The sequence below is a fragment of the Talpa europaea genome, assembly GCF_964194135.1.
Source record: "Talpa europaea genome assembly, chromosome: 14".
In the NCBI taxonomy this organism is placed as follows: domain Eukaryota; kingdom Metazoa; phylum Chordata; class Mammalia; order Eulipotyphla; family Talpidae; genus Talpa; species Talpa europaea.
In genome coordinates this window covers 91375422-91650085 of record NC_140082.1, presented here as the reverse complement: position 1 = coordinate 91650085, position 274664 = coordinate 91375422, and the positions used below count along the sequence as shown (strand labels likewise).

Genomic DNA, 274664 nt, shown 5'->3' with positions numbered 1-274664 from the left:
ACGTCAAAGACCAAGACTATGGTCTTGGTCTACTGGCAGATTAGATGACGTTAAGATATTAGCCTTTTGACCTATACAAAGAAAACTATATAACACTGTTAAGAGAAATAGAAGAAGGGGCCTCCCCGGTGGCGGAGCGGTTGAGCACTGGGTTGCGAAGCTGCACGCAGCCTCTGCAGCACCGGTTCGATACCCAGCTGCTCCCCGGACACCAGAGGAGGGTCCCACATGGCACGCAGAACTCTCCTGCCGCCCGCTGCTCCCCTCAGCAGTGCACTTCGGTCCTTCCGCCTGCTCTGCTCCCCGCTCTGGGTCTGGTGAATTCTCTCACCTCCCGTGCTTCTGACTGTACCCAGTGCTTGTATAAATAAATAAAAGAAATCTTAAAAAAAAAAAAAGAACTAGAAGAAGACACAAAGGAAAAGACATCCCCTGCTCATGGATTGGAAGAATAAACATTATTAAAATGGCCATCCTACCAAAAGCAATATATAGATTCAATGCTATTCCAATAAAAATTTTAATGTCATTCTTCAAAGAAATAGAACAATTATTGACAAAATTCATATGGAATCACCAAAAACCCTGACTAGCCAAAGCTCTCCTGAAAAAAAGGGAAGGGAATGGAGGCATCACACACTCCCAGACTTCAAACTATACCACAAAGCCATAATCATCAAAACTGCATGGCATTGGAACAAGAACCAATGGAATCAAATAGAAAATCCAGAAATAAACCCACAGATTTATGGTCAACTAATCTTTGACAAAGGAGCAAAGAATATGCATTGGAGCAAAGAAAGTTTGTTCAATAAATGGTGCTGGGAAAACTGGGTCGCTACATGCAAAAGAATGAAGCTTGACTACTACCTCACACCATGCACAAAAACCAACTCAAAATGGATTAAAGAACTAGATATAAGACCTGAAACCATAAAATATATAGAAGGAAATATAGGCGAAACACTACGTGACATGCACATCAAAGACATCTTTACAGACACATCACCCAAAGCAGTGACAGTGAAGGCAAAGATCAACAGCTGGGACTACATCAAATTAAAGAGCTTCTGCATAGCAAAAGAGACAATAACAAAAACAAAGAGAAACCCCACCAACTGGGCGAACATATTTGCACACAACACTAATGATGAAGGACTGATCACAAAAATCCACAAAGAGCTGAAGAGTCTCAACAAAAACAAAGTAAGTAATCCAGTCAAAAAATGGGCAGAAGAGCAAAAAGAAACTTCTCTGAAGAGGAAAAGCAAATGGCCAACAGGCATATGAAAAAATGTTCAACATCACCTGTAATCAGGGAAATGCAAATCAAAACTACCATGAGATACCATCTTACACCAGTGAGAATGGCACATATTAAAAAAACTAGCAACAACAACTGTTGGTGAGGATGTGGAGAAAAAGGAACTCTCCTGCACTGCTGGTGGGAGTGCAAACTGGTCCAACCACTATGGAGAGCTGTGTGGAGATTTCTGGACCTACTAAACATAGAGCTTCCATAGGATCCAGCAATTCCACTCCTAGGTATTTACCCAAAGGACACAGAAACATCAATTCCAAAGGGCACCTGCACCCCTATGTTTATAGCAGCACTGTTTACAATAACTAAGCTTTGGAGACAACCCAAATGCCCAAAAATAGATGACTGGATCAAGAAGAAGTGGTACATGCACACCATGGAATATTACTCAGCATTCAAAAAAGACAAACACATGCAATTTGCAGCAACATGGATGGAGCTGGAAGGGATCATGCTTAGTGAAATAAGCCAGAAAGAAAAATATCAGATGGTCTCACTCATAGCAGGAATCTAGAAAACTTAAATAAGGGACCAGGAAAAAGAATAACTATAAGAAAGAAAATACCAAAATCAACAAACAACTATGAACTAGAGACACTCTATGGGGGGTGGGGGGCGGGGAAAGGAGGGCTTGGGGTCAAAATAAGGGGGTTGTTTTTGTACGGGGAATATAAAAAAATAAAATTTAAATAAAATGTGAAAAGAAATAAAAATAAAAATAGAAAAACAAAAAAAAATGCCAATAAAGTAGCAGAGTTGAAAAAAAAAAGATATTAGCCTTTGTCCACCTACAAATAAAGCACAATATTATTAAAAGGAAAAAGACAAATTAGGAAAATGTTTGTATGATTTACGACAAGAGGACAGGATCCTTAATAATACATAAGGAGCCCTTAAGAATCAGCCAGACCCCCACCCCTTTTCTTGAAGAACAAAGGACACAGCAGAGCATGCAGAGAAGTCTCTGAAGAATGACTTAGAAATGTATGTCCACGATTTAAAATCCACGCATCCCAGCAAGTGTGCAGGGTGATTTTTCCTGAGGAATAATAGCTGCATGGAGAATTTAAAAAACAAGGATATCCAAGCATTATAACATTTTTTAAAATGGAAACACTCACCACTGCTCTTCAATATAATACTGATGGTCCTAGCCAGGGCAATAAGACAAGAGAAAGGCATACGAGGAATCCAGATTTGGAAAGAAGTAAAACTATTGCAATTTGCATATGATATGATAATATACATAGAGAACCCCAAAAACTCCACAGAAAAACTACTCAAAATAATCAACCAGTTCTGTAAATTAGCAGGATACAAAATCAACACACAAAAATCAGTAGCCTTCCTATACACAAACAATGTGAAGAAGAAGAAATTAAGAAAATTATCCCACTTATAATTGAAACAAAAAAATCAAATACTTGGGAATAAACCTAACAAAAGAGGTGAAGGACCCATACAAAGAAAATTATAAAACATTGTTAAAAGAAACAGAAGAAGACACAAAGAAATGGAAAGACTACTCATGGATTGAAGAATTAACATTATTAAAATGTCCATCTTACCAAAAGCAATATAAAGATTCAACGTTATTCCAGTAAAAATTTCAATGACATTTTTCAAAGAAATAGAACAAATATGGATGAAATTGATATGGAACCACAAAAAAACATGAATAGCTAAAGCCGTACTAATGAAAACAAAGGAGGTATCACACTTCCAAACTTCAAGCTATATCACAAAGCCATAATAAGTAAAACAGTTTGGTGTTGGAACAAAAACAGATACACAGACCAATGGAACCGAATAGAGAGCCCAGAAATAAAACCAAACTTATATGGACAACTGATCTTTGACAAAGGAGCAAAGAATATACAATGGAACACGGACAGTTTGTTCAATAATTGGTGCTCTGAAAACTGGGCCACCACATGCAAAAAAAATGAAACTAGACCACTACCGGTCACCGTGCACAAAAATCAACTGAAAATGGATAAAAGAACTGAACATAAGACCTGAAACCATAAAATATATAGAAGAAAATATAGATAAAACTCTGTAAGACATACATCGCAATAACATCTTTAAAGACTCATCACATGGGCCTCCCTGGTGGTGCAAGGGGTTAAGCACCGCACTATGAAGCAATCCGCAGCCTCTGCAGCACGAGTTTGATCGCCAGGCAGCCAGGGAGCAACCCACATGGCGCAGCAGACCTCTCCTGTCTCCCTGCTGCTCCCCTCAGCAGTGTATTTCGGTTAGTCTGCCTGTTCTGTTCCCCACTCTGTCTTTGGTGGGTCCTCTTACCCCCCACATCTCTGGCCTGTACCCCAGCTCTTGTATGCATAAATAAATCTTTAAAAAAAAAAAAAGACTCATCACCCAAAGCAAAGTCAAGGAAAAGATAAACACCTGGGATTACATCAAACTGAAAAGCATCTGGACAGCAAAAGAGACATTAACCAAAACAGAGAGACACCCCGCTCATTGGGAAAAAAAATCTGATCACAAAGATATACAAAGGGACTGATTACAAAGATATACAAAGAACTCACATGGCTCAACAAAAACAAAATAAACAATCCAGTCAAGAAATAGAAAGAAGGGCCTCCCCGGTGGCGCAGCGGTTGAGTGCAGGGTTGCGAAGTTGGCCGCAGCCTCTGCGGCGCCGGTTCGAACCCCGGCTGCTCCCCGGCCACCGGAGGAGGGTCCCACATGGCGCGCAGACCTCTCCTGCCGCCCGCTGCTCCCCTCAGCAGTGCACTTCGGTCCTTCTGCCTGCTCTGCTCCCCGCTCTGGCTCTGGTGAGTTCTCTCACCCTCCCGCGCTTCTGACTCTACCCAGTGCTTCTGTAAATAAATAAATAAATCTTAAAAAAAAAAAAAAAGAATATCATTTAAAAAAAAAAAAAAGAAATAGAAAGAAGGACTTAAAAGACATTTCTCCAAAGAGGAAATGCAAATGGCCAAGAGGCATAGGAAAAAATGTTCAACATCCCTTATCATCAGGGAAATGCAAATCAAAACCACAATGAGATACCATCTTATACCAGCAAGAATGGCACATATTAAAAAAACTAGCAACAACAAATGTTGGCGAGGATGTGGTGAAAAAGGAACCCTCCTGCACTGTTGGTGGGAGTGCAAACTGGTCCAACCATTGTGGAAAACTCTGGAGGCTCCTCAGTCTACTAAACATGGAGCTACCATACAACCCGGCAATTCCACTCCTAGGGATCTACCCAAAGGACACAAAAACATTGATTCAAAATACACCTGTACCCCTATGTTTATCGCAGCACTATTTACAATAGGCAAAACCTGGAAACAACCCAAATGCCCAAAAATAGATGACTGGATCAAGATGTGGTCCATATACACCATGGAATATTACTCAGCCATCAAAAAAGATAAACTCATGCCATTCGCAGCAACGCCGATGGAGCTAGAAGGAATGATGCTCAATGAAATAAGCCAGAAGGAAAAAGAAAAATATGGGATGGTTGCACTTGTAGCAGGAATACGGGGGAACCCAATAAGACAGCAGTGTAAAAAAAAATAATAACAGCTCAAAACACAGCAAAGCAAAAATGGACAATTATAAACCAGAGACACCTGGCAGGGGGGAGGAGGGGAGGGTTCAGAGGGAGGAGGGAGGAGCACAGGGGACTGAGGGGAGGGTGCAGGGGCGCCTCGGGGAAGGACACTCAGTGGGGACTGCACCTGAGGGGGTGGAGGGGAAGCAAATATTGTTTAGAAATGAACAATGATGTAAAAAATAAAAAACAATTAATATTAAGTTAAAAAAAGAAAAAAAATTGGAAACATTCTAGACGGACACTCAGTGGGCAAACGCTGGTACACTCCAGCCTCGGGGCGCCGCGAGCCTCCTCGGGAGCTTTACCTGGATGGCGAATTCTCCCCACCCGCCCGTGGAAGCGCAGGCCGCGGCCCCAGGTCTCCCGGGGCCTACACCGGAGCCAGCCGTTGGCTTCAGACGTTTGCGCTGGGCACATGACACAGGGCCAGAGGTGGCCCTCGGGCATCAGACGCTGCGCTGTCACAACACAGGGCGCTCACGGCCGCCGGTGCTGGGACTGGGCACCTCCACCCACTTTTTGCCCCTTTTCATATCTGGGGTAAGGAAGCGTCTTTTAAAAGGAAAGCTTTCGTCATATCTAACCTCCGGTCTCTGGGGTCAGCTGGCTGGTGAGCTGCTTGCCAGGCTGGGGCCCACACGCCTCTGTGTCCCCGAAACGCTGTCAGAGCCAGGGCCCTACCTGCGCCCGCGCCAGGCAGGGGTGACGGGGGGCCAGACCACGGTCCTCGCCCCAGAGATGCTCACGACTTAGTCAGAGGGGGACACCCGCTGGGGCCTGCTGACGTTAAACCTGTTTGGGATTTAACAGCAACGAGGCAGCCGCAGGGCGCTGTGCCCGCCCCGCCCGGGTGTGCCCTCCTCGGCCGCGTGCTCACTGGAGCGCAGCCCGGGAGGAATGTGTGTCAGCGCGCGCCGGCTTATAATTAGAACAAATGTGAGGACTTACAAGAAAAAGACCGATCGGCAAAAAGCACTTAGTGGAAAGAGCGGGAAGGCAGTCGGGGAGGGGACGAGGCGGAGATCTGTTTTGGAAAAGAACTCACTGCCGAGGGAAGAGGAGCCATTTAAAACACAGGCCGGCAGTCACTGTGTCCCTGGGTTTGATGGCTTCATGTTTCGGGGCGCAGAGGGCACCACCGCTGCCGGTCACCTTCTGCCTGAAGGATGAATGAGGCGCCTATAAATAGGAGCTGAGCTCAAGGAGCTAAAGGCAGAGGCCTCCCGAGTCCAGCAGGGAAGCAGCTCCCCTCCCCCGGGCTGCCTGCGGCTGGGCCCGAGTCTGAGCTCCAGGACAGGGCTGGAAAGCCCAGGGCCCAGGCAGCCCCTCCTCCGCCTCCACCCCCAGCCTCGGCTACCCCCGGGACGACCTGGAGTCTCGTGTCCAAGACACTGAGCCCCGAGGGCCATTTTCTCCCCAAGCGTCATCTGTTTGCACCTGAGCAGTAACTTTCCAGAAAGATGTAGTTGCCCTGAGCCCCAAGCCTGCATCCCCTCTTTAGGGCAGGTGGGGACGCCCTGGTCTGAGCAGGCTGGGGGCACCTCCCTCACCCACCACGCTGCACGGACCCTCTGGCCCGATTACCACCCTCTGCCCGCCCCCCCACCAGAGCAGAGCCGTCCAGCCGTCCCCCACACTGGCCGCTCGGGCTCCAGCAGGGCGCTCCCACCCCCGCCTGCCTTGACTGTCCCCTTTGTCTCGGGCTCTCGTCCCAGCGCCCACGTGGGACACAGTCCTGGAGGGTCCTGTGCCTGGTGCCCGGGGGCGGCCCATGTTCTTGGGCCTGAGGCGCTTCTTTGACGTTCTCTGAAGAACTGGCCAGAGGGCGAAGGCGGGTGCTCGAGCTCTGTCCCTCCGTAGCAGCGCTGCCCAGAGCGCTGCCCCTTGTCTGCCTGCCCCGGCTGAGAACTCAAGGGCTGCTCGGGAAGAGTCTGTGAGCGCCAAGGGCCTGGCCTGGCCACCCTCACATGCAACCCTGGCGCCTCCCAAAGGGTTTGTGTCTGTCTCTGGGCCAGGCTTTTGTTTTTACCTTCTATTATGGAAGATTTCAGATCTGGACATGTGGGAGGATCCCCCCACTCGGCGCCGGCGAGGCCCGTGGAGACCCGCCTTCTCCCTCTCAGGTCCCTCGGCGCCGGCCCTCACTGCGGAGCTGGGTTTCCTTCCGGGCCCGAGTCCGAGCGCAGGGCCTGCTGTCGAGTCTGGTTTCCCAGTGACATGTGCCGTGAAAACGCTGACTCTGGCTTGATGATGGTTATGACTTCATCAACTCTCTTCATTCTTCAAACATGGGCTCCAGTGCGCGCCTCTTCAGATCTCCGTGTAAACTTGTGATGTGCTCCATCAACTCCAAGATGCCTCTGCGCTCGGCCAGACTGTATTTTCTTTTTTTTTTTTTTTAAAGATTTATTTATTTATTTATTTATTTATTTATATAAGCACTGGGTACAGTCAGAAGCGCAGGAGGGTGAGAGAATTCACCAGAGCCAGAGCGGGGAGCAGAGCAGGCAGAAGGACCGAAGGACACTGCTGAGGGGAGCAGCGGGCGGCAGGAGAGGTCTGCGCGCCATGTGGGACCCTCCTCCGGTGGCCGGGAGCAGCTGGGGATCGAACCGGCACTGCAGAGGCTGCAGGCAGCTTCGCAACCCAGCGCTCAACCGCTGCGCCACCGGGGAGGCCCCAGACTGTATTTTCTGTCTCTAAGGAACGGAAGAAGCTGCCGGTGAAACTCACACATGTTCCTTTATCAGCTAAGTTTTTTTTTAAAAGATTTATTTATTTATTTATACAAGCACTGGGCACAGTCAGAAGCGCGGGAGGGTGAGAGAATTCACCAAAGCCAGAGCAGGGAGCAGAGCAGGCAGAAGGACCGAAGGACACTGCTGAGGGGAGCAGCGGGCGGCAGGAGAGGTCTGCGCGCCATGTGGGACCCTCCTCCGGTGGCCGGGGAGCAGCCGGGGATGAACTGGCGCCGCAGAGGCCGCGGGCAGCTTTGCCCCCCAGCGCTCAACCGCTGCGCTACCGGGGAGAACCTCAGCTAAAATTTTTATTGTATACTTATTGAAATGGGTCTTTCTGACTTAAATTAGAAACGTATTTTTATCATCTATTACTTTTGTAGAATTTCACTTGTAACTTCTATTTGACTGTAGTTTTCGTTTTTTCCTCGATTGAATCACATTTGTTAATTATAACATGTGTTGTGACTTCAGAGATGTTAAAACTGGAAGGAACATGTTTAGAATTTGGTGAAATACACTGTCTAAGCCCCCCTGCAGGCCAGTGACTCCCCCAATTTTTTGGGTTTTGCTGTGGTCTTTGTAGGTTCTTTTCTAATCTAAATGTCTCTGACTGACTGCCGAACCAACCTTGATCTCCACACCTTATGAGGGGAACTTTAATTAGTCTGCTATGAATTTTTATAATTACTAAAATTCTTGGCCTACTGGTCTTGGATATATGTTCTCTTTTATCTCTTATATAAATTAATGATGGGCCTCACATGATATAAAAACGCCATCCTAAATTTAAATGTGAAAGACTCAAAAAAAAAAAAAAGTTAAGACCCAATCTTACAGCAGAAAACATGAAAGAACATACTGGAGCAGGCAAAACTTTCTTAAAAAGGGAATACAAAACAATTAGCAAAGAAAAATAAATGAAATAAATGTTAGACTACATTAAATTGAGAATCTGTTCATCAAAGACACCAATTAAGAGAAAGAGGGCTGCACCGCTGCGCTGGGAATGCGTGACTCACTCCCTCCATGGGTAACGTTTCCTTGCACCTTCCCTCTCGGGCACGGGGAGCTCCTATTCCCCGAAACAGGAAAGAGCAAGTATCTGGCCTCCTAAACAAGGCGGCTGGTTTAAAATTAGGGTGGTCAGGGAGAAGGCCTGGTGTCCAGCGAGTCCCTCTCAGCCCCAGGAATGCAGAGCTGAGAGCCAGCAGCGCTGCCCTGGGCCTGCTGGTGGGGCGAGGTGGCCCCACGGCTGTAGCCGCCAGTCTGGGTCAGGTGAATAGTGTGGTAGTGCCCAGCCCATGGCCAGCGAGCCAAGGGGCAAGCGAGCCAGTTAGAGCGCCGGCCTTAGGCGCTGACCATGAGAAACAAACGGGGCAGCTGCAGGGGTCAGCTGTGGACAACTGAGGCCCCCAGGTCAGTGGGGACTCAGCAATCACCTGCTCCTTTAGACACAGCTAGAGGAAGGGGGTGGGGGGCGGGCCAGCGTGGGGCCCAGCAACTGCAGGGCTGGCCATGCTCTGCTGTGGACACTTGAACTGGGATAGGCTGAAACACTGCAGTAAAAGCAAGCAGGAAACAGATGTGAACATGGTAAATATTTCCTAATAAATTAGAAAGTTATTTCCTAATAATGGAAATGAAATATGGGAAAAGTACTGCCTCGCCGCCTGGGCAGAGGGACCTGCGCGGCTGTGAGTTGAGCGGTGCACCATGTCTCGCACTTCTTCCCTGCACCCACCTCCCAACGGCTGTGCCCGGCCCAACACTGCCCGTCTGCAGCCACGTGCCGCAGGCGGCCGCCGCCCTTGCCGCACGCTGGAGCCGAAGGCAGGAGGAACAGATTTTGGAGGGTGAAGGAAGAACCATTTTCCCTCATTTTTCTGTTATCGGTCTTCTAGAATGCAGTTTTGATTTACACAGGTGTCCTCCAAATTAGGTTCCTCCTTTTTCAAAAGACCCGCATCAGCCCCTGTGAGCTCCAGTGGCAGGAAATCTGAAGAGACCTTTGCACTTTAGGCAAAAAGTGGAAAAAGGACACTGCACCTGGCCCGGGTCGGGGCTCCAGAGATGGCGAGTGGCCTCAAGGGATCCCCGGGTCCTGCGCTCCACATGAGCAGGTGCTTCTCCCAGTGCCCCGCTTCCACACGATGTCAGGGCTACTTTAGGGCTCATGTGTGACTTGGTAAGTTATTTTTATGGCCTGGCAACAATAAGAAAACTTCCTTCTAAGTTGATGGTAATTGCTTCCTTACATTACTTCATGCAAACACCCTACTTTCTGACAGTGGTGGAGACCTGGATATAATTTGCAAATATTTGCTCCCATTTTGTAGGTGGCCTGCAAACTTTCTTGGTAAGGTCTTTTGATGCACACGTTTTTAATTTTGATAAAGTCAATTTATCTAGTTTTCCTTTCGCTTCTCGTGGTATAATTTCGAAGAATCTTTGGCCAAGTCCAGTCACAAGGATTGACCCCCGTTTTCTTCTAAGGATGTTATGGTTTTAGCGCTCACATTTAGGTCTGTGATCATGGTGAGTGAATCTTTGTACTTGGTGTGAGGTAGGGGTCCAACTTCATTCTTTTGCATGTGGGGGTCATTGTCTCTGCACTGACTGTTGAAGAACCCAGCTACCCCCATTGCATGGTCTTGGCACCATAGATGTTTAGCCTCATGCCAGTATCAAGCTGTTTTGAAATTGTGAAGTGTTGAGTCCTCCAACTTTATCAAGATTGTTTTGGCTATGTGGGACTCCTTATAATTACTTATAAATTTAAGTATCAACTTGTCAATTTCTGAAAAAAGGGTCATTGGACTTTTTGTAGGAGTGCATTGAATCTGGAGTTGCAACTGGCAGTGTTGTCTTCTTTACAGTAATGAGGCTTGTAGTCCATGAACCAGAATGTCCTATTTATTTCAATCTTTATTTTCCATTAGCAAAGTTTGGTAGTTTTCAGAACTTGTACTTCATATTTTATTCTATGGGACCCTATTATAAATGGAAATTAAAAAAAAATTCTGGATTGTTCCTTGCTAACATGCAGAAATACAACTAATTTCTGTGTATTGATCTTAAATCCTGCAATCTTGTTGAATCCACTCATTTGTTCTAATAGTTTTCTGAGTGTTCCGTGAGATACTCTGTAGACAGGATTATGCTACCTGTTAATAAAAGATAATTTTACTTCCTCCTTTCCAATCTGGATGTCTTTATTTCTGAGTTGCCTGCTTGCTCTGGCTCAGACGTCCCACACGGTACACCGCATTCCACAGTAGGACACTTGACAGGGAAAGTTTCCAGTCTTTGTTACTGAGTAGGATTTAGTTGTGGGTTTTCATAATGCCCCTTGTGAGACTGAGGAAGTTTGTCTATTCCTAGTTTGTTTCATACTTTTATTATGTAAAAGGGTCTTGAGACTGAGAAGTCTGAGAACTGCCTTAGAAATCAGTATGCCTGGTTTGGAAACACGGTGTGGACGCTGTTAGTTATGACTTTTTCCTTTTTAGTCTATTTTAACGGTCCAGTTGTGCTCTTGTTATTTGCTGTCTCACATACCTTTTTTTTTTTAAAGGTTTATTTATTTAGACAAGAATTGGGGTATAGGCCAGGGGCGCAGGAGGGTGAGAGAATTCACCAGACAGAGCGGGGAGCAGAACAGGCAGAAGGACCGAAGACACTGCTGAGGGGAGCAGCGGGTGAGGCAGGAGAGGTCTGCTGTGCCATTTGGGTTTCTCTCTGGCCAGCCAGGGATCGAACTCATGCTGCACAGGCTGCGGACAGCTTCACAGCGTAGCGCTGAACCTGCTGCACCACCGGGGAGGCCCTCACATACCTTTTTGATGCAGTCAAGTGTAAGATTAAATCACTAAAATTAGCCCAGTTTACGCTGCATTTTCAAGGTGACTGTCGTGTTCATAAAACACGATCAGGACCCCAAGGGCACTGCAAAACCTGCCCCGCATGTTCTTCACCTTTGCGCTAAGCTCTTCACCTTTGCGCTAAGCCGCGGAGGCAGAGCCCAGAGGCTGTGATCCTGTACCGTGCTACAGACATGTCCCCCACGAGAAAGTGCGCTGTGGCCAGAGTGGAATTTAAAGCGGGAGGTTGAGGTGCAGGGCGCACCCCCGGCCTGCTGCTTCTCTGGTCACAGCCCATGCGGGTACGCGAGCACCTTCCATCTAACTGCCACCCCGCTCCCTCCCAGGCACGCGCACAGTCAGCTGTTGGAAGCAGGCCTCATTCTCCCACCACCCAGGCACTTCCCTTCAAGGGAAGACATTTCCCTCCTTGGCCCATGCGCTCCCCTGGCCCGCTGTCTGGATGCAGCACCGGTGACTTCACCACCCCCGTGCCCACTGTCCCTTCTCAGCTCGGGGGAGCCTCCAGGCGTCCCTCTCTCCTCCTGCCAGGTATCTCCCTCCATCCCAGGCCCGAGTCCCCTCCACCAAGACCATGTGGCCTCGGCCTGCTGCGGAGCACCCTTGAGGCCGGCTTCTGGTCCGGCGGGTCCCTTTTCTGTCGTCTGACTTGACCTCGGTGCGCACGCTGGGACCTCTCCCGAGACTTGCTTCGCGCAGGTTTTGTGACAGAGTCTTGTCACTTTTCATTCCTCTCTGACTTTTCCTTCCTGGTCTCCTGCATCACGAGCATCTCTTCCGACCCCACCCTCAGGCAACCCTGTTCCCTCTCTCTGTCCCCTGCCGAGATCTCATGCGGCTCCTCCGCAGCTCGTGCTTCTTTCACGGCTCTGGGCTCCGGCTTCCTGCACTCCGCGCCGTCCTGTCTGGAGCTTGAAAGAAATCGCTGGAACACACACGTGAATGACTTTGTCGTCTCGGCTGCACGGATGGGACGGCCCTGAGGTCTGAGGTCTTCTTACTCCACTGCCCTCTCAGGCTGGCAGGATGGGGGCGGGGTGGGGGGGGCCTGTGAACCGTGGAGAGCGCACTTCCCGGCCCCGACGTGTGAACGCTGGAGAACCATTCTGTTCCTTGTTCTTTGGTAGGAAACCCCAAAGACTTCGGGACTTCCTGTTTTTGTGCAGCTATGATGACTGGCCAGGATGTGTCCAGCTAGAGATTTAATCCCAGTCCTGCCAAGTATCTCCTGGTGCCTACGGTGCCAGGCTGCTCGAGGACTGGGCTTCTGGGAGTCCTGTACAGTCAGGCAGAGACTCAGCAGGGGAGCGCATGCTCACTGCGGCGCGGTGGGGAAGACAAAGGCACAAAGGTGTGAGTGGGCCGGGCACGCCGCGGGCAGCAGCTGTAGGGCCAGCGAGGGATGGCGGAAAAGAGCCTGATTTAACCCATTTCCTTACACCCGAACCATGCACACCTGCAGGCAGTGGCTTCTCTCCATGGGGCCCAGGGGGCTGCTGGCAGGTGCCAATCGGCGGCCTAGGACGCGCTGAGAGCAGCTGCTCGGGACGAGAGTCTATATTTGTCGTGGGAATGTGTCCATGAGGCACTGCGCTCCCTGGGAGGGGCCGGGAGTTCTCAGAGCCACCGTGCTGTGGTCTAGGACACTGGATGTTGCAACTGATTGTTTCCCTCCTTGCTTTGGTTGCTAGGAAACCCGGGGCCGGCGCAGGCCTCGTCTGCACATGCACTGGACATGGAGCCGCCTGCACTCGCCAGCTCTGTCCCTCCTTCACCTTAGCTCCAGTGGCTGCCCTGCCCCGCCCCCCTCCCAGCCTGCCCCTCCCTCCTCTCCTCCCTTCCCAGGGTTGTCTTCAGTGAACACTTCCAGGGCCGCTGCTCTGAGCGAGGTGCTGGACACCCACCATCATCACCCCAGAACGCCCTGCTAATCGCTGGGCTACAGCCAGGGCACTCAGGGGCTGGAGAAGTCCGGAGTGGGTGGCAGGCAGAGCTGCCAGGCGCGAACTGCTGTCTCCACCTTCTTCTCCCGACAGGGCCCTGGCCCACACCTCAGGCCCGCACCAGGCGAGGGCCTGGGCTGCGCCCGGGCCTCTGTTCTGCCCTTCAGGCCAATCTGCCTGCCGCCCATTCACTGCGAGGGCTCGGCCTGCCCGGGAACACAACCTGGCTTTCACCAGACAGAGAAGGCAGGGCTGGGGGGCGGGGGGTGCTGGGGCTGTGGGGGTGCCTCAGGAGTGACGTGGGCATCCCCCCCCCACCCGCCCTCCAGATGAGCACCCGCCCTGCCCACATACCCTTCTCAGTTCCTGCTTCCTACATGAGCGCGCTCCCCGAGCTTCCCCTTTCCCTCCCTCCGCCGCCGCAGAAGTGGACCAGACGTGGCCCCCCCCCCCCCCCCCCCCCCGCTGATCTCCCACAGATGAGGGCTGCCTCCAACCGACAGAGAGCAGCGCCAGGCTTCTCACCGGGAAGGGCAGCGCATGGGCCGCCTGCGTCTATCCTTGCTGCCACGACTGGGGTCAGAGCTGCAGCTACAGGATCAGCCTTCAAGGTTCATGCTCCTAAGAAGACAAAAATAAAATAAAAGCAGCGAGCGCAGGCAGCTTTGTGGCCTGAGCGCCCTGAGTTCGTCCCGCTGCTCTCGGAGCAAAGAGGACCGTGGGGCCGGGTGATGCCCGAGTCAGGGTGCCTGGTCGGTGCTCTCGCCTCGGCCCTCAGCTCCCGGCCCTTCCTGCACGTCGCCCAGCTTCAGAGAGCATGTCCGGCGCGAGGAGATGAGCGCCTTAGCTGCGCAGTGTGGCCAGGGGCTAATCTCGGGGGAGGGCCCTGCTCTCCCCTCACTGCCCTGTCCAACGTGAGCAGAAGCAGCTGCCCCCCCAAAGCCACACCCTGGATATGCACCAGGCTCCAAGTAGTCCCTGTCCCCGGCCCCCTGCGGACCCCGCCATGCCAGGAGCCCCCCTGCTGGCGGCCCTGCTCCCACCCCTCCCCGTGGCCTCCTTCTTCCTGGGACACTCACCTCATTTCTTTGATTCTAGGCCACAACTCTAGGCCGATGCTCCCAAATCTGAATTTGCCGCCTGTGCCTCTCCTGGAGCCACTGACTTGGCATGTCTGTGGGGGCCCCTGGGTTCTGGAATCTGAGAGGAAGGGCTCTCTGCAGCCACTTCCCACCCTCTCTTCTCACAGCCCCGCCTGGCTCTCCTCATGGCCCCCCAACACCCCAGAGTCCCCCCCACCCCCTACTCTGGCTCAGGTCCTCACTCTCTAGGGGACATTGGTAAGCTGCCTTCTGCCGCCTCTCCCTGCTCTCTAATGGGGGTCACCCACGGAGCGCTTGCTCCCTCACCCAAGGGAGCTGCGCCTGGCCCACCTCTTTCCTGGCTCCTGCCAGGTCCCCTCATGCAGACACCCCAGTATCTCCGACCAGAGCGGAGACAGGCTGGACGTCCAGGGAGGGCCTCGCCCCAAGTGCCTCGGGGGCCTCCACCCCGGCCCAGGGACAGAAACCCACCCAGGCCTCCGGGGCCCTAGGTGTCAACTCTCAGCGGGCACCGCGGGAGGGGCGCCCAGGGCGGGCGGGGGCTCTCGCTGCTCCCTGACTCGGGGCAGCTGCCCACCGGACAGACAGGCTCAGCGAGGTCAGGCGGCCGGCCAAGGTCAACAGCTGGCCAAGGTCAACAGCTGGCGAGCGCGCAGCCCGCGGGGCGCAGGGCGGAGGGGAGCGGGGCTGGCGCCCGAGAGGTCCCGAGGCCGCGCCCGAACCCCCCCCCCCCGCCCCGCCCCCGCCGGGGTCCCGCGGGCTCCGCCCCGCCCGCCTCCCCATCCCGGCCGTGCCGCGGAGGCTGGTGCGGGACCCTGGGCGGCGCGGGAGGGCGCGGAGGGCACGGCCGGGGGGCGCGGGCGCGGGGCAGGCACGGCCAGGGGGCGCGGGGCGGCGGGAAGGGCACGGCCGGCGGGGGGGGGGGGGGGCGCGGGGCGGCGGGAAGGGCACGGCCGGCGGGGGGGGGGTGGCGCGGGGCGGCGGGAAGGGCACGGCCGGCGGGGGGGGGGGCGCGGGGCGGCGGGAAGGGCACGGCCGGCGGGAGGCGGGGGGGGGGAGGGGGGGGGGGGGGAGGCGGGGGGGGAGGCGGGGGGGGAGGCGGGGGGGGGGGGGCGGGGGGGGGCGGCGCGGGCCGGTGCGGGGCGCGGGGCGCGGGGCGCAGGGCCACGCCGGGGGGCGCGGCGCCGGAAGCCGGGGCGGGGCGCCCGCGGGATGCAGTGAAGGGCGAGCGCGGCGATGAGCGCCTCGGCGGCCACCGGGGTCTTCGCGCTGTCCCTGTCGGCCATCCCGGCCACCTACGTCTTCAACCACCTGGCGGCCCAGCACGAGTGAGTGGGGGCCTGGGGGGCGCGGCCCCCGCCCCCCGGCCGAGCCGGGACCGCCGCGGGGCGCTGCGGGCCGGCGGGGGGAGGAGGAGCAGCGGCGGCCGCCCGGCAGCCTCCAGCCCGGAGCCCCAGGGAGGGGCGGCCTGGCCGGCGTCCGCGCCTCGCCCTGGGGTGGCCCGGGCCGGGCTGTCCGGGCGCCTGGGTCCTGGGGGGAACGGGGCGTCTCCCGGGAAGGGGCCCCGGCCGGCCTGGGGCGTGTTGGGGCGCTGGCTGGGGCACGCCCCTCCCCTGGAGGCGGCGGCGGGGCGCAGACCCCCAGCCCGGCGGGCGCCTCGGGCGGCTGCGGCTCCCGCGCGCTCAGCTTCTTCAGAAGTGGCTGAAGGACGAGCTGACGCCGCCCGCTGCCCGGGCCGGCCTCGGCGTGCCGGCCTGTCAAATGGCCGCGACTTCTGCGCAGCCTGGGCCGAGGAGGCTGGCTTGAAGGGGCACCGCGGAGGAAGCGAGGAAGGAGGGGGCGGCCCCACCAGGAAAGGGGGGGGGGCTGGCCAAGGCCCTCCCTGGGCTTGGTGGACGCTGGACCCTCGCCCCGGTTCAGCTGCAGCCCACGGGGCGGCGGGCTGGGCACAGCGGTCGGCTCAGGAAATTGCATCCGCCCGCCCTGCAGCCCCAGGCTCCGGGCTGCCTGGAAATGCCCGCCCGCAGGGCAGGCGGCGACTTCCTCCGGGCGGCGGCTGCTCAGGGCCCACCCCAGGGCACAGGGCTCTGGACGCCGAGTGCCCCGGGCACGGCTCTGCCCTCCGTCTAGACTTGGGGATGTTGCTCCTGGGAGCAACAGCTCTGGGCTGGGACTATAACGCCTGGGGATCCCACGCCCCTAAAATGGCATTGTGGGCACTTCAAGCAAATGTCTTCTGAGCGGCTACCCTGGCGCCTGGCACTGTGCCAAGTGCTGGGGAACAGAGCTGGGAACAGGCCCAGCGGGGTTGGGAGGCATGGGCCGAGATGGCCGGCACACACCTAGGTGTGTGGGGTGACTGGGGAGGGGCTGCTGGTCAGGGCGGGCTTCTTGGAGGTGACACGCGCTGCAAGAGATCCAGGTTCTGGGGAGATGTGGGGACAGTCTTCCAGGTGGAGGAATGGGGAGCAGTGCTGGGAGAGGGAAGTGGCTGGTTGTGGGGATATTTTGGGGGGCAGCAGGGGTGGCATGGAGGGGATTCGAGGGGACAGGTCTGGGCATCAGCCACTGGGAGGACAGTGACAGCACAGAATGCCCCCCAAGGGTGTGTCACTGCCGCCACCGTGGGCTCTTTGCCAAGCCCTGCCCTGCTCTGGGCAGCTGGACCTCGCCATCCTGTCCTCCCGCAGCAGTGACCCCTTCCCTCCCCCCACACCCTCCTCCTCACAGGCCCTGGGTGCAGCTCACATCTGCTTCCCCCTCCGTCCCCCTGGTGCTGGCCCTCTCTGACCTGGGCTCCCCCGCCCAGCCCGCCATTGCCACGCCAGCCACAGTGCCCACTGAGGCCTTGTCCACTCCCCCTGGCCGGGGCCTTCCTGTTGGCGGCTGCCGCGGAGGCCGGGGCAGGGGGACCTACATCCTGGACCCCACTACCGCTTCCTCTCCCGGCCCAGCGGACATGGTCTCTCGGCTGAGCCCCTGGGATGGCGCTCGCTCCAGGAGGGCTCTTTGCTGGCGTCAGAACTCACCTGCCCAGGCCACAGCTGCCTCCTGGCCTGTCTGGCCCAGTAGGCCGCGAGCAGAGCGGGCCGGGCGGACATTGTTAGGCTGCGCTCGGTCGCACTGGCTGAAGCCTCCTCTCCACCAGGATTTTCACAAACACCTGAAAAACAGAGAGTTAGGCTGAACCAGGGGAGCGCTGGGCCCTTCCTCACAGCACCGCTCTCCGCAGGGGTCAGTTCAGGGAGGGGCCCCAGGACCGTCTCTCCCCCTCCTAAGACCGAGTGAGGTCAGCCTGGGCTTGGCCGTGGCCTGCCACCCGCCTGCGCCCCGGGGGGCCCGCTGATCCCTGTCCAAGCAGGCCCTGCGCGGGCGGGCGGGCTCAGGGAGACCCAGACGGTCGGCTGCCCCAGTTTCTCTTGCTTCTCGTCGCCTCCCCTGGAGGCCTCAGACCGGGCCACACTGTGTGGGGTGCCCGAGAGCGCAGCTGTGCGCCCGTGACCCTGGCAGGAGGGGGGCAGGCAGGCTCGTTCCCCTGGCCCCCACCTGTCAGCTCACCCTGCACCCCAACCTCGCCCCCCTGCAGGGGACACTCCCGCCCAGGGTTCCTGACCTGCATCAGCTTCCCCTTCCTTCGTCTCATCTGTCATCCCTCCGGGAGGAGCCTGGAGCACCCCGAGGCCACCACCAGAACCCCTCTCCCTCTCCCGGGTGTGGACTGTCATGCCCCTCCTTCCAGAGCTGGGTCTGTCCATCCATCCGTCACCTTCCACCCCCCCCTGCCATCTGCCATCCCCCGAGTCTACCCACCACTCACCATCCACGCACCAACCACTTCTTTCCTCTCACCCCCCCATCCGTCACGGAGGCTTGTACACCCTCACGGGGGCCCTCGCAGACCCCCACATCACACTCGCTGGTGTATCTTCAAGACGACGTCTATCCCCGCATACCTGCCCGTAGCGTTCTGGCTCTGGGCCTGGGGTGGCGTCTGGAGATCTCCGGGTGCTGAGATGCCAGACCCCAGCCCCCAGCCCCCCAGGCCGACAAGGTGGCCCTGACCCTGAGGCGTGGCAGGAGGGCACTGTGGGACTGGAGACGCCCACGAGGGCCCCGGGGGGCGGCAGGGCACCCCTGCTCACCCAGTGCCCAGCCTGGTGCACGAGCTGTGCCGTCTGTTCCTTTCTCAGTGTGTTTCTAATGAAGTCGTAAGAAAGTGAGGGAGGACCTGGCTTCCCTGGGCCGTGCTGTTGGCTGTGGCAAGTGGGTGCTCAGCCCTGGTGTCCAGCAGGCTGACTCGCCGCGCTGGCCAGTGCCGCCTGGCTGCAGAGCGACATTGCCCAGGCTCCTGGGAGCTGTGCCCTCTCCGGGCGGGGTCGGGGCCAGCCCCACCTCACCTGGGCTGGGGTTGCGGCTTCATCTGGTCTCGGGTCTGGCCTGGCTGGCCCCCCCCTCGCCAGTGGGCCTTGTCCTCTGGCCCCTGGACTCCACACAGGACCATGGCTCTTCGCCTTGTCCCGAGGGCCGAGGCCCTGGGGGGGCGGCAGGCTCAGGGCTGAGAGGGGAGGCAGCGGGGGCGGGGGGCGGGCAAAGGACACTCCAGACAAGTGGTGTGTGCCAGCGAGGCGGGTGGCAGGACACGGGGTGGGCACTGAGGGCCAGAGTGCCTAGAGCCACTGCACGAGCCGCCCAGGCATGGGCCGCTTTCAAGCCAGGCCTGGCCTGCTTCCCCAGTAAGTGACCGCCTCCCTGTTTCGTCCCAGCAGTTCCTGGACAGTCGTGGGGGTCGCGGCCCTCATCCTGCTCCTGGTGGCCCTGCTGGCCCGCGTCCTGGTACAGAGGAAGCCGCCGCGGGACCCACTTTTCTACGGTGCGTCTCTCAGGGGCTGTCTGCCTCTTAATGCCCCCGGTGAGAGTGGGGCGGGGGGGGGGGGTGTTTGGGCCTCACCCCTCCCAGCGGGCAGGATGCGCAGCTGCTCCCAGCCAGGTCCGGCCTCTGACCCAACTCTAGTACCAGCTCCTTCCTGGCTGCGGGCTTTCCTGCTCGGCCTCCCCAGGCCCCGCACGGCGCTCAAGTGAAAGCACCTGGCCCTGTCTGACCATATTATAAGGAGCACGATGGCTGCGGCCAAGGAGGGTCGGCACAGACATCCCGGGAGACAGCACCCGTGCAGCAGGGAGAGCCGGCCAGCAAGAGACGAACCCCACCCACCAGGCTCCACCTGACCCCCACACAGACGTGCTCCACGCGGCAGAGACGCTCCGTGATGGGGGACGGGCGCAGCCGGCAGGGAGCCACGCCAACCAGCGCCCACACTGTCCTGCGTCCTCGCGCCCCACAGAGCCGGTGCCGCTGCGGAGCCCCTTTCTTGCCGGGAACTTTGGGTGTTTGCTCGCTTTCTGCTGTAGACCGGCCTTGGGGCCCCGGTCAAGAGGCGTGTGACACTGTGTTAGGTTAAGGGCACGACGTGACGCCCGAGACGTGTGTGCACAGAGGCCGTCCCTGGAGACGGGCCCGGCTGCCGTCCCAGCGACTCCTGCGCGTCCGCGCGCGCAGCACGAGCCCTCTGGCGGCTGGGGGGTGTCTCACATCTACCTCTCCTGCGGCCTCCCACCCCACGCCTGGCAGGCCCAGTCTGCTTGGCTCCCCACCCGCTGCTCCCAGTCTACCCGGGGCCGGCCACCAGTCTGGCCTGTCTCTGGCCTGTCTCCTCAGCCCAGGGCCCCCGTGGTTCCGGTGGCGAGACTTCCCCTTTCTCATGGCTGGGTAACACCCACCGCGCATACCCCACGCCTCCTTAGCCGTTCACCCCTGGTGGACAGCCGCGGGGTCTCCGTGGTCTCCGTGTCTCGGCCACATACACTTGGTTTATCGCGCGCAGCAGTGCAGCTGGTTGGGGCTGCTCCCCGGCAGGCCGGGGGCTCGGGGCTGCCCGTGCCCTTTGTGCTTGGACCATGCTCCCCGCGAGTGCCCTTCTCACAGCGGACAGAGGCACCACGGGGCTGTCTTCAGGCCCGGCCTCGGAGCCACCGTCCCTGCCCCCCAAAGCCGGGCCCAGGACAGAGGCCCCTGGAACAGGCTGCTCTCCAAGCGTTGCTGCGCCGCGCCCCGCTGCCGGCAGTCTGGGACAGGCTCACAGCCCAGCGATAGCCCCGGGCGTTCGGACCCCTCTTCTTTGCTATGAGGTCGTCCCGCCACACATCCACGTCACATCTCTGGCTTCACTGTCTCGAGGCCACTGTCACCTGCCCAGCAGCACGGTCCTGGCAGCCTCGGGGGGGGGGGGGCGGCCTGGCAGAGTGCCCCGGGCACCTGGGTTGCCCCCGAGGGTGTGGTGGCCAGAGTGGAGTCTGGCCCGTCTGTGGCCCTGGGGGAAACATGGAGAGAGACGGTCCGGGTGCTTGGTGACTGCAGGCTCCGTTGCCGCCCCCGACGGACTGCCTGAGCCGCTGCTCTCTTCGCCCTAGTGTACGCGGTGTTCGGATTTACCAGCGTGGTGAGCCTCATCATAGGGCTGGAGCAGGACGGGGTCATTGATGGCTTCATGACGCACTATCTGCGTGAGGTAGGTCTGCCTCAGCACGGCCTGGGCACGCGTCCCTCTGTGTGGACGGAGGCCCTGCACGGGCGGGAGAATAGGGCCCAGACAGCGTCACATCTGTGTGTCCACGGGACACACTGAACACACAGCCGCCCCCTGCAGCTGAAAGCCCAAATGCGTGACGAACGGGACCCGGGGCAGGGGCTCTCTGTGCCCGAGCTGCCTGCAGAGTGCCCATGCTCTCTTTCTATGGGGTGACGGCCAGCCCAGAGGGGCTGCACAGTTGCCCTGGCCACAGGGGGTCAGAAGCAGAGCTGAGGGGGCCTTCACCTGCGTCTCCAGTAAGGGGGAGCTTTGTGGGCGAGCAGGGGAGTCAGGGTTGGGCTCTGTGTGTCCGGGGCAACAAGGCCGCTCTGAGGATGGCGGGTGTGGCAGGGAGGACCCCTGGTGAGGGCCAGACCCCGCAGGAGGCTCTCTGGCGCCGTGAGGGCCTGGGATGCCAAGAAGCAGAGGGGCCGAGCCTCAGAGGATTTGAGTGGGGAGACTGGGGGACCTCCACTGGGGTGCTGGGGAAGAAGGCTGGAGTCACCCACCAGTGGGAGGAGAAGAGTCGGGTATGAGGACGCGTGGAAGGAGACCTGGGCTCCGGCCCTGCTCCCTCCTCCAGGGCTCATGGTCGTGTGGAGGCAGAGATGCCATCCCTGTGTGCTGGCCCTGGAATCCAGAGGCCTCCGCCGTGGCCACATGGCTGTGGTGTTTCTTAAATGGTGGTGTGGCCACGGACACCTAACATTCCCGGCTAGGGAGGCACAGCTGTGGCCAGGAGCCCTGAGGGGTACTGGAGGGTGGGGCCAGAGAGGCGGAAGGAAAACTGGGGTGCACAGGGCCCAGCACCCCCAGGAGGGGAGGATGCTGCAGGGAGGGTGCCAGGCCCGATGGAGCTGGGAGGGGCCTGTGTGGAGCTGGGGGCCCACAGGGCCGGGCCGGGCTGCTGCAGGGGAGGAGATGGGGCTGGACCCAGGTGGCCAGCAGGTTCCAGAGGACTTTGGGCCCCCTGTCCAGAGCTGGCCTCGGGCCGCTGCAGCTGCCAGCAGGACTGTGGTTCCGGGGGGGCCAGAGGAGGCGGCTACCGGGGAGGGCCAGGTGGGCACTGAGGCCTGGCCTGGCCCCGGCTGCCCGGGGGTGCCTCTGAGACCAGGTTGCTGGGAGAGAGTAGGAGGCCGAGGAGTGAAAGCCCAAGACCCTGTGATGCCCCCAGGAGGGGCCGGGACTGGAGCGCGGCAGGTCAGCCCGGTCAGCCTGAGGAGGGCAGGGAGCCGCCTGGGGAGGGGGCCGCCTGGCCGGGGCCGGCTCTGTGCCACTGGGGGATGCAGCTCGTGGAGGACCTCCGGCCTGACGGGAGGGCCTGCGGGACAGGCGCGGGGTGCTGAGCCGCAGGTGCCGCCCCCCCGCCCCCCCCTCGGAAGCCGAGGCCTCAGGCGCGACCAGCGCGACCCGGGGGAGCCCCGCCCCGCGGCCACCGCCTCGCCTCTGAGCCGGCCTGCCGCGCCGGCCCTCGGCTGCCCCTTCCCGGCGCCCGCGCAGCCTCCACAGGCTGGGGGGGGGGGGCGGCACCCCAGGGTGCGGACGGCGTCTCCGCTCGGCGGGCGGCCGGCGCGGCCCACGCGCGCAGATCCCCGCGTGGAGGCTGCGGCGCCCGTCGTGCGCGGGCCGGAGCCCGCCCGCCCGCCCGCCGACGCTGTGTCCGCCCCCGCAGGGCGAGCCGCACCTCAACACGGCGCACGCGCACCTCATCTGCTACTGGGACGGCTCGGCGCACTACCTGCTCTACCTGGTCATGGTGGCGGCCATCGCGTGGGAGTGAGTCCGCGCGGCGGTCGCGCCCCGCGTGCCCCTGCGTCCGCGTGCGTGCGTGCGCGTGCGTGCCCCTGCGTGCCCCTGCGTGCGCGCCCCTGCGGCCTCTTGCGTGCGTGCGTGTGAGTGCGAGTGCGTGCCCCTGCGTCCGCGTGCTTTCCCCTGCGAGCGTGCGCGTGCGTGCGCGTGCGTCCCTGCGAGCGCTCCCCTGCGTGCGCGCGTCTCCCCACGCCCCTCCCCTGACACCCCTCCCCCGGCCCGGCCTGGCCCCGGCCTCCCGCCACCCCCGCCTCTCGGGCGTCGCCGCCTCCTGCGGGGGCACGTGTGGGGGCACGTGTGGGGCCACGTGTGGGGGCACGTGTGGGGGCATGTGTGGGGGCACGTGTGCGTCCCGCCCGGGACCCCCGAGTGAGCCTGAGTCCGAGCAACGCCCCCGGACCTCCAGGCTGCGCCCCCCAAGGCCCCAGGCCCGGCCCCTCCGCGCTGCGGGCTGAGGGCCCCCAGCACCCCGGCGGGCGCAGAGGGGGGGGCCTCCGCCGGCGCGTCCCTGGGGCTCCCGGGCGTCCCGCGGGGACTCGCGGCGGGGCTGCGGGGGCGCCCGGGACTCCCCTCAGGCTTCCGCGGCCCCGCGGGGCGCAGGGGCAGCCGCTCCGGGAGCCGCCGTCCGCCGCGGGGCCTGCGGGGAGGTCGGAGTCGGGGCTCCCGCCGCCCCGAGCCCGGGCGCGTGTGTCCCGCCCCCCGGGACGCGTGTCCGCCTCGGCCCCGGGCCCGGCCTGCCTCGCGGAGCCCCGCGCTGACGGCGCGCCCCGCAGGGAGAGCTACAGGAGCGTCGGGCTGTTCTGGGCGGGCTCGGTGACCATGAGCGTCGTGGTGCTCGTGCCGGGCAGCATCGTGGGTGAGGCCCCGCCTGGCGCGCCCGGGCGGCCCTGGGGCCGGGAGCCGCGCCCTCAGCCCCTCCTGAGACGCGCCCCTGAGACTCGGGGTGCGCCGGGCCCGCCGCCCGCGGCCAGCAGCTCCCGCGCCTCGGGAGGACGGGGCGTCTGCGGCCGGGCGAGCGCGCGAAGCCGGCCCGGCTCCTCGGGCGCGGGGGCGCCTGGCGCGCGGGGCGCCCCGGACACGCGGCCCCCGGCGCCCGCGGACGGGCCGCTCGTGCCCCAGCCGCGCCCGGGGCGCCGCCCGGGGTGGACGCGGGCGCGGGCGGGCGGGCGCGGCCCGGGGTGGACGCGGGCGCGGGCGGGCGGGCGGGCGGCCGCTCTTCCTGCCTCCGTGAGGAGAGTCCGGCCCCGGGGCCCGGGGCGCCAGGGGCACCGCCAGCCCGTCGGCTCGACCGCCTCTCCCCGCAGGCAAGTACGGGACGCGGCTGTGCCCGGCCTCGCTCCTGAGCCTCCCCTACGCCTGCCTGCCCGTCTGGGCCGGGTTCCGGATCTACGCGCAGCCGCCCGACAGCCGCGCCCGCCCCGCCAAGGTGAGTCTCCTCACTCCCCGCCCGCCGTCCGCACCGGCGGGGCTCGCGGGGGCCACTGACCCGGCCGGGCCTCCCGCATGACCCGGGGCGCCGCGAGCTGTTGGCCCGGGACAGTGGCCGAGGGCATCCGGCCCCGGCTTGTCCACCTGTGTCCACCCCCAGACGGGGCCTTCGGCACCCGGGCCGGCGGCCGTACTGGCTCAGGTCCTTGGGGTGGGCGCTGCCTGCGCGCTCACTGCCGTGGGAGGGGCTGGGCGTGCAGGGCAGCACACTGGGGCGCGCTCCCCTTCTCCTGCCCCGGCGTGGTGCTGCCCGGCCGTCCGGGCGCTGCTGGCGCCCTCTCTCCAGGTGGTGCAGGAAGTCCAGGCCAAGGGCCTGCTGAGGAGACCCCTGGATCTGATGCTGGTGGTGGGTCTGCTCCTGGCGACCGCGTTTAGCCTGTTCCGAGGCCTGGTAAGCACCGGCGACGACAGGCCGCGTGGCTCAGGGCGCTGGAGCGTCCACCCCAAGGACCTGGGCGGCACTCCCCTGCCCGACCCGCCCTTGCCCGGCCGGCCCTCCCCGTGGTCCAGTCCGGAAACACTGCCCCCCACCCCCCTGCCTGCCCGGCCCAGAGGCGCGTCCCTTCCCTGCTGCAGGGCGCTCGGAGGATAAGCCCGTGGGCTCCTCCCTTCAGCTGCTGACCTGAGGGAAAGTCTCTTGTGAAGGCGCGGCTGGACCCCGGGAAAGCCGGCCCGGTGCACCCGTGCTCGCCTGCTGTGTGGGGCCGGGGAGGCTGCCGGCCGGGGCTCCAGTCCACCCCACCTCACGATCCCTGGGGGGCAGCCAGAAGGCAGCATAGCGCCCGGCCCTGCTCCCCAGTGCCGCTGCCTCCTTTCCGGGCCTGCCTCCCGCCCCGGCCCCACGCGGCGTGGGGGCTGCAGGGGCGGCGTCCTCACCGCCGCTTCGCTCTGGCTTCAGGTTGCTCTGGACTGCCCCGCCGAGCTCTGCCGCGTCTACGCACAGTCCCAGGAGCCCTACCTGAGGGACCCTGCCGCCTACCCCAGGATCCAGGTCAGGGGCGACCCTGCGGGTCCGGGACTCTCCCTTGCGAGTGGGGAGGCGCGGCCCTGGGGGGCAGGTGCAAACGCCCTCGCGGCTGCGCTGCCCACGCAGATGCTGGCCCACCTGTTCTACTCCGTCCCCTTCTTCGTGTTCGCGCTGTACGGCCTGGCCGTCCCCGGGTGCTCGTGGCTGCCGGACCTGGCGCTGGTCCACGCGGGAGGGCTGGCCCAGGTACTGTGCGCACTGGCGGCTGGGAGGGCCCCTCCTCCTTGTGCAGTGTGCCCCGATCGCTCCTCCTGATTTCAGACTAACTGGAACTCACCCCCCCCCCCCAGCCCCGCTTCCAGTGGGGGAGCCGTAGCTAAGACTCTTCTGGGTCTCCTGCACCAGAAAATCTCCTGCTCCAGGCCCGCTGTTAAGTGCAGCAGAGCTGTCGAAACTGCTTTCCTCCCCCTCGTGCCTCTTCCTGGGGGTCGGGGATGTCTGGCCTCCGGTTGTGCATGTTCTCCCTGCATGCCCTTCCTCTGCCTCTGGACCCTCACGTGCTGACTGAGCCTCTCGCGCAGGTCCGAGCGGGAGGTGGGTCATGCAGGGGTGTGCAGCCTGAGGGAGCCCCCGGAGAGGCTATGCCGGCCAGGTTTCAGGATGGATGCCCAGGGATGCTGGGCCTGAGAGGGTCCTGCCCTACACTGTTAACTCGGATGCTTACTAGCCCAGGAGGCAGCCCCGCGGCTGGCACCGTGCCCCCCGCCTCAGTGACAGCTTGTGATAGGGGCACAAGAAACCCACAGATGATGAAGCCTAGCCCCCAGGCAACGCCTGGCTCGCAGGGGCGGGGCTGACAGGTGGGGCTGGGTCCCGTGTGCCCTGACCGTGCCCGTGCCGCCCGAAGCAGGCTGCGTCTAGACTGCGCTGTCTTAATTTTGCCCCACGCCCTTCTCAGGACCCCAGCGAGCCCCGCGTGGGACTGCAGGCTGTGAATCAGGGAAAAGTCGAGGTTTTGTTCGGGTTTCCCCGGCAAGTCTTGTCTCAAGCGTGGGCCCCAGATGGGTTTTTCTGCCAGGTTCAAGGTGGGCTCTGCCGCTCAGGACTGCCCAGGCCATGATGGCTGAGGCCGGGGACTGCCCAGTTCTGAGCCCCTGGAGCGCTGGGAACCCCAAAGCTCCATGAAGCTCCGTGCTCACCTGCTTGCCCCCGTTTTCAACGCAACAGGCTCAGTTTTCGCACATCGGCGCTTCTCTGCACGCCAGGACGGCCTACGTCTACAGGGTCCCCGAAGAGGCCAAGGTCCTTTTTCTAGTGGTTAACGTGGCGTACGGGGCCCTGCCTCAGCTCCTAGCCTTTCGGTGCCTCCACAGCCCAGAGTTCTTCATAAAAACGAAAGCAGATGAAAAGGCTGAATAAAATGCTATTTCTGCTCTTCCACTGTGGATCTCTGCCCGCGCTGCCCCGCCCGCCGGCCCCTGCACCTTGCACATGATGCACAGGGGCCCTGCACCCCACTCCCCCTTCCTGGGCCCCGCAGGCGCCCCCCCCCCCCCCGGCCCTTCCGTGCCGTGCGGGGAATTCTCTTTCTGAGGGAAAACTGAAGGCGAGAAACTCCGACTTCAGAGTCTCAACAACGTTGTTTACAGACGGGGGCTTGAAACCCCCTGGGACCAGGCCTGGTCCCGTTTGTCCACGTCACACGGCGGGAGGGCGCCGTCCGGGGCCCACACTGGGCAGCACGAGGCGAAGCTCTCCAGGCCGGCGGGAAAGGGCTGCGGCGGCCTCGGGCTGGTGCCTCCCTGCCAGCCTCCCGCGCGGGCCCTCAGAGCTTTACAAAACGTCACTTGAAAACTGTTTTCCCAGGGAAAGGAGGATTTAATGCTGTTCTAAAATTTGCTTTCACTAAATTTTTTGGTGAGTAAATAGCTTGAGGGATGGATGACTTACCAGTGTCCTTAATGAATTCTCTTTTATTGCTAACTGGAAAACTATTGTATTTCTGTGTATATTTTTCATAAAATTTTTTGGGCTTTCTCGAAGACAAATCTTATTAAATTTGCCACATCTTACTTTCAGAAAAAGTTGTACTCTTTATGCTTTTATTTAAAAAAACCTGTTACGTGTTTTAATTAAATGTCATCTACATCCTCTGCTTTAGTGTGCGATGAATTACATTTTATTAATTTTAAATAAATTAACATACACCAAATTTAAAAGTGCCTGTTTAGGAATAAGACCTGGACGGGCGTCCCGACTGTCCTTTAATGATAGAGAAAAACCGGTATGTGCTGAATGAGAGCGAGAAACTGAAGATAAAACCACCAATCAGTGCCCTGGAATAAATAAGTGCATTGGTGCTTCCATTCCCTGGGGCTGCCATTCCTGCCCCCACCACTCCCACCATCACCCCCACCGACACCTCCACCCCCGCCACCCCTGCCGACCCCTCCACCACCCCCACGTCCACCACCCCCACCTCCACCAACGGCCCAGGCTTCAGAGCGTCTCACATTTTCTCATTTCATTTATTAGCTCTTCGCTAAAAGAATATAGGGGTCAGTGTCGAGTATGTGAATTCGGGGTCTGTGAGCTGGCAAATATTCCCTCAGATGCGCAAGAAATCACGGGCCATTCTCCCTCCCCCAGATGTTTTCAAAAAGCTCCAAGACCAAAGAGTGCTTGAAAAAAGAGAGAAAAAGAAAACCCTCGCCTGCGCTTGATTCTACTGTCAACTTGGAGTGAACAAGTTTTGCTTTAATATATGAATTACATTGATACCTCACGTTACATGTATGAAGCCAAGTCACACTAACTGAGGCATTGACAGCCTCGAATCTTACTCCCGGTACACATTCCAATAAATTTATTCTGTAAAAACAATACATTTTTTTTGCTTTTGATTTTTTTTTTACAGTAAACTTTTCAACTACAAACCTTGAGTACGCGAAAGATGTTCCAAGGACGAGCATAACAGGATCGATAAAACCCAAACCGACTAGTAAATGTGTCCTCACGATATGAGCTGGCATAAAAATAAATAAAATTCTCTATTATCACAATAGCAACAATAATGTGCACATAGTAATGGGTGTGGATGAAGGTCAACTATTCTAATTCTAGTCCCAAAAGAAAACGGAGTTGGTTTTGGAAATCTGCATGTAAAAGTCAGTGCTTTGTCTGTTCCCAGGGCCGCTGCCAGCTCCAGCCTCAGGAGGTAAAGGTCACCTGGGGTGAGAGCTCGGAGGGGGCTGGCCCTGGGCACACCAAGGGTGGCCTTTGCGCTGGAGGAACACAGAAGGGGTCACTGACCTCACATAGAGAAACCGAGTCTGTGCGCGCGGCGACGCGAGCCTGGAGGAGTGTGCGCTAGCTTATGTGGGATAGGTATCTTACAACGAGGTGGACGTCACACATGGCCTCAGAACTGAAGGACAGCTTCCCTGGCGGGTCACACGCCAGCACTGTGTGTCTAGAACTGGCTCCGGTTCTGTCGGGGGAGGAGATCCCTTAAACGCTGGAGGTCGTTAAAAAATGCTGATTTCTATCTGAGTGTTTGGTGGTGGCGGCTAAAGGCAGGAGCGTCAGGGACAGAACGCCTTGGTTGAGAGGATCCTAGACACGGTTAAGTTTGTGCAAAAATCTGGATAATCCTTAGTGGTTCAGGGCAACTTCATGCAACCGAATAACATGAAATCAAATCAGTAACCTTAAAAAAAGACTAAAATGTCTTTTTTTTTTTTTTTGCCCAAACACAACAGAGAGGAATGTGAACATGTGCATACAAACTGGGGCTCTGCCGGTGACGACGGGACTGTGTGTTGTTCCTGTCAGATCCGAGGACGTCACGGCCGACACAGGAGCTTCCGTGGGTCTCTCCGCAGGCGGCGCTCGCGGCAGCGTTAGGTCTGCAGGAGGACACGGCGGTGGGCCCAGGGCCGCGGGGAGGACCACCCCGAACCCCGTGCCCCAGCACCCCCCAGCTGTGCCTCCGTCCCCCAGCTGCGCCCCAGACCCCGCGCCCTAGCCCCCCATCCCACGCCCCAGCTGCTTCCTGGTGACCCCTCCCCCATCTCCCCTGAACCTGCAACGCTCCCTCCCGCCCCCCTCCCGAGCACCCACAGGGCCCCCAGGAGAGAGCAGCAGCCACGAGGCGTCTCCTCAGCCCTCCCAGCGCCTCGGCCCTGCTCCAGGGGTGCCTGAGTCTCCCCCCGCCCGCCGCTCACCCCCTCGCCGCCCTTCTGCACGTCCGCAGCGGCGCTCCTCGTGTCGTTGCCGGCGTCGCCCCCCTCAGAGCCGCTCTTGTCCTCCTCCTTGCAGTCCTTGTCGTCTTCGTCCCCCGGAGACTTCCGGGACTGCTTAGAGGATTTCTGAGTGTTCAGACGGCAGAAGTCAGCGGTCAGTCAGCACCCGGAGGCCCGGGCCGTCACCGCCGCCGGCCCAGCCAGGCCTCTGGGCACCGGCCAGGAAGCCAGCACGGCCGCCCCGCTCAGCTCCTCCCAGCGGTGGCACAGTCCTGTGCCCGGGTCACCACTGGGGACACAGCATGTGATGCCACCGCCTGGGAGGGCCGCGAGGTCACCCCAGCGCTGGCCCCCTGGACAGCGGCAGAAACCGAGGCCCCGGGGAGCAAGGCCCCCCCCAGGAGCGAGGCCCTGGGGAGTGAGGGGAGCCGGACATGAGGGCGTGGGGTGTGTGGGGGCTCTGGCCACAGCACGGGGCTGGTGGGGCGCAGTGGTCCTGCCGAGGCTGGGCACGTGAGAACCTGGACACTGACTTGGGCTTTTAAATCAAGGGCAGTTACTTTAGGGCCCGAGACCAGTCGCGGGGACAACAGGCTCTTGCTCCTCTCCTTATCATCTTAGAGCTGAAGCCACAGGAGCCTCGGGAGGCAGGTCTGGCCACGCCGCTGTGCAAACCAGCGTGGAGACAGCAGGGCGGCTGCTCGCAGCCATGAGAAAGGCCCGTGCGGCCCTGGGGGGCATTTCTTGGGGAGTTTTAAGGATGGGTGAGCAGGAGGCACGCGGGAGCTAAGAAGTCACCTGCGGCCTCCCAGGAATGAGCTGGCACGTCGGGACCCCCTCCTGGCTGCGGAGGGGGTCTGCGTGGCCCCCCCTTCGCTGGGACACCCATGCCCCGAGGCCGGCTCACTGGGGCGCGGGGGGCGGGGGCTCAGGCCGGCGTGACAGCACAGCAAGGGGTCTGTGTCTCCCGGTGAATAGGCGTCAGGGTGGAAGCGCGGCCACCGCTTCTAGCCTGGCCTCCGGCAGCCGTCACCGTGCCCCCTTCTCCCCGGGACGCCCTCCGAGCACCGTGGGCACCCGAGTCTGTAAGCAGCGCCGCCCTGCAGACACAGGCGGGTTTGCTGAACGCTCGCAGGCGTGTCCGGCAGGGGCCTGGAGCCCAGCCCCCCGGGCTAGCCCCGGCCCGAGCTCTGAAAAGCTGGCGTCTTGCGTTCAGCCCCCAAGGGTGACGGTCCCGCGGTCCCGCAGCTCCCGCACTGTGCTTCTGAATCAGCGGTGTGAGAAGCCGAGACTGCGGCCCGTGAGCCCGTGTGCGCCGCTCGGAGCCTTCCGTGCGCTGCCCTCGCCCCTGGGGCCAAACCTAGACTCCTGCGGGCTCTGGCCTCTGCATCGGTGGCATCTGCTGCCCCCTCAGAACCAGGGTCAGCACCCGCGCTGGCCTGCTTTCTGTCGGGACACGCCGCCCCCAGCCCTGCCGCTGGCTCCTCCCGCACGGACTCGCCTCTTCCGGAGGGCCTGGCCACCGTCTGCGGAGGTGCCCGTCATGGCCCAGTGCGCCCCAACCACGCCACCCTGCTCGGTGCCCCCAGCCTGCTGGGCCGCGAACTCGCAGGGAGGGGCTGCCCCTGCTGGCTGGGCAGAGCCGGGGCTTCCTTTGAGCGGGAGACAAGAGGCCCAGTCCTGCCGGCAGGAGCGACCCTCGGGCGCCCGCACCCCTGTGCCTCTCACAGCACCCGGGCGGCCGCTCTCTGCCCAGCAGAAGGCCACGTCGGCGCTGGAGGGGCGCAGCAGATGTGCCCCCACCTGGGGCCGCCCGGCCCACCCCTCGCGCTGTGCTGGAGGCAGAGGCTCACAGACAGGGTGCTCTTATGTGCTGCATGAGGAGTCACAAGTAACCTCGGAGCAGCCTCGCGGGGACTCTAGAGGCTTGTGATGTGTGTGCATGTGCACACTCACATCATCACGCGTGCACACACAGGCACATGCAGCCACATGCACACGCGTGCACACACAGGCACACCCCCCCGCACGCACGGAGACAGCGTGTAGACACGCCCAGCCCTGCGGGTGGCCGGGGCGCCGCGCCTCACCTTGGAGGGGTACGGCTTTTTCCGCTTGGAGCCCGCCCGCTCGCTCTTGCGCTTGCCCTGGCCGTCCTCCTCCACGCGGCCGCCCTCGTCCTCGCTGCTGGCGTCCGCGGTATTCCCGCCCTCCCCCTCGGTCTCCGAAGAGCTCTGCTGCTGGATGGCCTGGGACACGAGAAGAGGCCAGCCAGGGACACCTCAGACGTGCAAGGCGCTGTCTGTCTCCGTTGGAAGGGTCAGCTCACGCGGAGAGCCTTGACCCCGTGCCTCTGCCCGACTCCCCACGGCCACCCGCCCAAGGTCCCCCAACCCGAGCCGCCCCCGCCCCCGCCCCACATTTGCTTCAAATGCTCCTGGAGCCGGAGGATGGCGACCCTGAGCGGGAGGAGGGTGACGGTGGCCACTGGCAGAAAGACCCGCAGGCGCACGATCACCGCGCAGGGCCAAGCTGGGGCGACCTACCTGGTACCCCGTGAACTTCACGCCGGGGTTGTTCTCTATTTCCCACAATCCTTCGTTAAATCCTTTCCGCTTGTTTGACTTTCCGAACTTGTCTTTGTACTCCTTGTAGGGGAAGAGGTCCTTGGGGCCGAGGAACGCCCTGTGGAGACAGCACAGCGCTGGCGCGGCCCCGGGGCACAGGCTGGACCCGCCAGTCAGCCCTGTCGGCCGCGGGTCTGCTGAGGTAGCCCCGTTCTTTTTCTTGTTTTAAAGTTGATTTTTCAGTCCACAAGTAGTTTTAAGGACGTCACCTCTGCCCGTGACGCCATCATCTTGACCAGCCTCACTGCGGCTCATCTGCCCTAGGAGCTTTGTGACACTCACAGCGACCATGTAAACACCGGCCTGAGAAAGCGATTTGCCTCTGTACACCCCACGGACATTCCCTCACCGCATGCACTTAAGAAAGAGTCATGTCCGTGTTCAACGAGGCGCCAAGCAAGAAGAAACACCGCACACAGCGAGGAAACAGGGTCTCACCAGCTCCCCCCAACTCCGGGGAGAAGCGGGTCAGAGCCAGCAGGGGCGACTCCCAGGGCCGTGGGGGGGCGGCTTTTCCTGAGTCCAGCCAGAGCAACAGCCTGGAGCAAAGAGGCCGGCTCTGCAGGGACCCCACGGCCCGGGGCGGGGGGTGGTGTCGGCAAGGTGCCCGGGCACTGCTCCAAGGGCGCCCGCAGGAACACCCAGAAAGCATTTCCTGAGAGCACCAAGCGCCACCAACAAACGGCTGGCTCTGTGCCCAGAGCAGGGACTGGCCCCGTGTGCCAATCCTGCCTCGCGCCACAGACGCTGCTGATGGTGCCGAGCCAGGCCCCACGGGTGGGGGAGGGGGCGGGACAAACGCTTGACCCAGAGGCCCCGCGCCCGCTGCGGGTGACGAGAGCCCCCGCTCTCCAGCCGCACCCCTCGGAGGAGGAAGAGAGGTCCCCGGCACGGGCACTGGGTTCATGCGACGGAAACAGAGCTGATTCCCGACACGGACTCAGCTGTCTCCCCTGCGAAGCCAAGAGGAGCACCCTGAGGGCCCCTGGTAGGTGTCAGCAGCAGAGAGCAGAGAGGGCCACGGCGCCAGGGGGTCAGACCAGAGTCATCGGACTGGAGTCACGCGCTGACTTACGTTTCATGGGTGCCGAAAAAGAAGATGGGGTACTTGTTGGCCGGAGGCTTCACGGCTCCCTCGGGGAGCTCGTCGATCTGTGAAAGAGAAACGCAGCCGTGAGACTGCCGGCCCCGCGGGCAGGCGACTCAGCCATGGGCTGGTGACTGGTGGCTACTTTCCAAAGAAAACCAGTTAGTCAAAATCCTGATCATCGTTTCCTTGACCCGTGTAAAGTGCCCTGAGGTCCATGTCACCCAGCGCGGGCAGCGACGTGTCATCGGCTGTAACCGCGCCAGCAACGTGCTTAAGGAAGAGACAAAATGACTCGGTTCCTTGGACCAACACAATCACTCCGAGGAATCTGTCCCGGCAAAGGCGCTCAAAAAAATAATGACAAGGGGGCCTCCCTGGTGGCGCAAGGGGTTAAGCACCACACTATGAAGCAGTCCGCAGTCTCTGCAGCACGAGTTCGATCCCCGGCTGGCCAGGGAGCTACCCACATGGCGCAGCAGACCTCTCCTGTCTCGCCCGCTGCTCCCCTCAGCAGTGTACTTCAGTCAATCTGCCTGTTCTGCTCCCTGCTTTGTCTCTGGTGAATCCTCTCACCCCCCCGCATCTCTGGCCTGTACCCCAGCTCTTGTATAAATAAATAAATAAATCTTTAAAAAAATGACAAGGTCAACAACCAAATCCCCAAACAAAGAGATGCGCTGGGGGGTGAACACTTTCACCCACTCACTTGCTCGCAGGGTGGGCCCCCAGGAGGATGCGCAGTGCGGGCAGGGGATAGGCTCAGGGAGACCTTGCTGCTTGCCTGACTGTGGACACCTGCCCAGCCCCGAAGCAGAGTCGCTTATTACGATGCACATTGGATTCTGTCCCTCTTTGTGTCTGACACGCGGTAGCCTCTGGTGGCTTGTTCTCACAGCCATGCTCCTGAGACCTTTTTACTTATTGATCTATTTTTAAAGATTTATTTATTTATGCATATAAGAACTGGGGTGCAGGCCAGAGGTGGGGGGGTGAGAGGATTCACCAGAGACAGAGTGGGGAGCAGAACAGGCAGACTGACGGAATACTGCTGAGGGGAGCAGCGGGGAGACAGAAGAGGCCTGCTGTGCCCTGTGGGTAGCTCCCTGGCTGGGGATCAAACTCATGCTGCAGTGGCTGGTGATAGCTTCATAGTGCCGTGCTTATTAACCCCTTCCGCCACCAGGAATGCCCCCCTGGAGCTTTTTAAACATGAAGATGCTTTATTCCTTCCCAGACTGGCGTGTCCTTAGGTCTAGCAGACAGACCTTCCCCTAGGCGAGCGTAGGCTCCTTAGGACAGTCCACAGTTACACAGACTCTACTCCTTCGAGTAGACCATTTCTCAAGAAATGGTCCTGGGCACCCAAATCTCCTCCCGTAGCCCCAAACCTTTGAGCTCCAGGCATGAAATTACAAACATCTGCAAACTCCTTCCACACATGGGTCCCACCAGCAGCTTGACCGAAGAAAGGCCCGAGCAGAAGGGCCGCAGCCACGGGTCAGAGGGGGCACAGGGCTGGTCTTCAGTCTCTGGAGAAACCGCAGCCGTGACTCACAGAGAGCAGCCTGGGTGACCCGGCGCTGACCACGCAGAGGCCCAGGGCACAGAGCAGAGGCCCTGGCGCCCCGAGCAAAGACAGGCTCGGGCCCGGAAGCCCGGAGCTGAGCTGCCCTCTTGGTGGTGGTGGTGGGGGGCGTCCTCCCCCGGGGCCTCGGCTGGTCGGCCTGCTTCTGCCTGGCCCTCCTGTGGGCACGCCCGGTCACTAAGGACGCCACGTGGGGCTCTTGCCGCACCCGCCCACCGGCCCCTGGCTCGCGTCCCGGATCCATGCCATCCCTGTCACGGAACTGAGCTCCCAAACCAAACCCCGCCATCGCACGCGGAGACCATCACAGCAGCCTTTTAAGACACCCCCTTGGCTCCCCACGCAGCCTCTAGGACGCACCCCCGGCGCTGCCCGGCAGACACAGGTCACAGCCAGCAGCGTCACTTTGAAGAGAACCGACCACACACGCGCCACTGTGGCAAAAAACGCTTCACGTGATGCTCTCCACGGAAGCCGCCGTCGAATGCTCAGGTCAGTCCTGTGAGGACAGCCGCGCTGCAGCGGACACGTCGGCGGAGATGGTCGGGCATGTATCTCCAGGGGACAGCAGAGGGCTCCGCGGACCCACGGCCGCGCGGTGACAGGCGTGAGCCGTGCTGACGGGGCCGCCAGGGCCTGTGCTTTCCCTGGCGAGAAACCCGACAGCGGAAGACTTAAAAAATGGCCGGGAGCTTCTCTTTCAAACAAAGACAGCTTTTGGCTAAAAGTGCCCTTGGCCTGCTGCAGGGGCCGCGGGATGGCCCGGGCCTGCTGGCCGAAGCCGTGGCTTGTTTGGCTCCCGCGGGGGTTCCGAGCAGGCACAGACGCTCCTGCCCGCGGGGTTGGCACCGCCCTTGCTGAGGAACATCCCCGCGGGGACGTGCGCTTCACGACAGCATGTGCGCGCTGCTCCCCCGTACCCCACGCCGCAGCAGACCACACCTGCATGGCCCCGGAAGTCTCCGCCGGCCCGACCTCCCTCCCCCACAGGCGACGCGGCTCCCGCCACACGCGCCGTCTGGCCTGCTAAAGCTCGAGACAAGGTGGCCACTGGCTCCCTGGGTTTCTGCAATGGACTCGCCTTCCTGCGCAGGACAGCAGGGTTTCCGCAGGGACGCCCGGGTGAGCTGGGCCCGCGGCAGGTGGGGCCCCTCGGCCGGGCCCCGTCCCATTCTCTGCCGCCCTGCCTGGCTCCCTCTGTCGGGCCCCGTCTCTCTGCAGGGACCGAGGCCCACGGCCAGGGCAGGCCTCCGAGGAAGGAGCAGGACGAAGGCTGACAGCGAGGTCAGGGTGAGCTTGTCAGCGAGCGGCGCCCCAGCTCTGCAGGTGCCCTGGGGTGCTCAGGCTGCCCGCCAGGCTCACCGAGTGGTCGTGAACCCTGTGGGCGTCAGCTCTGGCTGACAAGAGGGAACCGGGGTGGGGGAGGCCCAAGTGGGCTGCAGGTCAGGCTGGAATTAGGGGAAGACACGTCGTGGGTCTCAGCCTACTCCGGGGCTCGGCTGGGAAGCCCTGACACTGCAGCACCTGGAGCGGGCAGGCCCCGAGCCCTGGTGCTGGCCACTCTCAGAGTCCTGAGGCAAATGCTGACATGGCCTGAGGCTAGGGTAGCGGGGTGGTGCCCACGGGAAAGGTCTGTTCCAGGGGACTGGGTGAAAGACGGATGTGGGGGAGCTCTCACAGGAGAGCACTGTGGTGTCTTCCATCCCATTCCAGAGGGCGCCTCTGTGGCTGCGGGTGGACATGCACCCCGAGGAGTTGGACCACTGCTGCGTGTCCAGCTGCAGGTGCGCTGACCCGGCTCCAGGTCTCCAGAGGGGCGGTGCGTGTGGCGCCTGGCCCTGCTGCGGTGGCCCGAGGTGAGGCCCTTCTGGCTTCCAGCCTCGAGCCCGCTTCCGCAGCCTCCAAACAGTCCGGGCATCTGACCCCCCGAGGAGCCCTCTGCACTTCACCCGGGGTGAGTCCCGCTCAGTGACACCGACCCCAAAATGTTACGGGAAGCAGAAGATAAGGTACCCAGGAAACGCCTGGTAAACAGCACAGTGTAAGGCCAGAAATGAATCTAAGAATAATTAAGAACCACATTTCACTCTAGTAAACACCCCCCGTTCAATCTGAGAACCTCCTCCTGCCCTTCGTTTCCAGATTCGCCTCTGCCGAGAATTCCTTCCAGTTTGTTAAGGTCTCTTAAAAGCAACATCTTAATCATTTTTTAAAGGGAACAAAATCCTGCAGACGCCCAGCTGTCATAAAACGTTATCATATGTTCTGAAATATGCAGCTATAATAACAGTATCTGAGCCGCACACCAGAAAACCAGGATGAATTTATACATGAAGGAGACGTAAAACGACACCAATACAATCAAAATTAACACAATTAACTCAACGCCACTGTTTTTCTCTCAAGAAGCGTGCGGGGTCCTCCTGGGTGGGCGCCCCGCATGCCCTTCCCAGGGCCACGGCCGGCCCCCACCCCCAGGCCTGGCTCCTCAGTGGGCAACCAACATTCCGCAAGGCTGGGCCCGCCGGAGGGGAGGGGGGCGAGGATGGGAAGGGACGGGACTTGGGGCCCCTCCCGGCAGTCACCCTGCCTGCCTCCCAGGACCCCACCCATGAGGCCGCCCTGACGTCCCCGGGCGACCCCTCAGATGGGGAGACGCGCGTCCTCTCGTTGGGGACCGGCCCCCTGGGGTGGAGAGCGCTGGGTTGGCCTCGACCCTGAATTTGCAGCAGCCGAGGGATGGCTGGAGGGAGCTGGGCCTGAGGCAGGTGGGAGACTCCTCTAGAGAATGGCAGCTGCGGCCTATGAGGAGCTGCTGGGTGGCAGAGAGCTGGAGGGGCCTAGTTGCTCCCATCGCAGGACACAGGCGAGCCAGAGGGAGGCGGCTGCAGCCCGTCCAGGGTGTGCTGACTGGGGCGTCCCGAGCCCCGTGGTGCCCTGCAACGGCCGCCGTCCCCGGCGCAGAGACAGAGAAAGGAGACCTGCCTTCTCCTCCGCCCCCCGTGTGAGACTGGACGCCCTGGGCTCAGGGGAGCCCAGGCCGGGTGGAGCAGCGCCCATGGGCAGAATCCTAACCCTAACCTGGGACTTGCAGGAGGGAACGTCAGGGCCCCACTCACACGGCCAGCCAGCGCCACAGCCAGAGCTGCGGGGAGCCGAGCGCGCAGGAGCCCCGGCCAGGGAAGAGGCCAGGCCGCGGCTTCCCGTGCAGCAGCGACGGAGCCCCGGGAAAGGCTGAGGGCCCGGGCCTGAGTGAACCGGCCAGAGGAACCAAGAGCGTGGACATCTCACTCTGCGCCGCTCCTCAAGTGACGCCCTGACACCACACAGCTGGGCCTCCACAAACAGGCCCGTCGCCTGGCAGCTTCCCGTCAAGCCAGAGAGACCGGAAGTGCCAAGGACCGGGCTCAGGGCTGCAGCACTTACACTAACAGAGGACGCAAAACACTGTCTCTAGTTGTAATCACGGTTTTCAAACTGTTGAGGGAAGCGCGAGGAACTTGACCCAGCACCTGACACGGCAGCTGCGGGGCAGCGTCCAGGCCCCCGAGCTGTTGAGGACGAGGTGGCCTCTGCACGCTCACCCTTTACCCCATGAGACGCCTGAGGACGAGGTCGCGGACGCCAGCAACGGGGCAGCGTGGAGGGCACCAAGACCAGCAGCGCTAACAGACAAGATGGAGGCAGGGACCAGACCTGAAAAGAAGCCGAAGGAGGCGCGAGTGTAAATGAAGCTTCCAGAACCATCACCGTGGACAGAAGAGGCTGCGTGTGGGACCACAGCCTTTGAGGAAGGAGTGTTCTCTTGCAGACTGAGAGTGTGGAGCTGGACCATTCCTCCCGCCTCATGCACAGCGCATGCCACGCCAGGCACAACTCGCACATGCACAGCACAGATCCCACATGTGAGGTCTGTTTCAAGGTGACACACCCACAAAGCCATCCCAGCACAAGAGAAGGAGGCCCGGTCTCAGCTAGGCCCTGAGGCCCTCCCGACCACACACTGGCCACCAATCCTGCTCTGTCCAGAGCATCACATGACGGGCACAGGAGGCCCCTGTCAGGGCTCTCGCCCTACATTTCTGAGATTCACCCCGCTTTTGTGGATGTCAGCAGTGCGCCCTTTTCACCACTGAGTGGTACTCCAGGCCCAAGCACGTGTGTATGTGGCCTCCCGGGCAGGACACCCTGGCTGACCTCTGTGCTCTGCTTTGACGGACAAAGCTGCTATGTGTGGGCACCTGGTCCAGGTCTTCCAGGAAACACAAGCTCATCGTTGGGGTGCCCAGGCCATGCTGCTGAGCCACAAGCGGGCATTTCTTTCGCTCCACGCAGAGCAGCTCAGGCTGAAGGATTTTATCAATGACAGCCAGCATCTGAGGGTCCTCACGTCAAGTTTTAGAATTAAAAATGTTCTTCAGTTTAAACACAAGCGTTTTTAGACACTTTGCGTTCTTGACTGTCTTTATGATTTTGGGGGGCAGGGCTAAGAAACCTTGGGGGCTCACATCTTGGGGGACACAGAAGATGAATTTGAAGGGTGAGAAGAAAGCAGGAACGCTGCTGTTCCGTTCCTTACCCTTTCACTTAAGAAGCAGACCTTGCTGATGTCTGACACGTGGGTTGAGGCTGAGCCCTTTCGCGGTGGCTGCTCCCTCTCTGGGGGCTGTGACCTGCAGTGTCGTGCTGCCGGGTCCAGAGGGCCACGGCTGGCCCTGCCAGGCACCCCGACTGGTGACCAAGCAAGTGCCCCCAAGACCTGTGACCAGTGAGCAAACGCCAGCAGACCGCCTGGCCGGTAGCTCATTCTAGAAAGTTTCTGAAGATGAAAACTGTGACTATCTGGTCAGATTTCACTAGAATCAGGCAAAAATGTTCCCTAAATGAATACTTTTAAAGTATGGACTTAACGTATCACAGTTGATGTTTTGCCATTAAGAATTTTTAAAAACAAAATTTTATGTCACGTTTGCCTTTTAGTTTACTTTTACATTCATTCTGTTACGTGTGTACAAAGCACACTTCTCTAGGATTTTACAGCACATTTGCTCGTAGTGGGGGTGTGGGCGGACGTGCTCCCCAGCAGGGCCTCGAGACCCATTGCAAGTGTCGCTCTTTCTTGTCCTCAAGGACTCCGGAGCCTCTAGTTTTTCTTCTAGTTTTTTGAGCTGATGCAATAACCCAGCAGAAGCAGCCAGCAGCTCTTACCACTAGCAGGGCTGGGGGTGGGGGGCGCAGAGTCCTGGGGGGTGTGAGGGCCGTGGGCGACGGCTGGGCCTCGTCCTGGGTGTGGACTGCACGAGGGCGGAGGTCACACACACCCGGGGCTACACGTGAGGTCTAGTCACACTTGACCGCAAAGGGGGTGAATGGATGCACAGAAACCCCAGGCTCCAGTGGGGGACGCGCCGGAGCCGAGGCTCAGTCCTTGTCTATTTGAAATTCTTCACGATAAAATGTTGGGAAAATTAACCAATTTGTCCAAGAGTTAAAAATTAAAAACAGTGCAGGGCTACAGAGAAGGAGTTAGAAATTCAAAAGGAGAGAAGGGGGGAGCAGCCGAGCTCCATCGGCGCTAAGTCTGGGGGGAAGGAGGAGAAGCTCCGCTAGGGACAGTCCACAGACACTCAGGAAGATCGCAGAAGAGCCCGAGGCTGGGGAGGGAGGCCAAGGCCCAGGCCCACCGCCCCTGGCCAGCCGCGGGGCCTCGCGCCACCCCTCTCCAGCAGGGAAGGGGTTCTCCACCCGTCAGGGCCCTCTGAGAGGCCCCACTGCCCGCCTGAAGGCCCCCTTCTCCCTCCTCCTGCCTGGGGTCCAGGGCCACAGAACCCGATCCCTTCCCATCAAGTGGGACCAACATCTGGTCTTTTCCCAGTCGGCGTTTTGTGTGGACACGCGGCAGCCAGGTGTGACGCGGGGCCCACGTCCAGGACTAGGGTAAAAACAAGGGTAGACACATGGCGGTCAGCGCAGAGCCGAACACCAGGCCCCGCACACCAGGCCCCAGACCTGGCCGCTCCTGGGGGCCGAAGGGGTGGCTGCGGGGCGGTGAGGGTGAGGTGTGTGCCCGGCAAGGAAGCCCTTTCCTGGGGCCCTGGATTCCTTTCCCTCGTCTTCTGTGTCTCCTCCAAGCACCTAACATACTTCATTTCCGCATTTTGTTATTATGTTGCCTTGGAGTGGAATTCAAAGTCTAGGGGTTCACTGCAAAATCAGATGCCCAGCCAGGACCCTGTCCAGCCAGGACCCTGTCCAGCGCGTGGCTGCACAGGCCGCCAAGCTGTGCCAGGATCATGCACAGTTTCCCGTCCGTGTCCGTGATTCTCAGCAGGTGTATGTCAAGGGGAGGCCAACGCGGGCCGCGTGCCACGAGGAAGCTGCCGCCGGCCTGGACAGTCTCGAATTCACCTCTGACCTGCGGCCCCAGCGCCCCGGCCTTGCGTGCTCAGTCCCAGCCGCCAAGGACCCCCAAGGCCCCCTAAGGCCGCCTGAGGCCCCGCGAGCCCGTGCGCCGAGGCCCGGTGCAGACCGGCCGGTCTCCCGGGGACGCCCGAGGCGGGCAGAAAAGTTGCCCAGCCGGGTGGGGCCCGCGCAAGGGTTCCCCCAGATCTGCGGGCGCGGGGAGCGGGCGGCCGGGCCTCCGGCTGCAGGACGGGAGCTCCCGCCCGCCCCGGCCCCGGCCCCGGCTCCTCCGAGCGCCCGCGGGAGCAGCGTCCAGGGCCGGAGCAGCGTCCAGGGCCGGAGCAGCGTCCAGGGCCGCGGCCGCCCGGGCCGCCCATGATGTCACTTCCTCTCCCGCGGGGATCCCGGGCCCGGCGGCGCCCGCCCTGCCCGCCGGGGCGCCCGGGCCTTGCCTGGGCCTGAGCCGCCCGCCGCGCCGCGCCGGGACAAAAGGCGCTCGAGGCCCGGCCCGGCCCTGCCCGCCGCCGCCCGCGCGCCATGGTGGCCCGGGGGGGCCGGGGGCTCAACAAGTCCCTCGCCGGCCGCGCCCGGGGGCGGAGGCCCAGGCGGAGGCTCGGGCGGGCGCCCAGCTCCTGCCCAGCGCGCGCCCCGCGCAGCCCGGCCCGGCCCCGCCGGCCGCTGGGCCCCCAGGCCGCTCGGCCCGCAGGAGCCGCCCCCCCAGGCCCCGCGCCCCGGCCCCGGCCCCGCGCCCCGCGCCCCGGCCCCTGCGCCCCGGCCCCGCGCCCCGGCCCCGCGCCCCGCCCCGCCCCGGCCCCTCGGCCCGGCCCCTGCGCCCGGGCACCGGCCCGCCGGCCTCAGGGCGCCCCGGCCCCGCGCCCCGCCCCGCGCCTCCGCGCCTCCGGCCGCTGGCCCGGCCCGCGCCCCCCACCCCGGCCCGCGGCCCTGGAGGCGGCGGGCGGCGCGGGCCGCGCCATCATGGAGGGGCGGCGCGGCCACTCACCCGGGCCGGCCAGTGCGGGTAGCCCTTCATCTTGGCGAAGACCAGGTCGCCCGCCTTGTACTCGCGGGGCCGCGGGCGCGCCATGCCGCCCGGCCGGCCGGACGCGAGCCGGAGCCGCGGGCCTGGACCGGCGCTGCTCGACGCGGGGCGCGGGCGGCGGTGGGCGGGGGGCGGGGGGCGCGGCCGGCCCGCCCCGGCCGGCCGCGGGGAGGGGGCGCTCGGCTCGCCCCGCGCGGGGTCCGCGCGCGCTCTCGGGGCGCCGCCGGCCGCAGGCCCCGCCGCTGTGGGCGGTCCCGGCGCGGGCCTCGCGCCTCGCGACTCCTCGCGGCGGCGCCGCAACCACCGCGGGCGCGCCCCGCCCGGCCCGGCCCCCGCAGCCGCGCCGGCCCGCGGGGGCGCCCCTCGCCGCGCCCCTTTGTTCTCGGCCCGCGGCGCCGCGGCCCAGCCAATCGCCTCCGGCCGCCCCGACCCCGCGCGCCGGCCCCGGCGGGACTCGAACTCGGGCCGCGGGCCGTGACCTCCGCGCCGCCGCCGCCCCGCTGGCCCTCGGCCCCGCGGCCTGGACGGCGGCCGCTCGGGCCCGGGACCGCGGCGTGGGGAGCCGCCCGCTCGGGCCCGGGGTGCCCGGGGCGCCCGCCGTCCCAGGCCGCGGAGGAGAGGCCGGCCGGGCCCGGAGGCCTTTGCGCGCGGCCCTCGGCCCGCCCGGGCCAGTTCTGCGGCCGGAGCCCCGTCCCCCGAGCTCCCTGTGCCGCAGCTGCCCGTCTCGCCGAAGCCGCCTTCCTCTTGCCCTGTAGCACGTGCGTGTGCATGGGTGTGCAGGCGTGCACGATGGTGTGGCAGAGCATGGACGCGTGGGTGTGGATGGCGCGGGCGGCGTGTGTGCATGCGTGTGCACGTGTGTGCACGTGTGCGTGGCCTGCGTGCTGTGCCAGCGTGTGCTTGGCTGGGCTCTTGTTCCCTGGTGCAGGCTGCCGGCGCCGGGCTGCGGGGCTTGGACTCCCTCTCACCGCACTGTGAACGGGCATCACCCACCTCCTGAGGCCACCGGCGTCTCTGATCTTCTTTCTCAGCTTCTTCCGTCTCCGCAGCAGGCTGCAGGCCCCTCATGCTCCGTCTCGCCACAGAAGACTGGCCCGGGTCCTTGCTGCGGCTGTCACGGCCCCTTTGGGCAGCTACAATGTGCCCCAGACGGGTGATGTACAAGCCACGGCGTAACCTTCTCAACAGCTGAACCCCGTGGCTGGAGGCGTGTGGGGCCGTTCTGCCTGGAGAGGCCCTGCTTCCTGGACACCGAGGACAGGGTTTGCAGTGTCCTTGGCGTGGGGGTTGGCGGGACTGCACCCTGCGACCTAGTGGCGCCCGAGGCCCTCTCGGAATCCCTGGGTCTTAGGATTTAACCTGAACACAGACATTGGCCCCTGGCCGTCTCCCAGAGTGTCTCCGGCTGCCAGGCCCACCGCAGTGTCCGTGTGTCCTGCTTGCAAGCCGCACGGTGGGCTGTGTGTCCTCTGCCAAACCCAGAGCCAGGGCCACGCTGCCGGCTGGCCTCCTGTAGGCATGGGTCGGGCCGAGAGAGAGGGCAAGAGGGGCAGGTTGGGAGCCGTGGGGGGCCTCAAGCAGGGCACGGGTTTAGACCGGTCACTCCTCGGGTGGAGTGGATTTGAGGGGAGTTTGGAGCCAGGTGCTCAGCAGCGGGCTCTCCAGGAGGGAGCTGGCATGGCCGAGACTCACTGACTCCCCGGCACAAGAGGGTGGGAAGGAGGAAGATCAAAAACCATCCCCTGGTTTCCAGCCCAGCCTCCGGGTTAGTTTTGCGTAGCCCACTTAGAGGGGAGCTGTGAGGCCCTGGGCGTGCGGGAGGTTCCTGGGCCGGGGAGAGTGAAGAGAGGAGGGCGGCGTGGAGCCCGGCCAAGGGCCAGGCGGGCCACAGGTGGCGACGGGAGCCAAAGCAGGAGGGAAGGCCTTTCTGCGGAGGCCACGGCCCCTAAACGGCCCGGAGCGAGCCAGGAGCCCGCCCTCCGCCTGGCCACGAGAAGCACAGGGACCGCTGTTAACCCGAGCAGCAGAGCCTATTGCCGAGGTGGCTGCAAGCCCAGGGAGCATCCGAGGGACACTGGGCCGGGGCGCGTGGCGGGTCTGGTCTCTGGGACAGAACGGTCACATCGAAGGGCGACCTCCTGATGGAGCTTCTGGTCGGGTGGCTTCGCCCTGAGGGCCTGCTGTGCTGTGCTGGGCGCGCCCCCTCCCCGGCGCCCTGCGATGAGGACAGGCCAGTGCCTGTGGGATAGGTTTACTGGCTCCAGGGTCGTTCCTGGGCGGAGGCCGGCTCCCCGCAGGCAGCTGACTTGAGGTGCACCCAGCCTCAGGCCTGTGCCGGAGGCCGCCCCACTGGCCTGCTGTCGTGCCAGGCCCAGGATGCCTTCCAGCAGGTGCACGCCACGCGGGGGCAGCTCCACGCAGCATGCCCGGAAAGGGCCCAGAGCAGCGGCCTGAGCCGGGAGAGCGGCGACGGTGGCGGCAGGAAGTGAACGGCCGAGGGGGTCAGCCCAAGAGCAGGAAGGGAGGGGTTTCCTGTGTGGTCATTTGACTTAAACATCGGGGACATTTGAATGGGAATGAGAGGCGCCTGGCTGGTCGCCGGCCACTGGAGGCCTTGCTTTCAGGTGTGCCGGGGAGCCGGCCCCTCCTGCTCTCCTGCTGAGTGGGAGCTGCCCTCGGGCGCCCTGTGTGCTGGTCGGGAGGGACCTCGAGTCCAGGGGAGATGCCCTCCGCTCTGCAGCAGGTGGGGCCTGCCTGCGGCTCTCAGACGGGCAGATGGCCCTGAGGACCCCAGGACGGCTCTGCGCAGATAGCCAGTGGATGATAGTAACCCCCAGACTCCACTGGGTCCGCGAAAGAGTCTGATGTATTTTAGTTTATTCAACAGGCCCAGGAGCTGGTGGATTTGCTGTGTCAAATCTACACATTGTTCTTACCTCTGAAGTGGAAGGAACTCCGCTCCCGGGGTGGGGGGGGCTCTCGCTCCCTTGACTGCGTTTGGCTTCGCACCCCCGCCCCTCCCTGCCCCCAACTCCCTGGCCTCTGGGACCCCCACTCACACACCCACACATTCCATTGATCTTGTCCTGTTGTCACCTTCCCATCGTGCCTTGACCCCTTCCCAATAAAACTGCACCCGCCTTCAATCCTGTCCCCCAGACGCGCCCTCTCGTGGGAACCCGGCCACACTTTCTGTGCGCGCTGGTCCGGTGACCGCGTCTGTGCTGCCGGGGGGGGGGGGGGGGGGGGGGGGGGGGGGGACACGCCATTCCGCAGCCACCACTCTCGCTCGCCCGCCATCGCCATCCGTCAGCCCGCCAAGGCGCGGGCCGGAGCGTGGAAGCCGGAGCCGGGCCGCCTGGACGGCGCTGTGCGAGCCCCCAGGCTGGAGCGCCCAACTCCAGGCCTCCGCAGGGCCGCCCCGGGAGAAGGCTGGGGGCGCGGGGGCGGGGGGGGGGGATGCTCGGCTGGCGCTTGGAGGGGCGTTACCAAGGCAGCACCTGCGCGCCCCTCCTGGGCACGAGCAAGCAGGTGAAGGACCGCAGATGCCCGCGGGCTGGAGGGGGACGGCTGCGGGGAGAGTGGGGCCCGCAGAGTCCGAGGCTGTGAGGGGGAAGAAGGGAGGATCACCCCGGCAGTCCCCAGCTTTCCCGGTCTCCCTGGTTGAGGTGCCGGGCACGTGGGTGGGGCCACCTTGGTTGTCAGCCCCTGGGTGTGGCAGCGCCGGGTCGCAAAATCGGGCAAGGGAGCGGTGGCGGCTGTTCTAAGCCCCCAAACTTTGGGGTGGGCTGCTGTGTCGCAGCAGCTAACTGACGCGGGGTTCAGTAGCAGATCAGATACCGCTAGAAAACAGTGATCTGGAAGACGGGACAGAAGGAAAAGTACTCAGGCTGCAGCCCAGGGAGGGGAAGGGAAGAAACGCCAGCCCCGCGCTCCCGGAGGCCAGCGCGCGCCTCTCTCTGTGAGACGCGGGGACAAGGCGAAGACCCGCCTGGACGACGATGGCGACGGTGAGGGAAGAGGGACCTGAAACAGGGCGGACCGCGAATTTTCTAAAACTCCTGAAAGCTGTCAAGCCGCAGAGTGAACTGATTTGAATGTCAATCATGATCAGAGAAGCTCACGCCCCGAGCATTGCAGCAGAATGACTGACGCCCACGGAGCCGAGGCAAAGGCCCACGTTATCTGGCCAGGTGCACAAGAAGGCTGCCGGGCAGCTGACTTCCCAACAGAAAGAAACTCGTTGGCACCCCAAATTCCAAACTAAGCAAACCGTCTTTCCGAAAGGAGACAGGACGTGCCAGGCACACGGAGCCGGGAGCTCAGCGGGCAGAGAGCTCCGGGGCAGGCGCTCCGGGCGCAGGAAGGGACAAAGAGCAGCGGGAAACCACCGCGAGTGGGTGTGACTGTGCTGGCTGTGTGGGGTCAGGTCGTGATGAATTATTTGGGTTATAGTTATGGAGAAATAAAAATTCACCAAAAGTGAGACTTACTAAGTGGAGCTGAAAGATGGAGCATCCTCAGGTAACACGGAGCACGACAGAAGAGTCAACATGCGGCACTTGAACAGGTGGCCGGTGCAGGTCAGCTCTGGGATAACAACGAAGACGAAAATAAAAGGACGCTCAGCTCGTGGCGGACAACAAACAAGTAACTGACACGTAACCCTAACAGGCGGGAGCAGAGCGAGCAGAGACCAGTGGATTCATGTGAGCTGTGTGGTCACCTGGCGGGGGAGAGCCAGGCGCATGGTGATCGCTTTAAAGGAAAAACAAGCAAATATTCCAACTACAATGAAGTCAGTCTGGCTTGGGAAGAGGGTGACCCTTCCAGGTATACGACACACCTTGAATGAAGGAGATTGAATGGTGACAGCAATGGTTTTCCATTGCAAATACCAACAGACTACGGCCTCACTAACATCAGATGAAAGAGACTTCCAGGCACAAAGCATTACTATAGGTCGGAGGCTCAGCCAAGAGCAACTTTGCGCCCCCGTCCCCTTGCAGTAGACCCTTGGAAACGTCTAGAGTTGTGGATGGTTGGGAACGTGGGTGGGCTGCTAGTGGATAGAGAACAGGGCCACTCTGGAGGCCGACAGTGTGCAAGACACCACCCCACCCCACCCCGTAAATAATTATTCTGCCCAAAATATCAGCATTGCCTCAGATGACAAATGGGCTACAGGACCTCCCTGGTGGCGCAGGGTAGTAGTAAGTCTCAGCACTATCAAGCTGTCCACAGCCACTGCAGCACGAGTTCCATCCCGGCCACATGGCGCAGCAGACCTCTCCTGTCTCCCTGCTGCTCCCCTCAGCAGTGTACTTCAGTGGATCCACCTGTTCTGCTCCCCACTCTGTCTCTGGGGAATCCTCTCACCCCCTCCACCTCTGTCCTGCACCCCAGCTGTTTTATGCATAAATAAATAAAAAGAAATCTTCAAAAAAAAAAAAAAGAGGCTATAGAGGTGACAAAAAAATAAAAGGGTCCATTGACCAGAAACACATAAAATGTTTAATTTGTAATTTGTATCTACTAACAACATAACCTCTTTCTCTCTCTATAGATATGTACCTGTGCGTATCTGTGTTTATATATGTAAAGGTGAGAAATGCATCCACAGTTGAGGTGAGCGATGTCAGCACAGTTCTGCTGAGAACTAACAGAACAAGTGGGCAAAAGCGTCAGTGGGAGCACAGTCGATCTGAGTGATGGAGAGCACCACTTGATCTGAATGACAGATTTGTTCCCAGTATCTGTACGATACATATCATTTTCATTTCTAGGTGTTTATTTTATTTTTTAAATTTTTATTTTAATTTCTGGGGCGACGCGCTTCTGTTAGGGGCACACGCCCCGCGCACCCTCCTCTGGATGCCGTCCCCAATCCCTCTGGTAACCAGCAAGAACATCCATCATTTTCAAACACACATGGAACATTTACAGAAATTATCTATGTCCCGGCTTCCAGAGTTAGTCCCAGTAGCCTCCAAATGATTAAGATTAAGTCTGGTGTAGTCTCTGACCAGAGCGAAATTAACCCAGAAATCAACAATACAGAGAAAAGTAGAAAAATCCTAAATGTTTGGAAGTTAACAGTATTTTTCTTTTTTCTTTTTTTTTCTTTTATTATTTATTTATTTATTTATTTTTATTAGATAATAAATTTTATTGTTATATTCCCCATACAATTGCAGCCCCCCCCATTCTGACCCCAATCCCTCCCCTCCCGCCCCCGCCCTCCTAAAAGTGTCTCTGGTTCATAGTTTTTTGTTGATTTTGATTTTCACTTTCTTATAGTTATTCATTTTCCTGGTCCCTTATTTAAGTTTTCTAGATTCCTGCTATGAGGGAGACCATCCGGTATTTTTCTTTTTCTTTTTGGCTTATTTCTCTGAGCATGATCCCTTCCAGCGCCATCCATGTTGCTGCAAATGGCATGTGTTTATCTTTTTTGAATGCTGAGTAATATTCCATGGTATATATGTACCACATCTTCTTGATCCAGTCATCTATTTTTGGGCATTTGGGTTGTTTCCAAAGCTTAGCTATTGTAAACAGTGCTGCTGTAAACATAGGGGTGCAGGTGCTCTTTGGAATGGATGTTTCTGTGTCCTCTGGGTAAATACCTAGGAGTGGAATTGCTGGATCATATGGAAGCTCTATGTTTAGTAGGTCCAGAAATCTCCACACAGCTCTCCACAGTGGTTGGACCAGTTTGCACTCCCACCAACAGTGCAGAAGAGTTCCTTTTTCTCCACACCCTCGCCAACATTTGCTAGTTTTTTTAATATGTGCCATTCTCACTGGTGTAAGATGGTATCTCATTGTAGTTTTGATTTGCATTTCCCTGATGACAAGTGATGTTGAACATTTTTTCATATGCCTGTTGGCCATTTGCATTTCCTCTTCAGAGAAGTTTCTTTTTAGCTCTTCTGCCCATTTTTTGACTGGATTATTTTCTTTGTTGTTGTTGAGTCTCATCAGCGCTTTGCAGGTTTTTGTGATCCGTCCTTTATCATTCGTGTTGTGTGCAAAAATGTTCTCCCAGTTGGTGGGGTTTCTCTTTGTTTTTGTTATTGTCTCTTTTGCTGTGCAGAAGCTCTTTAATTTGATGTAGTCCCAGCTGTTTATCTTCGCCTTCACTATCACTGCTTTGGGTGATGTGTCTGTAAAGATGTCTTTGATGTGCAAATCACGTAGTGTTTCGCCTATATTTCCTTCTATATATTTTTGGTTTCAGGTCTTATGTCTAGTTCTTTAATCCATTTTGAGTTGATTTTTGTGTATGGTGTGAGGTAGTGGTCAAGCTTCATTCTTTTGCATGTAGCGACCCAGTTTTCCCAGCACCATTTATTGAACAAACGTTCTTTGCTCCAATGCATAGTCTTTGCTCCTTTGTCAAAGATTAGTTGACCATAAATCTGTGGGTTTATTTCTGGATTTTCTATTCGATTCCATTGGCCTGTATGTCTGTTCTTGTTCCAATACCATGCAGTTTTGATGATTATGGCTTTGTAGTATAGTTTGAAGTCTGGGAGTGTGATGCCTCCATTCCCTTCTTTTTTTTTCAGGAGAGCTTTGGCTATTCGGGGTTTTTTGTGATTCCATATGAATTTCATCAATAATTGTTCTATTTCTTTGAAGAATGACATTGAAATTTTGATTGGAATAACATTGAATCTGTATATTGCTTTTGGAAGGATGGCCATTTTAATAATGTTTATTCTTCCAATCCATGAGCAGGGGATGTCTCTCCATTTCTTTGTGTCTTCTTCTATTTCTTTTAACAGTGTTTTATAGTTTTCTTTGTATAGGTCCTTTACCTCTTTTGTTAGATTTATTCCCAAATATTTGATTTTTTTTTGTTTCAATAACAAAAGGGATGGTTTTTTTGATTTCTTCTTCTTCAGATTTATTGTTTGTGTATAGGAAGGCTACCAACGTTTGCGTGTTGATTTTGTATCCTGCCACTTTACTGAACTGATTGATGAGTTGAATTAGCTTTTCTGTGGAGTTTTTGGGGTTCTCTATGTATAATATCATATCGTCTGCAAATAGTGATAGTTTGACTTCTTCTTTTCCTATTTGGATTCCTTGGATGTCTTTCTCTTGTCTTATTGCCCTGGCTAGGACTTCCAGTATTATATTGAAAAGCAGTGGTGAGAGTGGACATCCTTGTCTTGTTCCAGATCTTAATGGAATTGCTTTCAGCTTTTCACCATTGAGAATGATACTGGCTGTTGGCTTGTCATAGATGGCCTTTATGATGTTAAGGTATGTTCCTTGTATCCCAAGAATTTCAAGGGCTTTTATCATGAATGGGTGTTGCACTTTGTCGAAAGCTTTCTCAGCATCTATTGATATTATCATATGGTTTTTATATTTCTTTTTGTTGATGTGTTGGATAACGTTGATTGATTTTCGGATGTTAAACCATCCTTGTGTCCCTGGAATGAATCCTACTTGGACGTGGTGAATTATCTTATGGATACATTGTTGGATTCTGATGGCTAAAATTTTATTGAGGATTTTTGCATCAGTGTTCATTAGGGAGATTGGCCTGTAGTTTTCCTTTTTTGTGTTGTCCTTGTTCGGTTTTGGTATTAGTGTAATGTTGGCTTCATAGAACGTGTTTGGTATTGTCCCTTCCTTCTCAATTTTTTGGAAGAGTTTGTGAAGGATAGGCACTAATTCGTCTCTGAATGTTTGGTAGAATTCATTTGTAAATCCATCAGGTCCTGGGCTTTTGTTTTTGGGGAGGTTTTTGATTACCATTTCAATTTCGCTAATTGTAATTGGTCTGTTTAGGTGTTCTATTTCTTCTTTATCTAGCTTTGGGTGATTGTAGAGTTGTAGGAATTTGTCCATCTCCTCTAGATTGTTGAACTTGTTTCCATATAACTGTTCATAGTAGTTACTGATTATTCTTTTGATTTCTGCTGTGTCCGTTGTGATTTCTCCTCTTTCATTGATGATCCTGTTTATTTGTGCTTTCTCCCTTTTTTCCTTTGTGAGCCTGGCTAGGGGTTTGTCTATTTTATTGATTTTTTCAAAGAACCAGCTCTTGGTTTCATTGATCTTTTGGATTGTTTTTTTAGTTTCAATTTCATTTATTTCTGCTTTGGTTTTTATTATTTCTTTTCTTCTACTGGTTTTGGGGTTTTTTTGTTGTTCTTTTTCTAGATCTTTGAGCTTCGAGATTAGGTTGTTTCTTTGAGTTCTTTCTTGTTTCTTGATGTGAGCTTCTATTGCTATATATTTTCCTCTTATTACTGCTTTTGCTGCATCCCATACATTTAGGATATTGGTGTCCTCCTTGTCATTCAATTCAAAAAATTTTTTAATTTCTTCTTTGATCTTCTCATTAGTCCAGTGGTCTTCCAGTAGTGTGGTTTTTAATCTCCATGAGGTAGGAAAGATCCTTGCCTTCTTTTTATGGTTTATTTCTAGTTTGATGCCTTCATGGTCAGAAAAGATGGTTGATATGATTTCAATCTTGGTGTATCTGTTGATGTTTGTCTTGTGCCCCAGTATGTGATCGATCCTGGAGAATGATCCGTGTGCGCTTGAGAAAAATGTGTACTCCGTTTTTTTGGGGTTTAGTGTTCTATAGATGTCTGTTAAGCCCAATTGCTCTAGGTCCTTATTTAGAGCTTTGGTTTCTTTACTTATTTTTTGTCTTGTTGATCTATCCATTGTTGATAGTGGTGTGTTGAAGTCTCCCACTACGTATGTATTTTCTCTGATGTCTGTTTTCAGAGAGGACAACAGTTGTCTGATATATTTTGGTGCTCCTTCGTTTGGTGAGTATATGTTAATGAGTGTTATTTCTTCTTGAAGTATTGTCCCCTTGATCATAATGTAGTGACCATTGGGGTCTCTTTTTATCTTTTTGAGTTTGAAATCTGTTTTATCTGATATAAGTATAGCTGTTCCTGCTTTCTTTTTTGGTCCATTTGCTTGTAGGATTGTTTTCCATCCTTTAACTTTGAGCCTATTTTTATCTTTTGTAGCTAAATGTGTTTCCTGGAGACAGCAAAAGGTTGGGTTTTGTTTCTTAATCCAGGCTGCAACTCTGTGTCTTTTTATTGAAGAGTTTAGTCCATTTACATTTAGAGTTAATATTGATATGTTAACATCTGTATTTGCCATTGTGTTTGTCTTTCCTTTGATTTTATTTATTTATTATTTTAATAACTTTTTTTTTTGGCCTTCTTTCATTGTTATTCGTCCCTCTGAGGTTCTGGCTTTAGGACTCCTTGTAGTATTTTTTGGAGTGGGGGTTTAGTTGCAATGAAATTCCGGAGTTTCTGTTTGTCTGGGAAGGTCCATATTCTTTCTTCAAAGAGGAAGGAGAGCTTTGCGGGATAGAGTATTCTTGGTTGGCATCTGTTTTCTTGGAGTCTGTTGACTATGTCCCTCCACTCTCTCCTTGCCTGTAGTGTTTCTTCGGAGAAGTCTGATGTCAGCCTGATTGGCTTTCCTTTGAATGTTATCTGTTTCTTCCCTCTTGCCAGCTTCATTATTTTTTCCTTGTCTTGGATTCTTGGGAGCTTTACTATTATGTGTCTTGCTGTATTTTTCCTTTCATCGTGGAAGTTTGGTGTTCTTCTTGCTTCTTGTATATCAATTTTCAGCTCCTTCTTCACATTTGGTAAGTTCTCTTCAATTATCTCTTTGAATATTTTCTCTGTTCCTACTTCTCTTTCCTCTCCTTCTGGTATTCCTATAACTCTTATATTTCCTTTCCTCGTGGAGTCAGATAGTTCCCGAAGTCTTTCTTCATTCTTTTTCCTTCGTACTTCTCTTTCCTTTTCTGTTTTGGTTCTTTTTATTTCTGTGTCTTCAAGAGTACTTATTCGTTCTTCCATTTCATCAATTCTGCTTTCATTGCTTTTCCCAGAATTCTTTAGTTCTTCCATTAATTCTTTGATCTCCTGCATTTCTTTTACTTCCCTCTTTAGGGACTCAATTTCATTTTTTTTTTATAGAGGCATGCTTTATTTATTTGTTTGCTGGTTTGTTTGTTTGTTTTGTTTATACATGCACTGGGTACAGTCAGAAGCGCGGGAGGGTGAGAGAATTCACCAGAGCCAGAGCGGGGAGCAGAGCAGGCAGAAGGACCGAAGTACACTGCTGAGGGGAGCAGCGGGCAGCAGGAGAGGTCTGCACGCCATGTGGGACCCTCCTCCGGTGGCCGGGGAGCAGCCGGGGATCGAACAGGCGCCGCAGAGGCCGCGGGCAGCTTCGCAACCCAGCGCTCAATCGCTGTGCCACCGGGAGGCCCCGGGACTCAATTTCATTCTTCTGATCGTTGATTATTTTTCCCTTATCATTGTTTTCCTTTATGACTTCTGTCAGTTTTTTAATCACGGCAATTTTAAATTCTCTTTCTGGAAGGCTCAGAAGTTCTTCCAAGTTACTGTCGTTGCAATCTGGGGGCTGGTTTTCTTTTTGTGGTGTGCTTTTTCTCTGGAGAGTTGCTAGGTTGCGTGTGGTTCTTCTCCTCCCTACTGTCTGTTTTCTAATTTGCCGTATGCGTTGGGACACTGTGTTGTTGGGACTGGCCGGCATCTTGGGTGGGCTTCTCTGCTCCCCTCTGGTTCCTCCAAGAGTCATCTGTCAGTTTCAAGCAGTCTTTACTGGAGAAAGGTCCCTGTTCTAAAATGCCGATGTGGGGACACACTCCCCTGTGCGCCTGGTCTGCCCCGGCGGTGGGTTCCTGCTCCCCCTCTGGGCTTGGACTGCAGGCCAGAGGGGGTCTGGCATGGGCGAACTTCCCCCGCTCACCTCTGGCTCCTGAGGAAGCCTTCTGCAGGTAGTCTTTACTGAAGAAATGTCCCTGTTCTATAATGGTGATGTGGGACACACTCCCTGTGCGTCCGGTCTCAGGCACACTCTTCTGCGCGCCTGGTCTGCCCCGGCTGTGGGTGCTCGCTCTCCCTGTGGGCTCAGACTACTTGTTCGGAAGGGGCCCGGTGTGGGCTAACTCCCCAGCTGGCCACTAGCTCCTTCAGGAGCCTGTGCTGGGGTCAAGTCGCTAGGTGGTGCCAGAGATCTCTCCTAGAGCCCTTGGGGAGCTGATTTTCCACCCCGTGGGACAGGGAGCAGAGCGGGGATGGTAGGGTACACCTCAACGGCTTTGGGGTGCTGTGTCTGCCTTGTGCCCCACCGTCGTGGGGAACCCACGCCCCTAATTTCGTGCCCCGGGTCTCAGTTCCAAAGCCCTCAGTTCCAGGACGCGGGCTGTAGTCCAGATCAGTGGCGCGGGAATGGCGCCTTTTGAATCCCGCTCCCCTGCCTGGGCGCCTGGTTCCTGCTCACTCAGGGAGGGCCTCCGCGTGTCTCCCCGCAAGCCTAGGTCGCAGGCGCGGGGACCTGGGCAGCTGAGATCCGATCCGGATCCGCGTTTGCTTTTCAACCGCACTGCTTTTCAGCGCGATCGGCGCCGCTTTTCCGCGCAATCCCGATCCGCGTCTGCTTTTCCAGTGCGCCGCTTTCCGCGCAAGCTTACCTGGCGGCCCGGGGCTGTGTGCTGGTGCTGGCCTCCTCCTGGGGGCGGGGTCTCTCTTTAATGGCGCCTGGAGCTCACCTCCGCAGCGGATCCTGCAGGGTTCTCCACAGCTCCCGTTAACAGTATTTTTCTTGACTAGTTTTAAATAACACTTGAGGGCCTCCCCCGGTGGCGCAGCGGTTGAGCGCTGGGCTGCGAAGCTGCCCGCAGCCTTTGTAGCATCAGTTCGATCCCCAGGCGCCAGGTGAGGGTCCCGCACGGCGCAGACCTTTCCTGCCGCCCGCTGCTCCCCTCAGCAGTGTACTTGGGTCCTTCTGCCTGCTCTGCTCCCCGCTCTGGCTCTGGTGAATTCTCTCACTGTCCCTCGCTTCTGACTATACCCAGTGCTTGTATAAATAAATAAACAAACAAATAAATAAACAAATCTTTAAAATAAATAAATAAATAACCCCTGAGTCAAGGAAGAAATCACAATGGAAATCAAAATACATTTTGAACTGAAAATGCTGGAAACACAACGTATCTCAGCTTGTTAGATGAAGTGAAAGCTGTTTAGAGTCTGAAACGTGTTACCGTTAGGGACAAAAGGCTTAAGAGCACAGAACTATGAATTCGCCACAAGAAATTAGAAAAAGAATGGGAAGGTGGATCCCCAAAAGCAGGGAAGAAATAATACAGAACAGAAATTAATAAACTACAAAAATGAGTCATGGGGAGGCTCAGTGAGCATTAACAGCCGGATTCCAGTGGATCCAGGAATGGTGTCGTCCAAGTGGCCCATATAAAAAAAAAAATCAACTGCATTTCTTTATTATAGCAATAAAAATTAGAAAATCATATTTTAGAAACATTACCATTTGTAATAACATAAAAAAACAACCATCTAAGAGTAAATCTAATGAAAGATTTGTAAGAACTTTACACAGAAAATCAAAAAGCATCCCATAAGGGAAATTAAAGGGGGCATCAATGAGTGGAGAGGCGTGCCATCTTCAGCCTGGAAAACTTAATCTTATAAATGCATAATTCCTCCCCAATCTGATTTTTGGTTCCAATTACTGAATTAAAATCCCCCATTTTTTTTTTAATATGGAAACTGACAAGCTGATTCTAAAGCATCTGAACTGCAAAGAGGCAAAACTAGCCAGACAACATGCAAGAGGACTTTCACCCTGCAGATATCAGTAATTATCAGGATACAGAGTTTAAACCAGCATGGCCTCAGCATGAAGATAGATAAACAGGTGAGATAAAATTGCAAGAGCAGAAACCAGCCAGGTGTAGGTGGAAATTTAACTTATGACCAAGAGGGCACTTTGGGAAAATTCCTGTTTTTTAAGTCATGTTTGGTCAATAAGATATTCAAGACACTCCCCCCAAATCTTGCCTTTTACCTCATCATATATACACAAATCAATTCCAGGTGTGTTGTGGTTTTTAAATGTGAAAAGTATAATAAATTTATTTTATTATTTTTAAAAAAAATTTTATTTATTTATTTATTTATTTATTTTTATTTATCTATACAAGCACTGGGCACAGTCAGAAGCGCGGGAGGGCGCGAGGATCCCCCAGAGCCAGAGCGGGGAGCAGAGCAGGCAGAAGGACCGAAGGACACTGCTGAGGGGAGCAGCGGGCGGCAGGAGAGGTCTGCGCGCCACGTGGGACCCTCCTCCGGTAGCCAGGGAGCAGCCGGGGATTGAACTGGCGCCGCATTGGCCGCGGGCAGCTTCGCAACCCAGCGCTCAACCGCTGCACCTCTGGGGAGGCCCAGAAAAGTACAATAAATTTAGACCTTGGGGGAAGGCAAAACCTTCTCAATAGGATAACCCACCACCCCCAAAACCCTGAATAACCATAAAGGATTGACTGCAGTGCACCAAAATGACAAACCTAGTCTCAGGGCATGAAAAGACAAACCGCAGGGCGTGAGAAGAACTTGCAAGGCGGGTGAAGGAGGACATACCCAGAAGACACAAAACTTCCCCACAAACAAGACAGCAGCAACTCGAAAGAAAGATGGTTAGAAACTCGAACAGGCTGATTGATGGATCCAAAAGAGGCAAATGAAAAGGTCCCCAAACATTAGTTTCAGGGTTAGTGCCCCTGTATTCCTGCTAGGACAGGCTGGAACTGAAGGCACTAGCGGCACCGAGGTTGGTGAGGATGTGGAGGGGGGCCTGGAACGCCCCAGGGAGAAGGGTGAAGGGCAGGGCCAGCCGCCCTGGGGTGCTCTCCCTTTGGCGAGCCACATGAGCGCTTGGGCCAGGTTGTTTTTTTTTTTTTTTCATAGAGGCATGTTTTATTTATTTGTTTGTTTGTTTTGTTTATACAAGCACTGGGTACAGTCAGAAGCACGGGAGGGTGAGAGAATTCACCAGAGCCAGAGCGGGGAGCAGAGCAGGCAGAAGGACGGAAGTACACTGCTGAGGGGAGCAGCGGGCGGCAGGAGAGGTCTGCGCGCCATGGGGGACCCTCCTCTGGTGGCCGGGGAACTGCCGGGGATCGAACCCGCGCCACAGAGGCTGCGGGCAGCTTCGCAACCCAGCGCTCAACTCCTGCGCCACCGGGGAGGCCCCGGACCAGGTCTTCATGCCTGTCAGAACTGGATGCTGCCCACCGTCTGTGAACACCAGGCGGAGCAGCCCCGTTGTGGACCCTCGGGACAGAGGTGAAGGGACAGCAGCCGTGGGCGAGAACATGGCTTCATCCAAAGTGTGGAGCCCAGGGGCCTCCCCCGGGTCACGCAGGGGTTTGAGCACCGCGCTGTGAAGTTGTCCGCAGCCTCTGCAGCCGGGGTTTGATCCTGGCTGGCTGGCGAGAATCCCACATGGCACGGCAGACCTCTCCTGACTCACCCGCTGCTCCCCTCAGCAGTGTACTTCGTCAGTCTGCCTGTTCTGCTCCCCGCTCTGTCTCTGGTGAGTCCTCTGGCACCTTCCTCTGGCCTGTGCCCCAGCTCTTGTATAAATAAATAAATCTTTAAAAAAAAAAAAAAAGTGTGGAGCTGAGCACAGGACACCACACGGGAGGGGAAGACGCTGATTCCCCCATGTTTACCTCAGGGCAGGCTGCAGGCAGTGTTTGCCTGCAGGGAGGACAGTGGAGCACGCCAGGGAGGGCTGGGTGCGGGTTCTGGCGTCTTCTGCTCCTCGGCCCTGGGCTGTTTGTGCCGGGGCTCACTGGGCTGCTCTTAGGCGGTGAGTTCTTGCGCCCAGCCCGGTGCTGCGCCTCTGCAGTTGCCACGCTTGAGTAAGGTTTATTTCAAAACCAGAACGAACATTGGGTCTCTGGGTCGTGCCTCAGGAAGTCTGAAGTCAACCCCCTGGAGTGCTCACCTTGAACAGATCTGACAGGATGCAGGGGACGTCTTTCAAGGGGAATCGGTGTCGATGAAGATCCTGGCCGCACAGGCCAAGAGGGAAACCCCACGTCTACCGCGCACCACTGGAGAGTTCCCGGGGTTCACAGAGTGAAGGCTTTTCCCTCCTCCCTCAACCCCCACCGGTGCCCACCGGGAGGGCGGTCCAGTGCTGGACTGGTGTTCTCGGGCTGAGGGCGCCGGACACAGCGGGGGAGCCAGGGGCCCCTGCAGGTCCAAGCGCCTGGCCTCGGGCACTAGGTGGGCTTTTGGGGCACGGAGGCCTCAGCCCAGGTCCCGTGGGGGGCCTTGGGCCCCGGAGGGAGAGTTGCTGGTGGGTCCAGAGCCTCGTGCGGGTGTTGGCCTCCCAGCGGGGTCGTCTGATAAGCTCCTTTCTGGTGAAGATGGTGGAATGTGACACCGACAGTCAGACCCATGGCACAGTGACCCCGACGTTGGCCCCTCGGGCCCATGTGTCAGGAGGGGTGCGGACGCCGGAATGGACATTTTTCATGCGTGGGACTGGACATGAACTAACGCACTTAAAACCAACCATTTTACTCGTGAACAGCACATCCTTGCCGGTGAGTCCACATTTCGAATACTCTTCTCCATAAAAATTTAAAAGCCCAATTAAAAAGCAGCAAGGGATGAGAACACGTTTCCCCAAGGAAGGCTCAAATTGCCAGCGGGCACCGAGAGGGGCTGGACATCACCCCTCACCGGGGACTCGTGGTGAGGACGCGGGACAGCCGGGGCTTGTTGGCTTCGCGAGCCGCGGTCGCTTCTCAGGGAGTTGCAACAAGGCACCGACTGGCTCCCTAAGGTGGGGTTTGGCAGGAGCCCCTGACTTAGGCTGGCACCTGCATGGGTGGGGAGCCGTGCAGTGACCCAGAGGAGCCTGGCCTCGCCGTTCTCCCTCTCCCCCTCCCCAACGGCTGGGCATAGCGGGAGAAAGCGTGCCAGGGCCTCAGAGACCACCACCTGCTTCTCGAGAAGCCCCTTTCGCTCTGCAGCGGCAGACCCTACAGCCAGACCCTAAACCCTGTGGGTGGAGCCCCGCGACCAACAGGGCTGGCTGCCCTCTCAGTCCTCACAGCCTCCCTGGTCTGTGAGGCCCTGGACGCCTGGACCGGCACCTGCCAGTACTGGCCGCATCACAGGAAGGCGGCCTCGGAGCATCATCGGGTGTGGGGCCTGGGCCCAGGGCCCCACCCCATCCTCTGCCAGCGCAGGGGCCGTGCCTGTTCCAGGCCAGGGACTCAGGGAGCACCCCCACCCGTGCCGCCGCCATGATGGCCAGCAGGGGGCGCCATTCACCAGCAGTCGGACAAGGCTGGGAGCAGGAGGCACCTTTGGGAGATGCCCTCTTTGCAGAGTCCCCAGCGCTCTGCACCAGGGCAGTGTACGGGCGGGCGAGCCGGTGACTCAGATTTCCCAGGGTGTTGCTGCAGGAGCCCCGCGTCCACCACAGGCACCCTGCTGTTTGCTGAAGCCACCTTGCTGGAGTCTGCTGAGGGTCTGGGCATCCCCACTGCCCGGGGTGCCGAGGCAGGAAGGGTCGGCACAACACGATGACCCCAAACACACCACCCCAGTGAGAGGCTGCCAGGCGACCCCACTCCATGAAGTGCCCAGAGCCAGTTGGTCCGCGGTGGCAGGAGGACGGCCAGGCGGGCCCAGCGGGTGCCCTGCGGGTGCGGGGCATACTGGGCGTGCTCCCTGCTGCAAGCGTGTGTTTCTGAAACAGCCTGAGCCAGAGAGAGGCGGCGCTCCCAGGACCCTGACAGCAGATGCCACTGACAGGGCTAAAGTGGTCGGCAAAGCGTCGCACGCTCGTTACTTCCGTAAAAACCCCGGTGGCCCATAAACTTTCCTGACAGGGGGTCGATTTTCAGAAACCAGGCGTGGCCCGGGTGTGAGCCTCTGAGAAGGCTTGCGAGGGGGTCCCTGAGCCTGAGCCTGCGGGTGACCAGCAGGCAGCCAAGAGCCCTCAGACTGGAGAGCCGAGCTGACCCTTGCCCAGCAGCCCTCCGATTTCTAGTGTGGGTCCCCGCACCTCAGCCCGGTGGTTGGTGGGGTGTCAAAGTGGGGTCTGAACACATCAGGCTGTGGTCATTCCAGGTCATACCCAATGGGCCCTTGCTGGTGGGGGGGACTCCAGGGAAGACCTGGGTCGTGGTGAGGAGGGAGGGGGTGGATGTGCCCTGGGTGTGGCTACTGCGGTCGGTGGCCCCTGGGCCTACACTTGGTGAGGAGAGAGGCCCGGGCTGTGTGAGGACAGAACTGCTAGAAGGGTCAGGACCTGGTGAGCGTGACCACTAGGACGTGTGGGATTGGCGCCCTCAGGCCAGCGGGAAAGCCAGCAGGTGGGCTGCCAGTGCGGGGGGGGGGGGGGGGGAAGCAGGGGCCCGATGAGGTAGACCTGGGCTGCGCCTCGCAGGGCCTGCCCAGCCTCCTGGGGCTGCCCCATTCTTGGGTGCTCTCCCCACCGCCCCACTCCTCGCCTCCACCTGGGGCTGAGCCTGCCTAGTGTGCTGGTGCCCCAGCACAGCCCCAACCCCCCCCCCCCCACTATTCTCTGTGGGGGCGTAGCTCTTCAGTTGGCAGCATCTGGGGCCCAGACTCCTGCACCCCCTACTGGCAGCTGTTGATAAAGAAACACGTGGACCAGTTGCTTCTCCCATTGAACAGAAACACCTTTCCGGGGACTACACGTTGATCTTCTGTCTCCTGGACCTCAGCGTCACTTCCTTTAGAATTTTGTGGGCTCCCGTGCACAGCCACGGAGAACACACAACAGGCCCCTCAACTCCCAGGCGAGGTGGCTTTTCTGGCTGCAGGTCCATGTGCAGCGTCCAGTGGCTAGTTTAAGCCACGGGCAGGGGGTGTCGGGAAGGGTGACAAGCAAGAGGCACTGACCTAAGGAGGTCAGTGCTTGAGGGGCTTGAGGGGGTCAGCAGAGGGGGTCCTCCCTCCTCCCTGAGGCCCGAGCTGGCTGTCCACCAGGTGAGGTGGCACGGGCACCGGTGTACATACGGACAAGCTGCTGGCGAGGGGGCGCCGAGCAGCTGATGGGCTGCCCCCAGATTCTCCCGAGAGCTGCTGTGGGGCGCTGTGGGGGGCTGTGGGCCAGAGAGGGCTGGGCGTGGACGTGACGGGACAGATGGGACGCCCTTCCTCCAAGCACAACCCAACTGAGCAGGGCTGGCTGGAGAGAGGGGACCCCACTTTTACCTGCGCAGTGAAAGAGTAAAACAAGAGGTGAAGCGTAAGATAAATTTCTAAGGCCGAAGAGGCTTTGGTCTCCGCTGCGTCTACTTCCAGCTTCAGTTATGAGATTTGCCTTTGACAGCACGTGGGTTTAAAAACGGTCTAGTGTTTTCTGCCCAAAACAGGCCTCCGGGCCTCCCTGGTGAGGCGGCCTCCCCCTTGCCGTGGGCCTCGAGGCGGCGCCGGCCCTGCGCGGGGCAGGGCTTCCGGGGGCTCTTCCCGCTGCCCCTGGGCTTCTGCTCCGTGCCCGTGCCCTGGCCCCGCGCCTCCTCCGTGCACCCCACAAGCTGGTTTCACACACGTTTGGCTATTCAAAGGCTGGCTATGTTTTATTAAATCATTGAAAACTCATGTGCAGACAAATTTTTCCACTCTGGGGAAACCAGAGACTGGGGAGCCGGTGGCCTAGAGATGCCGCTCCCAGCGCTTCTGCAGAGCGTTGAAATCATCAGGAACGGTCGCGGCTCTCGCCGCATGGCCGGGGGGGGGGGGGGGGGGGGCGGCTTCCCTCCCTCCCTGCTCTCTGGGAAGGAGCCTGCTGTCGCTCAACCCACGCGGGCGGCCGGAGGGCGGCAGGGGCTGGGGGTGGGTGGGTGGGGGGGCTGGTCCCAGCACTGGCTGCGAGAGCCCGGGGACCCGAGACTTCCAGGCGGCGCCCATCATCCGGGCCGGCCGGCGTCCTGCCCGCCGCAGCAAGCGTGGGGCGCCCGGGCTGTCTCGCGGAAGGTGGTAAGTAGAGACGCTCGGCGCTCAGGACCCAGCTTCCTCTTGGCGCGGAAGCCGAGAGCATCAGGCCGCGGCTTCCTAGCGGTGCCAGCTGGGGACCCGGGACCCCGAGACCCAGGCCCGACAGAAGCGCCCCTTTGAGCACCAGCTGCACCGTGAACGCGGTCCTGCCAGAGCTGGGGTCACGGGGTGGCGGGGCAGACGCGGGCGCGCCCAGGAGCACCCAAACAAACACAAATTAAATATTATCAAATGTTAAATTAAATGGAAGAACCTATTTTCAAGAGCAAGGGATCACTGCTTCCTGAATTCGTGTCACAGGCCAAGGCTCGGTCTCTGGGGACACCCAAGTTCCTGTGAGTTAAGAGGCACCCTGCTCCCCCTCGGGACTCCCTGAAGGAAGCAATGAGGCCCCAGTGGGGACCCAGAAATGCCCTTCACCGCTCCAAGCGCAGGCAGAGCCCCAAAGACATCTTCGGCCTGGGATGCGGCTGGGGAAGCAGGGCTGAGAACGGCAGACGTCGGCTCCAGCCGCGACGGCCGCTTGACCTTTCGCTCTGCAGGCCCATGGCCAGACCCGTGGGTGCGGCCTGACGGGGTGTGCAGGCCCCAGCTCTCCCAGGGAATGTGTAAACAAACCTGGGGAACAGCCTTCCTGCCAGTTTTCCTTTTGTCAGTGAGAAACCTCTTGGGCACAGAGAAGTAACAGGCGGGGCTGCTCGTCCGCCTCCCACAGGCTTCACCCTGCTGTGGACCAGGGGCCAGCCCCGCATTGCCCCAGTCTGGAGCAGAGTCAGAAGCCTTTTTTTTGGACGACCGTATTCCCGAGGCCTGGCGGCGGCCGCCACACCTGGGCCTCCGGTCGTCACTGGGGGGGCCTCGGTGAGGAGGCCAGGCTTCTGTGCAGGTTGGGGTTCTGGCTGTGTCTGTTGCGACTGCGCACCGACGCGAACGCGGTTTCGCAGCCCGGGACTCGGCACTTGTGCAGCTGGCGCAGGTGCGCGGTCTTGTGGTGCGCCCGCAGGGCCCCCTGGCTGCTGTAGCTCCTCCGGCAGAGCTGGCAGGTGGTGGGTGGCCCGGCCGGCAGGCTCGTGAGGTTCGGGTCGGCCTTGGCCATCAGGACACAGAGGGGGTGCTCGTCCTCCCCGGGGGCCGGGCTGGGCCCTCCGCAGGGCCCGTCGCTGTCCTCCAGGAGCACCCTGCCTTCCTCGCTCGCCCCGTCGGAGTCCCAGGACGAGCGGCTGCTGCCCTCTGACTTCACGCTGGAAGCGGCGCTCAGGTCCAGGACGGCGCCCTCGCTGGCCGGCCGGGACGCGTAGCCCTCCAGGTCCGCACTGCGGACCGGGGCCAGGGGGCAGCCCAGGCCGCCCATCCGGCTGGCTCCCTGGAAGATGACCGAGGTCTGGGGGGCTGGCTGCGCGAGAGCCGCGCCCGGGTAGGCTGCTGCGGCCGCGTCCTTCTGCAGGTAGGCGGCCGGGAAGTGGCCTCTGCTGCTCTCCAGCGCCTCCTGGCTCAGCACGTTCGGGTGGAGGTTGAGGTTGGAGATGTGTCTACGGGAGTGAGGAGATGGTTAGCAACGTGGGCTGCGGCAACGTCCTCCCACTGCACGAAGACACGGGCTAGAGGCCGGGAGGGGCACAAGGCGCCTGACTCCAGCTTCCCACCAGACCCGCCCGCCCCCGGGGAGGAGCCACCACAGGGAGCGCAGGCAGGGCTGGGGTACCGAGCTCCCCTCAGTCCCGCGGCCAAGGCCAACGACAGGTACCAGGTGCGGCTGGAATCCGGCCAGGGGGGTGTCGAGCCTGCTTGAGGGTCCCCAGAAGGGCCCCGGGAGAGAGGCTCAAGCTACAAGGAACTAGGCGCCAGGACAGGTGCCTCCCGGCTGCACAGAGGCCCCTGGCCCCGCGGCCCGGCTGGCGTCACACAGCGCGGTGATCGTGGGCGGCAGAGAGGAGAGAGATCGGCCTTGACGGCTCACGTTTGTCTTTCTAATGTGCCCGCTGAAGACCTCAGCTCCCGGGGCGCGCCCCACGCCGGAGCGTCTGCAAACACGGCCTGGCTCTGGGCGCGGGCGCCTGCTGAGCTCAGCCCCCACCTGCAGCGTTGCCGTCTGTCCCAGACAGGGTTTGCCAACGCAGCGACCGAGCCCGCCGTGCCCGCCCAGACACCTCCCCGTGGCGGGCAAAGGTGCCCATTATGCCGCCGCCTGCGCCTCACATGTGTCATTTGGACGTAATTTGTCAGTTCACAGTCGGCCTTGCTCAGGCCCACGCTCACGCCTCCCTAGGGAAACAGCCCTTTCCCCGGGGCCACCTTCCAGGCGCCCCGAGGCTGCAAACAGGGAAACCACCCCCCAGCAGGCAGGACACGTGCCAGGGCCAGCGCGGGAAAAACGCCCTCACCAGGTAGCGGAGAACCAACTGGATTTCCTCTTCTGAATCCACAAGACAAACGGGCCTGGTGGAATGATGGTCCCTATCATGTAGAGAATTTGCTAAAATTTTACACAAAGTGTCTCCACGGCCCCCGCACATCTGTCCTGCCCCGGCAAGCTGCTCCTGCTCGCCCCGCTCTGGTGCTGGTGTAAGAGGGGGCCCGGGAAAAGGGGAGGCTCCAGGTTCCCCGCCACAAAGGAGGAGGGTGGTGTGATAAATACTAAATCTTGCAGGGTTAATTGCTAATACAGCAAATATTGACAGAGATAAAAATCCAAGTGCACAAAAGCTCTTGAGGGTCCCAAGGTTTTAAGACTTTGTAAGGGGACTGGGAGACTGAAATGTTCGGGAAGTGCCACTTTGGACAGACCCCTTCTTCCAGGAAGCCCTCCCAAACCACTTGAAGAGTCTGGTTCGATGCCCTCTGTGCGCCCACAGAGGTGGCATGTCACCCACGGGAGCAGCCACCACCGTCAGCTGCGATTCGCTGCTTGAGGGCCTGCTCCGCGCTGGCTCTGGGGAAGGTGGCGTAGCGGTGCGCTCCCCGCCAAGTAACAGCTATCCTCACAGCAACACGGAGCTCAGCTCCGACTCCAGAAGCAGTGGGAGACCCAGACCGCCGCAGCACAACTTAAGTCAGATTCTACATGAGGCAAGTCCGAGACTGCACGGCTGGTGCCTTCCATCAGCACGCGCCACGCGTTCCGTGTGCGCACGGGGCGGTGCTGGCAGAGGAGGCTTGCAGCCACAAACAGGCCAGGAAGGGAAATATTAAAAACATAAAAAATAAATACGAAATGAAGAAGTATCCTGGACTGGACCTGCTGGCCGGAGAGCACCATAAGCACCGAGGCTCCTCCGCTGGCGAGCTGGTTCCTGGCCCTGATGTCACCGGCGTCATGAACAGACCCTCCCCTTGCAGGACAATGGAGAAGGCTGGCTTGCTAGTTGGGGTGTCCTGGTGTGGGGCTTACCACCCCACCACAGAGGGGGGAATTTTAGCTAATAGCCGCTGTGTGCGGCTCTCGGCGCGCACCCCACCCAGGCGGGTGTGAAGGCTGGGCATTTCGCCCTGTGACAGATCGGGCCCACGACCTGCGGCAGGGTGGTGTGGGCACTGCTTCCAGTCATGTGCGTTTGAGCCGCTGGAGCGCTTTGACGCTGTTGGCCACTCGTCATATCACGTTCACTGGCAAGCCGGGCCCTTCCTCACACCCGCCGGTGCACCAGCTCATCTCCTCCTGGCTGGGGATGAGCCGACCTCACGTGTGGAGATGCCACTCGAGCCACGGAGACACGCACCAGCGCCATGGCAAGGCCCAGCCGCACCCCGGCATGCGGAGGACGTGGCCACCGACCCTCCTCTGCAGCAGCTCGAGTGTGCGCGCCCGTGTGAGCATGTGTGTGCGTAGCCCACACGACAGCTTTCCACCAACATCACAAGCCCCACCCGCTAATTGCCTTCGTTCTTTGCTGTCTTCGTATTTTAAAGCTCTTCAGTCAAGCAGCGAGTATTCTTCTGAACAGAGCGGGTCAGCTAGAGACCAGAGACGCCGTCTCACTCGATGGACAGAACAAAAGCCGGGCGGGGAGGTGCCGGGGACCCCTGCCAAGCCCCCCCCACCCCCCGCTCTTCTGATGCCAGCTCCTGCTCCTCAGCCCACCCTGCACAGACACATGACTGAGTCAGACCATCCCGACTGCGGACAGGCAGGAGGTGGCACGTGCTGCGCTGACACGACCCCATCGTCACTCCAGTAACATCTCGGGGCTGAAGAGATGCATCAACCCCATGCAGAGGGAGAGGGACAGACTGGCCAGTGGCCTCCTGCCCTTTGAAGGTCGGGCCTGGAGGCTGAGCGGACTCAGGCTCCCGGGGCCTCAGGCTCCCAGGGCCTCAGCAGCGTGCTTGGGCCTGCCGCGGGCCCGCCGAGCGGGAGTGCCGAGCGCAGGCCGGGTTTGCCGTCCTCCAGGTGACCGACGCTAGCGGTCAGAGACATGACGGCCGCTGGGGGTCTTACCTGTCTCTGCTCCTGCGGGACGGGAAGGTGGCCCTGCAGCCCTGCACCGTGCACGCGTGGGTCTCCCTGGCATGCATGTTCTTGTGGTGCATTTTCACCCCGCACGCGTTTTTAAAGGTCTTCTTGCAGACGTCGCACTGGAAGCGGGGTTCCCCCTCCTTGCTGGAGAACATCCGCTGGCCACCCGGCTCCAATTCTCTAGGGTCTTCGAAGCCGGGAAAGGCCAGCCCTCTGGGGGAAAGGGCACCGAAGAGCCCGCCGGCCAGCATGTGCCCCTGCAGCGAGACGCAGGGCTCCACCCCGGGGGGCAGCGGCCGCTCCCGGACACCATCCTCCTCCTCCCTGGGGGCCTTTGTCGGGCCTGGCGCCTGCTCACCGCCCCTCTCTGAGTGGCAGGTGGCTGGCTCGGGGCTGCGGCCGAGGGCGCCCCTGGACTCTGGCCTGGATCCATCGTGGCGAGGCCTCTCTGCCTCGGGGAGGGCCAGCCCCGACCGCAGGCTCCCCGGGGGCGTGCTGGTGGCCCCAGGACTGCAGGCCTCCGGCTCCTCCCCGCTGGCGCCCTGCAGGGGCGGCTCCTCGTCCGAGCTGAGCCTCTTCTCCCGCACGAGCTCCGCGGCCTCCTTCTCGATTTTGATGGGCATGCTGGACTTCCGGGACTTCTTCTTGGGCAAGGCGTGGAAGGGCATGGCGGTGGAGGCCAGCTGCTCCGGGATGGCCGAGGACAGCAGGGGCAGGGACGGCAGCACTCCGGGCGTGTGGGCCAGCTCCGCCGGGGTGGCCGGGCTGCGGTAGAAAGGCAGGACGGGCTGCACCGTCCTCAGGTTGGGGAAGAGCACCCCGTGGTGGCCGAGGCTGGGGCAGGTGGGCGGGGTCCCCGGGAAGGCGGGGCGTGGGGCGCGGGCGGCCAGGCCCAGGCTGTGCCGCAGGTCCTTGTCCCGGCTGTTGCGGTTGGCGGGCGCGTGCAGCCGCGGGTTGGGGTTGGCGCTGTGGCGGTTGCGGCTGCGCAGCGAGCTGAAGACCATGTTGCAGCCCTGGACGGTGCACTTGTGCTTGATCTTCAGGTGCACGGCGTTGTAGTGGATCTTGAGCGTGCCTTTGTCGTAGAAGGTCTTCTTGCAGGCCGCGCAGAACACCCGGCCCTTCTTGGTGCCCAGGCCGCTCCGCTCCGACTTCACTTTGGCTTCGGGGGACAGCTGTGGCCCCTCCATCTGGGTGACAGTGGGGTAGGGGCTAGCGCCGCCTTCCTTCTTAACAGTCTCGGGATAGCCCAGACACGGCTCTTTCTCAGCCGGCCCCGGCGGGGACTTGGCAATGGCGGAGCCGTCCTCTGGCTGGGGCTGGGGGGCCGGGGCCTGCTCCAGCAGGTAGGCTTCAGGCAGCGCCCCTATCAGTGCGGGGGCCACCGGGTTCAGGAGCTGGAAAGGCAGCAGGAAAGTCATGTTGTTGACGAGGTTCTCGAAGGGGTGTGTACTGCTGGGGCTCCCCCGGCCCCCGGGGCCGGGAAGGCCGGTGCCCCGCTGGCCGCAGCTCTCGATGAAGGCCCGGATGTCAATGCTGGCGGCGGCGGGAGGCAGCAGGAGGGGCTGCTCCTCTTTCTCCTGGGTGGCCATGAGCTCCACGATGGACTTGGTCTCTCCGAAGCGCAGGAACTGCTGCAGGGCAGCCACCTCCTCCTCGCCGGTCATGATGCTCCAGTGATCCAGCACCTTCCCCGACGCGTCCTGCACCCGAAGGCAAGAGCCAGTCAGTCCCGGCTCCTTCCTGCCCTCCTAGGAAGCCTCCTGGCGCCTGAGCACCAGGCCCCTCCGCACATGCGCAGAAACGACCTCCCCTCTGGCCGAGAGAGCACAGCGTCCGACCCTCACCCGCGCTCCCAGCCCAAAAAGTCTGCGCAGAAAGTTAACCACACAGACGCAAGTAGCGCCCAAAGGAGAGAAACAGACCGATCTGATCAGGCCTCAGGGAAACCCCATGATGATTTTTCCGTCTGATTTCAAAGCCATAGGTTGTGCTGCATCAGGCGTGGTAACTTTTCCCACTAAAATTAAAATATGTATCCTCTGAACCAAGGTAACTTCCTTATCTCAAGAGCACGGGGGGTGCACTCAGCCCTCGCTGTAGCTCGAGCATTCGCTGTGGGGTCAATAATCTTCCCAAGCAATGAACATCAGAAAACAAATGAGCGGTATTGATCGGCTGCAGGACGGGAGAGCGGAGCTGTAATTACAGGGCGGGCTGCAGCTCTTCCAGGCTCTAGCCAGGCCTAACTTTCCCCAAATCTACAATAAATATTTTATCACAGAACGTGTATTTGATGGCCTACTGAGATTTTTCGCAGCGCATGTAAGAGTTTTGAAGATGATGAGGAATGTAACATCATAAATTTTTCATGCACTAGAGGTTCAAGGTAATTGATTCCATATTTTTAATACTAACACTAGAAAGCAAGATGATTAGGATCATTAAATATTGATCTCTGTCATAATGTAAGATCGTAATGCTACTCTACATAAAAGGTTGCTTCCAGGCTCTGGGGTCCCACACTTGGGCCAGCAAACGTGTTTCCAGGGAGGGGATGGGCTGGGAGGCCAGAAAGCGCCATCTCCATTCCAGGGGGTACCCCCCTCCAGCGACCTCTGTGCCGGGCAGCATGCCCAGCCCTGGCTGCTCAGCTGGAGGATGGGGACAGGCCTATCCACCTGGCACGGTTCCGGAAGCCGCGCGAGGGCTGCCGCAGCCCACTCAGCGCAATGGCCGACGAGCAGCAGGCCAAGGTGGACGTGAGTCTTGGAAACACTCATGCCCGGTTCATTGACAGTTTCACCAAAGCGAGCTGACATTCTCTAGTGTGTTGGCAAGAGAAAGTGCTGGAGTTGTTTCCCCCACCAGGAGAGTGATGTAATTCCTACTGGGAGCCTGCTCTTTGCTTGAGATGGGGGGTCAGGATGGGAACACGAAGCCCGCCCGTGGGAGGGCAGGGGCGCAGGTAGGGTGCTCTGCTCAGGGGAGAGGAGAGGAGAGAGAGAGAGAGGAGCCTTGAGCCCAGGGCGCAGGACCACGCAAGCACAGGACAGACTCGGCACAAAGCAGGGGGCACGGGTGGGGGTGGGAGCGGAGGGGGTGGGGGGGCGCACAGAGAGGGGCGGGTGCAAAGCTGTAGCTGCTCCCCACACTCTGTGACATGAGTTCCCCTCCAGCACCCGCTGCGGGTTCTGGAGTTTCCTGATACCTCAAGGAAAGCACTGGAATTCCCTCAGAATGTAAGGAGGGGGTTAAGGCCCTAGAAGACTAGCAACGGCTTCCCTGCAGCCCAAGGGCCTCCTGCCCATCCGTGAGCCCACCTGCAGCACGTATCCCCGGACGTAATCTTGCAGCGTCCAGTCCAGCGCGTGCAGGATGCGCAGCACCTCGGCCGGCGGCAGCACGCTGAAGAGCCGGTCCAGCAGGATCTTGAGACGGACGGGGATGGCCTGGGTCCCGTAGAGCATGAGGCTGCTGATGTCAAACACCACATTGGCCTGGACGATTTCCACCTGGCTTGTGGGGTACACAGGGGGGATCCTCAGCTTGCTTAGAGCTGCAAGGTCAAATGGAGAAACGCTGCTTTTAAAGCTTTCACGGTTCAGGGCTGTGGGCACCGGCCCGACTCTCCGCTACCTGCTCCAGGAAACACACACACAGCGGGCATGGCAACATGGGTGGCCCGAGGCATCTCCCTGTTCTGTGGCATCCTTACGTGTGGAATGTCTCCCATGCCAGGAAAGGGGAGCAGACAGGGCCCCAGAGGGTGTGGTTAAGAGGATGGAGGGTCTGGAGGCAGCGTCTGGGTGGAGCTGGGCCTTGGCCCTGAAGGCCTGGGTTGAGCCTTGTCTGCCCCTTTCCAGGCGTTGGGTGTGGCAGACGCAGCCACCTCCTGATTGAAATTTAGCTTGAAGTGAGCTAGCGTGAAAGGAAATGAGGGATTCCCTTCTAGTGACACAGTCACACTTGAAGCGGCTGTGCGGGCGTAGGGCTGGCAGGCTTAGCAGAAAGCCAAAGCAAAACACCAGGATGCCCAGGCAGGCGGAACGTGAACTTCAGCGAACCAGAAGAGGGAAGTCGTGCTTACACCACAGTCACCGGGATACGCTTAGGCCACTGCGTTCTTTACTGTTTATCCCAAATTAAAATGCAGCGTGGAGCCCCTACTTTATCTGGTGCCCCGGTGCTGGGGAGACAGGAGTGCTCGCTCTCTGGCTGCAGAGCACGCTCGAGCCTCAGCTGCTACGGGGGGGACACTCCTTCTGCAGGTGGGGAGACTCCCCAGTATGAAGTGTCAGGCCTACCCCCTGGCACACAGAGGCTTCAGAAATGCTACCTGTGATCCCTTCCTGGGGCCCCATCATGTGTGGGGCGCCCTGTTGGGAAGCAGTTACAGCGGGCCATCCAGCCACACCCCATTGGGAAGCAGTCACCGTGGGCCCCCCAGCCACACCCCGCTGGGAGCAGTTACCGTGGGCCACCCAGCCGTGCCGGCACTGCTCGCACTGGCGGTGGTTCATCTTCCCGGGCCGGAAGCGCTGGCAGGCGCAGTCGAGGGTACAGCCGACACCCTGCAACGAGAACACAGCTGCTGAGGGCAGTGGAGGGCGGGGGGCCCAGCGCAGGGCCCAGCCTTCAGCCCGCGCCCCGCCGGCCGCCCAGGGGTGTGGACGGAGACATGCCGGCGGACGAGCGCTTCGCAGACACGCGCACACGGGAGACCGGGCCGAAGACACGGGGCCTTCTCCAAGCAAAGACAACGGTAGAAAGAAATTCCTGCTGGTTACTAAGTACAGGGGGAGAGCGGGCGGTCACACAGTCCACCTCATGGCCAGGCCGAGCGGAGCTGCCACCCTGAGGCCGGCGGAGGCTGGTGCGGGGTGAGGGAAGGGAGGCTGCGAACCGCCAGTCACACTGGGACGGAAGGTGCCTCCACGGGCTGGGGGACAGGGCCCAAGAGCAACGGAAACTTGCGCTCGAATGTTCGTGGCAGCAGCATCTGTAACAGGCAAAAAGCAGGAGCTCCGAGTCAGCAGGGGGAAGCACGAGCACGGGCACAGGGAGCTCACGGGGCGGCAACAAGCAGGGAGGAGCCCTTGCGGGCGGCAGCTCGGAGGGGCCCTGGGGGCACGCAGGGGGGCGAGAGGCTCAGGCCCAGGCGCCCCGTACATGGACTCAAGGGCAGGCCAGGATGCAGAGGCAGGAGGCGGGCTGCGGGCACCCTGGGCGGCGCGTGGTGCCAGGAGTGATGGCTGATGCCCGCCGGGTTGCTGGCATCTTTTAGAAAAGTAACTTTCCTCTGAGACACGACCCCACGGCACGGATTCCGCCATTTAACTGGGACAACTGAATGTCTCGACACGGTCACAGGCGGTGCGACCGCCACGCCAGGCTGAGTGTAGCCTGTCTTCATCACCCCCGAAGGGGCCCCGTGTGGCAGTCTGGGGGCCACGCGCTTCCCACGCTGCTCCTCCAGGCACGTCCGAGGAGGGGAATCCAGGTCGCGGGACAGGCCGTGGTGAACTTCCAGAGAAACGGCCGAACGCCTCGGAAGTGGTGGCACCGATGGATGTCCCTGTCCTGGGGTTTGCGGCCCCAGACGCCCCACCCCTGCCCACGCGCGTTCCTGTCTCTCACTACGGCCGCCCGCTGGGAAGTGGTGTCCACTGCGGTCTTGGCTGGTATTTCCCCAGGGGCCGCTGGTCAGCTTCGGCCCTTGCGCCCGGAGGCCCCTGCGTGCCTTCTTGGAGACCCTCCTCGAGCCTTGGCCTGCTTCCCCTCAGTGCTGAGTTGGGGGGCTTCTTGATACAGCCCCGGGGCAAGCCCCCCTCCGGGTAGAAGGCGCCTGCGCCTTTGCTCCCACCCAGGATCATCTCCCGTTCGCCACGGCGCCCGCTGAGGCACAGACGCTTTACATTTTGACCAGTTTCTTTCCCAGGTGGCGAGAATGCAGTAAGTTGGGCCGTTGCGTAACGACGACTGTGGCGAGACCCTCCGTCGTGTCTTCGTGAGCCTTTGTCCTCCGAGCAGAATAGTCAAAATCCAGAATGGTGGCAGCACCAAGCGCCGGCAGGGGGTGCCGGCTGGATTCCAAGACTCCCTGCTGGTGGGGATGCAAAATGGCACCACTTGGGAAGAGAGTTTGGTGGTTTCTTGCGAAACGAAACATCCTCTCGCCATGGATGCGGCAATCGACGCCAAAGGCGCTGAAAACATGTCCACCCCACACCTGGCAGCGGCGCTGCGAGCAGTAGCTTTATTCAGAGCTGCCGATGCTCCAGGGCCACCGAGCCATTCTTGGGTTGGTACGAGGGTGAACAAACTGCACATCCGGACGACAGAACAGCGTGCGGCGTTGAGGAGAAAGCAGCCATGGAGCCGGGAGAGGCGCAGGGGCCGCCAGCGCACGTGCTGAGACAGAAGCCAGCGTGAAAACCCTCCCTGCGGGGTGACTCCACCGATAGGACCTTCTGGAAAAGACAGCAGCATGGAGAGAGGAAACAGCCGCGGCTGCAGCTGCCAGGATCTGGTGTGGGGAGGGGTGACCAGCAGGGCCTCAGGGCGCCACCAACACTGCCCAACTCCGCCCACCCTGGCCAGGGGCGCACAGCACCGCGTGGCTGGCTCTGGGCGTGGTGGAGACGGCGTGTGGGCCCAGCACTGTCATAAATGTCCCCTCTGGGGACAGGAGAGCCAGGAGAGCCTGGCCGGGCTGCGGGGACCATCTTGCAACCACGAGGCAGTGGACATCAGGCGGCAAGGACGGGGCAGGAAGGAGGACGGCTGTGAGGAGCGGCTTAGCAGCAGCCTAAGCAGGCCCCAGCAAGCCACGGACAACGGCCCATCAGGAGCTGTCGTGGAGGTCAAGTTAGCATCTGGGGTTCTCTCTTAAGAGGGGGGCCTCCCTGGTGGTGCGAGGAGTTAAGATGCAACTTATAAAGCTGACCGCAGCCTCTGCAGCACGAGTTTGATCCCTGCCGGACAGGGAGAAACCCACGTGGTGCAGCAGACTGCTCCTGTCTCCCCGCTGCTCCCCGCAGCAGTGGCTTTCAGTCAGTCCACCAGTTCTGCTCCCCACTTTGTCTCAGGTGGATCCTCTCAACCCCCACACCTCTGGCCTGTACCCCAGCTCTCGTAGGCATAACTAAATAAATCTTTTAAAAAAAAGAGAATCTCCGGTTGGTGCTGGTTTTCAGTGATAAGAATCACATGACTTCCTGACCTGAAAGAAAAGTGCCCGTCAGCTCAGTCACGGCACAACGCCGGGTCACGCCGCGCTTGCGCTAAGCTGCGTGCGTGGGACGAGAGCACTTCGGGCCTGCCCGAGTCGCACTGATGGTTCTGGACGTCTTGCCAGAGCTCGGCTGACGCTGGGTCCTGGGAAGCTGCGGGCGGAGCAGAAGCGGGCAGGACCTGCAGGCTGGGGGAGGGCAGCCTCGCTTCCCGGGGCGGGGGGGGGGGGGTCTCCCCCTCCCTGGCTGCAGAGTCAGCCTTTCTGGGTCAGAAAACAGGCCTCAGGCCCGGCGGTCTCTGCCCCGTTGTCTCAGGCACACACACTGTGCCTCTCCCCTCGGGGGACACGCCGTTCTCCAGCCCGGCCCCTCCGCTCGCTTCTCACAACTGCTTTCACTTTCTGTCTTCAAGTCCCGCCGTCTTCCTCACACATGCAAACCCACAGAGGTTTGACGAGGTGCGGGTGACCAGAGGCAGAGGCCCCCGGAGGTCCTCTCGTGGGGGGTGGGGCTGGGTTGCTGGCGTGATGGGACCGAAGCCCTGCGGGAGAGAGCCCCGGCGGCCAGCGCCCTCCTGGGAGCGCAGCAGAACGGCACCCCGTGACCCAACAGGCTGCTCTGTTGTGGGCCCGTTGGGTGAAAACCCCTGCACCGTGTGCGGGTAACCATGGGGAGCGCCGGGGCTCCCAAGGGGAGAAGCTCCCAGGGTCTGACCTGGGGGTACGTGGCTTTTCTGGAGAAAAAAAGTCAGACGCGAACGGGTCAAGGAGAGACCAGAATGGGATGTGTCAGAAGGGCGGTGAGTCACTCACTGAACTAAGACGCAGCGACTCAAGGTAGCAAAGACCCAGGCGAACTCCTCGGCCGCCTCGGAGAACGCCGGGAGCCCCGGGGCTCTGGAAACTGGTCACAAGGGAACGGCCTCCGGCCTCGCGTGTGTGCCCGTGCCCACAACCCTCTCGGGACGCCAGCAGGGCCGCCGGGGGGCACACTGCCCACAGGGCACTCCAGGAGGACACGGGGAGGCGCAGGGTCCCCACCTCCTCACTCCTCACTCCCGGGGGAGAAGGCGGCAGCCCGCGGGGCCCCGGTTGGGGGCTGCCCCACCCCGGGGTGTCCTGAGGGATGCCCTGAGCCCGGTCAAGTCCAGTTCACAGGACATGGAGTGGAAAAGCGCCTTCCAACGCCACGGCGAGGAGGCCGGGCCCGCTCTGCGCGGCGACGGCCCCGCGTCCTCAGCAGGCAGGTGGCGAGGAGCGCGCGGCACGGGCTACGAGAGCCGGCGCGGGGCCCCTGATTCGAAAGCTCAGTGAAACAACACGTTTATGGGATGATCAGGGCAATCTGAACAGCGACTGCAAATTTAAGTGGCGCTCAAGAGCCACTGCCGACTTTCTCGGCGCTACAGGGAACGCTGCCTGTGTCTGAGAGAGGCCTTCTCCGTGGGAGCTGCTTATTAAAATATTTATGAATGAAATTATATGGTGCCCGGGGTTTGCTTCAAAGGGATCCAGGCTGGTGGGGCAGGGGAGGGGCGGGGACACAGCGGAAACGGGACTGATGGAGGGGTGCGCGCGGGACCCCAGGCGCAGCGTCACCGAGCTCCGCGGGACCATTCCAGTGTCCTCTGAGGTTCACCTTGATGAAAAGTGACAAGAACCCGCTGGGTGTGGACCCTCCCTCCCCACCGCACTTCAGTTGTGACGGAGATGGCGGGCGGGCGGGGGAGCGTGGGCTGTGACCCGGGGCGGTGCAGGCGGGAGCACAGGTGTGTGGGGTCCTGGCACAAGGCAGGCTGGACCCACGCGGTGCCAAGCCCAGGAGGCATGGGGAGGGGGACGGGGGCGGGGGGCAGGCTGCGCTAAGGGCAGCAGCGTGCTCTGTGGGCTCAGGGACCGGCCGGGGGTCTGAACAGTGCGGGGATGCCTTCCCCAGGCGCGCTTCGGAAGAGGGGTCTGGAGAGGCCTCTGAGGGGGGCGTGTGGGGGCAGCACCTGATGAACCGCGGAGACCTGCAGAGGGCCTGGGGCCGGCACCCAGGGGCAGGGCTCGGCGTTGGCGCAGGCGTGGGGGCTGGCACGGCAAGGGCGGGGGGGGCAGGGCCGGGACAGAAGTGGGGCCAAGTCCACCTGGGAGGAGAGGAGCGGCCCGCGCGAGCCCCGGCGGCGCGCTCCTCGCGCGCTTCAAAGAGGGTGATGGGGAAAATACTTGTTCTTTTGATCTTTACAAATCAAAGTATGAGCCCGGTGCCAAAATCATTTAACAGCTGTGCCTTTTTTCCTGAAAATGATTAGTTCTGAAAAAGGAAAAGAGAAAAAGTACAAAAATATGCAAATATTACCTTAGAAACCAAAGCAAAGACTTAAAAAAAAAACCCAACAACAACAAAAACTGTGCAGAAATGTAAATGACGTGGCTACATTTTTTTCCCCTTTATAACCTGGGTTTGGGGGCCTCACAGGTCGTCTGCAGACACCTTGCAACCCGGGGGGGGGGCGCTGCGCAGGCAGAGCTCTGATCACCCCGAGTCAGCCCGGGAGGAAAGAGCAAAACCCCGAAGGAAAAAGACACGTGTTTCGGGATAACTTTGACCGAGAGGCCCGTTTCTCAGGCAATGCGATGCCGCAGGCAGCCCCCGCCGAGCCAGCGAACACGGACACCGTGAACGTTTCCACGCAAACTCTTGCCCAGAAAACGCTTCTTTTAGAGATTTACTGAGAACGAGATTTTTCAAACTAAGTGTAAAAAATAAAAAAAGAAGCCCTCCAAGGGCTGAGGGAGAAAAGGGGACCGTGTCAGGCGCCCGGCTCCCTGCCCGAGAACGCTGCGGGGCAGGGTGGGGGCCGCTGAGGCCCGGAGAATCCGGCCTCCGGGGAGGGAGGCGGGCGGCAGGCAGGGGGCGAGGAGCAGGGCCGGGCCGCGCGGGTCCGTGTGCAGCTGGGGAAGGATTCCGCTGTGCGCGTGTGTGGACGCTTCACGCAGACACCCGCAGCGGCCGCGGCGCTCAGATAACTCACTCCAAGGGGAAAAGGCGCCGAAGCTCGCTCAGGGAGCCACGCACGCGTGTGCACAACCTTTTGTCTCTTCAGCTCCCTCCTCCCTCATTCCAGTGTCCTCTGAGGTTCACCTTGATGAAAAGCCTCCCGGGGTGGCTGGGGGTTCACAGCCGCAGCCCAGGGGTGGCCGGGAACAGGAGCCGGACCCTCCCCTGTGCCGGGTTCCAGAAGGCTCCCCAACGTCCCTGGTGTCTGCTCCCTCTTTAGACATAGGCCTTTTGGGTAAAACAGGAGCGCGTGCGTGCGTCGTGCGTGCGTGCATGTGTGTGTGTGTGCGTGTGTGTGCGTGCGTGTGTAGAAAGAGGTGCCACCCAGCAATCTTGGAATTTCCAGAATTAGGAAAAAGGGATTCAGAGAATGATGCCGTAAGAGGAAATGAGGTTTTCAGGTGCAAACCAATTTAAAAGAGGGGAAAAACCGCTCGCAGGTGTCCCCTCCGCACAGAGCCAAATTCTTTGGAACATTTCTCAGAAAAGACGGCAAAAATGAAAGCCTGAGGTGAAGCTGAAAGTCTGTGGCAGAACACGCGGAGTCATCACAGGGACCGACTCCCTAACCCCTGCTCTTAGAGACTCAAAAGAAGGCGGTGGCTCGGCAGCGAGAGGCCGGCCGTGGGGGCCTTTCTGGTCCTTGTGCAGCGGCGCTGCCCGTGACTAAAGTGACCACCCGACGTCACCCTGCAGAGGTGGGCGCGCCCGGGAGGGGAGCAGAGCACGTTCCTGCTGCACGTTACGTCCCTCGCGGGCGCTCAGGGGCAGCTTGGAAGCGCCCTGTCAGCCTCCCGACTGAGCTCCAGCAGCCCGGCACCCTCGCCAGCCCACGCCTGCCACCGACCTTTGGGCAAACCCAGCTGCGGGTGCGCCCTCAGCGGCCCAGGCCCGCGGGGCAGGAATGCGTGCTCGGGGAGGAGCAGCCCCTGCGGAAAGGACTCCGCTTTTCTCATCCAGGGGGTGGCTGGTCTCTCCCCAGCCCCGGGCTCCGAGGAACAGCAGGTGGCCCTGGGCCTCCAGCTCCTGGGAGAGACTCAGTGGTGAAAGTGACCCCGCGGCCGCAGCCCCTCCTGCGGGTGGGTCTCCCCAAAGTGAGTCCCCACAGCCTCTCCCCACGTCTGCTCTGGGGAGGGGGCATGCCCCGGCCCCGCGATGGCAGCAGAGGAGGCGCTGGTCTTCCAGGGGAAGTGTCTGCGGGTGAGGACGGCAGGAGCAGGAGGCAGGGGCAGGAGCAGGAGGCAGGGGCAGGGGCAGGAGGCAGGAGGCAGGAGGCAGGGGCAGGGGCAGGAGGCAGGGGCAGGAGGCAGGGGCAGGGGCAGAAGGCAGGGGCAGGAGGCAGGGGCAGGGGGCAGGGGCAGGAGGCAGGGGCAGGAGGCAGGGGCAGGGGGCAGGGGCAGGAGGCAGGGGCAGGAGGCAGGGGCAGGGGCAGGAGGCAGGGGCAGGGCAGGGGCAGGAGGCAGGGGCAGGGGCAGGAGGCAGGGGCAGGAGGCAGGGGCAGGGCAGGGGCAGGAGGCAGGGGCAGGGCAGGGGCAGGAGGCAGGGGCAGGAGGCAGGGGAAGGGGCAGGGCAGGGGCAGGAGGCAGGGGCAGGGCAGGGGCAGGAGGCAGGGGCAGGGCAGGGGCAGGAGGCAGGGGCATGAGCAAGAGGCAGGGGCAGGGCAGGGGCAGGGGCATGAGCAGGAGGCAGGGGCAGGGGCATGAGCAGGAGGCAGGGGCAGGAGGCAGGGGCAGGAGGCAGGGGCAGGGGCAGGAGGCAGGGGCAGGGCAGGGGCAGGAGGCAGGGGCAGGGGCAGGAGGCAGGGGCAGGAGGCAGGGGCAGGGCAGGGGCAGGAGGCAGGGGCAGGAGGCAGGGGAAGGGGCAGGGCAGGGGCAGGAGGCAGGGGCAGGGGCAGGAGGCAGGGGCAGGGGCAGGGGCAGGAGGCAGGGGCAGGGCAGGGGCAGGAGGCAGGGGCAGGGGCAGGAGGCAGGGGCAGGGCAGGGGCAGGAGGCAGGGGCAGGGGCATGAGCAGGAGGCAGGGGCAGGGCAGGGGCAGGAGGCAGGGGCAGGGGCAGGAGGCAGGAGGCAGGGGCAGGGGCAGGAGGCAGGGGCAGGAGGCAGGGGCAGGGGCAGGAGGCAGGGGCAGGGCAGGGGCAGGAGGCAGGGGCAGGGGCATGAGCAGGAGGCAGGGGCAGGGCAGGGGCAGGAGGCAGGGGCAGGAGGCAGGAGGCAGGAGGCAGGGGCAGGGGCAGGAGGCAGGGGCAGGAGGCAGGGGCAGGGGCAGGAGGCAGGAGGCAGGAGGCAGGGGCAGGGCAGGGGCAGGAGGCAGGGGCAGGGGCATGAGCAGGAGGCAGGGGCAGGGCAGGGGCAGGAGGCAGGGGCAGGGCAAGGGCAGGGGCAGGGCAGGGGCAGGGGCAGCTCCGCGGACGGCGGTGACAGGCGGGCCCAGGTGAGCGGGCAGCAGCCCCCGCGGGGACCCGGCGATGACTCACGGCTCCGAGGCCGCAGAAGGGCCGGGACTCCCCGCAGCCCCTGGGCGGAGGCGGCGGCCCCTGCGCGCCCACATCGGGGCGAGAGTCCAGCCCGGCGCCCCCCACCCGAGGGAGCCGTCGCGGGCGGCGGTCGCGGCTCGGGCGCCCCGGGGCGGCGGGGCGGGCGGCGGGAGGCGGACGGCGCAGCTCGGGCCCCGCGGCAGCGGCCCCGCCCGGAGGCGGCCCGGGAGGCTCCGAGGGCAGCGGGTCCAGCGCCGGGAAGGCGGGTGCCGCGCGGGGGGCGGCGGGAACCGCGGGCGCAGCTGGGCCCTGGGAGCTGCCGAGCCCGCACGGACGGACGGACGGACGGCACCGGGAGGCGCGCGGCCTGGGGAGGCGCTCGCGGGGCTCCTCGGGGGCCGCGGGGCCCGGGCGCCCGGGCAGGGGAGCCGCGGCCCGGGGCGGGGACCCCAGGGGACCCGGGCAGGCGCCCCGACCCGCCGCACGACCGGCCTCGCGCCCGCGGGGCGACACTCACCTCGGCCATCCTGCGGCCGCTGCGGCGCGGGGCGTCCGGCCTCGTCCCGGCCCCGCCGCCCGCGTCCGCCCCGGCTCGGCCCGCGCCGCGGCTCCACGCTCCGGCCGTCGGGGCCCGCGCGGCGCAGGGGGCGGTACCCCGCCCCGCCCCGGCCCCGCCCCCGGCCCCGCCCTCGGCCCCGTCCACCCCTCCCGGCCCCGCCCGCCTCGCCCGGCCCCGCCCCGCCCCGCCGCAGGTGGGTCCCGCCCCTCCCGGGCGGCCACGCCCCCTACCCGCCGCTTTCCTCCCGGCAGGCCCCGCCCCGCCGCAGGTGGGCCCCGCCCCGCCCGGGCGGCCCCGCCCCTCCGCAGGTGTGCCCCGCCCCGCCCGGCATGCCCCGCCCCCCGCCCCCGGCGTTCCGCCCGGCCGGCCCCGCCCCTCCGCAGGTGGGCCCCGCCCCGCCCGGCCGGCCCCGCCCCCGCCGCCGCGAGGCCCCGCCCCCGCCGGCCGCCCGGGCCGCCGACCGCAGCCGCGCGCGGGGGAGGCGCCGCGGGCCTGACGGCGCTTGTCGCGGGGACGGACGTGCCCGGCTCTGCCGCCCGGGACTGGCGAACCGCCCGGAGCGCTCCGGCCCCGCGCGGGTGACTCGCCGCCCGCCGACCCCGGGGGGCCCCCCCGGCCGCCCCCGCCCGCCGCGGGCACGGGGGTCGCCGCGGCCCGGGCCCCGCGCTGCCCCGACGGGCCGGGCTCCCTCCAGCCGCGGAGCGGGGCCGCCCCCGTCCCCAGACGGCCGCGCGGGGTCCTGGAGGGGCGCCGGGCCGGGGAGATGCGGTGTGAGGCCGGGGGAGGCGAGGCCCGCGGGCCGGGTCTGGCGCGGCCGGGGGGCGGGGGGGGGGGGCGCGGGCTCGGGCGGGGAACGGGGTCTCGGGCCGCCTGCACCGGGGGGCCCCGCCCGGCCTGGACGCGTCCCCGGCCTGGGGCCCGGGGGCGCCCGCGGGGTGGGCCGGGAGCGTCTCCATAGCCTCCTCACGGGACTCTCTGCGGCTCCAACCCCGACGTCACCTCGTTCTCCCGCCCCCCGCAGCACCCCGAGTGCCGGGAGGTCCTTGTGCGCCTCTGCCCCGCGCCCCCAAGGCAGGGCGTCCTCCCGGGTCCCCCGCGACGCTGCTTCTCAGCAGCTGCCCCGACGGCCCCACGCCCCCCACCGCCGCCTCAGCTCGGCCCGACGCCTGGATCCGCCTTTCGCCTTCCTAGCCGGGCGCGGGGCCTTGTCTGAACTCCCCGGCCGTGCCGTCCCCGCTCGGCCAGGCGGGCTGCCGGTGGGCGAGAGCAGCCGGGTGTCGGCTCTCCCGGCCTCGCCGCCCCCCACAGAAGCAGGCCCCTGCCCTGCCCTGCCCGCAGCGGCTGCGTAAGGGCGGCCCTGTCTGCAAGCACTGCCTCTGCCTCCCTCCTTCCTCTCGGGGCGCCAAAGACTGCTCCGGGGGTTCCTTCAGGTCTGTCCCCAGAGCACACACCGCGGCGCGGGATTAATGAAGGGTCATACTGGCGTCTTACAAATGCCCCAAGATGCCGAAGCCGCGGGCAGGGGCACACGAGTACCCGTGGTCCATGCAGCGGAAGGTCTGGGCCAGTGTCTGTTTGTTGCAATTGCATTTATTCCAGTGACACTCGGCTGGCAACGATCCTCTCAGGCCCACCTGCTTAGCTCTGCGGTCACAAACACAGCAGCACTTGGGGGCTTTGGGGATACACACTTTGAAAACACAGAAAGTCCCCCGGCAGGCGTGGGGTGGACGGCCATCCTCCCTCTGATGGGGCCGTTTGCCTGGCCTCTGTGGGTCAGGACGGGACCCGGATTCACCCGCTGCAGGCCCACTCGCTCTGGGGCCCGGTGTGCCGTGCGGCCTCGGAAACCGGCCTCCGAGGGCCTCCTCCCTTCTCGGAAACACGGAAACGGGACAGAGTCCCCCACAGAGGGAGGTGCGCGTCCATGGGGCGCCCACCCCAGCGCCGTCTGCTCCTGGCAGCTCAGCCCGTGGGCCTGGCAGACTCTCATCGGGCCTTGGTGTCCGTGTAGCACAGGGCGCACCCAGAGGCCCCTGCCCCCGCCTCACATTGGCTTCTGCGCTCAGCCTTGCCGCTGTCCTTTTGCGTCAAGTCCTCCTCTAGCAAGCTCTAAAAACACAATGTCTTCTCTGCCTGCGCACGGTATTAAAAATATATATATTAAAATGAGGCAAAGTTGTAAAGACACAAAATAAGAAAATCCCTGTGGCCTGTCCTCGTGGAGGCAAAAAGCTGGTCTGAGCTGAGGCCCAGCTGTCCTGTCCCCGCACGAGGCCTTGGGCCAGGGTGGGGTGTGCGTGTGGGGTGGTGGTGGTGGGGGGTGATGTGGGGGTATGTCCCAGAAACAGGCCAGCGATGGGCCTCCCTGGTCGAGGCAGGTAGTGTGACCCGGCGGTGCTGTCTGAAGTGGGCAGCTTTTCTCGCTTGTCAGCAGCTGGGGTGTGGGCTTGATTTTGTCACGTGTCCTGAGTTTTCAAGAGCAGTGGGAAATATTCGGATATTTCAGAGTTGGCAACGGACTCACAATCTTGATGGATCGATATGGGGTGACTCAAACAAAATATGCTTGTGGACCGAGTCTGGCTCGGGCTGTCCTCACATCCTGTGCTCACGAGGCCGCTCCCAGCACACAGTAGGTGTGCACTGAGTTACAGCGAGACTGTCCCCGCAGGACCTGGGCTCCAGGCTGCCCCGGCGTTGCCTGGGTTCGCGAGTGACGCCTCCAGGACGCCCTCTCCGCGGCCTGCTGTGAGCTATGGAATTGCTTCTCCTCCACAAACTGCTCTTCTGAGAATTTTTTCCCCCAGTGGGGACAGGTCAGCTTGCGATTTTTGTCTTCACTAAACAAAGGGATTAGCAGTCATGGGGTCGTTGTATTAAAAAGAAAAATCCCTTTTTGCTAGAGGTCACACATGGGGCAGACCAGATTGGGGGGGATGCATATGCACTCCCCCCCCCACCCCCGCCAGCCCACCAGTCCAAGGAGCAGCTGGCCGGGCCTGGTGGCAGAGGACGCGAGCGGCCCCGGGCAGGCAGGAGGAGGCTGACCACGGGCAGGTGGGCAGAGAGCGGCCGGGCCCGGTGAGGTGGCCTCGCCTCAGTTCTCCACATTCCTCTGAGGACAGTGCTGGGAACTCCGGCGGGCAGTCACTTAGCACTGTCACCTCCCGCCCAGACGGCGCTGCAGGCCTGGGCATGTCTGCGGCTCAGCTCAGCACTGGGGCCTGACTAAGCAGCCTGTGGGCCAAGCCGCCACCCCCTCCTGCTGCCTGCTGGGGGGGGCCAGCTAGCCACAGACCCAGCTCCCGCCCAGGGCTCGAGCTTCTCCCCCCCCCCCCCAGGGCGCTCCCTGCAGAGAGCTCAGGGAGGGGATGGCCCCCCCCAGGGGTGGCCTAGGGCCAGGGCGCAGGCAGCTGCTCTTCTTTCCCCCCCACAGGTGGGGTCCCGGCCCAGCGCCTGCAGCCCCTGCCCCACAAAGAGGGAGTGAGCTGCATTCTCCTGGGGGGTCTGGAAGCCCAGATGTCAGGTCTCGGGGAGGAGGAGGGAGAGCTGTCAGGGGAAGAGTGTGGGTGCAGTCGTAAATGCCAGCCTGAGAACCGACCTGGCCTGCTCCCGGGCGCCTGGAGGCCCCCTCTGGGGGGCTGAGGCCATTCAGACGTGGCTGTGTGTGTTGACACCTCGGGGGTGCACGCAGTTGCCTCGCGCTCCCTCGCCCTCCGTGACTGTCACACAATCCAGGGGTGGCCGGTGTCTTCCAGACAGCTCTGGCCTCGCGGGGCGCTGGGAGGAAGCCGCGGTGGGCTCCTCTGGACGCTTTGCTCGGCAGGAGAATTACACCTCTGGCCCTGGGCTCGCTCTTCCTAATTAAAGTGCAGGAGCGCTTAGTTGCTGTAAACCCCGCAGACTGGCACTTTGCCCGTGGAGTCAGTGCCTTTGGGTGGGTTTGTGGGGCCACGGCAGGCCTGGCCGTGAGGGGCTGCAGACAGAAGGAGACTGAAGGCTCATGATCCCTGAAATGTGCTATCTTCTGCAGATTTCACCACCCGTAATCCAAGGCAGAGGAGGAAATGTCTGGGGTGTCCTGAGAGTCCCCAATCAAAAGGCACTGCTTCGGGAGCGGGGAGGGGCTATGGGCGCCACGGGACCCCATTCTCAGCGACTCGGTGGCATCAGACTTTAAAGTGACCTCTCAGGGCAGTCGCTAAATTCTTAAGGGAATGAGAGCTATGAAAAAATAAACGACTTTATCATTTTTAAAAAATTATGCTTGTGAAGGTCGCGGTTTACAACACCGTGTGTGCTTCACAAGTACAGGTTTAACCTCTACAAATGCATGTTATCAATAAAAAGTAACTCCAGGTTACCCATTTTCTTATGTGTCAGAATAAGTAAGCATCTTTACATGTCTGATTTAGCAAACCTGGAGGAAATAGATTCCTTCTTAGAGAGTTAATCTCTGACATTGCAGAGACGTTTGCTCGCGAACAGAGCCTCGGGAGACTTCAGATTGGTATCTTATTGACACCTAACATTATTTTCAGATATGCAATTAATGTTTGCAAAGTGTGCAAAAGGATCACCCCATAAGTCTAATTGCAGCTATTCCCATACATAGTAACAATTTTGTTTTGTGAAGAGATTTACTGTCTTAGGAACTTTTCAGCGGGCCAGGCAGAAGTATTAGCTAGAGTCACCAACTGCACCTACATCCTCACATCCCTGACTGACTTACCTTATAAATGGAAGTTTCTGGCTCCCCCTGTGAACCACCAGGCCGTTCCCTGAGTTTGTTTTTTTTTAAGTCCCACCTCTAAGTGAGCTCACACAGAGTCTGTCATCCTCTCATTGACTAGTTTTACTTACTCTGATGCTCTCAGGGGCCATACATTGGTTGTGAATGGCAAGATTTCAGTCTTTTTGATGGCTGAATACTATTCCAGCGTGTGTTTGTACCACATGCTTTCATTCCTCCACGGATGGGCCCTTAGGCTGTGTCCATGTCTTGGCTGTTGTAAAGAACAAGGCGCTGAGCATGGGAGAACAGATATTTTTTCAAGTTAGTGTTTTTGTTTCTTTTGGGAAAATACCTGTGAGTGGAACAGCTGGGTGATATGGCAGTTCTATTTTTAATTTTCGGAGACACCTCCACACTGTTTGCCATGGTGGCTGCACCACGGGGACTTTGCTGGAAGGTTCTAAGAAACTAAGTTCTTCTTGCCCAATGGTTGTGAAGGAAACCCGCAGACACACCCCTGTTATTGCTGGCAGCCCTCTTGTAAATAACAAAGGAAACTCAGAAGGGGATAGAACAGACACTTGCAGATGAGCAGAGTTAAGAGAATTGGAGCAAAATTGGCTGTAGCTTGATCAAACCGTGCCTGAAGCCTTTGCTCTTTGCAGATTTGTGGACAATCAACTCACTTTTTATGATTTAGACCAATTTGAGAATTTTTTTTCTTATTTGCGTTAGAAAGCCTCTCAGTGGGTGAAGAAGTTTATCTTCTGTTTTACTGGAAGATCATCCTAGGATGAAGGCAAACGGTGTCTCTGTCACACAGTCTTTCTCTCACTTCGGAGGACACTGATGACAGAGGGATAGGAGAGCCTGTCCAGCCCTGGGCCAAGCGGGAGACTCTCACAGCACGCGGGCGCCGTAGCTGCTGTTTGTGCCTTGGTCGTAGAGACTTTCCACAAACACCCTGACCATGTATGTCAGTTTCGAAGGGGGCTTTCTTCACTGGCTTTGAGCCTGGAGGCTCGGGCCTCCGGAGTGTCCGTGTGTCTGCGCACCGCGGGGCCGTAAACACGGGCTTTCCCTGTAAGTGTGGAAACGAAGAGACGCGCCTCATCGGTAGCTTCTCAGGTGAAGGCTTCTAAAAATGTGTTCCTAGCTGCCCTGGGCGTCCGCCTCGCCAATCCGTCTTCAACACTGGGTCTCTGACCCCACATCCATTTCGATGCCCACGTTCCCCAGAGCCGCGGCCGTTCATCCGCAGAGGAGAACACAAGTTTTAACAGGCGGGTGGGGCCCGTCACTGGGGGTTTAGTGACTAACAAAATGCCTGGCGCTAATGGCCTCTCCAGAGGTCGGTAAACAAGTAGAGACCTTGGAGAGGAAGCAGACCTGTCTGCTCCCTGAAGGGGCTCCCTCTGCCGCCCACCCCCCCAAGCCAGTGCTGCCCAACAGGGTCCTGTCCCTGAGGTTTGACCAAAAACTTCCCAAGAGGCCGGGGCACGGGCCCTGGCGGGCATCAAGGCCTCCTGACCTTCCTGTCCTGCCCTGGGGTCACACGCCTCCGACGGGCTCACCCCCGAGGGGGCTGCGGCAGGCGCTGCTACAAGCACTTTAATCAGAGTCAGTGGTTTCCTGGGAGCGAGGAGCAGGCGCAGAGGCAGAGCGGGGTGAGCAAGCCAGGCGGAATGCGGGGGACAGCGCTTTGCTCCTTCCGCTCCCCGGCGCCGCCTGGGACGGCAGCTCCAGGGCGTCACCCAGGGCGTCGCTCAGCAGGGCATGGGGTCTGAACTCTGGCGTGTGGGGGCAGCGTGGGGACATGCGGGCATTTCAAAGAGATCTTTTTTTTTAAGATTTATTTATTTATGCACACAAGAACTGGGGTACAGGCCAGAGGTGTGGGGGGTGAGAGGATTCACCAGAGACAGAGTGGGGAGCAGAACTGGCAGACTGACCAAAGTACACTGCTGAGGGGAGCAGCGGGGAGACAGGAGAGGTCTGCTGTGCCATGTGGGTAGCTCCCTGGCAGGGGATGGAACTCGTGCTGCAGAGGCTGCGGACAGCCTCCTAGGTTGCGTCTTAACCCCTTGTGCCACCAGAGAGGCCCATTTCAAAGAGATCTTGATGGAAGGAAGGGGAGAAGAGGAGCCGGACTTGGCAGGGGCTCAAGGACCTGGGGTCCCCAGCTGCCACGGGGTCTACACATGTGCGGTTCCCAAGCAGGCTCTCTGCCTGGCGCCCCTCGCGCCCCACTTGTTGCCCTTGATGGGTCCCAGATGTTCACTGGGGAGCAGCACGTTTCTGATGCCTCTGCCCTTCTGGCTTTTATGCCAAACCCACCTGTGAAGCTTTATCTTTGGTTCGAGTCAGCACACAGGCGGCCCTTTGAAATCTTGGCCCAGAGGGGAGAGGGCAGGTCGCTGCTCCCTGGAGCCGGTCGGGCACTGGCCTCCAGGGCACTTTCGCTATTTTCTTTGGGGAAGTTTTCACAGCCTGGGACCTGCTCCACTGAACCCTAATGTCCTTAACCCACAGCGCCCAGGGGATGTTCTGTGGCCTGCGTGTGGTGAGATGGTCTGAGTCTCACCCAAGTCAGGAGAGAGCAGGCACCAGGAGAGGGGGCGTGAATGGCTGCGGGGCAGCCCCTCGGCCGTGCGTGTCCTGTAGACACATGTGCTGGGTTTCCAGAGAGCAAGTGAAGCTCCAGCCCTCCGGGCGGACCTCACCTCTCCCTGATCCATCCGGGGGGACACCCCACTCGCAGGGAGTGACAACACCGGAAATAATCCTGACATAGCACACAGCGAGCCCTGCTGTGTCTGGGGGCCCGGGGCCCTGTGGCTCTGCAGGCAGGTAGGAGCTGGGCGAGCGCTCTCGTCTGGCCGTTGCCTCCAGTCACCCTTGAGACGCTGGAGCCTCTGTCTCCCGCCTGCAAAGCGAGGATGTGGCATCAGAGGCGACCCAGCACCTCGGCTGTCGGGCTGCCCAGCTGGCCTGGGCACAGGCAGTGGGTCCCGTCACTCCCTGCTGACCTCGGGATCTGCCCAGAACTGCTGCCCCACCTGGACCTTCGCAGTTTTCCAGATCTCTGTGTTGAGGGCCGCCCACCCCACAGCCAGGCCCGCATGCACGCCGCCCCAGGCCCTTCCTCCACCTTTGCCTGCTTCGGGGCACCCAGAGCCATGGAGACCCGGCTCAGCCCCAGCTCTGCTCCCTCCCGGCCCCTCTCTTGGAGCCTTGGCCAAAGCGCTCCCCCTATTCAGCACCTCTGTCTTTTGAGCCCTAGCCGGGCGGGATCCTCCTGCCTCATAGGGGGCTACCTCCTCGGCCCAGCTCCTCGTGTGGCTGGAGAAGCACGGGCGGGGTCAGTGCTACTGTGCACCCCAGCACCCCTGTGCACGGGCACTCTCTCATCCCACACTGCATGCCCTTACACTTCGTCCTCGGGGGGCAGCTCCTTCTCCTGCCTCCCCATGCCCGCTGGGCCACAGTAGCGTGCCTCACTGTCCCCTTTGGCATGGGCGGCATCGGTGCCAGGCATCACTGCCAGTAGCATCAGTGACCATGGAGGGTGGGATGTGGGCTCACCCCCATGCAGCTCCGCCATTGCAGCTTGTATTATCAGGGAGCCTGGCCTGCAGCGTGTGGGGTGGAAGCAAAGATATCTGGGGCCCATGGACAAGCCTGCTTAGTAGGACCGACTGGCAGTTCCCCATTTCCCCCACTGCTTCAGATGGGCTTCGGCCGTGGAAATGACTGCTCCCCTGAGGTCCGCCGCCACCGCCCGCCTGCTTGCTCGCTCCTGACGCCGGCGGTGGGGACAGGGTTTCCTTTTATTGTTTCTTCTTCTTTCTCTATTACTCTTTCCAAGTTTTCTGTCCCAATTAATTATTTTTAGGGATAAATGTCCATCTAATTGCTCTTTTGAAATCCAATAACATAATTGTATGCAATTAAGTCATTAAGATATATTCTCCCTATTGTCCACGTTCTCCATTCTAGCCGTGTTTTTTTTTTTTCCTCTTAATTTGCCGCTACCGTGTTTATTTTATTTGTTCCTTCAGTAAGTCAGCTTCCTTCATCTCTGTGCTTTTCTTATTCTCATTTTCCTTAGGATTTCTTTTGTGTTCAATTTCTAGAAGTTTCAGTCAAATGCTAAATTCTTAAAAAAAAATCACTTAGGCTGTAAATTTAACTCTGGGTCTGTCAGCCACATTTCCTGTGTTTTCTTACATAACCTTTCCATGACCACGTTTTCTAAATCATCTCTTAGATTATTAATAATCTAGCCAGGTGCTACATAATGCCTTCTGATTTTGAATGACTTTTTTGTATTAAATTTTATGTTTTCTCACTTTATTACACCATGATCAGAGATTATGGCCAGTGTAATTTCTGTCAGTTTTTGAGATGGTCTTACATAAAGAGAATTGCATTTCTAAAATAAATTCTGCCGTTTCTACCTTAAAATTATATTGCTTATATTCTCTCATCTTTTGGGTACAGAATCTATTTAATCTGTCATGACCTAGTGGCAGTGAATTAAGACTTCCCGCTGCGCCCTGCGTGTTAGGAGTAGGGCTCAGACGCTCGGGAGGCTGCTGGGGCAGGATGGGCTTCTCTCCGTGATAGGCCCGAATCAAAGGGTGCAGGCAGGAAAAGTCCCATCCGTCAGCCTCCCTGTGCCCCATGGCCCCTCCCGCTGCGGGCACAACTCCTGCCATCCGCCTGCCTGTGGCCCGCCTGGCAGTCTGCCTTCTTTCCAGGTGCCAGGAGCGCGAGTCTACCAAGAAGCAGTTACGCTGGAGTCTCTTTCAAATGGACCAGCGACCACTTGTTCTCCAGAATGGCCCAGTCGCTCTGCCTTCCTGCACCGGCTCTAGAGATTTCTCTGGACGCTTTCTCAGTGTTTCTTTTCTATCTTTGTGCTGATGCATGAAATAGGTTCTGTTGACATGACTTTTGGGAAACCAATTGCCATAATTTACTTAAAACATTTTATAATTTTCTAGTCTCTACTTAATCAAAGCTGGTGTCTCTTGCGGCCTGGTCCTGGGGAAAGGGAATACTATATGTAAATACATGTCTGGCCTGCACACCGAGCGGGGTGGAGCTGCCTTGGGGCGGGAGGACCTTTCTCCCTGAGCACAGACCATTGCACCAGAGACAGAAGAGAGCCTGGCTGTAGCCTTCCGAGGCCTTCCCGGGTGATCCGATGAGAGGTTCACTTCCCCTGAGCTTCGAGAATCAACCAGGACACGTTAACACCATTTCCTTTTTATTAATCTTACCAGGGCCAAGGTGAGCCCGCTCGACTGTTAATGTCAGGTCCCCCAACCCCAACCCCATTCTGGGAACTCTGACAATCAGTTCTTAACGAGCTGGTCCCTCCTCATCAGGAGTGTTTCATTCACAGGCTGGCCCTCAGGCTGTTGTCTTGTTCTGTAAACCTATTGTCTTCTGTGCCATTTAAAATATTTTTTATTGATTTTTTTTTTCTCCAAATCCTTCTTGACATCAGCATCTATTGAGAGAAACAGTTTGCATTGCCTTTAACCAAGACCCAGTTTCAGTGATTATGGGCATCATTGTGTGGGCTCCTCCTCTTACGCTGGGCTCTCCATGGACTACACAACAACCCCTTTAGCTCCTGGGACTACGGGGCAGCTTTATCTGCATGTGGCCCTACTTAGGAGGAAGATTTTCCTTTGGGGCCTCATGTTCTCTAGCAGAATGGCGTATGGGGTCTGTGTTCCTTTTCCCGTTGAGTCTGAGTTTTCCTAGCAGTCTTTACTGACTTTGTCTGGAAGACTCGAGGGACTGGATTGCTGAAAAAAACCACATCCCATGACTCATTTGAACGTGGAGAGCTCTCCCTGGGCCTGGCGCCAAACCTTCAATCCAAAGGCTGCCAATGGCTCCCTGAGGACTTTCCTGGACCTGAAGTGCAGGTGAATGGGGGGTGGGGGGAGTTGGGAGAGCTGCAGGTTAGCTCACCGACATCCTTCTTGGCCTAGGACGGAGTATAAATCAATCACTGGAAGCAGGTCACTCACCCCGCCTCTGCTCAGTGGCTCCACAGAGAGACTCTTGAGCAGACCAAGTTCGTTTTTATTAATGAGGTGAATTATTTCTTTGTTTCAGCTCATGTTTCAACATCTCCCTTTATCTTGAGCATCTTCAGGTAACTTCTGGCCCCAATTGATAGTCAACACTTGTTCTACCAATACATTCCCCCCAGGTTTGGGGTTTCCCCATGCCCCTCCATTAGGATTCATCTTTCTTCTTCCTGAAGCGAGCCCTTTGGTAGTCTTTTCAGTGTGGATGGACGGTGGCAGGTGCTGAGTGTGCATCTGAAAATGCCTATATTTTGTTCTCGCTTGTGAGTGGCGGTTGCTGGAGAAGCGCCGTGGCGGGTGCCTTCGCACACAGTGGGCTTCCGTGAGGAGCCTTTTGGCTTCTGACCTGCTGGTGAGTGACCCCCCCGGTGGGTCCAACCATAATTCTGTAACAGGTAATCCGTCTGGCCTCTCTCATGGCTTTGCTTTTCCCCGTTTTCCTTGGTTTTCTGCAGTTTCGTAATGACGGGTCTGGCGGTGATGCTCCCTCCCGCTCAGCATCTGGCGTGTCGCTCAGCACGAGACGATTCTCAGCCGGCATCTCGGCTCTTGCCTCCCTCGTTTTCTCTATCCCTTTATTCCAAACTCTGAGGGGCGTGCTGGGACGGCTCGGCCCAACACCGGTTTCCTGAACTCTCTTTATGTTTTTATGCTCGATTCTGGGCAAATTCCTATATCGTCACACGTTCGCCCCGCCTCTGTCTGTGTCCCAGTAGAGGAATATTGTTTACGTCAGTGCATATATCGTTTCAACTCTGAAATTTTTTTTTTTTTAGAGGCATGCTTTTTATTTATTTATTTGTTTGTTTGTTTCATTTATACATGCACTGGGTACAGTCAGAAGCGCGGGAGGGTGAGAGAATTCACCAGAGCCAGAGCGGGGAGCAGAGCAGGCAGAAGGACCGAGGTACACTGCTGAGGGGAGCAGCGGGCGGCAGGAGAGGTCTGCGCGCCATGGGGGACCCTCCTCCGGTGGCCGGGGAGCAGCCAGGGATCGAACCGGCGCCGCAGAGGCCGCGGGCAGCTTCACAACCCAGCGCTCAACCACTGCGCCACTGGGGAGGCCCTCAACTCTGAAATTTAACATAAGTTCTTTTTTGTGGGGTCCTGTTCTTACTTAATTTCTGCTCCTTTGTCTCATCTTTGCTATTCACAGACGGGCGTCATGCTCTTCTCCTTGGCCACCCTGCCGTGGCCTCCAGGGCGTTCTCACACAGCCCACTGTGCTGCTTCTCCTGGAGCGAATCCACCTACTTGCTGATTTAAACTGAATGTGAGATGGGGACCAGCTCCAGGTCCCCTGCATGAGGATGAGACTGCGGGGGCTCCCCTGCTCAGTAAAGAATTTGGGAAGAAGAGAGGCTAAGAGCGTGCCCGGCCCGCGGTGCTGAGGACAGCCAAGCCCCCAGGAGGCTGCAGGCCTCTCCTTGTGGCCAGGCCCATCCTGTCTCCTGCCAGGGTGCAGGGCCCCTGAGGAGAGACATCCCCTGCAGGTTGTTGCCCCTCGTGCAGGTGGGGCCTCCCTCAGCCAGGCCCCCGACTCCTGCCCTCCTCAGGGACGGCTGTTTCTGGCCTGGCTGGCCGTCAGCTTTCTCCCTCCTGTCCCACAGGGGACCACAGCTGGAGTCCGGCATAGGCCACCCCGGGCAGGGCGGTGCTGTGAGGCTGTGGCCAGCAGCTGGGGCCGTTGGAGCAGCAGCCTGGCTACCCGCAACCTCGGGGTGTGGGGGTCACCGCTTGCCACCCCACCCCCACCTCCTGGAGCTGGGTGTCTCCGCCCTCCAGATGCCTCACAGGGTTATCTGCCTCCCCCTTCCCTGAAGGCCAGAGGTCACCCTTGGGGCCTGGTGCCGGAGCCAGGAGCTGCCCTGCAGGCTTTGGGCCGCAGCAGGGCTGGGCCAGGCGGAAGTGCTTCCTCCGCCTGCAGCCGGGCAGCGGCCGGCACCCAGGCGGACCAGGCAGTGCGGGCGCGGGCGGGGGCGGGGGCGGGCAGGCGGCCCACCTGGCTGCCATCATTCTCCTGGGGTAAACAGAGCTGACAGGCGAGCTCCAGCAGCCTGGTACAGGCTGGGGCCCGGGGGGGCCTGTGACCCGCCGGCCTGAGCGGAGGCTCTGGGATCCGTCAGGGAGGACTGAGCGAGGGCACAGGCCCGGGAACCTGCACCCGAGGGCACTTAAGGCCTCGGTGTGAGTCTGAGCCGGGACCAGACACTGGCATGAGCACAGGAGCCAGCGACCTGCCCCTCACCCTCGGGCCCACATGGAAACCAAGTCTTGAAGCTCCTTTTCCAGCTCTGGAGGCTCGGGGGTCTGAAGGGTCGGCAGGACTGCTCAGAAGCGCGACCATGCGCTCGTCCTCCCACACGCCAGAGCGGCTGGAGCCGGACCTCAGGTCCTGCAGCGCAGGGAGGTGCCAGGAGGCCACGGCAGGGTGAAGTGGCCGGCAAGTGAAGGACAGTGACTGGGGGTTTCGCTCGCTCCTGGAACTGAAAGAACCAAAGTAAACGGGCAAAGCGCGAGGAAAGAGCTTCGCTAGCTGACCCGGCCCGGGCCTGGGGGGAGGGGGGGGCGGGGCGCACAGCCAGGGCCCACGACTTGTCGGCAAGGGGCAAACATTCGCGTTCGGACACCCCAGCCCCAGTCCTCGAGGCAGCCGTGGGAGGGGGATGCGGAGGCACGGGCCGCCTCTCAGGGGCCTTTCCCCGCAGGGGAGGGAAACTGTGAGCAGAGGGAGGTGAGAACAAGGGCCAGGTCATCAGGCTTGTGGTCAGGGCCTTCCGGGGCTCCTCTGAGGCTCAAGGAACGGGGTCCCTGCCCCGACCTGCCTGCCGATGTTGCCATTTGTTTTGTGACCTTGGGCAAGTCACTTTACCCGCCCAAGTCTTGTTTCTTTGCCTATAAAAGAAAGATAGCAGCAGCCTGGTGCCCCCGGGCAGCCTTGGCACTAACGAGGCTCATAAAGGCTTTGAAAGCCTGGGGATGAAAGTCCCTGCAGAGCGGGAGCCTGATTATTACACTGTGAACTCCACATTCCCAGGGAAGCCCGGGGGCCGCCTCACAGGGGAGATTTAATAGCAGGAGTCTGGGCCTCAAGACAGGCCTCCACGACCGCACAGAGCAGCTGCGCCGCAGCGCTGAGGCTGTTATCATGAATAATTGAGGCCAGGGTCTACCCGGGATGACGAGCCGCCGTGTGATGTAGTGGATTATCATTGTGGCTCCCCCGCTGATGTCACGAGTGTTTTCTCAGGGGACCTGCCGGCCCCTGGCTCCGCGGGCCACCCCACAGGCAGGCTGTCCAGGGCACTCCAGGCGCCTCGACGCCCGCTGCAAGAAAGGAGCCCAATTAGAGGTGCTTCTCGCACAGAGAAGGCTCGTTAATGGTAATGAGGGGCTGCCCTTACTGGGCCCCCAAGTTTGTAATTAATCTTGCACAGATCTTCCAGCTTGAAAATATCAGGGAATCAAAGTCCTGCGTGTCACTGCAGGCTCCGGGGTGCACGTGAGAGGGAGCGGCTGGCGCAGGAGGGTGCAGGCTGAGCGGCCAGTACAGGCCACTGGACTCGGCCCCCCTCGGGACGGCATGGCCGTGCAGACCAGACCAAGCCTGCGGACAGTCTCTGCTAGAATACTAGTGAGCCGTGGTTTCTGGATTCAACAGCATTCGAAAATGGGGTCCCGTGTGCAGGGCCCAGTAGATGTTCGAAGGTGTGGCTAAGAGGAGCCACAGGCACGGCGCCAGTGTAGGGGAGGCCTGGCTGGTCACCGCAGCCCGGGCCACCCTTTCCTGTGACTTTGATATGCTCCTGTGATTTGAAAAAAACACTGCTGTGTCGGGGCGAGCTGACATCAGGCTCTTGGCACCCCCAGCGTGACTGTGACTGGGGGTGGGGGGCTCCCTGTGAGGTCAGGCCCCTTCCAGGTCTCTGAAAAGGGGGGGTCGCTGGCAGAGGGTGGGGGTTGCTGTGTGCGCTGCGCTGTCTCTGCAGCTGGGAAGCTCATTTGTGCCCCACACTCACCTGCAAGGTCCAGAGACTGAAAACTCAAGCAGGGAAGCGGCTTCTGTCCTTTCCCTGATTTAGGGCTGAGTTTTCCGGACCCGCTGCCCAGAGGGGTGCCTGCGGCTTGCACCCCCAGCGCACCCCCCGCAGCAGGAGGCCTTGGTGCTGAGACTCGTCCTCCTTGTGACAGAGCAATGGGCAGCGGCCACATGCCGGTGCCTGGTCAGACACCTGCGGCCGGTGGTGTCCAGGCGCAGGCACACGAGGCGATGGGGCTGACCAGTGCGAGGTGCTCTAGGCCACTGACCTTCAGCAGTGGCCTGAGGCCCGCCATCTCCGGGCAGTTCCGAGGGCCAGGCAGCGCTTCCGCCCGTGGGGACGGGTGAGGCCTTTCTGCTGAGGCGAGGAGCCCCGCGAGTGCCTCGCGCTGCAGGCCTGGGCCGGCTCTGACACGTCCGTGGCCCAGTCACCCCCATTAAGAACCAGCAGGGAACAGCCCTGACCCATCACTGCAAAGGGGCTCCTTCTCTCCAAGGCCACCAGGGGTCCTTTGGGGAGCTGGGTCTGGAGGCCCTTCAGAGACAATCAGAGGCCAAGGCCGGGCAGGGCACCTACTGGCCAGGAGGCCCGGCTTGCGGTCAAGGGAGCCAGCAGTCTCTGGTGGGGCACGCCTGAGGGTCAGGCCCCGCCCCACCTTCGCTTCCTCAAGAGCAAAGCTTTGCAGTTTTTGCTGCCTGCTGGACTCACCTGGGGAGCGCAGGCTGCCCCGCCCAGGTGAATTAAATCAGATTCTGAGTGGGTAGACCTGGGTATTTTCCAAGGTTCCCAAGGACAATGCCAGCAGGCAGCGCCTTGAGAACTAGTTTAGGCCAAGGAGGGAAAGGCAGAACATGTGAACAAACGGGGGTAAGACAACTGGGAGGGGTGGGGAGTGTGGTTTACTAGGCATGCATGACGGCTTTGCGGATGATCAGTCTCTGTTCAAGCCGCGTGGACTCAGCTGTGAGCTGGCCGTGGCCCCGGGCCATGGGTTTGCACACCCTGCACCAACATGGCCTGGAGGCCAGGAGGGTTCTCAGACGTCACCTGCCAGGAAGCTGGCGGAAGCCGCAGCCACAGTTTCCAAGGGCCTGCACGTCCTTCTCTTCCCCACAGTACTTCCCGGGCTCTGTGCTGCCTGCCTTCCGCTGTCTGTCTGCCTGTGTCTGTCTGCCAAGCAGCTACACTTCGGGCACAGAGAGGCGGGTGGTCGGTGCGACGGGCACGGGCGAGGAGGGGCCGGCCTCACACACGGAGGGCCGGGGGCCGCGTCCAGGTGGAGCGGCTGAGGGCGGAGGGTGGGGTTCGGTTGGAGTCTGCTCTGCAGTGAAGCTGGGTTCTTCGGAACCATCCCGTGGGGTCATTGGCTCCCTGCTGGGGGGGGGTCTCACTGCCGCGCGGGCTGGCGTCCAGTTAGCCCAGCGCAGCGCGGTTCCTGCAGCGCCCGCTGTTCCCAGCCGGTGACTAACGGGGTGTGGCGGACAAGGCTGGACGCGTCCTCGCATTCCCCTCCCGTTATTACCGGAGCTCTTGGCGAGGGCTCTGGGTGGGGCGGCCCGGGCCGGGTGCCCTCCTCCCACAGCCCCCGAGCCCACAGCACCAGCGTCCCGCCCCCGGGTTGAGTTTCCTTCAGGATCCCCCGGCCGCTCCCCCGCGGGCGCAGCCGTCTGCGCTGCTTCACCCGCCGCTGCGGCCACTGCAGGGAAGGGGCTGCGCTGTCCCTGCCTGGGTTGTGGGTTTAGACCTCGACAAAGCGCCCCAACTTCCCTCAAGCCAGCTCCACTGCGGGGTTATAATTTAACACCTTTAACCATGGAATCATGGCAACCACTGCAGTGAAATAAAAAAAACAAAAATCCACCAACCCCTTCCATCCCGACAGTGCTGTGCGCGCCCAAGTACTGGGGGGCACGGGGAGGGCAGTGCCCAGGCCTGCCCTGGGGGCCGGACGTGGAAGGGTGGCGGGGGCCAAGGGACAGGTGCGAGCCTCTGCTCTGCGACGGTCATGCGCCAGACCCCAGAGCTGGGCAAGTTCCTGCCTGTGGGGAGCTCCTGGACGGTGGGGAGACCTCAGAGCCCCCGGCGCCCCCCAGGGCCCCCAAGGCTGTTCCGAGAAGGGGGGCAGAGGAGGACGTGACTAACTGGGCCGTGGGGCGCTCTGAGCCGGGACAGCAGGGCAGGCCTCTGCGGCACTCCCTTCCCGGCCCCAGCCAGCTCAGGTGTGGGGGCGGTGCCTGACCCCAGGACGCCAGAGTCATCCTGCCCCCCAGCTCCTCCTTCCCACAGGAGAGCAGGGGGCAGCTCAGGCTTTAGCGCCCGCCTGGCTCCCTCCCAGGTAAAGCCTCCCACCTTCCTTGCTCATCATGTGGGGTACCAGAAACCCCAGTAGAGAGGGAGGCATGGGGGGGTCCCACCATCAGAGTCAGCCCGGGTGTGCAGCACAGAAGGGCAGAGAGCGGCCCCTGAGGCTGCAGGTGCCGTGGTCTGCACTTTCCAGCATCTCCTGTGGTTTCTGTCTCCTATCTACCAGGGCCATCCTGTAAAATGGGGTGTCCCTTCAATCTTACATTACCGTCCCTCAAAAAGTGAAACGGGGCCTCCCCAGTGGTGCAGAGGGTTGAGCGCAGTCCTATGAAGCTGTCCGCAGCCTCTGCAGCGTGGGTTCGATCCCTAGCAGGCCAGGAAGATTCCCACATGGCGCAGCAGACCTCTCCTATCTTGCCCGCTGCTCTCCTCAACAGTGTCTGTCTGCCTGTTCTGCTCCCCCCTCTGTCTCTGGTGAATCCTCTCACCCTCTTGTGCCTCTGGCCTGTACCCCAGCTCTTGTATAAAAATAACTAAATCTTTAAAAAATAAAAAACTGAATCGTCTTGTCCCCTATTACAAAAGCATCAAGAAGCACTTGCAGAAAGAGCAGAGAGCCAGGCCTGTTGCCCACCCCAGAGACCCTCAGCAGCCTGGGGTCCAGGGTCTGGGTCCTGGGGTCCCTGGGTCTTCCCAGTCATGTACACATCCTTAAAACAAAGCTTGGCTCCTGCTGTGTGTACTCTTTTATAGCCTGTATTTCAACCTGGGAATATATCAGGAACATTTCCCCACGGCAACAAATACCAATACACAAGATTACTTTTCATGACTGAGTAGTATTCCACTGGCCAGCCAGCCTGTCTCTTCCACACCTGGTTGTTTAACACACACATTCTTTCTGGTTTTGAGACCTTAAACAGGGTTGCTGAGATATCACCCAGAAGACAGAGATTTGCACCAGCATGAACGCTTTCTTTAGTGTAAGTACACGTTCGAATAGAGCAGCTGCAAAGCTTCACAGGCCTGAGAGGCACATTCCAGATTGTTCTCTTCCTCCCTCAAGAGCCTGGACTCTCACCTATAAAAGATTATTATTAAAAGAATCATTTTATCCTTTGCCAATTTATGCAGCAAAAATGTATGTGTGATGAACTTACCTTTTTAATTAGGTATTTATAATTTATATATTTATAATTAGATTGACTAACCTACGTGTGTTTCCTGCCTCTGACAGCCTGATTGTGGGAGCTGCTCTGAGACCTGCCTTCCTGTGTGGCTGTGTCCACCTCTCTGTCCCCCTGCTCGCCTGCCCTGCTTGCTGTGAAGCCCGCTCTGCACTTCACCTCTACATTTTTAAAACGGTTTTCTAAACCACGAGGTCAAATCTATAATCGTTTCCTATTTTGTTTCTGTCATTAGCTACCCCGAGAGTATAGAGAGAAGCACCATATTTCCAAGCTAGCTCCCTGCAGCCGGGGGCACGTTCACCTGCAAGGCATGCCTGGGCCAAGGGCGAAGCACCCCGAGGCCCCAGCAGCCGGTGAGAGACGTCCACCGTGGCTGGGGGTAGACAGGGACCTGATGGGGCTTTCTGGAAGCTGTGCGCGGCACATTTCATGAGACCAGTTCTGTTTTCCAGAACATGCACCTTTAGGGCCTCCCCGATGGCACAGCGGGTTGAGCGCAGTGCTGGGACGCTGTCCGTAGCCGGCCCGGGAGATACCCACATGGCGCGTCGGACCTCTCCTGCCACTTCTGCTGCTTCCCTCAGCAGTGTACTTCATCAGTCCGCCTGTTCTGCTCCCCACTCTGTCTCTGGTGAATCCTCTCACCCTCCTGCACCTCTGCCCTGTACCCTACCCCAGCTCTTGTATAAATAAATAAATCTTTTTTAAAAAAAAAGAACATGCACCTTTCGATTAGACCCTCCAAGAGGTGAGAACCCAGGTGGCCGCTCCTCCCGCCTGGGCGACCGCCCGCTGGCAGGGCTCTGGACAGGCGCCTCCAGCCGGCTACTGGGACAGCTGTGCAGATGGAGGCCTGGCCCGGTGCAGAAGGCCCAGGAGGAAGCTGCCAGGAGCCCCTGGCCCCTGGCCCCGGAGTGTGTCCTCGCCCCGCCACAGCCTGTCCTCAGGACATGGCGAGGGATGGACAGTTGCTCATCGGCCTTCGAGGCATGTGGATGAGGAACTTGGCCGCCGAGAGGGAAGTGGCTGCCCTCGCTCAGGCAGCATGTGTCAGCTCCCTCCTTCTTCTGGGGGTTTCCCACAACAGGAATCCCTGCGAGTGCAGGAGTGTGACCCCAGCCTCGCCCCCCAGGAGCTGGTGTGGTCTCTGGGAGCTGAAAGCCCAGCCGAGTGCCGGGGTCCTTGCTCAGGCAGTGATGGAGGCCACCCTGGCCTTGCAGTCCAGGAAGCGAGGCCAGCAGGGCTGAGTCCAGACCCCAGGCCCAAGCCCCACCCAGGCCCTGCCCCACGCTAAGTACACGTGTGGGGTTTTGCTACTGGCGGGAAGGGGTCGGGCTCGTGGCCTGTCAAGACCCACTGTGGTCACAGGGGCTGGTTCTCCAGGGCCACTGCTGCCCTGCCGCTTCCGGGGGCCCCCCCCGCCTCGGGGGCGGCGCCCCACTCGCCCTGGCGCCCAGAGACGCGCCCGGCGTCTGCCTTCAAATGGAAAACTAAAAGTGGCCGAGAGTCAGACTTTCTAGGAAAGGCGTGTCCTGTCCCCGAGGCCGGCGGGAAGCCCGAGGGGGTGGCAGAGCAACTGTCTGGGGACCCGACGGGGCCAGCGAAGGAGCCCTCGGCCTTGGCCTCGGGGTGCCCACGGGCGTCAGGAGCAGGACGCCGTCAGGACTCTCCTCAGCGGCCAAGACCATGATCTTCCCCAGGGACGTGCTCCTCGTGGGCTGCGGGTGCTGGGTGGGGGAGGACCCGGCGGCCCCATCCAGCTGCAGGGGCCCTTTGCCCAAGCCTTGGCCTGGGCCGCCCTGCGGTTCGTGGCACTTCACCCAGCTCTGCAGTGTGGGCCGGGGAGACACGTGCTAGTCGGTGAACCCAGACAGGAATGGCTTCCCGGGGTTCTGGCGGGAGGGGCCGCCGGGGGCTGCAGGTGTTGGTGGGAGGGCCTGGGGGCCGCTGGAGTCAGTGGGAGGGTCCGGGGGCTGCTGGTGTCGGTGGGAAGCAGGGGGGCGCAGGTGTTGGTGGGAGGGTCCGGGGGTGCTTGCGGGGCTGGCGTCCCGGGTGGGTCTCAGGTGCTCCCCTCCCAACAGCCCTCCCCCCAGCCGTGCAGCAGGTGCAGAAGCGGAGACGCCATTCCGGTCAAGGCAGGTGTGTGGCCTCCCCCCAGGTGAACTGGCCCCAAGGAAAGGAAAATGAAGGTTTGAATGCTGTGCCCTGGCTTCAGAGGCTGATGGCTTGGGAAGGGGCTGTTATTTCCGAAAGCTAAAGAAACTGGTGCCTCCAGACACCCGGGCGCGCTCCTGCCATCCCTCCTGCCCAGCTCCCCTGCTTCCTAAAAGCTGGCTGGCTCCCCAGCTCAGGCCGCCTTTCCGCCTCGTTCTTGTCCTTGGCGGACGAGACTCCGCAGAGCAAGCGGGAAAGGCCTGTGGCCGCAACAGTCACCGGGGCGGGTCCACGCCCTTCCTGTCACCGCAGGTGTCACGGCTCGACGCCCTCTTGGCAGTGATTCACGGCTCAGCCAGATGTGAAGGTGCCGCCTGGCTGGCGCCGGCGGCTCACGGAGGTGCGGGCACCGGCTGGTCCACGCTCCCCAGCAGCGTGTGTCACCCAAGCGGGCTGGGGCTGGTCGCCAGACAGAGCTGGTGACCTCATGCCCCGCGGCTGCGTGCTGGGGCTGGTGTCTGTGGCCCTGTGGGGAGTGGCCGGGCCTGTCACCAGCTCGCTGTGCTGTGCTGGGGCCTGGGGCCAGGCTGCCCGTGGGCACCTCCAGTCTGCCCACCCCCCCTTGGAGAGCGCCCTGGGAGGAATCTGTCTGAAGGTCCTGAGGGCGCAGAAGCAGACTGCAGGTGCTGCTGCTCTGATCAGGGGAGAAAATGTGTACGTTTGCTTGTGGACAGAGACGCAGACAGAGGCAGGCACAGACACTGCTGTGGGGCTGAGGGGGAGCAGGCAGCCACACACGATGTCATTCAGGAGACAGACAGACAGGAGGGTAGGACAGAGACCACCCCCCCCCCCTCGGCTGGAGCCCCGAGGCCCGCCGGGCGGCCTCTGTGGGCTCAGGGGCGGACGAGACATTTCTCAACAGTTTTCCCACCCACTGCTGAGTCGCTGGCTCGGGAGCTCTGCCTCCCTTGTCTGCAGACCTCCCAGCCTCTGTGGAATTCGCGGTGCCCACGGAGATGCATCCCGGGCGGGGATGGGGCTTGTGGGCTGTCATTGTTGGCAAGGTGCGCGCCTGCTCCCTCCTGCTGGTGCCAGCCCCACTCACCACATCCCCTCGCCGCACGCCCCAGCCACAGCCAGCGCCTACCCAGGCACCCTCCCCCGGCCGCCCTCTCGGGACCCGGCTCCACAGGCGGTTCCTAAAGACAGCTGGCCCTCCGGCTGCGGGGTGCAGTCTCCCCCCACAAGGCTCCCTGGGCCAGGGGAGGCGTCGGGCTGGCACCCAGCTGTGCTCGTCTCGAACCTTCCCTTTAACTTAGACTTGCTGCTGCAGCTGGACCGCGGTCTGCCTGGGCTGGGGGTTCCCGGCACTCAGATAAACCAGCTGTCCTTCCTTGTGGGACCCCACTGCAGCAGAACCCCGAGGAGCAGCGCTCCGACCGGCTCTGCACCCTTTCCATGACCACAGGGCCGCGCGGGGCATCTGGGGGCGTTGGGCCGGTCTGCAAAGTGGGCCTTGACTCTCCCGGCGGCCCCTCCGCCTGCGAAGCCGCTTCAGAGGCCCCTCGCGGTCATCAGACTCCTCGTCCTGTCAGCGCTCGGGTGTGTACACACGCACACCTGCGCATGCACACCTGCACACACATGTGCATACACACAACTCACCCACACACTCAAACTCATGCACTCACCCACACACTGTGCACACTCACTCACACACTTGCACATGCAAAGGCACCCACTTGCAGGAGGCCACACATGCCCAACACACGATCACACACATTGTCACTGGTGCACTCCCCCCACACTCACACTCACATGCTCGATTCTTCCGTGTTTCTGGAGACTCCTGGTGAGACAACTGGTCTCCTCACCTGTGCGCCCCCCGCTGCCCCGCACACGGCCCCCCACCCCCTGTACGCAGCTCCTTGCTCTGTTTGCTAGTCATGTGCCCTGAAGGTCTGGGGGTCCTTGAGGCAGCCTGGGCCCCACTTTTGGAAACTTCTCCTCCTGCAGCTCAGCCCCCGTGTGGGCCCTGCAGGGGTGTCAGCACCTCCCTTGTCCCGGGAGGGCCCCGAAGCCTGCGCCCCGAAGCCCACGGGAGGGGCAGCGCCGTAGTCTACTTCTCTGCTACATAGACATACATAGTCTCCAGTGTAGACGACTCAAGGCCAGGGGAGCCCCTCGTGGGACAGGCCTGCAGTCCCCCCTGGGGAGACCCCACACCGCTTGGGCCCGCGGAGCTCAAGGTGTGGCCTTGGGGGCCTTGCACCGGGGTCCCCAGCTGCGCCCTGCCCCTGGATGGGGGTCAGTGGACAGACGAAGGGGTGTGACTCCCCAGGTGCGCCCTGGAGCGTCGTCCTAGCTCCTCGTCCTCAGGGACAGGGCAGGGGCTGCGGCCGGGCGGCACACACTGAAGGAGGCCCTCCCCGGAGGCGGCCAGTCTGTCCGGCACCCGAGGGCAGCTCGCCGGCTGAGCGAGGGAGGGAAGCAGCTTGCTTAAACGCCCTTCCCGTTTCTAGGCATTCTGGGATGCGGCCGTCTTAAAAACAGCAACAGCCAAAAAAAAAAAATCAAACCAAAACCCAGGCAGCGGGCCCCAAGCCTGAGCGGGACTTGGCGGGAAGGGCCGGGCAGACCCCAGGCCGGGGCGAGAGCAGCCGGGCGGGCAGCCGGGCCGCGCCACGGGGAGTGTTCCGGGCCGGCCTCGGAGGCGGCCAGCGTGACTAACGCCTGCCTTTGCCCGGGGCCTCGGAGGCCGGGACCGGAGCCTGACAGGAGTTCACATGCCCGGCAGGCGGCAGGGAGGGAAGGGGTCCAAGTTCCCATCTCGGTCCCTGCTCCCGTCAGCTCGCGCCTACCACAGTCTCTGTCGAGGAGCCAAATGGACGAGCCGGAGTTGGCGCTCCCCTCCTCTCCCCGCCCCTCCTGGGGGTGAGCCCAGGGAGCTGCAGGGGCCGAGTGCGCAGGGCTGATGGGCGGGTCTGGGCTGCCCTGGGGTCCCGCACACCCGGCGGCCACCGCACCGCAGGCTGGCCCCCGTGGGCAGGGCCCTCCGCCCACCACGTCCCCTCGCTGGCCATGGCCGGGCGCCAGCGCGGAGCGTCTGCCCCCGGGCCGCTGGCTGCGGGCGGGATTCCTGAGACGGAGGGTAACTGCAGAGAGTGGGCGCCGCTCGCTCCTGCCGGTAATTGCGCGGAGGGCACATGCCAAGCTCCTTAATTCCAGGCTTACCTCACCCTCCGAGGGACCTTTTGTTGCCGTAAGTGCAGACGGTCGTCGGCTCCAAGAGGAAAATGAGAGGCTGCTGGAGACGAGCGCAGGCATCTGGAGGAGCGTGGCCATGGCCGCGCTCATGACCAGACTCCAACAAGCCGGGGCATCACCCCTGCCCAGGGGCCGCTGGGGTCTGGCCTCCTGTGGGGAGTGCAGGGAGCCCTGCTTGCAGCCCCCCACCCCCCCGCCCGCCCCCAGGCGCATTCCAGTGCTGCTTAGCCCAGCATCTGCGCCTGTGCCCAAGGCGGGCCCTTCTCCTGATGGTGAGGCCAGTGTGGAGGGGCCCGGCTGCCTGCCCAGGGTTGGCCCAGCCGGGGTCACTCACTGTCCCCGAGGCCGCTGTGGGCGTCCAGCGCATGGACCCCAGAGCCCTGTTCCGTGCCCCCTGCTCTGCTGAGCTGGAGGCCGTAGCTCCAGAGGGAGGCAGCGTCCACCAGGAGACCCCGCGGGCTACCAGCTCAGGCCGCTGCCCGGCCCGTTTCCGCCCTCGTGCCTCTAAATCAGCAGGTGGAGAGGCGTCGCTGTGCAGACTGGGGTGGAGTGGCGTGACCCGTGGGGCCTCCCGGCTCCTTGAGGGAGGGAGCAGCGTGTCTGTGGGCACCCTGAGGAGGTGGCCTGGGGACCCGTCCCGGAGGGGCAGAACACACGGGGCAGGGGCAGAGTAGCCAGGACCACGTGACCGCTGCAGGTAGGAGTGTCTTCCTCACGTATGCGTGTGTCCCGGATGTGGGGGGACAGTGCATTACGTCTGCTAATGGAGACACAAATGAACGCGACGGGAGCAGCACCCAGCTCGGTGTTGCAGCGTGGGGGGATGGCCGGGTCATGTCCGGAGGGAGGATGACCTTGCTGTCGTCCTCATTCGGAGACCAGGTGCGGTTTAAGGTGTGTCTGGGGCTGAACCCTCAAGGCATGGACTTGCCATGTCAATTTCACGCATCGGTCTGACTGGGCCACGGTGGTGCCAGGTATTCGGGCAAACCTTATTCTGGATGTTGCTGCGAGGGTGTCTGAGATGAGAGCAACAGTGTAGTCAGTGGCTTTGAGGAAAGCAGATTGCTCTCGCTCTAAGCGGGGGGGCCTCATCCAGTCAGTCGAACGCTCAAAGACAAGAACGACTGACCTCCCTTTATTTTATTAATTTCTCCTCTTTATTCTTTTCCTCCTTTCATCTTTATTTGAGTTTGATCTAGTTCCTTTTCTAACATCCCAAGACAAGCACTGTGATAATTGACCCGTTTCTCTAATACATGCCATTTAAAGTCATAAATTTCCTTCTAAAGCAGCATTAGCTGCAGCCCACACGTTGTGATAGCTCCTATTCATTATAAATTAATAAAAATATGATTATCTTCTTGGACCCAGGTGTTATTTAGAGGTATAAGACTTAATCTTCAGACATTGGGGAGTTTTTAAAATTGTATTTGCGCTACTGAGGTACACATAATTTCACTGTGATCTTGGAATATAGTCACTTTAATTTTAAAACTTTTTGGTATGTTGGGAGTTCATTTTTGACCCAGTGGAATGTGGTCAATTTTGGTAAATGTTCCGATGTATGCTTAAAAAAAGCGGTTCATTCTGTACTTACTAGATAAGGTGTGCGCTTACGTGTGTGTGTGTGTGTGTGTGAGTGTGTGTGGTTGGATTGACTGTGTTCAAACCACTCCACACCATCACTTACTGTACCAGTCGTTACTCCATCGTGCTGCTAGGAGAAGCTTGTTCACACCCTTGCCAGAAGGAAATCCTGGCTCCCGGAATGCTCATCTGTCTTTGAAGCTGACATATTTTCAGGGCCTGGGAAGGCTCCAAATGATTTTTTTAGTAAAACAAAAGTTTACTTAGCCCTCCTCCTTGCTGGACCCCAAATGTTCATTCCCCCCGTTCCCTGGCCCTGGAGGCTGGCCCCAGCTGTGGGCCGGCCGTCAGCCGTGGCTCCTCCGCTGTCTGCTGGGTTCCTGGGCCTCCTGTGCAGCTGCGCAGGCCACGGACACACGCGCCAGGGAAGAGCGGTGTCCCCAGGCTCCGGTCAGGGCAGGGCAGGGGCAGGGCGGCCCCTGTGCTTCCCCGCTGGGTGGGCCGAGGGCGTCCGCTCACTCCTGCACAGCCCGCGCGTGACTTTAAACAGGTCTTACTTTCTTTGGTCTTTTTTGGCTTTTCTGGTTGATGTTGACCTGGAGGTAAATTAGCCAGTGGGTCGGCTCTGCCTGGAAGTAGAAATCTTTTTTTTTTCCCCCAGAGAATTCTTGATCTCCTTAAAAATATACGCGGATTTAAAATTCCAAAAATGAAGAGAAAGCTGAGTCCCGCTGGAAAGATGCACTTTCTGTTTTGTTCCGCTGAGAGGCTGAGCCCAGGCGGGGCTGCGGGTGGCGCCGGGGAAGGCTCTCTGCGCGCCTCCTCCCCGCTCTGCCTGTCGAAGGACCGCCAGTGCTTTTCATTACCACCATCCCTGCCTTCCGACATACGCGGTCTTCATTCTTCTTTGGGGGTGACCCCCTGTGCTTAGACCCTCCCTGCGGTGTCCCGGCCGCTCTGCCCAAGCAGCCTCGGTCGCGGGCGCGTTCCGTCTGGTCTTCGCAGCCGCGCTCGGGCGGGACTGCCTCGCAGATACCTTCAAAACTCACCTGCCCTGTGCAAATTGCCCATGTAGCTACTTACCTGACTGCGGTCTTATTTTTAAAATTGATTCTATTATAAGCGCTTTTTTAGTGACTTTCTTTTTAAATCTATGCTATTGTATCTCATGGTTTTATTCATTTTTATGCAGTTGAATTTCTCAAAATGTTTTCCCTTGATTTCCTCCATTACGGCCCCTGGCGTCTGCCGAGGGGATGTTGTGGAGTCCCCAGATGGAGCAGTCTGTCACTACCGTGCACCCCTCCCCCCAAGCTGGGCACCACAGGGCGGGTGAGGAGGGGCCGAGGGTGGGGGTGCTCCTGCTCCTGAGAGCCTCAAGCGTGGCTGGGCTTCGAGGCGGGTGGGGCAGGGGGACAGGACCGTGGGCAGGCGGTTGGGGAGAACAGGGTGAGCCCCTCTTCTAACAGGCTCTTCACTCCTGGGGCTCGGGAGGCTTTGCCAAGAAGCTGGGCGAGCAGCTCTCGCCACAGAGGAGGAACAGAAGGGGCTGGCGTGGCGGGACGAGGGAGTGAGGACACGGAAGTCCAGGACTGAGCAGGGAGCACCCAGAGGCCCGAGCGGGAGCGCGTGGGAAGGGCCCGTGTGGCCGGGCCAGGGGGCAGGTGAGAGCTTTTCTCCTCCACCCGGTGGGTTCCTCTTCTGCAGGCACTGGCGTCCCCACGGGCAGGCTCGGGGAGGCCGGACGCTCAGGGGCCAGATTCCTTGATGGCGTCGGCAGCTCCCGGCCACCATCTCCTTCCCGCCGCCTCTCTCCTTTCCTTGCTTTTGCAAGTGGACCCCGTAAAAGGAAGTCCTTACTGCTTCCACTGCGCAGAGCACCGCGGCCATCTTTACCAGCTCACGAGAACATCCGAGTGACTATCGAGAACGGAAATCCGACGTGAGCTCACGTCCACGCCCAGCGTGTGCAGCTTTTCAGGGTGCAAACCCCGGCGTGCACGCCGCGTGCAGGGGGCCTGGGTCGTGGAGCCCTCTGGGCCTCTGTCCATCACAGCAGGGAGGCTATGCGAGTGATGATACGGGGGAACCGTTGCTTGTGCTCTTCACAGAGCAAGATCGGAAAGAAACCACATTTTCTACTCAAACGATGGACCCACCTGCTGGTGCTGCCAGAGCCTCCGCCCCGCCGGCCACAGGTCTCCAGGGCCTCCTGCCAACATCCATATGGCCGAGGCGCTCCAACACCCACATGATAGAAACACCCACATAATGGGTATCATGGCCGAACACCCGGGGCGGGGAGTCCCATGCCAGCGACAGGTCACCTGCATGGCCGTCCTCGCCACATCTGAGAATGACTCTGAAGAGAACGTGAAGAACCAGCCCTTCTCCCCAACCAGAGCAACTGTGTGGCCCCTGGGAGACTCGTGCCTCCGTGTCCATGAAGGTGGGTGGCCCGGGGAGCCGGCCTCTGGCGCGGCGGCTGTCTTACAAGGCTTCCCTTTGAACTCACATCAGACTGTTTACATCACAGGAGTGTGCATGCGTGTTTATTGTAAAAACAGCCATAAAATATGAAATAAAGCACAGACCCCCACCCCCACCCCCACCCAGTGCCCGAGGGAGTCACCGTCAAAGACCTTCTGGACGGTCCTCCAGGCGGGGGACACCCGCGCTGGTGTCACGGATGCCTGCCAACATGGGCTGCTGTGGAGTCGCTCTGGAAGCGGCTTGGTCTCCTGCCCGCGCGGCCTGTCTGTTGGACACGTGTCCTTCCACGTCTCAGTGTCCCCGTGGCCCATCCTTTCTGGGCTGGGGAGCCCGTCACATGTGCAGGCACCCGGCCTGGGGCTCCCTGGGCCCAGCCTGTGCCCCTGCACATGCCCGCACACCCCAGCTGCCACCGGAGGAGGCAACCCAGAAATGCAGTTTCTGGGCCCCAGCCTCTCTGTTGGGGGGCTGAGAACACCCTCACTTTACCACACTGGGTGCTCAGACTTTTTGCCCAAACTGGACGTGTCCCGGCCACAGGCTGGATGCCCCTCCACGTTTGTCGGTCCCTGTGCTCCCGTGGACGTGCTGGCTCAGGTGCTCCCCCATTTCCTAGCAGCCTCGGCAGCAGCTTGAAGTGCAGGGGACTTCCTCAGGGGCGTGGGCTGCGCCCCACTCGGGAACGTCTGCACGCGGACCCCCTCCGCGCCAGCGCCAGGCCCGGCAAAGGCCGCTCTACTCTGGAGCCGTGTTCCGGGCTGGGGTGGCGGCTCTGAGTGCGTTTGTCAGGACAGCCACAGCACGCGTACCTGTATTTTTTAGAAAACCCGAAGGAGAGGGGGTTTGTGTGCCAAGATTTACTCTTGACTTTCTCGCCTGCCGGCGACAGGACACACAGGAGGGCGACTCTGTTTCGCTGCTTTCAGTAAAGGAAGCAGCGCGGACATTCAGCGCGTGTGGATGTAACAGGAAGACCCTGGCCGGGAAGTCCCACCATTTCTACCACGAGTGGCTTGTCCTCAGGTGCTCCCGGGGGACCGGAGAGCCGCACAGCGCAGGCACCTGGCCCGCTCCTGCCTCAGACCCCCGCTTGTGTTAGGCCTGTCCTCCCCTCATACCCTCCCGCACCCACAGTGCAGAGCAGTGAGGCTCCAGGTCCAGCCCTGCGCCCACAAGGACCTTTCCTGGGCCAGGGCAGGGGTGGGGGCGGACGGGAGGCCTGGCAGGGCGCCTCCCCACCCCAGCAACCTCTGCCTTGGGGCCTCCCCCAGTGGCCTCCACGAGGGCCAGGCCTGCCTGGACGAAGCTGCCACGGAAGGCCTCCAGGCAAGCTCCGCAGACCATTTGGCCACATCCATAAATTAATTGAAAATGTGACCCTGTTTGCTGCCAGGTGGGGCTAATTAATTTCTGTAGCGACTGACGAGCAGGAAACGGGCTGTTCACATCATTCCATCAACAATTAATTCCGGAGGCTCAGAGCCATTAGTTTCCTGGCATCCGCCATCCCAAACAGCGCTGGGAGGGGAGGATATTTCAGGCCTCCGGGAGACCCCACCCCGCCCGCCCCGCCCCTGCAGACGGCTCATTAGGGCTGTTGAGCAGCCCTGAGGCGGGCCTGGCTGTTGCTCTCTCCCTCCCGGGTAGGGCCGCTGGAGCTCTGCTGCCTCCCTGGCAGGGAAGGCTCAGCCTCCTACTCACCCACCCGCTAATGAGCTCAGGCCCGCCCGGGGCTGCTCCCCAGGCTGTGCCTGGCCTCTGGCCCACCCCGCTCCTGCCCGCCCCTGCAGACCCAGTGCCCATCCAGAGCAGAGCCCCGGCCCCAGGCCCTCCTCCTGCCGCCACCCGAGCCAGGTGCGGGCGGGCAGAGGAGTCCATGGGAAGGTGAGCTGCCCAGGTAGGGCCGTGGCCAGCTTCTAGCACAGATCTGCCCCACAGTAGGTGCTCGGTCAGCTCAGGGCAGGAGGAAGGGGGAGAGGGAGGGAGAAGGGCAGAGAGAGGGAACGCCCCAGGCTGAGATGCTTGGAGGTGCCCCTGGCTGGAGGGACCGTGCTCCCTGGACAGACATGGAGTTGAGTGTGGGTGTCCCTGCCACGGCCTGGGGAGCACAGGCTGAGGGGGGAACATGCAAAGGCCCTGGAGGTCACTAGCAGGAGCTCAGTGACTGCCGGCCCAGACGGTCAGCGATCTCCTGGGGGCAGAGCTCGTTGTCACGACCCTCTGTCCTCCACGCGCCTCACGTGCAGGGCAGGGGTAGGACGGTTCCAAGGTTGGGGAGGACCCAGGACTCCATGACCAGGCGCGGGGCAGGGCTTGCTATCAGGCCCCACGTGCTGTTCCCGGCCACACAGGAGGTGCCGCGCTGCTGGGTCCCTCTGCCTTAGCCCAGTGGCCGGCACAGCAGCACCTGCGATTACATCTGCTGTCTGCTCAGGACGTCGTCGCCGCAGAGGCCTCGCTTGCGTGAGAGGAGGCCGAGGCCAGCAAGCCACAGGGACAGGGCTCCAGAGCGTCCTGGGCCGCACATGGGCCACCAGCACGAGGCTGGGCTAGCATGGGCAGGGGCCGGCCCAGCGCCTTAGCCAGAGGGGCGCCCTCTGTGGCACGTGGCCCTGGAACCGCCCCGCTGGCTCTTGCCCCAGTGCAGACCGGCTGGGATGCCAGAGCGAGCATGGCAAGGAGCTGCCTGCAGGGAGCCAGACTCGTCCAGCCTCGAGTGCGTTCTGTCTGAGACTTGGGCGAGACGGGCATGGGCGACTGGCCGTGGGCTCTGAGCACCGCCTCCCCTGGGCACCAGCGGGTCTCCGGGCCCAGAGACCAAGGGGGTCGAGAGGCCACAGGTCCCCAGCTGCCCCGAGCCCACCCACTGGCGGCAGAGCACCCCCCCCTAGGACCTCCTATGGCCGCGTCCAGGGACAAGGAGGGACAGACAGGGGTTGCTTTTGCGACCTCCGGCCTTGGCCGCCCTACCTCCGCGGCCTCCACCCTGCACGTCCGCTTCTGCTCCCCGCGCGTCCCCCCACGCCCACCCTCACGCTGTTCACACTGCCCTGTTCGTTTATCCTGCAACATCTGGCTGTTTAGTTAAGAGGGACCCGGGGCTGCTGGCCGTGGGCGTGCAGGGCCCCGGCCCTGGGCTTGGAGGGAGCACCCGCGGCCCCGGGCGGTTCACACCGGGCAGCAGGGCGGCCTCCGCTCGGGCGCTGACCTTCCCCAGACACTAAATCATAATCCTCATGTTTCACGTTCTGGCCATGATTCCCACATCCCGCTGTGATGCGGGGTAGATGGCCGGCGCAGCCCCTGCTCGGGCTGGTACGTCCCTGCTGGCCCTGCCCGCAGCTGCGGGTGCCGGCGCGGGCTGCTTTGGCCGGGGTGGACACGCGAAGGGGCCTTGATCCCTCCCCTCCCTCCTGCTCCCCGCCCCGCCAGGCCCCGGCCCCGCTGGACGGCCACTCACGGTGTCCCGGCCGCTGCCCGGGCCCCCCCACTCACTAGAGGAGCAGGAAGGCGAAAGTTTCTTTTCAGGCGGAGAAGCGCTTCACGTTTTGTTGCTGTTGTGATTTTTACAATAACTTCATTGAGAAGATTTACATGCCCTGGCCTGACCGCCCCAGCACAGTCCACGCTGCGGGCGCAGGCACGGAACTGCGCAGCTGGAGCCGGCAGTCATCCTAGAAATTTCCTGTTTCCCCCTCAAAAGAGCCCCTCCGTGGCAGCCCGAGGTCCTCCTCCCCTCGCCCTGGTGCCCGGTGCCCGCCACCCGCGCTCTGGCCCGCCCTGCCCCTCTGGCCGTGTCCCCCTGGGCAGTCGCTGGGGCGGGCTCCGGGCCTGGCTTCTGTCGCTCCCGGCTGTGACGTCCAGCAAACGGCTGACTCAGGGGCCGGCCTGGGGCGCCGTTCGGGCCGGGCCGCAGCGCCTGTGAGCCCGGCTCAGCGTGCATGGGCGCCCAAGGCCGGGGCTCGCCTGGCTGAGGCCGCGTCCTGAGGAGCGGGCCGAGGGCCGCCCGGGGCAGCTCGGTGAGCCGCCGCATCGGGTTTGTTTAGGAAAGAAAATCCCAAACGTTCCACTCCCCGTTGTCCGGACACCCGGTCAGGCCAGGCCGCCGGCTGGGCCAGGGGACGGCTCCGCTCGCCCTCGCCTGTCGCCTGGGCGGTCTCACGCCCGAGGAGTTTGCACACTGGAGCACACGCACCGCGGAGACGCTTTTTACTGGACAAAAACACCTTTGGTGCTAAGGGGTCGAGAAAGGAAAGTACGGGAGGGGGGGTCACCCGCGGAGGGAAGGGGCGGCGGGACGAGGGAGGGGGTGGGGCAGCCGGGGGGGTGGTGGTCAGGGCCTGGACCACACAGGTGTGATGAGAGCACCTGCTGGCAGACCAGCCCCGGGGGAGGCAGCACTGGGGGCCCCTAGGCTGCCAGATACGCAGCGCAGGGCTCCGCGCGCCCGCCGGGAAGGGGAGCGGCCCTCCGCGCCCGCTGCTGTCTGGGAGGCGCTCCCTGCCCCACGGAAGGGGCCAGGGCCTCTCACCGCCGCCCCAGCTTGTCTGCACATCTGGTCCTCCTTCGCCTGATGAATTGCCTGACACATCCCTGCTCCTGCAGCTCTCTCTCCAGAAAACAACATTTGGTTCTAGTCATGGAGGAAGCCTGGGCTGCGCTGATTTAAGGCCATAAAGGAATGTGGCAGCAAATTTAAAGCTTCCCTATCTACGGACGCTCAGGCCTGGAGGCCCGGCCCCCTGGCCCGGCAGCGTCATCGGCCTTGTCCGTGGTTCAGGGAGCAGCTGTGGCGAGTTCTTTCTAGAAACGGCCAAACTGGAGTCAGTCCTGATTTTCTCTGTCGCCAGATGTGCAGCTCGGAACCGTGATGTCGCGGACCATCAGGTCAGCGTGACCGCCTGAGCCGTCAGAGGCCTTTCCTCTTCCTCACTTAATGCTGCGGCGCGCGTGGCAGCTGCTGCGGAGACGGCGCCCACACCCTGTCCCGCTGCTTTGAGATAAGGGAACATGCCCGTCAGAGCCCGTTCTTCAGCCTCTCCGAGAAGCCTTGCATGTTTCAGCCAGTGGGAGGCGGGAGTCCAGGGGTAGGTAGCTATTCCTTCTGCAATTCAAAAGCATAAATTAGGATAATTGTTATTCAGAAAATAGTTACAGGGGAGATGTACTGATAAGTCTGAGCTCTAATTAAGCAGTTTCTCTTTCAGCTCACGCTTTCATTTAATTCCAGACTTTTCTCTTGCCCGTCAACACCGACTGCCTCATCCTCAGGTCCTCATCTCCAGGTCCCGCGTGTTGTCTCTGCACCTGGGTTTACAGCTTGGGTTTCAACCTTTGGTGAGGAATAAAAGACGCCTCTTTGCATCGAAACAAACGAGGACTTTCAGAAAAGCCCTGGGCAGAGATTTTGCTTGTTTCCTTCTGGGGGCCCCTCGCTCGTCTGGAGGTGCGACAGCCGAGCTGACGACCTTACCCACACACCCCAGCTCGGGTCCCGGGGCCCCCCAGGCACCTCACTGTCCTGTTGGAAATTCCGGAGGCTTTTCCTCCTTCCCTGGCCCACTGCACACCCAGACAATCGCTGGGTCCTGCAACCAAGGCTGGGAACATTCTAGAACACTTCCCCTCTTGACTGAGCCTTCAAACCTGGCAGTGCAGCACGGGAGCTCCGTGCACTGGAGAGCCCCAGCTCCTGGATCCGCGTGTCCAGGTGGTGGCTGTCGACTTTGCAGCCGGGCGGCTGGGGAGAGGAAGAGTGTCAGGAGCCAGGGGAAGCGGGGGGAAGCGTGTTCCCGCAGCGAGGCCCAGCGGTGAGACGTGCGGGTTGGTGGGAGGGACGGGAACAGTGGCAAGCAAGCTGGGGGGCAAGGACGGAGGCTGGAGGGCCTGGGGTGCAGGCCCCTGGGCGGTGCCCTTTGGGCAGATGTGGAGGCCTGAGGGGTCCTGGGCCTCCGTTGCAGTGTCTGCTGGGAGCAGGGCCAGGAGCTGGACTGAGAGTAGCTCTCGGGAAAGGGCCGGATGGGGATGAGGAGGGCGCCGTGGCGGACCCCACTTCCACAGGGGCGAGTGAGGGGACTGAGCCCTCGGAGCAGTGGGGGCCCCTATGCGCCTCATGCCCAGCACAGGACAGGAGACCCTCGAACACTTTCTGAACAGACGGACGTGCGGGCCTGGCCAGGAAGGCGAGGGTCTGGGTGGGGCTGCAGGACGCGGCTGGAACCCCTGTGTGGCCGGTGAGGGCAGAGGCGTAGACAGCCGTGTAGACACCTGGGAACCTCTGGGAGGTCAGAGCGATGGGCTGGCCGCTGGCTCGAGGCTGAGTGGGGTTTGCTTCGAGGGTGGAGGGGTGGCGCCGAGCCCCCGCTGCCCCAGGAGGTGACGCCTTGCCCTGTTCTCAGCACCTGAGCCACACCCAGCTTCCTGGCCGCCCCCCGCCCCCCCAGCTCAAAGCGTCACTCTCAGCTCCTCTTTTTTTCTAAAAAAGATTTATTTATTTATTTACACAAGCACTGGGTACAGTCGAAAGCGCGGGAAGGTGAGAGAATTCACCAGAGCCAGAGAGGGGAACAGAACAGACAGACTGACAAGGTACACTGCTGAGGGGAGCAGCGGGCGGCAGGAGAGGTCTGCGCGCCATGTGGGACCCTCGCCGGCGGCCGGGGATAGAACCGGCGCTGCAGAGGCTGTGGGCAGCCTCGCAGCCCAGCGCTCAAGCACTGAGCCACCAGGGGAGGCCCAACCCTCAGCTCCTCTTTGTGGGAGACCCCCCCTTCGGGCTCACTGTGCTTAAATCTGCAGACTCCGCTCCCTGGCCAGGGCCTCCACCCGATGTGGTCTGGCATGGGGTTCCCACTGAGAGGCAGCCTGCACCACTGCACAGCTCCCCGACGCCCGCCTGTGTCACCCCTGTGCCACCAAGGAGGCCTCCTTCACGTCGTTTGTAACGGCAGCTAAGTGCTCCTGTCTCAGGTCTGCCCCGAGGACTCAGCAGCCCTGTTGGACACCAGCTGGCTTCCCACTGGGCCCCACGAGAAGCTGGGACAGCTCTGGAGCCCCTCCCAGAGGCACTGATGGGTGGGGTTGCATGCTAGTGAGAGCTAGTGCTGCCAGGATGCTGCCTTCCAGACTCCTGCTGCCGCCACAGCCAGGCTCTGCCAGCACAAGTGCCACAGAGGGGTGCCAGCCCCAGGGTTCCAGAGTCTGCAGCAGTTACAAGGCGCCCAGCCGCCTGGGGGCGAGTCCACCTGCTCCCCCTTACTGTGTCCTCCCTGCCAGGAACCAGGGCTTCACGCAGCTCTGGAACATTTCAGATTGTGAGATTATTTCAGGAAAGAAATCGTCTGTTAATATCACAAAGAGCAGCGCAGATTTCCAGGTGCAGCTACACCTACAGAGCTGCGCACTTCGGGGTGGCGCTGGACCCCTGGGGGTGAGGGAGGCTCAGGCCTTTGTGCTGCTGGCCATGGGGCCATCACTGCAACCTTGAACACAGGAGGCGCTGGGGGCGTGGGCACTGGGGGCGTGGGTGCGGGGCTGGACTGAGAGTAGCTCTGGGAAAGAGCCGGATGGGCACCGGGGCTGTGGTGTGGGCATGCGTGAGTGGGATCACCTGGGCCGGGGGCGGGGTTAGAAGGCGGCTACTGCAGAGCGGCTCCAGGAGGACACCAGAGAGCCGGAGGCGGAAGAATAAGGACTCCCGGGGGTGTGGGCCAGGGCCCAGGAGCCTGCCTCGCTGGCCTGTGGGGGTGCGGGTGCCGTGGACACAGCGAGCGAGAACACCTCCCAAGTCACTTCAAATCGGGCCCGTCTGTGTCTGGGAAGCAAGGGACGTGGGACAAAATCAAAGGGTCCGGGAGGTAAGGAAAGTCCTCAGATCTTGCCAGGAAACCCTGCCAGTCAGGGGAGGGACGAGGGTCAAGGCCCGGTCCCGGACCTGCAGCCCCGGAGCGGGCTGGGGTGGGCTTGCAGCATGGGGGCGTGGCCCGGGGCTCAGGGCTCACCCCGCCCCGGCGGGCATTGGGCCAAGCCTCTGCGGGCCTGGCAGCAGGGCCTGGCAGCGCGGCCGGAGCATCTTGGTGAGGAGGGAGGGGCTGGGGACGGCCCCAGGTGGTCTCGATTTTCTCTACAGAAATCAGGCGAGGTCTCGCGCGGGCGGGAGGGCGAAGGCAGGATGGGAACCACGGAAGACGCCGCTTTGAAGTTTTCAGCCTCAAATGTGCTGCCCGGGGGTGGCTGGGGCTAGGTCACGGCGATCTGTTTTCTTGCTCAGCAGAAGGGATGGGCCCGCGAAGGAGAGAATTCCGGGTATGTGTTGGTTGTCGTGAACTAAAGCCTGATGATTTAGCTCTTGCTCTTAAAATGGGCAAAGTATTCCAAAGTCGTGAACTTTACGTGATTTCGTTTTGCATCTGGGAAAGTGCACACACCGTGGCGTGTGAAGAGCTGCCCGTATTTCACCCAGCGACGCCCTCGCACCCCTGCTCCTGCCCGGAAGGAGCCTCGGGGCCCCAGCAGCCGCGCCCCTCCGGGGGACCCACCACGTCTGGGTGTCTAGCAGCGGAAGTCAGGTTTGCTGTAAACGAGGCGCTTCATGGCTGTTCCCAAGTCATTTATTTACTTTTCAAATGAGGTAGGGCGGGTGCGTGGGGGTCTGTGCTAGTGTGTACATGTGTGCTAGTGTGTGCAGAGGAACTAGTGTGCACAGATGCTTTGTATCTGCACCGTGTGTGCAGTGCACACTAATGTGTACATGCGAGCAAGATGGATACCAGCACGTGCACACACCCACACACCTGTGTGCACACACATGCCAGCACACACAATGCACATATGCTTGCACACATGTGTGTACTAGTACACACATGCATGGCCAGTGTATGCGCATGAGCTTATTGCTAGCACTGCACACGTGTGTCCCAGTGTGTACTAGTGCATGCGTGTATTAGTGCACCCATGGCCCCCAGCGTGGGCAGAGGGGATGGGACCTTGGTCAGGAGTAGGACCGGCCACAGGCTCCTGAGCTGGGTTTGCAGCCTGGACTCTGGTGGGGCCACAGCAAGGCCCCGCTGACTATGGAGACATGAGGGTCACACAGGGCATGGGGTGAGCCCGGCCCCCACGCTCACCGGCAAACCTACAGGCGGGGAAACCCTTGTGGGCTCGGGGGTGGGGGAGACTGTGGCTGCTCGCCCGACACCTGCTTTTCCCCAAACCATGTGACCCTCCACGGACCCTGCCCATGGGACTGGTTATGTCCGCTGGCCCCAGGCCAATGTGGTGTCCAGCACCAGCTGTAAGCCAGAGCCTGTGGCCAGCAGCCAAGTGTGTGGACATCCTGATTCTCCCCGATCTGGGCAATGGCCAGGGCCACGGCCACCCAGGTACCAGGGCGCCCGTCTCTCCTGTGCCCAGGCCCCACCTCTGCACAGGTGGCCACCAGGCCTGTGCTTCCACGTGCAGGCACTTTTAACTCTCAGGATAAGATGTGGGGTCAGATCCTGCTCCCAATGAGGCCAGGTGCGGGCAGGAAGGTCAGATTCTGCAGTTGGTCAGCGGGGCTGCTGCGGTGCCAGGGAGAGGACGAAGCCCCTCAGAAAGGAGGGCCTGGGCCTCTGCAGTCCCGTGGGCTGGGCATCCTTGAGCCACACAGGCCTGTGGACGACGGCCCCTGTGCGCGCCGAGCCACAGAGCCCAGCCCTCCTGTTCCCACCGTGTGGCCAGCTGCTCCCCCAGGAGCCGGCCGGAGGTGTGGACTCTCAGGCCCTCGTGGACCTGGGGAGCCGGAACCTGCACTGGCACCAGACCCCAGGCCCCCAGCATGCCCAGCAGCGCCTATAGAGCAGAGGATCCGGCCATCTGAGTGCGCACACCGCCCCCTGCAGGCCAGAACACATCCTGCGCCCCACAAGCTGCCCTGCGGGATGGGCACCGGCTACCAAGGGCGTCGCAGCCACCCTGGCACGCGTCAGGAGATCCTACTCTTCAAAGGAACGAACGCCTCCCTGTGCCTTGGGGTTTCTCTGGGGTGACCCAGTGACCTATGAGCCCATCCCTATTACTGCCGAGGCTGGGTCCACATCTGTAGTCACCCAGCACATCTTGGGGGGGCATGTCCCCCAAGGGGGCGAGGGGACAAGGGGTGTGGCCACGGCTTTTCTCCCACTTGCTGCTGGATGCAGGGACAGAGCTGAGCCTGCGGACAGCGGGGTTGGGGCAGGCTCCCACTCTGAGGCCCCAGGTGGCTGTGCCGGGAGCTGTGTCCTTGGCACCCAGCGAGCTCCAGTGTCATGCACACGAGCGGCAGTGACAAGACGGACGTGCTGTGTGTGCTCAGAAAACAGACCCAGCAAACGACGTTGCCAGCCGCTGTCTAGCTCCTGCCTCCCAAGGCTCACCTCGGCCCCTGCTCAGAAGCGCCACGAGGTGGCAGCAGCAGTTCACAAAGGCCCATCCACGGCTCACCGAGTCCTCCCCCACTGCCCAGCGTCCTCCCACATCGCCCAATCCTCCCCCACCACCCAGAGTCCTCCCCCAGCTGCGTGTGAAGACTAGACCCTGATGTGATTAGAACGGGGCAGACCCCGGTGGCTGCTCCCTCCTCACGGGACGCCAGCTGCCCGGATAGGAGGGCAGGATCCCCCGACTCCAAACGCGAACTCCTCCTGTCGTTTTGAGCGTCCAAATTTTGTGTTACTGGGTCAGGGAAAACACACACTTCTGAAAACCTTTGGAATGTAAAAGGATTTCCCTGTCTCCACTCTCTGCCCGTGAGCAAGGCCGCCCCCCACTGTCCAGCTGAAGCTTTGTCTGCTCTGCAGACGAAGGACGCCGGCCCGCTGGTCCTGTGGGCAGCTGGGGGCAAAGCAGTGTCTCAGGCCAAGGGGGCCGGTGCCCTGCTCCCTGCAGCCCTGACCCCCCGTGACCCTCAGGGAGGTGGGCAGTGATGCCTGGCACAGGGGTGGGGGGGCGGATGGCCAGCCAGCAGGTGGCGTGTCCTGGGCAGGCTGTGTCCGGCCGTGCCCCTAGGGCCCTCATGGGTCTCCTGCCACGTGTCCTGCACGTTTCCACGTGGCCTTGTGGAGGGTGCGTGATGCCCGAAGGCCCTGGGGTGGAGCCGCCCCCGGACCTGAACCTCATGGGGTCTCATGGAGCAGCTCTGGGCACAGCTGGCAGAGCAGGCTGGATGGAGGCAGCCGGGGCCGCGGGACACGCGGAGCTGCAGAGAGCAGTGTGGGCACTGCACGCTTGGGGCGTCCGAGGGAGCACTGCCTGGGCAGGCCGAGCCGGCACAGGGACGTCCACTGTGGAAGGCCCAGCCGGCTGCCTCACTGGAGAGGGGGACACGGGGAGGGGCAGGGTGCGGGACAGCAGGCTCCCAGGACCTGATTCCCAGCAACATGGGGGCACCGATGCCCCCGCCCTGCCCTGCCCCGGCTCCCGAGCCACCTTGAGACCCTCAGCCTGCAGCCCTGCTCTCATGATGCTACCTGCCCCGTCCCGGGGACCCCTGCCCACTGCTGGAGAGGGGCTCCCCTGTCTGCAGACAGGAGCCTCAGCCTGCTCCCCGATGGACACAGCAAGAGTCACCTGGATCCGTCACGGGCGGAATCGGCGTGTCCAGCAACCATGGAGGGGACGCAAGTCTTAGTTATTAGATGCCCCTTCTCAAGGGGCACGGAGCGGGGCTGGTTTAGGGAGGTTCCTGCAGGCCTGGGCCATTCCATGGCCACCGGATGCAGGCTGAGGGAAGGTGGGCACCACCCGGGCAGGCCTGGACTCGTATTGACCCCAGCCCTGGCGGAAAATGGCCTCCTTGGTCTAGGAGTCCTGGCGTGGGACTGGCTAGCGGGGAGACTGCACTGGCCGGTTGGCGGCCCTTCTGACCGCTGTCCTGCCAGTGCCCCATCTGGCTGGCTTGGCCATGCCCAGGTCAGTCAAGCAGCCTAGATCAGACCAAGTCACCCTCAGAGTGGCTGCCCCATCTGCTCGAGAAGGCCACACATTTCACTCCTGTCTTAACCTCCCCCGCCCCCAGCGCTCCTAGGCCCAGCGGGGGACAGGGCCGGGCAGCATGGACAGGTTCTGCTCCAATGTTCTGGAGAAAGGCAGGGCCCGCAGCGTGGAGGCCAGGGACGGGCCTGGACAGGAGTGTCCCGGGCAAGCCCGGCTCTCGTGGCCCCCTCTGGGGTCTGGTAACTCCCAGACTGAGGGGCCTCTCTTTTGGGTGGAGGCTGAAGGAGGAAGATGTGAGCCCGGCTACCCCGGGGAGGTGCTGGGAGTCCCTGGGGCCTACAGGGGCAGCTTCAGCCAGGAGGCTGCCATGGGGGGGCCTGGGACAGCGCTCTGCTGCCAAGGACCCCACAGCCCTCCAGGGCGCCCGATGCGGCACCCGTGGAGGCCCCTGGAGGAGGGCGGTGGCGCTTCCTGCGGCTGACAGTGGGCGCGCGCTCCTGGGCCCACCCCCAGGTGACCACCCCAGAGCCCCTCTGCGTCCCGAACCCCGCGCGCGCGGGCTCCTGACAGGCAGGCCCAGCCGGAACGCCCCCAGGCCTGCGGCCCCAGCCCAGCTCCAGCGGAGAGCGCTGTCGCCAGCCCGAGGCGCAGGTGCGCCCGCCCCGCGCAGGTGCCCGCCCCGCGCAGGTGCCCGCCCCGCGCAGGTGCCCGCCCCGCGCAGGTGCCCGCCTCGCGCGACGCCCGGAGCCGGTCTCCGCCCGCGGCGCGCCCCTGCCCCCCGCGCCCCCCCAGCCCCCACCCGCGGGCGCGGGGTCCACGCAACAATGGGCGTGGGCGCGGCGCGGCGCGCTCCCGGGCGGCCAATGGGCGGCCGCGGGGGCCGGGCCGGGCGGCGCGCGAGGTGACAGCCGGGCGGGCGGAGGGGCCGCGCGGGGAGGCCGAGGCCGAGGCCGTCCCAGCGCCGCCCGCGCCCGCGCCCGCCCGTCGCCGCGATGTCGGTGGCGGGGCTGAAGAAGCAGTTCCACAAGGCCAGCCAGGTAGCGCGGGCCCCGGCCGGGCGGGACGCGGCGGCCTCGACCCGGCCCCTTCCCGCCCCCTCCCGCCCCCTCGCCCGGGCGGCGCCGCGCGGGGACCTGGCGCGGGGAGGGGCGCGGGGACCGCGGCGCCCGCAGGGCCCCCCCCCCCCGGCCCACCCTCCCGTGTCCACCCCCCGCCGCGCCGCGGGCCCGGGATGCCCCATCCTCGGCGCCCCCAAATGCACCCGCCGCGCGGAGCCCCACGCCCGGGCCGGCTCCCCAGGGTGCGCGCGCTGGCGCCGGGCTCCTGCGCCCCAGAAGCGGGTCTGGGGGGAGACACGGCCGGCCGCGGTGTAAACAAACGGTGGCGAGCCCGGCTCAGGGCCCCGCAGGGCCGGGGGAGCCTCGCGGAGGAGGCCTGTGAGGAATTAGACCAAGGAGGCATTGTGGTTGGGGGTGCGGGTGTGGAGCAGGGCGCAGAGGAAAAGGGGGGCATAGAATTGGGATGTGTGGGGTAACGACAGGCGGATTTGTGTTCCTGGAGCGCAGTCTCCCCTGCCAGCTCCTCCTCGTGCAGCTCCCCACGCTGCACCCGGTGTCCCGGCTCCCTTCCTCTGCGGAGCCCCCCAGGTTGCTTAAAAACAGGGCGATGGATGTAATTTGGAAGCCACATTTGGGGTGAGTTTCGTCCTGCTTCTCCCACAAACACGCGCTCCGGAGAGCAGATGGAAGGAGAGGCCGCCAGGGGACTCTGCCTCAGGCCTGGTGTCCCTCACTGACCCTGGAGAAACCGGGGCACCGGCTCCCAGCCTGGGCAGGGGTGAACGGTGGAGTTATTGAGGGCGACGAGGAGCCGGGAGGTGCAGCCGCCCCGCTGCACCTGACAGTCCTCTGGGACCACGGGACATCAGAAGTGACCGGCCCTGGGGCGGTGTGTGCCCCGACCTGTGGCTCCTGGGGAGGCCAAGGCTGGAGCCACAGGTGACTTGGGATTTCCAGCACGAGTGGAGGTTTTAAAATATCAGAGAAAGGCAAGGGAGAAAGCACTGAGCGGGCCACGCAGACCAGGGGGCCAGAGCGCTGAGGGACGAGGGGTAGCCTGCTCTTGGATGAGGAGGAAGCGTCATAAAGGCTTGTGGAATAAATGAGACTTTGGGGAGCCCCGGCAGGAAAGAAGTGGTAGTGTGCAGGACAGAGGGGGTGTCCTGGAACACAGCGAGGGTGCTGTGAGGGACAGGCTGGGCCGGGCAGGCGGGGGCCAGGGGACCGGAGCCCCCGGGGGGCTGTGCTGGCTGCACTGGTGACCTCAGCGCTGTCGGGAGCCGTGGCCAGCTCGGCCCGTGGGCGCACGTCTCGGCGACGCACCCTTGCTGCTGCCACCTGGCCCTGAGCACCAGCCCGAGGGGACGCAGGACCTCAGGGGGGCGACTGCTTTGGGGAAATGGGGTGCCGGGCCGAGGCCTCTGGTCCGTCCGCCATCGCCCACCAGCGGGAGGCGAGCAGAGGCTCCGGGTCGTCGGCCTATTTTTTTGCCTGAACTGAAATCACTGAGACTGTGCGAGGAAAGCCCTCACAGGCTCCGTCTGGGCTTTGTGGTCCCAGGGCCCGTCAGATACGTTTTTCTCTCTCCTAGGAGTCTTTCTAAGAAATTTTGCAACGAAACAGACTTGGTGGAGGAGTCAGGCGGGCTGATGTAATACGAGGGCAGGGTAGTGAAAAACGCCAGCTGTTCTCCTGCCATGACGTCTGGACAGCAGGTTTCGAGCCTTGCGTGCAGGCCCAGGGCAGGGGAGGGCGTCCATGGATGCCAGCGGCGTGCTGACTCCGGCCCGGTGCCTGGCATGCTCTGGCCTCAGGTGCCGCCGCCGCCCGGGGGTCTGCTGGCGGCCTGCGGCTGGGGGCCGGCAACACCGTGGGTGTACACGCCCCTGAGCTGGGCGCAGTCGCGGGGTGAATTGTACCAGACGTGGGTTACCCGGATCCACGCAGCTCCCGGCCCCCCCGTTCCTGAGGAACTCCCGGGAGCAGTCAAGGGAAGACAGGAGACCCAACGGGCACCTTTCACCAGCCGCGGGGGCAGGCCCAGCTGCCGGGGGGCTCTCAGGGACAGGCAGCACAACAGGTGGCCAGTTCCGGAGCCGGCCCTTCCTCCTGCCGCCTTCCCTGTCGCCTGGAGACCGCCCCCTTGCGCGGCAGAGGACAGGCAGCCGCGGCTCGGCCTGCTCGGCACCCGCTCGGCGCAGGAAGGAGCACCCCCACCCCCCACCCCGTGCCCAGTGACTCCTTCCCGGCGCTCGGGACCAGGCTCGCGGCTCATGCCAGATCCTTCTCTCAAAAGGAAATTTTAATTGAGCGTCTTTCTCTGCACAGCGGCCCATTGGGGGTGCAGCTCGGGCTGCTGCTGGGGTGACCCCGGGAGCTGAGGTGGCCACACGGGCCTGGCCAGTGGCCCGTGGCTGTAAATGGCCACCTCTGCGCCCCGATGCCTGTGCTGCTCGTGTGTTTCCTTGTTCTTGGCTGCGTCGTGGCGCTGGGACACCCGCCCGCCCTCTGCTGCCCCCTTCCCGCTGGACATCCAGGCCCCCCAGGAAGTCTCGGGACAGTCGCCATCTCCTCCTCCCCTGCTGAGACCAGCCCCGGCGACCACGCGGGATGCCGTGACCCCGGACTTCGTGTCACGTTTGCTTCGTTTTGCCCCGGGGTGGGGGGCCTTTCCCCTCCGGCCTGTGACTCGGCTCCAGGGAGGGGCTGGTGACTGCAGCAGTCCCGAGGGGCCAGGTGGAGGCCACGGCCTTGGGCTGTCCTGGGAGCAGAAGCGGAACTTGCCGGAAGGGGCCCTCACCCCGCGGGGCTCGAGGAGCTCTGGGCAGTGTTCCCGCGTTCCCGCGCCACTACCTCCTTCGGGAGGAAACTGCTTAAACGGCTTCTCTCCGCGGCCTCTGGAGGATGGCTGCCCCTGCTCCCCTGGTGGCGACCGAGCCTGCCAGCGAATGCTCCGGGGCGCCCCAACGCACGTGTGCGCGGCAGGGCTGCCGTCTCCCCACACACCTGCTCACACCTGCACACACCTGCCCAGGGCCTGGCGGGCCCCTGAGCCCCGGTGATAACCGCCTTCCCCGAGCACCCGCGTCCTCCAGCAGCCTGTCCTGCTGCTCCAGCCTCCCGGGGACGCAGAGCCCACTCCCGGGTCCTCGCGGCTCCTCTTTCCCTTCTTGACCCGCCGCTCCTGCCTCCGCCGCGAGGCCTGGGCACGCGCACGTTGGCGGTGCCGGCTCTGCCATCCTGGCGTCGCTTGTCCTGCGTCTCAGGCCCTGCCAGATGTCACCAGCAGCCTCTCCCAGGGCTTGTCGGGGCACAGGTGGGCAGTGGCCGCTGGCCGTCCCTCCTAGGGCTCCGAGCTCCCTGGGCCCTGAGCTCTGGCCCTTGATGGCGCAGGGACCGGGCCATGCGGCCACATAAATTTTGCTCTTGCTGTGTGGCTCGGTCTGTCCCTCTCTGCCGCCTGCTTTGTCTCGAGCTTTGGCTTTTATAAGTTAGGTGGGCGCAAGCAGCAGCCAGGCGCCGCAGGTTGGGGGGCAGGACGGGCGACGCTAAAGACAGACCACCCGGCTGACGGTGGTTCTCCCCGTTCTGCTGAGGACAGACTTCAGGGTGGGGCGGGGAGCGGGAATGGCCAGGGCTGGTCAAAGGCAGGACACGTCACGCAGAAACCCGGCCCCGGGAACCCGGGTGATGTCATGACCTGATGTCACTTCAAGTAAGAAAAGGAAAGGCTTGAGATTTGTTAGACAGGAAAAAAAAAAAAGAATTTGAAAACAGGGGAGGCGGGGACCTGGCAGGAAGGCCGCGGTGGGGCGAGGGTGGCTCTGGCTCCCTCTGCAGCCTCTGTGCCGCCGCCTGGTCTCGAGGGCTGCTGGCTGCCCAGCGGTGCTGAGTGGGGCTGTGGCACGGTCAGATCCAGCTTTGCTGGTCTGACAGTGTTGGCTCCTGTTAAATTTAAGAACTGTATTTGGATTTTTTTTTTTTACAGATTTCTTTTTTTTTTTTTTTTTAAGATTTATTTATTTATTTATGCAAGCACCGGGTACAGTCAGAAGCACGGGAGGGTGAGAGAATTCACCAGAGCCAGAGCGGGGAGCAGAGCAGGCAGAAGGACCGAAGTACACTGCTTGGGGGGGCAGCGGGCGGCAGGAGAGGTCTGCGCGCCATGTGGGACCCTCCTCCGGTGGCCGGGGAGCAGCCGGGGATCGAACCGGCGCCGCAGAGGCCACGGGCAGCTTCGCAACCCAGCGCTCAACCGCTGCGCCACCAGGGAGGCCCAGATTTCTTTATTTATGCATACAACAGCTGGGGTACAGGCCAGAGGTGTGGGGGGTGAGAGGATTCACCAGAGACAGAGCGGGGAGCAGAACAGTCAGACTGACTGAAATGCACTGCTGAGGGGAGCAGCGGGCGAGACAGGAGAGGGCTGCTGTGCCATGTGGGTAGCTCCCTGGCTGGCAGGGGATCACACTCGTTCTGCAGAGGCTGCGGACAGCTTCATAGGTTGCGTCTTAACCCCTTGCACCACCAGGGAGGCCCTAAATTTTTTTTTTTAAGATTGATTTATTTATGCAAGAACTGGGGTACAGACCAGAGGTGTGGGAGGGTGAGAGGATTCACCAGAGACAGAATGGGGAGTGGAACAGGCAGATTGACTGAAATACACCGCTGAGGGGAGCAGCGGGTGAGACAGGAGAGGTCTGCTGCGCCATGTGGGTATCTCCCCAGTCGGCCGGGAATCGAACCCGCACTGCAGAGACTGCGGACAGCTTCACAGCGCTGTGCTCAGCCCACTGCGCCACCGGGGAGGCCCCATATTTGAAATTTTGAAAAGATGATTCATGTTTCTAGAGAAGAAAGAGGGCAAAGTTCTTCTGGGAACGTGCTGGCTTTCATCATGCCTCCAGGTCTGGATAGCCCAGGGTTGAGTGGAAGCTGACCCGTTTCTGTTCTCGGAGGAGTTTGCAGCCTCTCTGGAGAAGCCTCCCTCCCCCGCCCCGCCACGTGCTTCAGTCTCACAAAACCTAGTCTAGATCAGACCCTGCGTAAAGCTCAACCCCAGAGTGACCACACGCATCTGGCCGCAGCTTCTCTGCGTGTCTCTGAGGCTCCAGGCCACGCGCTCCCGGAGGCCTGAGCTGGTCAGCCCTGGTGTGAGGGCGGGTGGGCGAGGCGGGGCTGTCCTCATGGGCAGCACAGAGCGCTCTTTGTGGGGCTGCCGGTGGCCGTCACAGCAGGGTGCCCGCGCTGTAGCACAGTCCTGCCTGGCGCGGGGCGCCCCATCCCGCCCAGAGATGCAGAATCCTCCATATATGAATAAAACAGCCTTGTGCCTGGAAGAGAAAAGTGCCTCATTGTCAGGAAGCCACGTGCGTACTGGCCCAGCTCATGGCTACTGCGTCGTGTCTTCAGGGGCAGCTCGCGTGGCGCACACGCGTTGGGGCCCTGATGCCTCCTCTGGGGCACGAGGTGACACCGGCTTTGTCCTTTGGTTGTTACAGTAAAGATGTCCTGTCTGCCTCGGCTGCCTCCATCGTGGACTGCTGTGCAAGAGTTTTTACTTAAAAAAACTTGATTTTTAACTTAAGAAAACTCAGTTTTTGTATGGTCTCCTGTCCCATATGGGAGTTGCAGCAGCTTATAAGGAGTTTAAAAAGTAAAATGTAAATAAGAATAATGGCCCATGGTCAGGAAATATATAACATCGTGGTGAAGTCAAGGCTTGTGGAGGTTTGTGTGGCACATTCACATGTGAATATGCTCCGGAAAAGATCTCCAGAGTCATCGCTATTGTCAGATTTCATGTCGAGCTCCCTGGCGGCCAGGGTGAAAAGAGGAAGGAATCAGTAACCCTTTCTCTGCCTGCATACAAGGCAGGAGGCGTGCCCACTCCTCTTTTGGCGTTGCACCTCCCCGCAGCAAGCTGGCTGCAGGGGATAGCTGAGGAAGCGGTGCTGTGGCCTCTGCACCCAGTGCCTGGGCTGGGCCTCCTCCCGGGAGCTGCCTGGGGGCCCTGGTACCTGGCATCCACCCACAGCCTCCAGCTCCACCTTGTGAGCTTCTGGCCTCCCTGGGAGTGTTCCTGGCCCTCAGCAAGGTGACAACTATCAGGGTAGATACAGGGATGAGTTTCTATCAAGTCTGATTCTGCTTGATCACAGAGATTCCTTCTTCCTTTAATGTCAATCTTCAAAGGCCTTTATTAAAACGAAACCAGGGCCTCCCCGGTGGCGCAGGCTGTTGAGCGCAGCGCTGTGAAGCTGTCCACAGTCTCTGCAGCGCGGGTTCGATCGCAGCTGGCCAGGGAGATTCCCACATGGTGCAGCAGACCTCTCCTGACTCACCCGCTGCTCCCTTCAGCAATATGTTTCAGTCAGTCTGCCTGTTCTGCTCCCCGCTCTGTCTTTGGTGAGTCTTCTCACCCTCCCGCGCCTCTGGCCTATACCCCAGATCTTTTATGCATGAATAAATAAAAAATCTTAAAAAAAAAAAAAACAAAACCACAGAAATATGGGGAAGGGTAACATCCTTTCCCAAGAAAATGAAAAGTTAGAAATACTTTGTTGCATAGAGTTGACAATAATAGAAATTAATAACTACTGTAGTAGTTTACACTTGATCTTAGCCAAAAGGCGGAGAAGCGATTACTACTGTAGTATTTTATATAACAACATATAGTATTCGAGTTAGATGTTATTTTGTAGCAGCATTCATTTTGAGGCCGTGCATTTTTATGAACTTTCACTGTGTAATTTCCTGTCCGGTTTAAGGAGTATTTGCCTGCCCAAAGCCATCACGATGTGCTCTCTGTGTAATGTTCACCTCTGCGTTTCCCTGGAACTGGTGATCCCGAGTGGTGTGAGGGACGAGTTAAGATTCAGGTTTCACATTTTTTGTATCATCTGGAACCTCATTGGCACAGCACATTCAGGAACGTGTTGGGAACACAGGGTTCTGAGGTCGGGGTGGACATGGCAAGCTCCCGGTTCTCCAGATGCCCTGTTGCTCCTCAGGGGGCTGTGTCCCTGCAGGCTCATGGCCAGTGCTGCTGACCTCAGGGGGGCAGGGAGGTGCCTGCTGGCTGTTAGCTGTCGGATCCCTTTCCACAGTCACGCTGCACTAGCTCGGGGTGAATGTGTGCGTCTGAGGTAGAGCCCGAAGCCCTCCTTACCAGCTGGGCAGGGGGTGCTTCTGTGAGAGGTGCGGGAGGAGCGGTGTGTGTAGGGAGCGAACTTGGTATGAGCGTGTGGCTGTCCATGAGGCCGCGGGCCTGTAGCTTGGGGACTGATTTGGGGCCGAACGTGATGACAGGGGCTGCACGTGTGCGTTTCCCAGGAGGGAGGGGAGGCCAGGCGGGGGAGGGCTGCAGCCATACCTGGTGTTGCCCCCCGAGGCGAGGCCCCCAGCCACCCTGTTCCCTTTGCACCGGTCACTTGCAGCTGGCCTGGACAGGGAGACCCTGCCGTGGGGTGCCCCTGCCCAGTCGGCAGGGCCCCTTCCTGGGGGGCACCAGCTTTCTTTGGCTCCAGAGCCGAGTTTCACCCACCGATTTTCTTTCCTCATTCTGTCATTACAGCTGCTTCTCAGAAAGCAAAATTACTAAATGTTGGCGGCAGTAGTTTGGGTTTGGCAGTGGAGAGGCCCGACGTGGGCAGGCCCCGGCTCTGCCTGTGGGCACGCGTGGTCTTTACCGGTCAGATGTCCAGTAATACCTCCCAGGCGTCTGCAGGGAAAAGCCTGCGTGGGCTGGAGCGAGAATAACGGAAAAATCCCCAGAGTCCTTCACTCTGAAGAGCGGCCCTGCCTGAGCTGCGGGGTCGCCACCTGAGGGAGGCTTCGCGTCTTCAGCACCTTTCATTTTTCCCAGGAATCTTTGACGGTGCCTTTAAACAGGCCGGCGTCCGAAGAGAATGTGGGTGTGCTGCGCCCTGAAAACCAGAGTTTCTGGCCATTTTCAGAGCCACGCCTGGGTGTGCTTGTGTGCACATTTATCCTGCTTCAGGGCCATGGAAGGGCTTTCGCCCCCAGCGCTTTGTCCCTTGGCTGCATGGACTGACCCGTGGCCATCTTCTCTGCAGATAACGTTTTCCCCCATTTCTCTGCCCTCACGTCAGCTCAGTGTTGTCACGATGTCCAGTTTGTTTATAACGCTCCTTTGTATTTTTCATCCGTCCCCTTGAGTTCCCGTGTGGTCACGTCCCAGGGACTACCTTCCAGCCCAGAGCCTCTCTCTTCTGCAGTGTCTACTTGGTACTAACCCTCCTGCTGATGTCCTGATGGCAGCGATTGAAACTTCCGTCTGCAGTCACTGCCTCCTGTGTCATGCGGTCCATCGCCACCCATTTCTTCTGAGGCGCCGACCGCCATCACTCTCAGGCCCTCAGGGATGGACCAAAAGCCTGGGGTGTCCACTGTGATGTCTCTTTGTCCTCTGTCCTCCACCCCAGTCTTGTGTCTGATGCCATGACGCTGCAGGATCCCCACCGGGCCTCCCGCCTTCAGCGGCCTCTGTGCGGCCCCCACATCTGGCCTGCTGTCTGCACAGCTCTTCGCCTGCCGGAGCCCGGGGGCCGCGTGTGGCTGGGGGAGCTGCTCCTTTATGATTCCCTTTCCGCCCGCAGTTTCTCCTCTTCTGCTCTGGTTTCCTAGGCTACGGTCCACTCCTGCGTGTCCTGCTCAGCCGTTACGCCCTGTGCTGCAGCAGAGTCTCCCCGGAGAAGCAGCTTCTGTGAGCCCCATCTTCCCAGGGTGTCCCCCCGCCCCATGAGGCTGCCCAGCTCCTGACCGCCCTGCGGCTCTGATGCCCCCAGAGCTGCAAAAACCGTCTTTCACTCTGAAATGATCTTAGACGCACAGAAACGTCTCCAAGCTCGCGCAGAGAGCTCACACACAGCCTTCGCTCAGCTCCCCGCGGTAGTAACTTGCAAATAGTTTTCATCGTTTACATTCATAGCTGAGACTTGCCATGTTTTCCGAGCTGGCGAGAGCGAGCCTGGCTGCTCACAGTTGACAGAAGAGACGCAGGCGTGGGCAGGGTGGCGGGCCTTCTCAAAGTGTGTTCCGGGGAACACTGGCCTCTGCGATTTCTCCCCAGAAGCAGCCTTTCCTGAGACCCAGCGGAGGGCGGTGGGTGCGCATCTGGTCAGGCCCTCGCTGACCGCGGACGGCTGCCCGGCCAGGCTCTTTCTCAGCCGTGTCCTCTCCCTCGGCTTCCCCGGCGTCCCCCTGTGGGAAACCCGCGGCCTCCGTCTCTCCCTTCCTGGGCAGTGTTTCTGCAGGGGTGGAGCTGGTTGCTGCCAGGGGCTCGTGGGTTCTGGCCGCGTCCTTTTCATGCTGCTCCTGGGTGCCCCGCCGCTCACTTCCCGGGTCTGGCACATGGCTGGGCTGGGCGCCTGATGATCCGTGTTTCCCCTGGCGCCCGGGGAGGCCTCGTCCTGGGCGTCGCTCAGTGCTCCGGGGCGCCGGGCTGTCCCTCCGTTGCCTTCCATGGCATGGTCATCTCTCGGGATGTCTGGGCTGACGCTGCTCTTGCTCACCTGGGACCGGGTGTCTAGCACGGCTCCCCCAACTTCAGTTCCAGGGATGAGCTGTGGTTCCCGACGAGCTTGCCCTCCCCTGCACTGTCAGAGGGGGCCCGGAGCCCCTCGCGCCTCCTCCCTGCGTAGCCAATATTCCCTGTTTATTAAAAACGCAGTGCTGCCCTTTGCGATGCTCTGCCCTGGTCCGTGAGTCCCTCGCTGGCCTCTCCAGGCACCTAGTCTAGAGTTTTCCATCACTGAAGTATTCATTTTCACAACTGTTTTTTATTTCCAAGAGTTCCACGTTACAGCCACTTAGTCGTTCCCTTTAGGGGATGATCTGCTCTTCATCAGGGGTCACACCTGCCTGCTGCTGACCCCCCAGAGCATTGTTGGGCTCCAGGGCTGTCCCTGCCATGGGGATTGGGCTGGCCATGCTCTGGTGCGCCTCAGACCCACGTTTCCGGGCGTGTGCACCTGGGGACCTTGGTCACTCTCCCCTCCTGCTGCTGGGCTTCTCACCCTTGGTCTCCAAGGCCCCACATGCTGGATGGTGACAGCCGGGTTACCGGATCTGGCCTGGGCTGGGCCGACCATTTGACTCCTTGCTTTCCAGTCTCCCTGCCCTGCAGGTTGCCAAGGCTGACCTTGCCAAGGCTCACAGACCAACCTCTCCAGCCCCTGTTCTCCCCACCCCGTCTCAAAGCTGGCGTGGGGCCTGGGCCTGCGTGTCATGGGGCGTCCCCCTGCTTCCCCCAGGGCCAGGCTCCGGGCAGAGAAGCCCAGCAGGTGCGGCCCAGCACCCCCCACCCCCCGCCGTGCCGCCATTCCCTCCCCTGTCAGCTGTCCCGGCAGGTCGGGCCTGGGGGGCCCCACCCCAGAGATAAGGTTTGACAATTTTACAGGGCTTCGGGCAGAAACCCACAGGCTGACCTGACGTTTTGCCTTGTTGTCATGACGTGGTGGCGTGAGGGCGGCCACCGTGCAGTGCAGTGACTTGTGTTTATTTCTGCAGCTGCTTAGTGAGAAAATAAGTGGCGTTGAAGGAACGAAACTGGACGACGAATTTCTGGACATGGAAAGGGTAAGAGCATTTCATGTGATTTTTCTACAGACTTGACTTTGGCTGCCATGGGGCCTGGGCTCGTGTGGGGGCTGGCGGGGGGCGGGGGGCAGGGGGCGGGGACGGGGCAAACCCACGGACACTCCTGCGCAGGACCCTCTGGCCTGGAGGCGGGATTGGGGCTCTGGCTCTCTCTAGCGGACAAAAGCCAGAACGCGCCGGAGGCGCCCGTCCCGGCAGGGACAGCGGCTGCAAGGAGAAGGCCACGGTCCCGTGACCGGCTCCTGGAGAACTGAAATCTGTGCAGTTTCCTGGTCAGCTCAGAGGGGCGTGGGTGGGGGCAGGCCTGGGGCCACCAGCAACTGCCAGTCCCTGTGTCCTTCCCTTCGTGTCGGGCCCTGTGGACAGCTGAATGGTCTCACCCCAGGGACGAGGGAGCAAGCACAGCCCCTGCCCGCGGGCGAGGAGCCCAGTGAGGGCTGGTGACCATGGGTGGGGCCGTAGCAGTGGCCGGGGAGGGGTCTGGCCCAGGCTGTGTTGGGGGGTCCCTCTCTCCAGGGCCCCTGTGCCTGGACACACTGACCTGCAGTCTGCCTAGATGAGAGCAGCGGGTTTCTAGAAAGGCTAGTACTGGGGCGGGGCGGCTTATTCTGCTTTGCTTTATGGAAAAAGCTTGTCTTTGAACCTCGAGAGGCACAGCCCACCTGCTGCCCTGCTCCCTGGGCTCGGCGGGTCTCTCAGGGGACTTAGCAGCCACGTGCAACTTGGGCACGGGCGGGACAGCGCAGCTGAGATGTTGCTGTTTGCTGTGAATGCCCCGAGTTTGTTATTGATCTATGTGTGTGTATGTGTGTGTGTGGTTTTTCTTTAAGAAAATAGACGTCACCAATAAAGCTGTTGCAGAAATTCTTTCAAAAACCACAGAATATCTTCAGCCAAATCCAGGTAAAGTCGGGAGATACCCAGCGTCTGCATGTGGTGGGAGTGGACAAGGCTGTGTCCAGACCCCAGAGAAGCATGCGGGTGGTTGCCATGGTGACCCTGCACCCGGGACCAGAGGGTTGGGCGGGGCATCCCCTCCGGTCTAGTCTCCGGCCAAGCCCTGGGGACCAGGTGGTGACCTCCGGAGCCGGCAAGGTCATCTGAGCCTGGACTGTGGCGCCAGCTGGCCCTTTGCTGTGGGAGCCAAGGTGATCCCAGCTGTGGGCGCGGCGCAGGCCCAACCTGGGAAAATCTAGAAAGCGAAAATTCAGAAGCTGGTTTTCTAAAACAGAAACGTGCCCGAGGCTGGTGCTCAGCACAGTCATCCCTGCCCACAACTGCCTGCAGCCCAAGCACCTTCCTCCTGGCACCTGCCCTCCCTGGGGTTTGGGTCAGGCATCCCCCCATCCCCACACCCTCGGCCTGCTCGCCGGCACCCCAGAGCCCATCTCCAAGTCCTGCGGCCCGAGGCCCAGGAGAGCGGCCCCTCCCGGGACCAGGAGCTGAGCTGCCCAAGGGGCCGCCCACGGCCAGTGTGGGGGGTGACCCCTTTCTCCCCAGGCGCCCCTGGCTGTCCAGTAAAATCCGGGGCGGGTGGACACCGGCTGGTAGTTTGAAGCTGTGTCTCGCCATCCTGGTCTCGCTGGGTCCCCAGGAGAGACCAGGTGCTGGCGGGTCCGGGTCTGGCCTGTGGGGGAGCTGCGTGGCAGTGCCTTCTCCGGGGATTGCGAGGTGCACCTGTTGCACCCCCTTGTCCCCGGAAAGGGTCACAGACGACCATGTCTTCAAGCATACAGAGCGAAGCTGGGGATGCTGAACACCATGTCGAAGATCCGGGGGCAGGTGAAAACCACGGGGTACCCCCAGACGGAGGGCCTGCTGGGCGACTGTCTGCTGAAGTACGGGAAGGAGCTCGGGGAGGACTCCAGCTTTGGTGAGTGCCCGGGGCCGGCAAGATGGCAGCCCCGCTGAGCCCGACGTCTGTCATTGGTGTCACAGAGCAGTGCTCACAGTGGGTGCTCGAGGCAGGGCCCAGGAACCGGGCGGGTCCATGCAGGACAATTCCCCGGCCGGGTGCGACCCGCAGCACCCACCCCTGCCCCGTGTGCTCCCCTCTTGCTCATTCTCAGGCACATGGCGCAGCCTTAAGGAGGTTAAAACAGGGTGTGCGGGTCACTCCCCTCTGCCTGGGTGTCCTGAAGTCTCTGTCCTTGTCGGACGCGCAGGCCTGGTCCCGAGAGGGGCTTCCTGGCCCAGGTGGGAGCACACGCACGTCTACGCCCAGGACGGGCCTGCCGTCAGTGGCTGCATCATGACCCATGACACTAGACAACAGACCCGTGGTGCTGGACATGCTGGCCTTGGACAGGGAGGGGAGTGGTGGGGCCTCAGCCCTCTAGAACCCCCGCTCGGGGTGTTGGTGTCCAGGCTCAAGTTGCTGGCCACTGGGGCAGGAGGGGTGGGGTCTGAGGCAGCACGGGGTGCCCACGCAGGGAAGGGCCAGGCCTCTCTGTCCGCAGGGGGAGCTACTTGCAGTGAGTGTCCGCTGGGCACACTCTTGGCCACGTCCTCCTTCATGGGAGGGGAGCCGCAACCCCCACCCCCACGGTCTTTACTAGTCAATTTGGAGAACCCGGGAGACCTCACCCAGCCTCTCCCAGAGGGATCGTCTCCAGAGCCCGCGCCCCCAGCCACAGCGGCCTGCTTGCTAGTCAGTGGGGGCGGCTGGTGGAGCTGCAGGGAGGGCCGGGCCATCCAGAGCAGACCCCTGCCCGGAGGCCGGTGGCGCTGCCAGGTCAGCCTGACCCCGGCATGGGCGGGGCCTCCAGAGCGCCCAGCCAGAAGCTGGGACGAGGTTTTGTTCATTTATGGCCGTGGTAGCCCTCGTGGGTGAGCCCTGCGCTGCCCCAAAGAATCCTTTCACTGCTTACAAAGAGGGTTTGTTCCCGGCCTCTAAGGAGCCTCTGTGCCAGAGGTCACGGCCTGCTCGCGGGCGCCGCCTGGGGCCGTGTGGCGGGTGGGCCGCAGGCCGCCTTGCTCTGGTCAGGACTTGCGTCCCGCGTCCCTGCCCCGCAGCCCTCTGGGGGACATGGCGGCGCCCAGCAGCGTTAACGCGTCTCTGTTGCAGGCAACGCCCTGCTGGAGGTCGGCGAGTCCATGAAGCTGATGGCTGAAGTCAAAGACTCTCTGGACATCACCGTGAAGCAGACATTTATCGACCCCCTTCAGTTACTGCAAGACAAAGACCTAAAAGAGATTGGGGTGCGTTCTGGGCGCGGCTGCTGCGGCTCACGTCACGGCGACGTGCAGGACCGCGAGGTCGGGGTCAGGCGCCCAGAACGTCTCTGCTGGTGCCCGCACAGCAGGGCCTGGCCTGCATCTGAGTCGGCGCCCCTCAGCCCGTGCTGGCCCCGCTTCCGCCGCCATTTCTCACGTCACGCGATTCAGTCCCTTGGGCCCTCAGGCTCCGCCGCTGCAGCTGCACGTGGTCACACGCATGGGGCGAGGCCCTTCTATGGCTTCCCCGGGGACGGACCTCAGGGTCCTGGGGACTATTAAAAACGGCCTCCTGGAGCCTCGCAGGCTTCGGCGCCTGTGGTCACTCTCTCCCCTGCCCGCGCGGTCTCTGTAGAACAACCCGGAGGCTTCCGCGCGGCTGGTGATGCCCCAGGGAGCTGCCTGAGCCTCCAGGGGCCCTCGCCGGGGCCCTCGCCAGGCCCCTCCTGGATTGCCTGTGGCCCCGGGGATCCTCCCCGTGGGGTCTGTGCCCTGCCGACCTTCCCTCTGGGAGGCTCTCGTTCTCTTCCTGGCTGCGTCCAGTGCCCACCCCCGCGTGTCAGGGCCTCTGTCTTCTGAGGGTGCAGGGCCTGCTCCGTGTGGGGTGCTGCTGATTTTTTGCTCGCACATCATGCTAGTGGGTGACTCTGGGGAGGCAGCGTTGAGTGGGGAGTCCAGAGCCTCTTTCCCGGTGAGGAGCCTTGAGGCAGCGGCCCATTGCCGCTGCGTGTCTGCTGCTGTGGCCCCGAGGAAGGCCCGAGAAGGCCACTGCTGGCCCCAGGCCCGGGCCCGGTTGGGCAGCTGGCCATGGATACGTGGGTCCAGGGCACCCGTGACACGTACATGCAGCTCAACGTGGGCTCCCTGCGCTGCCGCTGTTTCTAATTCTCATGGCGCCCAGCTGCTGGGTGCAAGCTGGAGGGCCTGAGCTGAATCCCAGCGGCGGTGGGGCCGGTACACAGCAGTCTCCCTGGCCTGGACTGTGCTCCTGGCCTGTGGCCTCTGGCCTCCCCGCCCTGTCAGTGCCCCCGCGCCCGTGTCTTGCGTGCACTCGTCTGCCTGGACACAGCTCCTGGGCCGGGAGCTCGGCACATGGCGCTGGTCATCATGGGTGAGGAAATGGTTCTTTAAAAAGCAGCTATTTGAGGGGCTGCTGGCAGGTCTGTCCCCGTGCTGGGCTCAGGCAGCTGGCTCTGGTTGTCCATGGCGTCCGGGAGATGCGTGAGTGTTCCGGGCACGCGAGAGATACGTGTTTTATGATCTACTTCTTAGGGAGGAGGTGATGGCAACGTCAAGAGGAAAGTCCTTGTTTTTAGTATAACTTGGTCGCAAATTTATCAGGACCTTATCAGAGCTGAAATGAAGGACTTTGGAAAACGGATCTGACCGCGGGCGCACCGTCCTCTCGCGTCTTATAACAGTCATTCACCCCCCCTGGCCTCCGCCCACCCTCGGTCCATCCCTTCCGCCGCTGACCTCCTCCCCGCGCTCCCGAGGGCGCGGCAGGGGCGTCAGGACACGCTGAGGAGCCGGGGCGGGGCGGCCCCACCCGGGCCCCGCGTCTCACAGCGCGTTGGCTCGCGGGGCCTGAGGCGGCTCTCTCTCTCTCTCTCTCTCTCTCTCTCTCTCTCCCTCAGCATCACCTGAGGAAGCTGGAAGGCCGCCGCCTGGACTACGACTATAAGAAGAAGCGCGTAGGGAAGATACCAGAGGACGAAGTCAGACAAGCGGTGGACAAGTTCGAAGAGTCCAAGGAGCTGGCGGAAAGGAGCATGTTTAACTTTTTAGAGAATGACGTAAGCACTGCAGCCCGGGCGCCCCGCGCGCGCACAACCCTGGGGCGCGCCCGGCCCGGCGGGGGGCGGGGGGGGGGCGCTGGGCCCTCACCGTGGCCCGGCCTTGCGGTCGCCCCGGCACGACGGCCGCCCCAGGCTCAGCTGGCCGGGGCTCTCGGGGTCCCGGGGGGGCCGGGGGGAACGGCCCGGTCGGGCGAGGAGGGGGTTTCGCAGGAAAACGGGCGGCCGGGGCCCGGGGAGCCGCTGCGGCAGGTGTGCGGGCCGCGCCGCCCGCTCAGCCCAGCCCGGCCTGCCCGCCCCGGCCCGGCAGGAGACCCGCCTTCCCGCCTGCCGTGGCGCCGCTGGGCGTGGGGGCGCGAGGGCGGCGGGGCCAGACGCCCCGCAACGCCCCGCAACGCCCCGCAACGCCCCGCAACGCCCCGCAACGCCCCGCAACGCCCCGCAACGCCCCGCAACGCCCCGCGGCCCCACGTTCCCTGACGCCACGCCCCCCGCGGTGGACGCCACTCTCCGCAGCCCCACATCCCGTCACGCCACAGCACGCCCCCGTGGCGCCACGCCCCCCACGCCACGCCACGCTCCTGTGACGCCGTGCTCCGCGACGCCGCGCTCCCGTGACGCACACGCGTGCGCATACACGCCCCGCCCCGCCCCCCACACTCCTTCCCCCCCACACACACCTCCCCCCGCCCCTCCCCGCTCCCCCGGCTCCCCACAAAGCTGGGCGGCTCCCCGGGTCCCCCTGCTCGAGGCGCCTGAGCGCGGCCGGCCTAGTCTGCGCGGTCCCTCCGCGGGCCCCGGCCGGCGGCCCCGGGCCTGCTGGGCCTCGCCGCGTGAGGCAAGGTTGGCCTCCCGGCAAACTCCCGGCGCGGCCGCGGCGCCTCCTCGAGCCCGGGCCGGGCCCCGCCGGCCGGGAAAGGGCGCCCGGGGGCCCCGCCTCACCAGGGCCTCTGCTCGGCCGCAGGTGGAGCAGGTCAGCCAGCTGGCCGTGCTCGTGGAGGCGGCGCTGGAGTACCACAGGCAGTCGGCGGGCATCCTGCAGGAGCTGCAGGGCAGGCTGCAGGCGCGGTGAGCCCCCGCCGCCCCCCGCCGGGGCTCCCGCTGTCGGCCCGGCTCCGGGAGCGGCGCGGGTGGGGGTGGGACGGCCCCGGGCGGCGATGTACGGCTTTGGGGGGGGCCCGGCTGGGTCAGGGTCCTGGGTCTGCTGCTTTTGCATGGACGGGCTCGCCAACCCGCAGCCCGCTGCTGGGCTGCCCCCGCCTGCCCAGCTTCCTGGGGCACCGCGAGCGCGGGGCATGGGACGGCGTACGCGCCCTGGCATGGGGTCTGGGAGGGTGGGGCGGGCGCTTCCCGGCGCAGCACCGACCCAGGAGGCAGCTGGCAGGCAGGAGGGCTCCGGAGCGCCCGAGGGCGTGTGCCCAGCCTCCCGCAGGGTTGCCTGGACTCTGGGGGAGTAGGGGCGTGTGCTGCTCGCGCTGCAGTGAAACACTGGCTTCAAAAAACGCCCTGCTTTTGGACCAGGTTTGAGAACAGAAGTTTGCAAGCATGTGCTTGAATCAGTGCTGTGGGCAGGGAGCGCGGCAGGGGCCAGTGGCTGAGGCCTGTGCAGCCTCGTGCCCGCCAGGGTGGGGTTGTTCTCTCTGCCCAAGGGGATGTGGCTGAGCAGCCCCTTTGGTGTCTCATCAGCCCTGGAGCTTCCCGGTGAAACCCCCAACCCCCGCGTGCCAGGAGCCAGGCAGGCTTGGGGCCGCCCTGGGCAGCTGACGCTCCTGCGTGTGTTACAGGATCTCGGCCGCGTCCAGCGCCCCCAGACGCGAGTACAAGCCCAGGCCTGTGAAAAGAAGTCCGAGCGAGCTCAATGGGCTGTCGGCTGCCTCCTCCGCCAAGACCACAGGTGAGAGGCGCTTTTCCCTGCAGGTGCCCCGGACGGCTCCAGAGTCCTCCTGCCTGCCGTGCTCTGAGGGTGCAGCAGCCTCTCACTTATTTTTGTGAGCCCTTCCCTCACCAACGCCAGCCCCAGTGTGTGTGTCGGGTTTGGAGCCGCGGCAAGAAGGATGCCTCAGTTCTCCCTGCTATGCCTGACCACAGGCCCCAGCCGTAGCCTTTAGAGTCCTGTGGCGAGCTCTTTCCAGGTGTTTGCTGAGTCCACAAGTTCTGAGTCGGTGGTGCTGAGCGGCCGCAGTGTCCCCGAGCAGGCTGCGGTGTCCCAGGGCCACGTCCTTGTCTTCTAAGGAGACCTGAGCTCGGCTGTGCTTGATGCCTGGCATCTCAGCAGCCCTCGCCCAGGCGTGGCGTTTGAGAGTCCCCGTGGTTCCCACTGCCTTAAGTCCACCTCGGAAGGTCCGGGTCTGTCCTCCCATGCACAGAAGCCCAGCGGCTCCCATGCCCACCTGGCCTTGGTGCGGTGGTGTCAGAGGGCGCTCGCGCTGCACGTGGACAGGGGGCCCTGGGGTGCGCCCATGCCACGTGGCTTTCTGGTTTCCAGGCCCCAGGCTCCTGCAGGGCTCCTGCAGGGTGGAGTTTGCAGCTGGCTTTGGTTGGGGCCCCAGAGTTATTTCCAAGTTCTGCAAAACGGTCCAGCCCTCTTTTCAACAGCTTCTCAGCTTTCTGCTGTGCACACTCCCTGTTCACCGCCTCGGTGCCCCAGTTACTTGCTGCTGTGAAAAGCCTTTAGCTTTAGCTGCCCCCAGGCCCCATATGCCGTGGGCAGGTCTGTCTGGGAAACCGAATTGCTGAATCAACATGAATGCAAATTTAAGATGACATGTGGATGCCGAGGTTCCCCTCAGGGTGGGCACCATCTCCGCACCTGGCATCCTGCCGCTTTGCTGGGCAGTCACCTCGCACAAGAGGGGTCCAGGTTTCATTTGCATTTTGTGGCTACCGTGAGGTCCGTCACTGGTCCTGTATTTGAGTTGCCATTTATGCTTTCTAGTGTCCGAGTCGTCTGTGCAGTTTATTTATTTTTCTCCGGATGGTTTACTTTGTCTTCATGGTGTACAAGAGATCCTTTCTCGTCGGGGTGTCAGTCGTTCCCCCAAAGCTGATGGTTCCAGTTTGAGAGTTCTCTGTTTATTCCAAGTAGAAGCCCTATTTATTTTAAAGATTTGTTTTATTTATGCAGGCATGTAAGAACTGGGGTGCAGGCCAGAGGTGCTGGGGTTAGTGGGCTCACTAGGGGCAGAGTGAGAAATGAAACAGGCGGATCCACTGAAATCCACTGCTGACGGGAGCAGCGGGCAAGACAGGAGAGGTCTGCTGCACCATGTGGGTAGCTCCCTGGCTGGTCAAACTCATGCTGCAGTGGCTGCGGATAGCTTCATAGTGCTGTCTTAACCCCTGTGCCACCAGGAGGCCCCCAGATAGAATTCCTTTGACCATTATGTGGTTTGCAAACACTTTTGTTCTATATCTTCTTTTTATTCTTTTAACAGGGTTTTCTACAGATCCAGACTTTACTTTTGATGAAGTCTAGTTTTACTGAGATGTAATTGGCAAATAACTCTGTGTTAGTTTAAGACACACCACACAGCAGTGTGAGGGTGTAGCTCTCGAATCACTGCATGAAGAGCATTCAAACAGCAGTTAAGAGGAGAACAGCCCCACTGTGGGGCCTTGCGCCTACGCTGAGGCCAGCATCTCCCCTGTCAAGCTGCTCCTCACACCTCCACGTGCAAAGGTTTGAACTGCAGTGTCTGTGAGACAGAGGGCGGCTGGGCGCTGGTTTCTGGCGTGAGTTGCGGCGCTGAGTGCCCTTCAAGGAACATGCCTGTTTCTCCTCAGCTGCCAAATCGAAGCCTAAAGCTGGTCATGACATCCCCTTTCCACCCCCTTGACATACGTCACTCCTCTGTCGTCTCTATCAGTGCTGTGTCTTTTCTTCTTTCTGGCGACAGGTGTAACAACCTTATTGATCATCTTGTATGATTTTCTTTTTGATTTGATTTCTGTTGTTCGTTGTTTGGTAGTTCATTGATTTTCACTTTGATCTGTGTTACTTCAGTTCTGCTACTTTGGAGCTTGTGCATGCGTTGTCTAGTTTCTTCACGCGAAGGCTGAGGTCGCGCATCTTCTGTCCGAGCTCGAGCTGGATGTCTAGTGCTGTGAGTGCTCTCTGAGGACTGCTTTAGCAGCATCTCCCAGGTCTTGATGTGTTGTGTTTTTATAGTCTCCCCTTCAAGATACTTTGTAACTTTACTTTGGACAGCCTCTTTCACCCCCAGTTTATTTTGCGGTGTGTTTATTTTCCGTAGATTTAGGTTTTTTCCCAGATAGCTGTCACTTTCAGATTTCTAATTAATTTCATATTGGTGAAATAACATACTTTGTGTGGATTGTGTCCTTTAAAATATTTTAATCTTGCTTTTTGGTCAGAAATAGGATGCATTTCATTTCTTAGAAGATCTTCATGCTCCTGGACCGTGTGTCTGTCCTTGCCGTGGCCGAGTTGTCACAAAGCCAAGTCGTTTGCTAGTGCCGCCTCTGTGGCCTACTGATACTTTGTCTGTTCTTTTTACTTTGGGGCGAGGGTATTGACATCCCTGGTTGGGATTGTGAGAGCGTCTGTTTCTCCAGGAAGTCCTGCCGGAAGTGTGAGGAAATCGGTGGGTCACTCTCCCTCCTTGTGCCTCACTCTCCCTGGCCATTCTGACCTGACCACTTAGATTGCTGTTCACCTCAGGATTTTTTTTAACTGCTCAAGTTTTCTTCACTGTTCCTTTTGTCTTTTCCTTTTGAAAATTCTGCTGGGTGTTGAGGCATTTGGCTTTGCTGTGTGTCTTGTCTTTTCCCGCTTTGTTCTCTTACTCTAGTGGCAAAGGGGAGAGGGAGGCTGAAGCCGCACGTCCGCCTGCGATGTTGCCGTGGGTGAACAGGGACAGGCTTGGTGACCAGCTGGCAGTTCCTGCCGCCTGCGGATCTGAGATGGAGGAGCAGGTCCTGCCTCCGCTTCCTTCTCTCTGGAGTCCTGCACATTCACTTCTGTTAGAGTGCCGGACCACAGGCGTCTGGGAATGTATGTCTGGGGTTGGCAAACTTTTCCTGTGGAGGGCCACAGAGTAGCGATTTGGGGCACTGTGTGCAGTGGGGGCCTCTGTTATAGCGAGCTCCTGCTGGGAGGTGGGAAAGCGCAGCGGACCATGTGGAAATGAAAGGGCGCGTGTGTCCCACTGAAATGCTGTTTTGCTCACAGGCTGTAGTTCACTGACCCCTGGGGGAGTCTCTGGGAAATCAACTCAGCAGTCTCTAGCAGAGTAAAAATGCCTGCATGCTCAGGGGCTTCGATTCTGGAAATGCAAAGAAATAATGTAGCAGAGCACGTGCCTGTATCTGTCGTTGAGCCACCTAGACAAATAGGAGGTTCCGGGGGGAGCTGCCCGGTGGCCAGTGGTCAGTATTCAGGTCCGGCTGAGCAGGTGCTGGGGTCCGGATGGCACACTGTGCGGCTGGCCCAGGTTAGTAATGCAGAAGTGTGAAAATGTGTGTGGAGTCCTATTGCGTGGAGAAGACAGAGCGGCCAGTAGGTCTTCATCACGACTCTGTGCCAGGTACTTGGTGGGGCTGTGGGCAATATTTTTTGAGAAATAATTTAAATTGTATTTTAATTAGATGATTTGCATAAAAAACTAATTCCTCTGGGGAAACTGGTGGCTCTTGAAGAGCAGGTGTCTTCCTTCCGTAAGGGGCCTGTCCTGCCCGTCACCATCCCGCTTGGCTGGGCAGCAGTGGTCACGCACACGTGGGCCCGCCGGGAAGAGGGCGGCGTGGGGTGTGTCCCCAGGCCAGTGTCCGCGGCGCGCCTGCCCTGTGTTCTCGCTCCTCCTGCAGTGTGGACGGAACAGCCAGCTTTCTCTTTCTACTCTGCTGTTTTTGGTCAGAAGAGCTGCTTCTGGGTGTGGACAGGACGGCAAGGCGCTGCTAACCTCTGTCCAGAGAAAAGCTGTAGAGAAATGGAAAATTTCCAAAATCAGCCCAATCCCAGAGCTCCCCCCATGTTACATCTGAATGAAGGACCCAGGACCCCAGGACTCAGTCCCTGCCCCCACTCTCTCCACCGTCCAGTGGGCAGTTCTTGGCGACAGGACCTGGCCCCACGAGAGCTCAGCCTGCCTCTGAGGAAGCACCCTCACTGGCCTGCAGCAGCCCCAAGACTGCGCCCCAGAAGAGTGAAAGTGTGTGAATGGGAGTGCCCCAGGGGCACTGGGTCTGGGCTGCTGAGCACCACGGGCCGGGGCTCCGAGGGGTGTTCTCTCTCCTGAAACCAATTCCTCTCCTCCCAGGTGTGCAGGAGCCCTGACGGTATCAAGTGTAGAGTGTGACAGTAGCAGATCAGGCAGCCCTGCAGCAGCTGGGTGGGTCCTGGGTGCCCAGAGTACTCCAGGACTGTTGCTGAGCACCCCGCTTTCACACTGAGTTGAGCCTCAGAGGCTCGTGAGCTCTATCTCAAGGTCACAGAGTCAGAGGGAGCAGAGCCCTGCCCCTTACCTTCTAGATCCTTCTTTGGTATTGCGGAGAAGGGGCGGGAAGAGCACACGGTGTCCGGGAGCAGCAGGAATGACTGATCCTCAAGATCCCCGATGGCAGGACACAGTGGCCAGCAGGTGGCCGCATGCCCAGGGAGCCCGGCAGTTGCGCCTGACCTGGGGGTGGTGTCTGCCTGCCCTGGCCCGGCCCCTTCTGGGCTGGCGGCTCAGTCCTTCAACAGAGGGGTGGCGGTCAGTCGGAGGCGGACTGTGCCAGGGGCTGGCCGTGCTGGGGGCTGGCCGGGGGTTCTGGTTAGGCTCATGCCCAGCTCAGCTCTGGGCGCTGCCCTCCCGTGTGCCTCTCCTCACTCCTGGGGCAGCCCAGTCCTGCTCACGTCCACGCCTGCCCCCTTGGTGTGTGGTGAGATGTCCCAGCGGAAGGGGCCGCCCGGTGTCTCTGAGGCTTGGTTCAGAAGTGGCCCGTCACAGCCGCATCAGTGCGGGGCCGCTTCCCACCAGGACCGGAACGCTTTGCACATGATGTTTATAAAGGGGAGGAAAAATGTCAAGCATTTCACTAACGATTTAAAGCAAAGCTCCCTGGACTCTGCCAGAAATGAATTCCAAGAACATTTTCTTCATCATTTTTCCTTCTAAAGAAAGGCAGGGGGTGGGGGTGGGGGGAGACCTCGGGCCCCTTAGGGTGCATGTAGGCCTGAGATGGGCGCTCTGGTTGTGCCAGTTCTAGGGACTTAAGAGAATGAATCCAGTCAGCTAACAATGGGGGGCGGGCTGAAAGTCACGCTTGAAACGCTGGACTGCGGGCCGAACCCCAGTCCAGCCCTGGTCGGCGGACGCCAGCCGGCCCTGCCTAAGGGGGCAGCCAAGAAAGTCCTTGGGGGAGATGTGCGGGTGTCGCGGGCGGAAGGGGGTCGGCCTTCTGTGCTGGGCCACGTGGTCACTGAGTGACAACTTTAAAGACTAGAGGACATTTTTTATGAACTTATTTACAAAGTATCTGGCACCGAAGAGCCTGAGGGGGCCTCCCGGTAAGGCAGCTCGTTAGGCTCAGGCTGGGAGGGCAGCAGCCATGGGGCAGGCTGGGCCATGCCTGCCCTCAGACAAAGAGACTTTTGTAAGTTCCCTGAGGCTGGGCAGGGCAAGGAAGTAACACCTGCACCCCAGCCGCCCCCTAAGAGGGACTGGGGCCCTGGGGTTCGCTCGAGTCCAGACTGGCGAGCTGTGATGTGGAGCCCCCCGCCGCCCAGGGACCGCAGTCTGTGTTTTTGACCTAAAGCTCCAAAGAGGAGATTGAAGCCTCCCACGGCAGGGACATGCTGGGTGCGAGCCATCAGCTTGCTCGCGGCCTCTCTGTCCTCCCGCCTCCCGTGGCCGGGCCAGTCACCCTGTTACAGGGCAGGGATGGGGCACCCCAGACCCTGCAAACCTGCCTGCTCTAAATAGGTTCTGCCATCCGCTGCATCAACGCAAAACATGAGACTTTAGTGGGAAGGGACTTTAATACAATTAGGAAGCGATTCAGAAAAGGCAAAGAATCTAGTTTCTAAATGAAGCACCCACAGTTCCCCGTCCTCTCGTGGGTAAAAGTCCACCCAAGCGGGATTGGCCCAGAGCAAGGCCCCAAAGCTGCCACAAGCCTAAAGCACCTTCCAGCGGGGACCCACAGAAAAGGGTCAGAAACAACCAGACACGTCTGGGAAGAAAAGAGCAACATCAACATCAAGATAAAAGCTGCCATGGTCACCTCCCCGTGGGTCTCACCCGCATCTGTGTCACCCCGTCCACGACCAAAAGGCAAGCGCAGTTTCTCCACGTGTCTCTCGGCTCCTTGTGCCTCCTCCAGGGCTCCTTCTGGCTCCATCCTGCTCCTTCCTTCCTCAGTCTCCTCTGCAGCCTCTTCTCTCCCTGCTCAGCTCCACCCTCCCTTGGGTGGACCAGGGAACCTGGAACCTCCCCCTTTCCTGGGGACCCCCCTGTTATAACACCGAGGCTGGGGGCCTGGTTCAGGCTGAAGCCAGGCGCCCCCTTGCTGCAGGCCCCGGCAGGAGAGGGCCCCGCATTGCCATGGGCAAAGGCAGACTTCCCCTTCCTGGCACCAAGTCCACAGCTTTACTAGATGTTTCCCACTGTTGTTGTTTTTTGGAGTCTGTGGGTTTGGAGTGCGGGGCCCTTGGGCTCACTCTGGGAAAGGTGTCACTAGAGCTCCCGTTTCAGCGACATGCGGCGAGTTTCCTGGGCACGTTTCTCCTTGAGACAGAGACATTAGTTATATTTAAAGGGCAGGTTTATTAGGGGAAGGGTTAGAAAAGTAAAGCACACTCACCTAGACACAAGCGGGCAGGAAGAGCTGCTCCCGGGGACAGGTTTGCTGAGAGAGGCCTGCGCGGTTGCAGGCGGGCGGCCTTGACAGGTCACGGGCAGGCAGGAGGCTGCGGCCCTGCAGAGGGAGAGGCGCCTGCGTGGTCACAGGCGGGCAGAGGGCATGCTGCCCCAGCCTGTGCGGAGACTGCCCTGAGGGAGTCTTCATCTGCTTGGGAGGGGCCGCGCCTTGTGAGCTGCCAGTGGGTTGCTCCTTTTGGATAACTGTAGAATCTGAAAGGGACCGGAGAGGCTGCCCTGGGCTCCATCTCTATATCTTTACCTTTGGGGTCTGTTGGGCTCCAGCTCCGTATCTTTAGACCAGGGTATGGTTTCCTCAACCGTGTGGATGGTCATGCTGCTCTCTCCTGCCCCCACTATTCTCGTCGTCCGCCACCACTCCCCTGCCCGGCCTGAGCTGCTGCGGCCGACCGACACTCGCCCGCCATCCGGGCAGGCCAGGGAGGGGCAGGTCCGGGGCCCGAGAGGCCTGCGCCGTGCGGCAGGCTCCCCCTCGCCACCTGTGACCCCCAGAGCCCCACCCCGAGCTCCGGCACACTGGAGCTGGCTTCGGTGTCTCCACCGGGGGCTGCAGCCTCTGACCCTGAGCAGCAGCCCGGGTGTGGGGAGGAAACTGGGGCCAGGAGGTGACCCAGCCGGGGTGAGCGGGGTCAGAGGCTCTGTCCGGAGGCCGCGCTGGTAGACAAAACGGCGCTGGAGGTGCTGACCCAGGTGGTCTGCGGTGGCGAGCCCAACGCCGCGCGGGCTGGCCCAGCCAGCTGAAGGGAAGCCGTCGGCTGCAAACTTGTTGCTATGAAGAGTTTGAGGTTTTAGGTTTGAAAGCTTTGGGAGGGAGGGTGAGCCGCTGTGCCCGCGGTAGCTCGGGCGAAGCCGCCCCGTGGCCGGAGCGGGCCCAGAGTGGCCGCGCGCTGCCCACGTGTCAGCTGGACGTGGGGTGCACGCCCCAGCCCAGCTCCGTCGGCATCAGGGGAGGGGCCCCGCCAGAGGCCTGCCGGGGCGATCTTGTTGCGGAAGCGCAGCCTGCGAGGAGGCTGGCGCCCGCCCCGGGGCCCCAAATCCTCCCTCCGCGCCTCCGGGTGTCCGCTCAGCCCAGACAGCGGGCGGCCTGCGGGGTCCCAGGATCCGTCCTGGCGGCCGCCTGGCCCGTCGCCCCCTGACTGCCTGTCTGCTCTCCCAGCCTACAGCAGACTGCAGGCGGCCGAGTAGGAAGCCGGGACGGCTTCGGGAAGGCCGCGTGACCAGGACAGGCAGGCCGCGGCCCGAGGACTTGGGAGGCAGGAGCAGAGCTAGAAAGCAGGACCCAGCTCCGGAGGCGCGGTGGCCGGCCTGGGGCTCCCCTAGTGGCCACGGCGCCTGCAGGTCAGTAGCTGCCCAGCCTCCATCCTGGGGACCCCGAGAGCTCAGTGGACGGCCGGGCCAGTGCCGATCTCACCCCGGGTGGGGTGGGTTTGTCTCTGCCTTCTGGCGGCTGCCCAAGTGCTTCAGGGTAGTAGAACCCCACATTTGGGGCCAGCGGGGGAAGGAGGGCGTGGCGGGCGCCCCCCGCCTATACCCAAGCCAAAGTCAAGCACAGCGAAGGGGCCGCCGCCCTCTCCCCTCCCACCAGGGGAGACGCCCGCCCCGGCGCGCGGCAGAGAGCGGGGAGCGGGTGCGGGCCAGCAGTGGGCACCGAGGTCGGGGTCTCTGTGTTTCGAGTTGGGGCTGGGGGGCTGTTTGTCCCCTTTGCAGTGGGAGCTCGGCGCGGCAGGCAGGGAGGAGGCACCTACAGTCACCCTTGGGTGTGGCCAGGCAGGGGCTGAGGCTCAGGGATGGTCAGGTGGGAGCCTCTTGGGGCGCTTCCTGGCCTGGGGGGGGCTTCTCCGGGGCTTGATCTCCCCTCGGCCAGGCTGGGGTGGGGGACACTCACAGGCACAGGAACGGGCACCTGGCCTGGAGGTCCAGAGCCTGCCAGAGGCTGAATCTGAGCCGTGCTCGTTGCTTTGACCCCAGTGCCTGGGTGTCTCCATCCAGCAAGCTCAGGCTGAGACCTGTGACTCCGCCCGGCACGCGGAGGCCTGGCACGCGCCAGCCTGAAGCTGCCATCTCAGCCTGCAGGGGGAGGCCGCCGCTCCTGGACGGCACCTGCTGGGTTTCTGGGTGCCGTACCCTTTGCAGCAGGAGCTCGGAGGAAAGAAAGGTGGGGTGGGGAGAGCTTTCCTGCTCTTGAAATACGAGGGGACCCACAGAGTCGAGCTGGTGCCCGGGAGGAGCAGTGGGTGTAGGGAGCACAGGGCTCCCTGCTTGCGAGGCTCGCGCGGTCCCTGCGGACTGGCCACCCGACCTTGGCGGGACCCCCCTGCGGCACCGTGGCAGGAGCTGGAGTAGTCGGGGCTTCTGGGGACACCCCTTTTCTCTGTCAGACGGTCTCTGTTGCACGGAGCACCGCGTCCTCACTCTGCTCTCGCGGATGCAAGGCCGGTGTCAGGAGTCGAGGCTCAGCGGGGGCAGGTGGGAGGCGGCGCTCCTGGACACCCAGCCACAGCTGCCGCCCCCAGATCTGCTCTCTGGGGAGCCGGGCCCTAGCGGGGGACAGGCTGGCCCAGTGGTGCTGGGCTGTGCCTGCTGGGAGGTCGGGGCCTCTCCCCACGGCCGCTGCTGGCCTCAGGGCCCGCGCTGCGCGTGGAGCGGGGACCGACGCCTCTCGCTGCGCTGCCCCCGTCTCCACCAGTGGTGGAAACAGCTTAATCTTTTTTCCATTTCTACTGTTGGCCAAAGAAAAAGAGAACTTAATCTTTTTTCCATTTCTTCCAATGGTGGAAAAAGGCTCATTTTGCCATTTCGAGGTACCTCGGCCTCTTCCAGAGGAAAGTGCAGACTCTCCACTCGCTCCTGCGTCCGCTCGGCTGTGGCCAGGCCAGGGCCAGGCTATTGCTTCTTCCCGAAGGCGCCCGCCCCCTCGGCGTCCCTGTGTGGGGAGCGGGGACGTGGCAGGGAGGGGCCACGCTGGGCCTGTGGTCACCGCCCCCCCTCGGCGCCAGCTGCCTGCTGAGCCCGTGTGCCCCCACGCTGGCCGAGAGCGCGGGGCGGCCTGCTCCCCAGTGCCCGCGGGATGAGGGGCCCCCACCCCCCCAGGGGCACCAGGGGGCATTTCCGCTTCTCCCCGCTGCCCTCCCTCCCCAGGCCCCTTCCTGCCCCAGAAGCTCAGTGTCCGCCCTGCGTGGCGCAGGCAGCCCTCCCCCCTTCCCCTCCCCGCCCTCTCCCCCCCCCCCCGTCTCCCCTCCTCTGCCTTCTCCTCCTTCCCTTCCTCTGCCCCCCTCCCCGAATCTCAGGCGTCCACCCGGCGCTGGCTCCTGGTTCATGGTTGGGGAACCTCAGAGCCCACCTGCTCCCTGGGGTCAGGGCGGCCACAGCTCCTGGGTCAGGGGCTCCGGACATGATGAGGGTCAGGGATGCTGTTTCCAGGCGTGGTCCAGCTGCCCATGGCTCTGAACAGTGCGCTGGTGGGCGTGGCTTCGTGGCCTACCCCGAGGCCCATTGCAGGCCCACGCGCCAGTCTTGGGCCTGGGGAGATGGCAGGTTGGGTCCCTGGGCTGGTGGAGCGTGATGGGGGCTGGTCATTCTCTGGCTCGTAGAGGGGCAGGTGGGCAGTGTGGCCGGTCCCTGCCTGGGTGTGTGCTGTGTGTGCCAGGCATGGCCGATGCCAAGGCTTATGCGGTGTCCTGGCAAGTTTGGGGCCCACGCAGGGGCCCGTCAGTCCCGGGGCCATGTCACAGCTGCAGCCTGGTGGGTGGAAGCGGCGTGGGTGGGGTCTCTTCCTGCCGCCCCTGCAGCCAGGCTGTGGTACTTCCCCAGGGCACTTACGCCGCTGCTTCTCAGGGAGGTGGGGTCCCATGGAGCCCCCAGGGCCCCCAGCAGCTGCTCAGTGCTCTGGGGACACCCCCATGGACGGGGCTGCCCCGGACTCCCTGTCCGCTGGGCCCGCGAGGGAGAAAAGCGAAAGGGACACGAGCCGCTTCCGGGAGCCGCATCCAGACGGACCACCGCCCCGTGCTTGGGCAGTGGGCAGGACTGCGCTGCCCCCTGGGCTCCCACTGGCGTGTCCACGCCACAGTGCCGGGCTGCAGTCACCACGCAACGCCAGCCGGGGCCACATGGGGTCTCCCGCAGCAGGTGACGGGGAGGGGAGGTGGGAGTTGCACAGGGACATCTGGCTGGCGCAACAGGTCGGGGCCTCCACAGGGGCTGGCCAGCTGCCCGTCACCCAGGAGGAGCCCACATGCTGGGCATCTGCCCGTCCAGGATGGTGGACAGGGCTGTGGGGGGTGGCGCCCACTCCTGGGACACTGGAGGTGAGAGAAGTGTTGCCGTCCTGACCTGGGGCCGCTCTGGGCTCAGCTGCATGGTGGCCGAGGCCCTGCAGGAGGGGGGACCCCTCAGCCAAGCAGGGACCCCGGATGCGGCTCCTGGTGTGTGGAGGACATGGATGAAGTGCCGGAAGGGGGAGGGACCGGGAGGAGGACCTCCCAGTCCCTGAGTCCCCCCAGAGGGGGGTGTGGCTCGGGGTTCCCCAGGCCCGTGAGGTACTTGTAGAGCCCCCCACCCCCGGCCCCCAGGGCTTCACGTTGACCCACCGTGGAGACGCCCCCGTCTGGTCTCTGGTTGCGGCGGGGGGAGCGGGGAGCGGCACTTTAATCTGAGCTGACGGCAGCCCTGGGGGCTCGGGACACGCGGATGGGACAGGACGGCTGAGGGCCGGCCACACAGGCCCAGCGGGGACCCGGCGACCACGAGCCTGAGCCGGGGCTCAGCGGCTTCCACAGAGCTGTGTTTGTGCAACTCTCGCGTTCAAGGCAGCAAAGCGCCGGCCACCTCGGGCTGGGCCTCCCTGGCTGCCCCACACGCCTTCGTTTTCCTCGGACCGTGACCGTGTCCTGCTTTGGAATCAAACATGATTTTTCCACAAACGTCCCTGGGAACTTCGGGCTCAGCATCCGGAGCACCCGGGACCCCAGCCGCCGGCCTCCAGCTCCGGGAGGGCCGAGCTCACCCCAGGCGCCCGCATCCCTGGCCTGAAAGGTGGCCCCTCGCCCCCCGGCGCATCCCGAGGCCGCCCGGCAGAGCCTGCGCCCCTGAGCTGGGAGACGGCCGACCGCGGGCCTCTCTTCCCGGGCTCAGCGGGCCGCCCACTGCCCAGAGGCCACCTGCGGCCGGCAGCCCGGAGAGCCGGGGAGGGAGGCTCCCCCGACCCTGCCCCATGTCCGGCGTTCCCCGGGCAGCGGGTCTCGCTCACCCGCGCTCCTGTGTCCTTGCGGTGCCGCAGGCCCCGAGGCGCCCGGGAGCCGGCCCTGCTGCCGCGGCCTCTACGACTTCGAGCCCGAGAACCAAGGCGAGCTGGGCTTCAAAGAAGGGGACGTCATCGCCTTGACCGGCCAGCTGGACGAGAACTGGTACGAAGGGGAGGTCCGCGGGGAGTCCGGATTCTTCCCCATTAACTATGTGGAGGTGGTGGTGCCTTTGCCGCGGTGAGCGTGCGCCCGAGGCCGCTGCGGGCCGGGCCTCGCTCGCCAACGTGGGCCTCACTCGCCGCTGCGGGCGGCCGCGCCGGGCTTTCGCCTGTGTCTTGATAACGTATTTTCTATCGATTCACTTTGTATAAATGATTCCCTCGTCCTCGCTCCACGCACACACGGTTTCCCTCTTTGCTCCTTGTGCTGCAAGCCCCGGTAAATAAACACGAGCCCGCTGCCGGAGAGAGAGGCCTGCTCCCGTCGCCGCGGCTCCGCGCCTGGGCCCGGGGAAGTCAGGCGTCGTTTCTCGACACGACCGCCGGCCTCTGGCCTGTGCCGCCAGCTGACCTCGAGCGGCCGGTGGATGAGCCGCGCTGACTGGGCCAGGCCTTGGCGTCCTGACCGTGGAGGGCTCAGGCTGCGGCTGGGGTCCCCGGGGGCCGCGCCCAGATGCTGGTCCCAGGCCAAGGGGCTCGCTCTCCCCTGGCCCACCGGCTCCTCTGGGGATAGGGTCCCCCTTCCGTGAGCTCCCCAAGTGGGTGCGTGAGAGCCGGGCACAGCGCCTGCCAGCTGGCACCTGGTCGGGTCCCGGGGCCAGCCCGCTGTGGCCGCCGGAGGCAAACACGCTCGGAGCCTGGACCTGACCCCATGGGTCAGCGCACAGCCTGGGCTTGCTCTGACCTGGGGCCCAGAAGGCCCTGGGGGGCAGAGGAGGAGACTGGTGCCGGCCTGGGACCCAGCGGCGGAGGTTGCGGTCCAGCAGGTGTCTTGGCCCGTGTGCACTGCACCCTCCGGCGTTTTGGCAGGTGCCGCAGCAGCCGCGGGCTCTGGGTCCTTCTGCAGCCGGAGCTGCCTGTGTCTGACTCGGGTGCAGCGCGAGGAAGCCCTGGCGTCCAGACTTGGACCCACGTTTCCCGCACCGGGCTTTCGGGCACCACGTGCTGCTCTGGCTTCGGGGCTCCCCACCTCCGGTCTGTCTGCTCAGCGGGCTCTTCCCTGGGCCCCTCAAGCGCCCGTGCCTGGCGCTCCTGCCAGGCGCCTCGGCCAGGGGCCGGGGAGCAGCGTCTGCGTGGGGCAGGCGGCTCCGCTCCTCCCGTGCTGCAGTCGCGGCTGAAGAGCGAGGTCTGTCCCCCCACCGCACCCCGCGCTGTGATTTAGGGGATGAGCTCGGGCCCGCCTGGGGCTTCATCAAACCCCTGGAATGACTCCGGGGCAGGAGGCCTGAGGACGGTGGGAAGAACCGCCGGCAGGGCCAGCGGCTGGCCCTCCTCGAGGAGCCAGGGGTGGGCCGGCTTCAGGGCGGATTCATCGCGTGGGCGGACAGCAGATGGGGCTGAAGCGCCCAGTCCAGTGGAAGGCCAGGCCCGACGACAGGCTCTCCATTCTGCTTTCTGGGGAAGAAGCTCTTGGTGCTTTCGCGGGAGGCGCACCACGCGTGTCCGTGACATAGCGTGTAGAGACGGTGAGCCCAGACATGGCCTCATGCAGACGGTGAGTGGACACTGCATGGCCAGCTTCCACAGCCCCGCCCTGGCCCCAGGCCGAGGAGCCCCCAGCCCTCGGCCAGGACTTCCCAGCCCTGCTCCTGCCCCCGCGAACCCCGCGTCAGAGGGCAACATGGCCCTCTGTGGCTGGAACCGCGGAGCCAGCCCCGCCTCGGGGCTCCCGATGGTCCCCTGGCCGTCCTCGCCCGTGACTCCTGGTCCAGCCACAGCCCTGAGGCTCCCATCAGAGCCCTGCTTGGGGCACAACCTGTGCGGTGCAGAGTCGCATCCAGTGGCTGCTCCGTGGCACATGTGTCCCTGGCTGGCCCCCGCCCTCTGTCCACGTCCTCGCCACCAGTCCTGTGCACACGCTGCGCCCCAAATGCAGTCGCCAGCGTGCTCCTCTGCGGGGCCTCGGGCGACAGGCAAGGGATCCTCGAGGGGTGTTCCTGGATCCTCGGTTGTGCTGTCACCCCGTGTTGCCTGCCCGGGGCAGGAGCGAGGCCGGGCGCTGGGGCTGGGGCAGCAGGACCGGGAGGGTGAGAGGAGTCTGCGGGTTGGCAGCACGTCTCCGCCACGTGGGGCCGCGCAGCCGGCGGCCGGGGCTCCCGTGTGGGCCTCACGTGTCTTCCTCCCCGCCTGGATTCTCGTGTCACGCCCGGCGTCCGCATCGGACCCTGCACTGTGGCAGACGCGCGGGGACGCCGGGGGAGAGCTGCTCTCTCAGGGCGACAGACCCGGGGCCACGCCCTGGAGGCTGGCTCCTCCCGTCATCCACGAAGTGACGGAGACGTGGTGTCCCTTTCACTGGACTTTCAGGCCAAATAAAGATGCTTATTTATGGGCGCGTCCGCGTGCTCGAGTATCTTCAGGGGGCGGTTTGAGCCGAGGCCCAGGCTCCGGTCGCGGCGCCCAGGGTGTTTCCCAGCCGAGGCCGCGCAGGGATGAGCCGGGCAGGACCGGCCAACTGCTGCTCCATTCGCTCGAGTGGGGGACACGGAGCCACTGTCCCCTGTGTGTCACAGGCCAGCAGCGGCTCAGACCTGCCAGCGTGCAGCCCGTGTGCGGGACCCGGCTCACCAGAGCCTTGGGCCCCCTCAAGACCACAGCAGGGGTCCCCAGCTGGGCCCCGGGTCGGCCAGGAGCATCTCAGGCCACATGGGCGGCGCAGGCAGTGATGTCCTCCGCAGGAGCTCCCCATCGGCACGCTGCTCCGGCCACGCTCTTCGTCCCCTCGCTGTGTCCAGCTGGGGGTGGGGGTCACAGTGTCCCTAACAAAGAGGGGGTGCCCTGCCGCTTGCAAGCGTCCACAGTGGGCGCCAGTGGCGCCCCCCCCCCCCCGGGGGTGGTTGTCTCAGGCCGGTTGAGAGGAGCTTGCAGGTCCTGTCCATCCAGACAGCTGCCCGTCTCCTTCCGAGGAGTGGGGGTGCACACGCACGCCCGCACACACTCATGCATGCTCACACACGTGGGAGAACACGACCCAACAGCCGCAGCGAGTGTCCTGGGGTGTGCGGTGAGAGAGCGTCTCCCTCAGTCTGCCGACCACACCCTTGGCCTCAAGCGCACACCTGAGGTCTTGGTCGGCCTGGGGCGGTCTCCCAGCAGGGTGCATGGGGACCAGGAACTGCCCGCAACGTCGTCGTCGCTCCCCGCGGAATAGCTGGTGCAGCTGCTGAGCTGGCTCCCCGCGCCCCCGCCCCACACCTCTGCGCCGCGCCCCTGTGCTCTTGCCAGTGCTGCCAACCCCCACCCCCACCACCTGGCCTGGGCCCGGCACACCCACATGCACCGTCACCCCAGCAGGCGCCTGTCACCCCGCCGGTTGTGCTTTAGGCCAGAAGCCGAGGGCCTGGGGAGGGCGTGCGGGCGGGTCACGGCCAGGTGCCGGGCAGGGCCGCGATGTCTGGCTGGCTCTCGAGCCTCGAAGCGTGAAGTGTGGTCCGCAAAACTCAAGACACAGAAATACTTTAATTGACTTCTATTTGAAACAAGACTTTTCAGGTCTTCCTGTGGGGGCCGCCAACCCAACCACTCCCAAGCCCGGGGCGCAGGCTGGGCAGGCCGTCGGCTGCGGGCGCGCGGGGCGGGCCCCCAGCAGGCACGTGGTGCGGGCCCTGGCCTGCACCCTGCGTTCGCTCCCACGGTCGGTTCTGGGATCTCCCTGGCCCCACGGTGGCCGGAGAGGGGGCCGGGCTGTCTTTCAGGAGGACGCGGCTCCTGAGGGCCGCGCTGGCTGAGCTGGGCTGTGCATCGACGCTGCTCTGACTCCGCAGGGACCCAAGTGCCTGCGTCAGAACCTGGCTCGGTGCCAGCACGGGGAGGCCGAACACGGCCAGCGGCAGGGAAGAGCGTGCGGGGCCGTCGCTGGGCCGACGTCACGGTCTCCCTGGCCGGAATGCCCAGTCATGGGGCCTTCTGTGGACGGGCCTGGAGCGACCTGACCACAGAGTCCTCAGCTCAGGGCCACGGGGTCCTGGCTCCACACCCGACTCGGGGAGGCAGGTGCTGACGGGGGCCATGTGGAGGCCTCACCACGGCACCCCCTGTGTGGTTCTGCTCCAGTGTCCCCGAGAGTCAGGGAGGGCCAACCTGTCCTGGCTAAGGCCTGCTCACGCACCCCCCCAGCCTGCCTCTCGCCTTGCAGGGTTTCCTGTGCACCCCAGCACCCTGTGGCACCCCCTAGCACCCCGCAACACCCCTGCCCCTTGCTGGGCGTGCCCCTCCCCCACGGCTGCAGTCACCATGCCTGCCCAGACTTACCCGGGGCCTTTCTCCAAGCCCGGGGCTCAGGCCCCTCATGTGCCCCCGACCAGAAAAGTAATTCCGTGTCAAGAACAAGCTCAGGCCGATGCCTGGAAAGACGTTCCCTTTGTCCGGGCTTAGAGTGGCCTCCGCCCCCACCGCGTGCCCCCACCCCACGCCCCGCGTCCCACCGGTGCCCACACTGTGCCTGGTTGTGGCCTCCGGACACCCAGCAGGAGGCAGCGGCACCGGCAGCCGGCGGAAGGCGGGGAGGAGGAGTCTGCGGGGGAGGCGCGCGGGCTCCCCAGGGGGTCGGGCCCAGGAAGTGGCCGGGCGGGCAGGCATGATGGCAGCACCTGCTGCCCGCCCCTCGCTCCCCCAGGCCTGGTCTCCCCACCCCCAGCCGTGGCCAGCTGAGGGCGCGCTAGCCTGGGGCCACTGCGGGCAAGCGGGTGGGGAGGGGGAGCTCTGGGCCCTGGGCTGGCCCGCGGGGCAGCGGGTGGGGCAGCGGGTGGGGCAGCGGGTGGGGTGGGGGCCCGGCCTGCCGGCGCTCCTCCAGCCCTCTCGTGCGGAGCTGTCCTCAGCTCCCGGTCCCCCCCACGCCAGCGCGGGAGCCACACCCAAAGGCCCCTGGCCCTGACCAACCGTTCGCAGCAGAGGCCGCCGGTGGAGACGAGGCTGGGCCGGCTGCTGTCACGGGGTCCCAGCGGGAGTCCCAGGCGGGCGCAGGGAGGAAGAAGCAGGAAGGAGGCTGCGGGCCCAGAGTGCCCAGCCCAGCCCCCGGACAGCCTGCCCCGGCCTGCTGCCACACGGGGACGCTCACCATTCTCCTGGGGCGTCCATGGGGCTGGCAGAGTGTGTGCACGGGGGTCGGGGGGCCCCGAGGCCCTGGGGGTCAGACCTTTCTCTCTGGCGGCCTCCCAGCGGGGAGCCCGAGCTGACGCTGTGGTCGGCTGTGGTCGGTGCTGGGGAGGCCGTTCTGAGTCCTGAGGCACCTCGGGGCGTTCCCTGCTGTGCCCGAGCCTCCTCTCCAACCTCCGCACTTCCCAGGTCACCCGGGAGGGGACAGTGCTCAGTGGCCTGGCCTGCATGATTCCGGCCAGGGTCAACCGAGGTCCGTCAGGGCGACCTCGCCTTCTAGTCTCGGGCGCCCGGGGGTGCCATTCGTCACGTTTTAGTTTTGGTGATTTTCCTGTTTAAAACGGTCCCCCAAGGGCAGAGCTGGCAGGGCCTGGTGCTCCTGGCTGGAGGAGCCTTGGAGGAGACCCGGTCAGTGGCCTTCTCGGTGTCCGAGCGAGCGGCAGGGCAGTGACGACGGCCACGCACGAGACCACACGGCGCAGGCTACGGATGGACCTGCTGGCGCAGACGTGGCCACGGGCGGTGCCCCCGCCTCCCCTGCGTGGCTGGGGGCTGATAAGCAGCTCAGAAGGAGCCCCCCCCATTCCCACCCGCCTCCCCAGATTCCAGCCGAGTGGGAGGGCAGAGATGGCCTTAGGGGTCCCCCTCTTGGCTGGGGGGTGCATGGAAGACAAGGTGGAGGTCCGGGATCCCCGTAATAAAACTCCAGCGGCTTCTGGAAAGCACCAGCCACGCAGCAGGCGGGCAGAGCACAGCTTCGGGCGGGAAGGTGGTGCTTTAGAGAGAGGCTGGGCTCTGGGGGTCCAGGCGCCTGCTGGCGCCCGGGAGTCCCTCAGGCCGAGTCCCAGCTCCTGGTGGAGACAGGGACCTTGGTGGAGACTCGCAGCTGCACCGGGTCTGGCACAGCTGCACGCGGGGCCGCCAGGCAGGGCCGCGGCTGGTGGGAGGCCTGGGCGAGGCTGGCCTTGCTGGCCGCAGGGCCTGGCTGCGTCCCGCTCCCATAGGCCGGGGCAGCAGGGCCATGCCAACCCCCCCTCCCCTCCCGAAACCCCCCAGACCGCCTTCCCGCAGACACTGCCCCCCACTGCGGCCTGCACCCCCGCGGCCAGCAAGCAGCGCCGGACCGCGGCGGCTCCCAGGGAGGGGCCCGAGGTCTGGCCTGGCGCCCGGCCGGACGCGGCGCGGGGCGCTGGGGTCCGACGGGGCTCGGCGGCGGGGAGCGCGGCGCGGCTGGAGCCCGCGGTTCCGGGCAGGGTCCGCGCCGGGCCGGGCGGGGCGGCGGCTGGCGGGGCTCCGGCCTCGCAGCGCTCCTGGCCCCGCGCCCGGCCGCCGCGCGAGGAGGGGCTTCCAGGAAGCGCGGCCGCGCGTGCCAGCCCGTCTCGCCGCCCCCCGCGCCCGCGCGCGTCTCGGGGCGCCCTGCACTTGCCGGGGGTGCAGGTGGCGGCGCGCGCCCCGCGCCCTGGGCCCGGGCCAGGCTGCTCGGCGCGCCGGGCGGGAGGCGGGAGGCGGGGCGGCCCGGCCCCATTTAACGCGGCGGCGCGGCGGGCAGGTCGTCCCGGAGCCCGCGCCGCTGGTCCGGGCGCCCGTCGGAGCCTCCGCCGCGCCAGGTGGGTGCCGGCGGCGCGGGGCGTGGGGAGGGCCCCCCGGGAGGGCCGCTCGGCCAGCGGGGGACCTGGAGCTGGAGGGGGCACCGCGCGCCCCGGCCTCGGGAGCAGGGAGCGGGCGCGGGCGTTCCGTGGGGTGCTGGCAGAGATGGGGAGGAGTTGTTGGGGCTCTCGGTGGGCCGAGGGGCGCCCTGGCTTGGGGGGACCGGCACCCGGTTGGCAGCTTTCAGGTTTGGGGGTTTCTAGGTAGGAAGTGGGCGGCGAGGGCAGCCTGGAGCCCAGGGTGTCAGAGGTCTGGGGGCTGGTCGGTGGGTGGCAGCACCCCAGCTCGGACTAGGAGGGAGCACAGGGGCGCGCGGGCAGCGTGCAGGTCCGGCCTGTGCTGGCCGCCTGGCTCGCCCAGCCAGAGTCGCCGCCTCGCCTCGGTCGGAAACAGCAGCACATTTGCGGATCCCATTAGGCCCGGCCCTTAATGCTTTCTCCAGACGGAGAGGAGCCACCGGCCGCCCCCGGACACCGGCCCGCCAGGCGCCCGCGAGCTGACGCGCGAGGCGGGTGTGACCTCGGCCTGTGCAGGCTCCACTCGGATCTGTTCCCTGCAGGCTGTGGGGAGAGCCGGGAAAAGCCCCCCACCGGCCCTTGGAAGACCATCCCACGCTCGGGCTGTTTCCTGGGGGCTCCCAGCTCAGGTCCCAGGCCCTCTGGCTGCAGGTCTGGCCTGGGAATAGGGCGTCATCTGTGGGGGGGAGGCCCTGAGCTATCAGGAGACCCGCCTCTGCCCGGCATCCTTGGCTGGCTGTGTGAGCGCAGAGCTCCCCACGCGCTCCGGCTTGCTTGGTCTCACACTCATTGCTGCCTGGAGCAGAGAAGCTGGCAGGTGCCGGAGCCCTTGGCTCCACACCGAGCCCCTCGCCAGGGGCCACACCCAGCTGCTCACAGACAGCCGGGGAAGTGGCCCGGCAGAGGGCTCCGCTCCGGAGGCAGGTCCAGTGTGGCTTCCCGACCCGGCTGTGGACCCCTGCAGAGGGCCTGTCCCCTGCACTGGGTAGCCTGTCCTGGCTCAACACCCTCTTCCCAAGACCAGCCGTGGGTTCGGGCCCTCCCTCGGCTTGGTCTTGGCTGTGAGTGCAGCGCTGGGCTGGCGTTGCCTGAACCATCTCCTCCTCTACAGGCTGCACGTGAGCCCGAGGACCTGGCCCCATGGCTTCCTGGAAGAGGTCCTGCTGGCTGCCGGCATGGGCGGGCTTCATGCTTGCTGCCCTCCTGCAGGTAACGGGAAGGGGCCAGAGTGGGGTCAACTTCTGCTCACTTAGGGGTGTGACTCTGGATCACCTAAGATGTGGCATGACCACGCTCTGCTGCTTCTTTCTCTCGTCCTCCAGCGCTGGCATCTCGGGCTGACCCGTCAGGCACCAAGCCCCTTGGGTTTGCCCCCACTTCAGTGCAGGGACCATGAGAACTCTTGGGGACTGTGACTTGGGTCTCAGATGACCCTCTCTTTTCAGTCTAGAATGGCTTTCTGCACCTGCGCAGTGGAGACTGGGCCACTGGAGGCCAGGACACAATGAATGGGGAGGGCCCAGGTTCTGGACTTAGCCACTAAGTGAGTACCCTGAGCTTCCTGCTATCAGCGATGGCACGCTGCTGGGGAGTCCTCGCTTTAGCTCCCACCTTTCCTGCTGGCCTGGAGGACCCACCTCAAGCATTGTATCTGCATTTGCCTATAGTGCAGACTCGAGCAAAGGAGGCAGATAATCTTGAGAGACAATAGGGAGTGGTGGAGGCAAAGTAGATGGCATGCATGCCATCTGTTAAGAGCAGCTTCTACCAATTCCAGCTGACCGCTGCCATTGGATGCAGGCCCGGGATCGCCAGGTCTCCCTGTTCTTGAAGATGGCTGGATCACCCAGATCCCCTTTCACGCCACCCAGTGTTACTGTGCTGGCAGCCAGGCAAATATGTGTGTACCCTGGATTACGAAAAGCATTTTGCCACCCCAGATAGAAAAGTGTAGGGCCTATTGTAATCAGTGTTGTGCCCTGAGGGACGCTGCCAGTCCACGCAGTGCCGTGTGACAGAACGTGGTAGCCCACACAAGCCCCGTGTGCACAGGGACGCCCTGGTCCCTGCAGTGGGGTGCCTGCGGGTGTGGCTTCCCTGGCACAGGACTTAGTGGCCGGCATGTCCTCAGGGCCTATGGAGGGCCTGGCATTGACTCGAGGCTCAGGTGTCTGCTGCGCCACGCAGGAGCACACAGGAGAGCTCTGGCCCCGCGGGCTGGGCAGGCTTGCACTCTTTTGGACGCCGGGGCTCAGACCCCGGCCAGCCCCGATGCCGAGTGAGCTCTGTGCTTCCTGAGACTGGTTTGCCTAGGCACACCTTCCTCCCGGTTACCCGCTTGGTTGGTCTGCACCATCCCTAGACTTGAACGGATCCCTGTGGCTAGAACCCGGCCCAGCAGCCCAGGTGCCAGGGCCTCCGGTCGGCAGAGGAGCCTGCCTGCCAGCTGGACCACTCACCTCACACGGGCCCGGGGTCGCTGCGTCTGCCCCTCTCAGCGGCCGCGGCTTCCTGGGGCTTGGTCTCCTCTGCTGACCTCGGGCCAAGGGCAGTGTGTATCCCGAGGAGTCTCAGTCCCTGGGGTTTCCATATCTGGCGTCTGCAGAGTGGTGGCCAGTGGGGCAGTGAGCACTGGAGGGCACGGGAGCGCGCAGGCCGGTGTCTGGATGTCGGTAGGTCCTGCCTGTGGGCCACAGGAACCCACCTGTCAGGGCACCCAGGAGGGCGAATCCAGCCTCCCGCTCAGGCGCTTGCTCTGTCTTAGTCGGCTTCCTGCCGCCGACAGCAGGGGCCCACGCGGGAGGCCCTCTACTGGCGGGGCAGAGGCGCGGCCATGCTCCAGTCCCAAGCCCGCCTCTGCACCCCTTAGTGAGGGCTGGGCCAGCGGGTTGCTCTCAGCTATTCGGGGTTTGGTCCAGTCTACGCGTTCAGTCTGCTTATCGTGGATGTAGTGATTTGATGGGGTCGGGTCGCCTGGTAATGTCGGGGCCGGGGCGCGTGCAGCTGCGTCCACGAGTGAGTGACAGGCGCCCCTTGGCACGCTCTGCCCTCCTTGCCTGTGTCCCGGGGTCCCACTGGCCCGCCTCTGCCTCTCCCTCCCCTGGTGCGCAGCTGCTGGCCCTGGCCTGCTGGCCGGCTCCGGCTTGCCCTGCAGGTGTGACACCCTGGCACATGACCTGGTGGCTGGCGTGTCCTCAGGGCCTACGAAGGGCCTGGCATTTACTCGAGGAGTAGGTGTCTGCCCCACGGGAGCATGCAGGAGAGCGCTGACCCCTGGGCCCAGTGCTGGTGCCCGCAGGGCTGAGGGGGAGGCAGACCCAAAGATGGGGGCCGGGACCCTTCTTTGCTGAATTCCCCCGAGGTGGGCAGGCTCCACCATGCCCCTCTCTCAACCCCCGCCCAGCTTCTTCTGCCAGTTAATTCCCATGGGAGCATTTTCGGGGCCTCCTTTTTGTCCGTTTCTCTCTCTGCTGCGCTCCCTGCCTCTGTCCAAGTCCTCAGAGCTCCCAGCCAGATTCTGTGGCACTTCCCGCTGCCGTGCGTGGAGCCATGGGGCCTTCTGCATGCCGAGACAGCTGCTAGCCTGTCCATTAGGCAAGCAGAGCGTTGCAGTTGTAGGAATGTGCAAGATAGAAGTCAAGACGGAAGGTGTGCCTTGCACTCCCAGCACGGCATTCCACTGCACACCCCCCCCACACACACACACACTCCCGCCATGGCATCCCACTGCATCCCGCCCCCTCTCCTTCGCCCCCGACCCCGGCTCAGATGTAAACACTCAGGTTATGTTTTGAGAACTGGGATCGTGTTGAACACCGTTTTATGCTCCGCTTTCCATCTCGTCCGTCAAGAACCGCCCCCCACCGTGCCAGCACCCACTTTGACTAGCAGTGACCACGGCCACGGCACTTTGGGATGCACCCCAATATCACCATGCGAGCCCGGTGTTCCAGGCTAGCTCAGGCGCATGCTGGCACCTGTGAAGTGCAGGACCTGTGCCCACGCTCTGCGCGTCCACCTGCATCCCCACGGGCTGCGCCAGGGCGCTTGCTGCCTGTCGGCCTCCACGCACCCCTCCCCACACAGTGTGTTCTGGCCGGCGTGTTCTGGCTCTTATGTCAGGTCGGTCTTCCTGCCTGGCCTCATCCTGCCTGGCTTCGTCCTCGGTGGCCACTCGAGGTGAATGTCCTAGTCGTGTTGTGGGGATGATGGCATCTGAGCACAAGTGCCAGCCCTGGTGAGCAAACCAGCGTGGCCACACGCCCACTGCCCCACGGGTCCCCTGGGGGCCACAGCACTTCCTAAGCCCAGTTCCCTGCCACCCACCCAGCCACCTCAGCCTCCCCCACCAGGGCCCCAGGCCTGCCCCGGCCCACTTAACCTCAGACTCGCACTCATCCAACTCAGAAGTGCCCCTCGGGCCACTCAGCTGTGTCCCCACTGCACAGAAGAGCAGGCAGGCAGGTGGAGAGAGGCCGGGGGCCTTGCAGGGCACCCTCAGGCCATCCCCAGCAGAGCAGGGCCCTGTGGATGCTGGTGGGACGTCCCAGCCAAAGGTGGGCACCCCTGGTCCAGCTAGCGGGGAGGCCTAGGCTGGGCTGGGGGAGGGGGCGGGTCCTGGACGTGAGGATGTAGCCTGGAAACCATTTAGGACCTGAAGGGATGAACTTGACAAGTGACTCCGGGGCCTGGGCCGGGGATGGAGGCCCCTTCCAGCTGGGAAGCGGTTTCAGGCGCGCAAGAAGGGAAACTTGCTGCACTCTTGGGAGGTCGTTGGTCCCTCAGAAGGCGCAGCTCCAGGGAGGATGCAGGTCCAGCCGCGAGGCCCAGTGAGGAAAGTGCAGAAACACTGGCAGGAGAAGCCGCCTCAGAAAGGCCACATCAAAGCCAGCGTCTCCGCTCCAAGTCGCGGGACTGAGACATGAGGAAGAGCCCAATTAGGGATAATTGTTTCATGACAGAGGCCACGGCCGTGTCCCCTGCTGTGCTGCCCGTGGAGTTGGGCCACCGACACCGAGGCTGTGGAAACCACATTTCAAGGTTAGGGTTCTGATTGCTCTGGGTTTATTTTTACAAAGATGCTAATTTCCATAAATAGCATGGAAGCATAAAGCAATTTCCTCTCCAAGTATTTTATGCAATTACTTTCTGGAATTTGTCAGCACTGAGCAGCTCTGGCCAATGTATGCTATAAATTATTGTGCAAATATTCAGACAAATATTTGTTCTCCAAACCTTCATTTATAAGGAGAAGAGCATTCGTTCTATTTGGGAAACCATTTAAGAACAGGAAGAATGACTGTTTCATTAATTAAAAACTCATTTATTGTGTTAAAGGATTCTAAAACACTCTCTACTCTCTTTTGCAATCACCTCTGTGTTTTCTCTTCCTGATATAAAAACACAGCATACATTGATTATAAAAATGCGGCAAACACAAAAGGGCAAAGTGAAAAATTCTGCCCATCGTTAGGATTTTGCCATGGGTTGTTTCTGATACTCTTTTTAGAAGAATCACTCGTAAAAGTGCCTGTACTGTAACTTGATCTGGCCACGCGGCGTGAGCGTGCCTGCAGGCCACCGCTGTGTCTCGCGCTGCCAGCTGGGGTTCCCGGCCGCCTGCGGGGTGCACCTTATTAACAGAGCCTTAGTGGCGGAACATTTAGGTGGGTCCGTTTTATTTGTTGTTGCAAAGGCCGCTGCAATAGGTTTGCAGGTTCTGTCTGCTCTTCGATCACGCTGTGATTATTTTCTTTGAATATGTTTCTAGAGAAGTGGATTTGTTGAGGCATAGTTCTGGGGTCAAAAGCAAAGTGCAGTCTTGAGGCCTTGGGCTTCTGCTACCAAGTTGCCTGTAGAAGTCTTCATCAGAGCACTCAGTTGGCCAGAGAAGACTTAGGAGAGCATCAGTCGCGAGAGGCTCTGAAGAACTCTCTGACTCTCTGCGTCGCTGCTCTGTGTCTGTGCCCCGCTTCCCTGCCCGCCTCCCTGCCGGCCGCCCAGACACGCCTCGGGACTCGGTGCCGCCTCACCGGTGAGGTTCAGGGCTCTCCCCTCCCGCCACGTCCCGGGGTCTGGGGTCAGCTCTGCTGGCACGTGGAAGCTGGTCCCCTCGGCCCTCCCTGCACCCCCTGGAATATGGCGACTGTCCCAAACAGGTTCTTTTGACAGGGACTTTGCTGCACCAGCCCTCACGCCTGCTGGCCCCATCCTCCGCCTTAGACGTGTCCATCACATGAAGTGCCGAGTGGTCACTTGGCCGTGACTGTCGCACGCAAGGGCTCCCAGGAGGGCTCCCTCGGAGAGGCCGCTCGTTGCCCTTCCCCGGCTGCTGCCCTCCCGCCTCTCGGTCCCGGCTGCTCCTCCTCTCGCCGCCCTTCGCCTGGGCAGCGCCCACGCCGTCTCCAAGGGCAGCCCTCTGGGACAGACTCCCGGCCACCCTCACTGGGAGCACTCTTAGCCCCTGTCCCCGCGGGGCAGCTCCTGGATGGGCACCCTGGCCTGACCAGCCTTCCCACCCCACGGCAGAGCCCCTCCTCCACCTCCAGCCCCTGCTGAGACGTGGGGCCTGCAGTCCTGCTTCGGGGCGAAGCTCTGCTCCCCCCAAGCTGGGTCTAGATTTGTTTGCTCTTAGCTTCTCTCGGATGCTTGACTGCGATGAGCCTGGGGTGTTTCTTTGGGTTTCGCCTATTTAGGAATTTACGCTCTTGACTGTCTGTGCCCCCCCCCCCCATGGGAAAGCCTCAGCCTTGTCTCTTCACGGTCTCAGAACAAGTGGGGCCGGAGCTCCCAGCCCCTCCCCTGGCACGTCCCCCCGGCCTCGCCCTGGACACCCGCTGCCTGTGCCCGCTGCCCCCGTGAGGCCACCTCCTCACCGCCCGTCCTTGCCCGGGGACCGCGGGTGGCGCGTCGGTGGGAGGCAGCGTCGGGTGCCCAGTTCGAGCACTCGGGGTCAGCGGGGCGGGACCAGCGCTTGCTGCTGTGCAGGGAGCAAAGGCACCTCTCCGGGCTTGGGCCACCGCTGTTCCCTGGGGACAGGCGGCGTCTCCTGCCTTCCCCGCCGGCGCCGGCGCTCTGGGCCGCGAGCTGTGTCTCTTTCTCCCGCTGGAAAAACGTGCTGTTTCTAACTCACCGAGAAACGTTGCTCTGGTCTGCTTGCTGCCCGGCCCCCAGCGTCACCCCGGCGAGCCGACCGCTTCTGGGCGCGCTGGGCCCTGCGCACACACGTCCTCCGGAGCTGAGCTCCGCGCCAGGTGCCTTTGCCCGCAGCCTCCGCGGCCCGCCGCGGGGCCATCTTCCCGGGCTGTTTCCTCATCTTGTTCAAGTAAACACTGGAGGCTGCGCCCTCACACCTGGCACCCCAGGGGCGCGGGCTGCAGTCTGGCCGCCTCCTCTTCCCGTCAGGACAGGCTGTGGGTGACGTCCCCGAGATGCCAGCCAGCTCCCGGGGAGCACAGGCATTGAGTCCCCAAGGAAATGGCTGCGTCCAGAGTCCGCTAGAAAGTGCCACAGAGATTCCCGCGGAGCCCCCCCACTGGCTACCTGTGGCCCCAGCGCTGGCCACTCTCCACAGCGTGGCTCTCAGGTCGGCCTTCCCTGGCGGGGCTGGCGCCGGGCATGGCGGGAGCCTCCTGGAGCCGCACGGGTCTTCCTGCAAGCCCACCCCACTCCCCCTGGGGTTTGGCATAAACCCGCAGAGCACCGTGAGGAAGAGTCTCACGGCAGACCCACGACGGCCGCCAGGGCTGGTGCGGCACGGCATCGGCGGCTCAGAGCTCGCCCTCGTGCTGGTCCACATCGTGGGAAGTTTTGTGAAAACACGTGATTGTTTCCTGGGAAAGAAGGTTTGCTTTTTAGTCTTTTATCAAACAAACAGGCTGAAGGAGAAGAAGCGGGGAGGAGGGAGGAGGGGCCTTTGGAGAAATGTGTCCACAACAGAATGTGGCCAGTGGCCGGGGCTGTGGCTGAGCCACTGGGGTTTCGGGTGAGGACTGAGTCTGGGGTGGACCTGGGCAGCGGGCGTGGAGCTGCTCTCCAGACGCTGGGCCTGGTGTCCAGCTAGGCCGGGCCATGCACAGCTCTCCCGTCTCGCCTGGCCATCAGGAGAGCTCTCGGTCCTCAGGAGACTGCCGCCAGGCGCCGGCCTGCCCTGACCCGCGCTCTTGCCTTCCAGGCCTGGGCGGAGAAGTCTCCCGGAGCCTACTTTCTGCCCGAGTTTGCGCTGTCCCCGCAGGGGAGCTTCCTGGAGGACGCCACGGGGGAGCAGTTCCTCACCTACCGCCTGGACGACCAGGTAGGGCCTCTGGGTGCGGAAGGCAGTGTGCATCCAGCAGGCAGACCTCACTGCGAGGGGACGGGATGGCAGCCTGCGGCCTGGCCTGGGTGGGCTCTTGTGTCCATCAGGCACGCGGGACGAGGGCTCCTCCTCGCTTGACACATGTGCCGCTCGTCCCAAGACTGTCAGGAGGCCCGGCTTGCTGGTTCAGTGTCCCTGTCTCAGGACTGGCACGCCCCAGGGATTGTGGTCTGGCTGTTCTCCCGGCCTCGGTCTCGAGGTTGGCACCATCCCCACGTGAAAGGTCGGCTTGCCTCTGCTGTCACCCTGTCTGCAGTGCGCAGGTCACCCCAGTTGCTGGCCATGGGGTCAGAACCAGGGGCCATGGGCCTGGGCAGGGGCTTATGTGCGTGTGGACTTCATCCTGGCGCCATTACCTGAGCCGGGTGCCGGCCTCGCCGTGCAGCCTGCAGCCTGCAGCCCACGGAGGCCGGGTCAGGGCGACTCGCAGGGGATGTCCTGCCAGGAACAGAGCCGGCAGCCAGCGGCTAGGCCCTCAGTGCCCTCCAAGGGGCCCTTGCCACCCACCCCCGCCATGTGTTCATGGGGCCCGGGGCCCCCACGTGTCTGGGACCAGGCATCCCTGGAGGGGCCCAGGCCTCGTCTGGGCACCCAACTGTGCCTCCGCCCCTGCTCACACCTGCCTGGGTCTCTCTGGAGAGAGGACACCGAGGGGTGCTGTCCTCACGTCCCCTCCTGAGGCTCCAGCGTGCAGCTCCTGCCTTACGGGGCCTCTCCCAGGTCCAGCCCTTCTCAGTGAGAAGCCAGTGCATGTTTACAGCTGTGTCTGCACAAACGTCCCCTCACTTGCCTGCTTTGTGTGTTGAGCCTGTCAGGTGGGGGGCGAGCGGGCGCGAGTCTGCCATGGGGTGCTGCCGCGCCGGCTGAGGGTCCCGGGCTCAAACCGCCGCGTGAGGCCACAGCCCCGCTGTGCTGAGGCCCGTCATCCCCGTGACCCCACCCCTGCCCCCAGCGCCCCTCATGGCCCCAGGAAGCAGCGCCAGGCACCCTCGGACCTGTCCTGACTCTCTGTCCACATTGAAGCGGCGTCGAGAGGTTTTCCCAACAAGCTGCCGTTGCCCCTGCTGAGATTCTCTTCGAATCCCGCGTCCTCTGGCTCACTTCAACCCTTACATCTGATTTCTAGCACCCCCCCACCCCGCCCCCCCATCCTTGCTGAGCATTTCAGTTGCTCCTGGACGGCAGTCGGCCAGCCGTGGTGTGGGTCTTCTGTGTGAGGCGCCACGGGGTGAGCGGCGCATAGGGACGGTGGGTGCTGCAGCCTCTGGGTGTCCTGCTGGACACCCCCCGCCCCCACGCCACTGCCTGTCCGTGTGAGTCCGTGTCCACGCACGTCTCCGGTTTGGACTCTAGGTGCTGTCTCTGCGGTCGGGGAGCTGGGCCCGCCCCTCCGGGAGGCTCTGGCCGGCAGGGGCGTCTTCCCACAGGCCAGGCCGCGGGCGGCGGTGAGCCAGGGCCTGCTCCCTGCCCTTAGCCTCCGCCAGGACGCTTCACAGCTACTCTGTGGGAAGGAAAAGAATGAAAGAAACGTTAAATGGATTTTTGATGCTGGTGGTGATGACAGCACATTAACAATGAAGTCTTTGTGTAGTTTTCTTCCTGAACTGCTTTTTTTATAAAGATTTATTTTATTTATTTATACATACAAGAACTGGGGTGCAGGCCAGAGGTGCTGGGGTCAGAGGACTCCCCAGAAACAGAGTGGGGAAAGGCACAGGCAGATCCACTGAAACACACAGCTGAGGGGAGCAGCGGGGAGACGGGAGAGGCCTGCCGCGCCGTGTGGGCAGCTCCCTGGCTGGGGTCGAGCGCGTGCACCACGCTGGTCTTCCATCCTGTGTTCAGCTGTGGGTTCCTGTGCTCGTTCCAAGGGTGTCTCCTCGCTGCAGCTGCATCTTTTTCAGAGCGGCTTTGTCCACGCTTTTCCCGAATGTGTTGGCCAGAAGCTTCCTGTGGTCAGGCTGCTGCCTCAGAAATAGTTCAGATGTTTCCTAGCTACTGATGTGGTGTTTCAGCTTGGGAAGTGCACCCCGACTTCTGGCCCTCCTGGGGGAGGGGAGGACCCAGCCCTCTGCCGGACGCCTGGCGCCTTCGTGGGCCCGGGAGCCCCCGTGCTCTGCGCCTTGTTCCCGGCCAGTGAGTAACTCGTCAGACTACCCCCACGAATACCCCCATGCCCCTCGAATACCCCCACAATCCAGCCACATCGCGAGGAAGCCAGCTCCTGGTCTGAGTCTGTGGACCCGGGCCTGGCGGGCAAGGACTCAGGATGGGCACGCTCAGGAACACCCTGCCCAGTGGCACAGAGAGGCCTGGCCCGTCCCCCACCCGCCCGACGCGGAGGCCACTGGCAGGCCTCAGATGCATGGATTTGCCCAGCGGTGTCCGGAGCGTCAGTCCCAGCACTGCCATCTCTGTGGAGCCTGTCCGCCTCCCGCCCAGTCACATCCTCAGGGATGAGCTCGTGTCCTGCCTCCTCCAGGAAGCCCTCAGGGAGCTCAGTCTGAAGGTGTCTGGCCTGTCCTTGCTGATGGCATCATCTGGTTTGTGATTTCCAGCGACCTTTGAATTTGCTGTAATGAAAAGTGAAACCGCCACAACAAAATAACGGCTGGATGTAGGAGGTGGGCAGGGTCGCCCCATCGTGGGGAAGAGGCCGCAGGCGGGTGCTCGGGCTCCCCAAGGCCTCTGTCTGAGGAGAGCAGGACCACCTGGCCGTGCTGGCTTACAGAGCTAAGATCTACGTGTGCAGAGAGCATGTCCGCTCGCGAGGGAACCGAGAGGAGCAGAGAAGCACAGCACAGGCAGCTGTTCCTCAAAGGCTTGTCCACAACGTCGGCCCTGACCTCTGTGCAGTAAAGTAGGGTGGAAGCCAACGTGGCCCGTGGCCCGTGCTGCACATGCCCATGGCTGACACAGGACTGGTTGGCGACTCTCGGGGCCTGGCCGGAGCCCCTGGGGTGTCCCACCTGACGCGGTGTCTCTGGGGAGTTCAGATTTAGGGGTCCCAGAGAGGCAGTTGGGGTTTCCCATGTTTGCAAAGGTCGGACGTGGCATGGGCCTTGGGGCTTGAGGCCTCTGTAAGCCCTGAGCAGTTCAACAGCAGTGAGCTGGGCTGGCAGTGATGCCGCCGCCACCCACCTGGTTTACGAGCCGAGCTTGAGACGGTGATTTTCTGTGGTGCCGCTCCCAGAACCAGGACCGTGTCCCAAGCTCAACCCATTTTAAGTCGTGGATTATGACGCCGTGAATTCTGTATAAACCTCTAGCTAAAAGGTGTTTAAAGCATATTTTTTCTTAGTTTTAAGTCTTAAAATATTCCACTCATCGTTTTTAAGTTAAAAAGCACGTTATTAAAGTTGCCAAATGTTACTGTGGAACATTCGACGCGAAACCTTGGACATCAGAGGCACAGCCTGGGGCCCGGCCTGCTGGTGGGTGTGGGGACCCTCTCTGTCCCTCTTACTGAGCGACTTTTGAGCTCTTGTGTTTTAATGTTGGGGTTTCTCTGGGATCGGGGGGGTGCTTTCCCATGAGCTGGGCCCCGCTCTGGGGTGAGGCCCCTTGGCAGAGCTGGGCGGCTGCCCAAGGCCGGGTTCCACCTGCGTGGGACCTTGGGCTGGGCTGTCCACGCCTGGTCCTCACTGGCACCCGGGAGATCTTGTTTTAAATGCCGAGGCCTGCAGTCACTTTGTCCCGAGACCCCGAGGCTGGGCCAGGCCACTGCCCCGAGCTGCCTGTGTGGAGGACAGCGGTGCCGAGCACCCCCCAGGGGCCCACAGAGAGCCCACGGGGCGCCGTCAGCCAGGAAGTGGGCTTGGTCTCCCTGAGCGTCTGGCTCCCCAAGTAGAGACTCGCGGGCTGAGCTGGCACACGGGCCATGGGCTGGGGGGCGGGCGGCGGGGCATGGGGCCTGCGATGTCCGGGTCCGGCGGTGAACGCGGAGCAGCAGGGAGGGCGCGGTGGGAGAAACGTCTGAGGGTCAGGAACAGGAACAGGTGGGAGGAGCTGGGTGGGAAGGAGCAGGCAGCGGGGCTGCCCCAAGGAGGTCGGGTGGGGGTAGGGGAGCGGGCAGAAGCTGGGGTGAGGGGATGGGAGTCGGGGTCCCGCGAGGTGCCGGGCAGCTCCGCCCGCCAGCGCTTCTGCGCCGACTGTGAGACGCACATGGAGAAACATCCACGACGCTGGCGACGCAGCAGCCGTGATCTGAGAGTCTGATCCGAGTAACTGGAAAGGCGCTTCCAGCCCAGCGCTGCGAACACGGAGAAGCGTGCCGGCGTTCTTGAGAGCAGAGACCGGCCAGGGAGGCGCTGGGAGCTGTAGCTGACCCCTGCGGGGACCGGGGACGCCCGCGGGGGAACGGGGGAGACCGCGCCTGCACCCTGTGCCCCGAGACCCCGTCCCCACGGAGCCGCCTGTCCACTTCAGCTCTGAATGGGCTCAGCAAGCGATACTGCAGCCGTTGGTGAACTGTTTAGCGAAAGGCAATTTAAATCATTACCATATGCCAAAATAAATTCCAGATGGGTTGAAAAGTTTAAAAAAGTTGAACTTGAAAAATATAAAAAGACTATTAGAGTAGGTGTTTTTCAGATTTCAGGTGGCGACACTTACAATGAAAGGAAAATGAAATACATGAATGAGTTTCACTGCTTAGAAGACTTGAAATGTGCATTTGTTGGAAAAGATGCCAACAAAAACTGAAAAGAAAATGAAAGAATAGGGATGATTTAAATATACCTGCATGCAAGGGACTGTAAATAGAAAAAAGCAGTAACTACATGTAGTAGATGAATAGGTAAAAGAAAATAATTCTTCTAAAAAGAAAACAAGTGTTAACAGTCACAGGGGAAGTTTCAACTTCACTTATAATCCAGAAAATTGAAATTCGAGTGGTCACGTGCCTTCCCTGCCGGCCGGCGGAGTCTGCAGGGCGCGGGGCCGGCCCTCCAGGCGTGTCGGGTGGGAGACGGTGACGGCGGTGCTTTGAGAAGCGGCTTTGTGGCGTATGTTAATAACCTCAAGTGTATCTTTACTTTTTTTTTTTAAGGATTTATTTATTTATGCACACAAGAACTGGGGTACAGGCCAGAGGAGTCGGGGGTTGAGAGGATTCCCCAGAGACAGAGTGGGGAGCAGAACAGGCAGACTGACTGAAATCCACTGCTGAGGGGAGCAGCGGGGAGACAGGAGAGGTCTGCCGCGCCATGTGGGTAGCTCCCTGGCCGGGGACGGAACTTGTGCCGCAGTGGCCGCGGACAGCTTCATAGGTTGCATCTTAACCCCTTGCACCACCAGGGGGGCCCATATCTTTACTTCTTAATGAGGCAAATGCCTTCTCTTGGAATATCTCGCGGGGATATTCTAAGGAAAAAAAATGCTTTCTGCAAAAACACGTGGCTGTCGCCGTTCATCTGTGGGAGCGGGGCCGCCTGAGTGTGGGCCGTGAGCAAGGGCAGGGTGGGGTTGGCACTGAGAGGGGCGAGGACGCGTTTTTTATTATGTTTTCAGCTGTGGAAGAACATGGGGAGCGTTACTGCTAGAGCTGCACGTTAAAAGATCAGGTCACGAAATCAATTTTACTCATACGTGCACAGAGAGGAAAAAGCCGAGAAATACCCCAAAACATTGACCGTGCTTATCCTTGGGGGCTGGAATGGTGGGCGTTTTACGTTTTCTTTTAGATGTGCTTGGCAGGATTTCTGCAGGCGGTTGGTTCACGCCATGATCAGCGAAACCCGGGAAATGCTCTGGCTAACAGGGAGGACGGGCGCGCAGGCTGCTTTGATGGTTGGGGGCTTTTTAATAACCAGACGGGACTGGGGGTGGGTCCAGGCCTCGCGTGGGCTCGGCGGCGGCCCCTTTCCGCCGAGGAAATGAACTGGGACTGCAGTTCTGACCGTGCCGCCGTCCGCCGGCAGAGAAGCTGCTCTCCTGCGGGGCCTTGTCCTTTCTCAGAGACGCTGCCCTTGGGGCGATGAGGCCCGGTGCGCCCCTCCGGCCGCGCAGGCCCTCACCCCCCCCCCCGCCCCCTGCGCTGGAGTGGACTCTCACAGCAGGTGGACGGAAGGTTCCACCTGCGAGTGCAAATACGGATCACGAAGAACGGCTTGAAACCAGGACTTGCTTTTTGAAAGTTGCCCAAGTTATTTAATAGAAAAGTCTTGTGATTCTAAAAGGCCTGTGTGTTCGAGGTTAGATGTATTTGCTTGGGCAGGACTCCCCTGGAAACGTTCCCATCCGTAGGCCTGCTGGACTCCAGCGGCCTGCTCGGCCCCTGTCTTTGTCACCTGGGGTCTGTGCTCCCGCGCAAGGGGCCGCTGCAGGCGGGAGGTTCAGGAATAACCCGCAGGGGCCGAGGTAAGGGGGCTGAGGCTGGAGCATCCTCCGGAGAGGGCAGGGCTGCCCTTTGTCATGAGGGGAGAGCGGTCAGCCTGGGGCAGGCTGGGCCAGGCCGGGCCAGGGGACCCCGCGGCAGGCCCACGGCTAGCAGCTCCCCACAGAGGATGGACGGCTGGACGCACTGCCAAGGGGCCCTCTGCCTCTGCAGAGCCGGCGCCCCAGCGGCCTGAGCACCACAAGGGGGCCTGTGATCTCCCGGGCCCTGTTTAAAGGCTGTCACGTCTGCCGTCCACCTAGAACAATTGCCCGCTGAAGGGCAGCCCCTTTCCTGGCTCCGGCCTGAGGGACCAGCTGTGTGTGGTGGGAACCCCGGCGGCACTGAGCCCCGTTTCTGGCCGTGTTCGTGGCACGCGTGGGGGATGTGGAGCCGTCTGACTCCTTCACCCCAGAGAAAGTCTGTGGGATTGAAGAAGAGGCCGAAATGCCATTACCAAGGCCTTGGAAGTGGAAGATTTGAGAGGACAGCCAGCTAAACTAGCAAAACTAAAAGGGAGCATGGGCAGTCCTGAGAGAAACCCTACGGCTCTAAGGACAGGAAGGACTGAAAATAAATAAATCATGAAACAGGGTCAAACAAAAAGTGCAAACACCATCAAGCTAAAACAAAGGGGAATGAGAACGAGAGCGAAGATGACGGGACAGCAGAGTAGCACCCACAGAACCACCGTGTTCTTCACCTGTGTGGCTTCCTTCGCGAAGGCCAGTGGGACGCACTGTCTTCCCGTCAGGCTGGTCGCAAAATGAGAAGGACCGGATGTCAAAAGCAAATAGAATAGAACCACGATGTGAAATGGGCTATAAACCATGAGTAGTTACTCCATCTAACTTCATAATAACAGAAGTGAAAAATTCGATAGCATGTCTCATTTAAAAATAAAAGCCGGGCCTCCCTGGTGGTGCAGGCTGTTGAGTGCAGTGCTGTGAAGCTGTCCGCAGCCTCTGCAGCATGGGTTCGATCCCGGCCGGCCAGGGAGATCCCCACACGGCACGGCAGACCTCTCCTGACTCGCCCGCTGCTCCCCTCAGCAGTGTACTTCGGTCAGTCTGCCTGTTCTGCTCCCCACTCTGTCTCTGGTGAGTCCTCTCACCCTCCTGCACCTCTGGCCTGTACCCCGGCTCTTGTATAAATAAAAAATAAATTTAAAAAAAAATTCCTCAAATAAAGAAAAGGAACATAAATGGAACAATATTTACGGAATAAAGTCAAAGGCGCCCCTGTCTAGCACTTAGACGTCAGGCCAGAGTCTCTTCCTGCGAGGATTCCGACAACCGTCACAGCGACTCGCATTTCCCGTGTGACACAAGCCGCCCGGGAGCAGAGAAACTCCCGACGTGTGATGGCAGCGCTGAGCGCGGAGCATCGGGGAGCAAGAGACGCAATGATGTGCTCAAATCTCAGAAACCAAAGGCTGAGCTCCTGGAAGTTGCGGGGTGGATTTTGCATGTTAATTGGTTCCTCCACTCTGTGGCCTCCCGACTCCCCTAGTTTCCACACAGATTTTGAAGCCAAGTGGATTACGGATTCCAGCTGAAGTGGAATCGCGTATCAGCTGTTACGAGCCTGAGGATTTTGATTCTTAATCCTCTGCCACAAGTCCCGTAACTCACCCAGCCCCACGGGGCACGGAAGCCGCTTTCTCGCGGCATGGGGGGGCGGGGGTGTCTGTGCTCCGCTCCCTGCAGAGACAGGAGAAGGCACAGGGGACGCAGCCTTCCAGGACTTGAGCCAGGTTTGTTTCTCTCCCCTTGTGGGTGCTGAGGCAAAGTTTCGTGTCAGAACCACCCTCGCCGGCTGATTTAGAGAGGACCAAGAAGAGGGACCAGTGACCAGCTCACGCGGTCAGCTGGGACCTGCCCCAGGCACCGAGATACCCGGCAGAGGAAGCCAGACCGCACCCCGATGGACGGAGCCTGCCGTCAGGGGCTGAGGCCGACGGTCATCCAGTGTGGCTGTTCTCTCCGTGATGAAGCCGGAGCCTCCGTGGAAGTGACGGTGGGGCCGAGGTGACACCCAGTGGGCAAGGCAGGCGGTGACGCATCACATTCCCAGCTCACTGCTTCTGGCATTTTGTGTTATTTCGGACAGAGGGGAAGTGGATGTCCGACCCGGTCAGGAGCTGAGGCCCTCCTGCAGCTCGGAGACAGAGCCGGATGGAGGGTGACCTTGACGTGCCGTCTCAGGTGACAGGAGCCACCTCGGTCTCCAGGGAGCCCGGAGTCCCCGGTGCCTGGAGGCCAGGCATCCAGGCGAGCACTGGGGGCTGAGCAAACCTGCAGGTCTGCTGTTGGCAGAGGTCCATGTCCCGCTGCACTGGGCCTTCCTTGGAGGTGACGACAGTGCCGGTGACTCCCTGGCTGAGCTCACGGAGGCCCAGGTGGACAGAAAGCTGCCACCAGAGGCCGCCCGCTGAGGCAGAGACCCCGTGGGGGTGACACATCCCCCAGCCTACCTCACCTCGCCCATCCCTGCCCCAGCAAGGAGCTTGCTGATGGCGTCCCGGGGAGCCTGGCCGTGCAAGGGAGCGCCCATGTGTCAAAGGTTCGTCCACATGTGACAGGCTCTCCATACTGGTCCGGGTGTGACAGGTCCACGTGCACCTGCCAGGGCAGTCCAGGTCAGGTCGTCGGCGGGGGGGGGTCTGAACGAGGAGGGAACCGCAGGCTGGGCACCCGCAGCAGCAGCAGCACTGAGACGCCCTCGGCTGGGGCCTGCTGACCTGGGGCCCAGCATGGGGCTTGGCCCCGCCCCGGCCCTGCAGGCTGAGCTGCCGCTCTCTGCCCAGATGTTCCGGGGACCCGTGGGAGGGCCTTGGAGAGGATCTCCGCTGGCTTGGAGCTTGCTGGGGTAGGGGGCACGGTGGATATGGGGTGACGAGCTGGGGCCGGAAGCGTGCGGCCCCTGCCTGGTTGCAGACAAGTGTCACAGAGGCGGCCGCGGCCGGGAGCACCTGGCCTGGGGAGGGGAGCTTGCTCCCTGGGGTGGGGGTGTGGGCAGTGGGCTGTGCACGTTCGGCTCGGCCCAGCGTGGCCGTGTGGGTCAGCGGCGGCCCTTACCCAGCACTCGCTGTCAGTCTCACTGCTGCTTCCCCGCCGCGGGCAGGAGCGGCTCCTGTCACTGCTGCTGTTGAACAGTGACCAGTTTACTGGCCACAGCTTCACAGAGCAGGGAAATAAAAGCCAGCCAAGAAGCTGCAGCAGCCAGAGACCCCGGCCTGGAGGTGGCCACTGCTGGACCGGGCAGGTGCAGGGCGGGCAGACGGGCTTGACCTCCTCACTGCCTTGGCTGGCGCTGCTAGCGGTCGGAGACGCTGGCGCCCGCCCAGCATCAGGCGCAGCATGTCCTGCTGCCTCAGCTCCTCATGGCCCTGCTGCTCCCGTCGGCCCCAGGCATCCAAGCCTGCTTTTCAGAGGAGCTTCAGGGGTCCCCAGCGCACCTGCCGCCTGCACCCCTCCTCCTGCCACTGGCAGGTGGCTGAGGGCTCACCCTGGGCCACCGCACATGGTGCCCTCCGCTTTGGGACGCAGCCTGTGCCGGGCCACATCTTGCAGGGTCCTGTGCTCCCCGCCTGCTCACGGCTCCTCCAGGAGCCCCAGGCCCGCCCGCCAGGGCCCACATTCCCTGGGGCGCGGGTAGGAGCGGGCCTGGGGCGCTCAGGCCCCTCCGGGCGCCCCCGCACGCCCAGCCCCCTGCGGAGCCCCTCGTCTTGCACCGTCTGCCCGTCGCTGGCTTGTAGACCCCCTTTCTCTGATCTCACCACAAACCAGTCCAGGGGTGCTCCGGGGGGGGGCTCTTCTCTGTGTTCCTGGACCCCTGGACCTCACTTGTTTGCTGTCCTGGGCTGAAGCCCCTCTAGAGGGCCCCCACACCTCACAAAGGCTTCCTTGGGCCTGACGGGGAGTCTGAGCTGCAGCAGCCCTTCCGCCCGCGCCCGCGGGCCCTGCTGCGGGTCAGGGACGTGCTGAGAAGCCGCCTCCCTTAAATTCCGCAGCAACACAACTTCGGGTCAACACTGAGCTCAGGGGCCTCCCGTCAGGGGAAGGTCCCCAGGAGGCCGGAGTAACTGCCTGCATGGAAGCGCTGCTCCAGGCACAGTGTCGCCGCTGGGGGACATGGGGGGCCGGGGGGAGAGCTCAGGGGGGACCTGGAGGGGTGCTGAGGGTGCTGGGGCCTGGGGTAGAGGGCGGGGACTTGGCGGGGCGGGGGGCTGGGGATGCTTGGGGGGCTGGGGCAGGGGGAGGGTCAAGGGTGGGGTGGGGGGGCTGGGGACCCCGAAGCACACTGTCCTCTTTCCTCTTTCTAGACCGCAAGGAACGCCCACTCGGATGAGGAGAAAGACGGCGGCTGGGACGCCTGGGGGGACTGGAGCGACTGTTCACGCACCTGCGGCGGCGGCGCGTCCTACTCCCTGCGCCGGTGCCTGACCGGCAGGTAAGGGGGGTTTGGGGGTGGCGCCCTCCGGGCGGGGGCGCCCACGGGGCTGTGGTGACGCCACTGTGCACAGGTGCCTGCGCCTCAACGCCCGCTGCCGGTGGGGTGGGGGCGCGACGGGACAGGGCACAGGGGGGCCCCGCACAGGAGGAGGCCAGTCTTCAGGCTCAGCCCCGGGGTTCAGTCTTTCCCTCCGGTGTCCCCTGAGCTGGCTGCTGAGGAGGGTGCCCTGTCGGTGGCTTTACCTCAGGGACATTTGGCAAATGTGAAAGCAGCTTCGTCTTTGAAGCCTTTGTGATAAGCCCCCCCTGGCCACTGAGCTCATCCGAGTCATTCCTCGGGGCTGCTGGGGCCCTAGTGCAGGCGCGGCCTCGGCTCCTGGGCAGAGAGACCCCGGCCCAGGCGCCTCCCCTGGGCAGCAGCAAGGGAGCAGGCGAGCCTGGTGGGGGCGGCAGGCGAGGGAGCAGACAGCATGGAGCGCCTGGCCCTTGAGAAGTGACCAGTTCCAGCTCTGGGCCTCGGCCAGCGTCCCCCGCCCGCCCCCAGCCAGGAGACCGCCGCCCTGTCACTCTCAGTGTGGGTGCTGCAGGGCAGACTGGGGCGACTGGGTCAGGGAGGGCTCCTCGGTCAGGGCGGAGCTCCTTTGCACGGGTCGGCGGGGAGAGGCGTCCAGCCAGCGGCCCTCACGGGACCTCGGTCTCTGAGGACTCAGAATAATTTGCGATTAAAGGTGGGGCCTGGGTGGACGCAGCGCGGCTTGTTTCACTTTGTCTGTTTTTGATCGTATGCACTTGCGTCGGCAGAGACGATCAGACGGCCACGCTAGGGGACATTAAGGGCCGCGAGTGACCGCTGGTGTCCACCGTCCCACGGCCAGAAGCCCGACATGGTCATCGGGTGTTTCACTGATTTTCAGTCTTGCCTTGGCCTTGCCTGGACCTGTTTTCCTGAGCAGCGTTCTCGGCGGGGCAGGAGCCCGTGTGTGCCCCTTGCCGGGGGGTCGGCTGCCGCTGAAGAGGCAGGGGGTGGGGAGGGCGACCACCCTGGCTTAGGGTGCAGGCGTGGGGCCCAAGCCAGGACAGGACTGGCTCTTCCTACTGCCAGCCTGGGAGACACCCCCGCTCCCTCCTGCTCCCCCTCGCCTGTCCGCCTTGGAGAGCTTGGGCGACTCCCTCATCCGGGCCTGGCTCCCGGGGGAAGCACTGGGTCTCGTGAGCCCCGCTGCTTGAGAGCTGTCACGGCCTTGGCCAGCACAGAGGGGCAGGAAGTCGCAGTCGAAGGCACTGGCGGCAAGAAGCATCGTCTTTGTGCCGGTGATTATTTTTCTACGAGTGCTGGCCCTTCCTTTAACCTCTGCGTGGCCCCTTCTAGAATGCTCTGCACACGTCACCGTGGAACCCCGTGCGCCTGTGCATCTTGTCTCGTGCTGGCTGCCCCTGGGCCCAGGTTCCCGCATCATCACTGGCACCTCACCTGGTGGCCCCGTGGCTCTGCCCCGGCTGTCGCGGGCAGGAGGCAGGGGCTGTTGGTGGGAAGCGCTCGCTTGCTGTTCCGGTTGTGTGCAGCCTCGGCACGTCCCCACCTGGGGCACAGACGCCGCTTGTTCGCTTGTTCATGCCCCGTGTGGTGCTTTCACCAGGCGTGGAGGGCAGGGGCCGTCTGTGCCCGCGCCACCCTCTCCATTCAGGAGCTTCTCGAACTCCCTCTCTCTCTTCTTGGACATTTTTCCTGACATTTCCTCACTGGTATTTTCGAAAAAAGAGTCTATTTTCATTGACCGATGATTACATTGAAGGTGTTTGGAAACCATTCTTAGCAATTACTTCATAACCACCGCTGCCAGCGTCCGAGTTCCTTCTGACGCTCCCCCGGGCAGCTAATGAGTATTCTGTGCCTTTCTTCCTCACTCCCGTGTCTTCGGGCTTGTTCCTGTAATTTGGGATTTTACGTTCAGGGTATGGGTGCCCCCCTTCGCCTGCATGGCTTTTCTTTCGTGATCATCATTCCAGCCCCCGCTGAAACGTCGCGTGCGCGTGTCCCGCCAGCGCTCCTCGCTGCTCCTCGCGTTTTTTCATTTTAAATCACCGCTTCGTTGGCCGCGGTGTGTTCTGGGCTGTGCTTCTGGAACTGTGATGTGCCTGTGACTCAGTCGGGAGTTGACATCATTTCGCGCATAAAATACTAATTAGATTAATTCAGAAGAAGGGCAGTAGTTAGGCCGGTAACGCCCCCCCCCGCCCCCGCCTCCAGGCAGCCCCTGCTCATCCCCGAGCCCTTGGTTCGGCACGCGGGACCTCCACCACCTTGCAGAGTGCTCCGAGGTCACGAGGCCGGAAGCCGCTCCTCTGGGAGAGCTTACGGGGCCGCCACCTCGGACGGCCTCCGACTCCTGCTGGAGCCGCGCATCCCAGAGCTCGCGCTCGACTGTTCCTGGAAGAGAACTTGGAGGTGCCCCCTGGGAGCCACGGAGCCACGGCAGACCCTGCGCGGGCTCAGCAGCAAGCCGGGCCGTTGCTAGCGGTTGTGCACCTTGGAGCCCGCGAGTCGGAGGAGGGTGAAGGAGTGATTTCACTCATTTCTTTCTTTGTGAATGAAGTTGTCTCGGAATCCAGTGCCTTCCAAATGCACGGTCTGCTCTGCACTGCCGCCCCACGCCGGCCAACACCCACAGAGGCCTGCGACGGGACCCTCCGGCCAGGCCCAGCCCCGCACGCGCAGGCTGGTGTGCCGGCGTCCAGACGTGGATAGGCTTCCTTTCTTCAAAACACGAGCTGCTCCGTTTTTACGACACTAGTGTCTGCGTCGACCGATCATGGAGCGCGTGTCACACGTTCCAGTGCTGTGAACTCCGGGGACGGCTGATTGATGTTTTTAATGTATCCTCACGTGGAGTCAACATGTGTTTTTCATAGAGTCATAAATTTATGGCTTCCAAAACCTCCAGCGTGAGGGTGTGATGAATGTTGTAATGGGCCGAGAACACATATCGTGAAATGAAGTGCCTGAGTTTCCATGTCCTCTCGCATGCCGTGATTAGGGTGAAATTAAAAACTTGGAAGTAATTTTCCTGCAGCTCCGTTGCCTTGAGCCAGAGGAATTATTTCCAGAATAAGCTGGCAGGCTTCTGCATGGGGAGTTAGGACTCCCGTGTCCTTGAGGCTAAGGAGTTTGCATTTCATCTCGAGCTGTTTCCTGAGTGGTCACCCCCGTCCAGCACAGCTGCCACGTCGGGCCGGGCCGGGCCAGCGGTCAGCACGTTGCAGTCAGACAAGGAGAAGAGGAGGTTCAGGGTTGGATGGACACTCAGGCTGAGGATAGGGGCCTCTGCACGCCAGAGCCTGGCTCGCCTGCGCGGCTGTCAAGGTCGTCCTGTTTGCGAGACGCCATCCGGGGGAGCGCCCCCTCTGTGACCACCGGGGCCGCGCCGGCTCTGAAGCCTCTGCGACTGCCGGGACCCTTCAAGGGACCTCGAGATGCAGAGAGAGCCTGAGATGAGGCCTCCCCACAGGCAGTGGGGTGCGGCAGTCCACATAGCAGGCCGAGGCCAGCTGTCCACTCCCTGCCCCGGGCCTGGCGTCTGCTGTTGGTCTCGCAGGTCTTTCCGCAGACGGGGGTTTCGTTCCCGTGTACGCAGCGAAAAGCAAGCAGGTGCTAGAAAGTGCCTTTGAAAGTCTATTTCTGGAGCTCGACTTCATGCCTTTCTTTTCTTCATTTAAATTTTGTACTTTTGTTGGGGTGACATTGTTACCCCACGCTGTAAGAGACGGGGGAGCTCTCGGGCATCGGTCCCCACAGCCCTTCACCCTAACCCCGGGGGATGTGCCTCTTAACACCCCAGCAACTGTGTGTCCCAGCGCCTGCACCAGCTCAGGTCCTCCCGGAGCAGCGTTCTGTGACCCGCCTGGCCCCCTGCGAGGGTGGAAGCTTCCGGGGAGCCCGTGGCTTCCCGCCTGCCACTGCCCCGCCCTGGCCTTCGCCACCCCCAGGGCTGCCCTTCACCTCCTCTGTGACTTATCTGTTGAATTGACTGGGGGTCAGGGGAGGGGAGAGGGGCCCTCGCAGCAGCGGCCATCGTGCGTGGGTGCGCACGCGCGGGAGGGTGTCCAGGGGGCAGGCGGCGGGGTATGGGTAGGGGAGCGCAGGGTGTCATCTCTGGGCCCGCAGAGCCCCTGCGTCGGCACCCAGAGGCCCCCAACACCTGCAGCGCCCCCAGTAAGGCAGTGGTTGGGTGAGGCGCAGAAGTGTCGCCTGGAGCAGATTCCAGCAGAGACGAGGTGGGGGCGGGTGGGGGCCTGCTGACCAGGCAGGGAGGGAGGAAGGGAGACCCGCAGTTGCCCCCCATTACTGCCGTGTGAATTCTGTGAAAGAGGCCCCGCTCCGCGGCAGAGCCCCCGCTCCGCTGGGTGCCACTCTGGGCCCAGGCGCCTGGGCCTGGAGCGCTCCTGGTGGTTCTAAGAATCTGAACTCTGAGTCTTTGAGGTCGGGGCAGCGCCCGCTGTGCCCCATCCGCTCAGCCCCTTCTCCCCCCTTCTCCCTAGGGACTGTGAAGGACAGAATATCCGGTACAGGACGTGCAGCAATCAGGTAAGTTCTGCCTGATCGGCGTGGGCGCGGGACGTCTGTGCCTTAGTGCCGGTGTGCCCGGCATCGTGTGATGCCCTCGGGGAGAGCTGAGTGGTCAAGGCTTCTCCCTGCCCTTCCAGGCGGCTTGCCCGTGGGGGTCTGCTTTGGTATTTACTAGTTTCCGGGTCCACGGGAGCAGCAGATCACACCTGTGACCCCTCCCGGGGTGCGTTGAGGGCTGCGACAGGCCCGCTGCGGGGGAGGGCCCTGCCCTCCTACTCTGGCTGTCGGCTGAGCACCCCTGCTTGCACCCCCAGACTCCGCGGGGTAGCTGGCCTGCGCTGAGGGCACGGCGGGTGGGGCGCACCCTGGTGAGGGGGAAAGGCTTCTCTCTCACCCAGCTCCCACCGCGAGGAGAACAGGGGCTTATGGAGGTCGCCAGGTCTTGTCCACAGGCCCTGGAGGGCGTCTGAAGCCAGAGGCCGGCGTCACGTGCCATGGGCACATATGTCTGCGCCCCTGCTGGACCAGCCGGGCTTGCTGACCTGTGCGGTCCCTATTGGGTCTCTTCTGACTGCACTGGGTCAGTTTTTAATTTAACTCCTGGACAAAATCTCATCCCTTCATTCACGAACGTCAGCCCCCGGGTGCCCACGCCGGGAGGTCGGTGCCACGCCCCCAGGCCGTCGGGGCGGCGTGTCCTCGGGTTCTCTGCACGGCAGCTGGCCATGCCTATAGGGCCCCACAAATAGGTGCTCCCTGGACTTGGCTTTGGGAGACCAGCTTGCAGAGAAGGGCGGCAGAGGAAGGCTTGGCCTTCGGTTTCCTAAACACCAAGTAAACCACCATGCAGGCCATGCAGAGGCAGCGTGGCCTGAGGGCATGTGCCGCGGGCGCTGGGGCCCTGGCGGTGTCTTGCAGCAGTGGTCAGGGCCTGTGTGGTCACAGTGCTCCCCGCTGGTGGCCGGGGCCCTCCTCCCAGGGCAGGGAGGGCGGGCGCCGGGGGGTCGTGGGTCAGCGGGCTGTCAGGCCGTCTTCCTGGGGACAGAGGCTGGCTGGGGACAGAGGTGTTCAATGAGCTGAGAGAAGCAGGGCCCTGGGGCCTGGGCAGGGCTGAGCACAGCCAAGCCTGCCAGCGCCCGTGGGGCTCCAGGCTGCCAGCTTTGCAGGGGCCAGGCCCACCTTCCTCCTCCACGTGCTGTGGGGTGCCGGCATGGTCTCCACTGGCGCCCCACAGTCAGGCAGCGGCCCAGCCCCAGCCCTCGTGGGCATGGTTGGTGCAGACAGGCGCGGCTGTGACAGCCATGGTGGCCAAGGAGCTGGTCCCCGCATTCTGGCGGTCCTGTCAGCTCTCCCCATGACTCCCTGCGGCTCCTTGGTTCCTGGGGTGAAGGCCCCATGCCGCCAGCACATCCAGCAGGGGCTGCAGCCCACCAGGCACCGTCTCCACATGCGCCGGGGCCGCTTGGGCATGGCCCACTGGGCCATCTCTGCAGAGCACGGCCGCAGGGGGACGCGCAGGCGCAGTGGCCCCGGCCAGACCTGCCGGCAGAGCCCCAGGCCTTGCCATGCCGGTGGGCCCAGCCCCAGGCCTCGTTCCCGAGAGGCCCTGTGTGGCTCCAGCCTCCTCCCCTAGAGCCTTCCTCCTGCTGGTGTCCCGGGTGGGGCTGAAATAGGAAAAACACGGGCACAGTCTAAGATTTTGGAATGATTTGCAGCAACGTAACACAACTAACCCCAGGGGAAAGTCTAATTGTTATATTTTATTTATTTCTTACCTACTTCCAAAAAGGACTCAAGGCAGTTTATAAAGGCCAAAGCATAAGCACAGAAAAATAAAACTTCAAGAAGCTAAAAGCAGAGACATTATATTTTAAAATTCTGGCTGATCATTGGTTTGAAACTATGGGAAAATGGAGTTGGATTTCGCCCCGACACTGTACATCAGAATCAGCTCCAGATGTGACAAAGGGTAAAGCATCCCCAACCTGTCATAAAGCAACTGAAAGTGACACTAAGTGTCTGACCCAGGGCAGGGCGGGCACGGCTCCCCTAAACTCAGTGATGCAGAGACAACCGTGAAAGGAGACCGTATTGAGCTGAGCGCATGAAAATGTAAAACTGCTTGACCTCACTAAGCGCCAAGGCCAAAATTATGTGGGGAACATATTTCCAGGATGAAGGGCAAAGAGTTGATGGCTTCACTGTCACGTGTGACAGATTTTTTTTAAAAAGATTTATTTATTTATGCTACAAGATCTGGGGTGCAGGCCGGAGGTGTAGGGAGTGAGAGGATTCACCAGAGACAGAGTGGGGAGCAGAACAGGCAGACAGACCAAAGTACACTGCTGAGGGGAGCAGCGGGGAGACAGGAGAGGTCTGCAGCGCCATGTGGATGGCTCCCTGGCCAGGGATCGAACTTGTACCCTCAGTGGCTGGCGACAGCTTGATAGCGCTGAGACCTAACCCCTGCACCACCAGGGAAGCCCAAGTGTGACAGTTTTATTTGTTAAAACCATTAAAAAGACGAACATCCCAGTAGATAAATGCAGGACAGGAAAGAAGGAAATTTGTGAAGGATACACAGAAAGGCAGAAACACAGGAGCAGGCGTTGAACAACAATGGAACGAGGAAATGCACATTTCCTCTGTCACCACTTTTGATGAGAAGCCTTAGGAAGGGACAGTCTCCAAGCTCAGAAGAGACACTGAGAAAGGTTTGCTCCTGTGACCTGAGGCTGATAAAATGACACCTTCCCCAGCAGTCTTTTGAAAAGTCCATGAAATCACATTTTTCTCAGAAATTTTATTTCCAGAAATTTGCCCTTGGAAACTAACCAAGGAATTGTGTAGCATGGAGGTGCAAGGATCTTTGTTACTCTTTTTTTTTTTTAATAGAGGCATGTTTTTTTTAATTAATTTATTTGTTTGTTTGTTTTTTGTTTATACACGCACTGGGTATAGTCAGAAGCACGGGAGGGTGAGAGAATTCACCAGAGCCAGAGCGGGGAGCAGAGCAGGCAGAAGGGCCGAAGGACACTGCTGAGGGGAGCAGCGGGCGGCAGGAGAGGTCTGCGCGCCATGTGGGACCCTCCTCCGGTGGCCGGGGAGCAGCCGGGGATTGAACCGGTGCCGCAGAGGCTGCGGGCAGCCTCGCAACCCAGCGCTCAACCGCTGCGCCACCAGGGGAGGCCCACAATGAACATTTTTTATAAAATGCAAACTGTAAAGTCACAGTGGTCTGGCGTGTCTGTGTCCCGAAGCCGCTTTCCAGGGGAGAAGTGGCTCTTTGCCATCTGTCCGCTCTTTAGCCTTCTCCAGTGGGAGGGCCTCGACCCCAAGTCATCTAGACCAGCTCATGCTCCCCCCTCACCCTGAGGGCCCCGGGACCCTGCAGCTGGAGGGGAGCTGCTGCTGGGACCTCCTCTGTAGCTGCGAGGGGCAGGCAGGGCATGCAGTGTGGGTGTGGCCAGGAGGGTGGGGCAGGGCCAGGCACTGGGCAGCAATGGAAGCGCCAGGCTCTCCCAGGGTGGCCTGCAGGCCAGGAGTGAGGCCATGGTCCCCCATGCTGAGGTACCCCCGGGTGCAGAGGACAGTCCAGCCTGCCTTTGAGGACTTGAGTCACCTGGAAGAGTTAGGACAGTCAGTCCCTGTTTCAAGATGCAGGCGACTGTGCGGCCCATTTGAAAATGCCCACCCAGAGGTCGGAGGCAGAGCAGAATCCAGCCGGTGGCCACGGCAGGTGGTAGACCTAGGAGTGAGGCCTGCTGGAGGGGCGGTCAGGAGAGGGGTGGCCACAGGGCACCCCCAATGGCCTTCCACCGTGGGTTCAGTCTTGAGTTTTTTATAAGGAAGGAATAAGGGCGCTCCAGGAAGGGCTTCTGCCCGGCCAGCTCGCCGCCGGGTGACGCGCGTGGCCCGTCCCGCAGGACTGCCCGCCCGACGCTGAAGACTTCCGGGCTCAGCAGTGCTCGGCCTACAACGACGTCCAGTACCAGGGCCGCTACTATGAGTGGCTGCCGCGTAACGACGACCCCGCCAGTCCCTGCGCCCTGCGGTGCCACGCCCGGGGCCACAGCCTGGTGGTGGAGCTGGCCCCCAAGGTGCTGGACGGGACCCGCTGCCGCCCCGATTCCCTGGACATGTGCATCAGCGGCGTCTGCCAGGTAAGCCCACCTGCCCGCAGTGGACTGCGCCAGAGCCCGTCCTCCTCCGGCGTGTGCCCCCGAGGAACACCCCTTCACTTCATTGTAAGCTCAGCCCGCCTCTGCGGCTCGCCCCTGCTTCAAACAGCCCTGCGTCTGGGGGTGGCTGGGGCGCAGCTGGGGGAGGGATCTTCGCCCCCACCGGTGGTCAGTGGGAGGCTCCTGAAACCAGCGAGTCTGACTGGAGGCCCGAAGTGTGGGCTGAGAAGCTGCACTTCTAGCCAGCGTGGGGCAGACTGGCGCAGGGACCCCACCTCGAGAACCTCTGCTTTGGAAGGTTCTCTGAGCTTCGTATTCAAGCCGGGGTGGTGTTCTGGTCTTTCGGAGCAGGACCTAGTACTACCCAAGTGTGAGCACCAGAGCCCGCCTGCACACTCTCCAGGGTTCTGTGCACCCCTGCCATGGGGGGGCTGAGGAGGAGTCTCACCCTGACCCCACCCCAACACCTCATGCTGGCCCTGATCCCTAGCCCCTGCCCCTGACCCCTACTCCCAACCTGCCCTCCAACCCCTCTGCTCTGACCCCCTAACCCTAACCAAGGCCCCTAAACCCTAACTACAACCCAACCCTCAACCCCTGCACCCTGACCCCTAAACCCTAACCCTGACCCCTACCCCTAAGCTGACCCAAACCCTGGAACCTGACCCTGACCCCAGCCCTGGCCCAAGCCCTGACCTCTCATCACCCTTCTGTGTCTCACTGGACTGAGTGTTTTAGCTTCAAAGTCACGCTGAGTGACAACACTGACCCCAACCCCCATGGCCCACCTCCTGCTCTGCCAGATGCCACCCCAGGGTGCCTGGGCCATTCCAGGGGTGCTCCTGCGTGCTCCCTGGGCTGGTGGTCAGCTGCCTAGCTTGGGGCAGCAGAGGGCAGCAGCCGGACAGTCCAGTTTTCAAGGTGGGAATTGTTAGCGTTTTCCTCTAAGGTAGAGGCTGGAGAGACTGGTTGGTTTCTGAAGGATGAAACAGGACTTATCTGGAAAATCCTTATTTTGATTCATTTGTGGTCAGGTCACGTATTGAAGCGCTGTCTCCTCCCGGCTGGCAGGGAAATCCTAGGCGGAAGCCGTGGCGCCCTTAGCAGACGTGCCAAGTTTACGTTTATTCCAAAGGGCGCTGCTCGCAGGGTTGCAGTCTGTTCCCGCCCGTGGAGCGCACCCGCAGGTTTACGAGTTATTGGCGCTAAGACCGTTACAGCGAGATGTCGTGGCCAGCTGTCACGTCAAGCGAGAGCATGTCCTGCAGCTTTTCAGTGGTGCTGATTATTGATCATGATGGGGGGTAACCGTCCAAGCCCAGGGGCCCCTCCACGTCGAGGGCGTGTCTGCTTTGCCTGCAGGGACTCCCAAGGCAACAGGCTTTCTTCCAGATGTTTTTCTGGGTTTTCACATGCGTGTTTGGCCATAAGATTTGGATGGATGTGACTTTACACAACACAGGAAATATAAAGGCCTGGGGTGTTGGATCGCAAGACCTTCTCAAGGCCCTCCCAGCCTCCCAGCGGGCCGTCCAGGCCTGAGGCCCACACCCTTCCTGCAGGCCTGGCCGGAGGCTGCATCCCCCTGTGATGTGGGCGTGCAGGGACAGGGCTGTGCGAGGACCCAGCTTGGCAGAAGCACATGTTCCATGGACAAGCTCCTGGACACAAGTTCCTCAGGGGTCAGCTCGCAAACACACAAGCGTTTCCAAAATCAGTCGCCCTTAAGCTGTTCCACATGTCTCCGGAAGGGGCCCTGGCGTCTGTGCGGCTGGTTCTCGGTTGTCCATCGGCTGATGCTCAACGCGAGGAGGGTGGAGGCGGGCCGGGGTCTGGTGGCTGGGCTCGGAGCCGTTCCGATCTGTGCTGGCACCAGCCTCAGGACCGAGTAAGCCTTTGTGCCCAGGCGAGGGGGTCAGCCGTGGGCGAGACTGCTGGGAGAGCAAACGAAGCCACATGTGCAGGGGTTGGCACGGCGCCAGCCACGCCGTACGCACTCATAAAAGACACCTGTTGTTATTGTTTTACCACCATCTTCATAAAGCCGTCATCGGGATGAAAGATCTCAGAAGCCACTGGATTCAGCTACTTACCAGATTCCTGAGTCCATTCTCCAGTGTCCTGCCGGGAGCTTCCCGCGGTGCCCTGGCAGGACTCTGGCCCCGGATGGGTGAGGTCTCAGCTTCTCCTGTCCAGCTGACCACGCTGGCCTGTGCGTTCTCTGCTGGACACGTGGAGCAGACGCCCTCTCTTCTCTCCCAAAGGCCTGTGAACCTCACGGCCTCCGTGCCTCTGAAACCTGCACCTCACGGTTCTCTTCTCTCCAGCTGCAGAAGACTGGAAAGAACAGGCTAGAAACAGCCCCCTCTTCCCCTGCACCAGAGAGAGGGTGCAGCCCCCCACCACCACCCCGCAGCCGCCCCGTCCCTGTGCGAAGCGCTTACAGGGCGCTCTGGGTGTGGGCTCTGAGGGTTGATGTCAAGACCCCTGGTTTACCCTCTAGGGGTTCGACTTGTGGCACCCCACACTCTGCAGCAAGGGGGCCTGCCTCCCGCAGCCCCCCAGCACAGGCGTGTTCACGCAGATGTCCAGGGCTCTGCGGAGCAGGGAGCAGGGCACGCAGGTGGAGAAGGAAGCCGCGTCCCGCAGTGGGCGGCCGCGCGAGCACCTCCCCCGACTCCTCTCTTGCGTTAAGGGGCGCTTGCGCAGGTAGAGAGGGGTACGGCTGCAGCGACGCAGGCCGGGGCCGGCTGGTGCCTGAGGAGATGCGAAGGTGTAGCCAGGGGCAGGGGCGCGGTGGCTGGGACGAGGCCCTGGGGATAGAGCCAGGGTAGAGCTGTGGCTGGGCCACGGCATCCACGTCGGGAGAGTGGGCGTGGGGGATGTGGGGATGGGGCGGGGCAGGGAAGGAAGGGGGCGGGGGGATGTTTTCCGAGCCACCCGGTCCATCTCAGACACACGTGCAGGGACACAGGCCGGGGCGGCAGCCCCATTCCTGCGCCCCCAGGGGCGGGGCTGCGGCTGAGCGCCCGCGTGAAGGCGGGTGGTCTCCTGCTGGCAGGTGTGGCCGGGCCCAGGTGGGTGCTGCGGACGGTCCTCGACCCCTGAGCTCTCGCTCTGTCCTGTCCACAGGCGGTGGGCTGTGACCGGCACCTGGGAAGCGGCGCCAAGGAGGACCACTGCGGGGTGTGTGCGGGGGACGGCGCCACCTGCAGGCTCGTGCGGGGACAGGCCAAGGCACAGGTGTCTGCCGAGAAAAGTAGGTTCCACCCCCAGCCACCTGCGGCCGGGCACCTGCGTGGCAGCCTCTAGAACAGCGTCCGCCTGCTGCCAGGCCGTGTCCTGGAAAGGACTTGACCGGTTTTCTGAACATCAGATCCCCTCCAAAGAGGGTACGTCTGAGCACGTCCCCGCGCCTCTCCTCAGCCCGCTCCTGATGCCGCGTGGCTGTTACCTGTGTTTGCCATCTGTAGGTGCCCCGTGCAGGGGCTGCTCTGTCCACCCTGGCTGCTCCCAGGAAGCACCATGGGGTCCGAGGGGCGGGCCCGTCCACTCCATGAGCTTCCCGCACGCCCAGCGCTCACTGATGCTCGGACGTTGCTGCGACCTGCGTGCGGCCCCTGCTGCCGTGTCCATAGGGCCAGGCGTCTCCGCGTCAGAGGCTTAGCAGTGCCCACCCCTTCATTTTGGCAACTCCTGCCTTTGGGTGGGGGTCCCCCTCCCCCACAGGCCAGCAGGCCTTCTCCATCCAGCAGCAGTGCCGAGCCCCTGCGGGTGCTCTGGCTCGCTCCTAGGCGGCCAGCCCTGAACAAGGGCCTGTGCTGGCCCCTGTGTGCAGCCGGCTGACCCGAGCCTCGGCTGGCGGCGGGTGTGAGCCGTGCGTCCTCCCTGCCACTGTCTTTATGGTTTTGTCTTCCTGTTTCCACGCCTTTCCCCGACGTACTGCGTTGGGCATCCCTATGGCGTGGGTATTGCTTGCTCCCCGTGGGAGGAACATCTCACAGGCTGGAGGGCCGGGAGGGTTTTCTCAGCGGAGGAGGCACTGGGGCCACACGGGGCGGGAGGGGGCCAGCCGGCCTGCTGGGGTCCCTGCCGGGGCCCAGTGCACACGTTCATGACCAGACAGACCTGCCAGGGACCCTGGGAGGCCTCCACCACTGAGCTGGCCATGCGCCGCCCTGGAGCCGAGGGCAGGGGACACATGTCCCAGGGAAAGGGCTCTGGCCTGGCTGGAGGCCCTGGAAGGTGAGCGCAAGGCCAGGAGTACCGTTTGCAGAAACACCCGTGGCCTCAGCAGTGTGGCCAGGGGCCGAGCGGGGCGTGCAGAAGGGGCCCTGCAGGCCTGGCCAGCAAGGGAGGAAGTGGGAGCCCTGGGGCCACGCCGCGTGCAGCCGGCCCCTGCTTCCCCGGCCACCTGTGTCCACTCAGCCGACTGGCCCTGCGCTCCTGGAACTTGGGAGGTGGCATCCATCCCTCGCAGAGCTCTGCCCCACCCGGTGACAGGAGCATCAGAATCATCGCCTGCCCAGCCGGGGGACACGCCCCTGGAACGCAAGGCCCCCGCCTGTCGCCTGCATTGCCCGCCCGGAGCGGGAAGCCTCTCCGGGCTGCCCCTGCGGGGTCCTTCGGTGTCTGCCCACCCGCTCCGTGGGTGGCGTCTGCAGTAAACGCCTCTTGTGAGGACATTTTGTGTGCTTCAGTTTGCCTCTCTGGGTGCGGCGAACGCCCCAGCTGGGGTTCACGCCCGAGGCTACAGCTGCAGCCGTTTTACTGATTCCCCGGTGTTCGGGCGACGTTTCCTTGCCCGCCACTGGGGCTCGGCCCCTGGGGCCTCGGGTGCGGTGGCGGCACCTGGTTGTCCGTCAGCCGGACACAGCAGTGCGGGACAGCGTAGCCATTAGCTGACGTCCAGCAAAGCAGTTTCTCTAACACTGGGCACTTCCTGAATGTTTTTATTTTAATAAGATTTTTTCTCCGATTTTTAAGTAGTCGTATAATCTCCAAACGACAGTATTAAACAATTTTCCTTTCCAATGTGTATTTTGCTAAGTTACTTGTCTTCTACTTCTGTGAACATGGTGAGGCCCTGACAGGCTTGGGCCAGCGGCTCTGGCGGCCCGCGCTGTGGCTGGGGGGTGGGCGTTTCAGCCTCATGGTCCCTGCGCCTGGCCCCGGCCCCTGGTCCACTGTGGTGGCGTGTGGCTCCCTGCAGACACGGGGTCTCAGCTCTCACCCGGGCCCCACAGGGTGCCCCCAGTCCAGTGCGGCCGTCCACTCTGCTGTGAGTCCTTTGACGAGCGAGTCTGATGCTGACATTGTCCGACTTAATCATTTTTACCCGAGGGATTTGGTGCCTGAGCCCCTACATCACCATCTGCAGGTGTTGCTCTTTGACTGGCATTTCAACCTGTCAGCATGCATATGGGGAGCCCTCCAGTGCCGCCTGCGCCCCCAGTGCCCCCCGCAGGCTGTCCAGCAGAGCCCTGGGCAGCCATGCCCTGGGCGCAGCAAACATCACCAAGGACACCCTGCGTGAGCTGCAGCCCTCCCTGAGCCGCAGGCCTGCAAATGGTGTTGTTTGCTCCTTTGCTTTTCCTGATTTTTAGCAGGAAACGGGTTTCTCACTGAAAGCTCACAGCCAGTGATCCAACAGCTTCGCCCCAGAGTTTATCCCCCAAAATCCCAAAACTCTCCAAGTTAAAGGAACAGCGTCTCCGTGACCTCACGCACAGGCTGGTGCTGTGTCCCGGCCTAGCGGGGGCTCAGGCCCAGGCTGGGCGTCTCACATCAGGGATCCCGTGGCCGTCAGGCTGTGCCAGGGCAAGGTGGGCAGTGGAGGATCTGGACGCCCACAGGCAGTCACCCAAGCCGGCCACAGCCTGGGAAGGCCTGCTCAGCCCCCTCCACTCCCCTCTCCAGCCCCCTTCACCCCCGAGCTCTGGGCCAGGAGGCCCTGGGCGAGCAAGTGAGGCCAGGTTTGCGGAGGACACTGGTTGGTAGACGCCCCATCAAAGCCCCTGGGTCTGGAGGCTTCCGTGTGGTCTGGAATCTTTGCTTTCGTGTGATTCAAAGGAGACTGTGTGCGCGTGTGGCTACGCCTTCTACGTAGGCGCCCCCGCGGTCTCTGAGCTCAGCCCTGGGGTCTCTGGGCGCCGCGCTGTGGGGGCTCTCAGCTCAGGCCCCGGGGTCTCTGGGATCGGTGCTTGGGCCTCCGGGCGCAGGAGGTGGTGAGCACGGCCGGGCGCGCTCTGGCCGCACTTCTCACGCGGCGCCTTTCTCCGCAGGGGAGGAGAACGTCATCGCCGTCCCCCTGGGCAGCCGCAGCGTGCGCATCACCGTGAAGGGCCCCGCGCAGCTCTGTGAGTGGGTGTGGCCTGACCCTCACTCCTGAGTTCCTCCAAGTTGATTTATCAAAAAAAAAAAAAAAAAAAAAAAAAAAACAGGGCCTCCCCGGTGGCGCAGCGGTTGAGCGCTGGGTTGCGAAACTGCCCACAGCCTCTGCAGCGCTGGTTCGATCCCCGGCTGCTCCCCGGCCACCGGAGGAGGGTCCCACATGGCGCGCAGACCTCTCCTGCCGCCCGCTGCTCCCCTCAGCAGTGTACGTCGGTCCTTCTGCCTGCTCTGCTCCCCGCTCTGGCTCTGGCGAATTCTCTCACCCTCCCGCGCTTCTGACTGTACCCAGTGCTTGTATAAACAAAACAAACAAACAAACCAGCAAACTAATAAATAAAGCATGCCTCTATAAAAAAAAAAAAAAACAAAACAAGTGCGCGCGGGAAGCCTGGGCCAGCGCCGGGCCGGCCTGCTCTGAGGAGAGCACTCACGGGCTGTCATTTCACATTTCAGTTTTCGAATCCAAAACTCTCCAGGGAAGCAGAGGCGAGCACACCTTCGACAGCGCCGGGGTTTTCGTCGTGGAGAACACCACCCTGGAGTTCCAGACGGGCCCCGAGCGGCAGGCCTTCCGGATCGCAGGCCCGCTGGCCGCCGACTTCATCTTCAAGGTAGGTGGGCCCGAGCTGGGGGCAGGTCTCCGCGCGGGTCTGGGAGGACGCCGGGTCCTCTCGTGGCGATGGTCACTCAGGGCCTCTGCACCAGCGCAACAAGGTCATCCTTTCCCTACTCTTTTTTTTACATTTTATTTATTTAAACAAGAACTGGGGTGCAGGCCAGAGGTGCAGGGGGTGAGAGGATCCACCAGAGACAGAGCGGGGAACAAACAGGCAGACTGACTGAAACCCACTGCTGAGGGGAGCAGCGGGGAGACAGGAGAGGTCTGCTGCGCCCTGTGGGTTGCTCCCTGGCCAGCTAGATATCAAACTTGTGCTGTCGGGACTGACAACGGCTTGATAGCACTGTGTTTAACCCCTGCGCCAGCAGGGAGGCCCCCCTACTCTTAAAAAAGATGTATTTTCATAAATGGGCCATTCTTTAAAATTGCACATTTCCTTTTCTCCACTGAATTTCTTGCTGTGATTCCTGTTTTCCTAAGGGGCCTGTGTCCCTAAATGACCTTGGACACAGCTCTACCTCCGTGGTGTCGGGGGGCGGTTACTATTTTGCCTCTTCAGTGTGTGCATGCTGCCACCAGGTAGCAGTATCCAGGCTTTCCTCAAGTTCAGGCTTGAGAAGTCCCAGCCACGCTGGTCCTCCTGTTATAGGGCAGCCCCGATACAAAACAGGGTGCCTGGCTGTGGGTCCTCACCCGCGCGCTTTAAAGGACTTATCAATGCTCTACTGCAGGTGCACGCGGAAGGTTCATAAAAGGTTTATTGACAAGGGAAGGGGAAATGAGGAAATGGACAGCTCAGGGAGAAAAGTGGGAGACAAAGTTTTAAATGCGTCCTACCCGATCCGCCGATCTGGACTCCCAATGGCACTCTGAGAGCTGGCCGTGAGCCAGGAGCCGCGAGCCAGGAGGCAAGCGAGAGAGCGAGAGCCCCCAAGGCCCACGTGTCTGGTTTTTATACCAACCCTGGCTGCTTAACTCCACCCTCAGGTCCCAGCCACCTTCCCCTTGGTGGTGACGGGATTTGTCTTTCCCAGTGTCTGGATGGCTTTGGTCTGGAGTGGGGGTGGGGGTGGAGCCCACAAAGCCTGTTTGGGGTTAGCTCAGGACATCCTCTCCCCCTAACACTCCTTCCTCCACATCATCATTTTTTCTGTCTGACAACTTTCAGGATTTTTCTTTATCCTTGTAGTCTCAACACCTGCTCAGCACCTTGATGCCTGCTTCCCAGCCAAGCTCTCCCCTTGGGGTCTTGGGGTCTCACAGCTGCCGCCTCTCACCACCTCCCTCCCAGCCCCAGACCCCTGGGGGTGGGGCCTTCCCCAGCTGTGTGCTGGGACTCCCCTCTGGTCACTGGTTTATCAGGCTGGGTTGAGCTCCTTCCCCCACCCCCTGACTCCCCGCCCCAGCTCGCTCCCCGTGGGGCCCTGGCGCACAGGATCCGGTGGAGTGTCTGTCAGGTCTCTGCTTCGGGGCTTCAGAAGGTCATTTTGAAAGGTTCTGCTTCAAGTTGTATTAAAAATGTTAGAATTCCAACCACGCGCCACGTTGGAGACTAACCTAGATTAAGCCTCTGACCTGTTCTCCTGGGAATTAAAATTCAGTGTATGAAAAAGGATGGAAAACGGCTCCCACACAAAGTCCACTTACGTTTTTTGAACTCATTCCCGGGCACGGAATTATCTGGAACGACGGCTCCAGACTTCTGCGCCCATCGTGACAGATCTCAGTGAGCCGCGGGCCTGTGTGACCTCGCAGCTCTCCCCAGACCAGGTTTGTGGCAGCCAAGGACAGCGTGGTCCAGTTCTTCTTCTACCAGCCCATCAGCCACCAGTGGAGACAGACCGACTTCTTCCCCTGCACCGCGACGTGCGGCGGAGGTGAGCACGGCGGGGCGCACAGGCCAGGCTTCCAAGCTGGGCGCTGCTCGCCAGGCGCTCGGCCTGCATGAAGGCGCAGGTGGAGGTGCAGGCGGGCGGGCGTGGTGCTGACAGTGCCAGTGGCCTCCTCGGGCAGCAAAGGGACTGGGGGACGCCGGCTGCTTACAAACCCCTGCAGGTGCCTGTTCCGGGCCAAGCCCCGCCCCCGAGCCAGGTGGGCGTGGCCAGGGAGGAGGCGCCCAGCCAGAGCCCCGTGGGCCCAGCCCGAGAAGCAAAGATTTACATTCTTACTAGGCAGAAAGCAAACCTCTGTTTCTTTTCAACTACTCCGTCTCTCACACACGTTTGTCCAGATAGCTGTCCCCAGCTGGACACGTGCGACGGGAGCCAGGCACCCCGCTCTGGGAGAGACATTTACGCGGAAGTCCGTTCTTCCATGGGGCGCCCGCGGACACACAGTCCATCCGCTGCCCACCCCGGGCCTGGGGTGCCTGGCCAGAGGCCTTCCCGCTGTAATGTGCTGGAGCAGGCGCAAGGCGGACCTCGGGCTGCTTTGGGGGGCCCATTTCCGTACATGGCGGGATTTCAGCACATTTATTCACAATCTTGGAAGGTAATCTGCCTTATTTCCTTTGCTTTCAGTTATCTGCCCTGCCATAAAGTTAAAGAGGAGAATTAGTTGTCTCTTCCCAAATCACAAGCACCTGCCGGCTCCCGGCGCCTGCAAGAAGTGTGTTCCGTTTAGAACAAGATCTTTCTTTGACTGGGGGAGCTGTAATCATCCTGTTCTTGTTCGGGGGGAAATGAAAACATACACATAAAACCCACAAGGAAAGCTCATGAAACTTAGTTATACTGTCATCAAATCTACATGATTTGTGTCAATGGCATTTTGGAGAGTTTTTGATCATCGGGAGAAAACAGGTTTGTCTGTCCCGCTGTGGCTGGGTGGACTCTTGGGTCCGGCCCCGTGGGACTCGGGGGGACTGTCTGGGTCGCCAGGGCCCTCTGAGGCCCTTGATGTCCTGGGGACACTGGCACCCGAGCAGCAATGTGTTGACTCCGTCCAGATCTTCCTCCTGTGGTCTCGACCTGGTGTTTCTGAGGCCGCCAGCCCGCCCCTGTGCAGGAGGCCAGGACGGGAGCAGCTGCCTCGAGGCTTATGAAGTCCGATTCCTCCCAGCCGATGGCCCCGTGAATGTATTTTTAGACCTTTGGACCAGTTGACTGAGACTGCAGGTTTAGCTTTAGGCTTTTTTTTCCCCTTGAAGAGCTCATTCTGGCTTTGAAAAACCACTTTTTTTTTTTTTTTTTTTGTGGGACCCTCGCCGGTGGCCAGGAAATGAACCGGTGCTGCAGAGGCTGCGGGCGGCCTCACAGCCCAGCACTCAACCGCTGCGCCACCAGGGGAGGCCCCCACCTTTTTTTTTTAACTAACACACATGCGGGTGGTGGCAGGAGACCCAAGTGGGTGACTTGGGAAGTAGACACACCACCCGGGTGGCGTTACATGCAGCGCCCCCTCCTAGAGCTGACAGCAGGGGGGAGGCCTCTTGCTCCTGCCCCGGCACCACGTGGCCAGTGAGAACTTCCCCAGGTGACCAGGAGATGCCCTGAGACCCCCTCCCTCCCCCAGGCTACCAGCTCAACTCTGCGGAGTGTGTGGACGTCCGCCTGAAGAGGGTGGTCCCCGACCACTATTGCCACTACTACCCCGAGAACGTCAAGCCCAAGCCCAAGCTGAAGGAGTGCGGCATGGACCCCTGCCCAGCCAGGTGGGTGTCTCCGGGGCAGCCCACGGCCAGCGCTGGCTTGACATGCCCCCTGTAACCTGCATGTTGCTCTGGGCACTGCCCCGCCCTCACTTCTGAAGCGTCCACCTGACGGTCAGGGTGGGCAGCATGCAAGGAAGTGCAGAGTTTTCACCCAAAGCGGAGAAGCAGCCACTGTCGCACGCAGTGTGCTGCCTGCCCCTGGCCCTGCCCCGAGCCCCGGCTTCCCTCTGACTTCCCCACAGCCCGGCCTTGAGTGCCAGCCCCTTGCCCCGGGCAGGGGCAACAGGGCCTTCCGGGCCCCTCTCTGTCGCTCAGCTGCCCTGTCCCATAACCCCAGGGGACGTGGGGTTACCCGCGGAGACCACAGCAGAGGTCTGTCCTGCACAGTACAGTGGCTCGCCGAGCCGGCAGGACAGCGTGGTGATGCCGAAAACATAGTTCTCAGGAGGGCCTTGCGGGCAGGGGCGCAGACATCTCTCCAGACACAGGGACGCGCCTTCCTGGGCGCAGCGCGCACCGTTTCCCTTCCTCTCCCGCCGACTGTGTTTCTGTGCTGCTCTGGGGTGTCCTGAAGGTGAGGGCCATGGTGGCCACATTTTGGGGTGCATGTCAGGGCACGCTGCCTACCAAGTTTCTAGTGTGAAGGAGCTCTGGCCAGCGGCCAGGCCTCGGTCAGTGGCAGGCGCGCGCACCTGGACACGGCCTGTTCTCACAGCGGTCTCCCTTGCAGCGACGGGTTTAAAGAGGTCATGCCCTACGACCACTTCCAGCCTCTGCCCCGGTGAGTCCCCGCCACTGCGGACACTCTGTCGTGTGTGGGGCGCAGGGATCGGGCTCTGCGGGGTGGCTGCGGGGGCAGGTGTTAACCACAGAGGCTGAGGGAAACACGTCTACGCCACGTGAGAACCGTCCTCCCAGAGCGCGGGCCGGGCCTCTAGGGCTTTCCCAGGGCCGGGGGACTGGACCTGGGTGCAGCCAGGGCTCGAGCGTGAGGCTCAAATCGCAGAGATGTAAACGCCCTGCCAGGTGCTGGCACGGCTCTTTCTGGATTTGGCTCCGAGTCTCCGGCCACATTCCCCAAGAGGCAGCCCAGAGTGTGCCCATGCTCGCGATTCCGCCCTCACAGGGTGCGGAGGAGGGGCCGGCCATGTCCCCCCACAGCACGGGGCAGGGCCGGGGAGCGCGCGGGGGAGGGCTCGTGTCCTGGCGCCCCCCGCATCTGGCGACCGCGACCTACCCGCGAGCCCATGCGCAGTGACCCCTGTGTCCCCCAGCTGGGAGCACAACCCCTGGACGGCGTGCTCGGCCTCCTGCGGGGGCGGCGTGCAGCGGCGTGGCTTCGTGTGCGTGGAGGAGTCGGTGCATGGCGAGGTGCTGCGCGCAGAAGAGTGGAAGTGCTCGTACGCGCCCAGGCCTGCGGCGCTGCAGGCCTGCAACTTGTTCGACTGCCCCAAGTGGGTGGCCATGGACTGGTCCCAGGTGAGGTCAGCGTCTGCGGCCGGGACGCCCGGGGGTGGGGGGCTGCTCCCCTCCCAAAGAGCACTGGAGGAGGCCGTCCGGACAGCTGCGGGCAGGGCAGCAGGGCCAGGCCCAGGGAACGGCGGGGTGGACAGAGCACCTGGAAGTCCCGGTGCCGGCAGGCTGGGCCGTGTCTGAGGCCGTGGGACGCCGAACAGCAGAGTCTCCCGAGGGCTCGCCCTGGGCGGCTGGGGTCCAAGTGGAATGGGGTGTGCGAGCGGGATGGGTGGTGCAAAATGCCTCAAGCTTGCAGAGGCCCTGATGGTCCAGATTAGCGAGCTCTGGAGTTGCTGGGAGCTGGAGGCTGAGGCAGGGCCACGCAAGAGCTGCGTTCAGGTGCATCCTTGGTCCAGGAGCGGCTACGAAGCTGCGTGTAATTGGGCAGGTCAGGCCTCGGCCCTGAGGAGGGCCAGAGGCCACCCGCTGGTGGACATGGGACTGGGCCATGGGAGAGCGGCATCCAAGGTTGGCCTGGCCCGATTTCTAAGGCCACGACCTCCGCCCCTGCAGACGGGAGCAGCGCCCGACAAGGTGAACCAGGCATGGGGCGTGGGCACGTAGTCCCGGCCGCTCATGTCCCGAGAGGGGGGCATGGGTGGCCCCCGCTGCTGTGGCTCCTTGCGTGACCGCTCCACACTCAGCGCGGACACACACCCCGGTCACCTGCGCTTCCACTCAGTGTCACGTGTGAGGGCGTAAAGCGCTCTCCCTCCTGCCCCAAAGAGCCCAGCAGTGGACACCCATGTGCCGTGACCGGTGGGGGCAGCTCAGGCCATGGGGGCTGCCGAGTCCCGTGCGAGGAGCCGGCGAAGGCGTCCGGAGGGAGCTGACGCCTGAAGACCAGCCCTGCGTCAGCCTGCGGGGAGGAGCCCCTCCTCACTGCCCTCCAGGGGCCCCGCGCCCGTGTCCCTGGCTGGTGCCGCCGCAGCCTGCTTGGCCCCAGGAGGCGGACCGGGTGCTGCAGTCGTACTTGTTCTCACTTCTTTAAAAAGCCTGGAGAATTGCATACCCGCCGCAGGTGCGTGGAGGTTGGCATCTAAAATTCGTTACCAAAAGTTTAAGCAAAATCAAAAAATGTCATTTTAAAATAAAGTGTTAGCAGCATTTTAAAAAACGTGTCCGGTCGGATGCCGCGGCCGCGGAGCTGCTTCTCTTGCTGTTTTTATGAAAAAAAAAAAAAAAAATGAGCAAGCGCTTCCAATAATTTGGATATTTTGCATTTTTTCCCCTTGAACTCGCATTTTCAGTCCATTGTCCCCACAGGATTTTATCCTAACAGAGTGTTCTCGTATGCCTTAAAATCTTTATTGATTACACAATTCTACTTTTCGCTTAAAAAAAAAACCTGTAGAGCAACGGAAAGTGATTTATTTTAATTTCCTGTGGCCGTAGGCTCCAAGTATTCAAAATGTTCCCCTGGATTAAGTTCTTACTAAATTTAACCTTAGTATACAAGTGAGACAACACAGGGCTCACGTTTTGGTGACTCGTTATTCTACATGAAAAGATCTTTGCTTGAGGTCGGCCTGGGGAGGACAGAGGTGCATCTCCAGGACGAGCCGGTTCCCCAGCGCTGCAGCCTGTAAACACCGGGCAGCCTGTTTACATAAACAACAGGCTAAGATGGAAGGAATTTATTGGAACAAGACCACTCGGTGCTTTGCACGCCCGAGGTTTATGCCAGAAGTATCTCGTGTCCAGCACCAGCAGGCGGCCTCACTGCGCACACGCCGCCTTCTCCAGCGCTCGGGAGTCAGCCACGCAGCCAGCCGCCCCCCTGAGCCTCCCACCGGCACCACCTCCCTGCCAGTGCCACCACAGTGCCAGCGCTGCTCCCCGCCAGTGCCACCTCCCACCAGTGCCGCCTCCCACCAGTGCCACCTCCTGCCAGTGCCACCTCCCGCCAGCACCACCTCCTGCCAGCACTGCCTCCCACCTGCACCACCTCCCGCCTCCCGCCAGCACCATGCCACCACGCCGAGGGCTGTTAGCCAGCGCCTCCTGGTCACCCTTCGTGCCTCTTCATACTTCTCCTTCTCAAACGTGGATTCCATCCCAGCGCTGACATGTACTGTCTTCGGGTGTGCTGGGCCCCTGGGGGGCGGCGGGCAGTGCCCACGCGGTCAGCTCCCGGCAGGTCGGGGCTCACTGCCCAGTGGATTCGCCTGCCACAGCCGTGTTGCCCTTTCTCTTGGGCAGTTTTTCTCTCTTGGCACCAACACAGGCAGCTTCCTGCGATCTCCCGTCTTCCGGATGCACATGGGGGTGGGGTGTGAGCCCGGTTCCCAGCCAGGCCTGGGCTCCCGCCGCAGGTGCCAGCCCAGTGCCTGCGAGCAGAGCATGGGCTCTAGCGGGCCCTGGTGGGCACACTCTGGAGCCCTGCACCAAACCCTGTTTGAACAAAAGCGGACCAAAAAGCAAGGTCTTCCGCTGCCAGTGCACACACACCCGCTCACCACGTGTGCAGGTGGGATGGAAGGCCCCCGAGGTGTTCCTGCATGGAGCACCCCACCCAAGGCCTGGCTCCCCCGACGCAGAGAGGTCGCGCCCCGGAGTCACTGACAGCGCCAGCGGCATGACATGGGGGGGCAGCGGCGTGCTGCTGGGGCCCGGGTGCTAGCCTCAGGAATGCCAGACGCTGAGCCCCCCGTGGCCATTGGCCCTGTCTGACCAGCCAGTTTGGACGCGAGGCGGGGCCCGCTCACAGGGCAGGACCGTCCTCTCGCTGTGGACCTCTCTGCGGATAGCCCGGACACCTGCAGGGGGTGCAGAGAGGTCGTCCATGTCTGAGTCACGCCTGAGAACTGCGAGAGGCTTCACACTTGGCAGGAAGACCTCAGGCCTCTCCGTCTCTCTGTGCCGCGACCGCGTCTGCCAAACCCTCCAGCGGGCACTGGGGCCCGAAGCCCAGAATGTGCAGCACAGCAGCCCCCCTCCGCCATCCTGCCCGCGGGACTCGGGTCCTGGGTCGCTGCCCCGTGGGTCGGGTCTGCTCTGGGCGGGGCGCCGGGGCAACGTCACTGCTCTCTCCCTCCAGTGCACGGTGACCTGCGGCCGCGGCCTGCGCTACAGGGTGGTCCTCTGCGTCAGCCACCGCGGGGAGCACGTGGGAGGCTGCAGCCCGCAGCTGAAGATGCACATCAAGGAGGAGTGCGTGGTGCCTGTGCCCTGCCACAGGCCCCGGGGTGAGTCGGGGGGCCCTGCCCCGGGCCCTGGGGTGAGTCGGGGGGCCCTGCCCCGGGCCCCGGGGTGAGTCGGGGGGCCCTGCCCCGGGCCCTGGGGTGAGTCGGGGGGCCCTGCCCCGGGCTCTGGGGTGAGTCGGGGGCCCCTGCCCCAGACCCCGACGTGAGTCGGGGGGCCCTGCCACAGGCCCCGGTGTGAGTCGGGGGGCCGTGCCCTGCCCCAGGCCTGGGGGGAGTGCGTGGTGCACTGTCTGGGCTTGGGGGGCATAAAATGGTTTGAGGCCGTCCTGCCTTGTAGCAGGGAGTGGAAAAGCGGGAGCATGGGGAGAAGCGGGGCGCAGAGAGGACGCCTGTGAGGTGCCTGGTTGTCTGTTCTCGACGCATCTTGCCCTTTTTCAGATTAAACGAAGCGAGGCAAGCGCCGGGGGGGTTGCTTTTCAGCGAGTGCTTTGCTCGCCGAGCTGCTGTCTGTCCCTGTGACTCGGCCTGGAGCCATCAGGGGTCTCTGCGGAGAAGGCCCCAGTGAGGCCCGTTCTGTCTGAGGGGGTCTGTGCCCAGGAGGTCGGGACTGTCCGCCCCCCGCCTGCCCCTGGCCTGCCCTGCGGTTGACTTTCTCCAAGTGGCCGGCTTGTCCGCGCCCCCGGCAGCCGCACCCTGGCCACGCTGCCCCTCGGGGCTGCTGTTGACCCTTCCCTGGCGTGTGAGTTTCCCCCGGGGGTGGGGAGTGTCAGGCACGTCAGCACCTCCATGGGGTGAGACCCTGGTCCCCAGGCCAGACCCGAGGGCCCTGCCCCCTCCCGTTGCTCTGCTGTCCCGCGGGGGAGGCGAGGGGACACCCCAGCAGACATCCTAACGTCCCTCCCTACGTGCCCACGTCCTTCATGAGGCATCTCCACCCTCAGGACATGTAGCTGCCGCCCGGAAGTGGACAGAGGGCCGGGGGCTGCTTGGGACCCGAGGGAGGACAGCAGGCAGCCCCGTAACTGACCACGCGACCACCGTGTGGGTGGTGATGTCCCCCCGGGGATGCCGGGCACACCGCACCCCCCACTCCTCCCCTGCTCTCGGGCCGCCACAGCATCCCTCTCAGGGCGGTGACTCTCCGATGCCGCCGCGCTGCTCCCCTCCTCCCTCCCAGCTGCCTCGTGCTCCCCTCACCCCGGGTAGCGTTGGGGCCGCCAGGCAGCGTCCAGCCCTGAGAGCTGGTCACCAGCCCCTCAACAGCCACGTCAGGCAGAGCTGAGTGAGCCACAGGCCCCGCCCGCAGCCTTCCAGACCCTGTCACTTGCTTTTCTCTGTGAATTTCTTCAGAAAAGAGGCAAAAAGAATTTGTGGCAAAAGCGAGCAGGTTGGGAATCCACCACAAACTGCGGGGACTGGAGCGGGTCTAAACAGGCGTCTCCCGCGGGCTTGGACAGCGAGTGCAGCTGTGTCACGGGTCACCTGGGCTGCGTCTTGATAATGTGTCTGTTAATAACCTGTGACCAGCACTTTGGTTCCATCCAGAGCCACTGGAGGACGCAGCGTGCGGTGGAGGCATGGCCACCCCTGCGGGCCCCAGCAGACAGCAGGCCCAGCCTCTGGCGGTGACCATGACGGGGCTTGTTGTTTTGTGCGTTTTTTCCCTTAGAAAAAAGCCCCGTGGAAGCTGAACCACCTTGGCTGAAGCAGGCTCAAGAGCTCGGTGAGCCCAGAGCAGCCACGGAGGACCCGACGTGAGTCCGGCCTCGGGCAGGGGCGGCTGGGCTGGGGGCGCGGGTGTGGGCGACTGTGCTCTCTGGGGTCCAGGCAGTGTTTTGTTCCAGACGACCTGGGTCTGAGGCTCTGGGAGGCGGGGCTGGCTGGAGGGCGTCTCGACCTCACCGTCTGGCAGCCCCGCTTCGGGTCGCGCCCCGTTACTTCTATACCCTGTGGGTCGTTACTGTTAAGAACTCGGGATCTAGACTGCCAGGGAGGGTCTGACCAGGGACTGTCCCAGCATCATGGGTGTGATGACAGCCCGGGGCTGTCACAGGCAGCCTCTGAGAAGCCGTTAAAGCTGCAGGCGCGGGGGGCCTGGGCCATCCCAGGAGAACCCCAGGCTGCTCGGCGCTTGGGGCCGCATGGCCGCGGCAGGTCTCCAAACCCGCACCTCATTATCCTCGCCTGTCGAGGAACAGCACGGCCTGACCTCCCCAAGGCCCAGCTTGAACCCCGGTGACTTCTCTCCACAGGGGTCGGGCTTCTAGCTCACCCTGTCTCGCGCTGGGCTGTCTTGGACACGTGCCCTCGGCAGTGAGCCAGCGTGAGCGGTGTTATTCTCCAGGTATTATTTTCTTTTCAATAGTTTTGGTAAACAGTGGGGACTAGAATAGATTCTAGGGAGTAGATTCAACTCCCTCTTTGATGCATGAAAGTTTTCTTCTATTATATTTACATCTCTTTTCTATTCTTCAAAGTTCACCAACTGTCTGTTTTGAATGTCTTCTGTTTTCAACATCCGATTTCATCCTCCATATCTTTATCTTATTTTCTCTGTTTTATAAACTCTTCAAGCAAAAGCATTTGCTTTCTTCATCACTAAATGCTCATTTGGATTTTCTTTTTCTGTTACAGAAACATACTTGGCTTTATTTCATGTTTTTCTTTTTTTAATTAATCTAAATTTTTTAAAATTTAACTTTTTACGCCTACCTTTTATCTTTTAATTATAGTATTTATTATTATTAAGGTTTCGGTAGTTGCTCTAACATATCCTTCTGTTTCTGATAATAAGTGTTTTCTGAAATACACTTGTCCTCCACTAATACACGTGACATTCTTCTTCCTATATGTTGAAGAATTATTTTATCAATTAGAGATTGGAGTTTTGTTTGTTCATTCATTCTTCAAAGGGAAAAACTCATTAATGTCCCCAAACAATATTGCTAATTTCTCTGGACCCTTTCATTGTTATCTTGGATGATCTTAAAACGTTCCTCTCACCTCCAGTGCTGCTGCACTCACATAACATAATTGCAAAACCCACCGTGACACATTCTCGGGGCAGCTTTGTCACGTGTGCCGTGGGACTCCTAATAGTACTTCCTGACAAGGTGGTGTCATGCCCGAGAGGTGACATTTATGTGAAATACTAGACTCGCGCCTCGTAGGAGTTGCAGCACGATGGGTGTCAGCTGTCTCTGTCCTCATCTCACTGCACTCATTGACCTTTTGCCCCATGACATCATCACACTTGATCTTCGTGTCACCCCACTGGGTAGGTGCTGTCATTGTTCCTAATTTACAGAAAAGGATTGCCCTTGTACTTGAAGAGCAATTTGACAGCCATGGTGCTCTTGCGATCCAGAGCCTCTCCCCCAGTCCATCACTCCCTCTCTCTGGCTTTGCCTGCTGTGTGAGTCTGAGGCCCGCTTGGCTCTGTGTTCTTGCAGGCGACTTGCTTTGTGCCTAGATAATGCCTGGCTAATTCTTTCTTCATCCTCAAAGGCCCAGTTTCTCGACCAGGTGTAGGTGCTTCTGTAACTACTGTAACTGATCTCCATAAACTTGTTAAATGGCAGGAGGGCTGCCTCCCAGCTCTGCAGCACGGCTGCTGCGGCCACTGTCCTCAGCGTCCCAGGCTGGGATTCACTTCCAGGCTCATTCAGGGGTTTGCAGAGTCCAGGTCCCTGCAGCTGCACAACCAAAACCTCCATTTCCTGTTGGCTGTGGCTGGGCAGTGCTCCCAGAGGCCACACGTTCCTGCGCCCCACCCTCCGTCCCAAGCCAGCACCGTGGCAGCTCCTCGGGCTGCCCTCCCGACTCCTTCCCTGCTGCATCTCCGCAGCTCCAGCAGGGAGGTTTCTGTCTCCAAGGACTGCGTGCAGCGGGTCAGTCCACAGGGGTCTCCTGGCCGTGGTCTGCACCCCTCGTCACGTCTGCCGCGCTCCTTGGCCATGAGGTGTCACATGTCCCCGCGTTCCGGGCCTGCGTGTGGGTGCCCAGGGCAGCCTGCAACGCGAGGTGCTTGTATTGATCATTTTAAATCACTTTCTCCTAGAAGACCGTGCCCTTTACTTTGTCACGTATGGTGACCTCTGCTTGAAGAGTCCAGTTTTCTTCCCTGGTGGATATTTAGATTCTCTCGGGTGCACGTCTCTCTAAAGCTGCATGCTCAGCAGCCGGTCTTAGAGAGTTTACATCCAATGAGATGAGAGCGCACACCCGTCAGGGGAGGTGAGCCCACCCCACCCCCGCCCCGCAGCCCCTCCCCTACCTCTCCGCTGCCTGAACAGCTCTGTCCGGCAGCACTGCATCCACCTCCGGTCGCGCCTCCGCGTCCACACTGGCTATGCAGGCGTGTCTCTCCCGCTTTGGTGTGTGCGGTCTCCTTCCTGGCGCCGCCTCACTCTGGTTCTCCCTTGAGTCCATCCTGTCCTGCTAGTCCTCACGCTGGGGACACTCGTCCCCGTCCAGGCTTCTCCCGGCATGCTCCTCGCTGCTACCCTGCAGCACTGCTCCTTTCTTCCCTCCAAAAACATCACAGGGCGGGGGAGGAGGGTGTGGGGGGGACAAAGCACAGCAGGCCCGGGACTGCGTGGGCGCTGTAAGGCCTTTTCTCTGAGTAAGCAGCAGCGCACCGAGAACGCGATGTGGGCTCCGCGTGCCTCTCCCTCCCCGAATCACGGCTAACTGGGGAGGCCTTGACGTCTGCTAGAGCTGACGTCCTAACCAGGGTGTCTGAGCACCCTGAGAGTCCAGGACACCCGGGAAAACATGGGCCCCGGCTCGCCACCCTGCTGGGTCATGCGGGACCGCGGAGACACGGGGTCCACCAGGAGAGAACACTCAGCCCCTCACGCAGGGTCTCACTGCTAAGAACAGAGGAGACCAGGCATGGCCCTCGGAGCACAGTGTGCCCGTGGCTGGGGGGTGGGTGTCAAGCCTCTGAGGCTGCGAGACAAACTGTAAGAGCCTCCGCCCTCCGCACTGCGCCAGTCACAGGTGTGCCCACGGGGAACTTCCCACAGTTAGCACACTCGTGCCCTGGGCTCACACACACACAGTGCGTGATGGACACTAGACACACACAGGGGCGCCCTGGTGTCTTGGGATCAAAGGCGGGGAGAGCCGCCTCAGCCTCACTGCGCGCAGCTGTCTCCAAGACCACACACATGTTGCCAGGTAGGAATGCTAGCGCCTCCCCAGCTCTGCAGGGCGCCTCGAGCTGAGCCCCTGGACTCTCGTCAGGACACGGCTCGGCCAGCCCCGCCTGTGCGCCAAGGGGGTGCGGAGGAAGACGACACGAATCGACGGAGACCTCCGTGTAGTTAGATCAGATCGGGGTGGGCTTTGCCTGGGGCTCCTTTACTGCCTAATCTTAACCCTTCTAGTGCTGTTTTGCGTGGTCGCCAGTCCGGTTGCAGACTAGGTGCTCAGCCCAGCCCATCCGGGGGAGAACCGTTGCTGAGCAGACTGGACCCTGGTCGGTGCTGACCCTTGAGGGGCGCGGCCCCAGTGCCGGCCATCTCCTGCTTCGCAGCCGTGTCCCCAGGCCGTGTCTGACCACCACCCTCGCCCACCTGGGCTCCCTGGTCCCACAGGTTCATCCCCGAGGCCTGGTCGGCCTGCAGCGCCACGTGTGGGCCTGGCATCCAGGTGCGAGCGGTCAGGTGCCGAGTGCTCCTCGCCTTCACGCAGACGGAGACTGAGCTGCCGCAGGATGAGTGCAAAGGGCCCCCGCTGCCCACCGAGCGGCCGTGCCTCCTCCAGGCCTGCGACCAGGGCCCCGCCCTCCGCGAGCTGGACAAGCCCCCAGCCCAGGACCGCGAGGCCGCCTACGGCTGGGAGCTGGCTGGCTTCACGCCCTGCACCGCCACGTGTCTGGGAGGTACGGACCCTGGCCAGGCCTCGTGTCCCTCTGGCCCAGGTTCTGCATGACCGAGGGGCGAGGGTGAGCGGCCTGGAGAACGCGCCCCACGCCTGATTACATGAGTGTAGGCGTGGGGTCCCCATTAGGATGAGGAGCCAGTGGGGCAGTCAGATGGCCCATCTGGGTGGAAGCTGGTCCCAGGATTATTTAAGCTCCCAAGATGCAAAGGAAGTGGATGAGCAGGGAGCAGGACACCCCAGGGGCTGGGGCTGGCACTGCAGGAGGTAGGAGGGTGAGCATGGGGGAGCCGAGCTTGGGGGAGCCGAGCTTGGGAGAGCACCATCTCCCTGCTGGGTGAGGGGTGCCTGCCCCCCTCAAGAGCCTAGGGCTGCCGCCCTCCACCCGACGGTGCCTCTGAGTCCTGTAAAGGCAGGACTGACCCGCTGGGGCTGGATGCCTGCGAGTGCTGGTCCGTGCTCGGGCGCCGCTCCAGGCCAGCAGCGCATCCCGGCCTCCGCAAGGGCCGCTGGGACGCTCTGGCCCTTCTGTCCAGGCAGCACTGCAGGGCCAACACCGCCCCCTAGGCCCAGCTCCGCGGGTGCTGCTGCTGCTCTGGGCGGAGCTGGGGTGGCTGTGGTTGCAAGGTTCAGCCCCCGCCCTGGAGAGCAGGGCGCTCAGGAACTGAAAGCACAAGCGGGGTGTCCACGGCACGGGCGCGCCTCCTGCGAGGGGAGGGTGGGTGGGTGTTTGCAGGCAGCATGTCAAGGGGTGAGTCTCCAGGCATAGGGGCTGTGGAAGGCGCCGAGGTGCCCGGCCAAGGAGACGCCCCAGCCCTCCGCGTCCCGTGCTCTCCGCGCAGGCCGGCAGGACGCCATCGCCGTGTGTGTGCACGCGCAGACCCAGCAGGCCGTCAGCGAGTCCTGGTGCGACGCGGCCCACCGCCCCCCCGCCATGAGCCAGGTGTGCAACACGGAGCCCTGCCCACCCAGGTACGCCCCAGGGCGCCAATGCCTGCTCTGCCCCGCCGCGCCCTGCTCGCTGCCGCTTCCTGGGCCTGCGTCTCCTCTCAAAACCATGTCAGAGCGCACAGGTCACGGCAGAGACAGGGTGGCGTGCAGTAGGCGCACAGCTGCTTATTGAGTGGCTGAGTGATCGCCAGTGGGTGGCCTAGAACCCACACCCCGTTACCACGCATCCTGGGGACCTGCCTGGGGTCCCGAGGAGGGAGAGAGAAGGGGGAGGGTAACATTGGTTTCCTCGGGTCAGAAAGGCTGAGCTCCCACTGCGTCCGCCCCTTGTCCGGTCCTCGGGGGCTGGGCCCACCCGCAGGGAGGACAGGTGCCCCCTCTGCGCCTGTCCCGAGGCTTGCTGGGGCCAGAGGGTCTCACCCCGTCTCTGGGTGTCACAGAGCCCCACGCCCACCTTCCGGTCCTCTCTGTCACCTTTGGGGTCCCAGCTCCCCTGCTGGGGTAAAAACCACTGCCAGAACCTGGTCCCTGCCCCAACCCCTGCCAGACCCTCTCAGCAGTCGCGTCGAGCATCTGGTGAGGCTGGTCTGCTGGCCAGCGGGTGGTGAACCTGAGTAATGGGGTCGCCCCGTCCTGCCCAAAGGGGGCCGGGGGGCTGTGTGTTCACTGGGGGGTAAGACATGCATCCGGGACCTCAGGACCCGGACTTGGTTCGCAGGAGCTACGGCTGTGACGGGGAGGCTGCAATGGTGGGGACAAGAGCCAGGTGGGCCCAGGACCCAGCCCTGCCGCAGTCCCCTCCGGGCGGCACTGTCCCGGGAGGCCGGGGCCGGGCACAGCTGCTCTGTGAGGTGGCGCCGGTTCCTACACTGTGCGTGACTTAGGGGTGCAGGGCCTACTCGGTTAGGGCCCCCCAGCGCCACAGAAACGCGGCCCTCCCCTCCCGAGGTGGCAGCTCTGCTCCGAGTTCTGCATGGGTTCCGTGTGGTCCTTCGCTGACCTCCGCGCGAACACCGGCGCCGCCGCTGCCTCTCCATCCTCCCTCAGCGTCACCCCATCCTGGCCGCGTTGTCCCTTTTCTGCTGGCCGCTCCCACTGTGCCAGCGCCCCCTTCATCTGCTTCTCAGCACCTTCAGCCGCCAGCAGCTGCCGGGGCTCCCGGGAGGCGCTCAAGGGTGCAGATGCCTGTGTGGGGAGACCCCGCAGCCCAGGGGCTCCGCCTCCTCCTGCTCCCAGCTGGCGGCTTCCGCAGGCCTGGCGTGTCCCTCCCTCGGGGGCCCGGTGCAGCCTGGGGACCTGCGGGCTCTTCTGCCCCGCAGCCTCGCCCACCCCGCTGGCCTTGCCCGGGCTGTGTCCCACCCTTCCTTCCCAGCCGGAGCTTCCAGGCAGGGTAACAGAGCAGACGAGAGGCCGGGGCAGCTTTGCCAGATTAAGAGCCTGTGTGCTGTGAAGGGAAATACTCTTCCTCATTTCAAAGTTTCAAATGTAATCAACTTTCAAAGGTTAAGAGTTAGATTGGAAAATCCCAGCAGAGACGAAGTGTCGATGCCAAAATAAAGGTAAGTTTACAAAAATGTTGTAGGTTCTAGAAACCAGTGGTGTAGGAATAACAGGACGGGGGGTTGCATAATATTTTCCATACAAATATTTACCGCCTCCAAGGGCAATCGCAGTATAATATCACCCTGGGGGGGACTCCCCACGGAGATGGGCCGCTTCCCCACAGGCCAGCGGATTTGATGCGTGAGCCTGGACACTCCAAGGTGGGAGTTGCGTGTTTATTTGCTCTTAGGGGTCACTCCTGGGCCTGTCCCGCAGCTGCGGACCGTCTGCTGTCTGTGGAGTTTTCTTTTTCCAGGAGCTAGCCCGTGGCTTGTGGAGACCTGCGGAGCACAAGGGCCGCCGGGCCAGGCGGGGTGGGCTCTCGGCAGGACTCAGCTTGGGGCGGGGGGTGGGGTGCTGGGCAGGACAGCAGAAGGTGGAGGGAGGGGTCTCCCTAGCAGACCCAGCCCCGTTCTTGAGTGGGAAGCATTGTTGGGAGTCCGGTCTGTCCCGAGAGTGCCCGCCAGCTGATTGGCGCCTCTGACCGCTCTCCTGGCCGTGCAGGTTCTTAGAACGGCCTCCCTAGTGGTCCCCGAGAAGGTGCGGAGCTGGGTGCTGGGTGGTAAACGAAGGCGTTTGCTCCCTGAGCCCGTGGCCGGGAGGGGCGGTCACCAGGACCGGCCGATTGGTTACAGCCCACGGCCATCCCTGCTGGTGCCTCAATACAGCCATAGTCTGACTGTCTGGCCCCAGGGAGAGGGCACTGGACTCCACCTCCGGCCCAGCTGCAGATCAGAGACACGGTGTCAGCCTGGGGGTGAAATGCCCCCCCAGGACACCCCTAGGGCAGCCCTGGTGCTGGGCTTTTCCCCTCCGGCCCTGAGAGCAGTGACAGCAGGAGTTACACATGAGTGCAGCTGCCAGGTGGTCCTCACACGTGACCGGGCATCGCTGGTGAGGGGTCACCGGGCAGACGAAAGCGTGGGTGCCCACGGCTGAGGCTTGCTCTGTCTTGGGCCCTCGTGTCTTTGGACAGAAGAGAGTGTGTCCTCCGCCCCTCCACGCTGCCGCGGGCAGCTTCACGGCTTGCTTCCCTGTAGTGGGGACTAGTCGTGTGCACCAGATGCCTGCCCGGAGGAGGCTTCGGGGTGGAAATCTCAGAACTGGGAGGTTGAGAGGGACTCCGGGCCCAGGGCTGTGTAGGACGCTGCTGCCCTTCTGGGCTCGCGGTCATGGCCGGCGGCATTTGCAGAACGGCTCACAAGGCCTTAGGGAAGCCCCAGTCTTCGGCTGGAATAGCGATCCCCATGCCTAGGACAGACTAGAGGACGCAGGACAGACTGACTCGTGCGTCAGCTTCAGTCCCCGGCCCCCCCCCAGCGACCTGCCAGCTTCTCACCCTCGAGGCTCTTCTCGCCTCTGGCTTTCCCAGCTCCCAGCTCGTCTTCAGCTCCCCGGGGCCGCCGCACCGCTTGCGCTCGCGGGGTCCCTCTCCCCACCGCTCCCACGGGGCGGCTGCAGCCCCGGCTCCGTGTCAGTCCTAGTGCCACGCCCTGGCCCCCCCCCCCCCCGCCTGCCCCGTCCCCGCCCCCGCCCACTGTCATTGGCCCCGCCCATTGTCTTGGCTCCGCCCACTGTCCTTGCTCTGCGCTGTATTTGGCTCCGCCCACTGTGCCTGGCCCCGCCCCACCGTCCTTGGCTCCGCCTGCTTTACTTGGCTCCACCCGCTGTCCTTAGCTCCGCCCCACTGTCCTTGGCTCCGCCCCACCATTGTTGGCTCCACCTGCTGTTCTTGGCTCCGCCCTTGTCCTTGGCACCACCCACTGTCCTTGGCCCCGCCCCACCAATGTTGGCTCCGCCTGCTGTCCTTGGCTCCGCCCACTGTCCTTGGCCCCGCCCGCCGCCATTGGCTCCGCCCACTGTCCTTGACTCCACCCATTGCCCTTGGCCCCGCCCCACCATTGTTGGCTCCACCTGCTGTCCTTGGCCCCGCCCCTGTCCTTGGCCCCGCCCACTGCTCTGGGCTCCGCCCCTGTCCTGGGCTCTGCCCCCCTCCCCCCCCCCCCCCCCCCGCGCTGGGTCAGCCCCACATCCCCTCGCGGTCAGCCGGGCCGGGCCACCCGCCGCCCCGTCCCCCCATGGCCCAGGGGCACGCGCTGCCAGGTGGGGCCGCCCCGGGAGGGCTGGCGCGCGGCCGGCCGAGCCCTGGGCAGCGCGGCCTCTCCGAGGCCCCAGCTGAGACCCGGTCGCGGGGCTCCCTCGGCGCTCGTTCCAGGGGGGCGGCGAGAGCCCCCCAACGCGCGGGCGGCTTGGCTCGGGACCGGCCCGCGCCCTCCGGGCGGCCGCGCGTGCGGGGTGCCCCGGCCTCCGGTGCCGCGCGGCGGTGGAGCTGGACGGAGGCCTGGTCAGCGCGTGGACTGCGGCCGTGCGCTCGTGTCCGTGTGTGACACGCGTGTGCATGTGCGGGTGTGCATGTGCGGGTGCGGGTGTGCGTGTGCGGGTGCGGGGGTGCGTGTGCGGATGTGAGGGTGCGGGGGTGCGGGGGTGCGGGTGCGGGGGTGCGTGTGCGGGTGCGGTGTGCGGGTGCGGGTGTGCATGTGCGGGGGTGCGGGTGCGGGGGTGCGGGGGTGCATGTGCGGGTGTGCATGTGCGGGGGTGCGGGTGCGGGTGTGCGGGTGCGGGTGTGCATGTGCGGGGGTGCGGGTGCGGGGGTGCAGGGGTGCGGGTGCGGGTGTGCATGTGCGGGGGTGCGGGTGTGCGGGTGCGCGTGTGTGGGTGTGCGGGTGTGCGGGTGCGCGCAGCCGGTGAACACATCAGGTGTTCCTGGCTGCGCGGTGTGAGCGTGTAGGTGCATGTGCAGCAAGCTCGTTTCCTTTGGTGTATTTTAAATAACGTGGGAATTCACCGGTTTCTTAAAAATTTGTGGCAATTTTCAACTTCAAAATAGTAGGATCAGGGCCTCCCTGGTGACACAAGGGGTTGAGCCCCGCACTATGAAGCAGTCCGCAGACTGCAGCACGAGTGCCCGGCCCACCAGGGAGCAGCCCACATGGCGAGCAGACCCCTCCTGTCGCACCCACTGCTCCCTCGGCAGTGTGTTTCGTCAGTCTGCCTGTTCCGTTCTCCCCTCTGTCTCTGGTGAGTCCTTTCGCCCTCCTGCGCCTCTGTACCCCAGCTCTTGTATAAAAATAAATAAATCTTTTTTTTTTTTTTTTTTTTTTTTTTTTTTTTATAGAGGCATGCTTTATTTATTTGTTTGCTGGTTTGTTTGTTTTGTTTATACATGCACTGGGTACAGTCAGAAGCGCGGGAGGGTGAGAGAATTCACCAGAGCCAGAGCGGGGAGCAGAGCAGGCAGAAGGACCGAAGTACACTGCTGAGGGGAGCAGCGGGCGGCAGGAGAGGTCTGCGCGCCATGTGGGACCCTCCTCCGGTGGCCGGGGAGCAGCCGGGGATCGAACCGGCGCCGCAGAGGCCGTGCGCAGTTTCGCAACCCAGCGCCCAACCGCTGCGCCACCGGGGAGGCCCAATAAATAAATCTTTTTAAAAAATCATGAATGTATTTCCGTATCAATGACAATTGCTATTTTTTTATTTTAGTGGCTGCTAGAATTGTGCTGTATCAATGGACAATTATTTATTTTACCCTTAATATTAGGCCTGAGACCTTTCCTCCCATTTCATAGGTTTAATTAATTTTTTAAAGATTTATTTATTTATTTATACAAGCACTGGGTACAGTCAGAAGCGCGGGAGGGTGAGAGAATCCACCAGAGCCAGAGCGGGAAGCAGAGCAGGCAGAAGGACCGAAGTACACTGCTGAGGGGAGCAGCGGGCGGCAGGAGAGGTCTGCGCGCCATGTGGGACCCTCCTTCTGTGGCCGGGGAGCAGCCGGGGATCGAACCAGCGCTGCAGAGGCTGCGGACAGCTTCACAACCCAGAGCTCAATCGCTGCGCCACCAGGGAGGCCCTTAGGTTTAATTAATTTAAATTCAATTAATATTGGTTGCTTTTACAGACTATGCTGGAGCGTAAACATCTCTTTAAGTACATTTAAGCATTTAAAGATTCTTTCCTGGAGAAACGTCTCTATGGCAAATGTTTCTATGGCTAAAAATTCACCGGACTAGGAATTAAATAGCCACAAAGTCAGAGAGCCGAGACTAGGGCTTCTCTGCCGCCAGCCACCAGCAGTCGGGGAGAGGGGCGGCACCGTCGGGGACGGGGCCCCGCTGTCCTGTGGCGTCCTTTCACGTGTCCGTTTCCTTGTTGGAAACTTGGAAAATTCAGCAAAAGCAGCTGCTTGGTTTCTTCATTCTTACAGCACTTTCATGAGAAAACCTGAATTTTCCAAGATCTTATTGGAAAGGAAACACATCCGTGTGCGCGTGTGTTGTAAATTCTATCTTAAAAGAATTTTTTCGGGATATTCCAAATAAATCCAGGTGCCCTGAAAACTCCCTGGAGTGTGCCTTGTAACACCTGCCGCCCCGATGCCCTGTCCGTCGCGTGCGCAGGCTCTGGCGAGGCGGGCGGGCTGCTGCGAGCCCGGTGGGCAGGGCGGGAGACGCCTCCCTTCCCGCTGGTCCTTCCCGAGCAGGGGACGTCCTTAAACACCCGCGTGTTTCTTTCCGTGTTCCTCCCACCCGTGATGGGCTGGGCTCTGGGGGGTGAGTCTGGAGCCAGGGGGCCTGAAACTGCAGCGCCCGCGGCCCCGGGGCAGCTCAGCCCCTCGTCTGTCCCTCCAGGTGGCGCACGGGCGCGTGGGGGCCCTGCTCGGCGACCTGTGGCGTGGGAATCCAGAGCCGGGACGTGCTGTGCCTGCACGCCGGGGAGCCCCCCGCCGCCTCCGAGGAGTGCGGAGACGAGAAGCCGCACGCCCTGCGAGCCTGCAGCCAGTACGACTGCCCGCCCCGCTGGCACGTGGAGGACTGGCAGCAGGTGGGCCCCGCCCCGGGGGAGAGCCCGCCGCGCCCGCCCCTGCCGCCGACCGCCCCTTCTCTCCGCAGTGCTCCAGGACCTGCGGGGCCGGCACCCAGCGGCGCAGGGTCACCTGCCGGCAGCTGCTGACGGACGGCAGCTCCCTGAGCCTCCCAGACGAGCTGTGCCCAGGCCCCAGAGCCTCGTCCCACAAATCCTGTGCCAGGACCGAGTGCCCGCCTCACCTGAGCCCGGGCAACTGGTCCCAGGTATGCACCTGGCCTCCGTCTGGCTCGGTCCTTCCTCCAGGTCAGGGCTGGTGCAGGGGCGCGGGCCTGGGTGCAGGGGTCGGGGGCACTGGGCCAGCCTGGGGGTATCTGCTTCCTACTTGTCTGGCCAAGCCTGGGCAGTGATGGCTGCTGGAGAAGCAGCCGCGGCCATGGCAGATGGAGCCAGGAGGTACACCTCAGAGCCACAGCAGGGCCCGGGTGCCCCTCGCGCACCCAGGGAGCGCCCGTCGTGAGCGCCGCCTGAAACGCCCTGTCTCTCACGGGCCCTCGAGCACAGAAGAGGCCGCCGTGCTCCCAGGAGCGCGACCCCCGGCGCACGCTGAGCGTGCAGAGCGCGGCCACCGCGGCAGGTGAAAGAGAACTCGGCGTCATAAAATGAGACAGACGAAGGCGAGAGATGGAAACAGCCCGCAGTGGACGAGCCGGGAGCGGGGTGATGACAGCAGGAGTGAAGAGCCGGCGGGTGCAGGGCAGGCCAGAAGCTGGGGGTGCTCACGGTCGAGAGACCCGGGATTGCCGGTGGCTCGGAGAGCACAGCAGACAGATGAAAGCAGGCGGTGGGAGGAGCTGGCAGAGGCGGCCCAGCGAGGGCCCAGCACCACCCCCGGGAGGGCACACCCTGGCCCCAGTCAGGTCTGCTCTGAGGAGAGGATGGGGCCTCCTGGGGAGGAGTATGGCTCACGGGGGGCGGGGGCACCGCCTGAGGCGCCTCCCTCCAGTGAAGGCCACGCTGTGTGAACTTAGCCGACACGGGCACGGAGCACCTGCACCCAGAAAAGCCCCCAACAATCGATGACACATAGAAACGTAGGAGGGAGGAGAGGAGCTGCCGAGGGGTGGAGGGAGGGGGAGGCAAAAGCCAGAGAGGGAGAGAAGCGCCCTCCACACCATCCACGGAGTGGGCCAGCCTGGTGCCTGGATGCCTGCGTCCCCCCGAGTGCCCGGGGTGGTGCTCCCTCCTGTGTGCTCAGGGTGTGGTGCCCGGGGCGGGCATGGTGCTCAGGCCGTGCTCCCTCCTGTGTGCCCAGGGCAGTGCTCAGGCCGTGCTTCCTCCCTGCAGTGCTCCGTGAGCTGTGGTGCGGGGACCCAGCGGAGGACACAGGTGTGTCAGAAGCTCACGGCCAAAGGCCGGCGTGTGGCGGTCAGTGAGCTGATGTGCCGGGGGCTCCCGGGGCCCCCGCTGGTGCAGCCCTGCCAGATGCCCGCCTGCCCCGGTAAGTGGGGGCCTCGGTCTGTGGGCAGCCAGTCTATGTTGCAGTGCCTGGGTTCGACCTGGGCTGAGCCAGGCGGGGTGGTGTCAGAGCACTCCCTGCCCTTTAGCTAGAACCAGCTGGGGTAGCCTGTTCCCGACCAGTGGTCCGCTGGCCCTGCAGGATGCGTGAGCCACCCAAAGGGCCCCAGGGGTTCCTCTGGCCAACCAGGGTGCCCCTGAGTTGTCCAGCCAGTGCCCCCAGGGCCTCCCCACAGAGCGCTGTGTCCAGTAACTCGCGTGTTTTCATGCCATCCGTCCACGCCGCGGCCTTTGCTGCTGCAGGCCTGGAACCTGGGCGGTTTGCCCCCCACAGGTCACATCGTGACGCAAGTTTTGATCTCAAATGTTTTAAAAGAGGGAAAAGGCACATCTGTGGAGCCACAGTCTTGGGAGCGCGCTGCAGGGCCGTGTCACCGACACGCCTGTGGGTGTTTCCATCTCTTCCCTCCAGCAGAAGTGAAGCCAGACACAAAGCCCAAACTTGGGGAGCAGGGACCCCAGATCCTCGGTGTCCAGAGGGTTTACATCCAGACGCGGGAGGAGAAGCGCGTCAGCCTGACTGTGGGCAGCAGGGCCTACCTGCTGCCCAACACGTCGCTGGTGGTCAGGTGCCCCGTGAGAAGGTTCCAGAAGTCGCTGATCCGGTGGGAGAAGGACGGCCGCTGCCTGCACAGCTCCGCGCGCCTGGGTGTCACCAGGGCCGGCGCCCTGAGGATCCAGGGGCTAGCGGCCCCCGACACGGGCACGTACCAGTGCGTGGCCGGCCCAGCCCGGGACTCGCTCGTGCTCAAGCTCATCGGCACTGACAACCGGCTTGTGGCGCCGCCAGAGCCCAGCGGGGGCGGCCCGGGGGACCCCCGTCCTGACGCCGATTCTCTGGGGGCCACGTGGCACCAAATGAGGCAGATGTGGAGGAGCAGAAACGAGCTCAACCCGGATGCTGGGCAGGCTGGGCGGCCACCTCTCCTGCGGGCCCTGCTGGGCGGCTGCCCCAGTTCTGCAGAGGCCTCGGCCCCTGGGGGACTCCTGGACATGCAGTTTGAGGCCGCGCTCAAGCAGGGCGCCTACAGCATGGACGCCGCCCAGTTCGACGATCTGATCAGAAACATGAGCCGGCTCCTGGAGACCGGGGAGGTCAGCGACGACCTGGCCTCCCAGCTCATCTACCAGCTGGTGGCCAGCCTGGCCCCCGCACCGCCTGCCCGCCTGCCCCAGGGGGACAGCCAGGAAGAAGTGCCGCCCGCCGCCCAGCTGAGGGGCAGTGCCACCAGTGTGCCCCAGAGCCTGCGCAGGGGACACTGGGGCAGCCCGGCCCACAGGCCGAAGGCGCCTGTGCTGAGGCGGTCACGCCAGGGCCCCTCCATCACCTTCGGCAGGACCGTCCACTCCAGGATTGGAGGCACGGTATACATCACGGAGGCCACGCGGGTCATCAGCCTCCTGTGCGAGCTGGCCACCCCCGGTGAGGCCACCTACGCCTGGACAAAGGACGGAGCAGCGCTGCAGTCCTCCAGGAAGTAAGTCCCGCAGAGCAGCCATCCCTGCTGCCCCGTCCTTGGGAAGCGCTTCACATTCCTTCTCGCAGTGTTGTCAGCAGGGCTTGCAAGGCGACGCCGGGCGTGCAGCTGTCTGCACGGGCACCGTGTGTCCAGGCATCTGCGTCCTCCCAGGGCCGCCATGCGGGTCATGCAGCTAGCCCGGCCCACACCGGCACAGGGCTTCCCCGTGCCCTCTCAGGCCTCACGTCCAGGCGCTCACGGCAGCCCCATGGGTGTGGGGTGGGCCAGCAGCTCTGAGAGGGCCCCCACGCATCCAACACCAGTGGGAACGAGTGTGCTGGACACCCCCCGGGCGCCGGAGACACACAGACGGTGGCCTGGAAGGAGGGTGTGGGTGACGTCTGGGTCGCCCGATCTCTGTGTTTGTTGCAAAATCCATCTAATCCAAAGGATAAAGATGAAAACTTTTGGGGATATTGGGACATTTTGACACTATGGAGCCACGGTTGCTTTGCTGTGATTGCTGTGTAATGGCCACGCTCCGTCACTTGGCTCGGACCTGGGCGGAGACACAGCCCCGCATCCGACAGGCTGCGGCCTGCAGGCCCCGGCTCTTGCTGCTTTCATTCCGCGTGGAGGGCTCGGCCGCGCGGTCTGCCTCTAGGGAGCGTTTAAATCAGCAACAAAACAGCAGATGTTAGGTTGTTTTTCAGAACAGAAGGTCCTTAAAAAATGTCAGTTTTATTTTTATCCTGTCTTTCGGGCAGCGGCCTAACTATGTGAAATATCACAAGAAATCTCGGTAAAAGTCAGTGCTTTATAATACTAGGCGGTGACATCGAATCAAAAGGTGGGAAGTGCCAGGTGTCCCACGCTGGAGCTCTGCACAGCCGTGCGGCCCCCGAACCTCCGCCCTCGGACCCTTTTCCACCTGGGAGTGACCGGGCCCGAGGCGCTCCAGTAACTGAGCCCGTGGTTCAGGTTTATCGTGTTGGAAATTAATATGAAGAACCATCCTAAAAACCTGTTTATTCGTCCATTTAAAAAATACAGTCCTACGCCCGTGACGTTTCTCACGAATAACAGGACTTTTGCAGAGCGGTATTTCCCAAAACAGCCTCCTGGCACCGTCGCTTCACGCCCGCGAGCGCCGCTTGCAGTCCGGTTTACCCCCAGCGGGCCCCGCCCGTGCCCCTGCGTTGGGTCTGAGCGAGGGGGCGGCAGTTGCAGGTCATGAAGGAAGTGTGGCCTCGTGCACGTGGTCATTGCAAAAGCAGGACGCTCTGGTGGTCGTGGATTTTCTCCCTTCGTCCTGTGCTGCACTGGGCAGGCCGTGGGCTCTGGAAGCCGGGCTGAGGCCTGGGCCTGCTGCGCCTGCACAGCTGAACAGTCTTGGCGCGGCTGGGCTTGCGCTCGAGCGGGGCCACAGCAGCCAGGGAGAATGTGGCTCTTCAGTGTCACTGGGACTGTCTGGGTGGAGCTGACGCCCTTCCCGGCGCCAACGCACTCAGCCATGCCGCACAGAAGGCGCCTCTGTCCTGGGCCGCGCCCCGCGCCGGTCAGTGAGGCAGACGCTGGATGGCCACACAACAGGCGGTCAGACTGGACAGAAACCCAGGAACCCCAGGTCCCTCCGGGGGCTCTTGGCCAAGAGGGGCACAGAGAGCGCCGGGGTCTCGGGGCTGCTGGTCTGTGCAGGAAACATGGAAGCCACGTAGGCCAGTCTGGGCTCCCCAGCAGCTCCACGCTGGGCAGGGCATCAGGTTGGGAAGTTCCGACGCCTGGGGAAGGACACCAGCACCCCAGAATTCTGATTTTCTCTCGAAACCTTAGCTTAGCATCAGTAACTAGTGTGTCTATTGTTTTCCTTGACCTGGCCGGCTCATTCTGTTCATTTAAAAAAAACCTGCCATGTACCCAAATCTGTAATCAGGTGTGCGCTCCTGTCACATTAGATTCTGGGACAAAAGTGGCCGCTTGGGGGCTTCCCCGGTGGCACAGCGGTTGAGCGCTGGGTTGCAAGGCTGCCCGCAGCCTCTGCAGCGCCAGCTCGATCGCTGGCCATGGGCGAGGGTCCCACATGGCGCGCAGACCTCTCCTGCCGCCCGCTGCTCCCCTCAGCAGTGTCCTTCGGTCCTTCTGCCTGCTCTGCTCCCCGCTCTGGCTCTGGTGAATTCTCTCACCCTCCCGCGCTTCTGACTATACCCAGTGCTTGAATAAATAAATAAATAAATAAATAAATAAATAAATAAATAAATAAGTAAATGAAAATGTTTTTTAAAAAACAAGATTCCTTAGAGGGAATTCATAAAAAAAAATATATGCTTTAAAAAAAAAGTGGCCGCCTGGCATCCCAGACCGTACTGGTGGGGGTGCCCTCTAGGCACACACGCTCACCCGGGCACACACTCATACTCACACGCCCTAGAGAGAGCAGCAGGTGGCGTGAGGGCCGAGGGGACCCTGGTGCTCCCCAGCCTGGGACAGGCCGGCGAGGCCCAAGCCCGTGGGAGGTGGGGGGCTGGGCTCCGCATTCTCACCCACTGAGCCACCAAAATAAGGGGTTTGCAGCTTGTCCTTTAGAGAAGGCGGACGGCGAAGCCAAGCCCAGTGCACAGAGTCGCCAGGGTCTCCACGCCTGCCGCTGCCCTGCGGGGTCTAAACCCAGAGCGGGGTCCCTCAGTCCTGCAGGGGCTACACCATCCAGCACTGGCGCCTGGCCAGAGCCCGGGGTCCCGGCCGCCCACGGCTGGGCTGCGCAATGTCCTCCTCTGACTTGCCGTGGCCCTGAGTCGACGCGGACCCTCCTTGCTGTCTGTCCTGCAGGATAACCTGGGACGGGAAGGGGAAGATGCAGATACGGGACCCGACAAGGGCAGAAGAGGGGGTGTATGGGTGCTCCGTGGCCAGCCCTCTCGGCTCAGATGCAGAAAGCTCCCCCGTGCTGTTCGCAGGTAAGCCTGGGCTTGGGGCAGCACAGGGCACCCCACTGCCAGAGCAGGGTCTCTGGGCCCCCCTGCGGTGCGGGTGGAGGCAGGGCAGCGTGGCCTGTGAGGCTGGTGCTGAGGGCCGCGCCTTCTGAGGGACCCTCCGGTGAACGCCTTTCCGAGCATCGGAGCTTGCTGGACAGTTTACTGCAAGGCGTGCAAGCTCGGGCCGTCCCCTGGGGCGGCCCCGCCTCCTCCTCAGCCTCGGGTGCAGGAGCCCTTCAGGAAGCCATGACTTCCACTCTCTCCCAAGAGGAGGTGGCGCCCTGCGGCTCTGGCTTCCGGCTCGCGGGAGGACCTGCGGGGGTGTGTTGGGGGAGCCGGGCGCCTGCCACCCCTTAACAGGGCGTGGGGGCCCCTTGACTTCAAGGATCCCGGTCTGAGGGTGGACTCCAAGCCCCCCACACACACTCCCAAGGAGGCTTCAGCCTCGCCCGGCCGGCTTGTCCCTCCTGCGAGCTCCCTTTTTCCAAAAAACAGCGCCTCTGGACTTCCTGGGGGGGCTAAACACCCCCCAGCAGCCGAAAGTCTCCCCTAGTCCATCCAGAACAGTCCACGCCAGGCAGGCTGGTCAGGCCCTCAGAGGACGACCTCCTCACGCCCGCCCACATGTCTCTGACACTGGCCCAGCGCGGAGCCGTGCGCTCTCCACAGCTGCCTCCCAGCACATGGCAACCACGCCGGGGCAGGCGCAGGGCAGGAGAGCAGGCTCCTCCGGGCTCCTCTGGGGCTCAGACCCTTCGGGAGCTCGGCCCTGGCTCACAGGAGACACCTGAGAGGCCGCCTAGTGCCCACAGCCCTGCAGTGCTGGGAGAGTGGCCCGGGGCGAGCGGGCACCATCAGCATCCCCAGCTCCAGCACACATGCGCCGCGGCGCCTTCACACGCTGACGCTCAGGGCCGTGGTTCTGGAAATCCAGGCATGAAACAACCCCGAGTCTCTGTGCCCTTGTCAGGTCACCTGGTCCTGGGATGCCAGGTTCTGCTCTGCCCCACAAGGGCCTCGGGGCCCGTCCCACCTGCCTGCCCCCCCTCCCCCACTCCCCGAGCTGCCGAACCTTGTGGACGAGGGACTGACCCTCTGTTTCGGGTAGAAAATTCTCTCAGCCCGTGTGTGGCTGCTGCAGTGGAGTCTCTGGACACCATGCCACGCCCTCCGTCCACTCGCCTGCCTGTCTGTGCACCCGTCCATTCACCCCCCCCACCTGTCCACTCGCCCACACAGCACGCACACGTCCATCTGTTCACCCACGTGCCCGTCTGTCCATATACGTGCCACCCCTCCGTCCACTGCCCCTGCCCGGCCCGCATCTGCCCGCGGCCCCCAGGCTGTGCCGGCGGGTCCAGGCTCCACACAGGTGCAGATGCAGCTCGGTTTCCAGGAGCAGCAGCTTGGCCCTAATGTTGTCTCCTGCTCCCTTTGAATTAAGAGGCGCCTGTCATCTTGTCTATTGAAAGAAACACCAGCAGCCCGGAGCCCGGCCGGCTGACCGTTGTGGTTGGAGGCATCGTGGAGGTGGCCCCGGGAGCCAACGTGACCATCCAGTGTCCTGTGCGAGGTGAGGGGGCCTGGGGCAGCGGATCGGCCTCCTGCCACGATGGGGCACCCCGAGGCAGAGACCGGCCAGTCCCTCGGGCTAGGACCTGACCACTTGCTCAGCGGTGCTCACGGGGGCAGACGCACGCAGGGAGGTGGTGGCAGAGTGCAGGGGCTGGTCAGCCTCCCTGTGGACGTAGCCAGCCGGGCCCCGGCCATCCATCCGGGCCTGGGCTTGGTGAGTGGTGTCTGGGCGCTGTCGGCTGCACTGCTCACTCAGACGCAGACGCGCCTCCCTCCGGCCACTCCGCCTCCTCCATGGCCTGATCCGCTGGCCAGCCGGCCCGCCCCCTGGGCACAGAGACTCCGTCTACACAGGCCCATACAGCCCAGCCCGGAGCTGGGCGCTGCCCGCCGTGGACTCTAGGGGCCGGGGTCGTTCTCGAGGCTGCTGGCGGAGGGGAGAGCCTCTCTTTTGAGGTGCCTTGTCCCTGCAGTTTGCTGGCATCACCTCCACTCTTTGCAGAGCTGACTCTAGGGGCTCCCAAGTTTCAGGGGGCTCCTGTGGTTGCGGCCCCTCAAGACAGGTGCTGCCCAGCTCTGTTTCGGGGGGAGGCTACAGAGGAACTCGGGACCACAGACCGTCCAGCCACTGCCGTTGGCTTCCACACTCTGAGAGACCGGCGGCTGGTGAGGTCACGCTCCGGGGCGAGGCTGTGTTCGGGGATTTGGCCGCATGATCTTGTGCCACAAAGACCTCCTCAAAACCCAGCCCCGCAAGGGCATCGTCAAGCCTGGTCGCAGAGGCTCCTGATGCAGCCAGACATCGGCGAAATCGCGCTTCCCTGCGTTAGCCCTGAAGCCCCCCAACAGGGAAATGCTTTTAACTTTGTGTCCTCTGCTCCCCACGGCCCTGGCGTCTCCGCCTCCCAGGCTTTCTTGGCTGCCACGGGCTCGGGGCCAGGCCCCGCGGGGCAGGCGGCCCTTCCCGAGGCGCAGAGCTCACCCTGTGGGTGGAGGCTTTCCAGCAGGTGTGAGCGTTCGGAGTCCCGGACACCTCCAGGCCCTGAGCGAAGGCACAGCTGGTTGGGTGCCCTGTGACCCAGATTCCAGTCTGCTGCTTTGGTTCTTAAAAATAATCCCAGTGAGTAAAAACCCGCATGCGCAGAAATGTTCCTTCCACGCTGTACGTGTTGCAGAAAATGGAAGGAGCTTCAGTTTCCAGAAACGAGGCGATCGTACAGTCTGCGCAGCCGCCAGCCGATATTGATGAGTCCCGCGTCTGGAGCGGTTCTGCGCCTTCGCCACGGGGGCAGCTCGCGGCTGTCCCTTCCTCTGTGTCCAGGCCCTTCACTCCCGCACTCCACTGTTGAGAACCCTCTCGCCCCGGATGTGTCCCAAAGGGTCAGCTCAGGGCTCCCCCGGGACCCTGTCCCTCTCCCAGCCTGCACCAGGCAGCTCCAGCTGCGACCCCAGAGCCCCTTCTCGACCAGGTTTCTCAGGGTGCTCTTACACCCCCACGTGAGACCCCGCGGGCAGTATGCGGGCCCCTCTGAGCGGCGGCCACACTACAGCTGAGTCTGGGCCACGCCGCAGGCAACGTATTAACTTGGAGACTCAGAAACTTGGTGGAGCTAGAAACAGGATGTCTTCAGCCTGATGGCGACACCCAGGAGCCAGAAGCGTCGGCCTTGCTGGCGACGGACCCCGTGACCCCGCCTGAGGCCCGTGAGCTGGGCGCCCGCTGTGCTCCGTGCTGCTGCCGAGGCCTGTGGTGCCCATGCCCAGCTGGCAGCTCCGGTGCAGGATGGGGAGGCCGCCGGCACCAAGTCCAGGTGCTGACCGCTGGCAGAAGCACATCCAGGAACCGTCCAGACACCATCGAGGGAGCCGCCTGCACAGGGCCAAGTGTCCGTCACCTGGCCGAGCCAGGGTGGCCGCAGAGCGCCGGGACAGAGCCTGCTTCCATCCCGCGGGGACCGTGAGGTGCCCAGCCCAGCTCGGGGCCTACACGAGGTGCCCCGCGCGCGACTGAGGCGGTCCAGGCACACTGCGCAGGTGTGAGCGCTCGGCGCAAGGGTGGGAAGTGAGGGACGTCCGCTGTGGCAGGAATACCCAAGAGACCTGGGACCGGCACAAGCCCTCAGGGACAGGGCAGCTGTCCCAGACGGCACCCTCCTCGGTCAGAGGGGCAGTAACAGCGGGCGCTGTGGGGGGAACGGGGCCGTCTGGTGCACCTGGTACTGCAGCCATGCTCCATGCACGTCACCTGGTGGCAGCCCCTTTGGCGGAAAGCCCTGGTCACGCCAGCCAGTGCCCGCCGCAGGAGGGGACGCCACAGCCGGTCACCACAGGCCCAGATGCCCCCCCAGATCAAGTGGGGTTCCCCTGAGTTCTGTCTTCGCCAGCCCAGCAGATGGCTGAGACGGCTCAAGATTTGGGCACAGATGTTCCATCCACCCCCAGGACCCCTGCTTCCAGGCCCCACGGTCCAAGGAAGGCCTGCATTTACCAGAAGCATCAGGGACTCCGACTGCTCCCCAAGGCCTCTGTGCCCCTGCAGGAGTGTGGGTGCCCGTCAGGTGTGGCAGCCGCCCTCTGGGGTCTGCACCCCGCAGCCCACGGCTCTCCCGCGCCTCCCAACAGCAGACTGCCCCCCTGCCGCGCAGAGCCGCAACCCCAGAGCCCCTTCTGGGGTCGCGGTTCCTGGCCCCTGCCTGCCAGCCCTGCCTGCCAGCCCATCAGTCACTCTCACTCTCCTGCTACAGAAACAGAAACCCGAACCGCCACCGCCCTATAACGTGACCAGTCCCGCCCGCAACTTGTGGTTGGAACGCGAGACTCTGCCACCCATCAGACCGCCCTGGAGTTGTTCTCAGGGCTATGCCCTGTCCCGCCTGTGCTTCTCCCATAGGTGTCCCTGCACCCAATGTGACGTGGTCCCGGACAGGAGGCCCCCTGGGCGCCGGTGCCACCGTCCTGCCCGGCGGGTCCCTGCTGCTGCAGAGCGTGTCCACCGACGACGGCGGGAGCTACATGTGCATAGCGGCCAACGCCCTGGGCACGACCTCAGCCGCCTCCGCCCTCCGCCTGCTGGGTGAGTGCCCGTGGGTGCTTCCGGAAGGGCGCCATCAGCTTGCTGTCGGGCTGGCTGAGCAGACCAGCACTGGGGTCCTGACGGTCGCTGCCGCTGCCTCTGTAGTGAGTGCTCGGCCCACGCTGACCGCTCTCCGCAGGGAGGGAACCGCCTGCAGCTGTGCTGCTGAGAGCTCAGGGGCAGCAACGTCCCCTCCAGACCAGCAGCCTCCAGTGCAGCCTTTGCCTGTTTAGCAGGGCCCCAGCCCTCAGCAAGGCCGCACGGAGCTGCTCCTGCTAGTGGGCTTCCTGCCCTGTGACCAGCACACACATGCACACGTGCACAAGAACACGTGTGCAAACAAATACACAGACTAGCACATGTGCATGCATGCACAACACACTCGCATGCACGTACACAATGTACACGTGAACACAACATGCCCACACCACATGCATACATGCACAGCATGCATAGTAACGTGCGCACACAGCATGCTCATGTGCCTGTATTGCATGGGTGTGGCACACGTGCTCTGCCATGCACTGTGTGTGGTGCACATACATGCACAGACACGGGCATGCACAGAGTCCTGCTGTGTCATGTGTGCGCGCATGGAGACTGTGGGCATGGGGCCCCCCCCAGGGAGCAGAGCCCGCCTGCTGCCCGCCCTGGCCTCGAGCACCTTCCCGTTCCCACCACTCACAGCTGCCCCAGGCCTGTCCTCTTGGGGCTCCGAGGCCGGCACTCGGGAAGCTCCCCCAGCCCACGGCCCAGCACCCAGAGCCCCCGCCCAGTGGGCCCTGATGCCATGGTCCAGCTCCTGCCCAGAGCCCCGCAGGGGAGCAGCTCAGGCCCTTGGGCCCCGGGAGTGCCTCTCCATCCTGAGCGCGAGGCTGGGCGCCCGCAGATAGCCAAAGCGCGACTCCTCAGCAGTTAGTGGCTCCTGGGCCCCCACAAGCCCGCGGGAAAGCTCGTCCGGTCCTCGCCCTCCCTGAGCGCCTGCGTGGAGGAGAGCTGGCTCCGCCTCGGCCAGCCCGTGCCCCTCACTGTCCTCAGAGCAGAGACCACCTGGCAGAGAAGCGGCACTTCCCGAGGCCCTTGGGACGCCAATGCCCCAGACACCCGAGGAGGGAACCGCAGGCAACAGCTCCAGATGGGGGCACCCTGCTCCAGGTGGGCACCCACGGGCAGGCGGGTGGCTCCTCGGCTGCTGGCCCCTCCCGGGAGGGCACCTCAGGCTGGTGTCCTGCTGAGAAATGATCGCCCTGTGTGGACACCAGCGGGGAGATTTGCTTAGGATTCTGGAATCAGGTTTTTCATTTTCCTCCTGTAACGCGTGATCCCTCACGTGGCGCGTTCACGTGGGGTCGGGGAGCTGACCAGTGTCAAGCTGGAGGAGCCGCTGCCTGGACACCTCCGCCCCCCAGGGAGCCTCTGGCAGCCCCAGCGGCCCCTCCCCCATGCGATGCTGTGCAGGGCAGGTGACACTGCCGTCCCTGCGCCTTGGCTCACGCGGCCACTGGGCCTGCCTCCACCTGCAGGGCCCTTTTGGGGGTGTGGCAACTGGACACGCTGCTCGGCTGCCTGTGGCCCCGCAGGAGCCCGCGTGCGGAGACACCAGTGCCTGACGGCTGACGGGCAGCGGGTGAGGGAGGCGCTGTGTGAGCACCTGCCGAGGCCACCAGCTGAGGTCCAGCCCTGCTGTGCCCGGGACTGCCCCTCCAGGTATGTGGCCACTACCCCCAGGCGGCCGGCGGGCTGGGGACGCGGGGCTGGACCTGGTGACGGGCTCAGCATGAGCTGCCTGAGCCTTCCGCGGCCGTGGCGGTGTGGTGGGCTGGCCAGCCGGGACAGCAGGCTTGAAAGTCACTAAGAAAGGACGTTCTGGCCTTGCGCTGGCCAGTGGCTGTGCTGCCCGGCGGTGCTGTCAAATCCCTGTACACCCTCAGCTGGCACACGGTGCATCCCTAGGCCACCTGAGGCAAAGTCAGGAATGCCTGTCCTGCGTGACAGGGGACATAAGTCAAGGGTGAAATGTCCAGCCACACTCTGCGCCACCAAACCTGACCCGCCCCGGGCCCCAGGTCTCAGCCCTGCACCTGGACACCCTCACACAGATGCCCCCTGCCTGGACAACCCTCGCCTCGGTGCCCCTCCCCTGGGCCTGCCTCACCTGGATCCCCTCTCACCTGGGCCCCTCACCTGGTGCCCACCACCTGGACCCTCCCCACCTGGACCCTGTCTTATCTGGACGCTCTCATCTTGACAACCTCTCACCTGCCCCCCACCGGGTCCCCCCCACCTCGACCTCCTCTCACCTAGGCCCCCGCTCACCTGGGCCTCCTCTCTCCGAGAACCCTTTGCCCACTTGAATCTATCCCTGTGCGGAGTCTCAGCCACCTCTGTCTCCTGTGTCTCCTCCCGATGGGTGTCTCCTCAAGCCCTTGACTCCATAAACTGAGCCAACAGAGAAGCCCCGGTGATCCACGTCACCCGTCTTGAAGCTTCTCGCTGCTCTTAGGACCGAGCTTGGCTTCCTGCCTGGTGTCTGTGGCGTCCGCCTGCGGGGCCTGAAGTGGTGCCTCGTGCTCGGGGTGCCCAGCGGCATTTGCTGACTGGATAAGTGAGGGGACAGAGGCGCTCCAGGACGGGCCTCCCTCGGGCCCCGCAGTGCCGCCCTCGCGTGCCTCACGTGCCCCTCCATCCCTCAGGAGAGGCTCCGGTCCTGCCCCTCTCTTGGCCCGCGGGCCCAACCCCCCCACCCGCCTGCAGCCCCTGAGCCCCTGCTCTCGTTCCAGGTGGGTGGCGGGCGCCTGGTCCGCCTGCTCGGCCACCTGCGGCAGCGGGGTGCACAGGCGGCAGGTGACGTGCCAGCGCCGGGCAGCCCGAGGGACCATGCAGGTGACAGCTCCCCGCGCATGCGCCTCCAGGCCCAGGCCTCTCGGCAGAAGGCCGTGCTCCAGCGCCCCCTGTGCCCCATGGGGCAGGCACCCAGTGGCCCAGGTAGGTTCACACCTCCTCGGGCGTGTGAGCGCACCTGCCCCTGCGTGCCTGTGGCCCCCCCAGCCCCAGTCCACTGGACCCTCCCCGGGGGCCTCCCAGCTGCAGCCAAGCGCCACAGTTTAGCCTGTTCTTCTGTCTGTCTGTGCACCACGGGTGAGTGTTGAGAGTGTATTTGTCTATTTCCTGATGACATTTCTCTTCTATCATCACCCCCTTCAGCCCCATCCGTGTTGTTGCAAATGGCAACAACAAATCTTTTGACAAAGATTTTGTCACTTTTTATAGCTGCGTAGTATTCCCCTGTGTGTAGATACCACCTCTTCACCCGCCCACCTGTCGCTGGGCATTCAGGCTATTTCCGTGGCTGCCATTCTGCCTCCAACCCAGTCTCCACCCTGCAGCCAGGGCAGCCTTTTCCAAAATGCCAGTTGGGCACCATAAGAAGTGCTGCGATGACCCGAGAGTTCCAGAAGTCCCTTCATAATAAGTCTGTGCGTTCTTGGATAAACACCTAGAGTGGAATTGCTGGGTCAGCCATTTTTTGATATTTTTGAGACACCTCCGAGCCGTGTCCACGGGGCTGGCCCATCTCCATGCCCGCCACAGCGCACGAGGCGCCGCTCTCCTCACACCCGCACCAGCACTGCGGTCTCGGCTCCCGTGATGGCCGGTCCTGCGGGAGCACGGTGGCCCTGGCACGAGCCGCGTGTGTCTGCACTATGGCCCCTGCCTTCCTGCGCGAGCTGTTCAGGGCTCTCCATCCGCGTTCTGTTGTGCTCTGCGCAGGGGAGAGCAGACGGGGTGTCCAGGCTGTGGGCTCTGGGGAAGGGCTGTGTGGCCCTTGGGCTGCGCCCCCGCCTGGACCCACAGGGCAGCTCTCCGGTGCTGCTGGCCTGAGAGGTGCCTCTGGGGGCCGCCGGCTCACGGGGCTCCCACCTGTGCTTTGTTCCAGTGCCCCAGACAGTGCCTGGGCCGCGCTGGGAGGCGGCCACCAGAGCGAGTCCCCTGTCCACCCCACAACGCATCTGACTCGGGCTGCGGCGCCCCCAGGAGGTACCTACCCCGCCCTTGGGCAGCTCCCAGCCCCCATAGGCTCCGCGCAGTGGCGATACCTGCTAAGTCGTGACTCCTTACCGGCCCTTCTGCTGGCGGGCACTGCTCTGCAGTCCCCCTGGCCAGCTACTGTTTGTGGTCATGTGTAACCGGGAGTTGACCCCCAGCTGGAGACGCCCCAAGAGGAAAAACAGGGTGCTGGGATTAGGCAGCACAGTTTCCCTACAAGGCCGGAGCGGCCGGAACGATTGCCTTTGGGTTCAGCTCCGTCCCCCGGTCCTGTGCCCCTTGTCTGCCTGGACCTGCTTGCTGGTTGCGGCAGAGCTCGGCAGGGGGTGAGACACGCTCTTGTCTTGCTCAGGCGCTTGAGCAAGAAAGGCCTTCCTCTCCCTGTGTAAGGCCTGAGCCGCGGGCGGTTCGGGTGGGGCAGCTCTGTTCCCGGGGCCCGCGTGCCCGACTCCTTCCTCCGGAGACCAGGCCCCTGACAGCCAGGGCCCCGTGCGCCCCCACGCACCTGCCGCCTGGTCTGCAGAACAGGCCCGGGTTGTCCGCGAGGCGTCACCCGGGGGAAGTTCCGACTCCCGCTGAGTGAGAAGCGCCGGGGCTTCCTGGACAGATGCGCACGGCAGCCGGAGCCTGGGCGCGGCCAGCTGCCTGGGGAGCAGCCGGCTCCCCCCTCGCGCCCGCGGGTCTCCTGCCTGGCCCTCAGACTCGCCAGCTCGGTTCCGGGACCGATTTCCTCCCCTTCATTGTGGGGTCACGCCTCATCCCCTGCCAAGGGGCGCCTGCCTGCCCCGGTCAGGCCCCGCCCGGCCCCCAAGCGTAGGGCGGCTGCGTGTCCCCCAGCGGTGCTGCCCGCTCCCACCACGGCCCTCGCTGGTCAGGCTTGCAAAGGCGCTGCCAACCTGATGGAGAGAGACGCGCGCGTAGCTCGTTGCAGTCCCACGTGGCAGGCGCCTTTTTACACATTTTTGGCTCTTTGCGTGTTTCTCAAACCCGCTCTCCGGTGTCCACCCTCCCCCTCATCTGGCCAAGCCTGGCCCTCCGCTGAGGACACCTCCCGCCCCTCCACCCACCACGCTCCGGCCGCCGGCCCACACCACCCGCCGCCAGGGCCTTCGCTCCCAAACGCGCATCTGGACACGCCGGCCCCGGCCCGCTGATGAGAGCCAGCCTCGGGCTCCGTGTGCCCAGGGTCCACGCCCTGGCCTGCAGCGCCGCGTGTCCAGGCCTGGCCGCCGCCCCCCCTTGCCGGGCCCCGCACTCTGCCCTGTGGCCACCAGGCGTGCCGCTGCCCCCGTTGCGCCACCCACCTCCGCAGCACAGCAGGAGGAGCAGAGCAGAGCAGAGAAGGCGCGGGCTGGAGGCTCGAGCTGCTCAGATGGGGCTTTCGTGAAAGAAAGGAAACGGCAGGGCCCCCCGCAGCACGCCCTGGGGCACGGCGCATTAGGACCGGTCCTGGGCGGTGTCCAGGGAGGCCCCGCGGGCCCGGGAAGCTGCGAGCACGGTGGGCGCCGGCTTGTCCCGGGCCGCGGGGACCTGCTCTCCATCCTCCTCCTCTGCTTTCCTTCCAGACCCGCCCTCCCCGGGAACTGCTCCGCGGGGGCCCGCGAGGCCTGCTGGCGGCCGGGCCCCTGGAGGCCCTGCGGCGCGGCCTGCGGCCGGGGCGTCCAGTCTCGCGCCATCCGCTGTGTCCACGCCAGGAGCTGCGTGCCCGTGGCCCGGCGGCACTGCCTGCAGACGGAGAAGCCCGCCTCCTGGCGGCCCTGCCTGGGGCTCCCCTGTGACAGCAGGCACCCCCCGCAGGAGCCACCGCGGCCCCCGGCCTGGTCCTGACCTGCCCCCTCCTGCCCTGCCCGCTGGTGGCGGGGCTTAGATGTCAGGCCAGCTGAGGGACTCGGGGGCTGGGAGGAGCCGCGGGGCTGCTCTCTGCCCACGGAGCGCGGTGCCGCCTGCAGCCCCGCCGGCCTGGGCCTCGGCCCTGCAGAGGCAGCCGCGCACGGAGCCGTGGGTGCGTCCACGTCCCGAGACTTTCTGTAAAACCCAGACGTGTGTGCCGGGTCTAGGGGCGGGTCCTTGGCCCCCTAAGTTTTCCAGGGAGTCCATGACCTCCCGAAGCTGAGCCCTGCTCTCCGCTCCATGGGGGCTGTGAGGGCCACGGGGGCCCACGGCGGGGACATCCACTGCAGGCTGAGCGCTGAGCCTGCCGGCCTCGCCCACCCTGCCCCCCTCCTGGCCCCATCCCACGTCGTCCAGGCCCCCAGGCCCCTCCTGGGTTCGCAGACCCTGCTCCCGTGGCATGTGCTGGCGCCTCTGGGCCTGCAGTGCCTGCACCTCCAATGGGATGGGGGGCCGCGGGGCGTCGCTGGGAAGACCCAGGACATGGCACCGCCTCTTCCCGACAGTACTCGCCTCTGTCAGAAACCGCTCTGTCGTGGGCCAGCACAGCGGTGCCTCTCTCGGATTTTGCAGTCGGCCCCAGGCGGCCGCAGTCAGCCCTGCGCCCTGGCGCCCTGGGCCTGGCCACCCTGACCCCGACCTCGTGCCTCTGCCCTGAGCTGGACCCGCCCCCGCGGGGTGAGGCCCCTGCGCTGAGCAGCCCTGCCCGGCGTCCACAGCCTGCAGGCTCCTTGGGCAAAGCAGGCGTCCCCCGGCCTTGTCACCTGACCAGGCGCCGGTTGGCCTGGGACAGCACCCCGGATGGGCGCGGGGCCCGTCACCGCGGCCACACGGCTGGCCCAGGAGGGATCCAGGCGGCGCCCTCGGAATCAGAAAGGACCTTCCTTCTCTACTGACTTTGAACTGTGCTCAAACCTTTCTTCCAAGAGCTGTGAATGAGACTTTTCCCAGCGCTGTTCTCTTGCACACACACAGAAACCAAAGCCTTATTATACCTAATTTATGCATAAGAGAGTACTGCTGAGGATTTTATTTTGGAAAAATTATAAGAAAGTAATGTAAGTATGAGACAGGATTTTTGCAGTCAGTATTTGTTGCGCTTAGCAGGTGTCTCCGTGCCCCACGTGCGCGGGCGGGCGAGGCGCGGGCTTCGGCTGTCACCCCGGACGGGCGCCAGGAAGGGACGCTGAGTCAGGCGGGGGGCGGGCCGCGACGGCCGGGCAACCCGAGGCGGCGGCCTGGGATGGGGCCGCCGTGCCGGGGATGCGTTGGGGCAGGGGAGCCTGGGAGGTGCTGCTGTGGGGACGGGTCGGCCGGCACAACCCGCCGCTCCTCCCCAGCAGCGCAGAGCCGAGCCTCACGGCGGGGCCGCTTCTGGATTTGGAGACCGGCTGCCCAGTGACCTCAGGAGGCTGTGCCCGGTCGGGCCTGGTCACGGGGAAGGGCCAGCGCCCCTGGCCGTCGGGACCCGGCCCGTGCCGCCTCGGCCGCACCCCAGCCTGCTGACCAGGGGCGGGCGGGGACACGGCGGGCAGCGAGGAGGTCGCCAGCCCCGAGGCATTCGGCGCCGCTGCGAGGCTGCCCGGCGGCTCGAGCGCGAGGCCCGCGTGAGGCCCGCTGCGCCCCGAGACGTGAGGAGGGCTCCGCCCCGGCCGGCGCGGGTGGAGACACGGGCATGTGTTCTGGGTGCGGCGTCCCTCCCGCGCCCCGCGTGTGCAGCGCGGCCCCGGGGGTCCGCCGAGGCCGTTCCCGGTGGGGACCCCCGCCCCCGCGCCGAGGCCGTCGAGGCGTCTGCTCCCGCCTGGCAATCCTGAAACGAGCGGCCTTTGGTGCGGCGGCGTCCTGCGGTGGCCGTGGCCGGCGCGCTGGGCTTGGCCCTCGGGCGCTGGGCTGTGCTGCCCTCTGGAGGACGGCCCAGCTCCACTGAGGCTCCGCCGAGGCCCCTCGACCCCTCTCACCCCCACCTCTGACCCCCGGAGTTGTGAAAAGGCCCAGCAAGGGCCGAAGGGGGACGGACACCAGGTGGGCGCCGGGAGAGAGGAGGGCCTGCCCCTCGCCCCGGCCCTCCCGCGCCTCGGAGTGGTGGGGAGCCCCAGCCCTCGGGGTTCCCGGTAGGAGGCAAGCACCCCCCGTCTGCCGAGGGCTTCGGCGTCCTCGGGGTGCGTGTTGAAGACAAAAGTCAGTCATTTTACGGTAATTTGTGAGACTGTTGGCCTCAGAGCCCGGGAGGTGGCCAGAGGCCCCCCATGTCCCAAGGTCCTCCTCTCCCCCCGCCGCGCAGACCTCGGCCTCCGCCCACCCCCACCCTCCGCTTCTCTCCGGGGCCCGGGAGGGGCGCATGGTCAGGAGGGAGGGGCAAAGGTAACACCTTCGTTTCCAACTCCGGTTTTTCTGTGAAATCCTTTTTCTTGGAAGTTGGAGATACTTTATAATCTTCAGTAACTAACAAAGGACATTTTTAAAATCTGGATTTTGCCATCCAAGCACCGGCGTAAGACCCGAATCTCTGCCCCGTGCTGTGAGTGCCCAGCGCTTACGTGGCAACTAAGGGCGCACAAGGGGCAACTGTCCTGCGGGGTGGACAAGGAGAGGCTCGCAGGGGCCTCCCCCGGGGCAGACAGGGAAACGTGACGGGCGCCCCTTGCCCGACTCACCCCGCGGTGCCCGCTCCCTGCGGCGCCGGTGCTCCCTTCCCGGGCCCTGCCGGCCCGTCCCCACCCTTGCGAGCTCATGGTCCCCGGCCTCTGGCCTCGTCCAGCTCTGGCAAGTGGCCGCCGTGTGCCGCCCACCTGGCCTCGGGTCAGGGAGAAAACCGTTGCCCACAGGCAGGGACGGTCCTTGCGGTCTCTGAGGCTTTCTGTTGCGCCCATTTACGGCGGGGAACCCCCACCCCCAAAGCATAATCCGAGGGTTGGAACCACCGGGCTCGCCATCCCCCGCCGCTGCCCCCTGGCATCCGGCGCTGGCCCGACCCAGGTGGCAGGCAGGCCGGGCCTTCCCTGCTGGGCTCCGGTCCCCCGGGATCCCCGCTGAGGCCCCTCTCAGCGCCAGCGCGGCCCCCAGCACTTGCTGCCGCTCCGGCGGTCTGACGGGCGGGTCTGGCCAGGACTCCCGAGGACGAGGACAGGAGGCGGCGTGGTGTCCGTCTCGCCTGCACAGGTGTCCCCGCAGCACCCCCAGCCCGGGACCTGCCACGTCTCTCTGTGGCATGTGGCTTCTGAGATGGCCGGGTTGAGGCAAGGCCGCCGGGTGGGTCTCGGCTGGACCCCGGGTGTTCTGGGCCAAGGGGGGGCTCCGACGCGATGGCTTCACAGGGGGGCCGGAGGCTGGGCTGCGAGTCCTCGTGTTTCAGGACCCAGCCCTGCCCCGTGTCCTTCCGAAGGCTTTCCTGGACCCCGTCTCCCTGTCCCATGGAGAACCCCCCCGCCCGAGCTGACAGGTCGTGTGGTGGGGGTGGGTGACGCCATGATCCGTTGCCAGCCCCCAGCAAGTCACCCCAGGACCCCCGAGCATGTCTGACCCAGACCCTCTGTCCAGGGGAGCCCACCCCCCGGAGGGGCTGCGCTGGGCCGGGACGGACCGTCCACCCTGACTCTGCCGCATGGCACAGGGTGACCTGGGCGAGACCCTGAAGCTGCCCCCTCGGGAGGAAAGCGGGCGGGGAAAGGATTTCAGGGACGCCCATCCCGCTCAGGAGGCTTTATTGCTGCGGAGATACAGACTTCCAGCCACAGTGTTCACTGACACCAATGTAAGTAAAAGCCACCATCACATAATGAAAACTATGTAAGCAAAAGCTGCTGAGATTCTCAGTTCTGTAGTTTGAAACCACCCTAAAGCTACCGAAGACTTCGCTTTGTGATAAAATGAATCATGTTGTCCCACGATGCAATCACTTAGTGAAGAAAAAAGTCCGGGAAGAGGTTAATGCATTAGGAAGTTTTTGGCACGTATAAACAGCGTGCCCCCGCCACTCGATGGCCTCTCCCTCCCCCTTCTTAGCACTTCTCTGGGCGGGGAGGGGCAGGAAGGGGGTGCCGGAGGAGCAGGGGGTGATCACACCACCTGCTGGGCGACTCCCCTGCGTGGGGCCTGGAGACGCCTCTGACTCTAGGCCTTGCTGAGAGGCCCCCCCAGCCTCCTTCCTGGGCCCCGCCCCAGCCCTCGGTCCTCAGCGAGACCCCGCAGGTGCCCCCGGGGCTCCGGGACATGACCCTTCTCACGAGGGCTCTGGGGGCGGGGCGGGTCCGGTAGAGGCCGCGGCCGCCAGACGCTGCTCAGGGCGCGTGACGGGTCCGCGGGCATCCTCGGGCCCGGGCTCAGAGCCGGGGGTCGGGATGGCGGAGCAGGCCTGGGGGTGAAGGCGCAGGGGCCGGCGGCAGGGGCACGGCCGCCTCTCAGACGCGTGGGAGCAGGGCTTGTCAGAACAGCACGGCCGGGTTTAAGATCGTGACTTCTGAAAAAAAATTTCCGATGTTCTTGTTCAAAAACTTTCAGGTATGACTTGCTTCACCGCCGGCACACGCTTCCCTTCTACGCTGGGACTACGATTGGCTTCGGCTCTCCGCACGCTTATCTCTGCGCCAGAGCGGGCTTGGCCCTGAGCGCGGCGCCGCAGGCCAGCTAGGGGGCCCCCACGGCCGGGGCCCGGCGGAAGTGCCTGTGGCCGCGGGAGTCCGTGTCCTCGAAGACGTAGCCGGGGGGGCAGGGGTAGCTGGCGGGGCAGGCCGCCTGCTCCTTGGGCATGTACTCCAGGGAGTACACCGTGACGTCCTCGAAGGGGCCGGAGCTCGGCGCGCGCGCGTCCCGGGGCCGGCAGCTCTCCGTCAGGACCCCCGGGTGCGGCACGTAGTGCAGCCGGCTGGTGCTGGCCAGCTGCATGGTGCCCGCGGGCGGCCTGTACTCCGGCGCCCTCCTGGCCTCCCGCGGGGGCACTTCCCAGGCCTGGAAGCTCTCGCGGAACTCCGTGCTCCCTTCGAAGGGTGCCGCTGGGGCCGCCCTGGGGCGCGGCGGCCCGCACGGCTTCACGACCTCCCCGGCCAGGCCCTGGAAGTCCCGGCGGTGGGTCGTGAGCCCCTCGAACGGCCGGCTGGGCGGCTTGTAGGCCTCCTTCAGCCGCGCCAGCCTCGGCGGCAGCTGGTACAACACATAATCGAGGCGGTGGCTCGTGTCCCCATGGAAGGGACCTGAGGGCCCCCAGGCCGCAGAGGGAGGCTTGAAGCTCTGTGGTGGGGCCGCTGCCTGGGGCACGAAGGCGTCCTGAAACGTGGTGGGGTTCCCGAACCTCACGACCGGGGCGCAGTAGCTCTGTTCCGGTTTATAAAGCTCCCTTTTCTGAAGGCCCCAGGCTCTGTAATCATCTTGAAAACAAACAACAGCGCATTTTCAGTCATGCCAGCCAACAACCGCCTCCTGCTGGGCCCTTCCTACCAGGGACAGACCGCCCCTCGGCGCGTTCCTTCTCCTGCCTTCGTCCTCCTGCCCCTCCACGCCCGCCCCCCCAACCCCCCGGCCGACCCCAGGGCCATGGGCTGAGAGGAGCCAGCACCCAGCACTGGGCACGCAGCTCACAAAAGGCTCCGGGAACCCAGCAGCCTAGCGAGCCCCTAAGCTCAAGGGCCTGGCCGGGCAGCGGCGAGGGGGTCACTCCTAGCTCCGGACTGACTGCAGCATCATTGGCCACCAGGAACCCACAAACTCCCTAAGCGAAGATCCTGGGTAACCTGGAGCCCAGAATACCATGGGATCCAGCCTTCCTCCTCAGGACATGGGGGTCAAGCAGTCCCCGGAGGCTGGGCTGGGGTTTCAGGCCGGCACCTCATCTTGTGGGGGGAGGGCTTGCCTCTCGGCAGAGGCCTGCCTGTGTGCTATGTGCGGGGTGTGCACTGTGTGCGGGGTGTGCGCTGTGTGCAGTGTGTGGGATGTGACCTATGTGTGCAGGGTGCGTGCTGGGGTACGCGGTATGTGCTGGGGCATGCGGTATGTGCAGTGCATGTGGTCTTGCGGGGCGCAGCAACAGGAAGCCTTGCTGTCCGCCGAGGGCCCAGCACCAGGGCTCCAGCCCTTCCCTTACATGGTATCCCCTCCCACCAATGCCTCTGGGTGCTCTGGGCTGCCCCACCACGCCCCACCAGGCAGAGGAGGCACAGAGGCTGAGGGGGCACAGCTGCGGGGTGACCCGGGTTCCTGGGGTGTCTTCAGCAGCAAAGGCCCAGCCCAGAGCGATGCTGGTGGAACCTCCATGGCCTGACAGGCCCCATCCATGCATCAGCCCAGACTCCACCGCGGGCGCCGTCTGTGGGGGTGACCCCACCCGCTCCCAGCACAGGCACCCCTGCTCTGCAGCGGCTGAACTGCATAGGCGCAGCTGCACAGTCCCTCCCGCTGGGCGCTGGGAGCAGGAGCAGCGTGGCCCTGCAGCCAGGAAGTTGAGCGGAGCAGGGTCTTCCCAGCGCCACAGCCTGGGTTTGGGGACACAGCGAAGTGACCGCCTTCTGAGCGCAGGCAGCGGGCATTACCTCTGTAGGTGGGGACGGCCTCCAGCTCTCCAGGGCGGGCGCATGGCTGACGGGACCTGCAACACAGAAGCCGAGCGGTCGGGCCGCCCCAGGGGGCCGCGGCACTGAAATCGTCTGGTCTTTGACTGGAAAAGTCTATTTAATATAAAAGATACTAAAGCAGTGGCTGTCGATGGGCTGCCTGAAACCGCTGTGTTCCACAACGTCCTACCGGTGACTGGACAGCCTCAGAAACGAACACGCATCACGTCCCAGCTTGTCGTGATCACGACGGCCTCGGGGAGTGAGATCCAAACGAAATCTTCCCGCATTGACTTTCCCAGCCCAGGCGGTGGGCACAGGAATGCGAGGATATTCAAGCACATCCTCTGGGTCTGCGTGGCCAGAACTCACCCTCCTCTGACCACAGCCTCTAGGGAAGGACCTGGGCCTGCAGCCACTCTGGCCTGGTCAGGGCACGAGTCCCAGGGCGCCCGCGTGACCACACAGCCCCCCAGGCGCAAGCAGCCCGCTTGGACAACTCGGGCCCTGCGCCGGTGACTCCTGTGCATGTGCTGCTGGCTCGCCTGCCTCTCGCGGCCTCTGCCCCGGCCCGGGGAGACAGTAACTAGAAGGGAAGACCTGCTCGCTGCTCGGAGGCCGTGGCGCGGCTGACCTGGAGAGGCCCACGTGGCCGCCCGCCCCGCGGCTCCTGCTTCTACACAGTCCAGCCCCCGCCTTGCCGCCTCTGCAGTCCCCTCGTGGTAACGCCCAGCTACGTACTGGGCTCTGGGGTCGCCAGTGCTGTCGTCCTGGACTTTGTCACGCCCGCGACTTGGCGCTTACTTGGAGTGCCGTCCCGTGTCGGGCCAGCACACGCTGCCACGGCGAGGCCGGGAGAGCCCAGGTGGCGCATGGGTCATGCGAAGACCTCGCCCTCCACCACCCCCGCCCCGCAGTCCCTCCCTCCCCAGATCCGCCAGGCGGGTCAAGCATGGTCAGGTGGCCGGCCGGGCCAGACAGAGGGAGGCCGGGAGGGGCAGCTCCACCTCCACGGCCGCTGCCTCCTGCCTCCGCTGTCTCGCACCGAAGGCCTCCCCCATGAGAAACAGACACCGCCAGGCCTCCAAAAACAACCAAGTCTGGTGGGAAGTGCGCTGAGGGCACTCTCGCCTTTCACCGCCAGAGGACGCTGTGTGCTGGCAGTGCGGTGCCAGGCCTGGCCCGGGCAGTGGACACAAGTGGACGCGCCTGCTGAGAGTAACAGGAGGGGCGTGGGGAGGGCCACCCTTGGGCACCGCCTCTGGCAAGCTAGCTGGGGCCGGGGCGGCGCTCAGGCCTGAGCTGAGAGTCACAGGCCAGAAAGGACCACGGGAGGGAGGGAGGTGGGGAGGGAGGGAGGGGGCCTCCCGGCAGGCGGTCACCTCAGGGAAGGGGTGCAGCACAGGCAAGGCTTTCAAGGGAGGGCACCAGCGCGAGAGCCGAGGAGCTGGAGGCCCGGCAGGGGGGTCTTGGGTGGTAAACGAATCGTGGGGAGGCAGCGGGGATGTAAGTGGGAGGGGACAGCTCGAGGCCCGTATTTTCGTAGATGACCTTGGCCGTGGGGAAGCCGGCTGAGAAGCCGGAAGCCGCTGTCCGGCAGGGTGTAGTGGCTGTGGGAGTAACTAGGAGATGTGAGGAGCTTAAAAAATGAAGGGAACTTGTTTATTTCCTGTTTGTTCCTGTCATCCCAACTTCATTGTTGTTTTCCTGTTTTTCTTAAGCTGTGACTCAAGTAGCTCCTTGTTTCTTGGACTGATTCAACTTAAATCAATTAAACAGTTCGATTTAAAGTTAGAAAACCTTATTAAGACCAGAAGTGTGGGGGAGTAAAGCAAATAGTTCTCAATATTTACTTCAGTGCTGGTATTCCTTGTGCTGTGCCACGGCAGGCTGGAAGCTCTTGCTTGGGCCTAAGGCTCTGGGCCGGGAGGACATTGCCGTGGGCCGGGTACTTCTCCGCGTACTCGGTCGGAGGCCAGTCCGCGCCCGAGCTCTCGTAGAGCTTCGTGGGCCCGCGTGGACAGCGATGTCGCCTGTGCCAACACAGATGAACTGAGAGGTTATTTTCAACTGTAAGAACATGCTGGGCAATAGGATGTCAGAGAGCCTCAGGAACGCAAACCCCGCAGTTCAGAGATGCTTTACTAAAAAGTGAAGACAGAGGCCTGTTTACTTTGCAGGGGCATTTGCAACAGCGATAAACGCGCCTGTCCTGTGTGGGGCCTGGGCCGGCCTTGGCAGCGGTCTGGTCTGGTGTCTCCTTATTTCCGGGAGAGCTGGTGACGCCTCTCCCAGGTCCGGGCGGGCAGAGCCCGGGTAGGCCTCGCCCGCCGGGTGCTCGGGCTGGTGCTCAGGCTCTCCAGGGCAGCGGCAGCCACGTCCACTTCGCGCGCGTGGACAGCAGCAGAGGCAGAGCTCATGCAGCGTCACCTGCCGTCTGGCCCGGCCTGGCCATAAGGAAGGCCCCCCCCCGGCCCCGGCGCTGCGGGGGATAAAGGCGCCTGGCTCGGGAACAGAGGGCACCCGGGAGAAGTGAACGGGATCTGCAGTGTCCGTGACATTGCGGCACCTGCGTCTTTGACACCGCCTCGTCGCGGTCAGCGCAGGCAGCTCCCTGGACGCGCGGCCCTGCCAGGCGAGGACACTCGCTGTTCAGAGAGTTTTCTTGGACTTTCCTGCTTTTTAAACCAGTGGAGAAAATACCAGCTCGCGCTTATCTCCTCAGACTTTCCACTTAGAGCTTTCTGTCCGTTTTTATTTATTTTGGGTTACGCCCTCGTTTGCGTTTCTCCTTTGCTGCAGCGAAGTGACCATGAGGCGCGACCCGTGTCTGGGGCAGCGAGAGCCCAGCGCATGTCTGCAGGCCGAGCCCGAGAGGCGGCGCCTCCCTGCCTAGCTGTGGGCCAGCCCACGCAGCACACGGGACTCCTACCCTCAAGGTCACGGCCATCCTCTTTCTTCCACGCTGTCAACTACGGATCTTGAAAACCGTCCTAATCTTGATTCACCTCTGACCCAGTATCACTGCTCGGCTGGTCATCCCCCAGGGTCCCCTCACTCGCCCCTCACCCTCTGGCAGCGAAGGAGGTTAAGCTGGCCCGAAGGGCAAACATTTCCTGTCTGTTAAAAAAATCAGGTCATGGCACCTCCCAGGTGGCGCAGGGGTTAAGTCTCAGCACCATCAAGCCGTTGCCAGCCACTGTTGCCTGAGTCCATCCCCGGCCGGGGAGCTGTCTCACATGGCGCAGCAGACCTCCCCTGTCTCCCCGTTGCTCCCCTCAGCAGTGGATTTCAGTCAGTCTGCCTGTTCTGCTCCCCACTCTGTCTCTGGTGGATCCTCCCACCCCGCCCCCCTCAACTCTGGCCTGTGCCCCAGTTCTTGTATGCATAAATAAATAAATCTTAAAAAAAGAATCAGGTCGTGCAAGAGTGGAGATCAGGTGAAGGTGAGAGCCGCTGTCTCTTAGAGCCGCAGAGGGAAGAAAGGGCCTCGGACTGAAGACAAGGAAGAGGCGGGGTCCCGCAGAGGGGGGCAGGTTCTAGGAGAGGAGGCCCTGCCCCGCCTCAGTGTCAGGTGGCCGCTCTCACAGGTTGCTGAGCGACGCCTCTCATGGCTCCAGCGCTGGCAGAGGTCCAGTACCTCAAACACAAGCCTGAAAGGCACTGGGGGATCCTGACGGGATCAGACCAGCCTAGGAGCAGGTTCAGCACCACCGGCCACCAGGCCCCCGCCCTGGCCATCGCTGGAAGAAGGGGAGCCCCGCCTGAAAGACTGGACTCCAGGGCTGCGTGGGAAGATACACAGTAAAAATTAGAGAAAGAGAAGCTTTCTAGCACATCAGAGTTTGTGGATTCAAGCCTCAAATATTGATCTTCCAACCTAAGCTAATCATCACACACCACGGCAATCATGAAAACGGGGGGCTGCTTCCGTGGGCTGAGAGGTTTTCCTCGGGAGGGGACCCCAGACAAGGCTGCAGACTCGATAGCGTTGACTTAGCAAACCGAGGCCTGACAGGTAAAGGGCAGAGGAAGGCAGCGCGCTCCTGACGCCGGGCGGGGTCAGCATGTCCCGGGGAGCCTCTGAGCGGCAGGAACTGGGTCCCCTGCGCCCCCCCAACTCCCTCCCGGGCAGGCCCGGCTCTGCCCATGGGCCTCCCCCACACCGCGGCCCCCGCTGCCGCCCCAGTGTCCCCGCCGCCCCCCAACCCCGCGCGGCCCGGCTCTGCCCTGGGCCTCCCCCGCGGCCCCCGCCGCCCCCCAACCCCGCGCGGCCCGGCTCTGCCCTGGGCCTCCCCCGCGGCCCGCGCCGCCCCGTCCTCCGCCCCCGCCCCGCGCCGGGCGCCGCTCACCCGCACGTGCAGATCCCGCACAGGCAGCGCCGCATGCTCGGCCTTGCTCGCGTCCAGCGCGTCGCCGTCGCCGGGGCAACCGCGGGCGGGGCGGGGCGCAGCTCGGCGCGACTTCCGGCGTCGGGCACGACTTCCGGCGTCGGGCGCCACTTCCGGCGCGCGGGTCAGGGGTCAGGCGCGCCGGCCCCGCCCTCAGCCGCGGACTCGGCGCGCGAGGCCAAGCGACGCGCAGTGCCCGGAGCGGAGCCGGACCGGCGAGGCCGGTGGGCGCGGGGCGGGGCGTCGGGGACGAGGTCCGGGGGCGGGGGTGCAGGCGGGGGGGCGGGGTGCAGGGGGGGGCCGGGGCGGGCGGCCGGGGGGGCGGGCCGGGCGCGTCGGGCCGCCCCGCTCTCCGGCCTCGGGCCCGGGCCCCCCGCGCCGCCGCACGGCCGGGACGACTGGGCGCGCGGGCAGCTGCGGTCCCGCCGGCCCCCCACGCCCGCGGGGAGCTCCGGGGCGCCGCCCGCCGCGAGCCCCGCTAACCGGTTGCCTCCCGGCCCAGGAGACAGCCATGGTGCGCGGGGGCCTGGAGAAGACGGCGCGGCTGCAGCGGCACACGGCCAACATCAGGAACATCTGCGTGCTGGCGCACGTGGACCACGGTAGGGCCCGCGGGGCCGCTCCCGGGAGGGCGTCCCGGCCCCTCCAGCCGCCCGGCCCCGCGTGACTCACCCCACCCGCCCGCTGCCACTCCCAGGCCTGCGATGGTTAAAGCAGGAGGCCCGGGCCGGCTGGTGACAGGCGACGCCCGCAGCGCCTGCTCGGGTCTCGCGTCCCTCAGCAGGCGCCTAGGGAACGGCTGCTCGGCGCCAGCCTTTGGCCTGGCACGCGGGGCGGGGGTGGCACTGAGCCGAGGACAGAGGGAGGCGGGCACTGAGGAAGAAGGGGTGTGGAGTTGGGAGAGCCAGAGGACCGGGAACCGGGTGATTTGGGAAGAGGCCTCAGAGGGTGGTACACGGCCGAGCAGACTCTTGCAGGGGACGCTTGACACCGGCAGGGACAGGCTTTCCCAGCGGGGGAGGGAGGCCACGTGGGCCACCGCCCAGGGCCCACGGAGCTGGCTGTCCCACCACAGCTCTCTGGGCGCTGGCGGCCACACCAGGGCTGGGTGAGATGAAACCTATTTGCGCTGGGAGGTGGGCGGAGTTGATGGAGAGGCACAGGCCGGGGTCTGGCCTTGGGCGACCTGCCTGCAAACTCCACTTCAAGTCATTGCTTTCTGGGCTTCAGTAAGCACCAGCTCTGGAGAAGGTGGCCCTTACCTGCCTGAGGAAGGTGAGGACTAGACGTGCTGGGGCAAGGCCAGCTGCGTTGGTGCCTGCTTTGTGGTGAAGATGATCATCAGCTTCTTTTTATGGGATGGGGGGGGGGGCTCTGGGAGAACCAGTAATGCCACAGGGGTGGAGCTGTGAGCGGAGGCTAGAAATGCCGGTTTGGTGGGTGTGCCCGGGGCAGGCGAGGGCACGTGCTGCAGCAGTGAGGGCTGGAGGTAGGCCAGGGTCTCCATGGATGAAGCCTGCTGTGGGGCTTATATCTAAATACAAGGCACTGGCCCCATGCCCAGGGCTTTGTGCAGTTACGCTGCTCGCAGGCTGACCCCTGAGCCCTGACACGCGTGCTCTGTCTGGTGGAATGAGGCACCTGGCAGAGGTGTGCGTGTGTGTGTCCACAGGCAGTAGCACCCTGGCACCGGGTGTTTGGTGTGGCTGTCACATGTCTTGGGGCCAGACCACGTCCTCACATGCCGTGGGACCCGCTTCTCGAGGGAAGCCCTCCTAGCCATGTTCCGTCCATTTGCAGTGACTAGGCCAGTGCCTGCTTTTGCTGTTGAAGTCCCTGAACAGCCCTGGCTGTGGCCTGCGGTGGAGGTGCCTGTCACTTTGCAGTGAGGGGCCTCACCGAGGCGCAGGATCCCTGGGTGGGTGCTCGCGGCTGCGGTGGGAGGGCTGCTCCCCCGGGTGCACCCCACTGCAGGCCACACGGGCACACCCGAATTTCTTGCTAAGTGTTTTCTCAGGACAATGTAACTGTCACGTGCCAGCGGCTGCCTGTCCCAGGGGACATGGCAGGGAGCCTCACCCCGGTGCATTACAGTGACGTTGGACCCACACACTGTGGAGAAACAGAAATTACTGCCCTGCCCTGCCCTGCTTGTCGCCCCGAGGTGCTGGGCTGAGGGCACAGGCGCACTCCCTCCAGGTGGCGGACACTACCACGATGGCTGTGGTGGCCAGCCGCCCTCCGGGGGACAGATGAGTGACCGTGTGAAAGCCGTCAGGTGTCTGTGCGCTGACTGGCTGGTTTGCTTTGTCACTAAGGGCTCTTGCCTGTTGCTTTATAAACTATGCCCCAATTGTGGAAAAAAAGTCACGCTTAAACAAAGCTGCCCTCGCACCATGGCCACTGTCCACCCAACTCGGGCCCTCGCCTCTAGAGGCCCGGCTCTCCTCAGACTCAGCGGCGCGTCTGCAGTAGCAGGGGTGGGGCTGCCTGGTCTCCTCGGTGGACGGCCGGCGGCAGAGGCTATGGCACGTGCGTGCTGTGGACAAGCCGCAGCAGAGGGTGACATTTCCAGCAAAATGGGGGGAATTTGAAAAAATTGCATACAGCAAATGAGCCAGAACAGAAGTGAACATTGACCATTCGTGTAACTGGCAGTTTGGCCACATGAGAAACACTGTCAAACACGTTGACAGCTCAGGCCAAACATCCTGGGGGTAGGGGCTCAGTTAGGAAAGTTTTTACTTCATCGGTATGTTTTAGTAACACGTTTTGTTTCACGCCACTTAAAAAGCTGCTCAGCAGTTTCTCAGGTGAGGAGTTTGAGGCCCGCAGGGCTGAGGCACAGGGTCTAATGGGGGCGGGGGTGGGGGGGAGACTTGTGCACGCGCTGGGCACCGGCCCCGCCAGGCGATGCTGCTGGAGCCTTTGCTGAGCTTCTCCTCGGGTGACCTCTTGCCTCCAGGAAAGCTGCGCTCGCCACGTCTCCTGTCTATGAAACATAAAACAAGGCGTGGATTTGAGTTACCTTTTTTGTTTTAACAGGCAAAACGACTCTGGTTGACTGTCTCATATCCAGCAATGGCATCATCTCCAGCCGCCTGGCAGGCAAGGTGTGTGCTTACACTTGGTGAACACCTGGGTTAATCTCCGTCCCCTACGACGTCACGAGCCACTTGCTCTGTTCTCTGGCTGCGCCGAGGCCACCTGCCTGGGGACACGCTCGCTATTAGCCTGACAAAGAAAGCGAGTGCTGAGATGAAGTTCAGGGTGGTGATCTCTGACCTGGGGCATGCAGTCATCTTGGGGGGCAATTCCATTTGTGTATCTTCCCTGTGAGGACGATGGCCCTTTTCCAGCTTCCCCTCTTAAGAAAGTAGAACCGGGGCCTCCCTGGTGGCGCAAGTAGTTAAGACGCAACCTACTCTGTCTCTGGTGCATCCTCTCACCCCCGCACCTCTGGCCTGTACCCCAGGTCTTGTATGCATAAATAAATCTTTTAAAAAATAAAGGTAGAACAGAAACAGACTTTAGGGTGACCCTTGTCGCGTGCCAGCAGCTTGGTCACCGGCGTCTGTTGCCCCCAGCTGCGGTACATGGACAGCAGGGAGGACGAGCAGAGCCGCGGCATCACCATGAAGTCCAGCGCCATCTCCCTGCACTACGCGCACGGTGAGCCTGCGTCCTGCGCCGGCAGCGCTGCGTCTTCACATCCTCGCTTCTCTGATGCCCTTCACCCTGCCCTCTGTTCCGCAAGTGTCCTTCTGGGCTCCCGGGTGGCTGCCGTCAGGACTACCTGGCCTGAGGGTGGGAGGCCAGACCCACCCACCCCACAGGAGTCGGGGCACCACACCTGGCTGCGTCATGCTCTGCCCCACCTGCTTGCTGGGGTCCGAGTGCCCTCTGCTGAAAGGCGCCCACTCTAGCTGCTTCCACCTTCCCGGACTGGCGGTGCGGGGGCAGCTGCAGGGCCCAGTTGAGTGCTGGGACCAGCAGCTCTCGCAGGCCCTTTGAGATGGACTTTTCGGATTTCACAGAGCAGGGCTGGCGGTGCGGGGCAGGTGGCTCACGGAGGAGGATGTGGGAGATGATGCTGGAAACAGCCTCTTGGGAGGGACGGCTCGTAGCTGTTGGCTCTTGACGCGGGGGGCCTTTGGGGCACCAGTGGAGGTGACAGGCTCTTCCTCTGGAACCCGCTGCCACCTGTGGGCTGGTGTCTCTCCCCATCCCTCCGAGCCCCCCTGCTCCAATGGCTCTCTGGTGTCTGCGCTGCTGCTGCTCTTGCCAGGCCGTGGGGGTGGAGGGGGGCTGCGAGTTGTGCCTACCCTGCAGGTGGGGCGGAGAGCGCCGAGCTGAGCCGCATCCCTTGCCTCCCCAGGCCCCGAGGAGTACCTCATCAACCTCATCGACTCCCCAGGACACGTGGACTTCTCCTCTGAGGTGTCCACGGCGGTCCGCATCTGTGACGGCTGCATCGTGGTGGTGGACGCTGTGGAAGGAGTGTGCCCACAGGTGCCACTGCTGGGACCTACAGGGCGGGCAGCCTCCCCTGCCAGCAAGGGGCCTGGCATCCCACACTGGTACACGGGTAGCGGTTGATGCCCGGAGTCCATGGGCGCCCCTTGGAAAGACCCTTCCAGGGCTGAGACCAATGGCACAGGCTGCAGCTGCACTGCTGCATCAGGAGCTCCAGCCTCTGTGGGTCCATGCTGAGCCCGGCTCCCCTGGACACAGCACCCGTGCTGCAGAGGCTGAGCGCCGGTCCTGCTGCTGCAGGAGGCAGCCGTCCTGGGCCCGCCTCTGAGCTGTGCTGGTCCAGGGCCTGAGGGTTGCCCCACGTGTTGGCCACAGGAGTGCATCTTCACGGCCCTGGGCTCCCCATGGCCCTGGGGGCAGTCCCACATGCTGGCCAGTGTCTCGTGTGGTTTTTGCCCTTCGCTGTCTGGGGCATCCCACGCGGGTCAGGCCATGGCGGAGGGCGTGGGAAGCGGGTGTTGGAGGTTTCCCGATGGGCTTTGTGTTAGGTCCCAAGTTCTACGTTTTTCTTTCTGTTTCAATCAGACACAGGCGGTGCTGCGGCAAGCCTGGCTGGAGAATATCCGTCCCGTCCTAGTGATAAATAAGATGGATCGCTTGATCGTCGAGCTGAAGTTCACCCCGCAGGAGGCCTATTCTCACCTCAAGAATATTCTAGAACAGGTATTTTATGCTTCCTTTCAGTGTTTTAAAAATTGGGACTCAAAAAACTTCGTAAGGAATTGACTGAGGCAAGTATGAGGTGACCCTATGGGAGAGTCGCCACAGTGGAGCTGCCGCCCCACCCCAGCAGGAGCCTGAGGGGCCGGCAGTGGTGCTCACACTCTTGGGTGCAGAGCTCTGGGCTCTGGCTCCAGAATGAAGTGACAGCAGGGCTCTGCGGTGTGGCTGCCTCTGGGTGACACTTCTCTGCGCCATCACTTGCTTTCTGGGTGAACGCCGCACAGCTGTGTGTTGGGCTCCCCATGCGGCTGTGCTGGGTGAGGCTGTAGGCCCCGACCCCGGTCTTGCGCTTGCTGCAGGGCGGTGCAGAGGGATGAGGGATGGGCCTGTGTGTGACCTGAGAACATAAGTGAGGCCCTTGGGGTGGAGCGGGAGGGAAGGGAGGGCTGGAAGGCGCAGCCTGGGGGCGGTGCCGGGCAGAGTGGCGGGCATTCGGGAGAGCAGGCCACTGGAGGGAGCTGTGATGCTTGCGCCCGGCGCAGCACCGAGACTCAGCAATGTTGCGGGCGAGGGTGGGCTGTGGGAGCACGGGCACTCTGCTGCTGTATGGGGACCCCTCTTCAGGCTGAGGGAGGAAGTCGGTTGCTCGTTGGGAGGGAAGCTGGTCAAGGGGCCAGGTTGAGAAGAGGCTCTGAAGAGATGGCAGAAGTGCCACACAGCTGACGTGAGACACCGATGGGGGTGACCGGCGGGGTTGTGGGGTCAGAGACCACAAGTCCCTGGTGGCCCGGCCCGCTGGGAGGGGCCACATAACTGACAACACTGGCCACAGAAGGGGCCTTGGTGGAGTCTCACTGGGTGTGGGAAGAACGCGTCGGCTCCACAGTCACCGACTGGGTGGGCCCACCGTGGCCCGCATGATGCCGGTCCCGCCCAGCCAGTGTGACAGCGGCTCTGCGCCCCAGCAGCAAGCACCGCAGTGACGTCCTCCCGTTTCACCATCTCTCCTAGATTAATGCACTCACGGGAACTCTTTTTACTTCTAAAGTCCTAGAAGAAAGAGCAGAGAGAGAGACTGAAGCCCAGGGCCGCCCCCACGCCGAGCCAGGGGAGCGGGTGTATGACTGGAGCGCGGGCCTGGAGGACGAGGACGACTCCCACCTGTACTTCTGCCCTGACCGGGGCAACGTGGTGTTCGCCAGCGCCATCGACGGCTGGGGCTTTGGGTGAGTGCTCGGCGGCCTCGCGCGCTGGCGTGGGCTCGCTCTCAAGGCCCAGCGTCCCGGGAGCCCACGCGCCCCGCCCGCCGTACGTGTCATCTCGAGAACGTCTCGGAGCCCGGGGCCTGCAGAGTGGCGCCTTCCAGCCCCCCCTTTCCCGAGCGGGGCAGCCGGACGTCGGCACCAAGGTGCGTCCCCGGGCCGTGGGGCGACCGCAGCGTGAGTGCTGCCTGGTGCCTGCTGTGTCCCTGTTTTGCGTGATCGTCCTCGTGGCTCCTTTCGTCACCTGCACCGCGGGGCTGGGTGCGTCTCCCTCCCCTGCGGGGCGCCCGTGCATGCCGGGGCGAGCAGCTCTGGGGTTCGCCGTCCCTTGGCGCTCCATGTTGAGTTCATTTCGCGTACGGGATGTGAGTTTGGATAGAAGCTCATTTTAAGGGCTGTGACCGTCCAGTCGCTGGTGGGAAGGCCGTGCATGTCACCCGCTTCGCGCTGCTGCAGCGCGTCCTCCCAGCGCCGAGCCGTGGCCCCTCCACGTCGGTGCTCCACCGCTCCCACCCCCTGCCGGGACGCTTTGGCTGTCCCTGGCGCCGCGCTGGCCGCCGTTGTCATGGTCTCTGTGTCTCAGAAGGGCTTGCCTGGAATTTTGGTGGAACGCGCCTGGCGGGCCTGTGGGTTGGCGGGGAGCCGGCCCCACCCCGCCCGCCTTCCGCCCAGCGCGCCGCAGTGTCCCTGCCGCGTGGATTTTCTGTCGTTGGCGTTCGGTGAGGTCTAGCGTGTGGGTTCCGTAACGCCGTGCTGGAGCCGCCCTGGCTGTTCACTTGGGGCGGCTGTTCGCGGTGCCGCAGTTCTGACGTTGGCGTGCACGTGCCCTTGCTGCTCTGCCGTGGGGCGGCTGCCTGGTTTCTGGGCGCTGTCCTGAGGCACTGGCCCCTCCGGGGGTGCTTGCCCGTCCGCGAGCTGCTTGTAGCTTCCCGGGCAGGGCCTGTCGTTTCAAACAGGCCCCGTCTCATTTCTGCCTTCCCCGCACCACCCTCCTGCCCTCGCTGCGCTGGGGAGACACCTCCCTGTCTGACCGTGGCTGGGGGAGGGCACCCCCTTGGCTCGGCTTGGGGGCCCCGTCTGTGGGCGCTGACCCGTGGCCATCCGTGTTATGGGTTTCCCTGTGCTGTGGGGTGAGTCAGCCCTGCACCCCGATCTCCTGTGTCAGCCGGCGCTGCGTCAGGTGCTGCGTCCCAGTCAGCGGGTGGGCTCGGCGTGCCCGTCCTGCTCTCGCTGCCGCAGGCCCGCTGCACGGGTTGGTGTTGTTTGAATGTCCAGCCAGTCTCGCCCTTTTGTAGATTTTATATGCTCTTGATTTTCAGAAAACCGTGAATTAAATTCAAAGGGGTCTACTGTGGACCACGAGCGTCCCCACCTTGTCCCTGGCCCCCGCCTCACCGCCCCATGGGAAGCCCTCCAGTCACTCGTGCCTGTGGGGGCACAGTGGCCCCTCACACCCGCGCCACTGTCCAGGCAGAAGTCGGTGTGGAAAGACATCTGTTTTGAGGCAGGAGACGTGTGTTAGAGACTGAGCTGGTCACTTAACTCCTGGGTCCTCCGGACAGTCCTTTGCAGCAGGCGTGTCTCAGCACGGGGTGGCGTGGATGGGCCGTGGGCTCGCCCCGCGGGAGCTGGCTTGCGCTTGCCATGGTGCTTCTGCGGGGTCTTGGCTGCCTCTGACTGGCCCCCTGGGCCCCTGCGTTGAAGCCACAACACGCTGAGACCCGCTTGCAGGCGTGCGGCCGCCAGTCACACGTCCTAGCCTCAGGCACTGGCTTGTTGAATCGGGAATTCAGATTTATTAAAAAATTTTTACTTCGAGAAAAGCATCTGCAGCCTGCCCGAATCGTCACGCGGCTGTAATAAAACTGACTTCAGTGAATCTCGCGTGTCACTTGCCGGGACGATAGAAACGATAGTCCAGAGGAAGCAAAGCCTGGTTGGGGCACTCATCAGCGTGGCCTGGGAGTGGCCACAGGGGAAAGTCGGGACGGGACGGGCAGCTGGGATGCGGGGCTGGGAGGCCCCATGATGTCTGGCCAGCCCCAGCCTGCCAGCACCATGTGGGTCTGTGCTGCTGGGGGGAGTGGGGGTGTGGGGGGGGCGGTGCTCTCTGCTTGGCGCCAGGTCACCTCGATGTGCATCGAGTCAGAAAGTGGAAATGTGATGAAAGGGAAGTTACTGTGGACCTAAAATTGGCAGTTTTGTGTCAACTGCGGGCTGGAGATTTGCACGTGTGGCTGCTGCCGTGCCGCTGTCACCTGCCCTCGGCTGCTTCCCCTGGAGGCGAGGAGGCAGCGGCCGGGCCCGCCTCAGGCCGCAGCGGTGGGGTCTCACTCCCGGGCAGGTGCAGCGCAGCGACGTCCAGGGAGACGAGACCCGCCTTGGTTGCGGGGCCTTTGCGTCAGGCTCCCATCCCGGCTTCCCGGCCCCTCACCAGGACAGGTCCAGGGACAGCGAGCAGCCTCATCGCGCGGGAGTTCGCGTGGACTTTAGCCTGCCCCTTGCAGACTGAGGGACGTTTATTGTGGGGGGAGGAGAGTGGGAGGGGTTCGGCCAGGCAGAGTTGAGCTGCCTCACCCCTCCTGACCTTTGGACGCAGCGGGCAGCGGTACCCGCCTGTCGTCAGCAGGTGCCGGCCAGCTGGGCGTCGTGAGCGCCGAGGAGGCCCTGCCCGAGCTGCAGGAGGCGGGGGTCGGGGGGATCTGTGCCTTGGTGAGCCTCCCCTGCACCTGGAGGGAGCCCTGACGCCGTAGCCGCGGGGGGCCAGTCTGGCCCTGGGGAAGCCCAGGCTTTCCCGGGGGGCTCGTGGCGGGGAGGCCAGGCCATCCTCCAGCCCCGGGGCCGGGCAGCGGCAGGAGAGCCTGATGTGTGTTAGCGGGAGGGTGAACACGTGGATAACCCTCATGTGCTTACACGATACACGCAATGCACCTTGCTGCCAGGCGGTGACTTGGAAAGATGATAAAAGCCTCTGTTGGGTAACGTGCACAGAAGAAGGGTCAGGCCACGCTACAGATCACCCTGACAGCGGTGGGGCCTGAGCTGCCTCCAGCACGCAGCCACCGGTCACCTGGAATTTGAGCTGGGGTCCCCGCTGGGTGTCCACCATCTGTGCATCCTGGCCTGTCTGCTTCCCTTTCTAAGCTCCCGCCTGGTGCTCCTCGCATTTCTGGCCCCGCCGCCCCTGCGATGGCTGCTGTGCCCAGCTCAGGTGTCGGCCCCCATAGCCAGCCCCTGACTGTCGCACATAGAGGGGCTTCGGCCTTCACTTGGGACACCTGAAGCGAGCAGGATGGGCGCCTCGGCAGATGCAGCTACTCTGGGAGTAGGTCTCGGCCCATAGGTGGCCGCTGCCCTTGTCAAGCAGCCTCTCCCGCGGCTTCCCACGGAGCCAAGTGACCAAGCGCTGCCCACTGACAGCCGTGGCCCACGGGCAGGTTCTGGCCCTGGAGTCTGCTCCCGGGTGAGCAGCTGGCACCAGAGTTGCGGGGTGCAGAGGGCAGGGCCCCCGTCGGCCCCAGGAACATGGCTGGGCTCGATCTCAGGCTCCCGTCAGCCACGCACCTGCCTCAGGGCCCTCTGGAGGTGGACAGGCGTGGCCACTGGTGAGGACGCCGGCGATACACTGTGCAGCAGCGCCTGGCCCCGTGCAGGGGTCCGCCTGCTCATCCCGTGACACGGGCGCTTGGTTTCCTTGCAGGATTGAGCACTTTGCCAGCATCTATAGCCAGAAAATCGGCATCAAGAAGGAAGTCCTGATGAGGACCTTGTGGGGCGACTATTACATAAACTCGAAGGCTAAGAAGATCATGAAGGTGGATCAGGTGATGATGTGTCCCCGGCTGGGAGGCCGCTTACTTAAAGCTCACCAGTCCTTTCTCCAGGTGTTCCTTAGAGATTTTTAAAGACGTGAACAACAAATTATTGCTTTCATTTTTTTTAAGAGAAGCGGAAGTCTCAGGACTGGGCACTTGGGGAACTTGCTTAGCATCAGGCTCTCCTGAGCCCTTCATTGTAGAGGCGCCCCTTCTGGACGTCTCCATGGCCCACCACGCATCCCCAGCTCTCCCGAGGCCTTTCACAGGCACGGCCAACCTGAGAGGGGGCTCCGGGAGCCCCATGGATGGTGGAAGCAGGACCGCCGAGCACAGCCCCCAGGCGTGCTTTTTTTGAAACTTTCCTTTAATGCAGGATTTAGGGTTTCACACATACACACAGGTAGACGTATATAAAAAGAACTGTGTTGAATAATTTTTTTGAGTAGAAATAAGCCACATTGGCGATAAAACATGTCAGAAGTGGATAGCAACACTAAGAGGCACGTTAACCGTGCAGAAGCTCACACACGCATCTTCTCTCTGCAGGCCAAAGGGAAGAAGCCTTTATTTGTGCAGTTGATCCTGGAAAATCTATGGAGTCTGTACGATGCTGTCCTAACCAAGTAAGTTTGTGTAGCCGTTCCTTCCTGGCAGCGCCGGTGCATCCCCACCCCCTGGCCTGGGCTGGCTGCCGCTTGGGGCAGGGGCTGGGGCTGGAGGAGCAGGCCTCCCAGGGGCACACGGGCCAGTGGCACAGAGGCTGGGTGACTCCACCCCAGTGTCTGCAAACCCGGTTGAGTACAGAGAGGTCGTGGTAGAAAAGTGTGGGATGTCGGGAATCACCTGCCCAGCGTAGGCGGCTCTAAGGCGTTCACTTCTAAGTCGTTCCGGATGTGAGCAAGGCCCTTTGCTCATAGGCATAGACCTGCCTCCCGGGGCAGCCCTGTGCATGGGGCTGGGCTGGGTGCTGGGGGTCATCCTGCTCAGCTTTTGTAGTTTTTGCAGAGAAGGGAACACATCAGGAATGAAAGACAGAGACACGACCTCCTCCCTCGCACCACTGCTTCATGTCTGTGTGTGGCCGCCCCCCATCATGGTGTGTGTTTTCTTACAGGGACAAAGAGAAGATTGACAAGATAGTGACTTCTTTGGGGTTGAAGATCGGAGCCCGGGAGGTGCGACATTCAGACCCCAAAGTCCAGATCAGCGCCATCTGCCGCCAGTGGCTGCCTGTGTCCCAGGCCGTGCTGAGTATCCTCCCCTGTGGGCCGGGCCCGCCCCCACAGAACACGCGCACAAGCGTGCTGGCAGCCCAGGCGCCCCACCCAGAGGGATCCTCTGCACCCCCCTTCTTTTGATTAGTAATCTGTAAGCATAGGAAATTTTGAGTTAAGATTAACCCGCCAGGTGACAACAGATAACAGAGACATTACTCGGCGCCACGTATCCTGCACACGGGCTTCGGTTTCCTGGGTCACGGCAGGCCTGAGCTGCCGTGGCTCGCGGTGCTGCTGTCATTGCGCAGACCAGGCCACCTGGCGTGTGCCTGCCCCAGCAGTGCCTGTGGGGGTGCGGGCGGGGTGGCCCACCGTGGCGGCCGTGGCCGTCAGTGCCGTCGAGAGTGCAGGGTGTCAGCTTCCCAGGCATTGAGCTCTGGAACAGGCGTCACCTGTTCCACATTGGGAAGGCCCCTCAGGAGGGCCCTTTCTGGGCTGTAAAGCTCCACGTGCCCCCTGAAATTCCACATCCTGAGACATGACATGTGGGTGGCGTGGCCCTGCAGCCAGCATTTCTGTCTGGGTAGATGTCAGAGCCGCCACAGGTATGTTCGTGCTTCTGCGCCTTGGTGGGGCGCTGCCCGCAGTTTTGAGCCCTTAACAGCAGGCCACAGCGATGGTGTGTCAGAAGCTGCCCAGCCCCCTGGACATGACTGCGGAGAGGGTGGAGAGGCTGATGTGCTCAGGATCGCAGACATTTGACTCTCTCCCGCCAGAAACCCAGGCGCTGAAAGCAGGTGAGGGGAGGAGAGGAGAGTGCGCCGGGCACGGCCAGCTGTCCCCAGCAAGGCTGCGCTCAGCCAGCTCTGCGAGTAATTTCACCAGATTTCCCCCCAGCATTTCCGTTTTGGCACAGTCTGCCCCACCAGTCGGGATGCGGAACAGAGACTGCCATGTGGCCGTGCCGTGTCCCGGCCTCCCAAGCAGCCAGGGTTACATCCCCGAGGGGCGACCGCCCTCTTGTGCCCTAACCCTGGGGACGCTGGGCCTCTGTGCCCACCAGGAGCCCAGCATGGCCGCGACGGCCTCCCCCTGCTCTGGAGGCTGCAAGGACTTTCTGTGCGTGCTCTGTGCCGGCCTTCTGCCCACGCAGTGGGCTCTCTGGCCTGTCCTTGTGAGGTGGCGGCCGCCTGGGCCTGTGCACAGCTGTTGGGAGGTCCTGCACTGTGTGGCTGCTCCCCCCGACCCGCTCCCTGGGGCCCCCGCTGGCTATTGCGCCTGCCCGCTGCCCCCCGTCCTTAGGTCACGCCTGTCCATGGCCCTGTTTTAGCTGTGTGGAACCCAGCCAGGCTGTCTGGACCTCGCCCGTGTGCCCTGTGGCCCTGCGGGAACCTATCTTGCCGGGGCTTTGGGTGGCAGAGGCTAGACGCTCGTGCTCAGGGTCTCTGCCTCCGCCCCCCGACCTGGACCCTGCACGGGGTTCACTGTCCAGGAACCCTGGGAATGTAATGACCTGCCAGACTGGGCTTCGGGCCGTGTGTGCAGGGCTGCCTGTCACAGTCACTCCCACCCAGGGGTGGAGGCCAGACCTCCCCTGCCAGCAAAAGCCCACACTCGTGTCCGTCCACACCACCTGCAGGTCCTGCTCACTCTTGAGCGCAACTCTCCAGGGCTCGCCGCCCCCATAGTCACTTCCCCCCAAGGTCAAGCCCTGTGGCCTCTGGCCTGGTGATGTCCTTCCTTGGTGTCCCCCTCTGCTCTCGGCTCCCCGTTGTGGGCCGGGCCCGGTTGCCCCGCGAGACCCAGGCCCCACCTTCAGGTCCTGCGTCGTGTCGTCTGCTCATTGTTTGAGCTTTACTGGTAAATAACTTTCATACAGGTGGTTTTGATGTGGGGGATTCGGAAAAGTTACTCGTGGGCCTCCCCTGGTGGCGCAGCGGTTGAGCGGCCTCTGCGGCGCCGGTTCATTCCCCGGCCGCCGGCGAGGGTCCCACCAAAAAAGGCAAAGAAAAGTTACTCGTGATGTTATACCCCCAACGCGCAGAGAAAAACATCAGAGTGTTGATAAGGAATTCTTGACAAGTCACACGTTTAGGGGAAGTTGACCTTTGCGTAACACTGAACATCTGCTGCTGAGGTGCGCGCGCCCTCGGCCTAGGGTGTTTTTCTCCATTTTCTTTCTGACTTGTTACCGTGGGGGACTGGAAAAGTGAGTGATTTTACATGTCCCGTTAGCCAGCGGCCTGTGGGCGGTACCCCTTCCCCCCGATACGGGAGGCACCCGGGGGTGCTGGTGGCTGGCAGCACCATGCACGCCCTCGTCACCCGCCCGCCGGCTCTGCGTCCCTGGCGCTCCTCCTGAGCGTTCTTTTTCTGGCTTCGTACTTCTCGGGTTGTGCCTTTCTCGAGGTGGCTCGAGGCGCCCGTGTATTTCGGGGATGTCGGGTTCCAAATCTCGTTTCCAGAAAAACGTGGCTTTTTAATGGGCAAAATAGTGAGACTTTTGCGTCTTGTGTCTGCAGCGTTTTTGAGCTGCGGGAGCGAGGATGCTGCTCCGGTTATCATCTTCGTGTCCAAGATGTTTGCCGTCGACACCAAGGCTTTGCCGCAGAATAAGCCGAGGTAAGTGCGGGGGTGGGGGGGCTGGGCTCTGGGGGACTCTGCAGGGCATGCGAACTGCACACTGGCCTCGCCAGAGTTCTGGGGGAGCAGCCTCCAGCAACGCGAGCCCCACTCAGGCGCTTGGGGTCCTGAGAGCGGTGCTGGGCTGTGACTGGTAGCGGAGAGAACAGGTTGCTGCCCGTCACGCTCACAGCAGCCAGGGTGGCTCTAGTGCAGACACGCGCTCACCTCGGGGCAGGGCGGTGGGAGGGTTTCCTCGGGGTTCCAGGTCTTGGAGACCTGCTCCGCCTCCTGCGAGCTCGGCTGCCTCAGCCCCCTCCCCACCGGTCAGATCCCGCTATCCCTGGAGGGAGGGACTGCTGTGCCGCCTCCCAGTCCCAGTGCTGCGCGTCCACCCCCAGAGCCCACTTTGCACGCCCCGGGCTGGGAGGGAGCCTGTCTCGGAAGCCTTCCCGGGCCAGCATCGAGGACGCTTGCGGTGCTTGGGGAAGTAGGGGCGCTGCTGTGGGCACCTGAGGCTGCGCACACTGAGTGCAGCCTCCGTGGGCGTCTCCAGGGCTCACGGAATGGGGGGTGGCAGGGCTAAGTGGGGGACACATTTTTCCATCAGGTGTGACGCAAAGGTGGGGGATAAAGCCGGATCCTGAAGTCAGCGGTTGGGACAGGAGGGGCGTGGGCCTTAGGGCCGGCTGAACTGCTGACCCTGAGCTGGGGCAGAAATGCAGGCCATAGCGTTGGCTTGTGTCTTGATGCCGTGCCCCAGAGTCCAAGTGGAGGCACCAAGGCCGGGAGGCTGGTTTTCTGCATACACCTGTTGCATCCGCGAGGCCGCGGAGCCTGTCCGCCCTGGCCAGCATGTAGTGACTCTAGGGAGACAGCTTGATGCCCTCCCCACCGGGCGCCAGCAGGCCCAGCTGCCTGGGTGGCTGGGTGCGGCAGCCATGGGCTGTTCCCCACTGCCTGGCAGTGCTCCAGGAAGACACGTGTTGTCCTGGCAAGACCCTCTGTGGCCTGCTGAGGGCCTGCGCTGGTCCGGGGGGGGCGAGGTCCTGTGCCTGGTGTCCATGCCTGTGTGCCCTCTCCCGCCGCACCCTTCAGGAGTGCGGGGCAGGCAGGCCTGTGCTGCTGCCCTAGGGCCACAGCTCTTGCACGTTGCTCAGTGAGCTGAGAGTGGTGGGCGCAGCATTCTCAGGGGCCTGTCAGGCCTTGGCTCCTGCTGCCCCAGCTTGGCTGGGGAGAGAACGTGGAAAAAGCTCAGCCCAGAAGGGCCCAGGGTCCAGCATGCTGGCCACGTGTCCCTCCCCACTGTCCCTGCCTGGATGGACGCAGGAGTCCGGGTGCCCACGTGTGTGCTTCCCACAGGCCCCTTACTCAAGAGGAGCTCACTGAGCGGCGTGAGCGCGCCCGACAAAGGCACGCAGAGAGGCTAGCGGCAGCACAGGGGCAGGCGCCCCAGGGCCCCACCGAGGACGAGGGTACCCCAGAAACCAGCCCCGAGGGAGAGGAGCCGAAAGGTACCACTTTCCTGCAAGACAATGCCCTCCAGCCCCCTTGGCGGCTCCCACGCAGAGACCCCGCCCTGAGGTTTGGCTCCTTTTGTCTGCAGGGGAGGATCCCCGTGAGGAAAGCCAGGCCCCCAGCCCCGGGCCCCCGGCAGGAGACGGCCAGGAGGCGTTCGTGGCCTTCGCACGCGTGTTCAGCGGCGTGGCTCGCCGGGGCAGCCCCGTCTTTGTCCTGGGACCCAAGTACGACCCCGCTGAGTTCCTGCGGCGGGTAAGGACGGGGCACGGCCACTGCGTGGTGCTGGCTTCTTCTCCTGGGGCGGGACGGGACGCCTCACGGCAGGTGTGCTGACCTGGGTGGTCGCTTGCCAGGTGAGCCCCATGTCTGTCTGTCGCTATCTTGACAGTCCGTCTCCGGGAGCAGGTTTACAGGGCGACGCCAGGTGTGACCCCGTTTCTCATCCTTACACAAGGAGAAGGCCTCTCTTCTGCGGGAGGAGTGGGTGGGAGCGGGCAGCACTCGAGCCGGGCAATACCGGCCCTCAGGGTGGGGGTGCAGGTGCTGGTGGCTCTGGGGCGGTGGGCAGGAGACCCCGGGCCTGATGGGGGACTTGGGAGCAGGCGCAGACGGCAGCTCGGCTCACAAGGGCCAGGAACCAAAGCACAGGTGTGCTGCGCAGACAGTGCCGGAGGACTGGTAGGGTGGGGCTGGGGGCCGGGCTCGGGGGGGCGGCGGGGAGCTGGGGCTGATAGAGGGGTCAGTGCATAATGACCCCTTGCCCTCACCGGATGCCAGCCGGCTCTCAGCGTGGAGGGTTCCAGAGACAGGTCGGGCAGGCCTCGGTGGCCTCCACTTGTCCTCTGTGCTGGTCTCTCGCTCCTGACCGGAGACCACAGGCCTTGGTTGCTCACACCTCCTCACCTCAGCTCTGTGGGTCGGGAGACCAGCGTGTCCTGCCTGGGGTTACAGGCCCTTCCTGACTGTCGGCCCCCACTGCTGCGGACCCGGAGGCCATGCGAGGCGGTGTCATCACGCCATGGCACCATCGTCTCGCCTGTCCTGTTGGGACCAGAGCAGCCCCTGGGCTGTGATGCCCGCCCTTGGGGAGGGGACGAGGCAGAGGACTGGCCCCAGTAGGGTTGGCCTGCACCGCCTGCCCCAGCGCTGCTGCTGCCCCCTGCCATCTCCTGCCACGGTCTGGGTAGCTCTGCGGCAGCGCCCACTTCCTCCACAATCCCGAGGGGCTGAAGGGCGCGGCTGCGTGGGGTCCCGGGGCGGCAGCCCTTCAGCTGCACCGTGAGCAGCGCTGGTGCTCTGGGCCTGCGAGTGTGGGCTCACTAGGCCTGTCAGCCCAGCCGCATCCCCTGCCAGCTGCTCCTTGGGGCCGCGCGCAGCTGTTCTCGGTGACGGCCCCTGGCCTGTGGACAGCCCACGTCTTCCGGTGCGGTCCTTGCCTGTCCTCGCTCCCCCCGGCCCTCGGAGCCACCCCACCGTCCCTGGCATGGGGCTCGCGCCCCGGGCAGCCTGCTGTCCCCTCCCTACTGTGACGGCAGTTGTGCCCCATGCGCATCCCCTCACCCCCTGCCTGGGTGGCCTGTGGCCCGGCTGCAAGCAGCCGACTGGGTACTGAGGATGTGCCTGTGTGTGCAGGCGCCAGGTCCTCAGGACACTCCCTGGGCCCTCAGAGCAGCTGGCGAGCCAGGCGTCCCACATCTGCCCCGCAGCCTGCCCTGCCCTCCGCTGCACCTGCCAGCACCCCAACCCGGCGCCCAGCACATCTTCCGGAGCCCTGGGCCCCTCGCTCCCGTGTCTCGGCCCAGCCCTGGTGCCTGCTTGCAGGACATGACAGGCCCGGACAGCCTGAGTGAGGACAGATGAGACTAGGGGACGGCAGGGGCCTCCCCAGGGCTGACGCGGCGCGGGGTCCCTGGCGGCGTCCACACGTTTGGGAAGTTCATGACGTCAGGTCCCCCCTACAGCAGACGTCTCTTCACGTCACGCCCTGTGCACTTGCACACCCAGATCTGCGTGATGAAGGGGAGTCCTGGCATCCCTTCTGCTGCGTCCTCACTGACCCATCTTCGTCCTTTGCCAGGTCCCCGAGGGCTTCTCTGCCCCCCCGGATGGCCTGCCCCCCGTCCCCCACCTGGCCTGCTGCACGCTGGAGAACCTCTACCTGCTGATGGGCCGGGAGCTGGAGCAGCTGGAGGAGGTGCCTCCGGGAAATGTGCTGGGTAGGCTGCGCCTGTGGGCCCCGTGGCGGGCGCCTCGGCCTTGAGTATTTCTCCACCTGCTCCTGGCGTTGCCTCAGTGCACCGAGCGGCTGCTGTCACTGCGCCGGTGGGGTCCAGCTTTCTTAGCAGATGCCCGGCTCAGTCGCTCGAGGGTTCTGTGCTGAGCTGGATGCGTCCATGTGGGGCACGTCCACGTCAGGCTAGATGGCAGAGGCCCTCTGGTCCTGCACATTTGGTTCTGAATGAGTGGAAGTTTCCTGATGGAGAGGGCTGTTGTCACTTCTCGTGTGTGCGTATCCAAGGGGCTGTGGTTCACAGAGAGGCCTGAAACGGGCCGAGGTGGCGAGCCTCTGGCATGATGCTCAGGACAAGGGGCAGCGTCTCGCCTGGGAGGCAAGGGCTGGAGTGTCCCGCGCCCGGCTCCGGAAGACCTGGGGTCCACAAAAGCCTGCCAGGCCCGCGCAGAGAGGAGCGGTCTGCCTCGCTCCCGGGTGGCCGATGGTGACCATGGCGCAGAGGTCATAGTAGTGGCAAGCGTGAGTGCTTGGCCAGATTCAGCTTTAAAGTAAGATGGGCAGACGCTGCTCCTGGACGGTGGGCTCTGCGGGGTGCCCAGGCTGTGTTCTGTGGGAGTCGGGACAGCGCAGCTGCTCCCACGGTGGGGCGGACACTAGGGGCCCGCTGGGCCGGGTGCTGGCTGGACCCTGGGGTCAGCCGCCTTCCCGCCGGGAAGAGGCCTCAGGGCCAGAGCATTTGCTCTGGAAAGGCGCGTGCTCCGTGGCCGCTGTGTCTGCCTGCAGATGGCCTATCCTGACATTGCCCGGGGACAGGACAGGCGTGAGCGTCCCGCTCTGCCCGGCATCTGCAGTGAGGGCTGCGCTGCGCCCTGCTCGACGGCTGGCGGGCCTTGGACGACACCCCGGGCCCAGAGCCCCTTCCCTCTGCCCCACGTCTTGCCCTCGTCATCCGCCAGGTCCGGAACGTGGTTCCCCGTGGGTGTGGGTTCCGTGCTCCGTCCCCACGCGGGCCTGTGGGCCCCGCTGCCCTCCTCGCCTGGAGACACGGGCGGCATCCAGGCACCTCGCTGCCGGCCCAGTGGGCCTCCTGCCGCCTGCCCGCTGTGTGCTCCTTGTGGGTGCCAGTGCGAGGAGCTGGTCCAGCCGCCTGGTTCTGGGCAGGTGCCGCGGCATAACTTGCTTGAACGCTGTCATTGGCTGGTTGGGAGCTCCCCCTGTCCCTGGGAGAAGAGAACATTCTGGCAGTGATGTCATTGGTGCAAGGTTTCCCTCGGCGCCTGGAACCCCGAGAAGCTGGGGGCGGCTGACGTGAGGGGCTTGTCAGCACGACAGGCACACTTGACCGGCCCTGGGGAGGCCTTAGCTGAGTGGCCCCAGCTGCTGTGGACTCAGGGGCCTGCCTCCCCGTGACAAGGGCTGGGGCTCAGGCCACAGAGCCAGGTCGGGGCATCTGAAGGCCGCAGGACTCGCACACATGGCAGCAACACGGGTGACGGGGCGGCAGAGACACAGGCCAGAGCCAGCACCTCCCCCGCGCGCCCCAGCCTGCTCTGCGCTGGTGTGCGTCCCGGTCCCCTCACGGACAGTCTCAGAGCCCGGTGGCCTCTACCCCCCACGGGGCTGGTCACACAACGCCCCTTGCCGCCTGCAGGGATCGGTGGCCTGCAGGACCTGGTGCTCAAGTCCGCAACGCTGTGCAGCCTCCCGTCCTGCCCGCCCTTCGTGCCGCTCAGCTTTGACGCCACTCCTATCGTCAGGGTCGCCGTGGAGCCCAAACACCCAAGTAAGACGCCAGCTTGTGTGCCGGCCCGCGCCACCCACCCTGCACGCGGGGGTCCACACACAAGGGGTCCGCACGAGAGGGGTCCACAGGCAGAGATGGCTGTGCCAGCCACAGCCAGGTGTGCCAGGTGCCCAGTCTGAACTGGATGTGCCCTCGCCGTTGCTGGGCCTCCCACCTCCCCTGGTGGTTGCAACGCCTTGAGAGCTTCACTGACCTCCCGGTGTCCAGCTCCCGTGCGCCACAAGTCCTTTCCCCGAGAGCTCCCTGCAGGGGTGCTGGGGCGGGAGGCAGGCGCTGTAGGGCCTTCCTGGGCCGGTTGCCCAGGGCTGCGTTGGTCTGCACACCTCACCCTAGGGCACCCGCACAGCCACTCGGCTGGGCTCGCGGCCTTCCCTGGAGGAAGCAGCATGGCCCGCCACTTTTTCCAGGCCCTGCTGCCAGGTGTCGGACACTTGACCTTTAGGTGGGGCTGTTGTCCTACCCTGACCCCATCGGGTCATCTTGATGCTAGTTTTAAATTGACCCAGGAAGACTTTTAGAAGATCCGCTTTCCACTCTGGGAGCAGGGCTGCAGTGTGTGGCCTCGAGTGCGGTCAGCAGGAGCATTTCCCAAGTCCCTCGGTGCTGCCCCAGGCTGGGGTTGCCTGTGAGGGTGCCCTACTGCTGCTGTCCAGTGTCCCGTGCCCAGCAGGGCCACCTCCTGCCTCGGGCCTGAGCTGCCAAGCTGGCCTACAGCCGCCGCCCCTTTTTTGTCCCCCGTATGCGTTGGGGTCTGTCTGCATATTTCTGCAGGAACCATCTGCTGTTCTCCGTGGTGTAGCGGCACATAGGCCCCACCTCCGCCCGTGGATACCTGTCCAACGTGCTGTCGGGCTGGGTGACGCTGGAAGTGACCCTAGCCCCACTTGCTCGGACAGAGATGCTGAGGCGGGCCGGGCGGGGCCTCAGCACCCCCTACGCAACCCCTCCTATGGCTCGCTGCCTCCTGGATGCAGCCAGACCCCCACCCCAGGGCGCTAGCTCATCTCAGGCTGTCCTTGCCGCCACCTGCTGGCCGGAGACCAGACCTCTGGCCGCACCCATCTGTGTGGGGCGCGCACCTGTGCGAAGGCAGTGCCGGAGTCAGCCCCCCAGGGCGGCCTCCTCACGCGCCGTGTGCCCCGGGAGAGCGCCGACAGCCGCTTGGGAGTGCGCATGCTTCCCCCGCGCCGCCCCACGCCCCGTGACCCTCTTGTGTGCCCAGGTGAAATGCCGCAGCTCGTCAGAGGAATGAGGCTGCTGAACCAGGCCGACCCCTGCGTGCAGGTCCTCATCCAGGAGACGGGGGAGCACGTGCTGGTCACGGCCGGCGAGGTCCACCTCCAGCGCTGCCTGGACGACCTGACGGAAAGGTCAGAGGGGTGCCGGGCGGGGGCGGGTGCCCTGGGCTGGCAAGCGCAGCCACGCTGGCTCGTCCAGCCTGGTGCCCTCAGACAGGCACTGCCGCTGGGTTGCGGGAGCAGATGTCACGGTGGCGGACCAACGCTCTCCGCCTCCCGCCCGAACACCTGGGCGCCTGATCTCAGCTGGTGTTTCCGTGGGCTCCGTGTCTGTGCTGACGCGTGACCGCGAGCACAGCAGGCACGAGCCGTGGCTGGGACCGCTGTCGTGCCCAGACCTGCTCTCCTCACTGAGCCCTTGGAACCCCGTCTCCCCAGGACAGTGCTGTGGCCACTTTTGCAGACACTTTCCTCTTCAGAGGGGACGTCTGTGAGCCCAGTGGCTAGGGAGGTACAGACAGAAGAGCGGCCCGTGATGGGCACCGGCGCCCTTTGCTCTCAGAGCCCAGCCCCACTCTGTGGGCCTGGCAGCGCTGTCCGTGGCAGGTGCTGCCTGCTCTGCTGCTCTGGGCTGTGACCCAGAGCTGGGAAACGGGTGTCCTCTGCGCTGGGGCCTGGCTGCTGTGGTCACAGCCCTCTGCCCTCTCTCTTGAATCGCAGGTTTGCGAAGATCCAGATCAGTGTCTCAGAACCCATCATCCCGTTCCGAGAGACCATCACGAGGCCCCCCACGGTCGACATGGTCAACGAGGAGATCGGCAGGCAGCAGAAGGTGGCCATCATCCACCAGGCCAGAGACGGCCAGAGCAAGGTCCCCGAGGGGGCCCACGTCGACCCTGACGGGCTGGTCACCCTCTCGACCCCCAACAAGCTGGCCACGCTCAGCGTCCGAGCCCTGCCCCTGCCGGAGGAGGCCACGCGGCTCCTGGAGGAGAGCAGCGACGTGCTCCGCTCCCTGGAGCAGCTGGCGTCCGCGCCGAGCGAGGACCCCCGTGAGCAGGCCGCCCACCAGAAGGCCCGCGAGCGGGCATGGGAGCTCAGGCGGCAGCTGGAGCAGCACCTGACAGGGAGAAGGTGGAGGGACACTGTCGCCCACATCTGGTCCTTCGGCCCGAGGAAGTGCGGGCCGAATATCCTGGTCAGCAGGAGCGAGGGCTTCCAGGGCTCCGTGTGGACTGGCCTCGCGGGCGGCACGCCGGGGGAGGGCAGCTGCTTCCGGGACGTGGGCAACAGCCTGGTGAGCGGCTTCCAGCTGGCCACGCTCTCGGGCCCCCTGTGTGAGGAGCCACTCATGGGGGTCTGCTTCATCCTGGAGAAGTGCGACCTGAGCAGACTGGAGGAGCCGGGAGCCAGCGAGACGCAGGACCCGGGGCCCGGGGGGCAGGAGGGCAGCCCGGTGCCTGGCGCCAGGACTGCGGACCCGAGAGGCGACCTCCCGCTGCCCGACTGCTACGGGCCCCTCTCAGGACAGCTGATGGCCACCATGAAGGATGCGTGCCGCGCCGCGCTGCAGGTGAAGCCCCAGCGTCTGATGGCCGCCATGTACACGTGCGACATCATGGCCACCGGGGACGTGCTGGGTAAGGAGGAGCCGCCGTTTCTTGGACGTGCTGGGCAAGGAGGGGGCGCCGTGTCTTGGAGCCCAGCCCTGCTCTGTGGGCCTGAGCGGCTGCGCCTGGCCACCATGTGCCCTCTGCGTGCCTGGGGGCTCCTTCCACGGTAGAGGCCTGGTGCAGGGGGGGTGGGGCATGGCCCGCGTCTCCCCACCCCACCCCCGCCACCTCTGCGGCACTGCCCTCGGGTAAACCCCATCCATCTGGGCAACTGACCGGTCTTCCTGAGACTGGTCAGAGGGCGAGTGGTCCCGTGCTCCTCCCCCGGCCCCTCATGGGCAGAAGGCCCAGGTGCTGCTCGCCGCTGCCCACAGTCAGCCCTGTTTCTCCCCTGGGGAGGGGCCACAGCTCTGGCCAGGGAGCCCTGGACCAGGCAGCAGTGTGACTGGCCATAGGCGTGGCCCCGGAGGGTGATGTGCAGAGTGTGCGTGGCACAGACCCACCCTGTGCCCGGGAGAGTGGCGCCGATTTCATTCTGCGCCGGGTCCCTGGAAGTAGAACCTCTGGTGCCGGTTCTGCCACATCTGGGCATCGCGGCCAGCTTCCTCTGAGATGACTGCAGCGTCCACGGCAGGAACAGCTGGTCGGACCCGGAGCACGGGGGCTTCCCTGCCCACCTGAGCCGCCTGCCCTGGCCTGGCTACCTCAGGGAGATGCCCTGCAGCCAGCCCGGCCGCCCTCCCTGGCCCTGCTCACCGTGGCTGCTGCCCAGGTGCGAGAGGCCTCCTTGCTCCGCGGGGCCTGACCTGTCCCGAAGACCAAGCGTGCGCAGAGGGGCTACTGCCCTTCGTTCTCCGGATCCCTCTGTGAGGTTTCCCCAACTCGAGCGGCCAGGACCGCTCGTGTCAGGCACGGTGGCCAAGGCAGCCTGCTGGTACCTGAGCAAGGGCTGCAGTGACCCAGGAGTCTCCAGCCCGCCCTCCACCCCACCCCCTGCCAACCTCTCTTTGGAGGCGGCAGCAGAGCTTGCAGGCTTGTCGGCTTCCCGCTCATGACCCCTTCCACGAGGGCCACTCGGGAGCTGGAGGCTCCGCTCCCCTCGGCACCCACCACCACCCCTGATGCTGCGGCCCATGACGGGGCTATGAGCCCCACCAGGACTCTGGCTGCGGGGAGGTCTTGGCAGCAGGTGGCTGCACCCAGGGGCTGCTGCCCAGCCAGCTCAGCTTGGCTATTAAGGGGCACCCTGTTGAGACATGGGGGGCTGGCAGCTGGGGATACCCCCACATAGTCAAGGTTCTCTGGGACGGGGCTCTGGCACCAGGGCCTGCAGCTGGCGCCCCTAAGGGGTGGGCCGGCAGCCAGAGTCTCCGTGCAGGGAGCACCCCCGACGGGTTCTGGAGGCAGTCGGTTTCCAGGGGAGTAAGACTGACCCTCTGGCCACTGGACAGCACAGGCCCAGGTGTGGGGGCGCAGTCTCGTCTGGGACGGGTGGCCTTGGTGCTGGCCGCCCCGTCGAGGACACCCGGTTGGCTGGGGTAGTGTCCGCTCACCTCTGGACGCGCGGCAGGCCCCGTGGACATGCCTGTGCCTTGCAGGGCATGTCTGCTCTCTTCCCGTTCCTAGTCGGGTCACCGTCACCTTTTCCTTTCAACGTCGGCGCGCCGGGCCCCTTGCCGTGGTAAACCAGCGTCCCCGGGACAAAGTGGCTCCGTGGCTGACAGCAGGGGTGGGCGGCGGGCCTGGGTGGCTCCAGATGGGCAGCTAATGGGCAGGTTGCCGTTGCAGGCCGGGTCTACGCCGTCCTGTCCAGGCGGGAAGGGCGCGTGCTGCACGAGGAGATGAAGGAGGGCACGGACGTGTTCATCATCCAGGCCGTGCTGCCCGTGGCCGAGAGCTTCGGCTTTGCTGACGAGATCCGCAAGAAGACGAGCGGCCTGGCCAGCCCGCAGCTGGTGTTCAGCCACTGGGAGGTAGCCGGCCCGCCGCCCCGCCGCCCGCTCCCTGGCCGCGCTGTGCCGTCAAGTGCCACCCTCCCGCGGCGCGGCGCAGCTTAGAGACTCAGGAGGGCGCTTAGGAAGTGAAACCGCAGGCGCTTTCTTCCGGGCCGCGTGCCGGCCGCAGGGCAGGGCTCGGAGACGCGTCTGAGCTGTTCTCGCCCTCGCCCCACCCCGAGGGAGACGCGTGGCTCCGAGGTTTCAGGTTGAGGGACAGAGTGGCTGCACACCCCAGTGTGGCCTGGGGCAGAGGAGTGTAGCAGGGTCGGCCCTCCCGGGGACCCTGTCCCCAAGCGTCCTGCTGGCCAGGTCTGCGCTGGGCCCCGGAGCCCGCATGCTGGCTGGTTTGCCTGGGACACCGTGTCCTGGCCCTGGGCCTCAGGCTCCCGGGCGCACCCCGCCTGCCCTTCTGCCCAGCCGCCCCCTCCCTCGGCCCTGGGCTGTCTCCTCACCCTCAGGCGCACACACCACACGCCCGGGGGAGAGGGCAGAGGCGCTGCATCTGCTTCCTCTGTCTTGCAGAACTCATGCCCGCCGCTGCCCTGGGCACTGAGCCAGAGCCCCACTGGGCCAGAGTATGCGCCCCTGGGTCTTGGTGGGTAACACCGGACAGACCCCAGGCCCCCCAGGGCAGGAAGCCTCGGTCCTGTTCAGAAGTGGCAAGGCCTCGTCCCCCTCGAGTGGAGGCTCCCAGCAGAGACCCCGCCAGCTGCGCCCCGCCCCGCGGCTCCTGTCCCACCCTCCGCCCAGCTTCGCTCCTCGAGTCTGTGCCTGACACCGCCCGCCTGTCACCTTCCTCCCCAGGTCATCCCCAGCGACCCCTTCTGGGTGCCGACCACGGAGGAGGAGTACCTGCACTTCGGGGAGAAGGCCGACTCCGAGAACCAGGCCCGCAAGTACATGAACGCCGTGCGCAGGCGCAAGGGCCTGTCGGTGGAGGAGAAGCTGGTGCAGCACGCGGAGAAACAGCGCACCCTGGGCCGGAACAAGTAGCCGCCGCCTGCACGTGCCCTCCCCCGCCCCGGGCCGCTGCTCGGCTTTCCCGCAGCCACTTGGACGTGGGGCGCCGGCACCTGCCCCGCGCTCTGTTAAAGTGTCAGCCCCCACGCTCGGCCTCCTGGGCTCTGTTCTCGGTCTCACGGCGGGGTGTCAGCGAGCGCGCCGGGCTCGCGTCCCTGCACGCGTTTCTCCTGTGCTTCCTGGCAGCCCAGGCCCCATGAGCTGAGCCGGGGGCTCCCGGGTAGTGGATGCCCCCTCCCCTCTGGCCATTCCAGAGCTGGGACTGCTGCCTTCTGTCCAGATGCTGTGCTCACAGCAGGAATCTTGGGGGGCGTCTGCTTGGGGTGAGGGGAGAGCCTGTCCCCTCCCAGGGCCTGGGGAGAAGGTGCAGTGTGGAGACCCCAGGACATGAGGCTGTTGGTTTGGCGGCTCCGCCCCCGGGGGACAACACGACTGCAGAGGGACACCCCACGGGCACCCCGCCCCTGGCAGGGTCCCCGGCCACTCCGGCACTGACACCTCAGGAGCTTGTGGCTCAGCTGCTGAGCGACTGGCCGTGGTGTGCACGCGCTGCTGTGTGTGTGTGCATGAGGGTGTGTGCTGCAGCTGCGCGTGTGTACTGCTTGTGCACTGTGGGTGTGCATTTGGTCCCTCACCTTGGGGCCCTGTAAGCCCTTCCCTCCCTTCCGATCACCCCCGCTCGCCGCTCTCTCCCCGCCCTCTTCCCAGCTCTGTTCCCGGGGAGGTGCCCCTAGCCCAGGGCCCGGCCTGCCCTGCAGCCCTTGTGCTGACCACTGTCTGCCGTCCCTCCTGGCTGGGGCACACACCATCACTGAGGTGCCTGGTCTTGGCATCAATGCCCACTTCTCATGTAGGACCCTGGGGGGGTCAGCAGGGCCAGAGGGTGGGGTCAGAAGTGCCCAGAGAAGTAGGAGCCCTGGCTGCCCACCCAACCCCTCCTGGAGCGGCTCCCCAGGCTCCTGCAGCCCCAGGGTCCTTCCCTCCCTCCCAGGCCCTGCCCCTCCCCCAATGGGGAACAGTGCCCAGGCCTGCCCCAGGCTGCCCACAAAGCCGGGTGGGCCCCGGGACGCCCGGCAGAGCCCACCCTCCTGCCCGTGCCCAGTCTTGTGTCTGCTCCGCCTGGAGACGTCCCGGTTTGGGTTCCGGCCTTTTTAAGTTTTATTTGACCTTTTCCTAGAGACAGATCTCACTGTGACACAGGCACAGAGGGAAGGCCTGTCCAGGCCGGGGGGGACCCACAGTAGCAGACCCTCAGAAGCGGGGGCGCAGGCCACAGAGGGGGCCCCTGGCTCACTGTGAGGCCTCCTGGCCGCTGTGTCATCCCCCGCGTGAGCTCAGCCTGTGGGGGGGGGGGGCAGGTGCTTGCCCTGGACTGCAGAGGACAGAGCCCCGGAGCCACCCCAAGAAGGCCAGTTCCAGGCGGGGCTGCGCCCTCAGGAGCAGAAGGCGGCTGGGAGCATGGCCGCCAGGGTGGTGCCCGCCGCCTGGGGGTGCTCGGGCGTCTCGGGCGAGTTGGTTCCACCAGGAAGGAGGCTTTTTAGTCCTGCCGCAAGCCCAGGGGCGGGCCAGCCCCTAACTTGTGTTTGGCCCTGGGGTGAGGGTGCACTCACCTTGGGTAAGAGATGACCCGCCTGGGGATGGCCGCTGCCACCCCAGGCGCGGCGCTCAGACCTCACCAGCTGCTGCAGGGTGTCAGGCTGCTGCCCCAGGAGCTTCAGGGGCCTGGGTGTGGCTCTCTGAGCCACGGGCCTTCCTCAGAAGACCCTGAGTTCTGTGTGGACACCGACTGGAGGGGCATGGGGGAAGCCGCCAGGCCTGGCAAGGGCCTGCGAGACGCAGCCAGGCAGTGTTTCATCCACCACTGGCGGGCAGGCGCGGTCCCGGCCCCCACGAGGCCGCAGGTCCCCACTGGGGCCCTGGGAGCCGCAGCGGGAGGTCCCTGCAATGGCACAGCAGCCAGCCGGAGCGGCCCACGTCCCCGGATGCCTGCTGGGGGGGCTGCCCACGTTGTGGCCTCACCTGGCCCCTCTTCCACCCCGAGGTGATGCACGTCACCTGTTTCCAGGGAGTTCTTGTAAGTTTATTTTTCAAACAATCCTTTGACCTGCCTGGAATTAATTGTGGTGCATACTGTGCAGTCACACTCGCGTGCACGCGCACACCGTCTGCCTGCACCAGAGGACACAGCTCCCACACAGTCTCGCTAAACGCCCCTGTCCTGTGACGACCCCGCCCTGCAGGGCACGGGGCACAGCGCAGGCTGCTCCTCTAGGCCCCAATCCTTGAGTGAGCACCCACGTGCCTGTGCCTCCCCGCGAGGCGGGTGCCATCAGCACCCCTGCTTTGCGGCTGAGGGGCTGGCTCCAGGAGGGGAGCCGCCCCCACCCCCAGGGCCCCAACACTGGGTGGGCCGAGGCTTCCAGGCCCTCAGCCACTAGCCGCAGCAGTGACCGAGACCAGGAGCAGCGGGCCCGACAGTCACCTTTCGAGGGAGTTTATCTGCCCGCAGATCCGCCCACCCAGCTGCCCGCGCCCCTTCCCGCCTCTGTCCACCCATCTCTGTCTGTCCTCCCTCCATCTCCCGCTCCGTCCGTCCATCCACCATCTTCCAGGATCTTATTCCCCCCCGTGGGCACTTGATTGGGTTGTCTTCTGCTTCTGCCTGCTTTCTGCGGTTTTACATTTTCTAAGCACGATGCTTTCCACGGGGGGCCGGAGCCTACGTTTTCCCTCTTTCCGAAGCGGGAGCTCACATGGCGGCTCCTCCCCCGTCCCCGCGGGCCGGTCAGGGCCGCTCCGTGTGGGCGACGGCAGGGTTTTAGTCAAAATCTAGAAGACGCGACAGCGTGAGCCTGCGGTCAGGCACAACCCCGGGAGCCGCTGGACGCGAGCTCCGCGCTTGAGGCGGCCGGACGCGGCCTTGTCTGCGGGAGCCCTGCGCGCCTTCCGCGGCTGCGGCGCCGTTTGACACGCGGCTCCCGTGTCTGTGACCGCGTCTCTGACATTTTTAAAATGTTACAAAAGCAGAGAAGTTGTGATCATACAGAGTTTTGGAAAAGATTAGGCGTTTGACCGCCTTGTGTTCGGCATTGTGTCACTGGCGAAGGGGGCGAGTAGGGGGCCAGACCCCGGCCCGCAGGCTGACCGCAGCCCACCGCCTCCACAGGACCCAGACCTGCACCGGGCGGCTGCGCTCACTGGAAACCCAGGGGCTCGGGGCACCGACTCCCATCCCGGGAAACGAGGTGCCTTGTGCAGGGGCTGACCCTGCCCATGTGGAGCCCCAGGACAGCGGGCTCGGGCCTCAGCAGACCACAGAGTCCACTGACCACCAGCCCCCCCGGGACATCCCCCAAGGGAGGGCCGCACAGGTGCAGATGCCCTCCCCCCACCAAGCTGAGTAGGCTGGGTGTGCCCCCTCGAGGGACAGGCTCGGCAGGCCCTCGGGGACCCGGGCTGGCTTCCAGCCGGCCGGGCCGCGGCATCTGACGTGGGCCCTGGGGATCCCTGTCTGCCTGCCTGCTGGGCTGGACCACGCCCCACTCCCGGCTCGGGCCCTGGGGGGGCAGGGGAACTGGATGCAAGAAGGGCCGGGGGGCCGCGGAGGAGCAGCGTCTGGGACGGCATCTCTGAGCTCCCAGCAAGCGCCTGCTCCCTCCGTGGCGTCGTTGGTCATCAACGAAGCTGTTTCCGTTGTAGGAGCCAGAGACTTTGGAAGGCCCGCCTGATGTGTGCAAATTCTACCCTCGTGTTCAGGAACTTGAAGGAAACGTGCGCGGCCTGGCTCCTGCCCTCTCTCTCTGCTAGTTCCTGGGCGGCGCCACCACGCCCTCGCCACATGACGCCCTCGGCGCTATTTAAGTTTTAAACTAAGCAAGTACCACTTTTAAAAGCGAAGGGAGTGCAAGCCGGACCTGAGACAGGGAGAGAAGGAAAAGGAAAGTACAAATCTGCTGCTGCTGCCGACAGAGGGATCATTGCTGGACTCTGCGCTTCTCCCCAGCGCGCTACCTGATCCGCACACGGAGCGTTTGGAGGCCACACGCGCCTCCTTTCTCGGTCACGCGACATGAAGAGCCTCTGCCATATCAAGAACAACCTGGAAAGCGTGCGTGTCCCTGTCACTCGCCTGTTAGAGACACAGACAAGAGAACCCCAAGCCCCAGGGGGCCCGAGGCCTCGCGTCCAGCCTGGAGACGGGGCCCTGGCCCGTGCAGGGAGGTGCTGCGCTCACAGGCCGGAGCCGGTCACGGGCGCTGGGCACCGGCCTCGAGAACTGCCGGCCCCGCGCTGCCGCCATGCCGGGCCCCCAGCGGAGAAGGGACACCAGCTGTCCCTGTCCCCAGCCTGCCCACGGGGGCCTGTGGGGTCCAGCTGCCCTCGGTCCGGGCCAGACTTCATTGCCTCACCGCGAGGCAGCCACCTCGGGAGTAGAGGACAGAAGGTGCCGGGCAGTGGCCCCGGGGACCACCTGGCACAGCCGCTCTGACCCTCAGTTACCGTCATTGCTCCAAATCGGCGCGCTGAAGCTACCCGGAGGCTTCGCTCCCGCGGCACTCCAGGCCTCCACTCTGGCGGTCATGGGGACCCCCCTCCCCCAGGCGCTGCAGTCTCCCGCTTGCCGCCTGGAGGTGAGACCCAGCCGGCCTCGGGCAGGCCCTGCTCTCCGAGCACCTCCCCACTGTAGCGGGGTACGGCCTGAACTGGGGTCCCGGGAGAGGACCAGGCCCGGCCCACACCTGCAGCCTCAGCCTCGGCTGTGCTTCCGGCCTCCAGGTGGCCTGTGGGCAGGTGCTGGATGAGGACTCTGGTGCTTCCTCTGGCCCAGGCTGCGCAGTAGGGCTAGCGGGGAGCAGGCCGAGACGCCAGGGTGCGCAGGAGGGACTGCTTGCCCACGGGGTCTTGCTGCAGCTTCGCGGCTTCCCAGGACGCCCCGTGTCCCTGCTCTGTGCCAGACCTCGTGCTGCGACTTCACCCTGGAGCCCGAATGACAGCCCCCCCACACCCCTGCCCTGCCCGGGGACATCTGCGGGCAGAAGCGTGAAGCCCTGGCCCCCCTCGGGGGCCTGGACACGGCTAGCCAGAGCCCCTGGCTATGGAGTGTCGTCTGCCGAAAAAACGAACTGCATTTTGCAGGCTTGATGGCTGTAGTCACTGAGAATTAGCATGTCTAGGTCACCCCTTTTATAATAGCATTCGAGGGCCACAAAATCCCAACCAGTCAGTGCCGGACACTGGCTGAGGGTGGAGGCCCGTCCCCCTGCGGCGCACCACACCCCACACCTCTCCTGGCCCGGCCGCCTCCTGCTCCTTGTCGCCGCCCCACCCCACGGAGACCACCGGAAGGTAGTCGGGCAGCTGGGCCCAGCCCCCTTGCCCCTCGTTTGCTTTTCTTTCTCTCGCATGATCATGGGTGACACCGGCTGACAGCACTACGTGGTCAGTGTCCAGGCTCAGCGGCCCGCGCCGGCTTCTGCCGCTACATTCTGCCCACGGTGGAAAGTGGTTCCTGCCCCCGTTACTGACCCTGGCATCCAGCTACTAACCTGGCCCCCAGGTGGCCCTGCCCGCCCCGCGTGGCCACCAGCACCCCACACCCCCAGCCCACGAGCCTTTCTGTCCCACTTGTTCTCTCCTTGTGCGGCGCCGTGGGCTCTGCTGCGCCCGGTTCCCACCCGCCTTGTTTCACTCTTTGCGCGCCACCCGCCCGCACGGCACCAGGGCAGGGCTTTGTCTCTTGCACCACCGAGCAGTGTTCTGCGTGTCCACGCCGCGCCCTGCCCTCCGTGCGCCTGGCGGCGGGCACTCCGCTGGGGCCGGCGCTGGGAAGCGGGCCTCTGCCCGGGCACAGCTGGGACCCAACAGCGGACCCGCCGATGCCCCTGCCGCGGCCTCAGCCCCTGCGCCCCTGGGGCGCCGGCCGCCGTCCAGGATCCGCTGGCCTGACAGGACGCGGGGCGGCGCCCGCTGCAGGTGTACCCCGGGCGCGGTTCCCGCCGGCCTCCTGCGGGCCGAGGGTCCCCGCCGGCAGGGACGGGAAGTGCTGGCTCCCGACACGCGCCTTCGCCTTCCTGGGAGGGCGCGCGGAGGCCTGAGGTCGCGGGGTGGACTCACCTGCCGCCGTCGCCGCGGCAGGGGGGGTGAAAGGGAGAACCCGGGGCGGACCCGGGGCCGTGCCGCTCCCAGCAGCACAGCTCGGGGGCCAGGACCAGCCCGCCCGGCCGGCAAGACGCACAGCCCCCCCGCCCGCCGCCCAGCTCTTGAGGCGCCTCTGGCTCCCCCGTGACAGCCCAGGGGCCGCGGGGAGCAGGCCCGGCCCCCCGGGGCTCCACACGGGCGGCGGGTGCACGCGACCGCCCTCCGTGGGGCGAGCGGCGCTCGCGGGGGGCGCCCTGCCCTTCCCGCTAGAGGGGCGCGCACACCGGGCGGCGCCCGAGGAACGCGCTGCCCGCGGCCCCCGCACCCCTCCCCGAGACAGTCAGCACCCGGCCCCGAGACAGCGCCCCGGCGGCCCCGAGACAGCGCCCCCGGCCCGGCCGGCCCTGCGCGGGGAGCCTGGGGGCGCGTCTGCCCCGCCGCCCGCGCCGCCGCCGGGCCCCCCGAGTCCGCCCGGCCGCGGAACAAAGGAGCGGGGGGCGCGGGGACGGGGCGAGCGGCCGGCGGGAGCCCCGCCTGCGCGGCCGCCTTCTCCCGGGCGTCCCCGGGGAGCGCCCCCGCCCCGCGCCCCGCGCCCCGAAAGCGCACAAAGAGCGGCGGGGCGGGCGCGCGCCCTCCCGCGGGGGCGGGGCCGGGGCCGGGGCGGGGCCGGGCGCGCCTTAAAGGGCCCGCGCGCCCCTGCACTGCGCATGCCGCGGGCGGGGGGCGGGGCGCGGGGGGGCGCCGGGGCGCGTGCCGGGGGCGGGGGGGCGCCCGTGCGCGTGCCGGGGGCGGGGGGGGCGCCGGGGCGGGGGGGGGGCCGGCGGCGCGCTCCCCGCGCCGGGGCCGGGGGGGCCCGGGGCCAAGGGGCGCCCCGCGCGTCGGCCTTTGTCTCGAGCGCCCGCGCATCTGGGCCCCGGGGCCCGGGGGGGTGCGGGGGGCGCGCGGTCCCCTCGCGGCGGCGCCCAGGGCTCCGGGAGGCGGACTCGCGCCTAACGGGACCTTCGGGCCCGCCCCGAGCCCGCCCGGGCGCCCCGCGGCCGACAACAAAGAGCGCGCGGGGAGGGGCGGCGCGCGGGGGCGCGCGGGGCGGGGGCGCCCGCCCCCTCCCCGCCCCGCCCCGCCCCGCC

General features: G+C 62.7%; 7 protein-coding genes across 9 annotated transcripts; 4 read left to right on the top strand and 3 right to left on the bottom strand.

The window, feature by feature from the left end:
* Nucleotides 1-15826: 15826 nt before the first annotated feature.
* TM6SF1 (transmembrane 6 superfamily member 1) lies at nucleotides 15827-26899 on the top strand (the record flags this gene model as incomplete). Of its 3 annotated transcripts, none has more annotated exons than XM_084253064.1 (10): nucleotides 15827-15918; nucleotides 19357-19460; nucleotides 21059-21156; nucleotides 22889-22992; nucleotides 23799-23881; nucleotides 24330-24451; nucleotides 24800-24904; nucleotides 25412-25504; nucleotides 25607-25726; nucleotides 26708-26899. In XM_084253064.1, 10 exons carry the CDS (start codon nucleotides 15827-15829, stop codon nucleotides 26897-26899), a joined length of 1113 nt encoding a protein of 370 aa, XP_084109190.1. The 3 variants fall into 3 exon arrangements, with proteins under 3 accessions (XP_084109190.1, XP_084109189.1, XP_084109191.1); XM_084253063.1 differs by having other exon boundaries at nucleotides 19354-19460; XM_084253065.1 differs by lacking the exon at nucleotides 25412-25504.
* A 2328-nt stretch (nucleotides 26900-29227) lies between these two features.
* HDGFL3 (HDGF like 3) lies at nucleotides 29228-42512 on the bottom strand (the record flags this gene model as incomplete). The annotated part of the gene is made up of 6 exons (XM_084253911.1): nucleotides 29228-29388; nucleotides 29707-29850; nucleotides 31815-31973; nucleotides 32271-32409; nucleotides 33427-33503; nucleotides 42429-42512. The coding sequence occupies 6 exons, from the start codon at nucleotides 42510-42512 to the stop codon at nucleotides 29383-29385; spliced, it is 609 nt and encodes a 202-aa protein (XP_084110037.1). The 3' UTR covers nucleotides 29228-29382.
* A 20697-nt stretch (nucleotides 42513-63209) lies between these two features.
* BNC1 (basonuclin zinc finger protein 1) lies at nucleotides 63210-72694 on the bottom strand (the record flags this gene model as incomplete). Its single annotated transcript, XM_084254109.1, has 6 exons — nucleotides 63210-63894; nucleotides 66801-68521; nucleotides 70142-70377; nucleotides 71293-71392; nucleotides 71737-71820; nucleotides 72608-72694. 6 exons carry the CDS (start codon nucleotides 72692-72694, stop codon nucleotides 63210-63212), a joined length of 2913 nt encoding a protein of 970 aa, XP_084110235.1.
* A 48270-nt stretch (nucleotides 72695-120964) lies between these two features.
* SH3GL3 (SH3 domain containing GRB2 like 3, endophilin A3) lies at nucleotides 120965-151031 on the top strand (the record flags this gene model as incomplete). The annotated part of the gene is made up of 9 exons (XM_084253660.1): nucleotides 120965-121009; nucleotides 131564-131632; nucleotides 132484-132556; nucleotides 133383-133526; nucleotides 134721-134854; nucleotides 136507-136665; nucleotides 137630-137733; nucleotides 138450-138559; nucleotides 150826-151031. 9 exons carry the CDS (start codon nucleotides 120965-120967, stop codon nucleotides 151029-151031), a joined length of 1044 nt encoding a protein of 347 aa, XP_084109786.1.
* A 7875-nt stretch (nucleotides 151032-158906) lies between these two features.
* Nucleotides 158907-230862, top strand: ADAMTSL3 (ADAMTS like 3; the record flags this gene model as incomplete). Its single annotated transcript, XM_084254108.1, has 28 exons — nucleotides 158907-158975; nucleotides 165940-166059; nucleotides 176826-176953; nucleotides 181492-181537; nucleotides 185446-185682; nucleotides 188833-188959; nucleotides 191985-192059; nucleotides 192547-192704; nucleotides 194478-194589; nucleotides 196226-196364; nucleotides 197095-197145; nucleotides 197639-197843; nucleotides 200920-201067; nucleotides 202695-202779; nucleotides 206629-206915; nucleotides 207757-207886; nucleotides 214156-214348; nucleotides 214417-214596; nucleotides 215678-215831; nucleotides 216324-217386; nucleotides 220195-220322; nucleotides 221785-221981; nucleotides 223466-223619; nucleotides 224806-224988; nucleotides 226569-226695; nucleotides 227769-227871; nucleotides 227958-227973; nucleotides 230348-230862. 28 exons carry the CDS (start codon nucleotides 158907-158909, stop codon nucleotides 230860-230862), a joined length of 5130 nt encoding a protein of 1709 aa, XP_084110234.1.
* A 36-nt stretch (nucleotides 230863-230898) lies between these two features.
* SAXO2 (stabilizer of axonemal microtubules 2) lies at nucleotides 230899-241851 on the bottom strand (the record flags this gene model as incomplete). The annotated part of the gene is made up of 6 exons (XM_084254107.1): nucleotides 230899-231391; nucleotides 235149-235276; nucleotides 235564-236285; nucleotides 237444-237499; nucleotides 239318-239497; nucleotides 241817-241851. 6 exons carry the CDS (start codon nucleotides 241849-241851, stop codon nucleotides 230899-230901), a joined length of 1614 nt encoding a protein of 537 aa, XP_084110233.1.
* Nucleotides 241852-252059: 10208 nt separating this feature from the next.
* On the top strand, nucleotides 252060-267372 carry EFL1 (elongation factor like GTPase 1; the record flags this gene model as incomplete). Its single annotated transcript, XM_084253379.1, has 13 exons — nucleotides 252060-252140; nucleotides 252681-252757; nucleotides 253249-253385; nucleotides 254026-254148; nucleotides 255874-255973; nucleotides 257336-257487; nucleotides 257580-257746; nucleotides 259572-259710; nucleotides 261379-261510; nucleotides 262754-262901; nucleotides 263490-264409; nucleotides 266171-266355; nucleotides 267184-267372. The coding sequence occupies exons 1-13, from the start codon at nucleotides 252075-252077 to the stop codon at nucleotides 267370-267372; spliced, it is 2535 nt and encodes an 844-aa protein (XP_084109505.1). The 5' UTR covers nucleotides 252060-252074.
* Nucleotides 267373-274664: the final 7292 nt, after the last annotated feature.